The 288358-nt window shown below is 38.4% G+C and overlaps 8 protein-coding genes and 1 long non-coding RNA gene across 16 annotated transcripts; 6 read left to right on the top strand and 3 right to left on the bottom strand.

Annotated features, from left to right (window-relative positions):
• Nucleotides 1–4606: 4606 nt before the first annotated feature.
• npr3 (natriuretic peptide receptor 3) lies at nt 4607–25709 on the top strand. 2 transcript variants are annotated; one of them, XM_026931486.3, is made up of 8 exons: nt 4607–5607; nt 13895–14017; nt 14497–14672; nt 20494–20629; nt 21359–21453; nt 22708–22828; nt 22927–23011; nt 24374–25709. In XM_026931486.3, exons 1-8 carry the CDS (start codon nt 4953–4955, stop codon nt 24480–24482), a joined length of 1500 nt encoding a protein of 499 aa, XP_026787287.1. In that variant the 5' UTR covers nt 4607–4952; the 3' UTR covers nt 24483–25709. The 2 variants fall into 2 exon arrangements, with proteins under 2 accessions (XP_026787287.1, XP_026787285.1); XM_026931484.3 differs by having other exon boundaries at nt 22924–23011.
• Nucleotides 25710–76218: 50509 nt separating this feature from the next.
• On the bottom strand, nt 76219–83085 carry sub1b (SUB1 regulator of transcription b). The gene is made up of 5 exons (XM_026931607.3): nt 82932–83085; nt 79574–79643; nt 79239–79358; nt 77860–77968; nt 76219–76896 (listed from the first exon to the last, which is right to left on the bottom strand). The coding sequence occupies exons 2-5, from the start codon at nt 79640–79642 to the stop codon at nt 76817–76819; spliced, it is 378 nt and encodes a 125-aa protein (XP_026787408.1). The 5' UTR covers nt 79643; nt 82932–83085; the 3' UTR covers nt 76219–76816.
• Nucleotides 83086–83905: 820 nt separating this feature from the next.
• zfr (zinc finger RNA binding protein) lies at nt 83906–103637 on the top strand. 3 transcript variants are annotated; one of them, XM_026931218.3, is made up of 19 exons: nt 83906–84005; nt 84282–84366; nt 88771–89053; nt 89138–89507; nt 89790–90034; nt 90429–90629; nt 91684–92005; nt 92102–92295; nt 92399–92518; nt 92960–93105; nt 93194–93317; nt 94045–94247; nt 94332–94482; nt 94700–94841; nt 97403–97500; nt 98313–98408; nt 98536–98647; nt 101046–101143; nt 101660–103637. In XM_026931218.3, the coding sequence occupies exons 1-19, from the start codon at nt 83969–83971 to the stop codon at nt 101840–101842; spliced, it is 3210 nt and encodes a 1069-aa protein (XP_026787019.2). In that variant the 5' UTR covers nt 83906–83968; the 3' UTR covers nt 101843–103637. The 3 variants fall into 3 exon arrangements, 2 of the variants coding, with proteins under 2 accessions (XP_026787019.2, XP_026787018.2); XM_026931217.3 differs by having other exon boundaries at nt 93194–93359; XR_008300835.1 differs by lacking the exons at nt 97403–97500; nt 101046–101143; nt 101660–103637 and having other exon boundaries at nt 93194–93359; nt 98536–98553.
• Nucleotides 103638–105129: 1492 nt separating this feature from the next.
• Nucleotides 105130–122128, top strand: mtmr12 (myotubularin related protein 12). 2 transcript variants are annotated; one of them, XM_034299160.2, is made up of 16 exons: nt 105130–105381; nt 108295–108352; nt 108555–108694; nt 111814–111886; nt 112040–112176; nt 112267–112354; nt 113012–113135; nt 113303–113378; nt 114386–114483; nt 114831–114955; nt 115069–115147; nt 115242–115312; nt 115398–115567; nt 117180–117356; nt 117821–117979; nt 118510–122128. In XM_034299160.2, the coding sequence occupies exons 1-16, from the start codon at nt 105313–105315 to the stop codon at nt 119101–119103; spliced, it is 2238 nt and encodes a 745-aa protein (XP_034155051.1). In that variant the 5' UTR covers nt 105130–105312; the 3' UTR covers nt 119104–122128. The 2 variants fall into 2 exon arrangements, with proteins under 2 accessions (XP_034155051.1, XP_034155052.1); XM_034299161.2 differs by having other exon boundaries at nt 105132–105381; nt 118513–122128.
• A 1653-nt stretch (nt 122129–123781) lies between these two features.
• golph3a (golgi phosphoprotein 3a) lies at nt 123782–133394 on the top strand. Its single transcript, XM_026931439.3, has 4 exons — nt 123782–124704; nt 129266–129397; nt 130000–130114; nt 130683–133394. Exons 1-4 carry the CDS (start codon nt 124492–124494, stop codon nt 131105–131107), a joined length of 885 nt encoding a protein of 294 aa, XP_026787240.2. The 5' UTR covers nt 123782–124491; the 3' UTR covers nt 131108–133394.
• A 7127-nt stretch (nt 133395–140521) lies between these two features.
• Nucleotides 140522–226808, top strand: pdzd2 (PDZ domain containing 2). Of its 3 annotated transcripts, none has more exons than XM_053228890.1 (25): nt 140522–140857; nt 156217–157118; nt 186557–187028; nt 197389–197534; nt 199660–199792; nt 200064–200234; nt 204517–204613; nt 204732–204880; nt 205997–206116; nt 206464–206578; nt 207723–207796; nt 208169–208385; nt 211841–211958; nt 212683–212815; nt 214921–215002; nt 215319–215422; nt 215636–215732; nt 216042–216796; nt 217238–217382; nt 219817–222589; nt 223046–223163; nt 223448–223549; nt 223839–224112; nt 225058–225192; nt 225573–226808. In XM_053228890.1, exons 2-25 carry the CDS (start codon nt 156610–156612, stop codon nt 225737–225739), a joined length of 7206 nt encoding a protein of 2401 aa, XP_053084865.1. In that variant the 5' UTR covers nt 140522–140857; nt 156217–156609; the 3' UTR covers nt 225740–226808. The 3 variants fall into 3 exon arrangements, with proteins under 3 accessions (XP_053084865.1, XP_026787037.3, XP_053084866.1); XM_026931236.3 differs by having other exon boundaries at nt 215636–215798; XM_053228891.1 differs by lacking the exons at nt 140522–140857; nt 156217–157118 and adding an exon at nt 171558–172348 and having other exon boundaries at nt 215636–215798.
• LOC128317311 (uncharacterized) lies at nt 199656–207385 on the bottom strand. The gene is made up of 5 exons (XR_008300830.1): nt 207069–207385; nt 206400–206497; nt 205959–206095; nt 200059–200154; nt 199656–199784 (listed from the first exon to the last, which is right to left on the bottom strand). It is a non-coding gene; the product is annotated as an uncharacterized LOC128317311 (long non-coding RNA).
• Nucleotides 226809–237112: 10304 nt separating the features above from the next.
• Nucleotides 237113–283036, top strand: parp8 (poly (ADP-ribose) polymerase family, member 8). Of its 2 annotated transcripts, XM_026931246.3 has the most exons (26): nt 237114–237825; nt 238371–238425; nt 255524–255561; nt 258398–258487; nt 260286–260353; nt 260436–260504; nt 263987–264081; nt 270004–270064; nt 270664–270754; nt 270984–271050; nt 271147–271275; nt 271752–272277; nt 272633–272686; nt 272771–272866; nt 273934–274026; nt 274130–274255; nt 274349–274414; nt 274513–274580; nt 275029–275077; nt 275457–275569; nt 276375–276447; nt 276600–276669; nt 276790–276863; nt 276953–277022; nt 277122–277206; nt 281102–283036. In XM_026931246.3, the coding sequence occupies exons 1-26, from the start codon at nt 237741–237743 to the stop codon at nt 281202–281204; spliced, it is 2514 nt and encodes an 837-aa protein (XP_026787047.2). In that variant the 5' UTR covers nt 237114–237740; the 3' UTR covers nt 281205–283036. The 2 variants fall into 2 exon arrangements, with proteins under 2 accessions (XP_053084952.1, XP_026787047.2); XM_053228977.1 differs by having other exon boundaries at nt 237113–237825; nt 270984–271275.
• On the bottom strand, nt 283019–287753 carry si:dkey-3h3.3 (uncharacterized protein LOC100144568 homolog). The gene is made up of 4 exons (XM_026931417.3): nt 287554–287753; nt 285571–286560; nt 284610–284827; nt 283019–284510 (listed from the first exon to the last, which is right to left on the bottom strand). Exons 1-4 carry the CDS (start codon nt 287575–287577, stop codon nt 284441–284443), a joined length of 1302 nt encoding a protein of 433 aa, XP_026787218.3. The 5' UTR covers nt 287578–287753; the 3' UTR covers nt 283019–284440.
• Between the last annotated feature and the right edge of the window lie 605 nt (nt 287754–288358).

Raw genomic sequence — 288358 nt, 5'->3', positions numbered from 1 at the left:
AGATCATGATGTACACTGAGTTAAAATCTCTTCAGTAGCCTATACACTGACTTAAATGGGATACATTGTGCTAATCATATTATTTATTTAAATTAATTTCTGAAATATGTGCAAAAAAAACAAAACATTGAAATAAAACTACTATACTAATGTTGAAATGCACCTAACACAACGTGTTGCTAATATTTTGGAATTACTGTACATTATTGTATATCTATGTAATCCCTAGTAGAATGGTTTACATTAACATTATATAAGGGAATACATTACTTTCATAAAAACAGTACATCAGAGCTAAAAACTCTGTAGTATGTTTTAATTTACATAATAATAACTGTCATATACTTGTGAACAGATATTCAGGGCTATTCTGGGATTGCTGTTGTAGTGAAATTGTGTTTTTTTTTATTATTATTATTATGCAATAATATGATTAATATTATTATGCAATTAGAATATGATGATTTTCCCAAACTGAAGCACTGCTGTTCAAATAGTAATACAAACATTTTCTGTTCATTCATATTTAAAAGGATGGTTCAGGCTGTGATTAAGTATGAATCAGAGGGGCTGTTCCTAATTATAACTGAAATGTAAATTATGCATCAAAAGTTACTAAAATCATGAGATCCAGAAACTAAACATAGCTTTTCCTTTAAGTCCTCTTTTTTATTATGATTAACAGACCCAGACCCTGATCACTAGAAAGAAAATGAGGAAGAATCGAACCTCTGACTAATAATTAATATCTTAAATATGAGATCAAAGCATTAGGCACTATAACACACATCAGAAACAGGACATTTAATTTATTTGTATTAAAATATGTTCATTTTTGTTAAGATATATTAAATATGTTATAAAACTGAACAGTTCTTTCAAAGTAGTTATAATCAGAGTATGGTGTATTCTTTATTATACATATTTCACACCTGTTTACGTGATTAGTTTAATAAGTTATTTAAATAAGGAGTTACAGGAGGCAGTTACATTTGATTGCATATTTTAATTAGTGTGTTAAGGTATTCTTGGATGTTCACAAAGCTGCTTTATGACTTAACTCCTAACATATCTTTGGGAATATGATGTACAGTTTATGTGTGTTTCAGGGAAATGGCCAGCAGATGTCTCTTGTAGCACATTTTCACATGTGCAACCATTTTCTCTGTAGATATTGTCATGACATAACTCAAAAACAGGCCTGAACTCTCAATGAGCAAGTTGACAGTACAGAGGAAAATCTTTCTGAGAAGAGAATACTCTGTTCATGTGCATCAAAGGCTTCAAGATAAAATATATAAATAAGAAAAAAAGATTTCTTATCTCACCCCATATTAAGAGAAACTGGGGACAGATTGGGGAGAAATTATAGCAATAAAGCTATCAAAAAGATTAAAAAAATATAAAAAAAAGCAATAAAGATTTCTTCTAGGGCATTGCAGTTTTTTAATTAAAATTACACTGATATACACTCACTGGCCACTTTATTAGGAACACCATCCTAATACTGGGGACGCCCTCAATTCTTCATTTTTCTAAGAAAACATTCCCATTACCATTACACCACCAGCAGAAGTTGAACTACTGACACAAGGTAAGTTGGATCCATGGATTCATGCAGTTGATGCCAAATTCCTACCCTACCACCTGCATGTCACGGCACAAAAACTGAGATTCATCAGACCAGGTGACGTTTTTCCAATCTTCAGCTGTCCAGTTCCGGTGCCCACTGTGGCCTCAGATTCCTGTTCTTGGCTGACAGGACTGGAACCTAATGTGGTCCATGTATTGTGCATTCTGAGATACTTTTCTACTCACCACGGTTATAATGAGTGGTTCTTTGAGTTCGCGTAGTCTTCTTGCCAGTCTAGCCATTCTCCTTTGACCTCTGTACAGGTGTTCCAGGTGTACAGATACAGGTGTTCCTAATAAAGTGGCCGGTGAGTGTATATTTGCATAATATTAAACTGTCAGAAATGGTAATATAATTTATAATCATCCTATAATCAGAATGCTTATGATCACACTAAAGCAGAACAAGGTCTTTAGGTTGTCCTGATAAATTTAAATTAATATCATTTAGCAGACACCCTTATCCAGAATGAATTACAGATGTGTTTTGTATTCTCTCAAAAAAATCATTCTCTCACGATTGCACAAATAGATCCTGATCTGAGAATACAATAAAGCTAAAACCTTGTTAGAGAGGAGTTAGTGTGGGAGGTAGTACAGCAAAGAAAAAAGAATACAAGTCAAGGATTTTTAATGTCTGAACTTAGTCTTTGAGTGCATAGTGGAGACGTGAGTTTGAGGCATGTTTTCTTTGTGTCATGGGTGATGATGGGTCAAGCTGAGCCATGATTGTGGCTCGAAGGGAACGTGGGACAGAAAGGGCTTTACGTGTAGGATGTTGCTGGTCTGTTTTTGGCTTTTTAGTCAAGCATCAGTGATTCATCCTGATGCTCTACTTCAGCTTGGAGCTTCTGTGCTTGTGACTCACTTTCTGATGCTGTCTAATGGTCCCATGTGGATATCCTAAAGATCTCTACTTCCCAAAAAACAGTTCATCCCAAAGGCTCACCCTTTCTTCAGTGGATAATCTCACTTGGATACTGTAGATCTGAACCTTTAATCATAAAGATTAATCATAAAGTACTGTTTGCTTTTACTCTTCTGCATCTTTGTACTTTGATGATTTATAATCCCACTATCCGGTGTCACCCAGAAGAGGATGTGTTCTCTTGTGAGTCTGGTTCCTCTTAAGGTTTCTTCCTCATGCCATCTCAGGGAGTTTTTCCTTGCCACTGTTACCTCTGGTGTGCTCATTAGAGATCTAAATCTACATGCAGATTTCTGTAAAGGTGCTTTCTGACAATGTCTATTGTTAAACATGCTATACGAATAAAATAGAATTTAACTCCAGTGTGGGCGGCTATAAGAAGCTGTCCACACGAGATTTAGATACAGTTCAATTTTATATGGATCAGCTTCAGGGATCTGATAGAGTACCGAGGGAAACCATATGACCAACTAAGGTTAGCCATGTGAGCAGAAATTGATAGGTTGTACCGAATTTCACAAAGTGATGACATGTCCATCAGATATGCTGAGATCTGGAAGGAAAGGAGAGAATAAGCGGTTGTGGGTCATCAGAATAGCATTGGTACAAATAGCCATGTTAGGATAATACTTCACTAGAAATCACACTACTTAACCCCATGACTCATCAGTGGGTACATTCTTCCCTTTCATAGCTACATGCCTTTCCAATTAGTTTCACTGCAGTTCCTGAATAAGCACATACGATAAATAACTGAATAAGAAATCATCTCACCAGCCATGACTACTTGTTCAGTCAATCTAATACCCAAGTTTAAATGGTAAAAGTTAATCTGTGACTATACTAGCCAAATGGAGGACTACACCTACTATCAGAGAAAAAAATACACTCACAGTTTACAGAATCCTGTGTAATAAGGTGCTTAATATTCAAGGTCGTACTGGATTCCAAAACACTTTTAATGGCCCCATGGGAATAATTTGAGTTGAATGACGTTAACAGGCTAAAGATAACACTTATTAAAGGGCCTGTTCAATAAACTGTGTGTAAGCATTTTGTGTCCACATACCCATAATTACCTAATAGCTTAATGCTCAACAAGTGTCCTGGGTAATCTATATGCAGATAAATTGCTTATTTGCCACAAACTTGGTACACAGTTTAGAAGAGACGTGAATGAAATATTGTGCCTTGCCTGGAAAGTGTGGGCGAGTCATTTTCAGTCTGCCACCTTAATGAGGCCTACTAAATCTTTCCATGTTTTCTATCTACGCTGAAATGTTGCACGCTGCCACAATATGGACAACTTGTATGTAAACATATATTCAGAGCAGGCATCTGAAGTTGAAATGTGCTTTCTTTTAAATCGTTTTTAAGGTTTTTACTTCAGAGTGTTTTTAAGCTGATCTTTTTAACCAAGACTGCTGTACTGTAGTGCATCTTCCACTAGATGCCACTCTGTAAGAGCTTTTCATTTTGATGCTCTGCTTTTAGAAAGCAAGCATTTTGTCAGTGTCAAGGGAGACAGTGAAATGATAATGGTGGCCACAAAATGAGTAATAGTTGGTGTGTAGTAGTAGCCTAATAGAAGATGACAGCAGATGTGGAATTAAATTTCTTTTGATTACCCTCCAGGATTTTCACTTGTATGGACAGGTTTTTTTTAATGGCTCGGTCAGACACTTTTTTTTGTAAAGGTGGCTGGTGGTTAAATAACAAGAAAAATAAAATTAAATAATACAAATACCCTTGAGTGTTCATGCTGGTCATACAACTAAGTAGCACGTGCTTAATTACAGTGCAGCTTAGTTCTTTTGCCCACAGTTGAACAAATATTTTGGCTACCTTTATGCATGAATCAGAAAGAAAAGTGCACAAAGGCTAAGGAAATAAACAGCACTGTAATATGCACAGTCAAGGTTTTGAGGTAAATGAGACTCAGGGACCTCGTGCTGAAGGTGAGAGACTGGGTGAGACTGTAACTTTAAGAGAGAGGTGGGCTGCGCAGAAATGACGCAGGAATAATAATGAAAAGGATGCTTCAAAATTCCACACACCGACTGCAGCGTGTGTGGTTAACGAGCAGCCCAGTTAATACACACAAACAAGAGGAATCACACAGAGAGCTGGGGCACTTTAGATGCAGATGCAGAGACTTTAGCCAAGTAAAGAAGGGCTGTGTGCTGGAGAGCTCAAGTTAACCTTGCAGAGCATTTTATTCATTCAAGTAAAGAGAAAAAAAGACTGGAGTACTTTTGATAAGTCAAATTTGCTGGAGAGAAAGCTTGTTAGTGTCTAATTTTTTTTTAAACTGGAATGATCAATTCCTTTAGATCCTTAGCTGAAAAAGTGACACTTTGTTAGTCTGAGAACATTTGCAAGAACCTGCAGCATGTTGCGCTTCTCGTGTCTCTGCCTTTTCCTTTGGGCGCTCGAGTCGAGCTCGAGCCAAGTGAAAGAGGACGTGGACGTGCTCGTGCTTCTGCCTCAAAACAACTCGTACATGTTCTCGATCTCGAGGGTCGCACCCGCCATCGAGTACGCGAGAAAGCAGCTGGCGCGAGGGCCCTTGGCCGGCTTCAATTTCAGCGTCAGATACGTCAACTCCGAGTGCGGCGTCAATGCGCTGTACGCGCTCGTGGACCGCGCGCGCCGCGACCGCCCCGACCTGATCCTCGGTCCCGTGTGCGAGTACGCCGCCGCGTCCGTGATCCGCGTGGCGTCGCACTGGCAAATCCCCGTCATCTCAGCAGGTGCCCTGGCGTCCGGCTTCAGCGACAAGAACTCCGAGTACGCGCTGCTCACGCGCACCGCGCCGAGTTACCTTAAGATGGCCGAGACGTTCGCCACGATGTCGCAGCACTTCGGCTGGAAGAGCGTGCACCTGATCTATCTCGACGACAAGGAGGAACGCAACTGCTACTTCACCGTCGAGGGGGTCCACGCGCTCCTGGAAGGCCAGCACGACATCTCCGTCTCGATGATGGATTCCAAAGAGTCGCTGGCGTACTTGGACGAGATCGTCAAGTCCATACACGAGCATGAAGGTAGTAACCACTGTACATTAGAAAAATTATTATTATTATTATCATTATTATTATTATTACATCTAACTTTAGATCCGACATGCGCATTTGTCTTCAGTTTGTAGCCAAATATTTTCTTGCATTGCTTCACAACACCACAACTTCTGTTCAGATGGGTAAGAGGTCATCTGAGTCGTACATGTGGGGAAAAAATGATCAGAATTTTGACAGAGCAGAAGTTTAGGAATGTTCAGTACCAGCTGTAGGATTAAACAGTCCCCTGAGCATGCACAGACTTTTTCCCCTCAAAGTTTTCAGATTACAAGAAGCACAGACATGTAAAGTGTTGTTCACCCCTGCCAGTGCTGCTGAGAGGATTATAAGAGACTGTCCTGCTTTCAGGAAGGTTTAGTTGTCATTTGCTATGAATGAATTACGAATACTGTTTTGTATTTCCCTACTGCATGACCATTCTTCAGCTATAACTACTACCAATTCAGTAACTATAATAAAACTAATAAGAAAGTTATATCTACATGTAGCTGGGATCTTCTTTCTCATAGCATGTTTGTAATTATGAATGTGTGGAATGTAAATCTGCACCTGCAGACATGCCCTGGGAGTTTACTCGTTGATTTTAGTAAACATGTAATTCTCGAAGTACACAACTGTAGCTAGGTCTATAGCTTGGATCACTTTGCACACCATAACACACCACACCAGGGAGTACACATGCAAAATGTGTTTGTCATTCATCACCATGCGAAAAAAAAAAAAGAGTTTTCAACACATAAAACACGGATGGTTGTTGATTTGCCAGATAAGTTCTTCTTTCTTTGACCTGTTGATCTATTTTCATATATGTTTGGTTACCCAGAATGCTGCTGATAGTGCTATCAGCGGGATTTAGCCCTTGCGTTATCACTCAATAAAGAGAGAAATGCAGCAGCGCTTTAGTCCTTTAGACTGGTCAGCTCACTCACCTCCTAATCTGTACACTCTGCTCAAACAGATCAGCTTCCAAAGCTTCAACTTTCATGCTCATACTGCCGTCAACACCATCGTCCCCATCGTCTCATAGGTCTATAACTAGTGTAACTGCATCTTATAGCTGCATTGCATTCTGGATCTCAGAGTCCAGTGTTTGCAGCGATGTTTTGAGTACAATGTCTACGCTACTTCTACATTGGATTTCTCATTAACACGATTTTGAACATCGCTGAAAAATGGTGAGTGTTTTTAGGAGCTAACAGTAAAGCCTAATCGCTATCTTTTATGTTTGAGATCATTGAAATTTTTCTTCTATTAGCATCATTGTAACTGCATTAGCAATGTTCTCCTGTGACATCAGCATCGCACACAACTGCAAACTTCTCACGGAAATAACGGAAATACAACACCAACCAACAATTTAGCACCAGAATCACTAAGCACATCACAAATATTTCAATATAAAGATATTTAATGTGTGTTAGTGTGAACAGTGTGGCCAAACATCACAGTTTTAGAATTGCACATTTGATTCTTGGAGTTGTTAAGTTCTAAAATTAACTATTGATATGCCACCTCCATGACAACAAGTTGGTTGTAAGAGTTGCAGGAATGAAGCTAGTCCCAAAAAGCACCACAGAAGATGGAGCTCCTGATATCCATAAAAAAAAATCTGACATTTTGGCTGTGCACATCATCAACACGCTTATCGACACAAAGGAGGCTGGGTAAAATGAAAATGCACCTGATACTCACTGTATGCTTTAGTGCTGTTTTTTCCCGATAGTGGTCCAGGATTTATGTGAAGATTGATGGCCTTATAAGTTCAACCGGGATATTTAAGCCTAACACCAGGTTGTCTCTGCCAGGAGGTTAAGACTTGCTCATACTTGCGCATCCACATAGAAAATCAGTGTATTGTAATGACCATTTCAGTCTCCAGATTTAAGCCCTATTGAAAATGAGTGGTCTAAATTGTAGATGGCAGTCCACATGCACAAATCTATGAAAGTTAAAGAGCTTGAAATGTTCTGCATGGAGGAGTGGTCCAGCATCCGTCTGTCTCCAAACTTGTTAGACATTGCAGGAAGAGGCTCAGTGCTGTTATTCTCTCCAGGGAGGGCTTCACCAATTATAAATGATGGGGTGCCAATAATTTTGAAAAATTATCGGCAAAAAAAAAAAAAAAACACCACTAAACTGCTGGCCCCATATGTTTAAACTGACATACACAAGAGTTCTAACTATTCATTTTTGCTCATATTCACAAAAGTAATAATATAATAATACACTATAGTAATTTTACATCAGATCTATAATATTCAAATTGACAACTGTGAAAATAATTTATATTTTTTCCCTGCCATTTGTTGCTTAATTACAATTCAAAAATACAATAAAAAAAACCACTCATAAGTTATCATCGCAGGATTTACTCTGAGAGCCGCCCACACAGACCAGGAATATCATCTGCTTTACCATGATCCACCGCCCCCGCTACATGTCTTACTAGAGCAGAACAAGCCTAAAGAACAGTCAGAGAGAGAATAAACATCAGACCACTCTACAGTTCTACACATCACAGGACATTTCAACGTTAAAACCACTATCGATTTCTCACTGTATAACCAATTTCTGAGCAACTTCTCAGTTTTACTTATCACCTTCTGTTCTAGCATCTGCATTCATCATTGTCTATTAAGAAAAAGCGAAATCAATGTGTAGCAATTAAGCGATATAGCTGGAAGTAGTGAACATGTACCCTGTAAATCTGTAACCACACTTACATGTCAATTTGATATAACTGTTGTGAGGAAATATTTCATGCTTAAAAATCCTGAGGTTTTCTATTATGGTCTACCGACATGTTCAAGAAAAAGACCTGTAAGGACACAATTGTTTCCATGCAATATTTAAATATTTAATTACGTCAAAGCAAATCGGTCTGTTATGCCCCAAAATAAGTGAACAATCAAGAACTGCCAAAAAAACATTCTGGTGGTAATTTCTTAATATCCTATTAAAAGGCTTGTTTATATGTGATGGGAGTGGTCTCTTTCAGGATGACTCCGCCCCCATGCACTGGGTTAGAGGGCTCACTGAATGGATTGAAGGTGTGAAAATGATGTAAACCACATGCTATGGCCTCCACAGTCACCACATCCCAACCCAGTTGAACACCTATGGGAGATTTTGGAGCGACGTACTAGAAAGCACTCTTCATCACTATCATCAAAACACCAGTTGAGAGAATATCTTTTTAAAGAACGGTGTTCATTTTGGAAGAATGGTGTTCAAGACACATTGAAGCTGTTCTGGTGGCTCGTAGTGGCTCAACACCTGACTAAGACACTTTATGTAGTTCTTTCTTTTAATTTGTCACCTGTCTGTAAATCAGACCAAACTAATAATTTCTTATCCAGCTTTTGGCTGTAATTCTTTTGTCTAGTTTTCTATTCAGTGGCTAAATCCTTATACTTGATGGATCTGCACAGGCCTTAGAGGATGGGATCAAAATGTCATAATCACAGTTGTTATGGCCACACTTTGGCAGCACACAATCATTGGTCACTGAATCCTCTGCTTAAGAATTGTAAATAGTTTTTGATCTGCATCTTCAATTACACAAGACTTAATGCCCAATGCAAAAACTATTTTTAAAGCAGTCAGAATTCTCTATCTCCACAAGCCCTGGCTGTACTTTCCATCCATTATGGCCTAAGACTGGAATTTTCTGTCTCTAGTGATGCTGCAGGTCTCCATACTTGTGCAATACCCAGCTACAGATACCAATACTTGTGCAAGCCCAGCTCCAGATATCGCATCACTGTCTTATATCATGTGGGTTTTGCCCTGGATTGCTTTTGATGGTTTGACAAAGGCCACACCCAACAATACTACCTTGACATCATGATTGACATTGTTCTCTTAGAGGCCATTTACACAAAAGCCTTTCCATTCCAAATTCAAATGGAACATTAGGACAGTTAACACAGCATGATTGTCTTTATCATTTGGATTTTGCCCTGGATTGCTACTGGTGACTTGAGCGTGATGGCACCCAACTAACCTTTCTTGACTTGCAGAATGATGACCATGAGGAAGTAGTGGAAGGGAAAAAAAACAACAGTCTGGTGATGTCTGTCTTAATATAGTTAAAAATTATGGTCCAATTGAAATGGACAAACCCACAATATTATGATAATTTTGCTGGTCTTATCAAGTGGACCAGCCAAGAGTAGTTCATCCTAACTGACTTGAGAAATGTGTGTTTCCAGGTAAGACATGTAGTGTAGGTGGCGCTATTTTGGGACTGACAATATCAGCAGTACCATCTGTTTGCTGTGCCTGCTACAATCCCAATGGACAAAGTGGACACATTTTTAACAAAAAAAGTGACATGTTCCCACAAAGAGGGATCACTGTTCTCCCACTAATCATTTAATAAGTGGGATGGATCACATCCAAGTATGATTATGTAGTCAGCTTATTTTGGGGATAAATATTTACAACTGCTTGGCTAGTCAGCACTGTTGTGGGATGTTAGTGATCTGCTTATTCAAGCTAATGTTGCTTGCTTCGGTTTACCCAGCCTGAAAGCAACTGGTCTTTTTCTTTGTCACTCCTCCTGATACGGACCTGTAAACATTAGCAACTATCCATGTTATCAGTGTTTACCAAGACAGCTAGCAGCAGGGAAGGTACTATGCATAGTTCATAGCAGCAATATATGCAAAATAAGATCACATGAACAATATCTCATGCACTTTTTATATATTGTGGTGGTCTTACCAGAAAACACTTAGGAGAAAAGGATCAGAAAGCAGACGGGTTGCCACAGGGGGGCTTTAAGTTTAAAAAAATCCCCATCTAGATCACAGGACAGAGAGTGCTATGCATATTCACTGCATTACTTAATTAATTGTAAGGCATGTTTATTTTACAAACATTCCATTGCCTGTGAGTTTGAGATATTTTAAATATAGACAGTGACTGACCTTTTCAGTAAACAAAAGGATTTATAACAAATTAACTCATAAATATCACCCAATGGAGGTCCAAAGTTCAGCTGCAGTTCTTTTTTCCACCTGAAATCTATTCCTAATGAAGACCCTGTTAGCAATGCACAATTTATAAGCAACCCATTACAACCGTTTGTTTTACAGTTACAGGTCTATGCATGTCACCATCTAGATTTTCTTCTCTCCTGGAGTCATCTTTGTTTTAAACCTTTCAGAAGCAAGGTGGAAGGCATCATTGGGAATATTGATGCCTCATTTTATCCAGTATTATTGTCTATACTTTTTATGTTTTTACAGTCTAAAATCTGCTGCTGTGAATACAATAACATTAACGGTGTGCTCAAGCAAATCTATCCATTTAATGATATGATAGAGCACATCCAGTTAAGGAAGGGTGTGTATTTTAACTTCTATAAAATGAGTTTTATTTTGAATATATAAGGAAAAGAACACAACAGTGCATGCTGTTACAGGAAAATATTTAATGATAGGGTTGTAATGTGGCCCATGGTGTGATGTATTAAAGAGCAACGTCATACATTTTATCCATTTATAGTTATGTTTAATGCTTAACATCCACAAACCACAAAGTTGGTTCCTTTTATTACTTACATTATGGCAGCTATAAACAGTCATACCCTCACCAGCCTCCCTTTTTCTTCTTTTGTTCTTGGAAAACTTTAAATCACAGCTTTCTTCTGACTGTTACAAAGCGCTGACACGGGTGACTACTTCCATAAATGCCAAATAAACATCTCATCAAAGAAAACCTCACCATATTTAATTACACATGTTCTTGTAATTCTGGTTCTTTAATTCAGAAGTTCTTGTGTAAGTTCTTGTGCTACTATAGAAATGATAATGTATTACAAGTACATTAATATAAACCTGTGATTTGAATTACAGCCAAATTACTGTCTGAGCTGTTCGTCAGTAATTCTGACTAAACAGAATTGAGAATTCAATAAATATAAATAAAATTATAGGTCAGAGTGATTTGGGTGGTGGATCGTTCTCAGCACAGCAGTGACACTGACTTGGTACTGTGTGTTTTAGTGGTATGAGATTATCATGTACAACAGTGTTACTGTTTTTTTTTTTAAAGAATGTACACTTACTGGCCAAATCATTAGAGAGACCTACTCAGTTAATCCAACTTAAGTACAGACTAAAGCTCGGCTCTTTCCTCTAACGTTTCCATTGCTGGTAAAGTTTCTCATTACTGTTAATGAGAAGTCTTTAATTCTGATAATATGAAGGTGCTCAGTGATCAGTTAAAGTTTTCTTGATGTTATGCATCTCTTGGAGTCTGTGTTGGTGCATGAGTAGTGACATATGATAAAAATGGATTATTTAGCACCTGTAATTTCAGTGGCTAATTCAGTGTTAATAAATCAGCAGGTACTAAGTCATGAGGACCTACCTGCAGCAGTGCCATAGCCCATTCATAGCATCACTATAGGAATTTACTGTTACCACTCCAAAGTTGATTATTTTCCAATAACAGTACTTCCCAAAGTATATTTATTCCTGTGGAACTGCAGCAGTTTGCCAATGATTACAATTTTTAAATTTAGTTTATAGTTATATTTGATGTTGTGTAACAGCCACAAGACAAGTGATCTCAGTTATAGCCTGCACTACTTTCTGCACTGCTGTTATAGAAAAATATATTCCTTCTATATTTAAATTTTTACATAAATTATATATTTTACAGTTTAGGACTATTAAACTTATGTTTTTGACATAGATTAGCATATATGACAATAACCTTTGGATTCTCACACAGTATGTGCATGCTGCTGAGGATAAAATATTCTTGGAAAGATTGTTTCATATTCTACAGCCTACTGCATTGTGCTAAGCAAATATATTTTATGATTAACTCACATGCACCTCCAAGATACTGTATCTAAGATATAGGACGAATAGTTTTTGGACATTTGTGATTCTGCAAATTTTCAGTTGGCCCTTTTTTTTTTTGTCTGGTCTAATGATCCTGTGAGATTTTGGAGTACAGCCAGAATTACTCTCTGATATGCTTTCATTTAAACAATTAAATTGTTCATCTGTTATGTAAGATGGTAATTAGGCATAACCAGCAAGCTAGGCTGAGATTTTCAGTTACAGTGAATCAAGTGTACTTGATGAGGACGGAATACAGTGTTGCAATGTTTTGACAGTGAATGACGTGCACTTCATGCCATGAGCTGGCCCAGTACAGGTCTGCTGAGTGGTCCTTGGGGGTGTAGACGAGGGAATTTACTAAGCAGAGATATTATTTCTGAGCAGAGTTATTATATGCATGCCACAGGTTTGCACAGCAGCATCATATGCATACATGCGCTTACGGCACTGCGCTTTTAAAATAACCCTCTGTGAAATGTGTGGCACAGCTGACAGTAAACGTGCCATGTGCTGCCCCTCACATTCCGCAGCTCATTTGTAACTAGTGTCAGTGGGAAAATCCAGATTTCTGAAATATTGCTGGCTGGGGTTGTACCCCATGGAATCAGCGTCGAGTTAACACAGGGCCGGTAGTGTTGTACGCACTCTGTAATTAAAGGGTGCCATAGAGCACGAGTACTGAGGTGAAGTTTGTCCCACTCATCGGAGGATATTTCAGGCGGCACGCTACACTGACAGAGTTGTGGGGAGTGTTCCAGAGCTCTGAATCTTCCTATTTATGGGACACTTAAAGATTTTTTTTTAAAAAAATCTGTTTGCATACTTGTTTGTTTGTTTATTTATTTTTGACCTTTTTGCTCCATGGGAAAATATTTCATACACCAAACTTTTTTTTTTGGTCGTCTGTGGAAAATGAAGCTATTTTGCAACATTTACAAGGCATATGCTTTGCATAATTATTTGTACATGCTGAGTTACCATGTACACATCAGGCTGACATACATCTGTTCCTGGCAAATTAATTGCTTTGGTAACCTTTGAATAAAAGCCAGAGAATAGAAGTTTAACTGTTTAACAAAATCGGCACCGAGCACTGTGTCAGAAAAGGAGCCCCTTAATGTGCGGTTTTGATTCATGGCCTATAAATCGTTTACGAGAATGGTGTGCTTTATTGTCTTCCCATTTATGTCATGCACATAATCAAAAAGGCACATTTAAACAATTAATCTTAATAAGTAAGGCTGTAAAAAAACGGAAATGTACATACACAATTCTGCCAAAACTGCAGGAAAACACAGTGACATCATCATCCTCATCACCACCACATGTAAAGACTTCAGCAAGTTCACTTACAAATTGCTAATAAGCCTTTTTTCTTTACTTTGCAGTGGTAATCATGTGCACACATACAGATGTGGTAAGGGAGATCATGCTGATGGCCCACAGACAGAGACTGACCACCAGTAACAGGCTCTTCTTCAACATTGAGCTATTCAACTCCTCCTCCTATGGTAAAGCTCTTACACACATTGCCTTATACTATGTGGTGATAGAGATAGAGAGCTTATCTGCATAGTCACAAAGATCCACAGCAGAGTGCTATTTTCCCACTCTGACCCTGAAAATGAAAGGGCCAAGACCTCCAGCTCTTCTGCTGGATAGAGATTACATTCAGGAGCTACAGGCTCTAAACATATTGTGTGCATGTATTAAATGTTTTTGTAGTTCAGGACAAGGGCTGTCTGTACAGGAGCTATAATTGTTCAGTTGGTCATTCAGTTGAATTGAATTCATTCAATTGTTTATCCATTAATTAATTAATTAATTAAATTAACACAAAAATGTCCCAAATCTATGTCAAATGAAACACAGTTATCCATGTAATAACTTTCTTCCCAGTGAATCCAAAGAAAATCCTGATCAGTGTGTGTTCATAATTTGTGATTTGTTAATGCAAAAAAAAAAAAAAAACCAAACCATTATTTCATAGGCGATGGATCTTGGAGAAGAGGAGACAAATATGACAATGAGGCCAAGGCTGCCTACGCTTCCCTGAACACAGTGACACTACTGAGGTCAACCAAGCCCGAGTTTGAGAATTTCTCACTGGAAATGAAAAAGTCCTACCAGAGGGGGGACGTCGATGTTTGTGAAGGCTGCAATAATGTACGTAAGTCTTTCAAACAGAATAGTACATTAAAAATGTTGGTAGGTCACACATTGTTCATATTAGAAAATTATCCTTTACAATTTCATTTATTTACAAAATAGCATATTTGTCCAGTTGATGGATGTATTCAATACGATACATATTTGACATAAACTTGTGTGTATGAAGGACCTGTTAGAAGAGATTAGTGCTTTATTGTCCTAGAAGCCTCATTCAAGACCTTTAAGTCACAGAACAAATTTAAGTCCTCAATTTTCAAACCTGCACTCTATCCACTAAGAGGCGAATGGCATGAACAGTATATTAGAATCAACTGGAATCTGACCCTTTACAAAGTGCGCTTTTTAGTAATGTGTATTCTACTTTTCTCTTCTATTCCTCTTCTATTCTATGCAAGTCTTTTTCTTTGATTTGGTGAAAACAAGTGGCGCATTCTCATATTCTCATATTAAACCATAATCTGTTCTGGAAAACTGAATTTTGTAGTGATTTCCAGAAAGGTTGGAATGCATATTCTGTTTTTTTTCTCTATTTTCTCCTTAATTTGGTCCACTAGCCAGCTCTCCCCTATCATACGATAGTTACCAACCAGACAGAGGGGAGAGACATGTGAAGACAGCAGCTGCATCTTTTCGAACTCCTCACAGGGCAGTATAACACATTCGGAAGAAAGAGCTATCTACCCTCTTCCTCATACATGAGCTCACAAATGCCCAAATTGGCTATTGTCGCCTGTGATTGACAGGGGAGAGAGAGTATGCCATCCCTCCCACCCAGAGAACCCAGCCAATTTTTGCTCCCTTGGCTCCCAGCCACTCGGGAGCCTGTATCCTGTTATTTTTAAAGTGTTCTAAGCCCATCTTAACTTACTCAAACAGCTTTACAAATAGTACTAAAATGCCACTAAGATTATCACAGCATATCACTAGAATTGCCAAAGTAACTGTTAGTGTATTTATAACAACAGTAATAATGATGATAATAACGTATTCCACCTTTTTCTCAAGAATGTGTTCTCAGTGCTTCTCAGTTGCAATAAAAATGTTTGAGACTCATTTCAAAGGTTGTTTATCATGGCAAAAATGCACAATATGGACACAGTGAAACAAAAAAATGAAACAATGGGGGAAAAATGCTTTTTTTTGTCAGTACACTAGCACCACCTAGAGGTAGTTCAATCAATTAAAGTGACTGTCTATTGTCTCGTGATGAGGATGTTTAAATTTTCAAGCTGAAACAACATAGATAGCATCCTTTAATGTAGAATTTACCTTCTTGGATAGTGGGAAACCAATATTTAATACAAAGACAATACCAGAATCCAGTACCTGCACTATGTAAGTGTTTTGAGAGTCTGAATAGAGTTCAGATTCCATAAAGTGGTTGTATGAGGGCGCAAAGTGACACTGTTCAGCCTGGCACTTTGAAAAGCCATCAGCGATTTATCACGGTGGGCAAAAGGAGCTGCCATGTCGAAACAAAACATCTTTGATGAATTGGCTCGCTGAGGTTAATAAGCTCAGCAGGGTCCCTGCTACTTTCTACTGGCTTACTTGCCAAATCAGCAGGAGCCTCAGAAAGCCTGAGGTGGCCTTTGGTTAGGGACCACTGGCTGGTGTATTGCTGTCAAAAACCAACTGCATGTGAACAAAGAGCATTCTTATTCCCGATACAAATGTCAAGCCTTCAGCATGCCAAGCACAATTACTTTATTGTATGAGCCCTTCATTTTACACTTCCCTTGTGAAAATATGCCCTTAGAGGCCAGAAATCTAAGTTTGATTTGCCAGATCACAAATGTGTCAGGAGCTTGTAGCAGAAGCTTGTAACATCTGTCCGTTTATGCCGAGTCTGGTGTTGTGTCGATGCATACTAAATTACTCACTATGCTGGAGAATAACCGCTTTATTCATTAAGGGAGGTGATAACTTTTTTTGGATCGCCCTACAGTCGGGTTGTGTTCTTTCAGCGGGCCAAGACTGTTTTCAGCAATTCATGCATGCTGCATATGCAAAGTGCTCAGCACATACATAAAGCTGCAGGAGAAATTTTAATGAATGCTTGCCTGTCTAAATCAATACTTCATTTTTCTGTGCATGCTCTATGTATTTACTGAGGTGATCAAGGTGAGTTAATATGAACTATCATAGAAGAGAATTGGGGTTTGAATCCATAAAAAATCCTGTGACAAACTGAACTGCTTTACTAGAGTCAGAATGCATTTTTTTCTAAATATCCACAAACACCAGACACACAAAGATGAACGAGTGACAAAAGCTTAACACTGAGAAAGAACAAATCTGCAAACGTGGGGAATGTTCCCTCTCAGAGGATGTCTGGCTTATAAATGTGTCTCTGTCTGCATTATCTATAAGATACAGCACGGCTTGTACAGCAAGAGATGTAGATAAGAGACAAAGACACTCATGTTCCGGCTTCAACAAAGCTCTCTAGCTTTCTGCCCACGCATCATTATATAGGAAGCTTTTACAGCAAACTGAGCAACCCGCTGGAACACCGTACAAAATCAATCAGTACCAGACCTAACATCTTTGAAAGAATTATTTAAGTTCCCGAGTACAAATATTTGTATGCACCGATGACCAGTAGGTGGGTCTGTTGGATTACAACACAGTTATTGGACAAGTGCAATATATTTTATGATTACAGGAGTGTTTTCCAGAAAAAAATGCATAAAGGCTTAGGGAAAAGACTTAGGAATAGCATGCAATTTCACCTAGGCGACAGTTTTGATGTGTAGCAACATTTATATATGTACGTATGTAAAGTTTTTTTTAAAGGAAAGGCCAAAATGTGATATGTCTTTTTAAATTTATAACCTATGGAACATTATTGCACAAATTAGCACTGGATTGACAAGGCTTGGCAGGAGTGTGTCAAAAGGGTGGTGATTTCTTCTTAGCATTATCTCAGCCCTTGAATGTGCGTCACTTGCAGTCTGTCAAATTCAAGATTGGCAGTGATATTAATCCTGAGTAGTTACACATTTTCAATACAAATGTTTCTGACAGGCTGCTTAAATGAATTGGAGTCATATGGTGGCAACATTATGAACTATAAATCAATGTTTGACTAGACTTAACAAAATCAGACAATGTGTGAACAAATGCTGTAATTTATAAGACAGTTCTGTCTGATCATGGTTGACTGAGCTTGTCTCTGGAGACATATTCAATGCTGAATTAATCTCTGCACTTCCATTCACCTCGCCAGACTGCACATAAAGATAATACCATCCCTGATTGCCTTTTTGTTCAAAGCATGAACAGATGACTTTTTTATGGGGTGTTAAGGAAATCAGAAGCCTCATGGGACCTAAAATGACCGTGACAGATTTGCAAAAAAGGGAAGGGAAGTTACACACCCAACATGTATTATAGATAGTTAATTCTGTCTCATACATCTTGAGCTAAACAGGGTGTCACCATGTTCAGGACACTCAGTTACACTGAACCAATGTTGTCTGAACCAGTGAAAGTGATCCTTGTTTTTCTTCCTAGTCTATTAGCTACATTTAAATCAAGGCTGTGTTATATGGTAGTAACAGTAGGCCGACACTGGATAATTCTGCACCAGAGCGAGGAAGCTGACATGCGGTTGCTCATTTTGGTGCTTGTCCCAAAGGAAAGTGCTACAGGCAGGAACACTGAGGCTAATGAGCTTAAAGCATAGATTTGGTTTGGCTAATGATACATCCATTAAAGACTTAAAGGTTGAGTGTATGTTTATTGTGAATGAACAGACAGATACTTATGAAACTTCAATACTAACAGTGAATTTGTCATTTACAAAATCCGTTGCCAGAATATGACCTAAAAACAAAAAAGAAAGCCATAAGAGGCATAAAGTGTTTCTTTTTCAAAAATAATTTGTCCAGGGGGATTGCTTTATTTTAAACAGGCTGCAATCTGTGAGAGAGCAGAGCATAAATCAAGACCCACAACAGTGGTCTCTTTCCAGAGAAGATGTCACCCCTCGGTTTAACATCTCTTTCTTATGACACGTCAGGCTGAAGCTCTGGGTGGTCTCTATGGTTGGCTTTTCCTCAGCAACCTGACTATCAATTCAGTGAGGATTCCCAGGCTTTTGTGGAATTGTTTTCCCCCAAAACTTGGCCACGATATTGTCTGGTCCAAATAGAGGAGGGAGCGAATCTGACCCGGCTGACTGGTTCCATTCTTCCTACCACAAGGCAGGCCATTAAGACGGAGCATTTTTCTCCATATTTTTTGAGTAAAAGCTATAAATTGGGCCCAAATCTGAGGACTGAGACAGAGGCCGTTCACATATGGTGTGTTACTAAAGCTGTTACCAACAGCGCCTGATCTCAAGTGCCAGCAGGGTTTATGTTTCACAACGACATATTTCAGATGTGGAATGTCCATCCAAATACATTGTGTTGCTGAATTGCAAACTGCGCTTCCTGTAAAAACATTGTGGGCTTCATTATCTGAGTGCTCAGAGACGTCTATGTGGCTCACACGTCCAGAAAAGAACATGTATATAAACAGTCCTATAACCATATCAGCTTTTCCTGCTGTTCCACTCATGTTAAGCAGTTGAAGGTGAACCTAAATACATGGTGATCCCCACCAGTCACTGAATCCTGAAGCAGCAGTCCCACTAAGCCCTGGGTTTTAGTATTGTTTGCCTTGGGACGCCCACACACAACATAGCGTAACACAGGAATGGACCAATAGTCCCTATCATAACACAAGCAACTATTAATGTTATTCCTTTGGTATTTGAATCTCTTGTGTATGTTTCATTTAGGCTTTTATTAGCAGCAGTTAAAGAATTTAATGTTATCAGCAAACTATTATTCTGTCATGATTACCTGTAATTTCTGGTACATTCCTCAAATGATGGATGGATAGTGTGAAAACTACTAGTTATCTATGATAGGACTTCAAAATGTATAACCTACAAGTGTACTTGGTGCATATATCCTCAAAAAAAGGTATTAAACTGTACCTTTCCTCATTGGTGGAGTGGACCCCTTATCTTCTGTACCTTTAATATGCATCTTTCACCTGGAAATGTGGATATAATGCACCTTGAAAAATGATTAAAGTAATGTAATTGGACCATAAAGGTACACTAGATGTACCTTTTGAGGTAAATAATGCATATTAAAGGTCCAAAGGGCGGATATTTGATGGTACCACCCTTTTTATGAGAACATACTTTGCAAGTGGGAAAGATAAATATGGTAACAAATATAAAGATATATAATAGGAATAAATTGCCGTACACACGTATTTAATGCTAATATCCACATATGGGCATGACATTATCAATAACATTTACTTTCAAGCAGGTTTTTAATAATTTTATAATTAAACTTTATACATTTGCTACTTAAACTTGTACTTACTACTTACTTCTTATTACCTAATACTGATATTTTTTTTGTATATATTCAAATATGTATGTACATATTCAAGACGCAAGTATTATTATTTAAGTACTATTTTATGACAGTTAAAGTATGAGTATGTTTTGCATTGTGAAGATTTCACACGTTACTATGTAGTTTAAAATCCAATGTAAAATAATTATGCGTGCTATATTGTAAAACTACTTGTATCTACCACATAGGTACCTATTAAATACTAGGTGCTTAATGTGCTGTAAAATAATCTGATACCAAAATGTTTTTTTTTTGCTTGCAATTTCTGAAACATGGTTCTAGTTTGAAATTAATTAAGTAATTAAGAAATGAATCTGTAAGATGTGGAGATTGTAAGATTTGCCTTTAGCCCTATTTAATTTTTTTGACATTTTTTGTTGCAGATAAACATGTTTATGGAGGGTTTCCATGATGCTTTACTACTATATGCACTTGCCTTAAATGAGACAATCCACAGTGGTTATAGTAAGAAGAATGGAACGGAAATCACACGCCGAATGTGGAACAGAACGTTTGAAGGTAAAGGGAAAAAAAATTAAAATAACTTTTGTTATTTATTCATATGCTTGTTATGTATGCAGCTGGCCTAAGTGTGACCTTTTTAGTGTAAACTGACAAGCGCTTATTTATATTCCTAAGTGTTTCCTGAAATATGTGACAGTTCAGGAAAACAGATCTGTGATGGAACCAGATGGGAAAAAGTAAACAGTGGCACATTTTACAGTTCACATTTTTAAACTTAATTTTAGATCTTAATATGAATATAATTAATAACCACAATATATAAAAGAGTCTGTGATAAGAATATTTAAGGCTGCAGAATTCTCACTGCAACTTTTAATTCACTTTAGTAGTAAACAGAGTTGTCAAATATTCTTTCATTCATAAGCTTCACTTACAGCGTAGGTGCTCAGCCCTGTCTGCTGCCCAAGCTGTTTCCATCAACCGCAAAACCAAAACCAATAACATAAAATAACAATGTTTTGTTCTGAGGGAATCATCAGGAACAGGGTCATGTTTTCTTGTTAAATGAAATAATATTTTAAAAATGTCAAGAATTTGGGAACACAGACGCAGGGATGAAATTACCATTTCTGCAGACTGTGCCAACAAAACCGACGGGAGGCAGATGAGATTTCCTGTTGTATTGGCCGCCTGGAATTTTCTCGACTATTGCCGGTGTTTTCCTTGGAATGTCTGACTATTTTGGCTAATTAATTTTCACATTCCTTGCATTCTATTGCACAGGGATTGCTGGCCAGGTGTCTATAGATGCCAATGGTGACAGAAATGGAGATTTCTCTGTTATAAGCATGACAAACCGTGAAGCTGGAACGTATGAGGTAAGAGAACTGCCTGATTATGCCTGTAGGGTATGTGGACACAACGCTGTAAAAACTATTACACTATTATAATAAATTAAAAGTTATTACACAGTGTCATATGCCTATTTTAACCCCTTAAACTCCTTGAGTATCATTCAGTTATTTATCCTAAAAGCATATTATTCAGGAACTAGAGTAAATCTGCTATTAAATGTAGTGATTAAAGTGCAACAACTGGCCCTTGGAGTTAAAGAGGTCCCCAAGTCTTTAGGTTGTCTTAAATTAGTCACCTGAAGAATAAACACCTGAAAAATAAAAAGGCAGTTATATACCACTCTTTCAGTGTCGAAGCCTTTGAAAGAGAATTGTAATGACATGGAAATGAGTCTGACTGCAGCATGCTGTAAAAATGCAAGAGCTTTACCATACATAATGTAACCATCAATATATTCTACAAACCAAAGGCCGTATTCAGAGTTGAGTTACATACGAATAGTGAGGAGTTAATACCAAAATTGCTCCCATTGGTAATCAGACCTCAGACGTAACTCTGGACTTGCGTGCGACTCAGAAATTTTTATGGGGGTTGTGCATGTCTATCCTTTAAACCATAGGCGTGTTTTCTGTACAGAAGACCACATCGAATTAACAAAAACACTGGCAATATTTTATTAATTTGACAAATCATAGCAAATTAAAAGCATGATGTCGTAGGTTACAGACCATGCACACAGTACAATTTCATGTCCTCAGTTTAGTGTCTCATGGCCACATGTCAGCCAAACAATATTTAAAAAAAAATAATACTTTTATGGTCATTTGCTCAAACTCTCAAGCAGTAGATACAGAGTTTTTCACCCCTGCCTAAGCTTTGCGCATTCTGTCGCTGGACTTCTAGATCATCTTGCAAAGAGTAGGATGTGCTGGATCACGTGCTATTTTATAAGTTGCCATATAATATAGATGGAAGCCATATTGTTAAATTAAAGCGGTGGTCTATACACTATTGAAAAACCTTACCTCAGACACCTCTACTCAAGAAAAATCTGGCAACGTCAGAGGACCCCGAGGACTACCAGCAGGTTATTTTAGTAATACGTAACTGTGTAAACCAACTCTCAGCACAGAGAACTGTCCTGGCATAAAAACGTACATATCTTCTAAACTTAAGTTGCCAACGCCGAATATGGCCCAAAGTGTATGTAAGGTCTTTATCATGTGCCATGGCACTTGGACTGTTTTGTGTGAATCATTGTGTCTTTGTTTTCTTAGACTCTCATGAACTACTTTGGCACTAATGGAAGTTTTCAGCTCCTACCTGGCTTTAACAGTGAACGGTTCACTCTGCGAGGAGCACCAAGGCCTCCCCTGCCAGAACACGCTGACCAATCATGTAAATTACCTCTGATGCCTTCATGCATAATGTAGTACCATTAGTAGGCTACCTGTGTAGTAATTCTTACTAATAACTTCATTTTCTCTCCTAAGCAGGTGGACTAGGCTTATCAGCAGTGACTGGAATCATAGTTGGCGGACTTCTTGGAACAGCACTACTTATGGCATTCTACTTTTTTAGGTACAAATTAAGCCCTAATTTTGACTAACCCCAAAACCATTTCCAGCATACAAGTCATTATTAGGTAGTGTACTTATAAGTCTAGTAAGTCCATTATACTATGAGCATTTGTGGAAATATGGCATTTTTAATATGTTACACACCTATTATACTACAGTACTGAATGTATTTATATCTTTGGTTTTGAGAGCTGAGTACAGTGAACATAGTGAAGATACCAAAATTGCAACATGTTAGTATTTAGACCTGCGAATCTGAGACCTAGCTGTAAACATAGCAGCTCTCAAGCAGCTGTTTGAAAACAGGTGTAATATGATCCCTCGTTCTGGTGCACGTCAAGACTCGTGTTGCAGCATTTTGCACTTTCTGTAAACGAGTAATAGAACTCTTTGATGAACCAGATAAAACAGAATTACAGTACTCCAGTCTTGGCGCAGTTTTTTCACAAACAGAGACTCTAAATAATCCAACACATCTTTTATCTGATCTCTTTACTCGATAACAAGGATGTTTATTTTATCATTATGTAGCTGCAGAAAATTACGCTGCATCGAGAACTTGATGTCCTTTAAACAGTCCAAAAAAAAAAAAAAGACCTATGACGGTCAGGAGCTAGGGACATATAAAGCTGAGTATTTTCTGCGTACAGATAAAAATAAATGTTGTATTTAACTTTTTTCCTGTTTAACATGAAACCAGATCCAGATAGATTGAAAAAGCAGATCATATTTTTGTATGTGGCCAATATAATTAATTTAACAACATGGCTTCCACCTCATTATTCGGCAGCTTATAAAATAGCGCTTGATCCAGCACATTCTTTTTTTTACGTGATGAAACAGAGACATTTTGCTAAATAGAGACAAATTAGCAGATGTAGCAAATTACAGTTTTTATCGTAAATAGGATATTCATGACAATCACACTCATTTAATATTATTGACTATTCACGGTTTATTTGCTTTCCTACTTCTCAGTTGGAGATTAAGTACATTCTCTTTCTTTTATACTACATTGCATTACATATGTTGCATATTAAGTGCAACTACATTTGCTTTATCTATCTATGCTTTGTATCATCACATTCTTCTGGCTAGAAGAAAATTTGTTTTTTAAAAAAAACAAGGGTGATCTAGACACATTAAAAACCCGTGTTCAAAAAACTATATACAGAAACTGTCAAATCTGTAGAAAATATAAATGGGCCATACAGGAATAAAACTATAGCACAAGCCTAATAATGGCAAAAAAAATCCCCCGTTTATTGATGAATATGGACCACAAACAACAAAATGGACCATAATAGAAGATGAGTATACCACTTTTCTATTCAAAATTAAGAATAATGTATATGTTCTTCAGAAAGAATTACAGGATAACCATTGAAAGGAGGGCACGGCGGGAACAGTGTGATGGAAAGCATCGTCAGTTACGAGAGGACTCCATCAGATCCAACTTCTCAGCAGCATAGGTTCTGCCACGTAAACAGACAAATGGAAGTGCTGGGGAAGGTGTGTATCAGATATGTCCAAAGACTCAATAAACACCACCCCTGGATTCCTGAAATATTTCAAGACATACTGTAGTGTTTTTTTCTTGTAAATGTCTCTTGTTTTTGACTTTTGTAAACTCAGGAAAGTTGTATTAATTAAGGAGAGCTGCTCACAAGGCTTCATGAAAAAAAGGGTTGGTCTGTTTTTGCTCAGCTACAGACTTTGTGCCTTTTAAGCAAGCTAGCCTTGATGAGGAATCTGTCCCCTTTTTCAGCAAGTCAACTGAAATCTTGGGTTGGTGGAGACTGGCAGTGATGAATTAGGGGCATCTCAGTGGCTCAGATGAAAGGAGAGGAAGTAATTTGTTCAAGATGGACTGTTTTTTTATTCATGCCTCATTATAATTAAGGTGAGGGATGAAAATTTAGCTTTTCTCTCATGGTTTGAGGGAATATTTGACAGGGACACTGATCAACACAATAGTAATTTGAGTTAAGACAGGAAGATCATAAGCTCATGTATAGTATGGTTATAATTTGTAAACCTGAGCGTAGCACATTTTACACATTGTAAAATTTGTTAAAAATCTAATCAGTAGAAGCCAGTCTGCCAGGTGATTGGGGAGAAGTGACTCTTAAAGTAAAATAACGGAATTCCTCATCAAAATCTTTTTGGAAAAAGCTATGTTTATAAGGAGAATTTATATTGCACATGTAAATGGTTAAAAAATCATATCTGTATCTAAATTTATTATGTCAGGAAATGTTCATTAGTACACTATCAGATTCATATAAAATCTATATAATTTTTTCATTGTGTCAAATACTATGTGTTAAAGTATGAGATGCACATGAAAACCTCTCTTCAAAGTTTGTGCAAATGCATATCCTAGGACTTTATTCAAGATTAATGTAATGGCAACTGTGTACTGATGTAAGTAAATGGATCAACATAAGATTGTGATTGTGATGTTATTTATTGATTTTTTTTGTAGAGGTTTTAATTTCCTAATTGTTGATTTAATATTGTTTTTTTTTCCTTTTGTGGAACTCAAAAAATGATTTTGTAAAGAAAAAAGTTTATCTGCCTTTTCAGAGCACATTTTGCTTGATAACTGTGTACATGGCTTTGTAAACAAACCTAGTCAGAACTGTAACTTATTTATATTACCAGTACATACTGACCAATAAAGAAAATTATTTTAACCACTTGTAAGTTGAATGTAATTGAAATTTGATGTTGCAAAGTATGAAAACAACAATAATAATAATAATAATAATGATAATAATAATAATAATCAATGCTACAAAAATTATTAGCATTTGTGTCTGCTTCTAGCTCAGACGGCTACAGTACAGTGGCAAATAACACAGGTTAGAAATTCCTCATGGATCTGAAACAGGGTGTGGGCAAACAATCTTAGAGTGCAGAGATTCTCTGGCCTGGTTTCTTGGACCCAGATTAACACTTCTCTTGGATTAGAAATGTAATGTCTAGCCTGAACTATTTAAGCTACCACTAGTCGTGTCATAGGTGGTTTTACACTTTACCAACAGGGGATGCACAAAGCTGTGTAAATATTAACACATCCAATGCACCAGAAGCACATCATACCACAACCTCATCAAGATATGCTGTAATTTAGGCAAAATCAGTCTACTGTAATAAAGTTACCAAATATTTACAAGAGCAATGCAAAGCAAAGCATCTCCAAAGTGGCAGGTCTTGTGGAGTGTTCCCTGTATGCAGTGGTTAGTACCCACCCAAAGTGGTCCATGGAAGGACAACTGGTGAACTGGTGACAGGGTCATGGGAGCCCAAGGCTCATTAATTCACGGGTAGTGAAGGCTAGCCCATCTGGTCCTATCCAACAGAAGAGCTACTATAGCACAAATTGCTGAAAAAGTTAGTGCTGGTTATGATAGAAAGGTGTCAGAGAAGAAGTCAAGCTGGCGGAGGCAGTGTAATGCTCTGGGCAATGTTCTGCTGGGAAAGCTTGGGTCCTGGCATTCATGTGTTTGACACGTACTACCAACCTAAACATTGTTGTAGACCAAGTACACCCCTTTATGGCAATGGTATTCCCTAATGGCAGTGGCCTGTTTCAGCAGGATAATGCGCCCTGCCACACTGCAAAAATTGTTCAGGAATGGTTTGGTGAATATGATAAAGAGTTCAAGGTGTTGACTTGGCCTCCAAATTCCCCAGATCTCAATCCGATCAAGCATCTGTGGGATGTGCTGGACAGACAAGTCTGATCCATGGAGGCCCCAGCTCGCAACTTACAGGACTTAAAGGATCTGTTGGTAACGTCTTGGTGCCAGATGCCACAGCACACCTTCAGAGGTTAGTGGAGTCCATGACTCGAAAGGTCAGAGCTGTTTTGGTGGCACAAGGGGGACCTACACAATATTAGGCAAGTAGTTTTGATGTGGTTGATTGGTGTATAGCAACCAACAAAATTCAAGTGAAAAACAAATAGAAACATTTAGAAAAAACACCTAAAATTACAATAACCTAGTTACACAACCTAGTTACAGTAGTGTGTACTCCCCTTAACTAATAGTTTGTTAAAGCACCCTTTGCTTGTAATACAGCACTCAGTCCTTTTGGGTAAGAGACTACCAACTTCGCACATCTTGATTTGGAGATTTTATTCCAATCTTCCTTTTAAAAAATGCCCCAGATCTATCACATTGTGAGGGCGTCTCCTGTGCACAGCCCTCTTCAAGTCATTCCACAAGTTTTAGATAGGATTTAGATCTAGGCTCTGACTGTGCCATTCCAAAATGTTGATAATCTGAAGCCATTCCTTTGTTGACTTGATTTGTGCTCTGGGTCGTTGTCATGCTAGAAGGTGATTTTTTTTTTCATCTTCAGCTGTCTAACAGAGGCCTCAACATGGGAATGGAGTTCTTTGGGTGATTAGATTTTGATTCTTGTTTTTGTGCCAAACATATCTATTACAATTATGCCCATAACAAACCATAACACATTTTGCTGCATGGTTATAGCAAAATGTAGGTGCATTTTTTTCATGTGAAGGAGCTTTTATCTAGCCACCCTACCTCATAGCCCAGACATGTGAAGAATATAAGAGATTGTTGTCACACACAGGGAGTGAACAGTACTTGCCAGATATTCCTACAGCTCCTTTAATGTTGCTTCAGGTCACTCTTGTAGCTGTTTCTCATAAGTTTTCATCTTGTCATCAATTTTGGCTTCTTGGTAATCTCATTGTGGTACCCCCCATTTTTAAAAATTCCAATTAATGATGACCTTCATGGTGTTCCATCATACATCTAATGTTTTGGAAACATTTCTATTTGTTTTTCACTTGAATTGTGTTGGTTGCTATATTACATTAAGGGTGGAATAAGATCTGACATGATTTATTTGGTTTCATTTTTTTTTACATCACAAAAACTTGCAATTTTAACAGGGGTGTGTAGGCTTTTTCTATCCACTTACTCTTCTTATCTTCATTATGTTTTTGAGTTAATATATTGAGTCCTCTTGGACTGACAGAAATTCAGCCTTACGTACTAGACAGAGCACCTAGCTATTGTCAGGACAAATAATTGGACCTTTTGGACCAGAGATTCTTACTGAAAAAATTAAGTTAAAGGAACATAATATCAGGATATCAAGTTTCTGGTACATTCCTTACATCATACCATTATATTATCTTAGCAAGCTCAGTTGGCTGTGTAACTTAAGAGTGTAACTTCTTATTCTTCATTCCCCAACACACAATGCAAAGCAATATCTGACCCATATAACAAATATATATAATGCCATTATATGCCATTAGGGGAAGGAATACAAAAGGGATTAATGAGTAAAAAAAGAAAACAGTTTTATAATATAGATATACAAGAATCCTTATGTACTGGTGAGCCAGCCAGGAGTGGATTTACTCGATCAAACTAGGACAGTATGTGCCATGATGATCTGTGCCAGAGTGACACAACCTGCCAATCAAAATAATGATAGATACCAATTCACCAAGGTATGTGATAAATGCTGCTGAACCAAACATTTGCCTTAGGCTTGTAATAGCAAGCGTGGCTTTGCTGCCAGTGCAGCCATAGCAGAAGACCATGAAGAAGTCTCAAAGGCTGGTCAAAATCTACAACTTTTATTAATCAAACACTCCGCTCTGTGAATAAAAAGAAAAAAATTGAACATACAGGTTGCACCAGTCACAGCACTGTAAATGGACAAATAGGACAGATGTGGGAGGTTTGTACATGGTACTGTGCATTTAGTCAAACACTACACCAATTCCAGAAGTAGCTTTATGTCCCTGCCTTACGACTGGAGTTCCTCAGTGATCAGTTATTAGTCCACTCTTTTTATTTCTGTATACCCAATCACTGGGCTCAGTGATCAGGTCACATGGTTCCTCCTCTCCATGGTAAAACTAAAATATAAAGACAAACTGGAAGCTGACTTCACAACCATACAAAAGGGCTTTGAGAGAGGACACACCATAAACCATGCAGAAAATTCATCAGCCACATCCCCTGCTACCATTACACCTCCTTTGCACACCTTTTGCTAAACATTTTTATGCATGTTTTAATACACTCCATATCTTCTTCTCATTAACATCACATTCCCAGTGGAGAATGAGAAACTCCAATAGAGTCCCTGCCCCATCTGAACGCTGGTCTGACACCCTCCATAACCCTCACAGAGGCAGATGTCCAGCATCAACTATTACAGTTCAAACTCAACAAGGCCCTGGGTTCTCATTGGGTCAGTTCTCCGTGCCTGTGTCACTGAACTCTCCACTGTCGATCACTGCACACAGCAGGACCAGCAAGGTGGCCTCTCGCTGTGGTGATCTTTTCTCGGGAACACTCGAATAATCATGCACTATTACCTGAATTAATACTTACTTAAATATGAAATAATGATGTCATATGTAGCTGTGTACACAAACGTCATTGGATGGCACTGGATTACTTTCATAAATTACATTGATCCTCCTTATCGAACGTAAAAAGACACACTAATAATAAACACCAATAATTATGCACCTTTAATTCATATTCATTCTTATAGAGCATGTTTGATTTAGTTTACTCCTATGTGTTCATTAATACATTAACTAACAAACGTACTAACATGTACTTAAGGTGGTTGTTATTCATATATGAAGTCATAAGACTCATGTTGTAGTTAAGGATAGCTCTTCATTTGTTTGTGATTAGTACATGCCTTAACTCATCATTAGTTCATATTTAAGTAAGTATTTGATAGATTTTCCTGGGTTCAGGTATTAGAGCATGATTATTCATGTACTGTTATTGTAAAGTATTACCCTTTTCTCTCCCCCCTTCTTCTTATCTCTGGCATTCTGGAAGAATTCTGCTAAGCCTGTGCTCAACATTTGCATTCAACAAACATGAAGTCTTGCAACATGTAATTGCTGAACTCACCAACGTCAAGAGAAACCACATCTCCCAGAACTGCTGACTTTGTTAATGTTAATTCCTGAGGTGGAAAAGTGCCACTTTTGTCATATGCGTCAAGAAGCAGGCAGACGGACGCAAGTGCAGGTTTTCTGGTTTTATTAAATTCAATTTGGCAGAGGAACCCAAGGGCTAGACAATATTTAGAAATGTGAGACAGGCAATCAGTGGTCAGGTGATCAGCAAGCAGACATAAACTAGACTAGACTAAATCAGTAAACGGGAAGCAGGCTATGGTCAAAACACTAATCAAGACAGGCAGAGAACAAAGTCTTGGACTCCTCACAGACACAATGCTGGTGAGAGTGCAGGTTATTTAAAGAGAGTAGTGTAATTGTAAACAGGTGAGTTTCAGGTAATCAGATGACTTTGTGTAGGGATAGGTGCTCGACTAGAAATCATGTGATGAGGCTGCTAGCTGAAGCTCATTGGAGTTGGAGTTTGCAACTTTGGGATTTGCTGCCACATGGCATGACACAAAGTATATCAGCTAAATTTCAGATTTTTTAAGTATGCAAGATATAGCTTTTTAAAAAAGATATTAAGGGTTAATAATCATTGAATCTCAGTTTTCTCTCAAATTAGTACAACCTTTTTTTCTATCATTAATAATACTAACGATTGTAGAAGGCTATTGCACCAAGCAGCAACACTACCAATGGTTAATATATATATGAGCAAAGCATAAAAACACACCACTAGAGTTATACACCTTGTAATTGCACCAAATAATTCCTCACTAAGTATAAATGCTTGAAATAGTACGTTAATAATCCTTGAAATAGTAATATACGTTTGGTGGAGGGGACATTGTGTGTCAAGTAGAAATATTATGGGGAAAAAATATGACAGCAAAAATGGGAAAATGCTGAACCTGACGCACCACTTAAAACACATTCACACTAATATCACAGCCCAGTTCACACCAGAGTCAGAGTCACAGTCAGCTGACAGATTAGCAAATATAGATATGCATCAAATAAATTTTCCAAATGTGCCAAGTACAGCACAGGCAGTATGATGTGAACATTGCTTGACTCAATAACAAACTTCTTAGCTCAAGGTATGCTACGTTTCAGCACAGTGGAAAGCCAGCATCTGGAACAATGCTTGAAAAATTTGACAGACAGTATGAGGTCTTAGTGAGAAAATATTTCTTCAGCATGGTAATTCCCGAGCTGTACACTAGAGAAATGTTTGGAATGTCTCAAGTTAACGCTGCATAACTGCTGCTGGAATCATTTCATGTTTAAAGGCTTTCTCAGATAAAAAATGACCCCCGTTTTTCGTGGTTAATTTACCAGCACAGCCGTAGACCGTGCTACGTTCAAAATCACTGAACTCTCAGAAAATTAAAAAAATTATCACATGACTGTGTGAAATTTAACATAATTTCATAGCCAAATCAACCAATTAGGAGAAATGCCTGGATATTTATGGATATTGGACATATACTGACATATCTTGTATATTATGCTGAAATATACAGAATAGTACAAGCAATTATTTCATGCTCAAACTTCTTGCCTTACTCACATTTGACAAATGAGGAGCCATGTTGTTAAGGGTATGCAGTAACTCTGGAATACAAACAAAGAAGTATTATTAATCGATAAATGTATATGAATACATGACGAATATTTGCATAAACTCACTCTATGTGAGTCTATGTGACGATTCAGCAATAAGAAGCTTAGCAAAAGTCAAAAGATTAGTACGTTATACTCGGCGTCTTTATTTAGTTCCTCAATTTCCCAACATAACGTGAATGGAAAAGTGGACAAGCATGATGTAGTGGGAACCTTTTATAGATTACCCACATGAAGTCACAGTCAGAAGGTGACGACTTTGTAAGAGAAGGAAATAAATGGCTCTGGTGGTCTGAAATGAAAGGAAGTACTGTAGAGCAGATTATTAATTAAAGAGGCCATAAGCCAGAGATAACAGATTGAATAGTAACTTTACAAAAACCCTTGTTGTCATTGTTAAAATAAATGAATATTAAGATTAATCTAAACTCATTATTCAATCATCTCCTGTAACCACTTTATCCTGGTTAGGGTTGTGGTTGATCCGGAGCCTACCCTGGGAACAGTAGGCACAAGGCAGTGATACATCCTAAGTGGGCTGCCGGTCCATCACGGGGCATCACTCACATACACACACATTTACACCTAAAGATTTTCAACAGTGAATCTGGTGAATCAAAACAGTGTAAATTGTATACAATTCATTTCCCTTTTAATCTAAACTGCATTGTATTGGGTTGTACCAGGGACACAATAAGTACCACATGGTAGGAATGGCCCAAATATTTTTTGTTTAGTAACTGCTCTTTAGTCACACATTTGTGACAATACACACAAAATCTTTGTTTTTATCACTAAATCTAAATTTACATCATGCCAAGCGTTAAATGATTGCAATTCACCACCTGATCAGCTATGTTTTAAGGAATTAAAGCCATTGTTTCCATTCAGTTTTCCACTTCCAGATGTGAAGAAAAATGATATTGACATGGAAAGTGTCATTCCATGGTTTTACACGCTTTCAAACTGTGCATGTGGGCCTGCACACTGATTGAGACTTTCAACATTACTTTTCAACATATTCTTTTTATAAGGACTACACTGGAAGTGGGTCCTGATTGAACAATCATATACACACACAATGAGAATAGGGCCCATGGTTAATGATCCATGAAGAACAAATAACATTTACATTACATTTTGTAATGCATCTGAAAGGAATGTCAGGATTTATAACCTGAAAGACTAGAGCCCAATGCCGGTTTGTTCTAGAGCTAGGGTCGTCAACTGGTGGACCGCAGTCTGGATGCAGACCCAGCGAAGTATTTCAGCAAAATGGAACTGAGCACTCAAAAATGCTGTAGCAGAAATGAGCTAAAGTATGAAAAAATGGCAGTAGTTCAGTTTTCCCATACTTGCATTGATTTTTTTTAGTTCATTTACTCTTCTCAGTCTGACAAGTGAGAAAATGACACTAAAAAAGTCAGTGTCAAAAACAATGTTTAAAGATGATTGGACAGAAAAGTATGCTTATTCTCTGCTTCAAGTTCAAAACAGACATCTCATCTGTTCAGAGTCTCTGACTCTAGTCAAAAGTGGTAACTTACGTCATTGCAAAACAAAACATAATTGTCAAATTGCTGTCTCTTATTTATAAGAATGAAGTAATCACCAATGGTTACGCATTAAAAGGTAACTGTTGTCACCAATCAGTCATGTTATTTTCTTATCCAGATCTTTTAAGTAAGGAACTTTAGTTGGATCTTCACAAATTTTAGTTCAGTACTCCTGGCCTAGAGGGTATAGTTTGTAACAAAAACTTCTAAATGCATAAAAACCACAATGTATTACAAAAGCAACTGATGCAAAAGTAAATACAAGGTTTCAGGAAAGCCTTATCTTAGACGTTACCTGAAGAGTAATTTGTGTAGATATTTGTTTAAAAAAAATAAAGGCATGGGACTGTTCATCATAAATGTGGAAATGCATCCCACCACTAAGGAGCCAGGACACTGAAGCAGCAAAAATGAACTTTTTTCACTGGTTGGAATTTTATGACTGTTGCAGAGCACCTGATGAATATTTTTCCCATGATTGACCATGTCGCTGAACAAGACACATGCCCATTTGATTGAATTGGCATGTAGCTGGGTGGGCAGTATGGATGCTGAATAACTAGTCTTATTACCTTAAGAAGCTGTTGTCTTTTACACTAGAATAATGCTTCAGTCAAATGCAAAGGGTGGAAGGATACGTCTGGAGACAGGATCTTCACAGAAGATGAATTTTATTTGCAGAAGTTCTTCAGATGGGGAAATACGGGAGTGTAGTCAGAGTTCTGCTCCAGCCTTGTCATGCAACTTGCTTCCCTTCCTGTCTAATTAAATGTGTGAAAACCCACCCAATATACAGAAAGATTTTAGGTCATTTATGCGATAACATGTTCAGAGAAGCTTAGCTTATTGTATTATAAAAAGGTCTTCACATGACATCTATCTCCTTACGTACATTCTATCCACTTATCTTATGTGGTATCACCCTGGTACAGAATACATTCACAAATAATAAGAATCAGATTTTAAACATAAGAGAAAGTAAACGAAGATCATGTAATTCCACAAAGCCCATAAACTTGTCAATTGTTGAAACTTTCCCAACCTCTTGTGTAATACAGGGCAGAATGGTGAGCTGTCTGTTCTGCCAAGTCGAGATTAAATTAGACACTAAACATGATTGATGCTGGACATGATCAACGCCCAAATTGCTTGGGACCTGAACATCCGCAACAGGCACTTACAAAGGCCTGCCCTTTAACTACACACAAATTATAGCTATGAATATACTGCTGGGTCTGCCACAGCGAGGAGTGAAGCTAGCAACATGTACGACTTCAGAGCCTCCTGGGAAGAAAAGAGTAAACTCCTTCACCGTGTTCCAATGGCAGGTGCTGAAACAGGCAGAAGATTGATCAGTCCAGGTGAGGCTTTACTGCGTTGGACTAAGAGTAAGAGCTATTGGTGGCAATGCAACTGCATAGTGCAGTACAGAGCTCATAAAATCCTAGTACAGCTGCCTCACATACAGAGATACAGAGACCTAGATGTGCTATCAGTGGCTGGGATATGTTCTCTGAGTTCTAGTAGCCTGCCATCAGAGCAGTCTGAAGATCATAGTGTAAAGCAGGAGTACAACACAGCAACAGCACTGAATACACTGCAGTCTGGTGTTAAGGCTGCTTTAGCAAAATTAAAGCTCCATCCTATGTAATTAGAGATGTGCCTAATCCCTTTCATAGTACATCTGGCCAACCAGGCTATTCCACAATGTATGTATTTCAGTAATGAGCTTTTATCCATGTTTCAGAGTGCATTGAAGTTGTGACTCGCTAAAAGAGGAGGTATAATGGCAGCAGTGACAAATGTAGTAGAAGCAGAAGGTTTGAGATCAATGCTTCGTTAACTAACAATGTATATGCTGATAAAGCCTTGCGTGTAAAGCCACTGTCATGCTGTATTACAAAACATGTGAAACACTGGTGAGTGTAAATAGTATCTATTAGAAAACAGGCAACTGACACAGTACACAGACCAGAGATTCTGAACAGGTTTTTTCCAGATATTTTCCAGAGAGTTCAAGAGACTCCCCTATCTGCACAACTGTGACAAGCCAGACAGGGCTGCTGATCTCACATGTGGAAGCTCTAGGATTGAAAGTTAACCATGAGAAGTGTCATTCGTCATGTCTGCAGACTGTGCAGTTCATAGGTATGAAGCTTGACTTGAGGGCCTGCAAGCCTTTCTGACAGAAGACAGAGCTGTCTTGATTATGCATGCAGTCAGAAAATTGCGAGTAGCCACAAAACACCCACATGCAGACTTTCTTTGTCTGGCAGGTATGTTGACAACAGCATCCAGCAGTAAAACCATCAATGCTGCTCCTCAGTCCATTTCAGTGTTGGTGGAATGCTCAACAACTTCCGGCCATATCACAAAGGCATGCATCAGTATTAGTGACAGGAGCAATGTGAATGCACCCTGAGGCATGGGTTCAGAACACATTTTCTCCTTTTGAAGTATGCTCTTAGGTGTTCTACGTGCAGAAATGGAAATTGTAACAAATGGCAGGTTTGAGGGGGTGTTTGGAAAAACACGAAAGGAATCCGTAAACTGTCGCATGTACTAGTGCAGACCAGGAAAACACGGTGAATAATTTACAATAACCACCAAGTGGGGAACAAAATAGTAAGCGATGCTGAGTCGGGTGAACAAGTTCTGGACGTGGGCAGATGCCTCCTGTCTTTGAGAGCTGCATACCTACCGCTGCAATCAGTCTATGGATGTGCTGTACTACAGCACGCCTATGTCCAGGGATTGGCAAATCCACAAGAGGATCATTCAGTTCATTTGGAACACATACTGTCTACACAACAGACTATGCAAACAGTGTTGCTGATAGCCCCGTTCTTGCCAGACAGCCCATGTGTTCTCTGACATTTCCGATGGGCCCACTGTATTCACTTCCCATCAGAATAAACTTATTTTTCCAGATGAATGGCTTACTGTAGCACAGAGAATATTAATTTTTTTTTTTTATATTTACCTTTTATGCTAGCCTGGTCTGGCCCACAATATGTGTAATGGCTAAATTTATGTCAGAATATCCACCCTGTTATCTCACCTAACACCTAACAAAGTTGGACATAAAGTTGGTTATTACTGTGTCTGAGCAAGACCAGGTTGCCATAAAATTTAAGACAAAAAGTAAGGTGTTGTCTCACAAAAAAAAAAACTGTGTTAGGAAGTGTCATGTTCCTGAATATGAGAGCATTGCATATTTATAAAACAGATTTCTATTTCAAAAGGACAGAAGCTAGGATGGACAGTAACCTTAAGAACAGGCAACAAAGCCCTATCACTGTTCAAATCAATCAATTTAAAGTGAAATTTATGTAGTGAATCTAAGAATTTCATGCTTTTTAACGCAAATATATTGCTCGGTTTGTTTTAAATTATAGAATTGTCAATATTCTGTGTATATCTATTAAGAATGTCCATAAGCACTGAGGTTGAAATGTGCTGCAGGGTATTTAAAGATTCTGGTCTCAAAAGGAAGAGCCAATAACTCTAGAACGTGATAGAAATTGTGGGCAGAGAGGCAGACAGGAAAGAAGATAATGAACATTAAAGTTAATGAGAGATAAAAGATGGCTTTGAGGACATGAAGAAAAGTGAAAAGAACAAACATAGCCAAAGCTGGAATATTTCTTGCATACTTCCCGACAACCCCAGACAGCTTAGTACAAACAAAACCTCAAGAAGGGTGTACATTTGTCCTAGGTCTACCTCTGATTTACTTGAATTATTTTTATTTCTGTATAACAAACTCCTACAATTAACACAAACTCCTACAATTAACCTAACAACCAAATTAATTCTCAACAACCACCTCAAGTGTAAATTTAACCTTAAATCTGTAATACATTACCAGCAAATTACCAAAATACTGTATGTGTTGTCCACCCTGTCATCACTGAGTCCACACTGTTATGCATGTTTTTGCCTACAGTTTAATGTATTCAGCAAAAGTAAATAATGTATCAGTTTGTAAATTTAGAACAAATGATGGTGACGTGTATATCTATAAAATAATAGGCTAAAAACAATTACCATTTGCTTTTATCTGAAAAGAAAAAAGTGAATTTATCTTCAGACTGTAACAAAACTATGCACTAAGTAAATAATATATTAAAATGTATATTATTATAATACATTTTAATATATTTTCACCAGCATTATATGTCACTGAGGCTTTCCATTAAAATCTTTTGGCAAAGGCTACAATATATACACATGAGCTTGACTAACATGCTTTCAAGATGTTAAAATTTTTTATCAGAAAACAAGAAAATACTTAAAAGCTGTCTGCAAATTTCTGAACATTTGGAGGTACAGCAGGCAACAAATACCAGGAGTGACCCATCTGGAACACGAAGAAGTGACAGCCAGCAGGATGCAATTGCGACATAGTTTTATTGGGACTTTTCCATTAATTGTGGTCAGTATTGGAAGGTTGGAACAAAACACAGGATGACAGAGTAATCACAGGCAAATCACTAATCCTAACCAGACCACAGGCAAACCCAAAACCCAGGAGAAACACTACATCAAGGAAAACTTGTGAAACAATGTACTGGCTAGGAAATTCAAGTAAACACAAGTAGGACTTCAAAGCAGACAAAAGAAATTAGGGACTATATATAGACAGACACTGATTATCTAGTAAGACACAGGTGCAAGTGACGATGAACAGGCAGAGCCAGGGCTGCTGTGGATCATGTGGGAGTGGGAAACCCAGTGTACTGTCTCATAGGACAGACAGTATCTTAAATATTTTGGATGTGATTCCTTGTACATTAAACGTTCCTATCATGACACAACATAAAATTTTTTAAGCCTTGTATCTAACAATGTGTATTATTATTTTAAACTAAACAGGAATGGTAGGCATATGTGATGAGCAATGTTCAGTCGCATGCTTCAGAGCACTCTGCAGGCAGCCTTACTTTACCCAAACATGAATGGTTTATCAGCATCTTTTTTGCAGTGTAGACACAGTCTCTGACAAACGGTGGATATCAAGTTTACCAGGTTCATATGTTTTGTATTCCATCATAAAAGTATCGGCATATTTAATTAGCTAGCTGCCTGTTAATATTAGTTAACTAATATTAATCTCCCTTATTTCTAAAAAATAAAGCAATGTCAAACTTATTTAATGTATGATGTTATGCAGTGATTTGAATATCTCCTTAATATTTTCTTATTTTCATAACTCTTACATGCATAGATTATATGCATAGATTATACATTATTATACATTGTAAATAATCTCCTGTGACCCCATCCATATCTCAAGTGATCCCATGTGAGGGTTGAGAACTTATGTGTCAAACTGACATTGTTTTGTTGTGCAGAATTTAACATTTGTTTTAGGCAGCGCTTAACTGAATTGGCTATTAGTGTATTAGATTGTATCTTGAACCATAAGATCATTTAGCTATTCCTGATCTTCTTTTCAAGTTTTTTTGACTCCCTAATTTCCTCCTAATTGCCATGATGGTGTTTACATCAGTTTTGTCTTTTTCTTACCTTTATGTAACATTTTTCAAAGCACAAATTTTCAGCAATCAGTAACGCATTTAGGAAATGTAGAATGCCTTGCTCTGCCTTATTGCACAATTGCATGTGAACTTGAGTAAATATTATCATCCAGACGGGATGTTGTGAATGATTGGTAGATTAGCATCAGTGTGGTTACAAACATTGCAACACTCTCAACTAGCTTCTGCATGAACATTGTCATTGGTTCTCTCCCAATGCCTTTCAAAGTCTCCCCCTCCCCGGGTCCCAACCTGTGTGGCCTTAATGCATCCTTTTAGCAGACGTCAGAGATTGCTTATCAGTTGTGATTTTGTTCCCCATGTTCCCTGTTTGAAATTCACACACATTTTTTTTACAAGTCTTAGAGCAATTTGAGTCTTCCTTCCTTCTTAATGTGGGGTTTCCTTTCTCATGAGTCCTGTTCAACTCGTTCAATGTTCTCTGTGGTACTTCCCATACAATGGCAATAAAAGGCAGAAAAGGTATTTAATTTGTAATAAATTCCTTTATTTATTTCATATAATTTGCTGCAGTTGCTCTATATAGCTCCCTCAAAAACCAACACAACCTAAGAAAGATTGTACTTCTACTTATGCTTAAGATGTTACTGCATAGCAACAGTAGTCAATTACCTGAATTAAAAAAACAAACGAATTTGCCGCATTAGAAATTTGTCACATTTGCATACATTTCTCTATCCATTGAGAATGAAGATGAGAGAGCAAAGAAAGCCCAAAAGATCACAGTTTCAGAATGGCACGGATTCAGTTGATTTTTGTGGTTGTTATGCTTCAGAATTTGGTATGGATGGCACTTGAGTAACAACAAGCTGTTCACTGGGGTTGCAGGAACATCACCAGCAAAATGCGCTGGTGCATCAATGATGTTTAGGGGCTGTTTGGTGTAGGGGTTCTAATAAAGATTGATTACATCTTGACATACTGTACATAAAATACCTAGATGCCTCTGCTAAGATAATGAGACAAGATAAACAAATAAGCATATAAATAGTTGCAGGAACACAAAATCTGTTGAAACCTTGTACCCATGCTCCACTATGTCTAAAATTTCTGGACAATGGGGTTATGTATGGACTATGTAAAGCTTAGACATATATATCTCAGTCTTGACATGATTTGTGTTCAAGTAACCTGGTCAATAGTGCCATCATGCAACAGATGTGCTTGAAGGTCCATCAACTACATAAAGATAAATCCTGATGAACACTTTACCATAGTCTAGTGGCTCAAAAAATGCATTGCTTTTTCAGACTGTCCCCCAAATTCACGGTCTTCATATTAGCCAACAAACAATACATGCTGGAGTGCAGTGTTGATTTTTTTAGTGCTTAAGGACATGCACTATCGGGTTTGGGTATGTAACCCATGGTTACTGTCACAAAAGAGGGGAAATATACCAATTACTAGTTGGCACTCCACTAAATGTGCACATCTGGTATTACCACTAGAACTTTATTCCATTTGTTTTGCAGCGTTAGATAGTTTTAAAACCATCCATGTAAACAAAATAGAGATCATGACAGTTTTAGCATGTTACATAATCATTTTGTTTTCATTTTTAAACTCTAAAACTGTTTACTGGTCACTGGAAAAAATTCTTGGAAAGAACAAGGGAACCAGAGGAACATGCTCTTAATTCTTGGGACCATGCATGCCACGCCACTAGAAATCTCATGTGTACAACAACTTCAATGTCAAACTCTATTTCCTTCAAATCATTCAGTGAAACCATTTTCACCAAGGAGAACTCCTTCTTCCCTCTGAAATACTTCAGAGAGAAGCCTGGGGGAAAAGACCTTGCTCTAAAATCTAAAGCAAAAAGCTGTATTATGGGATGTAAATCCACAAAAACACTCAGTCTTTAAGAATGTGTCTGTTCCACCCTGTTTTATTGCCAGGCTGTACTTTGAAGATTGAGGTTCTGAGATCTAGCCAGTGTAGAAGTTTTACCTGACACATTCCCACCATGACCGTGGTTTGGATTTTATTAAAACTGCATGGGAGCGGCTTGGGAGTGTCCAAGAGGTTTCAATTCAATTATGGCCATACCCTTCATTGCTCTCAATTATTAATATTTATAGCATGTTAACACAACACTGTCCCACCCTTAATTAGATGCAAGCCCAGGCATTGAAATAGAGCTGCTATACACTGCTCTTATTGTCAGTCATGCGTAGTACATTCATGTTTTCTTTTTTGAAGGAATGCTTTTTATTTGTGACATTTTGGCCTACATATGTTTCAGTCATTTTTTTAATTAACAAAGTTCAAAATTAAAAGCATGATTATTTGCATCAAAAGCATACATTTTAAATGTTTTTATTTGGATATAGATATGAGTAGTTTTGTAGTTATATAGTTCAGTGGAAGTGTGTGTGTTTTTCATTTCTATTCTCTAAAAAAGAGCAAACTGTATGACTATTTTATCCATTCCAGTTTTAGTGCACAATTTAAAATGTCCAGCAGGCAATCCATCACCCTGGTGACGATTACTGCCCTCACTAATCTTGTGGGTTTTTTTTTTTTTTTTTTTGACGTTTGGAGGGAAAAATATGTATATTACGTGATATGATGCTGTGCTTCTATGAACTCTGGATAACCACCAGGGGTGGTGAGAATGAACTGGATGCACTACCTTCTTGTGAGCATTGCGCATGTATGCCAAGATGTCCCACCAAAGACATAAAGTGACATATAACACATTATTTAAAATAAATACCACTGCCATACAGCCATCTCTCCCTGGAAACTTCTCGCCAAGCTCTTGCCAGGTCAATACTGGTTCTGAATGACAGGAAACCCTGTCTTTTATATGTGGTATTTATTCATATAACCACAGTTGCATACAAACTAGCATTCTATCTTACCCATACTAACCTCCAGGGACCATCTCAGGCCCATGAGCAAGGCTCTGTGGATTAGTTGATAAATTCTGTGTGACGTGGGCAGACTCAGAAGAAAGACATGCATTAGAAGGTGAGGAAATTTGTGGGCCAGTGCATCCTGCCATAGTGGGCTGTCCGTCTCCAGGGAGAACCACAATCGGCAAAGAGTTGACTTTTGGTGTTGCTCTAAGTGAAGCTTATCTTGGAGCTGAAGAGTTTCCATGCAAAGCGGAGAGAGGAAATCGACTTTGTGACACCTTGATGATTGAAATGTCTGACTATCAAAACATTATCTGATTGGACCAACACATGGCAGCATATCACCACTGGCAAGAAAAACTGGAGAACCAGATAGACTGCCCTCAAATCCAGCTAGTTAATGTGTTCTGATCTCACACCATGGGGTGCACTCCCTCCTGTGCCCCAGGCTCATCAGCCAGTAAGGGAGGCATTTGTGGTGACTACCTATCTTCAGGTACCATCCTCACCAGGAGATGTAAAGCACTGCAAGTAGTGACCTGGCCAGATCCAACAGGCAAGTGCAATAATGTCTAACACATATTGGGTGACAGGGTGGTTAGCATTCAAAATGAATCTTTACACCAATGAATTGTGTGGCCTGTTTCAGTGTTAAGGAACTTTTCTAAAGCACCAGTCACCTAAATACAGCTTCAGGGAAGACAGCAGCACTTACATACATGTTGAAAACACCAGTGCCACTGGAGAGAGGAAACTGTTACTGGCCATACTGATTTGCAATGCCTGTCCTTGGAAGGCAAACCTTAAAAAGCATCTGTGATATGGTGCAATGGGAACATAGAAATATGTGTAAGAGCATATGGAAAAGGTAATTTGAAACCACTTCAGCACTATCAAAACACCTCCATGACCCTTCTGAACAAGAATGGATGTGGAGCGGAACCCTTTGTTCTGAACTATGGGGCTTGCCTTTTCAATAACACCTCTGTCCAAGAGGGAATGAACTTCTTGTGTCAGAATGATAACCTTGTTAGTGTCTGATATCAATGATCTCTTGAGCCCTGGGAAAGTTAGTAGCCAATAACTGTACTGAATTTTGTAACCCTGTGACATTGTTATCAGTACCCACATATCTGATGTAGTTGCTGCCAATGAGCGATGTTTTCGCATTGAAATTGCCTTGTTGCCAGCATCTGCCCATAATGGTCATGCTCCCCAAGACCCGTAAATGGATTGGGGGTGCTCAGACACCTGCTAAGGGACAAAGGGTGTGATTCTTCATACCTCAGGCTTGCATGACTGATGGAACCTTTTTGGGCATTGTAAAACTCAACCTGGTAGTGGTGACGTAAAAGTGCTGCAAAGCTGGTTTCTTGATTCTGAAATCTGTGCTTTCCTCTCTTCATGGAGTGACCCTGGCACATAAAACAGATTTCACAGAGTGGACTTACACGTTGATCAGCTTCGCAGAGAGATCAACCTGTGCAAATTGTAGTGCATACCACATGCAATGCAATATTGCAACTTCTCACTAGAATCACATCAACAACACAGAGCAATTCATAGATTAGCACAGTAAGTTATACTTAGCAATGGTAACAAGGGAAAGGGTAGCATTGCTAATGGGGGAAAACCAAATTAAAGCTAAAGGGCACTACAAAGTTCCTCGTCCATTTGACCAGAAAACAGATGAAATATGTGAAAAATACACTCACCACAGCAGAAGAGATGTCGCCAAAAGATATGGCCAAAAGTGTGCGGATACCTGATTATCACACCCATATGTGCTAGTTGATTATCCCATTCCAAAGCCATGGCCATTAATGTTATACTGGTCCTTCTTTTTTGCTATAACACCCTCCACTCTTCTGGGAAGGCTTTGCAAGAGCTTTAGTGACCTTGTGCACTGAGGTCAGATGAGAACGCCTGTTCCAATTCCTTCCAAAGGTGTTCAGTGGGTTTGAGGTCAGGGTTCTGTGCAGGAGACTCGAGTTCTTTCACACCAACCTTGGCAAACCATGTCTTTATGGATCTCACTTTGTGCACAGGGGCATTGTCATGCTGGAACAGGTTTGGGCTAAGCCCTTTAGCTCTAGTGAAGAAAATAAGACAAATCGTAATTCTAAAGCATTCAAAGACATTCTATACAATTGTGTGCTTCCAGCTTTGTGACAATAATTTGGGGAAGGCAGGTGTCCACATACTTTTGGCCATAAAGTATGAGTCTGTTGCCAGCTTTGTCTGACAGGTTACCTCTAGCAGACAGGTTACCTCCATAATATGTACATGTGGTCAGACTCATACAGATAAGAGTCTCCAGTGGAAGGGTCAAGATGTCATGATGGATATAATGGAGCGTCCTCTCTCTGGTTAAACTTAGCTGATGGTTTATTTTGGATTTGGGTGATTTATCTTAATCTCCTCTCAAATACTTGATCCACTTGATACTTGATCCACATATTGCAAGTAGCTCTCAAAATTATGAGAGTAAACAATAATATTATTCAAGTAAATCAACAGGGACTCTTTGACTCTTGATGTTGCTACATTTGGTGAGTACAGTGTTGAAGTCAGGTTCACAATCAAATCTTTAAAAGGCTCCAGTCAGCTCCAGACACTGTTTTCAGTTACAGATGAGCCTCTCATTCAAGCCTTGTAAAAATCTTCATTCCTATATCATGTGTGGTGGTAGTAAAAACTCAATAAAAATATACCAAAGTACCGAACTCTTAACTTAGCCTTAGCTTATAAAAGCATACAGTGTAATGCATAAATGACTTATGTTCAGATGCATATGTTTAGAACTTGGCTACACCAAAGGAAAGAAAAACAAATTACATAAATCTGTATCTGTCATAAATGTCTAGCGAGGTGACTACACCGCTTTTGGCTATGTAAAGTAAGTTACATTCAGGTATATCAATATACCAACACACCTGAGACAAGAAGTCAGCATTTTATTGCCCTTTATTGGCTAGCTCAGATGTAGTGAGTGCTGAAACAGAAAGGATTTGTGCACTGGCTGGTGCTTTGTATTTAGCAGAGCTTGTCTACAGGACAGAAAGTGGTGGATTGTAGAAGATCACAGGCAACTGCTTCATTAGTGTGGATTTCACTGGCAAAAATATAAAAATAAAAAAACCTGCATCATATCAATTTGGTTTATGTAAACAAGTAGTGCATGGGTTTTAAAACATGGCACAAAAATACTTTCTTTCCATTAAATTCCATTATTAAACAAATATATTTCCATTTCATGTGACATGACCCTTTTCTGAGGGTTTAGTTTAAGTTGGATTGTTTATTTTATATTGACTTGTATTAATTCCCTAGAATTACTCATTTCCTCCCTGTCATAAGCAACTCATATACAAATATCTGTTTCAGACTTTTGTCCCCTAAAGATACTATTCTTTTCCAGTGCTCCACCACAAAGCCACAAAGTCTATACACGAACATGTCCACCCTTTCTTTTAAATCAGACATTAGTCATTTCTTGCTTTATCTTTTGTACAAGTAGTTTTTTCCCCCCACAAATACATCTACATCACTGCCAAAGGGAGGTGCCATTCCGTGAGATCCTTAGACATTTCAAAATTCAAGACAACTGTATGCGCTCAGAAGTGAAGTACAACATGTCATGTTTAACATTTGGGCTGGATTTGTGAGAGCCCTGGGAAAGATGGTTTCAGATGCAATGTGGTTCTAATTCTTGCAGCCTGCTCTGGTGGTGTAAGAGTAGTCTTTATCACATGTGGTATCCAATGTCTGGCATACCAGACATGCCCTTTCAAATGTGGAACGTGAATTTCTCCATGGTTTTAGGGTAATTTTGATACCTTTAATCAACAGTATTACCATCAATTTTACTCATTCTTTTTCAAAGAATACTGTGATATGTATCTGAAGACAAAGGAATGAATGTTATCAAAAAGACTCAGCAGACACAACCTCATTATTAGCAGTTAACATAGCTGTTGATGTTTTTCAGTATTCATGCAGGAATCAGTCCACCTCAATGCAAGAGTGAAATACCATACATACCTCTTTAACATTCATTCTCTGATCTATACTGTATGATCATATTGCTGGAAATAGCTGGCAAATGGGTTAATTGGAGGAGGGCAAAAGTACAAAGAGCTAATGGTTTTACTGGTGATAAAAACATTCACATCCACATTCCACCATGTTAAAGGTGCTGCAAGTCATTTTTTGTTAAAAATGAAAGCATCGAGTAAGTAAAGAAAAATATATAAAACAAGAAGTTCTGTGGTCTCTCAGAACTTTCAGATCAGATTTGTCATGGATTTTTAGGCCTTATATGTCTTCATGGATACATAATACGTCATCATGTCATTGTCACAAAATACCATCTGGCTACTATCAAGTCCGGGGTTTTGAAGAGGAGGTGGAGTATAGCCAAAAAATTGAGTATAACTAAAAATCTCATCACCCTTTGTGGTCTCACCATTGGTCAACCTAAAAAAAAAGTGAAAGGTCAAGTTAGCTAGTAATTTGGCAAGTCAACAAAAACATTCTCAGACAGCTTACCCTTGTTGTAAAATTTGTATCTAACGATAACTAGTTGTGAAGTATTTTTTTGGCATTTAGATGCTTGGTCTCTTAGAAAAAAAGGCTTGAATAAACCAGTTGCCTCCATGCTATAAGAAACAGAAATTCCTGTCACACCAAGAGAAGATATCCAAGATTCCAACATTTTCTACACTGGAGCAACATCCACAGATCTTGATCATAAGTGTGTCTTTAAAATGTAGGAATGCAGATAATGTCCAGATTTTTGGCATAGTATAATGCCAGATCTACACAGTTCTGAGGAGAGGCAAGAGTGTGCTGAATGCAGGTTGTAAATTGATGAAGATAGCTAAAATTACATTCATACGCTGTGGTCTCAAAAGATATGTTCAAGTATGCACCTGACAGATTCCACTTGCTATTTAATCATTATTTTACTTCATAACATATAACACATTGTAGAACTAGAAGACAGAGTTTGCAATGACTACACATGAGTGTATTTGGAAACAGCTGAAGCTTACACCTTTAAACACGCTAGGTCTTATTTGGCAACTCTCTGGGCTGATTGCAATGGAAATAACATGGGAATAAACATTGTAGAATGTGCCTGAAATTCTCCAGAGTATCTTGGTATTTGTTAGGTAAGCCAATGCAGCTTATAGTGACATTGCAACCTCTGAAACTGGTAGAAAAGACCCGGATTCATAATGTTAATTAGATATAAATGAATTCTTCAACATAAAATGTAAAAAACTACAGTTAAAACCTGTTGTTTATATTAATGGGAGAATGTGTCAAGACTTTAGATCAACTTTAATTAACCTTGTTCTTTTACACTGTCACTCTTTATGTTATAATTTCCTTATTTGGATCTATTATGGATCTAAGTGCAACACATGACAGTAATTGTCTTAAGCATGAGCAGTATTGATAATGACATATGTTGGACAACATTGAAGATGTGCACCTATCAATGTATAGGTAGATGCTTTATTTAGAATGCAGCATTCCAGTCAAAGCACAACAAGTGCAACTACAAGGGCAAACCTGCCTGTCATCTAATTTCCACGGGAATGTGTGTCCCAGATGTTTCCTGCCTTTTCATCATGGTATGCACGCAAAAGTCAAATCCCTTCATATCGAGAGGGATCTCAGAGTTCAGAAATGGGAGTTCAGACACCCAGGCTGACATCTGAGAATCTGTCGATTTGCTCCCAAGATCTGTGATCCAGTAACTTGCACACAATTCCCTTCAGGCTGGATATGTCAAGTCAGCTTACATTAGTTCTGTTTGCCATCTCTTTAATCTTTTGCTTAAAGCATGCTGCTGAGTTTTTAAAGGGACTAAATGAAAGCAAACTGCTTTTTGCGTCAGTAATAAAACCATTACTTTGAACGTTTTATTTGATACACCTTATTATATGTAATATACACTCACCATCTACTTTATTAGAAACACCTGTACACCTGCAGATTCATGCAATTATCGAATCATGTGGCAGCAGAGCAGTGCATAAAATGACCTGCAGGTACAGGCCAAGAGCTTCAGTTAATGTTCACATCAAACTTCAAAATGCAGAAAAAAATGTGATCTCAATGACTTTGACCGTGGTTGTCAGTGCCAGACAGACTGGTCTGAGTATTTCAGAAACTGCTGATCTCCTGGGATTTTCACACATAACAGTCTCTACATAGAATGGTGTGGAAAACAAATATCCAATGAAAGTCAGTTCTTCGGGCGGAAATGCCTTATTGATAAGAGAGGTCAGAAGAGAATGGCCAGACTAGTTCATGCTGATAGGAATCCTACGGTAACTCAAATAACCACTATTTACAATCTTGGTGAGCAGAAAAGCATCTGAGAATGCACAATATGTCAAACCTTGATGCAAATAGGCTACAATAGCAGAAGACTACATTTGGTTCCATAATTTAAGATTGGAAAATGTTGCATGGTCTTTTTCCACCAGATTCTTGTTCTTGGCTGACAGATTTGAGCCCAGCGTGGTCTTCTGCTTTTGTAATCCCATCCACCTTAAGGTTTGGTATGGGCTTACTTTTCACCCATTTTGATATTTGACGTGAATATTAACTGAACTTCTTGACCTGTATCTGCATGATTTTATGCATTATACTGCTGGCACATGATTAGCTGACTGAGTATTGCATGGTATATAGGTGTTCCTAATAAAGTGGATGGTGATTGTATATATAAAACTCACTCAATGTAGCTTGAGTGATGAATGTATCATATGGCAAAGAGTCTTTTTATTTAAGAGCCATTTATTTAAGTGCACTAAGTTGACATGATGGCATGGGGCATAGCTAGATCCTTAATGACAGGGATGTAGCTAGGAGTATGTGAAAGGTGAAATCTGCACTCAATTAATTTAATGCCACAGAAGACATGGCCAAATACTTTACAGGACATTATCAGGACACCTAAAATTAGCCAGGAGACACCAAATAGCCACACCCAGCCAGAGCCCAAATAGCTGCCAACCAGTCAATGTAGGACAATGATAGGCTACCCAACTAGACAGCATTGTAGACAGCATTGTTTTATGCAGTTGGAAAGAATGAAAATTCTTCAGCCATGTTGACAGAGTTTGAGACAGATAAGCATGCAGGTGAAGTGCAGCAGCATAACTGTAAGCTGTCATGGCAACATGGCAACATTATATAATTAATTGCACTAGTAACATGGCACTGTCATAACAGTCATTGTCAACAGTCAATCATGACAGTCATCAACTGTCATGATAACCCAAAGCATACAACAGCTGTCATTGCATGTTTATGACATGGTTATATCAGTCTTGAGTTCAAACTCCTCTGTTATGTGTCCCAGAGGAACAATTAAAGGTTCTAGACTGGTTTTTCATTTGACCATTATCCACAGCGACATGATCTGTGGCATGCTCAGAATCAATGAGATTAGGGAGTACTACATTGACAAATATGAAGTTGTTTCAGGAAGAATGTATGAGGACCCAGAGGGTGAACAAAAATACAGGGTTGTTTTAAGACATATCTGGTGATTTTCTGCAAACAAGTCTAATAATACATGAGAATATTTCTTACTAAAGGACCCATCAGTGCATCCAGACTTTGAAATGTTTTGCAAAATGTAATAACTGAATAAATAATATTGATAATATATGTGGTTAGGCTTGTATACATGTACAGTTATATGTATATGTATAGTAGTGTACTGTTCACATACAGATTTGACTGTAGAGTTCAGATCAACAAGGAAGAATAAGTAAAACATTTGTGCAAAGACTAAAAGCTCTTAAAGCACATTCTCGTCCAAAACACTTGGCATTAGACTTCACAAGAGCTGGAAAACATATTCAGCTTTCAACAGCCAGAGTGGTAGAGCTGCTGTGTGGTAGAGAACATAAAAGCCTAGGAACTGGAAATAGCCAAATTGGCTGGGAATAAAAAAGAAAGATAAAAAAATGCTCTATTCTTACCTGAATTGATATTTTAAAAATGTTTTTTTTTTCCTGACACACTACCAAAGAAAGTTACTACATTGGATATGTGGTTTCTCATATCACATTGGCTTTGTATCAGTTAAATATACAGTGAGTTAATCAATACTCCCCACAACACATGAATTTCGGCATGGTCTGTTCAGCTGGTGCTGGTCATATTTGGCTACAACCAAAGAGGCCAGGTTATGCAAGGGAGAGTCTCTGATCTGAGAGTCAAGTCTCAATTCACTGAACTGCAGTGCACATTAAATGCTAGCCAGGGGCAGTGTGAAACATCTGTATACCTCTTTATATGCATGCCCACACATGCTGAGACCGTCCAACAAAGATATACAGTGATGTTTGATGCAGTATTTGCAATAAATGCCTCTTATAGGTGCCTGTTCCCTCCATGCCTTTTCCGACTTGCAGTCGGAAGTCCCACGCTGAGCTGTTAGGGGGTTGTATGCCACTTTCAGAAAGGCAGTAATAAACCTATGAACCCCCAGAAAGGTCTGATCTACAATGTTGTGTTATACATTGAGGGTATACATGGCCTATGTGCTAGGGCCCTTGTGTTCAGTATTGTTTCCTGGACTGCTAGTTTGCAGGCCTCACTTGGTAATTCAGTCCCAAGGGCCAGATCCTGGTAGAGGGAGCCAAATCTCTTGCTTGGGGAGGGTGCAGCTCTCTTTGGAGTGGACACTGACAGGGTGTTCTGATCACAAGCAAAAGGAACAGTGAAAACCAAGCTCTTGCTGCTCATCTCAGGGCTACAAACCAGTGGCCTAATTGCTATCAGTGGTGTAGGAGGAAAAGCATATAAGAGGCAGTGAGGTCAGCACATCCCACACTAGTCGGCTATCTGGCTCTTCCAGGGAGGAACCACAATCAACAATGTGTTGACAGGGCAATGGTGAAGAAATCCACCTTTACCTCACCAAACCCCAGATCTGGGCTACCACTTTTGAGTGCAGGCAGTAGTCACCTGGAAGTACAGTATGTGCCATTGAAATAGTGTGTCCACTGCACCAGTGTACAGCCCCAGCACAAGAGTTGCTCTCAGTGAGGCTACTCATGGATGGGCCCAAAAGAGAAGAATCCAAGGTGCTGGTAAATTAGATGTTGTGAGTCAATTTCCTATTGTGCCACACGACTCCAAAAATCTCCAAATCAAAAAATTTTAAAGGAGAAGGCAATTTCTGTTGGAGATTTCTAGTGCAGTGTTCATTATTTAACACTCATAATCTATTCAGCAACACTACAGAACCTTCTAAGGTGACCTTAAGCATTTCTATGTTAACCTTAGAGCAGGAGAGTGGACCACCACAGAGGAGGAACAGCAGGGGAGGAGGACACTGCTTTACAAATACCATCTTGTTCCAGGCTATGTTCTATCATCCTCCAGAGTGAAGGGAGTCCAGAGAGGAACCTTTCAGAATTCATCAATGGGACAAGACAGCTGTTGAGTACATTCACACATTCTGCACCCTGGTAGCCCAGAATGGATTGACTGAGCCATTATTTCTATGTTTCAAAGGGGACTTGGAAAAGAAGTCCAAAATGAGCTTGCATGTTAAGATGACTCCCTGTCCTTAAACCAGCTGAGTATCCTCTTTATCAGATTAGATGTTTTGAGAGCGCACATCCAATGTCCAACCAGTGCATAACCCAAGATAAAAAGCCCAGTAGCCTCCAAAACCAAAGAAGAGGAATGAGCTAGAAGGACTCTAATGTGGGTGCTTTGGACATTCCTTCAATAAGTCTATAAAAAAGTGGATGGGGGTTGGATTATAGACTATGTGGCTCAGCAAGAGTCCAGTTTCAAACCCTATGTCTGACTGTACAGATTCAACCATTCTGAGTCTCTTTCACTCTATGTGATTCACTCACCTGAACATTCTGTCATATTAGGTCTCTCATGGTTGAAGAAACAAGCTACAAATTTATTTGATTTGTGTTACATTAGTGACTAACTACCATGCCAAGGGCACAAGCACAAATAAAAACCTCACAAGCACTCTTACTCTTATCCTGGGTCTGTTGTACTTTCTAAGTAACATACTGCTGAGATTGCTTCACTGAGTTTTCAACAAACCTGTCTTGAGGAGCACATATGTTTCATATGTATCTGGGAGGGAAAGGCTGCCTTCTTGATGGCCATGGGGCTGTATGAATATGATGGCCATGGGGCTTGCTTATGTTCCAGTCATTCGTTAACTGTGGTACTCCATGAAATGTTCAACAGGTTTGGAGTTGTTCACATTTATGACATCTTGGTGTATTCTTGAAGCCTGGAGGTGCATATAGGTAATGCGAGGTCAGTTCAGCTGTGATTTCTGGAGCAGAGACTTTACATCAAGGCTGAGAAGTGTCAGTTTCACCTCTTGACTCTCTCCTTCCTAGGGTATGTGCTTCCTAGGGCATTCAACTCCCACAGGCATTGTTTCTCAACTGGCCTGATTCATCATTGTCTTTCATTGTTGAATTGGATGCTTCTAAGTTGGGAGAAGGGGCTGTATTCTCACAGAGGCAGAGTTCCGGCCACGCTACACCACACTGCCTTCTTGTCTAAGAAACTGTCTGCAGCCCAAAGAAATTATGATGTGGGTAATCGAGAATTCCTTAAGGTTTGCAGCCCTAACTTATTCTTTTTTTGTTTACATTTTATTCAGCAGAAAGTTCATGAGTCTTCAGTGTAGAGTCATGAGTCAGTTAACATCTCAAGGTCAGATTAAATCAGGGATGTGTTGCTATCCCTGGCTGTGGGCCAAAATTCATCCCTGGCTAAATTTTATTCCTGTCAAAATTCAATCTTGGGTCTCTCTATCTGTTTTTTTTTTTTTTTTTTTTTAAGTTGCCTGTTTTTAAGTTGGTTAGTTTTTTAAAAGTTGGTTATTTATCAAATTGTAATTAATTTTAATAAGACAAAGGTTATAAGTGTGGAGTTGTTGCTTTGTACTTATATACTTATTTCTATGTTTTTATAAATGAAATGTATAAGTATGGACACTATAAATGCAATAAGAAGATTTTATATTCAAATATCCAGCAGAGTTGTGTTATTCCAAAAAAGATATCTCTGCATCTGGGTTTATAAATACATTTTAAAATGTAAATTACAATATCCCATGTAACTACTTTGTTTTAGCAAGCAAAGTCAAATATATATTTAACCACTATCTGTTAGCATGTGATGTCAATTAGTGCTCAGATAATAGTAATATTAGTAATGAATATCTTCAGTGTGTTCACTGTAGGGGATTAAGCAAGTTATTTTCAGTGGGATGAAAAGGGAAATAAATGGCAGCAAATAGTGAGCTATAAAAAGACTAATATAATCCATCAATTTAATTTATTCCAGAGTCCTTTATTGTATTTTTTTTCCAACTGCCAACCTTCATGTATCACTTACAACCCATCATATTTGTTCTTACTTTTGTCTCACTTGTCTCACCAGTGTCTTGAGGCAATATTCAAGGCTATGTATATATACCTCATTGCTTGTTTTCCAGCTTGACAAAGTTAAAGAAGTGCTGATTGCAATTCAAAAAGTCTAACAATTGCTTGTTTCATAGATTTAAGCTATTTTCTGGTTTTGATCTCAGTCTGCTTGTTTTGGTTATGATCATGTATTATGTGTTAACTCTGTCAGCAGGTACTCCGACCCAAGAAATGGATTCTGTGCAGAATATCTGGGAAGCCCTAATTAGGTAAAAAAAAAAAAAAAAAAAAATTCTTCTGCAAATTCATCCAGGCCCTTCTGGCACCATGTGTTACAACTTAGGCATACTTTATATTTAGAACTATTAATCAACTCCATTACAGATTTAATCAGTGTTTCAAGTTAAATTTTAATGACTTTTTAACAGGCAGCTTTCTGCTTTAGCTTTGACCTCTTAGTAACAGAAAGGTCTGTCTTTTCATCGTGAAACAGAGTAGATGTTTTAGACGTCAAACTGCTCTGAAAAGCACCTGCAATGGCTAGACAAATTTCCTTACAGCTGTGTCATTTGTACAGATGTTGAGGCAAAGAAAAATAAAGGCAAAAAGAAAATATGCACACTATTCTTGTCCAGATCATGCTATAATAAATCCCAGGATCTTTTCCACCAAACCTCAGTCTCAATGAAATTGTTAGGTACAATATGTGTTAGAAAGGAAACCTAAAGAATTCCTGAAAACAATCTTATCTTAGTTGTCAGACACTTAAACACATTTTTGCATTCTGTTGCATTCAAATTAACACCTGACCTTACATCATAAGGATAGGTAACAGGATTAAACTCAATTGTAACTTTTTGGTAAAATATCTGAAATGGTGAAAATTCTGTGAATTTAGCAATTTAGTGAACAAATTTTCTGTGAATTGATCCATTACAAATAATTATTCTGTTGAAATGTATACTGTTAAACTTAAATAGAACTGTTCAACTTAAATTTAGGGTTTTAATTAATAATCTTGTTTTGATCTGTCTTTGTATTATGATAACTTTAGAGTTACTAACATTTTAAAACAAGTTGGTTTAAAATAGGTACAGTAAAGCTTGATAGAAAGAATTTTCCCACATGATCTTCTTTCGATCATAATGTCAACACATTCACAGGGCAACTCTTCTCCCAGCTTTTAGGGGTAAAGTGTGTGTATGAGGAAACGGAAAAGAGCTCCATTCAAGAACCTTATCTCGATTGCTTCCTGAAAACATGGTCTGAGGACCAATCAGTACAGAGCTGTGAGACCAGCTTGTTACCATTAATATAGGAAGCAAAACACTAGTACAAGGCAAAACACTAGGAACTAAGCCAACTTTAGACTTCATCCTCAACACCCAGGTTTCCTTTGTATTATTATGTGCACTGAGCCAACAATCCATTAGTTCCCCCACAATCTCGCTTCCTCTTAGAAGGTCAGGAGAAATCCTGTTATTGTACCACAACAAAAGCACTGTTGTACGGTATTGGTAAAAATTACGAATAAAAGGCCTAACATTATATTATACAGTTATTACACAGAGCAAAATATATGATTTATGACACCAAGGGACATTCAGTCCAAGTTAATACATTCACCAATTCTGTATAACATAATATTTCAGATTAAGTTATTAAGGAATTGACCATAAAATATCCTGACCAATATAATATAATAATATATATATATATATATATATATATATAATATAATAATGAAATATAATGACCAATTCAAAAAACTTGACTGGTGTTAAAATTTTTGTCAGTACTTCTGCCAAACTGTCTTTATATTCTAATAGCCATCACTAAACTAGATAATCTGAGAAAATAAATAAAGTAAATAGCCACTGTAAATTCAACATGGTCCAGCTGTATTAATCAGAAAATTGATCTACACTGTTCATGCATAAGAAAATGAAGAATGCAGTGGAAAAGAAAGCATCCGGAAGGGAATGGGAGCATGCAAGAGAGATTATCGGTGTTGCTTTTCAGCCCTCAAGAGGCCTGAGACATTCGAAAGGCTTGAAAAGTAATGCTGAGCTTGCTTTGCTTCTTCCTGATAAGTAAGTATTTTGCTTGTTAGGTTGTGGTGTGATTCGTCTCCCTTCCAAACTATAATATTAGAACATAAGCAACATAGTTTTTTAGATTTTAGATGTCTACCAGTGACCTCACTGCAGGTTTTAATGCCATAGATCACGATAATCTTCTAGGCAGAGTGGAATGTTTTTTGGGGGGTTAAGCAACAGCTCCTTCCTGACTCCTATCCTATCTGACTGACCGATATCCATTTGTAAATATTAATGCTAAATTCATGATGGGCTTGATGGACTTTCTGTTGGATTATGTGTAGCAGTAAAAAACTTCCAACAATCAAACACACATCTCTATTTTGGTGCCAATGCAATCAGTATTTGCTTGATAATGCTGGTGTGTTACTACCTTGGTTGTTTTTTTGTGCTTTCATGGTCAGAAATTATTGTCCTGAGCTGAAGTAGGTGAAGCTGTGCAAAGTGGGTGTGACATCCCGCCAATGCAATAAGATTTTCCAATCTATTTTGCTCCAAAAAATTAGCACACTTTTCGGCCCCTCCCAATCAAAGACAAAAAACTACTAAAGGACAATTCACACTGAAAGCTTTTACGAAGTATCTTATAGTCACACCAGCATTTAAATCGAGATCAGCTTGCACGCAAAATCCACACCCAGCCACACTTTTTAGGTTCATGTTCAAGCGAAGCGTAAACTCATTAGAAATACATTAAAATAACATCACATAAAATTAACGTTACATAAAATAACCAGTTTATTTACATAATAGTCAGCAGTATCAGTGCAGTTATCAATTTTGCATGGAATCTGGCATACTTTACCTTTCTCTCTTGCATGACTTTAAATTGATGCACTACAGTTAGGCCTGATCTCACAATCATGAAAAGTCCAGTAACTTTACATACTCCTACAGGCATAAATCTGTAAACGTTTTAAAATGTGAAATAGTATTTTTGCTGTTCGAGCTCCTGCCTCTTAATAATATGCTACTATATGTGCATTGGCTATGCTAAATTGTGTGTGTGTGTGTGGTGCCCTGCAAGACTGGTGTCCCATCCAGGGTGTATTCCTGCCTCACACCCAGGAATATGACAATGAACAGGATAAAGCAGTCATTGAAGATGAATGAACAAATGAATTTACCTTCTTCCTGCAGTGATTCTGCTCTGGATGCCCTAGAAGCAAGCACTTCTTTCCTGTTGCTCTAGATAACCTCTCTTGTATACGTCAGAGACTTACAGCTGCCAAGAACTACTGCTGTGATTATTACCAGTTTTATGCTCATCTCCAGACTTCTTCTCATATTATGTTTATACCTAACATTCTATTAAATGAATTTTGTCATTTTTGCCACTTTGCTGTACGACTCTATAATATAATTATCAAAATGGCACTATATTGCTTGACTGTAGCTTACAAAGGCAGCATTGCATGTGCAGAATTTTGATCCAACCTATTAGATGCACAACTAGCTGATTCTACAAATCCAACCAATGATGGCTATGCTTAACCTAGAATCAGGTTTGTAACTCATTGGGTGTAAGATGTCAAAAAGGTTTGCTAAGAGGTCTAGGTTTGCTAATTGTAAGTCACCACAATGTGAGAACAAAGAGACTGCAGTCTAACAATCTGGCACTGTAACCTAAGTATCATTTAACCCACTGTGTGATGTTTTTTCACCCCAGAATATTGATCTTTTAAAGGGTGAATTTTGGCAATGATGTTGCAAATAACATAAATTCGTAGAAAATACTGTCTATTGTTTCGTCACAAATTCCAGGCAAGACATTGTGCAGAGAAATTAAATTTGCAGGTCAGCCACAGAATAATAAATAGCTGAAATACTGGGGTAATTCTGCAGATATCCATACCAGCAGTGCTCATGTTTAATTTAACACCTCTGCCAGCTTTTTACACGTACAGTCAGATTGCAAACACCGAAACGTTTTGAGGATTAATGTGTCTCTGAGTGCTCTCCAGCTTCAGAAATGGTACCTAGTTCCAGGAAAAGCTGGTGATTACAGATGGTGCTGAATTCCTCTTACATCTGAAGTCCCATTCAAAATCTGTAGGAGCTCTCTAAACCTTATTGTATACATGGCAATAAAGAAATAAAAAAGTTATGAACGCAAATTAAAAATAAGTCAATCATAGCAGAAAAGAGGCAAACTTTAATTAATGTATATTTTATCTGATGATTTTTCATGGTTCTGTCTGTTAATTATCATCCTTTCATTCATTTATTTAATGATCTTTAATCAGGGATGCAGTGGATCTGGAACAGATCCCAGCAACACTAGACGTAAGGTGGGAAAACATCTTGGATGGCATGCCAGTCCATCACAGAGCTTCATGCATACACACACGCATTCACACTCTCATTCACACTAAGGGGCAATTTACAGACAACAGTCCATCTACTGGCTTGTTTTTGGGTGGTAGGAGGAAACCGGAGAACCCGGAGGAAACCCTATGTACCCATGAGTAACTCTGTACAGACTGTTAAATAATCATTATCTTTATAAATAGGTTTTAAATTATAAATAGCATTTTAAATTATAAATAGCAATTTATTGAAATAGGATATTTATTTATTTCTTACATTTATAAAGTCACTGCTTATCTTTACACCCAAGCACCCCCCCTCCCCACACACACACACACACACACACACACACACACACACACACGCACACACACTCACACACTCACACTCATGTGGCACTAAACTAACGGGACACAAACAAGTGCAAGATCTTTTTTATACAATCATATCTGGACAGACTGCATGCATGTAAAACTAGTTGGATATTCAAAAAACGAAATAATAGATGAAAAGCAATTATACCAACAATTATTGTACTTGTTTCTTCAGCAGTTTAAGTTGAGAAGTTATGCATTTTGCTGAAATATTAAGGCTTTTGGCTCAGATTTACTATCACAATGAGAAATTCTGCGTAAAATTGTACGTAGTGTCACTAAAGAGTGTGCAAAATGTGCTATCTGTTCATTTTAGCTGGGATTTGATTATTGATATTTTAAAGAGTAGTGACCTTTTGAATAAAATACTGTACAGATCACCTTACTATTCAAGAGAAATACATACAACATTATATTTATAAGTTGTATACTATGTAGAGTCTCAATTATGAAAATCAGTAATGCTTTGGTCTGTCCTCCTTTGAGCAGCAAAACATTATGCACTCAGCAACAAAGGAACTTGATTTCTTTGACTTGAACACCCTCAGGCGTCTGCAGAATGTCAAGTGGTCACACTTCATCAGTAATGAGACCATTTGGCAGCACAGTAACCAGACCCAGGCCCCAGTTCCTGCCAGACGGTGGTGTCTCAGCTCGTCTAGCCATCTAATTCAATTGCCACCTGACAGAGCTTCTACTGAGCTTCTACCATCCACCATTCCTACACTGTCGATACCATTTACAATGGACTAGCTACCATGGAAAGTCTCATAATTTACATAACCTACTATTTATGCTGGGCTGCTCCTACTTAGTCATATATATATATATATATATATATATATATATATATATATATATATATATATATATACACACATATACGTACATACATACACAAAACCTGCTGACAGAAGCACCTTGTGTAACAGTATGAAAATATGAAAAAAGGCTTTTTTTCTACAGGGACTCCATCCTCTATGTTAGCTTTTCTTGCTTGCCCCCTGATCTGTGACCTGTTTGGTTCGGAGATAAAAAGCGCTTGACGTCATTGTGCACTTCCATTTTTCTATTTGTTATCAGACAAGGACAAGGCAGCAAGTCTGTATGCTCAAATCTGCTCACACGCAGGCTTATTTATAGTAACCAGGTTTAGATCACACAATTAGAAGCATTATTTATATATATTTCTTTTATTAAGCTTAACATTTGCTTGAGATACTAAATCAAGATCAGAAAATCATAACGCATGAACACAATTTACTTTTTAATGTGCTCAATATGCTATTTTGAGTTTTCAAATTAAAAATCGTGACCACATTTTGGTTCATTTGTATTCTGGCGTAAAGAAAGTTAGACCACAGAAAAAAAAAAAAAAATTGCAGTGGCCTCTTCACTGCTCTGTACCAGCTATGTTCATTTATTAACTGATAATTGGTACTGTATATATCATTCCAGCAAACACGGGAGCATGTCATTATATCAGACAACTTAATTTGAATTAACCCATCAACTATCACTAGTAGTATTCACTGACATGACAATGTTATGAAATGTAATGCAACTGACATGTAAACACTACTGTCATTTGTGACATAAAGCAATATTCTTGAAGTGTCTGTGTAATCATTACTTATATGGCACAATATAAATCTCCCAGTAGGTGACTGTTACTTTGCTGAGTTCCTTCATTGCTCTGTCTGTTCCCAAGGATACAATACGGTATGTTAGAATTGTGAGCTTTGCCCTGTTGACTGGTTTCTTAGACAATAAAAAAGGCAATTATCTGTGAACTGACATGAAGAGCACAGCAAGGGTCTCAGTTTGCGAACCTTTGACAATTCACTTAAATTAGTTCCAGTAATATTATATGGCAAGAGTCTAATAATGGATGTTTTGGGATGTGACTTTATCATCATTATTTAATGAGCCTTTCTTAACTGAACACTTTAAACTGGTTTCTTAGAAACATGACATTTTGGCCTTAATATGTGTGACTTGCTGTCTTTATTAATCCTGCAGGTGATTATGTATCCTGTTACAAGCTATCTTGAATTTCTTCCCATCACTTTTTATGAAGAGAATGAGCCAAGGACACTGAGGTGAGGTGTGTAAGTGAGCCATTAAAAGATGCAAGCTAACCATAATAATTTATCGTCTTATTTCCAACCCCGATTTCTATGATCAGCATCAAATTTACTCATGTGTGATACAGATGCAGAGCCAAAACATACATCCTAAACATTTTTCCCATGAAACTGCAGGGTGCTATGGAACATCTACTGACTCTCGTAAAAAGGAATGCTGTTATGTCTCACTGACGAAAAGATGATGATTTAGAGAGAACACATAAGAAGTGCACAGGATTCTTGATGGCATGGTGGCTCAGTTTCAAACATTCTTCATTTAGATGGGCTGTTTACTGACTCTAAGCTACAACAGATCACAATTGAATGAGAGAAGTGTTAGAGTGGGATTATCTCAGGGTCAGATCAGCTCCAGATGTGCATGATTTGCATTTATAAATGGCCTTGAGAGAAATGCACTTTATAATACTGATTATCACCATGTGGGATAAATTTGTATCCCCAGTGATTAGTTAAAAACAATCTGTTTATGGCATCATGCATAGCAAGATAATGCTCATGCTGATCATTCACTCTATTTGAGTAAGGACTGTGCTTCGTGTGTAAAATATCCAGGCTGGGCTTCTTTGTCAGTTCTCAGTGAAATCCACAGAAATCCACATGCTTTTGTTTGATACAAGCCAGCTTGTCACACTCCAAGTCTATAAAATATCTGACACCGCTTGATACACGGATGTGTTAATACCACACTTTTTGTGCGTTCCAAAAGGTCTTATATTGCAGCACTCGGCCTTAGTGTGGCACGTTAGCTAAGCGATTGCTGGCCAACGTCTTGCCTTTACCTCATCATGTAAGTTGTGACCACATGTTTGTAATTTTTATTGCCCCTTTCCTTTGAACTTGGGGATGTAATATAAAAAAAAATCAAAGCTTAACATCACCGTCTCACACAGAGGCCAAGTACACTTTCTGGTTTGAACCCTACCAAGCTACACAAGTGCAGTGCACAGCTGGAATTACTGAAATGTCTCAAAGAATAATGAAACAGACAGAAATGTAAGAAACTAAAGGATACATTAACAATAATAAGCTTTTGAGGAAGGTAGCACCAGTTACTATGTTGGCCAAACAAACTGGAGTCTTGTCCCTATTTTTACAGCGGATTGGAAATGTAAACGATGCTGGGAAAGAGAGGGCTGTGCCTGTAATTTTCTCAAATGAAATCAGGCTACAATACAGGTGCTGAGAGGGTTTGGCTGAGCAGCGAGCATTTGTTGTTGAGTAGCCAAACTGAAAAGCACATAGGGCTCATATGAAGTTTATTAAGGAAAGAACTTATAATAGTCATACTTTTTTTTTAAAAAATGTTATGCTGTCATGCTTCACTTGCCCTGAAAGCTATACATTAGGACCATTTTATAAAGTTCTTGAAAGCTTCTTTTCTAATAGACCTTTTTACTAGAGTCTCTGTAAAATGTGCTTTTTTTCTTTAGAACAGAAATAAAATTCCTGAAAGAAAAGAGGTAAACATATAAAGGCCTAGATGGGGTGCCATTTTATAATGTCAATCAAACCATTGTGACCTGATGTGACTAGAGCTTGGCATGTAATTTCCCCACTGTGAACAAATGATTCCAAGGGAATTTTGGGGATGCAATCCAGTAACCATATCAAAGACAACTCCACAGAATTTCTTACTTTCTGCAGACATTTCAAAACGTTATCACAGAATGATTGCTAAATTAGGACTCAAGCCATCCTGAAGTGATCATAAATATGCTCTGTCTTCTTATAGGCCTTTCTGTTCCATCTTTTTTTTTGTATGTAGTCTATATTTATGTGTTTAAAATATTTATGTATCTCTATATTACTTAAACACATAAATATAGACCACATACAAAAATATGGATTGTTTGGGGTCCCTAAAGGACTAGCATTAGGAACATGGGGATGTAGACTGCAAATAGCCTTGACAAAGGTATAAAAAAATGACTGGGGCCATTTTGTATATATGGGGCCATTTGTATAGTTTGCACTTGTTCCTATGTCCCATGATTAACCTTTCTAAGTTGCAACAGCACACCTAGTTGCGTAAAGTAAAAGAAACCGTTCTGCTTCACCATCCATTTCATGAAGGTAGATGCTTGTTATCACTTGGCATGTGGGGGATGCTGGTACTCACCATGGACTCACACTTCTAGGTTTCAAAGAGAGAGAAAGTACGCTTATCAGACACATTCCCAATCGTCTTCAGCAGTAGACATCTTCCGCAGGGCAAGCTGAAACTGTTTGTTTTCATAGTGAATGTTTGTGGATATACCAGATCACGGAAGCCAGGGTAATAGCAGTTTATGTTTGTTTATTATATTTGCTTGAATCTCAGGACTTCAAGAGAAAAGTACCTCATTTATCAAGATGTGTAGATTTGAGCATGTATTTAGCAAAAATGTTATCACACTGTCATGTTTTCAAAATTTACTGAAACCATGTCAATATATGACGTGGTATTTATTATGAAAATTTTAATCATGTATTATTTGGTCTTCAGCATAGATTATGTATGATGTATTAAGTAATGCATTATCATGCAAACTGTAATGCAGTTATCTGAAATGGGAGCAATGCAAAATTAACTATGAAAATTTCCTAATTTTTTCCAAAGGTTTGGTTAATCATAGGAGAATGCTTTAGTTGCCTAGCGTCTGCTGACAACAAAACAAAAATGCAGGATTGCTTCAAAAGGACATTTATCCTCAGTTAACCACCCAGGATTTAAAACGCTTTGTTTGCCTGTCCATTTGATAATACTTTGGTTCCAACAACGATTGATGTCTTAAAATCTTTGAATGGTTGTGTGCAAAAGTGGTATTTTTTCCGATTGAAGAAAAAATATGTGTGTGTAACAGCTGGTCTTCAACAACTCTATCCAAGTGGTACTGAGCTGAAACTCCTGCCATATCAAGTTTTTTTCTTGATTTAATGACAGATACCTCGTTAAATCTGTGCAGTTATGCTCAGATGTTAGCAACTGTTCCTTCCCCCTGTCATTAATTCCACCATGTCTGAAACACAGTAAAAGCACCAGCTTGCATGCTTCCAAAGCAAATTAAACAGTTTGAGTAAAATAAAAAAAATATCACTCACAGAAAGCAAGAGTTTGATCAACCAGGCAAATGAAGACCTACACCATAAATTTCATTTCACACTGTCGAGTTTAGGGGCCTTATTAGAGAATGCCATGTTCAGCTCCAACCTTTAAAGGCCCAAAGAACTCAAGTCAGTATTGCAGGTAATGTAGACTGAGATCTTTGTCTGGTTTTAGTACCTTTGTGGAACAAGCAGTAACCAGCACATGCACAAACACTCACCACAAAGTATAAGTGTGGGAAATGTCAACAAACACTAAACTGCTCATTGGTTCCTGGAAAGGCCACCAGTACTCCAGGCATTACTCCAGGGATTTCATTGTGTCAGTGTCATTCTTTCACGCCTCTCCATTCAGAATCTTGTGACCTCAGACTACTAATCTTGTGTAATGGGCAAATACTGAAAGAAAGGGTTTGCTGAAATACAAGAAAAACAAAGAAGCATTACCATCATGATATTTGTAAAGCACTCATTTCTTTTTGAGGTAGTTTACCACTTTCGATTTGTTCAGAGGTTATGAGAGAAGGTAAGAGAGAAATAAATCATTAACTTGCCTCTATTTTACATAGAAAAGATGACCCAGGACAAAGGTCATGGCAGTAGAGCACGTATACAGCAGTTTCTGAAATGTAATTTGAAATGTATTTTCTGTTATGAAAACATAGTGTCAAATAACATTGCATGTGAACTGGATTTGATTTATTTTTGCTTGCCTGACTGCTATCAGAAACAACAGAAAAATGTTTCATCAGGAGTTGGTAGGATCATTTTTACATAGGGGTCAAACAAACAATGGGTTGCCATGATATATTGGCGTGTTTGCTCAGAGTCAAGAGCAGAAGACTGTTTTTTTCACTATTTGGACACGTCATTTCCCAGCAGTTTTTTCTCACAAATGATCTGAGTGCTGGATTAACCCCTTAAACACCTAGGAGACATCAGTTTGTACAGTACACTCCTAGAATAAAAAGGTTAAATCTAGGACTCGAAAGCATTATTCAGTTTGTGCCTCTGGGAGAATCTTAAACGTTCTTTAAGATTTCAGAAATGATTCCAAGAAGAACCCCTTCTTAGCTACTGAAAAACCCTTTCATGTAAGAGTGTAGATACTGAATAATACAAAATTAGAAAAAAGTTAAACCTAGAAGACTTAAGTGTTCTTCAGTTTGTCCCTTTTGAGGAACCCTTGAAAGTTCTATGCAGAAACCTTCCCTTTTAGAAACCTAAACTCCCTTAACTATCCCAAGAACCCTTGAAGAACCATTTATTAAGAGTGTAGCTACTAAATAATATACATTCAGGAAAAAAGATCCATTTCACTCTGTAACACCAGGATACATCTTTGTGTGCTTGTGTATGCATACCAAGATCTTATAGCAACATCATATAGTGCCATATAATGCAGTATTCACAATAAATACAGTATTCATTACCTTGTTCTTTTCACATCTTAGCAGCTTGTGACCATGGTTGGAGCCACAGGTGTCCTTTCCTCCACAGTTGGGGTTAAACTCCCCTTAGTCCTTTCTACTGCACACTGTCAATACATAAACTGGTTTGCTGCTATAATTGGAGCAGTACCTCAAATCAAATGTACTCTGATTTGTGCAAATCAGCCCTGCAGAATCTGCCTTGTGTGTTGGGGGTCAAGCATGCCCGAAAACAGGGCCAAGATAGCAGAGTGGAGGTTTTGGAATTACAAAGCCAGTACCATCAAATTGTTCAAGCTGTGCCTTTAGGACACTACAGCTTGATTCCATGTTCCTACATAGACCTACCTGTCTTGCACCACCTTTAGGAAGAAGAAGGAGCAGTTTTTGTCCAATTCTAGATCTTAGAGGCTTGAACAGGTCCCTCTCCCCCCCTTTTTGTAAGTTACTGGTGAAAGATATAATTCACTCCATGCAGCCAGAGGACTGGTTGTCATCTGTTGCCTACCACAATGCTTATTTTAATGTTCCCCTTGCCCCAGAATGCAGATGCTTATTGAGGTTTGTCTTCTAAAGATAGGCATTCCAATTTAAAGTCTGGCCCACAGGTGTTTTCAAGATGTATGCAAGTGGCCTTGTCTTTCCTGATGGCCACTGGCATCAGGATATTTGGATGGCTGGCTCCTGTGTGTCCTCACAAAGCAGCAGGCCATCTGGCACATATCTACCCTCATCACCCACATTATGGCACTCTGTCTCACTGTGAACTCAGAAAAGATCTCCTCAACACCAAAGCAGGTCACACAGTTTATGGGCATGAGGCTAGATGAGGCTATACTAAAATAGTGAAATGATCCCAAGCATTTGCTCACTGGAGATGCAGGATATTCCTAACAGGGGGAGTCTAGTTGGGAGCAAGGCTCCATTGGAGAGAGATCTTCCCATGGATGCCTCCCTTACAGGAAGGGAGTAGTGGGGGCCACAGGGGTACTAGGGGTCAACCTTGTATAAGGTCAGAACATATCAACCAACTTGTATTCTGATTTGTCTATCTGCCTCCGAAGTCCCTCTCAGTGTTGTGATGGTCAATTATATTAATCATCAGGTCAGCTTGAGATCAAGCATCTATCACTGCCATGCACAGAATTTCCTCAGGTGGAACCATCCATGGCTAGCCTCACTGAGAGTAACCACTGGGGCTGTATTTTGCGCTCACCAGTCTGAACACCTTGGTGTCTTCCTTCCCAAGAAGCTCTGGTGTCTCAAATGGGCAATGAACCATGGCACCCTCACCTGAGTCAGTTACATCTATGGCCCCTTGCCCCTTGTACTGAATTGCCAACTGAGTACTATGATTTAGCAGTCCAGGAAACCCTAAGAGCCCCTAGTACATGAGCCTTGTATGCCCTTAAGAGAAAGTTGTTCTGGAAATGGTGTTCACTTCATCAGCTGGACTTGGTGGATCGCCTATTTTCCTAAGACTGCTAAACAGTATCTACAGAATGTGGCAGCTATCACAGAAAAACAGAACCAAGTATGGCATTTTTCTAGGGGCCCACTGGCTTATTACTACCTATCTAAAGGAGCCATTGAGCTTCAACCAGCAATCGTTTCCTTGGAGCTAGGCATGGGACCTCCCCCTTGTGCTGGAGTCTCTTAAAAACCCTTGAGCTAGTGCATTATGCTGAATTGATATAGGGATCTCTGAAAATTGCTGAGCTGCATGCTCTGGTTGCCTTAGTCCAGAGAAGTTTGCATTTATTGGAATTTTCTATGAACTATGAACACTGGAAAATTTACAGTGTACCCTGTCATTCAGGTTCTGCACTGGCTTGGTGAGAAAGTTCTAGGGAATGATTATTGTATGACAGTTGTATTGCTTGTGTCCTATATTGCTACAAGATCTCGGTATGCACGTGCACACAGTCAAGTAGGTATCCAGGTGTTATACATTGCAAATGAGAAATCTCATTTGCTCACTTACTGAAGAAGGTTTGATAAATAAACATAAGTAACTTTAATTCACTACTGACTGTATTTACTATAAGTAGTTAAAACCTGGTTACAAATTTCTTTCTTCCTCTGCTACCATAAACAATGTGACAAAGCATATTAAAGCAATGTCAGCCACTTGACACTGCTTATACAGTATGCATATACAGCATACTATATTCTCTATAAGTTTTTTTTTTGTATAACCTTCATTGATATTAACTTAACTACGTTATTTCATTTCGAATTTTCAGGACAACATGCACATTTACATAACATTTGTATCTTTCATTTATGCTGTGTTATTGGATACCCCAAGAGACTCATACTTTCAAATTCACACCCTCATTATACTGCAACTCAGATGTGTTAAATGTGTCTCCCTAATTTCTCCAGTGCAGTCTGAACCATGTCGAACCCATTAGTGAGCCTTCAGTATCTCCAATGTGGCAGGTCAGCAGCTGACACTGCTTTTTACATGGCTGCTCTCCTGGGGTAATGTGATAGCAAAATATTTATACAGCATCTTGATCTGTCTAAACTAATTTGGTTTCTTATCTAATATGGGACAAGCAAGCATCTACCACAGAGTTGACTTTTTTTTTTTTTTACATGTATATGTAATGTGTATGTAATAAACACAATCATTCAAATCTTTCTACCAAAAAGAACTTTATTTAATCTTAAAACATACATTGCAAAACCAGGGATATTTAAAATAAATACAAGCAACTTGTCATTTGTAAAAAAATATATATTCTTTTTAAATGCTCTTGGTCTCCAGGAACTCTTGCTGTCATTGATCATTTCCTTTTTCCTTGGGGTATAAATATAATAAATACTGTACACATGAAAAAAATCTGTCATCCTTCAGCATGGGGAAAACCAAAAAGCTTTGAGTATTTTTCCATCGAAGTGAATGACTGCGTTATTTAACCCTGTAACAGCCAAGAGGAGCTACCAATATGGTGTCAGAATGAGAGGATTTCTCTTCCTAGAAACAATGGATTGAAAACACAGGAGAGTAGAAAGAAATGTATTAGTCTAAATGCACTAACATTCTGATGGACACGTTTTGTTGTTCACTGAAAATATAAACCTGAGAAGAAGGAAATCCATTCATTAAAACATATTTAAGTGTGCATATGCTTACAAATTTAAAATATTCTTTTTGATTTTTTGGTAGCATTTGGTAGCATTTGTGGCATTCAAATATTGTTATCCCAGATGTCCTCTCTTTTGTTCTCTCACATCATGACAGGCATTTGCCTTCGGTCTTGTTCATTTTTCAGGCTAGAAATATGACAACCTTGAAGAAAACACCTGGGCCAGTTTGAAACGCCATTCACATTTGATATTGTCAGCTAACTGCATGCATCAACCAGTGGATGTGAGACTTGTGATTATGAAACCTCTGTAATAAATACTTGTTTTCTGGTGATAAATGAACAAGGAGCAGCTAGATTTCCAAATTCCACAATTCACTTTATGAACATCATGAGACCAAACAGAATGCCCCAACGTTAATGTAGGCCAAATCTGGGTCACATAAACTGTCGGTGCACAACCATTCTGTGAAGGTTAATGCTTTATTTCTCACTGACTTCTCCTGTTGAATTACATGTTTGTGTTATAAAGCTCTGACATCCACAAATAACCAATACAGATATTCTCTGTTGAGTTACATGCTTACGAGAGAGGTACTCATGAGGTCTTGTCTTGATTGGAGCCATAGGACACCACAAAACTCATCTTACAGTACAGGTTCAAATAAAAACAGTCGACTGAATAGCCTGTATGGGGATATTTGTTCCTTTGTATTAAAACAATTGAAATCCAATCCACTGAGACACACAGCTGCTAATGGTTGTACAATGCGGGACATTTTTTATGAAAATATCCTCAAGTTTGACTATTTGGACTGAGCAGCAATTTGCTGAGATGGTTTTTTTTTTTGTCTACAACAACTGTCTTTGAAACACTAAACTGTTTTTTTATGCATCCAAACATCCTTGACATATGTGGATTCCATCTGTGATAGAATCCTGTAAAAGTAACACTGTTGCAGTTCACAGCAACTGAAATTGAAAATTTGTTTCTCCCATCAACATATTTAGGAGCCTTATCATACAACACACATTTGAAAATTTCTTCATTGTTGTAGCCAGTAAAAATAGTGTCACCCAGGGCAGCTGACATGTCCCTTTCACGGTTGTTCCCTGATATGAACGGAATGCAAACATCTAAAGGCGGGTATCAGGGAGACAGCACATGCGATGTTTGAAAAGGTTGAGTTTCGTGTTTTGAAATATTTAAGACTTAGAGAGTGCATATTTGGATCTGCCCCTGACAGAGCTTGATGTTTTGCCTTGTTGTATGGCAGACACCCCCTGTTGTTTCTTTCCTTTTCCTCCTGGAGCAATCGCCAATGTGGTGCAACTCATTTGGCAGCATTCCTCTTACCTTTTAAAAGAGGCCATGGCAGCAAACGCATAGGCATGTAAAAACAAACTCTCAGGGACAGGTTAATAGCGCCCAGAGTCCACACTGGAAGAAGGAAGGGGGGGTATGATGTCCTTGGGGCTGGGAGTCAAGGTAACCCACACTAACCAGGATCCTACCTTACAGTTATGTGCAGTTATGACCTATGCCACTGTTATGCCTGAGGACGGCATGGCACTTGATGGTGGTATATAGAGATCTGTGCTTTACCTAAGAATGTCTGAGAATAATACCGTCATTGTGTAAAACCATGTCAGAATTGGTTATAATAGTACCTATTAAAATAAGGTTTTTGAGTCAAAGCCAAGATGACATTTAGCCTTGTGCATTGTCATCTTTCAGCAATGAGTTAATACATAACTGAACGAGGGGAGAAAATGGCTCTGTACTATTCTATAAGTCCACCGTGGAGCAAATAAAAAGAAGAATGTGACACCATAAAAGTAATGATTTTCGGAACAAAATAATGATACAGACAGATGTTATTACTCCAAATTGTGCTGCAGACATTCCATTAAACTTCCCTTTACCTCCAAAGTGCAAACACAGCCTCTGCTCCCTCGAGGACACATTAAAAAATCCCTCCACGTCATTAGGTGTTTGTTTAAATCCAAAATATTCCATTTATTAAACCTCTTAAATGAGATGGAAATGTGAACTGTAGAATAACATTGTAAATGAGGCTTGTGACTTAATTAGTGAAGTGATGTTCGCCTGGGGGCAAACACTGAATGAATGATTCAACGGCGAGCATGGGAGTGTGACTGTGTGCATTTTTTCTCACTGATAATTCATTTAAACGGGCCATGTCACAGGACAGATAGCAAATAGATAGCAGTTTGGTACGTTTCATACAAAGATACTTTGAATTGAATTGTGGCAATCAGTCATTCAGTAAAACTGCACTGCAAATGATTAAGCCCTGGAGAGCCAGCACTGCACAATGCAATCAATTAAATGAAAAAATTCAATTCTCAAAGACATATTTCACATACAACACCTGGCCACTAAGAGCTGTAACATGTTTGCATAAAGACTGTTTAACCCCTTAAACCCGTCTGCAGGTCCAGACTTACATTCTTCAAGCCTATAACTACATACCTTTTCCTATTAGTTACATGCTAGCACCTGAATACCTGAGTTTAAGATGAATAACTGAACAATAAGCTATTGTGGTTAAGACTATGTGGTTAAACCAACAAAATGACTGAAATTACACCCAAATCTGAAGATTAAACCATCACAAACTCCAGAACATCAAGACAGTGTGTCCTAGCAAGGAATGTCAAGAATGGCTTGGTTCTGACAGCAAATAGCATTAAGCAGACCTACAAAGAGATGAACTGATCTCTGTTTAAACATCCTCCCAACAGCAGGCTCTGACGTCCTTCTGTCAAAAAGAAACACTACCTGTTGACATTGCGTGTGTGGTAGACATTTTTACGTCAGAGATTCCCCTGATTCTTTTTTTCCCTTTACTCTGCAAACCCCAGACCATTCAGTATATTTCTGATCTCCATTGTCTGGTTCTGTCTACATTCTGTTCCTGTGACAAATGGTGGGAAGATGGTGGGTAGACAGTGGTGTGAGGTCTAAGTTAAAGAAATAGACACAGGCCTCGGTTCAGGGATCTGAAATCTAAGTGAACAATCAGTTTTTACTAAGAAAACATCACGAGGCCAACAGCTCTAAACGTTTACATATGCTGGCAAGAAAAAGTGATAGGTTTGAATATACAGTGGAGAAAGGCATTACTGCCTCTGACTTGTTACTTGAAGTGCAAAACATACACAACAAAGGCCCTATTTGGACTGGATTCATTTTACATGGGGAGGTTATTATCTCTGGGATTTGTCTGAATTCGTCATGTCACTAATTTTTTTTTTTTTTACGGACTGCACATCCCTGCATGTGGAAAAATTATGCCATCTTTTACAGTATATAAAAGGATCTGTAGAGACAACGCCAGGTAATATGTATCCTATTCGAATTGACATGCTGGTAAATATTACATAATATCCTATGGGAAAAGGGGTTTTCTTTTCTTTCCACTGAAACCAAAACAAACCCAAGTAGTTTCAAATGCAGGACAATAAACTATAGATGTACTTTAAATGTCTTCCAGGGGTTTTAGGTAGGTTATTGAGTTCCTAGCACAGGTAGCCTACATACATGTCATGGTCATGTGACCTACTAGCTAGTTACTACAACTTGCATGGCCACAAGCCTTACAACGAGTTCTTATAATAAGGATCAAAGCAATCAGTTTGTATTAAAATAAAGTGTAGATTATGTAGCAGGCATGAAATTTTTATCGTGGCAACCATGCATTTATCATGAAGACACTCTCATCACTGTGATTTATACAGCGATCACTTATCCTGTGCAGATCAATCATAATTACTACAGACGTCCTCCAGTAACATTAATTACCACTGTAATATTGTATGCTCAGATATCTTATCTCATTCAAATAGTACCCAAGAAGCGTCATCCATGAAGAAAGCTGTCTGCGGTGGTAAATGTACCTTAGACGTGTTCACTTAGCCTATGTCATTATAAGCAATGGTGCACAACAATATTATCAGACAAATAAGTAATCACCAGTTAAGGTTATTTCCATGTATCTAAAATCTCTGGCTGCAGAGATCTGAACAAAGCACAGTGTATTCCAAGTGGAAAACCCTCCATCCCACTGTGGTTAGACAAAACCTCGAAGAGCACAAAGAAGGGGAACACGATCATGAGTACTTAATGACTGCCCAATTCCAACATGCCCTTTTTTCCATTAATCACACAATTTTCTTCCACTGTTACCTGGAATCATATGGTTGGATGTATTTTCCACCGTTTCTGCATAAGTGAGAGGTGTGTGACGTTATTGCTCAATGTCTGCACGGTTTATTTAGTAATAATGCAATCAAATTATTTCTGCTAAGAATTTTCCTTAGATAAGATATTCCACTGAGAATGCTACGAGACCGCAACAATTATTTCCGTCATGCATGTAGGCAAACACGCACTTTTCTTTTATGGTTCACACACCTTGAGTCAAATAGATAGTGAGAATAAATTTTTCACTTACAATCTTAATTGAGTCCCCAGAGAATTAAAGAAACTGGCTCGAGTTATTTGGAATGCATTGTGCAGCTCATTGCGTAATGCTTTGCCACACAGGAATTCGGCTCTATGAGGCACTGAGGATATGCTCTGACCTTCCGGGCTACACCGCCCCAGGCAGCTGGGCTGCTTCACACTGTTATACCGCATGCTCTGTTGAGCCAATGGTAAAGAAAATCCAGCTCATTAGGTGGGAGACCCCAGAGCCCTCAGGCATACTCAGTATTCTTTCCTAACTCCTAAGCTGGCTGTGACATACTAGACAAATCAAGTATTTTTCTATCAGTGTCGAACCACAGGCATATTTATGAGATATTTATGAGTGTAGACAATAGGGCAGGTCGAGGGCACCTCCAGCTGACCTCGAGAAGACTTGGCTCAGTGGGGTCCCGCAGCTGGCGCAATGAAGTGGCTCAGCCCCAGCTGAGAAGGGGGGAAGCAGTCATCAACAAGGCCTGCTGCATTCCTCAGCGCACCCCAGCCAATGTCAACAGCTGCGGGCAGCGCCGAGCCCCTGCTGCCGCGCACCTTGCCCGGCGGCTCGACAGCGTGCTGACAGTGAAACCCTCCCGGTGCGAAAGGCCATGCTGTGGCTTAGGCTTCCACCAATCAGCACATGTTCCACTCAAATTTAATACAGGATTGGAGGTGGTGGTAGTTACAGCAGGTTTAGCCGCTGGGTGGACAATGCTGAACAAATGAAAATATGTATGCTGGGCCAGTTAAATATTCAAGATTGCCATTACCTCTGAAACTGCCAGGATTTGTCCATGGCTCCAGACTTGCATTCCTCAGTCCTGTAATTACATACCTTTTATATAACTTTCACTGTAGTTACTGAATAATTCATAGACATTACTGAATAATATGATTTACAATGAATAACTGAATAATAGGCTGAGAATTTAGGGGGTTTAACCCTTAAATTCTTTGCTCGTTATTCAGTTATTCAGTGAAACTAATAAGAAAGGTATGTAGTAATGAGAATGACAATGTAAGTCTGGACCTGTTGACATGTCCTAGGAATTTAGAGGGTTACAATTTTTTGACATATAGTACTCTTTTTTTAAACCAAGTCAAGCCAACATGGTCTCACACCTGCAAATTCCTAACAATTTGCACAACGAAAGCCATATAAAAAGGTACAAAGGTTAAGCGCATGATTATGGATGGAGTTATTGTTCATGCCTGTTTTTACAATTTCAGTCATATGAAACTGAAAAAAAGAATCTAATCACATGGAGTCAAACATTACACGTTTTAATTCCCATGAATTCTCAACTCAAACAGGTGGGTTACCTATGTAGAATTGTACCCAATCACAAACAGACGTTCATTTGGATACCTTACGCTGATGTAAATGTCACTCATTTTTCTAAAATTTTGGGATTTCATTCCCAACAGAAGGTCAAATACGGCAATTCTGGCCTGTAAACCTCTCAATACGATCTATCCATTGTAAAGATAATTGAAAAGATTTGGCTGCACTTTACAGCCAAGGCAGGCTTTAGCCAATATCATCCCTGTCACGGACAGGAAACTCAAGACGCCCCATAATCAATATGAATTTCACATCTCTATGGAAGAGCACATTCCTTCCAAGAAATGGGATCCGTTATATTAGCCACCATGGAGTGAAACAACAGGGACAGAGACATTCATCAAAAAGTGAGCTGAGGACGTTTCCTCATGTTTTACTCACTCCCTGCCCTTTAAAACCACTGATTGTCTGATATTAGTCCAATGATGAGCTACATTCACTTCTATATTTCCTTTTTCCTGAGGTACATAGAATCTGAATCTGACGTGCTGTGACCTGCAACACAGCACCCCAGATACCAGTGACACAAGCGTCAGGCGAAGAAGCACAGCCGCTGATGTTCAGTCACTGGGCTTATTGCAGACACTTCAAATGGAAGCAGATGTTGGACTACACAGGCGTTGGTGACCTGAGCTAGCTGAGCACACCCACTTTCACCCCTTCTTTTCCCCCGTCTTTTCCAGGATACTCTTCCCTCAATCCATCATAAAACCATCAAAGTATAAAGTAATGCAGGGGAAGAAATGCGTTTCCTGAGCAGCCAAGTCTCAGCCTACATTGCCTTGTTTCCAGGTGCAGGTTGCACAGGCACTCCAAACCACTTACAGCAGTCGGGGAGCGTGCCTTTTAGTGGGCGGATGGGGGAGGACATGCCTCGCGTGCGTGTATGGGATGAAGGACATTTTTTCCACTAAAATGCGTGCAGACCACAGCACAACTTTTAACATCCATCATTTGAACAAGCCCTTGTTCCACTGAATGATTCTACAGCTGTGACTCTGAAGGACAATTACCCATATAATCCATTTAGATATTGTATTCATCATGAATCACTTTGAGCTGGTATTAAAAATCAAAGAAACGGCAGCATATGTGCTATGCGTTTGTGTTACAGCCAAGGGTTTTGAAACAAATTCCTTTTTTATCTATGTCTAGCAGTTATCATGCAAGGAAATCCACTATCAGGACAGAGTTATGTTTTTCATGGAACAAGATTCAGCTCCTTTTTTCACTGGAAATAAGCATATTCTAAGGTACTAGGGAATACACTGACAGCCTTCAAATGAATCAAATTTGTAGATAATAATAATAATAATAATAATAATAATAATAATATCATGAAGAAGGGAAACAGTCTTGTTCTGTTCAAAAACATCCATACCACTGACAGATAAGTGTCAGTTAAACTAAATGTAAAAAGCTCAAATTCTATAGTAAGAAATGGTAATGCTCTAAAAATTAAGAACATTCTGAATGATTCTACTGAGTCTGACGTTCTAAGTCAAAAACAGAGCACCAGCGCCATCTAGTGATTCACTGCACAAAATTGTTCATTTTGTCCATCTTCCCTTGTGAATCTCCTCTCTGTATTTTGTGTGGCACATGTGCCTGCTTTGCAACCAACGTTTGTAAGAATTTGCAAATTTCATGATCTAATAAGCCTTTGTCTGTCCTTCAGTCAGCGCATCAACTTGGCATTATGTTCAATAGTTCATCTGGTGTGATTTGCACAAGTACTGTTTTGCAGCATTTGGTGCTAATAGGAAAGTCTCCAACTGTACAGGTACAGTAATGTGAATTATAGACAATAGTCTTAATGATAATCACCTCCTCCTCTCTGGAAGTACGTTAGACCTCCATGGCGACAAAAGATCACCATAGTAACTGGCATCTGGGTTACCAGTGGTGACATGGAGAAATGTAATAATTATCCTTTTTTCAGTCCTGCCACAACTCATTATGTAACACTGTAAATATATATATATTTGTACATATATACACATATATATGTGTGTGTGTGTGAGAGAGAGAGAGAAATTTTGGGAGCATCACTCACTGTTCAATACTTCCATATTTTGCTTGAACTTGATCATGTTTTTCAAGTAATTAAGAATTTTACTTACTTTTTATTTAACATCAATTCTCTCTTAACCACTGATGTACACTATAAAGCTCAGGATCATGCATTCACACTTTAGAGTGACATACAGGATGAAAAAGGATAACATTTTCACACTGCAGATACTCCTCACATAATCCTTAGTAATATCAGCCTTTGCACGCAACATCATAAACCATGTTGTCGCAAAAACCGGTGCTGGCAATACAGTGGCTACTGTGATTTACAAGCCTGATTTAATTTTGGTCAGCAAATGCAATTGATGCAAGATGGCTCTTCTGGACAGTTCTCTGAAAGGGCTGTTGTTGCGCTGGAGTCTGGTCTATGTCTGAGTGGGTGTATGGACAATTATAATTCCTGCTCCCACGCGAAGGCAAGCAAACTCACACACACTCACACTTAGCACTGAATGCACTCAGCAATACAGAAGGCCAAATTTTCATTTTGATTCATCCTTCAGCTGTTAAATGTTGAAACAAATAGCAAAACTGTCCACAATATGTGTAGTTAAAAAGCTGATAGTCGTGCATCTGAGATTCCCTGATTCGAAGCCAGGCTAGTCGTTGCTTTTTATCTAGCACATATTTGAAGTGCCATACCATAAAGAGGGTGCAAACCAAAAATGATAAATATGTGTGATTGTGAAACCACCCAAGCATATGATGTACAAGTTATTATATATACTAAGTATAAAGTACAGTGCGACAAGTTTATTCCCAAAGCAGTGTTTATGGGTTGTGGACTTTCAACCATCTATTACAAACAACAAGCAGCAGCAATTCTGAACATATAATCGCTAAAGAAAAGAAAAAAAAACACTCTACTTCAACTAAACTGCAACCACCAGGGATAGACCAACCCTATAATGCTATCGGTCCCATACTGGCTTGAAACACTGGGATTGGATCTGACATTTTCCAGTCTGATCCACTAACACATTTTATGCCATGAAGGCTTGTAACATTGACTGACACACAGATTTCACATGTGAACATCAACGTGTCTCTAATGTCTTGCATAACCTGGAAACAGAAGCTTGCAAAAATTCGGCTTGGTAGCTGTCATTAGGTATAGTCTGATACTATAGAGCTCATACCGATATCATACCAAAAATGGAAAGGGAAAAAAAAAAAGATTGGGATTGGTGCATCCCTAGCAACAACATACAAGCTGAAGGAAAAAATATCTTTTTTTTTTTTTTTTTTCTTCCCACCCAGTGTCCAGATGCCAAAGAACAGGAACTCTAAAAACACTCTGCCCCACCCATCCCTCCCACCGAAACACAGACAAATTTTATAATCTTCTTATTGCGTCATCAATGTCCGGCATTTGTTCCTTCAGCTGGTTCCACTGCTCTGGGTTCAACGAGATACCTGAGGGTGATTCATTACCATTAATGACACAACCAAAATAGACATTACGTTATTAAACATTAATTTAAAGGAATCTTTCATCTAAAATGCTAAAATTGGAGTCACTATTTTTCTAAAATTTTCTACATTTTGACACAGAAACTAGACAAACATATAACCTTATTAATCTGTAAGCTTAAAATCTGTTTGGTTTTATTAGAAGGTTCTTTCTAGTTGTATCTCATTAAGCCATCCCTCAATCTCAATAAATAACTTATAAATGGTATAAACTCAGTAGAGAAAGACATTTTAAAGCCTAATAAGACCACATTAGCATCATCTTTCTGAATGAATGACTACCTAAACTACAAGCTACTTTATTTTCAATAATCTGAAATTGTTTCTAAATATGATATTTTGCCTTACAATGTCATTTTAAAACATTTAAGAATAGTCAGATTCAAATACATTACACATACAATATGCAACCACCCACATACTCCCCTTACAAACTCTCAAATAAAATAATCAGCTTTTTTAGCACATTGCATAACCAGTGTTGGTAATATTTAATGTTAATGTTATCAGATTTTAGCTACAATACTAGCTTACTGCTGTGCCAAAGACTTTATGTACTAGAACATTTATACATTGTAAGATCAGCGTGAACAGTTGTCCAAATTAGTTTTGAAAACTTCCTTTACAGTACTCTTGTCAGGAATACATAAAACATCTACAGCATCAAAATTCTCTCATCAGACTCCTGTCAGATTTGCCATCATTTATAACTAACTAAATACGTAAACAAGAAAGGTCACAGAAAAATTAAGTATTCATTAGTAAATGATTAAATAATTTTCAAAAAAATGTCTTCCAATTTCTGTGTATGTATAGTACATTTATATTACATTACACACACATATGTATAAAAATATACACACACACATAAATATATATATAAAATTTTCCCCATTCCATAATTACCTTTTTTGCCAGGTTTCATTTCACCTGCTTGGTCCATCCAGTATTCCCTGATGTCAATCAACACCTTTCCTTTGAAATCCCTGACGCTGACATATCGCATCTTCCCAATCTGAAACAGACATATTACACAGATTCAGGCCATCAAACATTTTATAATAGTATAGTTTTATTTTCTGCCCTAATTAAAACAGAGACTGTCCCTACTGGCCTATAATAAGTCAAGGTCTGGGGTAAGCTTTAAAACTTCAAGCCTCAACTTAAGCCAATTTTAAAATGAGTGATTTCAGAGGTCTTTTGAGATTATTACTTGTCATACTGTATGACATGATCCCAGTAATATCTTAGTCAAATTCTCTAATAAACTGCATGATAGCATGTGTTCTCCATGTCAGATGATATGATGAAGATTCTCTATCGATAGACCTATGATTAAAGAAAATTACTATGCTTTGCTTACATCAAACAGTGAGCTTGAGGTAGTAAGGATATTGATTTCTATCCATTAGTGTGTATATAGTACATATTCATGAGTTTTATGTAACCCTATGCCATTATCCTATTGGTGGGTTTTAGATAAGTCTTGAAGCAGAGGTCACATGCTGAGATTTAAATTCAAATTTTCTGAAACTGCAGTTCCCGAGTAGTGCAACAGAAAAGTGTTCGCGCCATCGTTGAGAGATTGAGAGTATGAATCTCGATGATGCCACAGCTAACTGTGGCTAAGAGCCAAGGAAGCTATGGATAGTTGGGTGGGAGAGATAGTCTACACTTTCTCCCCTGTCAATCACAGCGACCCCAGCCAGTCGTGGGCATATGTATGCTGAAGAGGGCGGATAGCGCTTTTCTCCAAGTGCAGCACGAGCAGCAGTTTGAAAAGATGCGGCTGGCTGGCTTCACATGTCTCAGAGGAAGCATGTGTTGACCTTCACCCTCCCTGATTTGTAGTTGTCGTATGATAGGGGAGAGCTGATGAATGGAAATTGGCAGATGACCACATTGAAGAGAAAATGGTTGCAACAGCACTAAATTCGCCAGCGGTGAATACAACACATCATGTGTTCTAAGACAGCCAATCTCAACTCACAACCAAAGAATTATGTTACGGAGTGTTTACTGTCTGCAAACCTGGCTTTCCACATTTCAAACGTATACAGGTTAAACAATACTATTCTTTTGAACCAGATTCTGAAGACTATCAAAGTAGTGGAATAGTGGGTGTAGAAGCTCCAATACTTTCTCAGTCATATCTACTGCCTTGAACATTTCACACATTCTACAAAGCACATTTCCTGCCACAATTATTGTCTTGACACTTCCTGCACAGTATATGCACAGAAACTATTTGAGGATGTGAATGTGTGGAGAAAGATGGTCTAAACCTGAAACATGTTGTCACCAGCGTTATTATCACTCCTAGAGGAGCCGCTTGGCTTGGAGCTCTCCCCACCCTTCTGTTTTTTAGCAGGTTTCTCCACTTTGCTTGCCTTCTTCCTCTTGGCCTGTGACAAATTGTTACTTTTAGTACAATAAAAGTGTATAAGTTTCATCAGATAATGACGCTTACATTTTAAATACAGTTACAGTTAAATAAAACAGTTAAAATGTATATTTCACATTGTCTTAAAGCTGTATGAATGCCTGCTCGATGTAAAAACAGTCGGGATGTAATAGTACAGTGGAATTTGAGATATGTAAAAATACTAAATGATCCTACCTTTGTTTCGGCTTCACTGTCAGAGTCACTGCCTGACGTGGAGGACAACACCTCTTTTGATTTGGGCATGCTGGGGAAGACAACCACAACGCTGTTACTGTAAACTGTAAGGCAACACTGCCCCCAAATGGTGATTTAAGAAAACTCATAATACTCAATATCAAACTCTCAGACTATTCAGAATGGTCATATATAGGTAGTATGCCTCAGATCAGTTTAATTCAGTTCAATTTTATTTGTACAGAGCTGTTAATAAAAGACAGTGTCACAAAGCAACTTCACAGAAATCAAGATGTAAATTTACATCCCTAATGCGCAAGCCGGAGGTGACAGGCGAGGAAAAACTCCCCGAGACAACATGAGGAGGAAACCTTCAGAGGAACCAGACTCAATAGGGAACCTGTCCTGTTCTGGGTGACACCAGGTGGAGAGATTAATAAGCATTAGTCTTCTGTATACTATAAAGTTAAACAGTGTTGAAAGGATGATGAGTATGAGCATCGTGTGACTAAGCGATGAGCACAAGACAGTCTGTATGATTAGAGCAGCAGTTCCTAGGTACAAGTCTACAGTATCCAGGAGAGTTTATCCACTGATGAAAAGGTGAGACTTGGCTATAAACTGTTTTTGGGAAATGGAAATCATTAGGGTGTCCATGTGGGATCATCCACAAGCGTTACAAGTGCAGAAACTCCAAGTAGAAGTTGAACATCAGGATGAAACAGGCAGGTCCGAGGGTGGGACAAGCCACAGAAATAGAAGTGTGTCAGGGTCAGACACCATCATTGAATAAAATACCAGATTTAGAGATTTAAAATGTATTAAAAATGCACTATTGCTGTAATACCGAGTAGGTACTGTATGTGTGTGCAAGTGCTTTGCCATTAACCTCCTATCCAAATGTCTTATGTGATGAATGTCTTGTTGACTTGCTGCATAGTTGGCCGAACTACGTGATCCATTACTGATCTAGCTTTAGTAAACATACAGATTTCTAATCCACTGGTTGTCAAACACTCATCTACCCATTTATAGTGATTTTTCTTTTCACTGGGAAAAAATTTAAGCTATGTAGCGTATAACCACATAAAAACAATGAATAATATTTTATGACTAAGTGCTAATACAGTAAATAGTGATTGATAACTAGGCTAAATGTGTAAATTTGGGTAATAATACAGTACTTGGTTTAAAATGTGCATTGGCACAAAAACTTAGATGTAAGGATATAAAGATGACTTGTCCTAAATCCATAACAGACTTTGTACTAATGCCTGCCATTTTCATTATCCTTCATTGAAATGCAATTAAGTTGTCCAGAATTTACTGCCATTTTTAAAAGATTCCCTTCAGATTCATTTTTGTGTAGGAACCAGCCTGCATTCAGTCATACAGGGTCATTTATTTACAACACAGAGGCTTCTTACTAGCAACAAGGAGACTTTTGGTAAAGTGGAAGGGTGGAGTTGACGAGTTTTCAGCCAATGGTGGAAGTGGTGTGTTCACAGAATCTTACTCGGGTCAGACAGGCACACATGACATTGACATTTAAAAGTATTTTATTATATGAAAGGCGGGTTATCGTGTGGTACAAAGTTACGCACTGAAGTGACCTCTAAACCTGGACCTAAGTAACAAGGTCTTTGTGAAAACTGAAGCACCTGCCCTATGAAAAAATCCAGCATTTCGTCCATGACACTTAAGCCAAAGCACAGGTTGCCATTTATGAGGCAATTAGAAATGTTCTGATAAACAAAAGGATCACACTTTCCATAGTTGTGGAAAGGCTGCAGGGTGTACAGCATGTTCTGCAGATTGACAGCACACACCCAAGACACTTTCTATTAAAGGCGAAGTTGACAAGCAGGAAAATCACCTGTCTCCTTCAAAAGTGTCTGACCGTGGCACTGAAAAATCAGAGAGCGAAGCCAGCTTTACCGTCATCCCTTTGCAAAATATCTTGTCTCATATCTTGAACCATGGTCCAGCATGCATGTGCTGTGTGTATGGAGGAAGCAAAACTTATCCAAACCAGCAGGCAAGCCGCATTCTGCTGAGAGACTTGATGTATGTCCTAAATTACACTACTTAAAGTATTTTTCCATCTAATAAATCAGACCTGAACACTTGATATGTGTATGCAACTGTACTCTAGGCACTATATAGTGTGCTATAATCATTCATTCATTCATTTTCACTAAATGCTTTATCCTGGTCTGGGTTGCGGATCCAGAGCCTATCCCAGGAACGCTGGGTGTGAAGTCGGGAATACACCCTGAACAGGAAATCAGTCCATCGAAGCACAGCATGAACACACATATTCATACCTGGGGCAATTTGGCATCACAAGTCTGCCTAATGGCATGTTTTTGGGAGTTGGAAGGAACCCAGAGAAAACCCATGCAGACACGAGGAGAACATGAGGAGAACATGAGGAATTCTGCACAAACAGGCACCTGAGCTCAGGAACCCCTGAATCCTGGAGCTGTGCGGCATCAAGGCTGCCTACTCCACCACTTTTTTGCGAGTCACAATCATGTGGAGAATATTCAGACCACTTATGACAACCTACAATGCATTGCTTTAGATTAGTGTACAAATTATGTACCCAAGCAGCTACTGAATACACACTGGTGTTTGAAGGGAATAGTGAGTAGCAGGCCTGTCATGCAAAGTGCCCAGGTGTGGTACGAAAACTAATCTAGGCTTTGTCTAATCCAACATGTCGAGAGATCCGGTGACCTCCCACCTTAATCTAGGCCACAATACAGGAAAACACTCTTCCTGAGACGTAGAGTAAGGCACTGGTTCTGACACCAGGATAGTGTAGAATACCAAGCACACTCGTGACGTCACACAAGTGCACTTTGGAGGTTGTAGGGAATAGGAAGTAGGGGATGATCAGGGCTCAAGGCCTGTATTGTCACTCTTGAACAGCAAGGCTGTGCAAAAAAAATGAAGACGATTCACAGGTTTATGTGAAACAGTAGATGAATTATAAGGTGTAGTATTACAGGCAATAGTAATGACGTCATTGTCATACAGATATAAAATAGATGAAGCCTGACCTGGTGCCATGGCTCTGTGGTTCATTTATTTTCTACATGGGTTCAAGTAGAGCCATTAGCGAAATCATAAGCGAATCTTATTAAAATTAAATTAATGGCACAGGTATGACTGTGCTTAGCTAGCTCACTGCTCGTAGCGCCAGCGTGGGTCACGAGGCCTGGAAATAAAATAACTCTTACTGCTACAGAAACACTGGGTCACACGACCTGGACTCACTTCCGGCTTTTCAGCTCGCTGATATCAGAATTACAGTTTATATTATCCGCTTTCAGGTGCATAGCTGACTTACGTTAGATGATGCAGTCAGCTAGCTGGATGTTCACTGAAGCCTGGGCACCAACACTGAGCCCGAGCCGTGGATTTGCTTCGTACGCACAGGGCGAGAGATCACAGCATTGCAAAATGTAACGCCCGGCGCAGATCACGTGGACTGTGAGTGACCAATCATATCAGACGTTTAACGTACGTCTAGCTAGAAAGAGGTTACGCTAAATACGTCAACTGCGTCGCCATTTTGGAGGGGAAACTTTTTGGACTTAAATTGAATTCGTAGCTACAGTTTTTCCAAAAATGTCCACACATTGTACAGCAAGTGATATAAAAATGTAAGGCATCTGGAAACAACAAAAGAATAAAACGTTCACAGACAAAAGTTTAATAATCTCTACTTTAATTTTACCTTAAACTGTTCTTATTTATGTTTATAATATTTCATTTGTTATTGTATACATTTGTAGAGTGCTGTTAACAGTTTTGTTTCTTATCTGAAAAAAAAAAAGAATTTTAACTCAAAACTTATGTGGAATTTTTTGACAACCCTAAAGAATATTTAAATGTACTTAAATAAATAAGAAGATTTCAGTGTAAACATTGAAATTGCTCTCATTCTTCAGAAACTCGTTTCTTTTCACCAGAAAGTAATTGTGTGAAGTTCTAAAAATCTAGGTTTTGCTGAAATATTGCAGAAAACATTTTATGTTTAATAAAATAATGGGTAATCAAATGAAACTGTACACCTTGGTCCAAGCCATGTAATTAAGATCAAAATGTATTTATTTTAAAATGAATATTTAATATTTTCCATTCTAATATGAAACGTAGTCATTTCATGTGTTATTTTTTTTTATATAAACTTTTTGCCCATTTTCATGAAGGATATAAAATTGTAAAATTGAAATTGACTATCGTGTGTTAGCCACAGTGTTACTGTGGGAACTACATTTCCCAGAGTCCCACTGCGTGTATAACATTCTACATCCGGTTACGACACGCTCATATAAAGACAGCAGCGTTCGCAGTGCGAGTTCGTCAGAGAAGTGGAAGCCAATGATTCCCATATGTCCAGTGGTCTCCTTCACCTATGGTAAGGGGAAAATAATGATGAAAGCCCAACAGTTCAGGGCTACACACGGGCGTGGGCGGGTTGGGAGATGTTATAACTGTGTGTTAACTGTATTATGGTTTATAAACGTACTGTTGGGTGTTTGTTGTCAGCATGTAATCCGGCGCAGCGATAACGCGGGGTTTCCGTGGTTGCTAAGCTAGCATTGGGCTGTTTGCTAGCTGAGGCTAGTTAAGCTAACGTTCCTCGGCGCTGTAGCCGTAGCGCTTTAACCCCTCGCTGTGTTTCTCATTGCAGTGCCCAGCCGGCTAGGTGAAGATGCCAAAATGGCTACCGGCGGCAATTATTTTGGATTTACCCACGGTGCTGCTGCGCAGTACAGGTAAGAGGTTGAGCTGTTTTGCTGGTGTGAGTGATAAACGGGTGTAAAATCAGCAGTCTCGTGCGCTGGATGTGCGGTTTTACGTTATTTCCATTGGCATTGTTCGGTGGTGGGGGAGGGGCGGAGGGGTATGCGCGAGCCCTCTGCGCTGTCTCAATAGCCCTATCCGCATTACACTGCATTTAAATCCTCGTGCATGTTACTGTTTAAGTAATCATAGTTATATATAATAATAAAAAACCCAGGCTGGTGTTAGTGTGGTCGTTGTGGGTTTACTGACGAGCTGACGGCCATTACTGATACCTGAATCTATTGCATAACGATACCTGCGCGTGAACTATAACATGGTCTTGTTTACTGAAACATGACCTTTTTTCCTTCGAGTTTCTGATAAATTATTCAACACGAGCATCAACACTGATGCCTGTGACCAGCCTGGATGTTGTGTGTGTGCGTGTGTGTGTATCCAGGACCAGGCCTGTTGCTGTGTTTCTTATGTAGCTGTCATCCTGCACCATTTAACTCTGAGCTCCTTGCTTGTTTTTCCTACATGTGCACACCTGATTATTTGTTTAGTACAGAGTATTACAGATCTGGTGAGGGATCTGGTCACCCTCAGAATAAACCGGTTTCTATTTTTTGCATGTGTCTTAACAGGCGGTTTTCAAGGACTCCCTGAATGTCAGTCGGTCTTGTTGCAGGACATAACAAGCAGCTGCAGCGTTGCGGTGTGTCTCTAATGTCCTGCTCTGTGTATTTATACTCCAACACACTATAGGCCTGTCCATAGACCTTGTTTTAAGGGACGAAAAGCTGATCGATTGATTGAGGGATTGATTAAAAGCACTAAGATCCCAGTGCATTTCAAACCACAGTGCTGGTGAATTCTCGGTTGGTCAGAATGTGTTTTCTATAACAGCAGCTCTGACAGGAATTCAAATCAATAAATATGCTTGTGCAAAAATGATCATTTATACGATAAAAACTCATGTACAAACAATATACGTAATCTGAGCCTGATAATGTACGCTATATGGTCAAATGTTGTGAACAAATGACCATCAAAACCATATGTGATAGTCAGGTGTCCATGAACTTTTGGCCATATAATGTAATTGTAACTGTAGTCACATGTTCGCACATATCCGTTTATTATAGTAACCCCATATGTATGTTTTCCGGGTATGCATGGTGTGGAAAACCGCTACCAACACACATAAAATAGTGGGTTAGACACATCAGTTTCTTTTACCTGTTGCGACAGTAGAAAGAATTTTAAGTCAAGGTGAAGCATGTAAACTAAAGAAACCATGAGAGAAATTAACAAGGTAGCAATATCATTTTATTATAAACTTTAATACTTCAGCTTTTTATTTATGTATACACGCAAGTATTATGTATATAGTCGAGTGTTTGTTTGTTGCAATGGTATTTGTTTCTTTATTTAATATGCAGAGGCTCCATCTTAGCCTTCCTACTCCCTGCACATGTGCCCCATGCAGCAACTGATATAATGGCTTCTCCACCCTGTGTAGTGTACTTTACATGTTGTAATTGCAAACTATTTGGGATTCACAGAAATATGCAGAACTTCTGGGACGACACACATGATTAAATAATGTGGTACTTTATAACAACTATTAATGAAAAAGACAACGTCAAATATGAGTCTGTGAATTATGTATCCCTGAATCATATTCTAATCTAATACAAAACTGTTGTATAAAATCAGATGTGGTATTGCATTAAAAAAGCTGATGACAGGCAGAAGTAAAAACACGAAGGACCGAAGTGTGAAGCATGAAGTGAGCACTTACAACCTTTTTATTTTTTTGCCATTTTTTGTTGTTGCTGTGCAGCTTGTGAATCGCTACGACACTGAGACTGTAGAATATTTTCGAAAGTTACTGAAAGTAAACAGGCTGTGTGTTTTTATTTTATCCGTGGTTTTTATATTGCACCTTTGGGTGTACTATCTTTGCTTATTATTTGTTTAGCCTTAGGTTATTGACTTTGCGATAGTAAAAAAAAAAAAAAAAAAAAAAAAATAGTTGCAGGGGTAACTCTCGCTGGTATTTTATATGCACGACTGAGTTTACGTTCATTCGCATTCTCATAGGCGTGCACTGTTAGTACTGTACATGGTTGCTGCCTACTGGATACATTTTGAACTGCCGTAACAAACATGCTTGCAATTTTGGTTAGTTATAAAACTTAAATTTGACTTTTTAAGGGTGTTTTTAGGGTAGTGGTTTTTGGTTACTCATTTGGAAACAGAATATATTTAGCTACATTTTGCATTTCTTCCTTCAACCAGGGATCACATGGTTGAGCTAAATCCCAAATGGGTTCCTGTTTAATATATGTAATAAACATGGTATAACATACTACATTGTAGGCCCAACATAGTGCAGTTACCTTTATGGCATTTGGCAGATGCCCCTATCCAGTGTCGCACAGAAGTGAAAGGATGTTATATTTTAAATTTCTCATTTATACAGCTGAGCAGTTGAGGGTTAAGAGCTCAACGTTCCAGTGGTGGTGCTGGGATTTTCTTACCAATAGTCCAAAGCTTTATCCCCTGCGATACCACTGCCCATAGTGTGTACTGTATGCCAAATAGAACTGCATTTGATTTTTAGCCAAAGAAGAAAAGGAACCTTAGGAAATGTGTTTTGACAGGCTGAAAGTATGTGGACACCTGACCATCACACCCATGTGTGTTCCTTTCCCAAACTGTTGTCACAATGTTGGAAGCATGCAATTGTATAGGATGTCTTTGTATGCTGTGCTATTAATTTCCCTTCACTGAAACTAAGGGGCCCAAACCTGTTCCAGGAAGAACTTGAGTGTCCTGCACCTGACCTCAACCCCACTGAACACCTTTGGGATGAACTGAAACGCAGACTGCACCCCAGGCCTTTCACTAATGCTGTTGTGGCTGAATGAACACAAATCCCCACAGCCACGCTCCAAAATCTAGTGGAAAGACTTCGCAGAAGAGTGGAGCTTATTATAACAGTAAAGGGGGCCTAAATCTGGAACGGGATGTTCAGTAAGCACGTGGGTGTGATGGTCAGGTGTCCAAACTTTTGGCCATATAGTGTATGTTGGGTAAATAAAGTAGAACATGGACTCAAACATTAAAATATGTTTTCTTTTTTCTAATGAATGCATAAATATAATGGAAATTTAAACTGTGGTGAAACTGTAAAATGGGGTCAGTAAAATTGTGGTTGTCAAAATAGGACATCTTAGTCAGTAAAATTGGGACAGGTTTTGTCAGGAACGTATATTCAGTGACTTTAAACCTGATACTGATGTCGAAAGCTCATAGTGCAAACTATAATCTCTGTGATTGAAGTAAAGGTCCATGACCATAGCGCACATTCAGAATCTTTAAGTCAGTTACGCACTGGTGATGTCTTTTGATGCTGGCTCCCCCTAAAGCAGCTAAAGTGAATTTTACACACACAAAGGCTGGCACATGAGGGGTAATTTCAGAACGGTGTAGAGAAACTGTCATGTGATTGTCAGAAAATCGTTCTAATCTCCCCAACACCTCGCTGTTTCGTTTAATGTTAAGCCTTGGTGTGTATGATCTAGCTTACATTTAAATAATTCAGTCTTCTGAATGAAAGGTTTTACAGACAGATTTTAATGGCTATTGTTACTATTAATAGAGTGCTTGTTCATGTTTAGAAACAGCCTCCTCATTTTAATGTAAATGTTCAGCATCGAGCAACAAATTGCCCATTGATCTTTACCATTACTCCATCCCCATTCCTGCTGCGACCATTGCTGACACTTTACATTTAAAACAACCACCATGATATTTTATTACATTTATATTTTAGCTGACCCTAACGCAACACATGGCCCATAGTTCACTTCTTTCTATAAACAGTTACTCTGGTATCTCAGACATGACTTTGTACCTAACAAAACGATTCCACTGGTTTGTGTCATTCATCTTCCAGACTTTAAATACTTCTTTGCAACTCTGTCTCACAATTTCAGTCGATTACTATTTTGAAATTGGAATTTGGGCATTCTGTGCATTCAGGTTTTTCATGAGATCTGTTTAAATGGGTTAGCTTTGATGGGCTTTTAATAGTGCAAGGTCTGTTTGTGCTGTCTTGTCTTTGTTGGTGGGATTGTAGTTTTCCTGGAATATAAACAGGCCTTCTTCCATCTCTTTACTTAAATTATAAACGTTTGCTTATGTATTACCTAATGGTGATTCGCAATGGAGGTCTTTTTTTTTTTTTTTTTTTTTTTTTTTTTAAACACAGAAAATATAGGATAAAAGAAAAACTTTACTGCCATGATCAGGCAAGAAGTACAGTTTGGTTCAGAATCTAGGGTGTTTAGTTATTAAATTTTGCCTGTCTTGCCTTGCAGTCAGCAGCCAGCCGCTGGAGTAGCCTACACCCATCCTACCACGGTGGCCAGCTACACCGTGCATCAGGCGCCAGTGGCTGCTCACACCGTAGCCGCAGCCTACGCCCCCACAGCTGCCACTGTTGCTGTGGCCAGACCTGCACCCATTGCTGTCGCAGCAGCGGCCACTGCAGCAGCTTACGGGGGGTACCAGCCTGCCCACGCCACCACCGACTACGGCTATGCCCAGCGCCAGCCTGAAGTGCCCCCACCACCTCCACCGGTCACCTCACAGAACTACCAGGTAATGGAGTTTCAGACTCTAATTCTTTTGAGAGACTGAATAACTGTCTCTCTTCTGTAATCAAGTTTCCTCTTTCTCTTGCAGGATTCCTATTCTTATGTCCGTTCCTCAGCTCCAGCTGTAGCGTATGACAGTAAACAATACTACCAACAACCCACAGCTACGGCAGCTGTAGCAGCAGCAGCCCAACCACAGCCCACAGTGGCAGAGACCTACTACCAAACAGCCCCCAAAACGGGATACAGCCAGGGTGCCACACCGTATACGCAGACCCAGCAGACCCGCCAGGTTACAGCCATAAAGCCAGCCACCCAGAGTCCAGCCACCTCCACCTTCTCCATCTACCCAGTGTCCTCCACTGTACAGCCAGTAGCAGCAGCAGCTGCTGCAGCCTCCGTGGTCCCGTCTTACTCTCAGAGCCCTACATACAGCACCAACGCTGTTACATACTCAGGTAAAAAGCTTTGAACTTGACATGTTGGCTTCTTTATTTGCTGACTGATTTTGTGAAGTGAATTTTTTTTTTTCCTTTTAAACTCTGCATCACTGCAGTTAACTGTGCTGTGGAATCATTTGAATCTCATTTTGTCACTTTTGTGTGATTATTAAGTGCAGACCAGTTAGACCAGTTTATTACAAAAGTAATCACTAAAAAGTAGCATTATTTGAAGTTATCATAATGTGTCCATCCTCAATGCAGCACCTTTGATCATTGCTCCCTTGAATCTATTTCCAGGCACGTCATATTCAGGTTATGAGGCAGCTGTATACTCTGCGGCATCCTCTTACTACCAGCAACAGCAGCAGCAGCAGCAGCAGAAGCAAGCCGTCGCTGCCGCGGCAGCCACCGCTGCCTGGACCGGAAGCACATTCACCAAGAAAACACCCTTCCAGAACAAAACACTCAAACCCAAACAACCACCGAAACCACCACAAATACACTACTGTGATGTGTGCAAGATTAGCTGTGCTGGGCCACAGGTAGGCCCTCTTCCTTTTCACTTTGCCTCATAACCCATGTCTAAATCTAATGACTAGTTTATTGCAGTAGTTCTAATAGCCTCCTCCCTTTAAGGCTACCTGAGAGAGATAGTTATGCATCATCAGTGTAGAAATGCTTGCAGAGTGCATGTCCTCTATATAAGAGAGAACAAGAGAGAAACCTAAAACTGAACGCTCTCTGGGGCATTGGCTGGTAAATTTTTTTTTTATTGTTTTCTTTTTGTGGGGGGGGTTACTGAGTTGATGTACGGATTCATTTTTATGTACCTCCACTTATACCCAATATTTCCGTCTCATTATGGGGATTGAGTCTACTGACCCGGCTTCTGCACAGTGGAATATTGTTTAACAGCCTTTCTGTTCATTATTGTAGACATACAAGGAACATCTAGAAGGTCAGAAGCACAAGAAGAAGGAGGCAGCGCTGAAGGTCTCTCAGAGCAGTAATAGCAGCAGTGGCGGCAGCAGCTCGGCCCGCAGCACACAGAACCAGCTTCGCTGCGAGCTTTGCGACGTTGCCTGCACCGGAGCAGATGCCTATGCTGCCCACATCCGTGGAGCTAAACACCAGAAGGTAAATGAATCATCTTTAGAAGCACTGATCTCACATCAACTCCCACAACCAGCAGAGGTTTATGTAACTTAAGCATTTATCTTATATATTTCTTCAAACAAAAATAGGAATAACGGCAGTGAACTTATGTAACAAGCATGAAGGCTGGAAGAGAGAGATTTGTTCTCTTCAAACATTCTGCTCAAAAAAGTTTGCATATCAAGTTGGGACGGGCATTTCTGGCAAAATTACTCTTCACACGTTTCAGGGCATTATTTGATTAATATTCCAATGTTCAAGCTAACACTCACACAGGAAAAATTACACATACGGCACAAAATATGAAGTCTTGATCTGCTACACTGTGTGTGAATTTGCAGTGCGCCTGGTGGTAAGCACACTTTAACCTCGCTGTTCAAGTACATCATCAAATTCCAAACTTTAATTTCACAACATCCTCATGAGGCAGTGATGTAACTTACTGCATGTTTAACTGTTTAAATTTAACTGTCTTCTACTGTACTAACGTATGGTTCGTTGATTCATGCATCTGAGAATTTCAGGTTCGTTGAATAGCTTTGCGAATTGTATGTAGTCCACTATAGAGGACTGAGGGAACCAACAAGGAAATAAATCTTTATTTTAAATAATGAAATAATTATTCTAATGGAAAAGTAATTAAAATGTTAAATAAAAACGTAAACAATTAAATGAAATATTTTTCAACGTTTAACGTGAACACGAAAGTGGCATCCAAAACGAGAAGCATCCAAAACGACCTTCGGAGAAGTCCTGAGAACAGCAAGACGCGATTTGTGAAAGCACATGTTTTATTGTGTATTCAAATAAAAAAATTAACTTTGAAAGCATGATCCAACATGAAATGGATTGTACTAGGCAAGCAACTCTTGTGATTACTATTAAATAATTCTGAAGCACCGGCTTTATGAATCAAGATTCTATAAAATCTTTGAAAATATGGACTCATCCCTTTTAAGAGCCCTTTGCCCATACAGCCTTTTCTATGCCTTATCCTTGTGTTTACATACTAATTTATTTCTTTTGTCATTGTTAGGTTGTAAAACTACACACCAAACTCGGGAAACCCATTCCTTCCACGGAGCCGAGTGTGGTGACGCAGACGTCCACGTCCACGTCCACCACAGCAGCTCCCAGTAAAACGGCCAGTGCTGCCATCAGCAGTTCCACCAGCAGCACAGCATCTTCCATGAACATCTCCTCCTCCACCGGCTCCAGTTCCTCCTACCTGAAACCCCTCAGCATGGTTAACAACGCTGCAGCCTCAGGTCTGCAGGGCAAGAGTCCTGCTCCCAGCAACATTTCTTCAACCGCTGCCACAATCAAGAAAGTCAACACACCCAAGATAAACTTCGTTGGTACTTGCTGTACTTGATTTTGCTCCAATATTTGTCATTTACAAATATCTTAAGCTAACCTAAATATGATCTTCTTTTTTTTTTTCTTTTCTGCAGGGGGAAACAAATTACAGACAACTGGTGTTAAGATGGATGAGTCAAAAGTTGAGGCAGCCAAACCTGTTCAGAACTCGTTAGGCGCACCGTCACAGGAAGTTAAAAACGATACACCTGATCCGCTGTCCCCTCAATCAGCTCTGGCAGCTTTGCAGAGTGATGTTCAGCCTGTTGGCCATGACTATGTTGAAGAGGTACAGTGGCTTATTGAGAAGCCCTCGTGCACATTGTCGACATATTCCCAAAACACTATCTGTTTGTTATGAATGCATAATGGAGAAATGTCTGGCTCTACAGGTTCGGAATGACGAAGGAAAAGTCATCCGGTTCCACTGCAAGCTGTGTGAATGCAGTTTTAACGATCCCAATGCGAAGGAAATGCATCTTAAAGGGAGGCGACATCGTTTGCAATATAAGGTTGGTGGATATTAATTTTGTTGTTGGCTTATAGACTATAAAGGGTGTACGGTTGGTGTGCCACTTAATCTAAGCTTAATAATAAACTGATTTAAAAATTGTTGAGTAAAACATACTTGTTGATATGGAGATGTTTTCTGTAAGGTCACATTTACGTGAAACTCGTTTAAGGCATCACTATATTTGCTTTGTAACCTTCGGAAGTAAAGCTGTTCCTTTGTTTTTCACCATTGGATAGTGGATGATGTTGTGTTTTTGTGGTTTCCTTATAACAAGCTGCTTTTTTTGGTCTTGTAAACTTAGAGACATTTTGTGGGGAATGTGTTAACAGGAACTAACTTGTTTTGTGGAGGTTCCACATCATTACACATGAGTAAACCTTTTTGCATTTCTTTTCAGTTTTGATTAAAATACTGTTAATGTTCTTTGCCTGCAATGTAGAAAAAAGTGAACCCAGACCTCCAGGTGGAAGTGAAGCCCAGCATCCGAGCCCGGAAGATCCAAGAGGAGAAGATGAGGAAACAAATGCAAAAGGAGGAATACTGGCGACGCCGTGAAGAAGAAGAGCGTTGGAGGATGGAGATGAGGTTCAGAGGAGTTTAATGCATATTTGAAGGTTTTCACAGCAAATTTCAGATAAGTGTCTCATGCTTTCTGCTGTTTGGTTTTCTGCAGGCGCTATGAGGAGGACATGTACTGGCGACGAATGGAGGAAGAGCAACACCACTGGGAGGAGAGGCGTAGGATGCCCGATGGTGGCTATCCACAAGGTCCACCTGGACCTCCTGGTCTGCTTGGGGTGAGACCTGGAATGCCCATCCCACAGCCGCAAGGCCCTGTGGTTAGTCCTTCACTAGCCAGAAGTGCTTTTCGTTTATGTGTTAATATCCTTAGTGTTAATACAGTATGTAATAATGAGACACAGCTTGGATCAACAGGAAAAAGCAGATTTTTTTTTTTTTTCAGCTTTACAGCAGTGTCGCTGATAACTGTATTTACACATAAACAATACAGGCAACTGTAATCTAAGCACTGAAGAGATTGCACTGTTGCAGATGGATTACAGATGTAAATCCTGTGTTAATAAGAATGTGTATCATCTTGGGCTGTGTATATCTTGACATTTTAAAGTCTAACTTTTTATTTGTGTAATAGTAACCCAGCAAATCGGATGGATTTACAAAAATCTATAATTTGACAGTATAAAAAGTCGCACCTTGAATAATAATGAATATGATGTTCCTGCCCAATTAGTATGTACAGTTAAGGGTTATATAGTCATAACTGTCAAAATACTTATGTATTTGCCAAAACTGGACTTCATGCCCGTGTATGCACATGTGTATTTGTGTATTTACTTCTGCAACAGTGCAGCATGCTCAGTAGTTACATTATAATCGTAATTATAGTTTATGTAACTGTACAGGTATTAGAGACACTTACCATAAAGTGGGACCGGAAAAGGCCTTTCCATTCAGAACGTTTTATGTCAACGTTATCATGACATTTCGGTTGTTTGATTTCAGCCCCCACGGCGCCCTGATTCTTCCGACGATCGTTATGTGATGACCAAACATGCTGCTATTTACCCCTCTGAAGAGGAGCTCCAGGCCATTCAGAAGATTGTGTCCATCACCGAGCGTGCCCTCAAGCTTGTATCGGACATCATTACTGACCAAGACAAGGGCAAAGAAGAGGACAAAGAAAAGAAAGAGCCTCCCAAAGACAGGTGAGCTGGCACTTGTTTATAATTTGCAAGCCTATCTTTGTCTTGTAAGTTGAGTCAGTGACGCTTTGTTTTTGCATATTGCAGAGCACTGAAGGGAGTGATGAGGGTTGGTGTTCTGGCCAAAGGACTACTCCTGCGTGGAGATAAGAACGTCAACCTTGTTCTTCTTTGCTCTGAGAAACCCAGCAAGAGTCTGCTGTCACGCATTGTGGAGCACCTCCCTAAACAACTCGCAGTATGTTAGAAAAATTGCATTGGTTTACGTTTATAAAGTGGCATTGTGTTCTAACGAAAGGTGTTAGAAATTGCAGATCACAGCTCTGTTCCATTCTGCATGTATGTTATACTGTAAACATGCTTCGTGATTCTGCTAATCACTGTAAGGAAGTCAGTTTCCTTGTTTCTCTTGCTACTCCCCATCAATATCATCCCCTAACCCATGTGTTTCTTAGCTTGTCACACCAGAGAAGTATGAGGTGAAAGGCTCGGTCCAAGAAGCTGCAATCATCTTGACTTCCTGTGCTGAGCCCAAGATGCAGGTGACCATCACTCTGACCTCACCAGTCATCAGAGAGGAGAACACCCGGGATGGAGGTTGGGAAAGATGTTATTCCCTTACCTTGGCCACCTATCAAATTAATTTAATTTGTTGATTTGACACCCCAAAGAGCCTATCTGCTGGCACAGAGGAGATGGTCTCATTTTTTTAGTAAGACGTTTGATTACCCCATGGAAATGAGCGTCTTTTGCTCTGCTTCCCCGTGAAGATTATATGAAGATTTGTATGAAGTGTAAAACCTGGTATGTGCTTGAGCTTGGTCAGGGTCATAATATGAATGGAAAGGAATTCCTATGAAATCCTATGAGTGCCTTCAAAAGCATTTAAAATTGGAGCTTTTAATCTAACTTGATTTTAAATTCTAGAAGTTCTTCTTGTTTTTTACAATACATTTTCACTCCTGATGTGTCTCACTGAGAGTTTGTTTTTAAACTTCTGATCATGCCTGAAAGCGATATTTTGAAGGCAAATATTCGTAATGTTATGGAAGAATTCCTCAGTTTCTTAAAGAGAATTTATTAATTAATTGAATGAGGTGTGAGCATTCTGAATTGATGTAGGCATTGGGCTGGGATTTGGCTTTTAACAAACTCAAGTTCACCACTACCAGGTTTTACTTGTCTTGTTTATCTACTTGCCAGCAGTGTTGCTCAGGGCTCTCTCTGTAACACCTCTTCAGTGCTCTTGAAGCTCTCTCCAAAACAAGCATGATAAGTGTTTTGCATTGTGTAAGTCTAGTTAGTCCTGAGTAAGATTCATTTTTGTTTCCTGTGTTCCAGGGGATTCTCTACTGTATCTATAAATAACCAAGGATTTAGGATGAAATGTTTTCATTTAAAAGACTAGGGATTCACCAGATAAACAGAATTATTGTAGGAACTGGTAAAGTAGCTGTAAGCCGTGGGAAAGTCTGTAATGTCCCCACAGGAAACAAATCTTTTGATTGGTGGTCACTAGATTCACCATTCTGAAGACCCTTATTCCAAAATGAAAGTGCTCCCCTGAGTGAATCAATCCACTGCATGATTAATGATTGGTTTTTAGAGCATCTTATTAATTATGCTTCACTCTAGACCCAAAAATCCCTTTACATTTACCAGAAAACTTAAGGTCTTTTAGTTCCAAGTTATATAACTACCCTTCCTTTGTCTTGTTTTTTTGACAATGGAATGTGGCTGAAATTATGTTAAATGCAGGCCCCAATTCTGTGCTCAGATGTCACCATTCCTGTTTGGGTCCTTAGGGGAGTATCAGTAAGCTTTTGGGAGGAAGGCTTTGTTAGAGGAATCTTTGGTTGGACCTGGCTTTTATAGCCTTCGGTCTGCAGTGACCTATGGGGGTTTTCCAAACCCACTCAAGGCAGGTATGCATGCAGTGATGTCCTAACCCCTCTCGCTGGGAGCTTCGTGTTTTCTTTCCAGCACGCATTGCTGCCTTCATGTATCCAAAGCTTTACAAGTCCAGCCCAAAGCCTCCTTGCGTTCTGAGTAACTTGTTTCCCATCTGAGGCTACGTCTACCAGCTCCGGAAGGATTTTTGACCAAGGTCCCTTCCCAAACCCTCTCAAACACTTTGCCACACCTACTATTGCCACTGTAGTAGGTCACACCAAGCACGTATCACATAAAAGCATTCTGCATTCTCCTCGATCTCCCCTTTTCTGTACCATGCTAATAAACTATAAATGCAAAGCCATAGTGTGGCCCCACAACATTTTGTACTTTAGGATAAATTTACAAGAATAAAAAAGGGGTTTTCCAAATTTCATTTTCCTTCCCCTAAATGATTTTGTAACGAGTGTCAGGCTTTTAATGTTAACTTGTTTATTTAGGTTGTATATATTTTATATTACATTTATCCTAATGCTACATATGTTTGTTTAATATTTATTTATTTATTTTATTTTATTTTATTTAGATTGAGCAAGCTACAGAATGGATTCCGTTCCAAGTAACCAACTGCAAGGATAAAATAAGCTAATATGTGGAAGAGGAATCTTGTCTGGTTTAACAAAACCATTTGATTGCTGGTATTTATTCCAAAAAAAAAATAAATAAATGCGTTGTATTGAGCTACACTATTGCTTTGGCGGTAGCATGAGAAAATTATGAAATTGTCATGCCCCTCGAAAAAGACCCACCTGTAGTAGAAAACAAAAAACTTACACCAATATGGACACAGTAGTACAACATGTGTGGTTTTAAATATTTAATTTGGTAACCAGTAAGATCACTTCACACATTCAAGGTGGTTCCAGCCAATGCTGTATTTTGGATTGGTCAAAAAGTGTGAAGGCATTTCTCCCCTGCCATCATCAGTCCTTCATTCTCCATTCTCCATGTTTGTCAACACTATTCCCCAGTCCAGTGTTGTACCATTCTCTTGTCTAACTGATAGTACAGCTGATTGTTTCAAAGATGTTGGTTCCCGTTTTCAGATAAGATAAAACGTCATTTGACAAGCTACCCCAAATATAGGTAGAATTGTAGTCAGGGAAACAATTTGGTATGTGTGGCAATGTGTTCTTGGCAGTCTCTCTGTGACCTGGTCAAACACCCGTTCCTCACCACCGTTTGACAATTCGATCCATTTTTAGATGTAACCTCGGGTATGGTGAAAGACCCAGCGGACGTCTTGGACAGGCAAAAATGCCTTGACGCTCTGGCTGCCCTACGCCACGCTAAGTGGTTCCAGGTTCGGAACATCATTTTTCTTTCTTCATGTAGCCTTATGAGATGTATTCTTTTTATGTACTCATTTGCTTTTAGTATTTAATTTTTGGTTATTGACATTTTAACCCTGAAAAATAAAAAGTAATACAAGGATGCTATCAGTAACTACATTAAATAACTGGGAATTACAAAATGTTATTTTATTTCAGTTTTTTGTTGTTTTTAAGCATCCTTGCATACAATGAATTTGTTAAAATGTATATAAAATGGAGCAGTACTTGAATTAGATTACGAAAAAAAATTCCATAAGGCTGCAGAATACCTTTGCATAAAAATATCACCGATAAGAGCTTTCATGTTGACCGTTTGTTCTTTGTGATTATTTATTTATTTGTTTGTTTCTTTTGGGGATTGAGAGGAAAGGAATATCTGATTAGTTTACTGTGATGTTGCTGTCACGCAAGCACACACAGGCAAAGTAAAGCAGATTTCCTTGACTGTTTCAGTTCCTATGCTACTCTTTCAAACTGATCTCTTTGTAAATGAGAGTTTTGATTGTGAAGTATTTGGAAATCTGAGGTCAGAGTTTACAAGATGACCAGGGAAACATTCCAAGTGCATCTTGCAAACATTGAACTCTCATACTAACTACGAGGTAAAATACTGCTGGGAATGGCAGCTTATTCAAAAGCATTGGCTAAAGAGTGTGTAAACCAAGTAAAAGCTTCCATTGTGAACAGTAGTGTTGCACCTCTCACTGAGACCCACCATGTCATCTGCTCTCTGCTGTAAATGCACCATTGACTCACTTAACTTGACTTTATTGCACTGAAGGCTAGAGCCAATGGACTCCAGTCCTGCGTGATTGTTATTCGTATCCTGCGTGACCTTTGTCAGAGAGTACCCACCTGGTCTGCTTTTCCAAGCTGGGTGAGTAGGAAGATGAGATCTGTTCATACTGGGCTTTAGGATATCCAAAAGGTTTTTAAGGAGTCCTCTGAAGTATTGGCTCTGGAAGACCAAAAGTTGCATAGTAACTAGGTTTTCTCTATCCAAGGCCATGGAGCTGCTTGTGGAGAAGGCAATCAGCAGTGCCTCTGGACCGATGAGCCCTGGTGATGCACTGAGACGAGTCTTTGAATGTATTGCCTCTGGCATTCTGCTCCCTGGTAAGATTGTGTTAAAACAAGTACAACTTTGTCAGTTAACTGCAATGTTCTTTACTTAAGAACAGTCATCTGTAGTAAATAATATAAAATACTTACACACATATATATAAAATATATATAAAATATATAAGGGTGTTTTCCCACTTATTCAGAATACCTGAGTATGCACCTAGGATTAGTTCTGGACATCGTTGCAGGTTTGTTTTCACGTGGAAGAATTTTTTTTGCCCCAAAAAAAAAGACTTTCCTGTCATTTTTGTTTTGCATGCTGTTTTAGCGAAATTGAATATGTATATATTACTTTGCTGTTGTTAATTGGAACCTGCTGGTAACACTCAAACCACGATAAAAGGTCCTCATGCAGGACCTTCAGTACCCCCAAACAAGGTGATGCTTGTGTTACTATTTAACATTGCTGTTTGTGCTGCAATTTTTTTTTTTTTTTTTAACTGGAGCGCCAATGGCACACCAAGCCTTCTAGCTCAACATCAGTGCCTGATTGCACTAATGCTCTTGTGGCTGAATAGGCACAAATCCCCACAGCCTCACTTCAGAATGTATTGGAAAACCTTTATAGCACCAGACAGCAGACTAACTCCATATTAATTCCTATAATTTTGGAATGGGATGTTCAACGTGCACATAAGGGTGCGATGGACAGGTGTCCACATACTTTTGGCCATGTAGTGTATGTTCTATACCTGGAGGTATAGAAATGGCCTATGCATTCTAGGGAGGCTGTTGGCAGTAGAAGTGTGGTATGTTTTCTTGTGTGCATGTGCTACTGTACTACTTCAGTATCCACCAAGGCGGCAACCTCTGCATCTTTTCGAACTGCTGCTTGTGCTGCATCACAGGGCAGCATAACACTCTTGGAGAAAAGCACTATCCGTCCTGTTTTGCATACATGAGCTTGCAGACATCCACGATTTGCTATTGTTCCTCTGATCAACAGGAGAGAGACAGTAATGTCGTCTCTCCCACCCAGAGAGCATAGCCAATTTTGCTGCCTTGACTCCCAGCCACAGATAGCTGTGGTATTGTCAGGATTCTAACTTTCAATCTCTCAACAACAGGATGAACGCTTTACTGTTGCACCACTTGAGCACCCAGATGTGGCGTTTTGGAGACGAGATTCAGCTGCTTCCATAACTGTCCTGCCCATTGGGAACCAGTGCTTACTACATGAGGATGATTTAAGGCTTCAAAAGACCAGTAAAGTTACTGTTCTGACAGTAATCAATGTTCCTACAACAGCACTGCAGTCATATAACCACCATTCTCATTGGAGTCAAGTGAGAAAGGCAGGCCATCGTCTTAAATTTCAGCAGCAGAAATGTAAATTAATGTCTGCTGTACATCCTGCCCGATTCGGTGTTGAATGACTGTGTCCTCCGAGTGTCATTGAGGGGTTGAGCTATTTCTGCATATGAATTTACCAAGGCTCTGTTATTTCAGAAGCCCTGTAAGTAATGCATTTTTGGGCAACAGTCAGCTCCCTGGCAGTCTTAATTGCTTATGTTCTTTCTTGAGTTATTTTAGTGCTCTCCTTGAGCTCCACCGTTCAAGGTAGGTAATTAAAGACTACAATTTGAGCTGTGTTTGGACCAACTTGTGCCCTTTGTCAGTGTAATCCTGCAAGGTTGTGATGTGCTTTTCTTGCTGCTCATATCAGCATATTGAAAGATGGTTGCCTTAATGCAGTGATCTACACCACATTCTCAGGCCAGAGTGTAGGGTAACGCTGACCACCCAGCTTTGAATATTAGCCAAAGCTGAGACTGTGGTGGTAGGTAAACGATCTGGGCTTCACATCAACAGGCAAAAATAAGGTTAAAAAATTTAAGGCAAACATATGATAAGCAGATAAGTTACCAGTGATATTATCTGATGATAATTTATGCAACCTTTAGTGTACTGAGTGTGGTGTGTTTTTTTTTTTTTTTTTTTAATTAAACTGTAGGTTCACTACTTTTAGAGCCACTGTTGGCTTATACCAGCATTTGTCTTTGTTTCCACCTTTCTATGTAAAGCATCTTAAATAGAACCATACTGCAAATGAATCTCTCAAGTAAGTTAAATCATAATCGTTTTAGTATATAAAATGGATTTGGCAGATTATCCAATTGTCTGATTAGATGGTTCAGATTTCATGTTACTTTTTCCTTATTACTCAAACAAATCCTTTTTCCTTTTGCTTTTGCTTTTTCAGCAATACTTTAGTATACCTTAAAATACCAACACATTTTCACAGGTTGTTTTTGATGCCCAAATGGTGTTTTCCCCTAAATGATTTCTAGCTTGACGGTGGAACCTAATTTCAATAATGGCAGAATGTAGAACTGTTCACTGAAGGATGACTATAGCCCATTTAATAAGACTAATGCTTTTGATCCAGGTGGCCCAGGGTTAATGGACCCATGTGAGAAAAATCCAACAGACACCCTGGGTACCATGGAGGAGCAGCAGAGAGAGGATATAACGTCTAGTGCACAGGTAAGCCAAGTGGAATCTTCTAGGACCATCCTTCAATAACTAACAAAACTGACAAAGATGTTTTGCTTAGGGGGGCACGGTGGCTTAGTTGTTAGCACATTTTCCTCGCACCTCCGGGGTTGGGGGTTCGACTCCTGCCTTCACCCTGTGTGCGGAGTTTGCATGTTCTCCCTGTGCTTCAGGGGTTTCCTCTGGGTAGTCCAATTTCCTCCGAGATCCAAAGACATCCCTTGTAGGCTGATTGGCATTTCCAAATTGTCCGTAGTGTGTGAATGTGTGTGACTGTGCCCTGCGATGGGTTAGCACCCTGCCAGGGTGTCCCCCGCCTTGTGCCCCGAGTTCCCTGTGTAGGATAAGCAGTAGAGAAAATGGATGGATGGATATTTTGCTCAATTACCTTGAGTAAATAGATCGGCATCTTTGTGCTAGTGAACTCACTAGTCCTACAGGTTGAACTAGAAATTGTCATCTCATCAGTCTGAGAACCATAATTCCTATTCTTCTCTTTTTTGACAGTTTGCCCTGAGGCTCTTGGCGTTCCGTCAGATCCATAAAGTTCTAGGCATGGACCCTTTGCCTCAATTGAACCCACGCTTCAACATGAGGAGCAATCGCAAGAGGAGGCGCGACAACAGCGACGGCACAGACGGCTTCGAGGGTGAGGGGAAGAAGGACAAGAAGGACTTTGATGGCTTCTAAGCAAGCTTCACAGGCTCACCCATATCTTGTTCAAAGTCTCTGTATTCCAGTGGTGCAAAAGCTGATTTCTTTAGGTCTCTGTGCATGCTCATTGCTGCTGCTCAGAAACAGTTTTATGGCTTGTAAGAAGCCCGTCGATGAGCATCTTAATGGCTTTCCGTTTGCTTCTAGTGCCTGTAAATGACCTATGATGGCAGCTTGGTCAATGTTAAGCTTAATTTCAAAAACGCATCGTTATTTACTAAAATATTTAACATGCACAGAATTGTTTTGGTGACGTAAAAGAGCCTGTAACTGGATAGTTTATTATTTGTGCTCTAATCATTTGTTACTAAATTAATATACGTTAACAGATTTTGCTTGTGCTGAGTGTAATTGTCAAGATATTTGTACACTCCAGAAACACTTCTAGCATAGGGGTGTTTAACATATTTCATGATAAATTGGACCTATGGGACACAATATTACTACTACTAAAACAGGTTCTTCAGCCTGCAGAATGTTTTGGATAATGTGTTAATTCACCCTCAGGAACCAAAAGGAACTATGTTGAGATTCATACTAAATCTGAAATCATCAATAGCTTGGTATGTCCCAAGGTAGCATGTTCAAGCCATGATTTGGTGTTGATTAAGGTTTAAAAAAAAGAAAAAAGATAAACCATACAATAGAACAGATTTTGTTTGATGCATTTTAAAATTGCAATGTAAGAATTTGACAATGGCTTAAGCTTAGAAATGTAACTTACTTTCTTTCTTTTTTTCTTTCTTTTTTTTTTTTTTTTTTTTAATTTAATTTAAATTTTTTTTTTAATATTTTATTTTTGTGTGTTTTTGAACGGAGACATTCCTCATAACCACAAAGCCTAAGCTAAACTGTAACCCATTCATTGTTATAATGAATGGTGACTGGGCATTGGAGTATAAAACCTTGTGTTCCACAGCACTAATAAAACCTGCCGGTTCCCTTTTAGCCATTTGTGATGTACATCTTTGGCTATACTGTTACGTCAAGTAGAAAAATATGTCCTAATTCTATTACGCATAATGCAAGTGGGGTGAAGCTGACCTTGTTTAAAGGCTATTCTGCTAGTGTATTCTAATGTTCGCAAGCTTCTGTTGCATTGCCGTAAGACCCTGATCTCTGAGAGCAGACTTGGGCCCTGTACAAATGCATGTGTTATCCCCATTCTCAGTGGTCCCTAATTCATTTCTGTACTAGGTGACAGCATTGATTTTAGAAATAACCACAACATTTACATGAGCATGTCCTTTTCATTAGTGGTTCTAGATTTGCAAAGGAAATCTCATGCACTGAGGGAGGCGCTAAATCCTATATTCGAAGCAGAGATCACTTGTTTGTAATAGGCCCAAGTCTGCCTAACATTTGTGTTCATAGTGCTGTAATCCCTAAATATATCTGTGTACATATGCATATAATCATATGTAGCTATGTGTAGGCTATGTTTGATCTTTAATATATGAGCATTGATGAGCATATATCTAATCTTGCAATATAGCTTCAAGAAATTGTATAATTTTATGGAAGCATGGCAGTGTTCCAAGTTTTGATTTTTGTTTTATTGTTTTATCTGTTTAGATGAGCAGCTGCTTGCTTTTCACTTTTGTTTAACTATTCATCGTTTGTTTAAAAAAAATCTATTCAAGGGTGAAAAGATGGGGAAAGTGTTCATTCTGTGTTTTTAATTGCAGATGTAGATTTATCCTTTCAATAGCCTGTCATTCGCTGTCACGGTACTACTGCATAACAATAGACAATAAAAACCTTCACAGAATCCATGGTTTTATTTTCCCACTTTGAGCATTTAAGGTGTGTAATGTGTTTCTACAACAATGTGTGTGAAGTGAGATCTAGTTGGACACCTTGCCCCATATGTACTTGTATCCAGCAGGGACTAAAGACTAAGCATGCAAGGGAAGGAAGGATATGTGGAGAAACTATCCTTCCTGTTTTGAATTGTTAGTGGACAGGAAGTGGCCGTGTTGCATTTTTCTACAATGAAAAGCAATCCATTGTAACCTTATGGGCACTGAATAAATTCTTTCAGTTTATTTTATAACATTCTAATTTTAGGCTTTCAGACCATTTTAATTATATAATATATTGTGTGTGTTTTATTTATATTTATTTATATTTATATATATATATATATATATATATATATATATATAGAAAGAAAGGGTCGTCCACAGGGCTGTTATCACAGAAGTGACCCAGCAAACATAAATTCATCCCAGTTTCATCATTGCACCATCATATTTTATCATATTTAGTGGAGGATCTTGGTCATTCCTTTAGATGATAAGATTATGGTTTGTTTTTGACACTGTACATTATTCATTTCCAATTTTTCTCATGATAAAACATCATTTTTTAAAACAATTTTCCATTAACATCATTCCCTGGAGTGTTTTATTGCTGTTGTAAGACAACAATTTGTGAACATTAACCATTTTTTTAACTTATTAAAGAATTACGTAGTTGTATCCATTTGTAGTGCCATTTAATTATGTAGGTTTTTGTTACCAGCCTCTAGGTTTTTCTCTTTCTCGAAGTTAATAAGATTTTTTTAAAAAAAAAAAGCATCTTGTCATGATGCTGAGGAACTGTAAAGCCCTCCTGAAGACCTTCCTGTGTCCAAAAACTTAATTTGACACTGGAGACTCCTTCAAAAAATGTCAGATAAAAGCCTCCTCACAAAAAACTTCACGTGAACAATTACACCCGGTTATTATTATTATTATTATTATTATTATTATTATCATTATTATTATTATTATTATTTTAAATTAAAGCAGTTTATGTGAAGCGTCTGGCATGCAAGTCGCTGTGTGAGTTATTATTATAGAATGTATTAGATAATATTAAAAGCACAGTAATATCACCCGGAACTGCTGTCCGAGCTGCTGTTATAGAAAATTAATCAACACCTTCTGACCAATCAGAATCCAGAATTCAACAGCGCTCAGTCAATCAGCGTATATGATAATATGAAAATATACAGTGTGTATTATTACACTATCATTACTGTTGCCTGACAAAGTCAAGTGTTTGTTATATGAGAGAAATATGAGGTTATATGTGATTTATCAAACCTCTGTATATATATATATAATATATAATAATATATAAACTCTCTCTCTATATGTATAAATAAATGCATATGCGCGCGCGCGCGCGTTTGTGTGTGCACGCGCGCGTTTGTGTGCGCGTTTCATTCGCTCCTTCGTTGAGGAAGTAGATGAAAGCCGAGGTTTGATTGACAGCCACGAAAGCCAATGAAATTGATGGGCTTTAGCTGACGCACGACCGACTGAGGCGGCAGCGGAGCACGGGCGTGGTTTACGGTCCAACAGGTTCGCGTTCACGCGCGGAAACTCGCGCAGCCCGAGGGAAGCGGAGCTCGCGCTCTCCCGCTCTGTCACCTGGCCGCTTCGGGAAGCGCCGAAATGTTGAACTTGGGAGGCGGAGGAGCGAAAAGCGCCAAGCCGTCGTTCGTGTCTTATGTTACGCCCGAGGTACGACTTGTGTTGTTGTTGTTGTTGTTGTTGTTTGTCGGTTATTACACACAGCAGTAAGGGAGTAGTTTGATGCTGGAGCACGACACTGGGAGCGCTTTTAGCCTGACACTTTAGCACGACATGGAAGTGGACATGTTTACATGTTATTTGTCTAGTCATTTTTTCACCTCAGAGAAGGATAATAATTTGGATTATTTCAGTTGTTGTACTCATTTAATAAAGTAATAGCGGTTCAGGCTTTTAGCTGTGATATTTGTCGAGCTGGTTTTATGTTTTTATGTTGTTTAAATGTGACAGCTGTAAAAGGCAAACAGTGTTACTGCTGCATGTGACTCCTGTACTAACATTCACTTCATTTAGTGTGTGTGTGTGTGTGTATATGAGAGAGAGAAAGAAAGAAAGAAAGAAAGAAAGAAAGCGTGACAGTGAGTAGATGTGTATATCTGGTGTGTGTGTGTGTGTGCGTGAGAGTGAGAGCATGTGTGTATATCTTGTGTGTGTGTGTATATGTGTGTGAGAGAGAGGGGGCATGTGTGTATTATCGTGTGTGTGTGTGTGTATGTATGTATGTGTGTGTGAGAGAGAGGGGGCATGTGTGTATATTGTGTGTGTGTGTATATTGTGTGTGTGTGTGAGGGAGAGAGAGAGAGTGACAGTATGTATGTATATCGTGTGTGTGTGTGAGAGAGAGAGAGAGAAAGAGTGAGAGAGCATATGTGTATATCGTGTGTGTGTGTGTGAGAGAGAGAGGGCATGTGTGTATATTGTGTGTGTGTGTGTGTGTGTGTATGTGTGTGTGTGAGAGAGAGAGAGAGAGAGAGAGAGAAAGAAAGAAAGCAAGCGTAACAGTGAGTAGATGTGCATATCTGGTGTGTGTGTGTGTGAGAGAGAGAGAGTGACAGTATGTATGTATATCGTGTATGTGTGAGAGAGAGAGAGAGAGAGAGAAAGAAAGAGTGAGAGAGTGTGTGTGTATATTGTGTGTGTGTGTGTGTGTGTGAGAGAGAGAAAGAGAGAGAGCATGTGTGTATAGTGTGTGTGTGTGTGTGTGTGTGTGTGTGTGTGTGAGAGAGAGAGAAAGAGAGAGAGAGAGAGAAAGAGAAAGAAAGAAAGCATGCGTGACAGTGAGTAGATGTGTATATCTGGTGTGTGTGTGTGCGTGTGCGAGAGTGAGAGGGCATGTGTGTATATAGTGTGTGTGTGTGTGTGAGAGAGAGAGAGAGTGTGACAGTATGTATGTATAACGTGTGTGTGTTTGTGTGTGTGAGAGAGAGAGAGAGTGTGACAGTGTGTGTGTGTGTGTGTGAGGGAGAGAGAAAGAGTGAGAGAGCATGTATATATATCTTGTGTGTGTGTGTGAGAGAGAGAGAGAGAAAGAGAAAGAAAGAAAGAAAGCATGTGTGACAGTGAGTAGATGTGTATATCTGATGTGTGTGTGTGTGTGTGTGCGCGCGAGAGTGAGAGGGCAAGTGTGTATATAGTGTGTGTGTGTGAGAGAGAGAGAGTGAGTGTGACAGTATGTGTGTATAGCGTGTGTCTGTGTGAGAGAGAGAAAAAGTGTGAGAGTATATGTGTATATTGTGTGTGTGTGTGTGTGTACATCTGGTATGTGTGAGAAAGAGAGAGAAGGTGAGTGTGTGTGTGTGTGTGTGTGTGTGTGTGTGTGTCCTGTGATCAGACGATGCTGGAGTAGCTAAACTGCTGTAATCTCTTCCCTCTTTGGAAGTAGCTGAGCGTGCAGGATGCTGAGCTATTGTTTTTCTGGCTTGCCCTTTCCTTATGTCTGTGTTTAAAAAAAAAAAAAAAAAAAAAAAAACATCACTTAGGTTAAATGTAGAAAACTTTCATTGTCCAACGGTGACATAAACATAGATGGCATCATGTCCATAAATACACAAGTGCAAAAGTTTGCATCCCCATGGATTCTGGATGAAAATGAAATGTGGGTGTATCCTGCAACAAGATGACAACTTAATCAACAACAACAAAAAAAGTTTGAAAAGATCCAACAAGAAGTCATAAATCATCTTTAAATGATAATCTGAAAGGTGTAACATGCTAAATATCTTCTTATCTTATCTTAGCTTGATAAGCTCTGTCTATATATCTTATGTTGATATGAAGATATTGATATTGGGGCAGTGGTGGCTCATTGGTTAAGGCTCTAGGTAACTAATCAGAAGGTCATGAGTTCAAATCCTAGCACATTCAAGCTGCCACTGTTGGGCCCCTGACCAAGGCCCTTAACCCTCTCTGCTCCAGGGGCGGTGTATCATGGCTGACCCTGCACTCTGACCCCAACTTCCTAACAAGCTGGGATATGTGAAGAAAAAAAGAATGTCACTGTGCTGTAATGTATATGTGAAAAATAAAGGCTGCTTCTTCTGAATTACTTTACTGTCCTTGTCATTTTCTCCAAGTGGTATGCAAACATAAGTTTTATTTTGTATTCAACTGGAAGCAACCTTAGAGAACCACATGCTTCAGAGCCATTTCCCTTGGAGAAATCTTTCTGGGTTAATTGGTTACTAAGCCAAGGAACAGGTTAGTTAAAGGATGTGACAGTGATGCAGTATAGAGATTAGGTCTCCGTTCACCTTCTTTGGTTTGGTTTCTGTCTATATGATGCTTGGATTTGATATTTGGTGCTGTTAATTATTCAGACAGTTTCTCTCTTCACTGTACTTTTCTCATTGCACTGGCTGAAGCTGATGTTGATGTGATGTGATGTGTGTTGATGGTCTTTTCTGAAGACTGCCATCATTCAGTGTTCTTGCTGTGAGGTACAGTAATAAACGGAAATGTACCCGAGGTGCCATATGATGTGTACGTATGCTGGTGCATGTGAGTGTATATCAAATGCTACTTATATTTGTTAGAACGTAATGGATTGATTGAATCTTTGCACAGGAAATAAAATCTGAGAAAGAACCACAAAAGAAAGAGAGGCATCCTGACTTGCTACCAGGTAAACACTTATTATAATTTTCTTTGTTAAGTACTTAACAGTATAGTCCTTATCAGTGCTTCTAGTGTATTCTAACTAAATGTAGACTAGCACTTCTAACCACAGGAATGTTTTTAGTGTCCCATTACAAATATTGGACTGAGCGTTAGATTGTCTCTTTACAGTTGTTTCATGTGTTCTCCTTCAATGTCTTGATCCTCAGGGGAAGTTGTGTTCTGCAGTGCAAGCCCCATTCTTAAACACACACAGGATGACGTCTCTCAGCGGGGAATCTTCGGCACGCTCCTCTGCACTAATTTTCGTGTCTCTTTTATCAGTGATGAGACACCGCTGGAGGAGATGGTAAGGATGCAGGACAGGGTTTCCATGACTTACTGCTCATTGTGTGCTGAAATACATCTTAAAGAGGCATTCCATCATATGGTTAATATGGTATTTTTCATGTTGTTGGTGGTGTTGTTGGGGGTATTGGGTGGTAGTGGTGTTGGGTGCAGGTGGTAGTGATGGTGTTGATGGTAGTGATGGTGTTGATGGGTGTTGATGGTAGTGATGGTGTTGATGGGTGTTGATGGTAGTGATGGTGTTGATGGGTGTTGATGGTAGTGATGGTGTTGATGGGTATTGATGGTAGGGATGGTGTTGATGGGTGTTGGAAGTAGTGATGGTGTTGATGGGTATTGGTGGTAGGGATGGTGTTGATGGTATTGGTAGTAGTGATGGAATTGATGGTAGTGATGATGTTGATGGGTGTTGATGGTAGTGATGGTGTTGATGGATGTTGGTAGTAGTGATGGGTGTTGATGGGTATTGATAGTAGTGATGGGTATTTATGGTAGTGATGGTGATGATGGGTATTGATGGTAGTGATGGTGTTGATGGGTGTTGATGGTAGGGATGGTGTTGATGGGTGTTGGTAGTAGTGATGGTGTTGATGGGTATTGATGGTAGGGATGGTGTTGATGGTAGGGATGATGTTGATGGGTGTTGGTAGTAGTGATGGTGTTGATGGGTATTGATGGTGTAGATGGTGTTGATGGATATTGATAGTAGTGATGGGTATTGATGGTAGTGATGGTGTTGATGGTAGGGATGGTGTTGATGGGTGTTGGTAGTAGTGATGGTGTTGATGGTAGTGATGGTGTTGATGGGCGTTGGTAGTAGTGATGGTGTTGATGGGTATTGATGGTAGGGATGGTGTTGATGGTAGTGATGGTGTTGATGGGCATTGGTAGTAGTGATGGTGTTGATGGGTGTTGATGTTGGGTGGTGGTGGTAGTGATGGTATTGATGGTAGGGATGGTGTTGATGGTAGTGATGGTGTTGATGGGTGTTGGTAGTAGTGATGGTGTTGATGGGTGTTGGTAGTAGTGATGGTGTTGATGGGTGTTGATGATGTTGAGTGTTGATGTTGGGTGGTGGTGGTAGTGGTGGTGTTGATGGGTGCAGGTGGTAGTGATGGTGTTGATGTTGGGTGGTGGTGGTGCTGTTCCTTTTTTTGGGGGTGTACTCTGGCTCAGACATGTACAACTAGATATATAAATAAATGATCACAACCGTGTACCGTTTAAAAAAAAAAAACTGTAGAATCTTCCATGATCTGCATTTGTTAGTAAGGAAGTTAGCAGAAAAAGAAATCAAGCAGCTTGCATGCATGCAGGACGGTTGTTCTTCAAAGTTTACTTCCAGCTTAAAGGTACCAGAAGCAGTTTCTTCAGTATTAAAACTGTGAAATCTTGCTGTGGAGATTACTCCATCAGTAATGTAAGAGGTGCTGTGTATACTGATGTACTGACAGTTGAATTCTTTATTTTGGCCTGAGTACTCCTATAATATTGGTATTATATGTTGCTTAGTTTTTGGAGATTTGTGTAGATTCCAGTAGATTCCACTTTCAACTTTTGGTATTAACCTTTCAGTTCATTCGAATAGACACTTGGTTACTAAACATGTTCATATTTATGTTCCACTCTACTATCAGTACGTATAGAGTCCTGAATTCCAGTCAACTGAATTTTAAGATATAACCGAATACTAAAATTGTACAGTGTAACCCTGGATTAATGATAATTGGACTATTGAGCTCATATTACACATTGAATATAACACACATTAACTGTGAACACACTCTAGATGTGTTATTATAGCAGATACGGTGACATGCAGGTGATATGTCTTGTATGTGATTTTATTAATCTAAAATTTGCAGTGCACCTTTTATGTTTATCTAACCAAGTCTGTTATAAATACAAAGTAAGTGCCAAAGAGGAACTATGTCAGGTGACTACTTTTACTTTAAGTGCCATTTCAGGAACTTGAGTGTGTGATTCATTGCCAGAGTAAGTGTGGTTGCAAATACAGTCACCATTAAAGCTGTCTTGCTAAATATGAACATGTGTACATCAAAATACCACAAAGGCTACATCCAGGACACTATTTAGAGACTGATAACTGTTTGAGCCATGTCTGAGCCCAAACCTACCAGCATTTCTACTCAACATAATCTGTCATGTTTGTATAATAGTCAATCTTAGTGCTTCAATTCAGCTCATTTAGTTCTAGCTCAGGTTTCTTGTCCCACTTGTATTCAATTTTTCTTGCATATTTAAAGTAAAATCATCCATTTGTAGTACTACCAGGGGTGTTAAAGTATGATGTGTGTGTAAGTGACTACTGAGAAGTTTCACTGGGTGAAGTTTAAGTTGATCTGATACTTTGTGCAAAAGTAGGAAGTGCAGTCTTAATAGAGTCATTTTTGGTTTGCGTTCACAAACAACCGAGTGGTGTGAAAATAAACCCGTCTACTCAGCCAAGCAGCAGGAAATGTCCACCCTGTTTGAAGACAGATAGAAAGAAAACACTGTGCTGTTGCTGCAATAACTATAGCATCTGTACAGCCCTGCTCGGAGACATTAACTCATTGTCTATCCGTGTATTTGTGTTTGTTGCATTTTTCATATACATGTTTAAAAAAAAAAAAAAAAAAAAAAAAAAAAAAAACAGCTCACATTATGTTAAAGGAAAACTCCACCCTCGAGCACATTAAATGTTTATACTGAACACTGAGTTACGTCAGAGACTCAGTTTGGCTAGTTGGTGATCTATGAGATGATGAGTGCGACGGTGTTGGTGGTGGTATTAGCGTGAAAGTTGAAGCTTTGGAAGCTGATCTGTTTGAGCAGAGTGTACAGATGGGGAGGAGAGAGAGCTGGGCAGACTAAAAGACTAAAGCGCTGCTGCATCGGTCGCTTTAGGAGAAGATGAAGCAATGGCAAAATCCCACTGATGTGGGTAATGTAGGAAACTGTTAACCGATAGACCAACATGCAGATGAAAGAAGTTTAAACTAAAAAAGTTTTTTAAAAAAATAAACCTTGGGCCTTGTTGAAGATCACTTGTTAAGTGGTTCAGTGTGGAATTTTCCTGTAAGTCTTTGAAATGCTATTGTGTCCTTTTTTTTGCAGACCCAACACTTCAGGAATAAGCTCTATGGAGATAACGACATTCCTCTAATGTGTGTGGACCTTGTCTACGGAGGTAGTTACACAAAAACAAAAAAACTTAATATTTTCCTCATTATTCTTTTTATAGTGATTATGTCAGAATATCACATGTCACATGTCTTCCATTAATATTTTCAGTAGTTTAATTCTTAAGGGTTAACAGTGTACTTTCTCACCTGTTCTACAGTTTATGATGAGAAGAAAAAGTTGATAACTGGAGGCGTTCTGGCAAATAAATATCCATCAAAAATCATCATTCACTGTAAAGACCTGCGTGTCTTCCAGTTCTGCTTAACCTATACCAAAGAAGAGGATTCCAAAAGGGTAATTAGATCTTTTCATACAGATAAAGTTTTAACATGAATTCAAACTAATGAGTGTGACACCCCCCACCCCCTTTTTTTTTTGCATTAGATCTTTCGGGGTATTGTTCACCACTGCCTGGAGCCAAAGTCTCTGAAATGTGTCTTTGCTTTTTCATATGCTCATGCAACATGTCGAGGTATCAAATTTCATCTTAAATGTACTTTCAATTCATGTAAATGGTATTAATTTCATTTTTATATGAGGTTATAAACAAATTTACCTCATTTTATATTCATACATTGCTAGTCAGGAAGTATGTCTAAAAGAATATAATCATCAATCATTTTTGAGTAATAACATTAAACATAATCAAAATAAAAATGAAATTATGCATTTAAAGAATAATGAAATTGTAGTGACTGCTCATCATTGGGAAGGTGATCAAGAGAAAAGCAGGAAAATACATTTTGCACATTTGTTTTTTATTCCCCCCCACTCTGTGTTAGCATTTTACCAAAAAAGGAGCTCCAAAACCTTGATGCTTTTATGCAGCTGTCACATCTGACATGCCTACAACTGTGATACAATCTCAAGTACTGTCATATAGTCTCCTACACAGTCTACAAACTCGCAGCCAACTGGCAGAACAGCTGTCTGATTTTCACACCTTTGCTAAAAATATTTAACATGTGGTCAAAATATTTCAAATAGACCTCCATCAAGAAATGGAGGGGGGGCGAAATACTAGAGTTCTCTCAAAATGTAACTAAATCGGTTACTAACTATAGCATCTAGTCATTACATACTAATGTAATTAAATATGGATGTGTCCTTTCTGACTCTGACTTTTCAGCAATACATACAGCACAGAAGACTGTTATGTTCGATTCACCAGATGAATGGATGCAAGAAATGAAAAGGACCAAAGGCAACTGTAGAATAGTCACTAAAAATGAGAACTTTGAACTTTCCACAAAGTAAGCGATGACTTCTCGATGAAATAGATTTAAGAATCGACACCGTTTGATCTAATTGCAGTATTACACTTAGTGGTTTTATGATCACTGTCATTCTTAGAGATTTCTATCAATAATGATTTTTGTGTTATTAGTTCAGTTCACATAATGGTCACATTTCTTTGTAGATTACCAAAGTACTTCATCATTCCAGCAGCTGTCACTGATGAGGATTTAGATAAATTCCCAGGAAACGGGTTACCAGTAAGTGTTTCTGTTTTATATTTGATATTTGTCTAAGGCAGTCTGAATGCAGACCCAGCAAATAATTATGGTAGATTAAACGGAACATTCGAAATGTGCAGTAGCAGGACCAACTGGTGCATGAAAAAATGGCCACGGTTGAGCAACTCTAGTGTTTTTAAACAGGAACCATTGCGACTCCTTTGTTGTGGGTTGCTGTGGCCAATCACATGCATTTATGTAAATTATTAAGCTGAAGAAAGCTCAGTAAAGAAGGAAAAGGTTTCACAGACTTTCATAGATTTTTTTTCCCGTTCTGGTCTGATTAGTGAAATGATGAAAAAAAAGTTGATGACAAAAACAGACTGTTTGAAGACAAACGGACAGAGAAGTATGTGTTTATTCTCTGCTTACAATCTGTGGCTTCAGTAAAAAAAAAAAAAAGTGTTAAACAAAACCAGTGTGAAACAAAATAATTACTTGAAATGGATGTGCAAATTGACTTGTAACTTTAACTATAAATTCTGAGTAAGTAAGTGACAGCTGGAAATATACACTTCCTCACTGAATCTCCATAGTACAGCATTCATGAGAAAGTCTGTTTTCTAGTATCCAGGGGGATGTATGTTTAAAACATGAAAATAGCACCAAAGATACACTATATGGCCATTACACCCATATATGGTTATTCCCCAGACTGTTTCCACAAGGTTACAAGCACACAATTGTATAGGATGTCTTTGTGTAGGATTACAATTTCCCTTCACTGGAACTAAGAGGCCCAAACTTGTTCCAGTATGACAATGCCCCTGTGCACAAAGCCAGGTCCATGAAGACATGGATTGCCAAGGTTGATGACCAGGCCTTCTCACCTGACATCAGAGCCCAACCTCACTAATACTCTTGTGGCTGAATGAGCAAATCCCCACAGTCACTCTCCAAAATCTAGTGGAAAGCCTCTCCAGAAGAGTGGAGGTTATTATAACTGTCATTCATGTATTTTTTTTTTTAATTCTTTTGTTTTGAAGATTTGGTGCTGGTCCCACCATAGTGGCTGTGCTTTATTTAAATCCTCCTCTGTGCCCACAAGTCAGGAAGATGGGGTCGTACAGGCCTACATGGAGAGGTACGCATGATTAACCATCATATACAGTGTTTCTATCATAAAGTTATGATTTAAGTCTCACCATTGCACTTGAACAGTCTGCTGTTCAAGTGCATGTTCTGAGTTAATGTATTTAAAATATTTCCATTAGATTTTAATGTAGCCCCAAAAAGTCACAGCTCATTAGTATGGGTTTAGCTACAGTTATTTCCAAAATGGTACAGAACCACTGACAAACCAAACAGCTCACTGGCTAAAGAAATGTACAAAGACAATCAATCTTTTTTTTCCCTTGCTGTTTTTATCCTGTAAAACTGCTTATTTTCATTTCCCCTGTTTAAAATGCTTTTTTGTTTACTTTGTTGCAGAATGCTTCAGGCTGTGGCTCAAAACCACCTTTATTCTGTTAAAACAGAGGATCTGTCAGAAACACTCCCCACCATTCAGGACATTCAGCAGTCTTATACCAAGTTCAAGCAATTTTTTCTCATTGGTGAGTCTTTAATTCATAAAAGCCACTTCCTGGTTCTGAAAAAAAAACAACACCTAAATATTCATAGCGGATCTGTGTATATATCTCAGGTTTCAATCCCTTTCCTTTTACAGATAATTCCACTGATTTTTGGGTGTCAGATGTCAAGTGGTTCTCCTCTCTTGAAAGCTCAGGCTGGCTAGACATTATAAGGTATCTGTAATTTTGCCTTAAAGCAAACACAACTGTACATCTAAAGCTGTTGAAATAATAATTGGAGAAATCCCCATGTTGATTTTATTTGCAGACAGTGTCTCTATAAAGCAGTGGAAGTGGTAGAGTGCCTTGAAAAAGAAAACACCAACGTCCTTATAATGGGTAGGTACCATACGCACGTTTCAGAGTCAAACCTGATATCTCTTTTGATGTTGGACAGTAGTTGAAACCTCTTTTTGTGTTCCAGACGAGGAAGGTACAGACCTGTGCTGCATTATTTCCAGCCTGGTTCAGATCATGTTGGATCCTCACTACAGGACACTGACAGGCTTTCAGGGCCTGGTGCAGAAAGAGTGGGTGGCTGGGTGCCATGCTTTCCTCGATCGATGTAATCACCTTCATCAGAAGGACAAGGAGGTAGTTCAGTCTTACTAAGTACAATTAAAGTGATTTAATAAGAGAATGGAGTAACAAGAGATGCTTGTAGTAGCAGTAGAGTCTGCTGTAAGGCCTATATTAACTGGACTGTATGTGAAACTGTGCATATGTATATATGTGCGTGCAAACGGTTGGTATAGAATCAACAATGTTCACATGCTTTAGTAATATTTGTGCAGCAGTTAGAAGAGAAATATCCCTGACCAGCATGGTGACTCATATCTGTCACCTTGGAGCAGTTTGGAGACATCATACAACAGCGTACCTGCTGCTGACATGCCTTCAGAACATTCGTGGTTTATTTCATATTCCGTTGTCATAAGCTGGTTATACACTGTATACATTTTTACCGTGTAATAATCTAGCAGATTGGTTTAGTACAAACAACATATTTTAGGTGAGTTTATAAATTTATTAAATTAAATTCAAACACTTATGGTTTTATAGGGAATGCATGTTAGAAATGCATGTGAAGTAACCCATATTTTCAAAAGATTTCTAGATTTCTAAGTTTGTAGTTTGAGACACAGCAATACCACATGCTTAGTGTGTTTTTGCGAATGTGCAGAGGCATCTTGTAAACATGTCTGATTAGTTAAAATTTGACTTCAAATTAAATAAAAGATGGAAAAGTGATTATGTAAGTATTCATCTAATTGGTGTGAAACCCCTAAATTAGTTCTGGTGCAACCAATTGCCATCAGAAGTCACTTAATGTACAATTAAAGTGAAATGTGATCTCATTATAAATACATCTGTTCATGGAAGGCCCCAGAGTTTGTTAGAGAACATAGCTGAACAAACAGTATCATGAAGGAGCTATCAAAACAAGTCTGGGACAAGTCCGGGACAAGTCCGGGACAGGAAAAGTATGCTTTTATGTTTATTTACGTAATGTTTTTATGTGTAAATAATTTTGCAGACTGTATTGATCCCCCCTAATCTAAACATTATGGCTATTTTGTGTACATTCATGATATATAATTCTAATTAAATCCATTTCATTTCCAAGTTTTAACAGTACAAAATGTGCAAAAGTTCAAGCAGGGTGAATATTTGTGCACAGCATTATGTAATCATCAATAGTGATTTTAAGGGGATTCACAGTGGTGCAGTGTTGCCATCTCTGTGTTCTACCCGTGTCCATGTGGGTTTTTCCTCCAGGTTCTCTGGTTTCCTCCCACTTTCCAAAAACATGCCAGTAGGTGAATTGGCTACTTTAATTTGACCCTAAGTGTGAATGAGTGTGTGATTTATATGCCCAGAAGTTATACACCCAGTGTTCCCGGAATAGACTGTGACCCTGACCAGAATAAAGTGGTAGCTAAAGATGAATGAATGAATGATGACTTCAATAACTGAAGATTAATGTTTAAAAGGCATGTTATTAATGCCTTTACCATGCTGTCTGTTCAAATATATCATCTTGATAGTTCCAGTGTGATCATCTTCATCTTAGGGAATTAAGAGAGTTGTTTTTATTCCTTTTCTAGCTCATTGTTACCAGTACCCCCCCCCCCAAAAAAAAATAAAATTCCACCTATATTGAATGTAAGGTATTCAAGGTTTATTGTACTTCTGTTTTCCCCAGTGTCAGTCCCCAGTCTTCCTGCTCTTCCTGGAGTGTGTGTGGCAGCTAGTTCAACAACACAGCACAGCCTTCCAGTTTTCCGAGACGTACTTGACCGTCCTGTCCGACAGTGTGCATGTGCCAGTCTTCAGCACTTTCCTCTTTAATTCTGCCCATCAGAGGGAAAGCACAATGAAGGTAGCACTAATATCTAATATTTGCCAAATTTCCCCTTGGGGATCAACAAAGTACTCTACTACTCTACTACTGTGTAATGAGAACCTTTGGTTGACTTTTATCTGACATTTTAGTTTAGCAGTTGATTGGCATTGGACTTTGAATGGCTAGGCATTTTTCAAGGTTATCCTTGCTTATACTGGTTGTTCTGCATTCCTCTGTGATGCAGCATATCAGACACTTGACTTACTTTAGACATTTTGTAAGTTGAGTGAACAAACACGCATTAAACACCTGATAATGTTGCGAGTCAAGTACGGCAGTAAGGTAACAACACACTAATGCTGCGTTCACAGTACCATATCATCAGGCCAAAAAGCAAACAGTTCTCTCCTTGTAATGTTGTTAGCCCAAGTGTGTGCTCGTCCATTACTTTCTACCAGACACACCTCCTGGTCACTACTGCTGCTTGATTTTGTTGGCAGGCAGAGTCGCAGTACTCACAAAGAGGCCCATTGACCTGCCCTGCAGTGTGGGACTGGTCGGTGCAGTTTGACTCCAAGGCCCAGCAGCTCTTCTTTAACCCTCTGTATAGCGAGAAGCTCAAGCAAGAGAAAACCTTACGCAAATGTCCTCGGGGAAAGGTGAACAGAGCACTGTGCTTTTGTTTCAAAACTGCAGTTATTTTCAATCATCTGTACATAAACTGTACTACAACTATACTATATCTGTTTACTATATCTTCCAATTTGTATTGATACAACAACCAGGCAGTCACACATTATAAAGTTACTATAATGACAAAATCTGATTTCATGAAACATTTGTATGAATTCAAATGAACAAAGGTGGTGTGGTTGGATTTGATTTTATACAAATGAAAAAAGGTATTTTTTCTGCCAATAGCTCTAACCTTAACCTTTTTTTATATTTTCTTATGAGTTTCATACAACCTGTTAAGGATTTGTCCTGATTTCTAATTTCAGTTAATATCATTTACTTTGTTTTGGCTAGCACTTTTAAGCTAAGATTTTGAAAGAATATCCATGCACAGACTTCAGTACAATTTTTCTGCACTTTGTTCACTCCTAGTTATGATTAAGTGTAAAATACCATGTGATATTATACACAAAGCTTTTTTATATATAACAGATTTTTTTACAATTTTGCTCAGCAGCACCAACGGCAGTTGTCATTGCCCAGCTCTGCATTTAAAACTCCTCCCAAGAAGGGTTTCTTCAAAGATGAGGCAGACAGCCTGAAGAAGCTGCTTCGTGTAAAGCGCCTCAGCCGCTGGATGGTGTCGCCTGAGAGCTCGGTGGCAGGGACCACTAGCGAGTTCTATGAGGCTTGGCAGCGTCGCCCACCGGATCCCCACGGCCTGCTGCTGCCGTGTCTGTCTGGACCAGCCATGCGTCTGTGGATGCAGCGCTGCCTCCGCTGGATCCCTGACAGCCAGATCGTGGGTGGAGGCTCCGTGGCTGTCACAAGCAAGCTTGCTGAGCTCCTGGCCCAAGTGCAGGAGCTCCGGAGTGAGCTAGAGCGCAGGGGATGTTGGGATACGCAGGCTGAAAGCCACCGCCTGCAGCCAGGGCCAATAGCGTTGACACGGGCCTCTGTGCGTCTGTCTTCCTCTTTCCCATTTGCTTCTGGTCGGAGCTGGTGCTCCAAGCCTGCCATACCCACAAGCCTTCTACATAGTCTGATGGTGAGCGATAAGCTTGCAAGCCAAGATGATGAATGCAGTGAAGTCATAAGCTTTGTTTAGGAACAGGAGACCTATTTAGAGTGACTTGGGTCACTGCTTTGGAGTGACTTACTTGTGTATTTAAGGTGTGTCTATGTATACAGTCCCAGTCAAAGATTTTGACACACTTTATTAAATGAATCATGAAGCTGGTTGAAAAATACCAAGCTGTCATCAAGGCAAGATTCAAGGAATTCTAAAAAGGAAAAATCAAATGCAGTACTATATTGAGACCTAAAGACAATGGGCCTCAGTTATCAACCTGAATATGAACAAATTTATTTGTAAACAAGAGCATTTAAACAATGAATATATTCATAAAAATCCAGTTTGGAAGGAGGTTTGCATCCTAAAAGCGCTTCTGTGTTCATGTAAATTTCCATATAAGGAGACTCACTTATGAACTTTGATCGGCTTCAAATTGTATAATTGGAGATAAGTTTATATAAGGCACTCCTATATATGGATTACAATGTCAAGTTTAAATTGCTTATTTATTTCATTTACACACACAAATTAAAGAAGGTTTTGTGGCAATCAGTCATTTCATATTAATGACTTGAAAGAAATCGATCCGAAAGAAATACCTAAATTATGACCAAAGATAAAAGAAAAGTCACCCTGTAAAAGGAGGAAAGATGAGTATGTTTATTACGGCTCAAGCGCTGAATTATAGGAAGACTTAATACATGCTGTGATTAGGAGGCATTCTTTTGTTACCATTTGGTCATTTTCAGCTCTGAGAGCTTTGCCATTTGTGGGTGTCTCTAAGTGCAAATCAGCTGTGCCATGAATGCGCTTTCTAATTTACAGGTGATTGCCGTTTATCACATGCGCATAAGTATAAAGAAAATCTGTGTTACGGAAGCATTTGTAAATCGCCTGGCGTGGCTTATGATGATATTTGCACACAACTTTACTAAGTTAAAAGTTAAAAGGTTCATTAATGAGGTCCATTGTTTAAATTGTAAGAGCAGGGTCTAGATTGAAGAATTTAAAATATAAGGAGCTTGGATGAACAGTTTGTGTCACTGCCAAAAATCTATATATGGTATTTAATAGGTTGGATGTCTATTATAGAAATTGGAAAATGGTTAAAATGAATAAACCCTTACTGTAAACAGGTGTGGTCAGATCTTTGACTAGTACCTGTGTTACTGTGTGATTTGAAGATGAGACCAATGAGGTCTTAAGCTTGGCTGAAGAGCAGATCTTTGTATAGTGAATTAACTCAAAGTGAGCTGAGTGATAAAGCCTTGTTCGTATTGTAGGTGGACCCTGCTGTATCAGAACCCTGACTTGAGCCATAAGAACTAAACTTTTATATAAGCATATATGCAAGCGCTAAATCAGGAATGCAGTATGTTTATTTTGTATGTGTAATATGTTGGTTAGGCATTTATTTACAAGGTTGCACAGTCCAGTATGGATTGGACCAGTTGTTTCTAACACCAGAGGCATGAGGATAGTTATGGCTTGTCAGTGATGTATGAGGGTTTTTGTTTTTTCACAAAATCCTTAATAAATGAATAGCACTTTTCTAGTATGACTGTAAATGTCCAATAGAAAAAAAAACATTTGGGCATAGTGAAAGTTTAGCTGCAAAAAAATGTTGAAAACCTGATTCATATGATTAGTATTGCAGTGGAGTTTGAGGAAATTCAGAAGAGCTTAATCCAAATTAATGTGCTCTAGACAATTAATCAATCCATATTTTCAAGCAAAAAAAAAAAAAAAAGAATATTTTATGTATTATTTTACTTATGATACTGTTAACTTTGCCTTTGTATGTTGCCTTTTTGCTATATTATGTAATGTATATAATGCATATAATTTCACTCAGCCTTATGGGGCATACCTCATTTGGTCTTGTGCCTTAACTACTGAGTGCAGTTTTAATGGTTTAAAGGTTTGAGGGTAGTTAATGCACCCAAACAGTTAAAATCCAAATCAAACAAGAAAAAATGTAAAATGAAATTCTGAAATCTTGCAAATATGCAAAAAATAAGCCTTATTTATTTTTATTAAAATACCTTAGTTAATGTGTTGAATTTTTTTTTTTTTTTTTTTTTTTTGAGATGGAACGTCCAAAAAAAAAAAAAAATAGTAAGTGTCTGATGTGGTGCCATCTGCTGGTTTACAGCCTGTCTTAAACACAGGGAACAAAAAAGACAAAAGAGCTTTAAGTGCTTCTGGTTAAGATGGCTTTACTTATTTCAATATTATGACTAGCTGGTTTGACTTTGCAAAGGACGTTAGAGAATATTAAGTGTTTGTTTATGCATTACTTTTATTATAAATACCTAAAGAAGGATTTAGTCAACTTCTTGTAAAACAGCGAAGTAATGTAATGATTACACATTGAAACCATGGACTTGAAATTATATAAAGCATGATACAAAAATTCCTAGTCAACATATTTTCTTAGGAGTTCGCCTTGTCCTGTAAACATTTATGCATTAAATATATATTTTTTAAAAAAAACATATTTGTTTGAATATTCAGTATAGCAAAAGAGTATGCCTTTGGTTATTACTGTATGGATAATGTGTTTATCCATACAATCATATACAAGGTGCCTAATGTATAATTTTTGTCCTACTGCCTTTTTAAATTAATTATTAATTAGAAACAATTGCTTCTTTTATAAAGAACTGTCTTTTTTTTTTTTTTTTTCAAACTTAAAGCTGTTTTTCAAACTTAATTGCACTACTGCCTGTTTGTGCTCAGACACTGTTACATAAAGCTAATCCTTTTCACTGGGGTGAGTTTGTTTACTTTGTTTTTGAGCTTGTGAAGTTTGTTCTGTAAGTTCAGATTACTGTATATGTGTTCTGTCCTCACACAAATAACCAATACACTTTATTATGCTTTACCACAAGTGGAGGTTATTCCTTGTCGAAGTTGTGTAAAGGCATCCGTAATCAATCAAGTTAAAAAGCCATGTCATTTACAGCAGAGTGCAGAATTTAATTGGACAGTGGCACGGGTTTTGTTTTTACTCTGCAGCACTTTGATTTAAAATAAAGTAATGATATTGAGGTTAGTTTAGTGTGCAGCTTTCATATGAGGGCTGTTTTTGTCTGGTATTTTGGTGAACTATATAGCAATTTTGTTTTATACACAGTATACTAATTTCAGGACAAAGTTCATGCACAAAAGAGATGAGGTCTAAATGTGGACTCGACAACCAAAGCAGCCAGTAAATTAAAACTTTACAAATGTGAATCAATCAAAAACAAAGCAAAACCTTTGTTTTAACATAGTTTTGTACATTGTTAAGAAGAATGCACTGGGGAGTTTGGCAATAGCAAATTAAATTCCATAATCTTATTGACAGTGATAAGACAGTTAAAGCAGTGAGGGCCTAAGCTTGGTATAAGTTTTGAAATGGCAGCTGCCATAAACAGAGCAATACAAGAATAGTCTCGCTAGCTTCATTAAAGACTGTGGTATGTTTCGTCAATAGACTTGGCCAAGAACTACCTGCTTTCAAAATAAAATATAATTTTATGACATGAGAGAAGACCAATCACAGACAGTTTCATGGAGCCTGTAAGCAAATATGTGAGATTATTTCATTTACTCACTACTACATGCCACACAAACTCTTGGAAAAAAACCTTTAAAATTGAGAATCCATTGTCTACATCTTACTACAAGCTAATTGTTACGGTGGGATTCCTCCAAAGAAAATGGTGTGCTTCTTCAAATTCACAAGACTTAATGAAGAATTAATTATGTTAAAGGGGAGTTTTCATCAAAATAAAGGTTGATAGCAAATATAGAGACATTTTATTATTAAATAATAATCAAATATGATTATATGATATGAAAGAATAAGGACAAGTATTATTATCATCCATCCATCCATTTTCTGTACTGCTTATTCTTTCCTGCTTATTCTGTGGAGCCTATCCCAGAGGACTTGGGGCACAAGGTGGGGGACACTCTGGATGGGGTGCCAACCCATTGCAGGGCACAATCGCACACACACACACTCACAACACCCATTCAATCACTACGGACAAGTTACAGATGCCAATCAGCCTACGACGCATGTCTTCGGATTGGGGGAGGAAACCGGAGTACCTGAGTAATACTAATACTAATAATAATAATAATAATTATTATTATTATTATTATTATTGAGTAGAAGCAGATTTTAGGTTCTTGCAATTAAATGTTACAAGAACTATAATGTTCAGAAAATGTTCTGTGAACCTAATTTTTTTTTTGTTTGTTTTTTGATGAGACAGAGATTGATGTGGATGATGCTGATAATCAAAATGAGAACTCAGTGTAAAGTTACAATTATTTAAAATCTGGCAGTAATGTTTTTCCACAAGTAGATTAGGTTATAGGTGATACCGTGATGTGGTGGGTATGTGGTGTGGTGTGATGCGCCTCACAGCTCCAGGGTCCCCGGTTTAATCCTGAGCTTGGGTTACTGTCTGTATGTAGTTTTGCATGTTCTCCCCATGTACATGTAGGTTTCCTCTGGGTTCTCCAGTTTCCTCCCACCTCCTAAAACCATGCCGGTAGATCGATTGGTGACTCTAAATTGCTCGTGTGTGTGAATGAGGGTGTGAATGTGTGTGTGGATGGCGTCCCATCCAGCCTGGCTGTATTCCTGGCTCACACTCGGCGTTCCTGGGATCGGCTCCAGCTGTACTGTGAACCTGACCAGGATGAAGCAGTTACTGAAAGTGAGTGAGTCAGTGAGATTAGGTTATACTTTGGAATGAAGGTTGAAATTGGACTTTAAATGCCAGATATTTTATCTTTTCACTTATGGGGAAAACAGACTTTATAATGCTAGAACTTTATTTGTGACTGAGAAACATATGTGAGTATATAAAATGTCAAACTGTGACCATGTGAAGTGTTTCCCAGGTTGCCACAAATAATCTGTTAGAACTGCCATTATTATTCAGTTCATGTGTGCTGAGGTCTGAGACAGAGTTTTGACCTCTCTGTTGGCTTTGCTGTGTGTTTATGGATTATTGCCTTGTAAAAAGAAGGAGAATAGAGGTGTGTTTACTGTGGGAATGTAAGCCTGTGCTCTCAGCTGGCTGAGGGAGCCTCCTGCTCCGGCTCCAGTGTTACCTGAGGCTGCCTGCCACATCCACTGCTGACGTCATCGGCGGCCGCCATGTTAGCTCTGAGCGAGCCGAGAGGAAAGTGCGACCTGAAGCTAACTGTGAAGAATTAAACCGCGCTCTCTAGCCAAACACCCAGCGAATATTTAGCCTATTGGATTTAAGAAGGATTCGGTCAAGCTTTATGTATCAGACTTAAACTAAAAGACTCCAACCTCAGACTGGACTTTGTCTGGGAGGTTGTGTGAGTGTGTGTGTGAGTGTGTGTGTGTGTGTTTTTCTTCTTTCCTGTGTGCGGCTAAACACTATGAGTTCGTTGACTCAGCGGAGTTCGGGCCTCGTGCAGAGGCGCACCGAGGCCTCGCGTAGCGCCGCCGCCGCCGACAGAGACAAGAGCGCGGGCAGCGAGGACGACGAGCACCGTCGAGACGAACAGGAGGACGACGACAGCGGCGACTCCAAAGAAACCCGACTGACCCTCATGGAGGAAGTGCTGCTTCTGGGCTTGAAAGACCGCGAGGTTAGTTGGGTTAGCCCGACGGTATTAGTTTTACTCAACAAGGCTAACTTTCGCATACTGACCTGACAACACGCAAACCAGCCAAGAATCATTAGTAGCTATTAGCTCAAATGGGATAGATGCTAGTTTTGTTTGGCTTGATATTGATAAAGACAGCTAACTCGCTAGCTGTCGCTGCTTAGCTAGCTAATGTTTGGGAGAAACAGACGTCATTTATACTCATGAATGCAACAATTGTTAGCTGTAATGTTACTAACGACATTAATGTCAAGTTCACTAGTCAGTCATGTTAAAACAGGTATAGTGGTGTGCTTGGAAAACTTTTCTTGTGCTTGTGTGCTGAAAGACTAGCCACCTAGCTGACATTAGCTTAATTAACTTAAGGTATTAGCACAGCAGTTTGTTTAGCAGTCAGCTGTTCTCACACTTTAAAAAAAAAAAAAAAAGGTTGCATTTACATTGCTGATACTGCTAACATAAGTGTCGTGTGGACTGAATTCTCCTGATATCGAGGTCAATTTCCAAAACAATTCTGACTCACTGGATGTTTTTCCAGTTGTTTACCTGCAAATATACTTGTCTAGACCAGGGGTTGTTAAACTTTGTGCACTTTTTACTCCTATCCCCTGAGTACACATTTATTTTATGAACATAATCCAGCTATTCAAATATCAGGCTCATTATTTACATGCGTCCAAATGTTTTTCTGGATATTTATTGCAGTTGTGTTTTGGCAAATTGCATCCACAGAACACATTAGGTCCGAAATTGGCAGTATTTATAGGTTTGCTTATTAAGTAATAGACTAATACAAATAAGAACTCAATAATAACTATGATAACTTTGAAAAGTTGTGATTTCTACCACTGTAGCCAAAATAATAATCACAGACCCCTGAGAAGCACTGATCTATACATAAATTCTAAGTAATTAAAAACAGAGAGAGAGAGATAGATGTACAATGAATGAGCAAGAGACCATACTTCAGGCTTTGCGAAAAGCACAACGGTAAAATAGACAAACTAAGACGAACTCTTCTGTTCGCCTGCAGAGTAAATATTGATTTTACTTTAAGGCTGTGTGCTTTTAAGAAGTTGTTTAGTGACTAATCAGTTGGGTAAGCCTGTTAAATATATTTGACATCTACCAACATCTCTCTGTATTTGTAATGTATCTCTGTATAATTACAGAATTTTGTTTTGTAGAGATGTAAACACATTTGCTTCTGAAGCATCAGTGTGAACAGGTATCCCTCTTTCATGGTTGTTTTGTTGGGGGAACAAAAAAAAAAAAAAAAACCCTGAAGAATAAATCAAGTACTTTGTCCAGCCTTGAGGGATTAAAACAATCATCTGATCACTTTACAGGTGCGATTGCACAATTAAGTCAACAGTGTCCAGTCACCTCCTGAAAAATTTTATAAGTTTTCAGAGTATGTAGCAATCAGGGGCGTAAATAAGTTGAATGACCATGCCTTTTTTTTTTTTTTTTTTTGAACATTGATGCTACAACTTTTCCTGTTTGTATGCATTCACTTTTATTAATATCTGAGCACAGAAGCATATCAGGCCTCTTGAACAAGCTCTTGTTCTCACACATAAAGCAGGCTAAAATTTGCACGTGGCATTTGAGGTAGTGATGGTTGTTAGCTGTCTGGTCTTGTATAAGCGTTAGTGTTCGTGTCCTGTTGAACACCGAACCTGCTGTGCTAGAAGACTGATAGAATGAACCGATCTCACTATACTTTCATTTCAAATGAATCCCCATCAGCAGCTGTTGCAACTGGCAGAAATTTCAGTACTTCATCAGTGTATCCTCTTAAAGGTACGTTCACACCAAAGAGCGATAAGATGACAGGGACTGTTCATTTTCTACAACACAAAGCCACAATTTCAGCTTCAGAGCGACAGTGCAACATGCAAGCTGAGATGTTCTCAACTTTATGCAAATTGTTTGGTATTGATGTGATCCAAATGATTGGCTTGAATGATTCCTCGTATAGCATGTGTGGTAAAACATTTTCTCCCTCCCCCTTCACGACTTTAGTTCCTACCTGCTTTTAGTTCCTAAGTCCTGCTTGAGACAAAAAAACAGGAATAAAAATATAAAATGTTTTCGTCCTGTCCTGTCATATACAGCCTCGCACTGAATTCGTTTAGAGACATTACGAAGAAAAATAAAGTTTTGAAGAAAATAGCAAAGACCACTGGTGTCTCTGGAGAGTGTTTCTAGCTAGTACAGTTAGCTCGTGCTGCTAGTACGAGTACACCTGGCATGTAGCGTACACACATTTTTCACTTTATTATAATATTGCAATTCATTTTAAAGATTGAGATATCGTATTCTGTAGTAAATCGTGTGCTGTAGGCTACATTTTGGCTTGACACTTTATCAGAGATGGACGAATGGTACATGCTCACACATGCAGTACATGCAGTAGCACTCGCTCGATGCCCACAAGAGACAAACTACAAGCCGCTTCACTCACTAGTATGAAAGTAGGGTAAGGTGTACGTACAGAGTAGTGTAACTTGCTGTATGTGCTCCTTCTGAGCTCTGTCTTGATGCAGCCCTAAAATAAAGACAAAGAGTAAATATAATTATTTTAAATGAGAATGTGTATATATAAAAAAAAAAGAACAAGCATGATCTATACAGCTGATCATGGCTTAAGGTCGCTTCGGTTTATACCACATCAGGTATATCAATCTGTTGTATTCTTTCACTTTGAAATCATGAAGCGATGCATGTTTTAGTGATCCAGATGTCAGATGCTTTAAATCTGCCTACCGACAAGGCTGCCTTCATGCTTTGTGTTTTTATTTACCAAAAAAAAAAAACAAACAAAAAAAACGCTGTCTGGGCGCTGCCAGTTCTGTTACAAGAAAAGCAGCTCATGCAATGAGCGCACTGTAACAAGTCCTAGTTATGAATGTCTAACTAACTAAACTACATTTATAATAAAGTCTCTGCTGCTTACTACACACAGTCAGCTCTCCGTGAGGTTAAACATACTGAAAATAAAGGCGCTGGTCCGTCTCATATTCTTTTACAACTACAACTAAAGCTCAAAATCAGAATGTTAGCCAACAACTTTTTGACTTTTTGTGAAAGTCACAAAGACAATTTGCTGGATGATCTTTTAGAAGAGGTTAAGGACTATGGCCTTATCCATGTGATTTGTTACCTTGCATACAAGTCATATTTGTTAATATTTGACATAGAAATATGGTAGATACACAGATTAGCTTTAGAAGATGAGCTGAACACTTAGAAATCTCATACAGCGTGATGTAAAAATGTTTGGAGTACTGACATGCACAGGAATAGGAGGGCAGTAGATTGATGCAAGACACAAAAGGCACAAAGAGAGAGACTTAAGCCAGCCTTGCTCAATGAAGTGGAACAAGTCTTTCCAGTTGGTCCAAGGATTGGTAACTTTAAAACTCCAGGATCTGGCCCCTGTTGGTTATCTCAAATCAGCAGCACATTAGTATACTCTAATCATATAGGGATTATATAGGATTTCGTTCTGTGTCATAGCATTTATTTGACCAGGCTAGTAATTGTGCAGTAATACTACTCAGCCCTGGTCCATGTGTTAGTGAGTGTCATAAAACTTACCATGCATGCTCATCCGTTGTTTCTGAGGTTGCTGAGGTACCAAAGGCAGATAAGAAATGAAACGTTCAGTGTTTTTTAGCGATCATAAATGTAAACTATTTAACAAGGAAAAGGAGATTTTAAGCACATGATCAGAAACATGTATCATGATATAATTTATCAAAGTCTCCCAGCCTATGCTACAGTATACGGCCAAAAGTTTGTGGACAACTGACCATCACACCCATACGTGGTTCTTCCCCAACTGTTGTCACAATGCTGTAAGCACACTATAGGATATCTTTGTATGTTGTAACTTTACAATTTCTCTTCACTGGAACTAAGAAGCCCAAACCTGTTCCAGCATGGAACATGGAATTTGTGCCCCTGTGCACAAATTGAGCTCTATAAAAACATGTTTTGCCAAGGTTGGTGCGGAAGAACTTGAGTGTCCTGCACAGAGCCCTGACCTCAACCCCACTGAACACCTTTGGAATGAAGTGGAACATCGACCACACAGGAGGTCTCCTCGCCCAACATCAGTGCCTGGTTTCATTAATGCTCTTATGGTTGAATGAACAAAAATCCCTAAAGCCATGCTCCAAAATCTAGTGGAAAGCCTTCCCAGAAGAGTGGAGGTTATTATAACAGCATATCTAAATGTGGAATGGGACAACAAGCACATATGGGTGTGATGGTCAGATGTCCACAAGCTTTTGGCCATATAGTGTATGTTAAGTACATAATTTATATTTAATCTGTGTTTTAAGTATTCTTATTTTGAATGTTCCTTAAAAATAAGAATGTTGATCTAATACGTTTCGCAACTAGGAGTCACAATTAATGACACTGTCAAGGAGTCCAGTCTTTTACTAAATGTTTTCACTAGAAAAATTGTTTATAAACTATAATTGTTTATTTGCCACCGCCACTGATTTAACCCGGTCTGTCCTCACAGGGCTACACTTCTTTCTGGAATGACTGCATATCTTCAGGGCTGCGCGGCTGCATGCTTATTGAGCTCGCCTTACGAGGGAGGCTGCAGCTGGAGGCCTGTGGCATGAGGAGGAAAAGCCTACTCGCCAGAAAGGTGGGCTTACTTTTATCATTAGCAGAGAACCAAGTCTGCATCCTTGGACTAAATCCAGATCTCTGAAGATGCCTTTGTTCTCTTGGCTTCTCTTGCTCAGTTGTACTGTCCTTCTGATGGTAAGGCTACAGCTTAGTCCTTCCACACTCAATCCCAAGTAGTTTTATTAATAGGCATGATGCATGAGTCAGTTTTTCAGGTGCCCATTATTCATGTAATATGATACAAAATAATGACATTTCAATAATTTCGTATCCAATTTGTAAAATAAATGTCTTGCTATAAAAAAAACATTGAGTTGCAATATATAGTGCTGCGTCACAAGAGGGTGCTCTTTAATATTTATTCTTTCAGGTTCGCTAAGGGAAATAGTATGAGTAAGGCACTACAGCCTTCTAAGTTGAAGTTAGATCTTCTTTTCAAAACCTAACCTGTGTCATGTATTCTTTTTTTTTTTTTTTTTTTTAATTATTACTATTCACTATGGCTTCTGCAAAATGTTGCCTCCGCTTTTGTTAATGGAGTTCAATGTACCGAAACACGAACATCTTTGCTGTGTTGATGAAATGAGTAGTATAAAATCTGGCACCCTTCATTAACAGGTCATTTGTAAATCTGACGCTCCAACTGGTGATGTGCTCCTGGATGAAGCTCTGAAACATATTAAAGAGACCCAGCCACCAGAGACTGTACAGAGCTGGATCGAGCTCCTTAGTGGTAAGGATTGAAGCGTACCAAGCTTTACTTGCACTGGTGTTTTGCACAGCCTTCTATTTTGCACTGCAGATTCCACATTTAAAATATGTGTTGTGTCTTAGTATGGGTTGAGAAGATGAGCAGCTTTGAAAAATCTGGACTTAATTTTCAGTTAATATAATTATTTTTATTATTTAGAACCCTGTATATAATACAGTTTAATGTTCAGCTTGTCAAAGGTCATTTCTGTTTGCTTCTGTGGGGTGCTGAAGCTTCAGTCATGACAACTAATCATTCAATTACGTTGAAAAAATATGCACAAAATGACACAGCAATATAAATCTGGACTTGTTCTTTGAAGAAAAATGAATAAACGTGGCAATATCTACATACCAGTTCATGCAGCTTTACTCATTAACCAAAAAGCTTTAACATCCAGTCATTCACTGATTATTGTAATGTTGTGATCAGAGTTCTAAACAAACAGACGATATTGTAGCAGTATGCTGTGCAGCTCAGCAGCAGATTTTGGGTTTCTCCTATATGTGTTAATCACATACATAACTAATGAGACTGCTGTCTCCCGAAGGCGAGACATGGAACCCGCTGAAGCTCCACTACCAGCTGCGGAACGTGCGTGAACGCCTCGCCAAGAACCTGGTGGAGAAGGGCGTTCTCACCACAGAGAAGCAAAACTTCTTGCTGTTCGACATGACGACACACCCGCTCACCAACAGCAACATCAAGCAGCGCCTCATCAAGAAGGTACAGGAAGCCGTGCTGGACAAGTGGGTGAACGACCCGCAGCGCATGGACAAGCGTCTACTGGCGCTCATCTTCCTGGCTCATTCGTCCGACGTGCTGGAAAACGCATTCGCGCCGCTGCTGGACGAGCAGTACGACCTGGCCATGAAGAGGGTGCGGCAGCTGCTCGACCTCGAGCCTGAGGGTGAGAGCATGAAGAGTAACGCCAACGAGCTGCTCTGGGCCGTTGTGGCTGCCTTCACCAAATGAGGATACACCTGTAAAGCACTAAAAACAAACATTTGACTGGTTGCTGAAAAAAAAAAAAAAAAACAGGCAGAAAGGGTTGTATCTGAAATGAACGAAAACTCTCTACAGAGCTGTCTCAGTAACACACACCCCACCCCATACTCCCCTTTCCTTGCCAATAACTTGCTTCCCTTCTACATTCTCTACACAGCCTTGATCTGGCCAGAGGAAAGCATGCCTGCCTTTTCCCCTCCTCCTTTCATTCTTATTTTGTCCAGTTAAATGCATGAGGGGTATTCTCTTCCTGGACTGTCTGAACATACCACAGGAGCAATCTATACCCTTTGCATAACTGGACAAGTGGGCTTTTTTTTCTTTTTCTTAGTACTCTGCCCTTAAGGTAATATGGGTTTAATTTCCTATTAATGCAAGTACAAAAATTGCAGAGCAGAAAGTGAGTATCCTCCCCCATTTTAGAGCTATATTACTGTTTGATTTTTTTTTTTTTCCTCCCCCTGAGATTTTGATGCATACACTCAATAAGAATGATGATAAAAGAACTGGAGGGTTTGAGTCTGTGATGTATGGAAAAAGTCTCTGTGTTGAACAGTTTCAGATTACTGTTCTCTACCAGACTTGGCGGTCTTGGTTCGAAGATTGTGGAGCTCCAGTGAAACCACAGGATTATTAAGCACCAAATACTCCCACTGGGGCACAGATTAGCTCCAGACCTGTAGTGTTACATCAGTGCAATGGCGGTAATGGCTCTTGGAAGTTTTTTTTCTTTTTTTTTTGTTTTTTTTTTTTTTTTGAGCAAACGAAACCAAGTTTGATAATGGAATCAGCTCATGGTGCAGGTAGGCGGACTGCATTATTCAGTCAGTGCATCCAGCGTCAGTCAAACATGGTGGATCTCAAAGGCAGCCTCCTCAGCTGATGTCTAGAGAGTGTGTGGATGTTCCCAGGGTAAAATTGAAGAAAATATTTGATTATGTAAAGCCCTCACTATTCTTCACAAGTCGTTCCCTGGGATTGACTATTTCCAAATTTTTATTGATCAGTAGCATAAAGGGTTTATATTTTCCACTGTCGTGACCTTCACTAATACTTTGAGCGCTACCTCTCAGACCTCTCACACTTCACCCTTTATTGTTTTAACTGCCTCTCACTGGCTTCGTCACTTTAGCATCATTAATCTACGGTTTTCTTATACATACGTGAAACCACCACTTTTATGTGCCTAATCTCGGTTACATCACTCGTAACCTCCACGTTTCAATATGTACTGTAGCTGTTCCTCAACATGACATGACATTCATGAACGACTGAGCGAATTGCTTTTAGAATCCTAGATTTGTCCCTAATCTTAAATTTTATGTGTAAGGGGAATGTCAGTGATTTAGGCTTCAGTTTTTTTTCTTTCCTATTCTTTGCATATGCTGTGTGAAGAAACGATAATTTGTTTCATTTCTATCTACCTGCCTCTGTAGAGTACTTTTAAAATATCACTGTCTTCCTTCAGACAGGAGCCCCAGCTATCCACTAAATCTAAACAACTGCTTTATATTAACATTAGTTTTTATTGTACGGTCAGAAAGAGGGGTTTAAATAGAGTGTGCAATGCGAAGTTTCATGCCAGTATCAATGTTGCAAGATGGTCTATAAAACAGTTTGCTACTTTTCCCCAGTTTTCATGTTTATGTATTCCTCTCTTACAAACTGATTCATGAATAATAAAATAAAAACTCAAATGACCATTTTGATTGAGACTCACATTTATGCTTTACTTGATTTTTTTGTAACTGTCATACCTGTTTAACTCTACTGTATTTATCTTTTGTTTTAGAGATGAGAATGGGGCAGATTGCACAGAAGCTTAACAGCACATTCCAGCTAAATCTGTAGTTTTATTTGTCAGCTAATCCAATAAGCATCTATATTCTGAAATGCTCTTTTTGTTCCCTAAATTGAACATTTTACTTTGCTTTTAATGTTAACTGAAGATGCCTTTGATCAGACATTTTCTGTTGAATTTCATGTTTCATTACGTTTTCATTTTCTGCTGCCAAATTATTGTTTTTTACTCATTTTGGAAGCAATAATTTACATGCTTGCTTCTGCTTTGTTTATCAATCATGATTAATGCTTACCTTGCAGTACTTAGCTACTTCTATACCTATATGTAGCGAATACTTTTTGGGCAAAGAAAATTGAAATCATGTGTAACTGTAGAGCCCATCATGAAGGGATCCATATGTGTACACTTTCCTATTACCAAATAAATGAAGGTATTGGGAGTGCCTCAAAACTCATCTGTCACTCATTTTTGTGTGAGAATGTGTATGTGCATGGGGTATGATTTTTTTTCTTTTTCTTTTTGAATGCACACTTCTTTCATCTTCATGAGCTCACCATGAACGCCCATCTTTCCTTTTAGTCCCCATTTTTTTCTAAAGGTGAGTGTGTCAATGTGTGTTTGATCTGTTGTTTAGTTGTTATGCGAAAAACATACAAGAACATGAATAATTCTCCATAAGGAGGCTTTTCCACCGTAATCACAGTCCTGCACTGTGTGTATATTAGTTATGGGAATAAAACATGACCGGGCATGCTGTTATAGAAAATTAATCAATGATGAGGTTATATTCTTGTTATTACTACACTGTTACATCAAGCTGCCAAAGATTACCAATTTTTATTTATTACAGAACGACATGTCATACATTTTATCCCTTTATAGTTACATTTCAGTTTGTGGAATGTCTGTGTTTGAAGTTAGTTCCTGTTATCAATTCCCATATAGCAGCTTTAAGCATTCTTCCTTTACCAGCTTATCATGTTACTGAGAAACTTCAAACCACAAAGCCCTTGGTCCTGAAATCCTGAATCCAAAAATCAACAAATACACACTTCTTAAATCTGTTTATATACTGTGTCCACCAAACAAGTCCCTGTATAAATTGTTACAATAGAAACAATAATGTTTTATTATGCACACATTAATATAAACCTGCTAGTCTGTTGTGCAAGTTGCTCTAATGGAAAATTAACACCTTCGCACCAATCAGAACTGAGAATTCAGAAGAGCTGAGGTATAAATTCTACATGTATGTGCAAATTCCAATCAAAGCAAAAGGCTAAACAGGTCAGGGTGAAAGGCCTTGGCCCAGCTCTGGTCCACTTCTGGATTTGAACTCTTCCTTCCACTTTCACCACTGAGCCTCATTGCAGTCTTCTCTTCAGCACCACTGTGGAGCCATTTCTCACCTGGAAAGTGTTAATGGTTATGAACAAGCACATGATCCTGACTGAAACACTCGCTCTGATGTGACTGCAGTTTTTAGCTTGGGGCTGTACTCCTAATCAGTCACATATGCTGAGTGTTGTAGGGATCGTTTTAGGCCAGCAGCTGATCTCAGATCAGCACTAACTCTGAGCTGTTGCATGAATTATGGTTGGATTTCAGTTTGTAGTCAATTAGTGAGGGAAGCAGCAGATGTGTTAGAAATAATGAATGCAGTTCAAGTAGCGGTTAATGAGGTGGATTTGAATTTAGTTTCTTAGGAAGATGAGAACGTAACAGAGGATCTAAAACATAACATGGTGTCACATGGATACCATAAAGACCTGCACTTCCCAAAACAGTTCCCAAATCTCACTTTTGTTTCCGTGGATAATCCCACCTCGAGTCTGTAGATTTGTAATCATAAAGACTGTCCTGTGCTTATTGCAGGACTCTTGTTCACAGTCTTCTCATACTGAACATCCTTTCAGGACACTTTCTCTCCTACACCTGTATATTTTAATGATTTATATTCACACTTTTGAGTTTGCTATCTCTTAAGGTTCTTTGTCATGCTGTCTCAGGGAGTTTTTTCCTTGCCACTGTCACCTTTGGCTTGTTCATTAGGGATCTAAACCTATATCCGCATTTTTGTAACATTGCTTTGTGACAATGGTTGTTGTTAAACAATGCTATACACATAAAATTGAATTGAATCGAATTCAACATAAATGCTTAAGATCAATTTAATCTTGACATATTTCCTTTTGGAAATATGTTGCTGATTTATTGCATATAATTAGCCAACATTTGCTTTTTTGTCTCACTCAATATTAGCGCAAGTGTGTTCTAATCTGCTTCTTAGACCATCTTGAAGTGAATCACTTCCTGAAAAATGCAGAAGCACGACAGTCTGTGATGGTACAATGGTAATTTCATGCGATGCAGACCTGCAACAGATTCAACTATTACCAAATATTATTATCAGGCTGGCATAAAGCTGCAGCAGCACAAATAAGGTTTCTAAGCCCACCTTGTTGGTCCACAATGAGACTATAGCTCAGTTGATCCATGCACAGTGTGTGTTGATCAATGTCAGTGTTTGACTTTTGACCACAGGACCTCTTTTGTCTGGATTGTTTAGGTCTTGGTTGGACTGTTTCTCAACCCAAAGTGACAATGAGCAACACTTGTACCAGTGCCACACAATCTACCAAGTCAGTGTTACTGCTGTGCTGACAGTCAGTGTTACTGCTGTGCTGACAATAATATCTAGCAAACCTGCATGTTTTTACATATTTAGAAGGCAGTAAATCACCTGCAGGGTTTTTAAGACCACAGTAGTATCACACTGCTGATATTGATTTTTAAATGGCAGATCAATATTTCAGGGTGGAAAGGTGGTGCAGCGGGTAGCATTTCCGTCTCATACCATAGCTCTAGGGTCCACTGTTCGATATTGAGCTCGGGTTACTGTCTGTGTGGAGCTCTGTGCCTGTTCTCCCCATGTCCGTGTGGGTTTCCTCTGGTTTCCTTCCACCTCCCAAAAACACACCAGTAGGTGGATAGGTTAAGAAAAATGCCCCTAGTTGAATGAGTGAATGAGTATGTGAATGTGTGTGCACGTTGCCCTGCGAAGGCCTGGCGTCCCATCCCATTCCCAAGCTCCGGATTCATCAAGACCCTAACAAGGCTAAAGCTGTTACTGATAGTGAGTAAGTGCATTAAACTGCATGCTCTGTCTAATACTGGTATCAAATACTGTTAACTAGTAACTACTAACTAGTAATAACTTAAATGCAGGCGTACTCTTCAAAGACGATCACGTCAATCTACATTCTTATTATGCCGAAAATAATGCATTGCTCAGTCCTAATAGTTTCACTGTCAAGCTGAGATATTATAATCTATAAATATTATAATCTATAGATATTAGATTTTAGCCTCCCAGCTAACATCACCCCCAGCCACCACTGTGTTCATTTTGTACATCATCCCTTTGAGCTATTCATCTGACCGCTGCTAGTATTCATGAGGTAAATATCAGACAGAGAACAATCCAAACATATAAATGTGCTTAAGGCCAGCCGTGGTTCTCTGACAATTCTAGGATTTAAATTCATAACCTTCTGGTCACTAACACAGAACCTTAACCTGTTGTTAGATTTTAACCACTGTGTGCTGGGGTACACAGTCTCTGAGGGCTGTTGTTTCGGGCTTGTCACCAGTTTTCTGTGGTAAAAGTGTGTAACGTCTGCACCACATCAGAAACTTCAAGCCAGTTGTCGTAAAGAGGACAAATGTTTGGACTGTACATTTCCGTCTAATGAAACTAATTAGAAATGTGGATTTAAGCATTCCTAAGATGGAGGAACACACTGTTTACATAGATGAGCTCTGTGTGGTCAGTTAACAAGCGAGTATAATGAGCATGGGTGTGTGTGGGGGCTCTCTGAGTCTCTGAGTCAGTACACTATTACTACATTACAAAGAACAACTTCATTTGTTGATTTTGCTCTTCCATTTTTTTTGCCAGTTATCAATCTGTCTGTTTGTCATATATACAGTATATGTAATGGGAGTGGTTTCTTCCAGGATGACTCCGCCCCCCCCAGTCCACAGGGCACGAGGGCTAATCCTCATTGTTTGATGAGGAGGAAAATGAGATAAATCATACACTATGGTCTCTACGGTCACCAGATCTCAACCCAACTGAACACCACCATCCATCCTCCGTCCCCCACCATCATCAAAACACTGACTGAGGGAAGACCTTCTGCAAGAATGGTGTTCATTGCTCCAATACAATTCGGGAGACTTGTAGAATTTGTACACTTTATGTTGGTTATGTTTTCCTTTAATTTGTCACCCGTCTGTATATACAGTATTGTTTTTGTAGTATTTTAACCATAATAATACATGTACAATGATAATTTATCCACTAACATCTAGACTCTACTGTCCTGTGCATAATGGTTTTAGAGTCTATTCTATAGTGTCGTGTGTAGTCCATTGTCTGACTGTATGCATTGTTGTCTGCTGCTGTTTCATGTTATATGTAGCACCATGTTCTGGAGAAACTATATTTTGTTCCTCACTCAACATGTCTGTGATGAAAAACAATAACAATAAAGTTGACTTTGACTTTGAACCATGTTTTATTAACTCTATTCGTCTAAACCTAGACCATAGTGCAGTTTATAGCTACTACTAGAAATTATTAAAGTTTTTAATGTCAATGGTGTATAAAATGATGGTTTATTCTATATTACACCACAGCGCTGCTGACCTCTTGAATGTGATTGGTCAGAAGTTTCATTTCTTAAAACAGCATGACTCATTGTTCAACTCTTTGACAGGGATTGTGCGGATGCTCTGCATAATCTAAAACTAATAATAATCAGATTGGGGTTATTTAACAAAGAAAAATGTGCTTTGCAATTTGCAGTTTCTCAGTAACAAGCTGAGAGAGGCCAGTGAGGGAATGACTGCTTATACCTGCTTATAACATAAGTAATAACAGGAACTAACTTATCTCTCAGATGTTCCACAACATTAAGTGTAACTGTAAATGGATAGAAAGTATGTGTTATCATTAATAATTTTAAAATTTGTAATTGTTGGCAAATTGCTGTGGTATAAGCGGAATGAAACATTTCAGGATGTGCTGTTATTGGGGAAAAAAAACAACTTGAGTGTGGTAACAGCATCAGACCACTCCATCATTAATTATTTTCATATAACAGCATGCCCTATTGTATTTTATTCATGCCATGCTGTATATATTGCAAGAAATCACTTTGGCCACCAAAATTTCAAGGACAAAAATAAGTATAAAAAAACCAGTAAAGTTTGCCCTTCCTGTAAAAGCCTGTCCTATTCTGAAAGGCCTAACATGATCTACCTAACATCTGCTCCACAGATGGCTCTGAGCACAGGCTGTCTGAGCAGAATGAAAAGGAAGAAGAGGTGTAATGTTTACCTCAACACTAAGTTAAAGGATGAGTGCACTATTCACAGATGACTCATAGTTCTATTTATTGCATATATTAAAAATAGGGCTTAAAACTGAAAAGAAGAATGCTATGTGACACGTTATGGCATGTTTGCTTTAAAAATGAGCCTTAAGGGAAAGAGAATATGGAGCGGACAGAAACAGCAGAAGAATTACAAGCAAAATGTTTCAACAGGTGTGATGGGGAAAGTAACCAGCTCCTGTATATGGTGTTTTAAAGCGTAAGTGTGGATTGTTTGTTGAGTGAGACGATCTTTATATACTATTATGACTCTGATCAGATGATCAGATGGCAATTCAAGTAGCATTAAAAAAGAAATCTAGATCATTCCAAAGCATTTATACACTTTGTAAGTGCACTGTCATAAATCATTTGTCAAAGTCTGAATGGAGACGTCTCTGTCCTGGCATGTTAAACTCTTCACTCCACTTAGTTTGGCAGTATTAGGCATACAAAAATGATGAGGTTTAAATATTTTCTTTTGATCCTCCCCATCCCCATTTTGACACTGTTGTGGCAGTTTTCCAAAGTGAAGCAAAATGATTTTAACAAGACTCTCACCCAGACCCACCAAACAGCTGACTTTTCCATCTTATTACAGTGTGATACATGAATTTACTCTCTAAATGTATGAGCAAGACTATAGCATGCTTTAAAATCCAGTACTGCTCAATAGCCTGGAGCAGCAACATCGTCTGTCAAGCTGATTTTACTTCCTCTAATCTAAAAGCACATACGTAAGTAGCTTCCTAATTGAAGCCATCTGGGTTCATGGCTGTGCATCTCATTCATCGTATGACTTGTTCAGACGTGTGCAGGGCATTTTCCTTCAAGATTAGCTATTTTCCATAACTGGAAGCAATTGTAAATTGTCAGATTAGGAGAACTGCATAAATATTTCTAACACAGCTTTCCAACTAAATGTTTGGTTTTGGTAATCTGAATTAATCATGAACTGGTGACTTCCTCAACAAAAAGTGCTTCAAAAAAGGTAATATTTTCAGTCTGTACAACTAGTATATCTGATACAAGTAATTTCACATTTGTAAATGCCAGTAGGTTTTATCATGTCTGGGCAGATCTGAATAGAAGGAATTTCCAAAAGTAGTTCTCATTAAAAGTGTAGCCTGCAGGAAGGTAAAGCATGTCAACAACTGTGCCATATACCATTTTAACAAAACAGTCAAACTGTGTCATATGTAAAGCGATATGATGTACATCCACTTTTACTGCACATGTGTCCGGTGACACAGTGGGTAGTGTTGCCGCCTCACACCTCCAGGGTTCCCGGTTCGACCCTAAGCTTGGGTTACTGTCTGTGCAGAGTTCTGCATGTCCTCTCCGTGTCTGTGTGGGTTTCCTCTGGGTTCTTCAGTTTCCACCCACCTCCCAAAAACATATGTAGGTGGATCATCTATGCTAAATTGCACATAGTTGTGAATGAGCGTCCACATGTTGCCCTGTGATGGACATCACATTCAGGGTGTATTCTCACCTCACTCAGTGTTCCGGATCAACATGGCCCTGACCAGGATAAAGCGGTTACTGAAGATGAATGAATGATACAGTATATTTTATGGTTACATGCTGCAGCAAAAGGTAAAACAAACAGTTTTGCCATGACCTCATTTGAACTGATACATTTTTTTCCACTACTAGTATCTTGGCATAAAATATTCAACTATTTTTGTTAGTCATAACACTCTAGATGTTGCTATACATTAAAAAAAATTAATTTTGTCCTAAGGATGTATATATATATATATATATATATATATATATATATATATATATATATATATGTTTATGTATACACACACAAACAGTGTTATAAGTAACAAAAATGGTATATACATGTATATATCATAAAATATTCGACCATTTTTGTTACTCAAAACACTCTAGATGTTGATATAGATTTAAAAATTTTTATTCTGTCCTATGGGTGTCCAAACTTTTGCAATCTACTCTATCTGCATGCATACGTTCCTTATTCAGTAACAAGCAATATTTCACATACTGAACTGGCAGAGGGTTATGAAGAGGCGGGGTTTAAACTTGAGTCGCGTCTGATTGGCTAGATGAAGCCGACTCCTCCCCCCAGCACTTCTGCCCCCAGATGGCAAAAATCCCGCTTCATCTTTCCTCCCAGACTGTGAGGAGTAGGTACATCACCGCCGCTGTGTTTACTGCCTTAAAAAGACGAAAAGAACAGCAGGATAGAACAGTGGAGAAGATTTCCATCGTCTAGTGAGGTCCTGTTAATGTAAAAGTGCTTTTTTATGTTTTTTTCCAGGACTCTCACATGAAACGGGCTTGGAGGATAATGAGCGTTTTGTTCTGAGAGGCTTTTGAAGTGAGCTGGATAAAAAACAACAACAACAAAAATACTAAACAGTGGATTTGAAACAAAGTCGCTACGTGGATTTCTGCTGGATTCAGGAAAAGTAGCATGAAGGAACTGCATGCACAGTAAGTCTCACACTCTCATACTGATACACTGAGTTTTCTACATATTTTAAATCTGAAGTGTTAGTGTAAAGGGTTATTGTAGTGTGTTAGTGTAGTGTGTTGGTGTAAAGTGTTAATGTTAGTGTAATATTAGTGTAATGTGATTTTGTAGTGTAAAGGGTTAGTGTAAAGGGTTAGTGTAGTGTGTTATTGTAGTGTGTTAGTGTAGTGTGTTGGTGTAAAGTGTTAATGTTAGTGTAATATTAGTGTAATGTGATTTTGTAGTGTAAAGGGTTAGTGTAAAGTGTTAATGTAAAGTGTTAATGTAAAGTGATAGTGTAATGTGTTAGTGTAATGTGTTAAAGTATTAGTGTAATGTGTTTGTGTAATTTGCTGGTGTAAAGTGTTAGTGTAATGTGTTAAAGTGTTAGTGTAGAGTGTTAGTGTAATTTGCTGGTGTAAAGTGTTAGTGTAAAGTGTTAGTGTAATGTGTTAAAGTGTTAGTGTAGAGTGTTAGTGTAATTTGCTGGTGTAAAGTGTTAGTGTAAAGTGTTAGTGTAATGTGTTAAAGTATTAGTGTAGAGTGTTAGTGTAATGTGCTGGTGTAAAGTGTTAGTGTAAAGTGTTAGTGTAAAGTGTTAGTGTAATGTGTTAAAGTATTAGTGTAGAGTGTTAGTGTAATGTGCTGGTGTAAAGTGTTAGTGTAAAGTGTTAGTGTAAAGTGTTAGTGTAATGTGTTAAAGTATTAGTGTAGAGTGTTAGTGTAATGTGCTGGTGTAAAGTGTTAGTGTAAAGTATTAGTGTAGAGTGTTAATGTAATGTGCTGGTGTAAAGTGTTAGTGTAAAGTGTTAGTGTAAAGTGTTAGTGTAGAGTGTTAATGTAATGTGCTGGTGTAAAGTGTTAGTGTAAAGTGTTAGTGTAATGTGTTGATGCTCGAGGTGGCAGCAGGAGACTACCTTTGTAAGATGAAAAAAGTGCTTGTTCATCATATTTAAATAACCGTCTCCTCTTCTCAAGCATAAACTACACAGACTGTATATTTTTGTGAAGGTGATGGCACAGCTGTAGTGAGCAGGCTCTCAGAGAACCTGAAGCATGGTGGTGGAGGAGGTCGAGGTTTTTCCTCTGCCACTCGGCCATGGATCAGTGCTGAACAGAGTGATTTGTGAAGACGGCTGCCACTTTTGTTTACTCTCTCAGTGCGAGTTAGTCTCAAACACTCACAATAGAACAAAGGAACGTAAACATTTCCACATTCAGTTTAGGTCGAAAATAGAAAAAATAGGCGGCTTTTGATGCTTTTCGGCAACTAATTGTGTTTAGCATTGCCGCCGTCTGAACGCGTCTGTGTGTGCGAGTGTGCCGGAGTCCAGCGTTTGTACGCAGCAGCTGTAATGTCGAGTCCGACTGCAGCTGAGCTGACCAAGTCCCATGCTGGGCAGAAGCCCCTGATTGGCCAAAGCTCCATGTAAGAGAGAAGACTCTGATTGCGCAAAGCCGCTTGGTAGGCAAAGTCCAATATCGAAAGAAGCCCATGCTTGGCCAAAGCCCATATGTAGACAAAGTCCCATGTTGAGCAGAAGCCTGTGAGTAGGCAAGGCCTCATATTTGACAGAAGCCCCTGGTTAGACAAAGTCCCATGTTGAACAGAAGCCTGTGAGTAGGCAAGGCCTCATATTTGACAGAAGCCCCTGGTTAGACAAAGTCCCATGTTGAGCAGAAGCCTGTGAGTAGGCAAGGCCTCATATTTGACAGAAGCCCCTGGTTAGACAAAGTCCCATGTTGAACAGAAGCCTGTGAGTAGGCAAGGCCTCATATTTGACAGAAGCCCCTGGTTAGACAAAGTCCCATGTTGAGCAGAAGCCTGTGAGTAGGCAAGGCCTCATATTTGACAGAAGCCCCTGGTTAGACAAAGTCCCATGTTGAGCAGAAGCCTGTGGGTAGGCAAGGCCACATATTTGACCGAAGCCCCTGTTAGACAAAGTCCCATGTTGAGCAGAGGCTCCTGATTAATCAAAGCTCCATATTTGACAGAAGCCCCTAGTTGGTCAGATCCCCTGGTTAGACAAAGTGCCATGTTGGGCAGAAGCCCCTGATTAGCCAAAGCTTGACAGAAGCCTCTGGTTTTGCGAAAGCCCTGGGTAGGCAAAATCCCTTGTTGGGCAAAAGCCCCTGATTGGCCAAAGCTCCACGTAGGCCGAAGCCCCTGACTGTTGAAAGCCCCTTAGTAGGCAAAGTCCAATATTCGACAGAAGCCCATTGTTGGCCAAAGCCCATATGTAGTCAAAGTCCTATGTAGGGAAGAAGTTTCTGGTTGCCCAAAGTTTTTTGGTAGGAAAAAGTCCCATATTGGACAGAAGTCTTATGTCAGGCAGAAACCCCTGGCTGGGCAAAACTCTTAGTTGGGCAATATCCCACGTGCAGAACACCCTAGTTAGGCCTCATGTTGGATAGGAGATCCTGGCGGGCCAATGCCCCATGTTGAGCAAAATGTTAGGCCTCATGTTGGATAGGGTAAAGGCTTGTGTTGCACAGAAGCCCCACGATGGGCAAAAGCCAATGATTTGTAACTTGTTACCCAGGATTTTACCATCTTAAACACCCGTCTTATGATTCAATAAATCGCCTTAAAGCACATTATTCAGTAACTACTACAAACTATTCAGTAATAAAGTGAAACTCACAGGAAATGTATGCAGTAATGAGAGTGAGGAATGTAAGTCTTAAACCTACAGCCAGGTTCTGGGAGCTGATGGGGTTAAACCTGTACCACACACCAAGATGTGAGCTTGTCTATTCTAAGCGTGCTAACAAAATCTCTTACAGCTTCAGCTTAAAATCTGTTCCAGTAAACAGACTTGTGTAAACTTTATTTTATCTTCACTGCATCATTTTTGAGCACTTTATTTGAAAAGGCTGCAGCTTCCATTGGCACAGAGAGGGAAAGTTGATGGTGGACATGCTCGAAAAAGTGAGGAGTGATTTGCGAGTTCTGTAGAAAAGAACAATAAGAGAGAAGAAAAACGGCAGTGGGCTGGAGAGGTAGTAGTGGTATCTGAGATGCTGCCCGAGAAACGTGGCACTGCTCATCTGATTTAAAGGATCCTTTCTGGTAATTTGACTGACAGCGGGAGAGCGGGTAATCTCCGGCTCTTATGATGGATGAGTCATGAGCAGAGGAGGTGAGTAAATGAGGAGTCTGGAGGTCTCATGTCTTCAAGTCTCATGATTGCAAATCTGATGAATGTCATGAGTGTTTCATGTAGGATGAGATTAGCGCAATGGATGAAGGATGAAGTCTAAGAGCAGATAAGAAAGGAATAGTTTTTACATGCATAGTGTTTACAATATTCAGGTCTTTACTAACATAAGCAACATACAGCAGATGATGTTACGTACCCACCCTTGGGCTATTTTATAAATTCCTCTAAATTAAAATTGTCTAGTAATGATGAAACCATAGTGCTCATAGTGTCTTTGCAAGTCTCCCTGTGGTTTGAAATGATTAGAGTGAAACAAATCTTTTTCTTCCATAGAGGTGCATTGTTTTGAAATTTCCCGTGTGCTTCTCTGTGTGTGTGTTATTAATAGTAGCACAATAACATGACATCCTGTGTATAAAAAGCATTCGTGATGTAATGTTTTGATGACATAAGCACCCCAGGAAACCAATGCAATTTCTCACTAGTTAAGATCACTCAAGAATAATTTTGTAGTGAATATTTGAGCATGGCGAGGCTATATTTTATATATTTTAGTTGAGACTCTTCTTGATTGGAAATTTCATTACGTGAGCACATGGACTCATACGTGGTGGGCGATATGACAAAAAAATCCGTATCACAAGACTTTAAGACAATTCTATGATACACTGTATGTATCATGCTGTATGGTTTGCTAACAAGCTCCCAGCAAAAGAGTCGTGTTAAAATAATATTAAAAACTGAGCAATGTTTTTATATGACATCCACAAAAATAAATTATTTAACACTGAAAAGGAGGAAAAGATTCACTGCACTTTAACATTTACTCAGCTGCTTCCAAACAGCATTTGTAACTGTTATTAAAAAAATACTTGATGATATCTGCAATATTCCAGAAAAGTGTATCGTGACATAATTTATCACACTATCAATATTTTATCATCGTATTGCCCAGCCACAAACTTATAAATTACAGCCTGTAGTCAGTAAGTTTCTCTTTTAATGTGAGGTCTGATCTTTGCTGACACTTTGTACTGAAAAGTGCTGGAGACAAAAATGATGAAGGGAAAAGAACAAACTTGTGTAATCACAGAGAAACGAGGCCAGTTTGCTTTGAAAGTGTTTCTGAATCTTTTTTTACTTGTCGGTATCAAGGGCGTATCATGAAAACCATTTTAACCAGCTTTTTAAACATTTTCAGCAATCATGGAAAATTGGGGAAAAAAAGGAAGTAAAGCAAAGAGCACGATCCTGCAGGCTGATTAAATCGTCTGTTGTAAAGAAAGCCAGTGTAAAGCTTCACTTTATATTCACATATGCCACAATATTGTGATTGTATTCATTCATTCATCTTCAGTAACTGCTTTATCCCAGGAACACTGGACACAAGGCAGAGAAACACACATACACACTCAGTGTTTCCTGCATCTGAAATGTACTTAGGTGGGGGTCAGTGGAGGAAAGATCGGGGGGGAGGTCTGCTTCTTCTCTCTGATGAGTTTATGTTGCTGCTGGTCAGAACCTCTACACCACCGGTTTACCCACTGTTACCAAACAGTGAAAAGGAAACTGCTAGAAACATGCTCCTTCAGATATTTATTAATTAACAGCTGTCCAGATGTGAGAGTGTTATCATCCAGGAGACACAGATATTTTATAACAGACAACCAGACTAATACTAAGAAAAAGTTTTACACTTTTCAAACTAGTGAGGACTTTTCCCCACATAAGTTACAAGTTACCTTCAGCATCGTGTTGAAATGTTTGTGGGAAACTCTAAACAGGAATGGTCATTTTTTCCTGAACTGGCTAAAATATTATAGTGACCTACTGTTAGACCAAACCATCACACCCACATCGACACGAACTCAGCGCCAGTTGTTTTCCAGCTGTCTGGAGAAAAGAAGTGGACACTTGGGTTACTGTAGAAAGACTACAGTGGATTATGTAAACTACCACTGAAAAAAGTACAGGCTTTGTGTTCTTGCCCTGCTGTCTCTGTCTCTGTCTCTTTTTGCTTTTGCGTCTATGTCATTTCTGACATTTCATGTCATTTCAGCATCGCTTTATTCATTTTTCCTCCACATCTGAAGGTTTTGATTAATCTTCTATAACAGCACGACTCTGCAGAAATTCCAGATGTAATTCAAATCACAGGTTTATATTAATGCCCTTGGTGTTAAAATACAACGATTAAAAATGTGTTTTTTCATAAAGAAAAAATATAATTGTTGATATGGTGACACTTTTATGGAAGGAGTCTCCAGTGTTAGCGCTTTATAATGAAGTTTTCCACCTCAGAAGAGTCATCAAGGAGTGAGAGGAGTTTACGCTTAATATGACTGTTTTAATAACAGGAACAAACTTCACAACATTAAACGTAACTATAAATGGATAAAAAACACTGTGTCATTCATTCATAAATCTTTAAAAAATTTAATCGTCAAAAAAGTTTCAAATTTCTGCAGTGTAAGAGGAAGAAATCACTTCAGGGTGTGCTGTTATTGAAAAATAGTCAACTTCTGATGTGTCTCTGGTGTATTACACCACCCTGTCGTTGATTGTTTTCCAATAACAATAACAGCACGACTTATCATGTTCTACTCCTTATATGATATAGACACTTTGCATCTCATGCAGCTTATTCTCATACATTGCAGGTAACTGTAAAAGATCAGGCACACAATTCAGAAGAATTATCTGTATTAGTAAGGTTCTTTTTTTTTTTTTACTAGGAATGCCTAATGGCTAAGCCTGAAAACACTCTGGTTTAGAATATATTACCCAAAATGCACTTGCTGGCAGCAAGTGAGGCTGAGTCAGCTTAGCATGCACCCAGACGTCATGCTTTAATCTCATTTTGTTAAAACAAAGAGCAGAGCTCCAGAGGTGACAAAAATGAAATCCAGCCACGGTGCAGCTCGCGCTCATTTTAAATTGTTATGCATACTTTCCAGGTTTATCTACCAATTACCTGTCCTGACTTGTAGCACAGAGTTTCCCATTATAGTCTTTAGTAACCTTGCAATCATGATCAAGAACAAAACAAAGTGTGAGAAAAGACAGATGTAACAGCTGCAGGCCACTGTTTGGATATTATACATAAGATGCTCTATTCATCGGGCTTTTACAAGCTGTAACAAGCACTTCCTCCCTTGCTGCTCCGGGGATTAAATTTGGCCAGATGTGAGACTTCATCATATTGACATTGCGATCAGTTTGCTTTGCCTCTGCATTATATTACAATCTATTCAGTTCTCACACACACACACACACTTCCAGTACAGGCTTGAAGATTCTCGGAAAGCGTGATGCTTTTTCAACAGCAAATCTAATTGGAACATAGTCTTTTATCCTTCATAGGGGGCCCTGCTGTATATATATAAAAAAGGAAGAATTTGGCGAGTTGGCACATCCCTTTAGCAAGTTTGCCGTATTTAGCTCTTTGCCCTAAACAGTCATGCCTGCTTTTCACCAAACCGATCATTCATTGTAAAACCCAACTGATATTATAAATAGATATATAGCTTTTAAATGATGCCTTGTGCTGCTTTTGGTGAAGTCTTTCCCAGAAAGAATGCCACATGGGACCTTGACTGATGCTCTGTAATGATACGGTACTATACCAGTGTTCCCACATATACCCCTTTTTTTGCATTGACATGTCGAAGTATATATTTTAAAGGGGAATTCCAACAAGTTAAGTATTGTTTGTGTTCTTTTCTTTTCTGGATGCATTGTACAAATTGCTCTTAGTCTGTGCATCTGACGTGGAAGCGCAGAGCATCTTTTTGAAACAATGGAGGCCACTGTTTTCCTTTTATTCAACTAGGAAATGAGACTGAGATCAATTTTTAGACCAAAAAAGGGCCAATTTAATTAACGAGAATGGGTATCCTGTTGGAAGGCAATTTTCCAAAAGCTGTTGTGGTCTCTAATAAAATAGAAAGATACTTAGATGAAATAAACAGAGAGAAATGAGCTGCTGAAAGAGTTACACGTCTGCTTCAGAACTAACTCCGTACAGATACTCGCAGTGAGCACTGAACATGAAATAATATCAGAGTTTACAGATGGAAAGGGGCTGGTGGACCTGATTTCATGAAGAACAAATTTGAGTGAGTGGTTTTATTTAGCTTATAAAGCTAACTAAACACAAATTAGCTAGGCCTCATACTAGCTGCTTTGGCATATTAATAGTGCAAGCGAACTGTACTAGCTACAAACACTCACCAGAGACACCAACAATCTCTACTTCTCCTGCCTCTTTTTTTTTTGTTTTTTTTTTTAAATGTCTCTCTACACAGGTATATATACCAGGTATAGGATGAAACCACTTCCACTTAGGGCTAGGCAATATAACGATAAGATACTCAGTGATCATGATAAATTATGTAGCAGTATGTTCTTCTGAGATATCATTATATCTTTTAATAAAATTACTTTTTTCGGGTATTTACAATCCAGCTGATGTTAAAGTGTTGTACTTTCGTCTTTCAAATAGATAATTAAAAAGTATTTTTTTTCAGTGTTAATTCTGTTTTAGAAATTAAATTGTTATTTTTAAAGAAATATAAAAATGACAATTTATTACAAATTTCTTTATTCATAATTATTATATATATATATATATATATATATATATATATATATATATATATATATATATATATATAATATTTTTAAATATTTTTTTAATGCAGCACTACACTACACATTTTGTGAGCAAAACTAAATATCATGATACATAACGTGTATTGTAGAAATGCCTTAGAGAATCGTGATATGATATTTTTGTCATATCGCTCACCTGTATTTCCACTTCCAAGTTTTTCATCCATTTTTGTGTGTCTAACAGTAAATTTGATTAAACTAAAGTAACGAATGGGGAAGTTAAAAACTTCACCGTGTCATAATTCATTTGAAAATCTCAGCTAAAATGTCGCTTAATGCTGTCTCTGAAATCGTGGCTCTGTGTCATACAAATACATAGAAAATTGCTTGCTAGTGTGAATGTAGAGTAACCCATACCTTTGTAACTCTTCATACAAATTGAGTTGAGTGAATTGTTACGAATTGAATGCAGTGCCACTGTGTTGGTCTGATAAAAACCTTTGTAGCATTGTTTTTTATGAATAAGCCTTTATAACAGCAACACATGCTGCTTCACATGGCATAGTTCATCTTAAGATCATTCAGAAGTATTTTCCCACAATTCTTTGAGAAACATAAATAAAATGTAAGATAGCTGTTGATTAGTCAAGGGCTTTTTTCAGACCCTGCATGGCAGCTTCTGTGCATAGCACCCTGCATAGGGCATCATTTACATATGAGAAGGCAGCGTAAGTGGCCTGCATTGTCTCCACTGAGGACTAAGAGCCATGAATGAGGGTTTCTTTTCTCCAACAGTGGCTCACCTCTGACATCTGTGTGTGTCCCTTGCTCTTATCCCAGCCACCCCCCACAGTTCTCCCAAATTCAACTGGAAATGGCCCTCTCTACTTTTTTTTGATCATGGTAGCTTCATTCCCTGCCCTTCCTTTGCTTTTCTTTATGCCCATGAGATCCCCTTAGGCTATAAGGGGATGTAAGCACCCTCATGTAAGCACCCTTTTTTATTTGTTGGAATTGAAGGCCTGGTGCATATTAGCATTAAATCAACCCCCACAAGCCAACTCAGTGAGTCTGGAGTTTGCTCAGTGAGTCATTTGTTGGTGTTAGTGTTAGTCAGATGCTCCACCAGTGGGCAGTTCTTGACCACGTTTACTGACAAAAAGTACTGGACTCTTTAGCAACACCTCACAAGACTAGCCATTTCCTAGAATGAGTACAGGGACACATATACATTAACATAACCATTTCTTACTTAAGTTGAGTTAGAATTAAGTTCTAACTGGCCACAATAGAGGCATATACTTTCCTAGGGTGAAATGTATTGCAGGGATGTAGCCAAATGGAAAGCTTTCAGGAAACCTCCCTTTGTTTTGGTTTTTTTTTTAATTTATTTCAATAAATCAATTTTTTATCAGTGTGTTGGGAAGCTGAGAGACGTCAAGGCCAGGGCGCCGTACACCTGGTTCTTTAGTTGTGTAAATTACACAGATGTTTGCTATAGTAGGCACAAAGGGATGCTTTCTGACCAAACCATCAGTGATTCATGAGCACTGGAACACAAAACACATACAATATCTGCAACTGAACAATGACTGAGATTTTTTCCTGCCCTACAAATCCATCATCGTGAGTGAATGGGCATTCAGGTGTGCAGTAGGTGCCAGACTGCACGGCTCCAGGTAACAGTGTGCGTAATGTGTGTTTTTCTCCTCTCGCTAACCATCGAGGCCAGATGCAAACCAATGTGGTGAACAGTGAATAAAAGCTTGTGTGTGCCATATAAAGGCTCATTTGCATCATGGTGCCTGGCCCCTGCTTGGTTTCATCATTAGTAAGAAGTCAATGCTTAATTTGATGATCGTAACATATCTATTAGTCTAAAAGAAGGCTTATTGTGCAAAAATATGAAGACATTACCTTCTTACATATTAAAAGGCAATAAAAGGTTATTTTACACAATATGTTGCATTGAATAAGATTCACTTACTGTAAATGAGAACATAATTATTTCAAGTATAGTTTCTCATATGTAACGTTATAAGTCATGGCTGTGCAAAAATCATGTTATTATATTAAATCCCAATCATGATTAACTTCTCAATGCAATCTGATTCAAGAACAGTGTCTATTCTGCAGAATTAGCACTCATGCAACCATCGCATTAAACAGAGCACCACTACTCATATTCACTGTTTCCACTGACCACAGACATTGGATCTAATGTTCGCTTATGAAGCAGAGCAAGTCTACAGAAAAACAAGGGAAAAGACAACATCTGAAATCTGAGTGAGTTTTAAAATGACCCAAACACCCAATCGTCGTGAAAAGGACCAAATTGGTCCTAAACAAATGTTTCATATTATGTGCTGAATATTAAACTTCCAGTTACTAATCAAACGCTGGCGAAATGAAAGACGAGTTATGCATCGAGCACGTTTATCAAGACCGATTTTCACCCGTGAGTTGCTCTCGGCAGAAGAACTGAAACATTACTGCAACTAATTATTTAACCAGCCATTAATATTCTGGTTTGCTTTTATGTTTGGGAGGACAGACTGAGCTCTTGGCACCCTGATATGATTATACATCCACTAGTAAAATGTGCTTCATATAAGAATTTAAAAAATATATGTTATTGTTCCTTTAAAAAAAATTGGTAAAAGAATTGAGATCTCAATTCACAGCTGTATCTTAAGTCTAGGTAGACCTTTCCAGTCAAAATAAATTTAAAATCCCCACCTTTTTTCTCTATGTATAAAGTGTATAGCTTTCTTTCTGTATAGACAAGCTGTAAAGGCTTCTTCATGAATCTGCCAGTGTTAAGTGTGTAGTAAGTATCTCATTTGACTTGTATGAACAGCTCTTGTGTGGCAGTCCATTAAAGTCAATTCCATCCGAAGTGTGTACCGTGGTCCTGAGAATGAAGACTGTGTGCGACATGTGGCATTTAGGAACGGCTGAAAACGGCTGTAACATGGCCATATGTTGCTGTGCAGAAGGGAGGGGGTGGATATCGCTCCCGAGCAGGAAACAAAGGGTGTCTCACTTTACACTGACCATGCAGTCACATTGCTCACATTCGGACATCCTGAGTGCCGCACAGATCTGTCATCTGCTGATCAATCAGTCTCACCCTCACAGTCCTGTGGAGTGCAGGCTATAAGAGGAAATGCACTTAAGTTATACTTACTTTCAATAAACCTCACTGAACCATTCAACTAACGTACTATCCAGAGAGCAGAAAGTTGAATTTTCATTCATTCATTCATTCATTCATCTTCAGTAAGCACTTTATCCTGGTCAGGGTCTCAGCAGATCCAGAGCCTATCCCACTGGGTATGAGTCAGAAATACATCCTGGATGGGAATATAAATAGAATATATATGAATATAAATAGAATATAAATCTTTGTTTTAACTTCCTTCATGTTCAACAGAGAAACAAACATGAAGATTTATGATCCAAATAATTTTTAGGTATTGTCTGTTGCCTAACTGTTGTAGGTAGTAGACACCAGTGATTAACGCATGTTGCCTAACCCGAGGCGTTTGGCCCAAGTTCCACCGGTTGTCCACCTGCCCCCAGTACTTGTGTGTGGGAGCAACGCTGGGGGTTTTGCTTTATCTCCATGCACTGGATTAACATGCCATGCTCTGAGCAGACTGGCCTCAGTTTGTGCCAGTGCCATCTGTACCCTTAGCATTAGCAGCTAGTGCTAGGGCTTTCCTCTGACCTACCATCCCATCTGGCAAACTGCCACGTCTCTGTAAGCCTAATAATATGTATGCATATGGAATAGTGTGGCACAAAGCACTAAACCTTCTTAGACAGTGGTGTGGGTGAATGCAGAGTGATTTCCCTTTACAGATTATTTTAAATAAATAGACAAGACTGCTGTGTTAAATGGGATACAGTGCTGCTGGGTGCTGAAATTAATTACAGTTAATACACTTGATGCTTTATCAACCAATATTGTCCATACAAGTGTGGACAAATCATAAATCCATTAGCTAGCTCACTGAGCAACTGGAAGCTCCAGTTTGCTCCCAGTCTCGTGTTTTAGTTGTCTGTAAACCTAATAGACTAGGCTAAAAATGGTAGCTAGTGTACGTTTGTTGCACTAAGTGTATTCATGCAGACACAATAACGGGTGTAAGAATTCCAGCATAGGGGATGACTCGGACATAGTCATTATGCTTTTCTACTAAAGTGTCTGAGCACATTATGTTTGCATCTTTGACAAAAAGTCAGCACATTACTGAGCAAACTTTAGCTTCAAGCTGGCATGTTTTCTCTTCACATTGCACACATTATATTATTTGAATCTGGCTTGCATCTTTATTTTCCCTCAGTATGTTTTCCTGTGAGGAGACTGCGTGTTGTGCTAGCATGAGAGTCATACGCCAGCTTTGTGCTGCACTTTAAGGTCTCAGCATAATGCATGATGACGTCTGCAAAGGTTTGCATGAAATTGAAACACCTTCACAAACTCACAAGTTCATAGTCCCTGTGCTTTTGTATTGACCATCGCATACGAGTGCTCCAGAACTGCTGGGGGTGCTATTAAACTATCACAGTTTCCATGCCTACAAGAAGATGATAGGCATAAACGGGTTTGTAACAACCAATCACAGGCTTGGTTGTGTAGCGTAATTTTCTGCGGACTTCACCCAGCTGCCATGGGCACGAAATGGCGAGCGAAGCCTTTGCCTGATGTCCATTTGCTCCACATTGACGTCCTCTTTTTCGTGGAAGCCAGCCAAATGTCGTCTTCGCATGAAGTATGCTGAGGCCTTTGTTTTGCTTAGTTTTGTCAGAGTTTCAATATACTGTGTGTTCCTGATTCTGAAATACACATACCAAATAAAAATTTTGTTTTGCTAAAGTCAATTGTGAGTAAAGATTTTTCTTTCTCTGGTTTTTGAACAAGTGAAGAAAAAACATTGGTGACTGCTAGCCTCTTGAGTCTACTTGTCCGCAAGGCGACTATGAATAAAAAAACTATTACCCCGGACATTCTTGTCCCAGGTGCCCACTGATTTGTCCACTGCACATATCTGGAGCACTTTCATGCTGCTTCATCTTCTTTTTTGTCTCTCAGGAACAGCACAGGTGTCGCATTATAATGGCAAGACTAATGACATCCTAGGGATTTAGGTACTCAGCTGCCCTAACAATGAAACCTGTTACCTGTATAATTACAAGACGACATTTATCAGATCAAAACGGAGATGAAATCAAAGTTGGAGCCAACCCATAATGACCCGTCATTTGCCTCTGCACTAGGGCAGAACCCCGTAGGGCTGTGGTGGGGGCCTCTTCAAAGCTTCTCTGCTTATGCTCTCTGTGATTAGTGGGGATTTGGAGAGGCCTACTTTAGAAAAGTCTAAGTAAACTGTTTCTCCCGCATTTGGCCTCCAAGTTTGTTATTTGTCAGTCTGCATTTCTAACCGCTGCACTGAGATTGATTTTTTGAAGACAGTACTTTTAGAAAAACAAAAAGAAGTACCGAGTTCAGAATCATGGAAGACAGTACAGCACAAATAATATAATATTGTAGCAAGTGGCAAGAACATCCACAGTTTTAATCTTAATGGAAAAAGCAGAGTGACTCAGAAAGACCACCCTTGCAGTGTGACAAATGATCTTGGACTGACCATCGCTGGATTTGTGCACCATGGGTTTGTCTTCCTCTTTGAAACTCAGGCTTCTTACTTTCTGGAATTTGCTGAGATTATGGCATCAGTTTTATTTTTAGCTTCCATTACATCAGTGCTCTGGACTACATGAAAAATGGTAACAGGAAAGGTATTTATTCTGAAATTTAATCCTTGTGTACAAGGGAAAGCTGTATCACTGTTTTTCACCAGTCTAGGGGACAAAAGTTAATGGCCCTAGCAGAGGTCCCTGATGCATGTTTCATAAATTTGGTCTGTGTACATGTTGCTCTAGTTTATTTAAAGACACAGAGCATTACATTAAGTGAACAATGTACGTAGAAAATAAAACGCCGTGCTTAAGTTCCACGGTCACTTGTCACATCGGATTTTTGACGTATATTAATGTGTAATGCTCTGGGAAATAGCCTTCTTTGTTGTCATATTTCAGCTAAAAAAAGCTGGCCAGCTACTTGGAGGGGGTCAAGAGGTTGCAAGTTATTGGTTATTGGAATGGAGTTTCTTTGCAGCCATTGGCTGTTTGTAAATAGATTTAATGTCAGAGACCGGAGGAAATAGTAAAACAGCCTCCAAGTTCACTCGGATACAGCCAGCCAGCCAGCCTTGTATATCGTTCTTTCTTAGTTTGTAAAACATTATGTCAGTAATAATGAATGGCATGTTTAAAATCGTTTAAACATGGCTCAGGGTCACTGGAACAGGATGCTATAGCACAAGACTCTTAAACAGAAATGGGGGAAAAGTGGGGTAAAGCCTGTTTTAACATGTAGTTTTACTAATTCATTTGGAAAACCTATTGTGTGTGTGTGTGTGTGTGTGTTTATATATCTTATACAGTATGTGACTATTTGCCAGGTCCCCACAAGGAAGACTGCTTAAAAAATGCCACATAGCTTTTATTAAAAAAAATAATAATTATGATAATAATTAAAAAAAAGAGCCAAATGATTTCCTTTTGGTTACTAAGGTTAGGGTTAGGGTTAAATATAGATCTAGAATAACGTTATTTATCTGCATTAATAACTGTGTAAATGGAAGGTCCTCACAAGGATAGAAAAATGTGTGTGTGTTGGAAAGAATCTGAATGGATTTTAGTCTAATGGTTTGCATTAATAAATCTCCCAACAGTATCTAATGATATACATACTTAATGGAAATCATTAATTCCTGTTAGGACGTTTTTAGCTGAGGAAGCATTAGTGTGGAACGTTGCTTGCTACATTTTTACTATTACTAGCTTTTTTAAAAAAATACATTTGAGTCTTTAATGTCACTATACATCTTAGTAAAATGGATACTGACTGCTGAACTTTTAAGTAATTGGTTATTAGGCACATGAGATGACATGAATTTAGGTCAAACACACAGGAAACTGCAGAATAAACACTTTATAGTGATGCACTTGTAAGTGTTTTCAGTAAAAATCTTTTACTTTAAGCAATGGACAATAATGATCTGCTATATCCTATATTAAAACTCTTTTAAAGAGCTAACCTTATGTTATTTCGACTAATATTCTGTTTACAGGCATGTAAAAGTGTTTGATCATAAGCAAAGTGCATCTGTGAGTTGTGTGGATATGGTTTTCTAGGGCAAAAATGCATCTTATTTTGAGAACATGCCCAAAGTAGCAATTTGATTGTGGTCAAGAGCCGAGAGCGTCTAGTTAAAAAATGTCAGAAATGTGGTTTGCAGATCTGTCTGAATAAAAAAAAAAAGAGCTTCATTTGCACAATTGTACCATCTGTCCAGTTGTTTGGCAAGTGAGTCAGGTTAGTATCTATACAGCTGAGTACAGTGTTAAGGATGGTAAATGCATGTCTGAGATAAATGCACATGTCTTTTTATCCGTACTAATACCAGTCCTGCTTTTCTCCTCTGTAGGTGAATGTCTGTGGTGCCTGGAAGTCAGGATCTAAGCTCCATATTCGCAGTGCTGCAGGAATTCCTGCTTTTACTGGGCTGGAAATTGGATTTGGAATGACCCAAGCAGGCCAGTTAATGGCACACATTCTCTGGTTACCCCTCGTTGTCTAAAAAGCCTTTTCCCTCTCTGTCTTTATTTTTCTGAATGACATCATGGTCCATAGTAGGCCAAATGTAACATTAAGGGATGTCGGTGCTGTAGTTCTGAAGTCTGAGGGGCGCCTGTATCAGATGGAGGCAAGCACCATTTTGCTTATTTGACCCCACCCATCTATTAATAATCCCAGAATTGAAAAACATTAGACCCACCATGCAGCGGAGGCCCAGGCAGGCCCAGCAGCAGCAGCTAGGATGCCCATCACCCAGGAAAACGCACTGAGTCACCTATCTCTGCTGGAGAGCTGGCTAAAGGTGAACCAGGGGGAGCAGGACCAGGAGGATGAGCTTGGAAAGAAAGCAGGCAGCGCTACGCCATGTCAGGCTGCAGTCCGCAAGCTGGTAGAGTACATCCAGCTGAACTTTACAGATTGCGAGAGCCGCCCATGCAATGGCAGCACGGTTAAGGACGAAGTGGACGTGGAGGTGCGGGCGGTCTGCTTAAGCAAAACTGAAGGAGATGGGCCTGAGTTTGGGCTCAGCTTTGGGAACATCCCCATCTTTGGGGATCCTGAAGGGAAGAAGAAGGTGCGGCGCAGGCGCCGCAAGAGCGATAAGGGCCCTGTGTTGGACGTAGGGTGCATCTGGGTGACAGAGGTGAAGAAGAAGAGCCCCGCAGCACAATGTGGTGACATTAAGTTGCGGGACGAGCTGCTGTCCCTCAACGGCCAGCTGATGGTCGGAGTGGACGTCACCGGAGCCAGGTAGGATATCTGAATTATACTTTTGTATGCTCTAGAAACCCTGCTTTCACACATTTAATAAAGCAATGAGCCACAAGAGGGCGTGAGTTACACTGATGTTATCATGAGCAAGGATGTTATTAGGCACAACTCTAACCAGATTCATAACCCAAAACCTCCTCATAATAATGTAAATAATAATATACACAATAAACTATTCTCCCCCTACACAATGTAGACTCTTTGTAGTAAGCTTTGGTTGCTAAGCAACATAATGGACAAAGATTGGGATATACTATGGGCAGAATTGTTTTATTGGTTTAAAACATGGTGCATTAACACAGAATTCAGTTGTTGTGATGCAGTCACAGGTGTGTGTGTGTGTGTGTGTGTGTGCGTGTGTGTATTGAGGATTTTACAACAGCTTTAATCACGGCTCAGCATATTAGAACCGAAGTTATCTGTTTTATAATTGGAATTTCAGTATGAAAGCAGTATCACGTGGAATTCATTTTTCCTACAAAAATAAATTCTCTGTAATTTGTAAATGCATAATATTTTGTCTACTTTATCCAGTTTATCCAATAAGCAGCCTTGATGTTTTTTAAACAGAAAGTAATATTGTGCAGCGTAGATGTATTTTTGTTGCATCATTAGCAAATGCGTAGCAATAGCAAATGCATGTTTCATAAAAATAAAGAGAGATCTACAAACAAGAAACAAGATGCATAAATATTATTGCATTTCACAGACTGGTTGGAACCACAAACCTGCTCACTGTAGCATTTATTTGCGGATTTTACTCATCCTGTAATCACATGACCTGCGCTCCTTTACTCTTTACATCTCCTTCCTTCCCTCATGCAAGACTTTTTACGTGTTCACTCTGACTTTTCTTTTTTTCTGGTGTACGTAGGTGACCCTGTTGCCCTTATGCCCTTATTCGTGAGGCCAAGTGATCTAAATAAAAGTTGGCCGTAGCAAAATCCAGTAGAGTGATCTTCACACATATTAATCCCGGTCCATTCAGTAGGAATGGGGTTAGTATCATGCTTTTTTTTTTTTTTTCGTCTAGCCAATGGCACTTTTGGAAAGGTTTTTACATTGAAGCATGCCAGTGTCTAGGAAAAGAAAACATTTTGATGAACTGCCACATTAAATGTGGTTTCTGTTGGTCGTCCAGACAAAAATATGTAGTTGTAAGAAAAGGTTTGTGAGCCGTTTAGAATGAGCTGGATTTCAGTTTTAACAGCTTTTAAAATGTGATCTGATCCTGAAAGCCATAATAATAAATACAGAAAGTCTTGGAGAACAACATACACCCATAACGTTATTGAAGGCAGTTGGTTTGAACTCTTTTATAATCAAATAGAAATTTATTCATTATTTATCTACAGTGGAATTTATATCTTTGCATATCCTGATGCCCTTTCTCACATACAGATGAAATGAAGGTGTGCAGGGTTTACCGGAGCAGTTGGTGGCTAAGGGGCTTATAAAGGGGTTTATTAAGGGGCTTAACAGTGCATTTGTTTTTCTATGAAACACTGGTTTCAAGATTTTTGATACACTTACAACATGTTGGTGTGGAGACTGTAAACTACTGAGTGTTCCTGTAATGTCTAAGACACTTGCAGAAGATCTCCTCCATGTAGAACATTTTAAACGCCTTTATAGTTTGTGCATATGGATTTCCCCCATTCAATTCAGTACGCAGTTTTTCCAAATCCAGAGACTGTCATTGCACAATGTTAATTCAGTGTTGATGATTTGGCTCATCATATTGTTGAAAGCTATATTTATGTCCAAATCTGAACCTTCTTGCAGAGGTTTGCAGTTGAAATATTCTGATTTTTAGCAGAATTCATGATGCCATCGATTTTCACATGAGCCCTTGAACCAACAAGGTGCTTTCTTGCAATGCTCCCAAACATATTACTATAAACCTAACAACCAGATAAATCAACTAAACTTTGTAATTTTTTGTTCACTGAATTATGGATTTGTCAGTTAGCTTGAGGTTTCTGTGGCTTGCCTTTGCATTGATTTTTGCTTGTCTTTGCATTGATTTTTGCCAACTGTTAAACTGTGAGTTTCTTTTATTTGTAAACTAGCTATATCCACTTAGGAATATGGGTAGGAATTAGGGCTCTTTGGCTAGTTTGGTTCTTAGCTTCCTAGAAAGTACTGGAACCATTTCTGATGGGAAACACCTTGTTGCTGGGTTTATGGAGTGAATGCCTATAGGTTCTACATTTATTATTTTTTTCGAAGAGTATATGCCTGTCCTGAGAAATTCATTTGTAACCCCTTCTAATCTTAGTCTTCGGGGTTCAACAATAACCTTCTGAGCTGAACAATAGTCCCCTGAAATCCCTTTTGATTGATTCAGAATGTACTTCTCCAGTTATCCTCTTTTCCATCAACATACCTTGGTGGTTTCAATTATTTGTTTTTTAAAAAGTGAGGTAATATATTTTCTTAATAAGTCTACTTTTAATTTACATGACTTAAAAATCAGATGATGTTTTATGAGCCATTCATGCAGTCGCTTATATAATTCCAAAGTTTTCACAAACTTTTTTCCCACAACTGTATGGCTTTAGAATAGAACTACTGATTTGTCCCATCCTTCATTCCTCCTCAGGCTCAGATACCCACTGTGGATGAATTTAAGTACTATGGGAACTGGCACAGATTTCTAACTGGCAACCACAGAGCTGTGTCCATTTATTGCAGGCCTAATTGGCTCCTTTGGCAAACTCAACACCCACATCAATCATAAAATGGTTAGTAGTAGACAGTGGTGGGCCGTGCATTTTAGTTCTGTGTAGTCCACTCAGAAAACAGTTTTAAATTGACTATATCACAGTGTGGACATCATATATTACATGACCTATACGCACAAATGCTTTGGTGGCTTTAAGACAACCACACACGAATAACCACTAATGAAAAAATTCAACATGAGTATTAAGAAATCCCAATCATTCGGAAGACCAAAAACATCACACAGCCACCAAGATGGCTGATTCTCAGTGATGATGGTGGTGCAGGGTGCAGTCAAGCACGTCATGTCAAAATCTCCCATAACTGTTCAACCTGGTTGAGATCTGGTGACTGTGAAGGCCACAGCATATGTTTACTTCATTTTCATCCTCAGTAAAAAATTCACTGAACCCTCATGATCTGTGAATGGGGGTGGAGTCATCCTCAACCATCAGGATAAAAATGTTCCTTCATAGGATATTGATTTGATATGACCGTCCCTCTAAAGGTGACAAGTGAACACTGACCATGCCAGCAAAATAAATGCCCCCTACAGAATAAGAGAACCAATGATTCTACCTTTAATTTGTCAGCTGTCTTCATGTTGGCAGATCCAGATGCAGCATAGATACGGTGGAGTCCAAAGTCTCAGACAACACTGAAAATCTTTTTCAGGGATTTTTTTTTCCATTTAAAATTGGAAATAAACAGAAGATTAAAACAAAGAAAGTAAATGTTCAACATGTTCAATATTCAAGATTGTGCACTATTTCTACATCCCTGTTTAAATGTAAGCCAGTATATGATATTGAGCATGTTAACTGCTTTGTACAAAAGGTCAGATTTTCCTCATGCCTAATCTCTTCAATTGAAGCATGTGTTCAGACGACACTCTAATGAATTTTGGATCTAAAATGGATCATAAGGTTGTGCACAAACTTGTGGAGTCCATGCCAGCTCGAGTGCACACTGTCATTAAAGCAAAAAAGGGGGACATACCAAATACTAAGAAACTCTGAAATTCATGTAAATATTTCAAAGATTCTACTTTTGACTCCAGCTGTTGTCAATAATATAGTTTGTAATGAAAATTGTTGTATAAAATAGAAAACAATGCAAAACAGAAGCCTTTTCAACAGTGTTCTCAGGGTTTTTGGACCTCACTGTGTATTGTATAATGTCTTCTTTTAGTGAGCAGTGTGCCTTCTCTGAAGCTGTAGTTTGTATCCTGGTGATTAACAGTAGGAAGATTACCTGACACATGTTGCCCTTACTTAAGCCCAACCTGGACAGGGTAAACACACTGTGTAAAGAGAGGAGGTTCCTGAGAGGGCTTCAGACCAAGATGTTTTCCTCAACAGTGTTTCATTTTCTCCAGAGAAGAAAAAAAGCCTGCAGCCGGCAAAGATATCTCTGACAGAGACACAACACAGCAGCTGTGTTTGGAAACAGACCAAAGGAGCAAGGAAAACAGCATGACTGTGTCTTGCCCAGGACCAAAGCGTGTCTGTTTCTTATATATGATCCGAGAATGTGATTTGTTTCCTGTGGGATGTCAGAAGCAGCCTGTCAGTTTCTAAGAGATTTTCTGCAGTGCTATGGATGATAGTGATGTTTAGAAGAGATCACATTAAAGGCATTGATGAAGGAGAAGAAAACAGCTTTGTGGCTGTGGAAAGGATGATATTGCTCATGTCTGGGCTCTTTGAGGCTAAACTATAAGCCTGGGAACAGAGGTGGCTGACTTTCAGTTAAGATTATGCTCAGGTCATGTCCACACTAGTACAGATACATTTCTGTCCACACTGACATGCCGGTTTTGACCACCAAAAACTTTTTGAAAATGCTTTCAGGCACTGGATACGTTTGACAATGCTGTTTTTTGTATTGTAGTGTGGATGGCAAACTGTTATAGACCTCTAATTGTTACTTAATCACCCGAATGACAGGCGGTGAGTTGACCATGCAGTTTGGGTCACTTTTTTGAGCTCTGAACAATACACTCGCTTCTCTACTTTGTATTCACTTCTGTAAAACTGACCTCTGTGCTCACATCTAACCAGGGAAGCAGTGTAAACAGTAAAACGTTGTTAGTATGCTTAGTGTAAATGTGTTTATTCCTATTACCTGTTATTTATTCCTGTTTTTCTGCTTTGGTGTGGTAACTGTATTATTGTGGACGTGGACATGGACATGTATTATTGTGGACACATGCTCCCCACGTTCATATTTATATATAATAAAATATAATTGCTAATAGCAGTTTATTACACTTGCAATACACAGCGTTGTTCAGCTTTACAGATGGTAATGTTCACACAGAACCTGTTGTGTTTACTACACCGTGTTCTCATGGTTACAATCAGATTAGGCGATTGTAGGGAACTATATTTGAGACAAAAATTGCTCCTGTTCTAAGAGAAATTCCTAAAGTTTAAATTATATTCTTCTTAACCCGTTGCCTGCTCTGTCTTTCGGGGTCATGTAAGGTCACTGGACTAAGAAGTAAGAGTAATGAGTTGAATAAGATGAAAGAAGTTAAGTAATATGAGAAGTTGTGTTTTTTTTTATATGACTTGTGAGTCACTTTGGCAGAGGAATAATTATAAACTGTTAGAAACAAGACTGAGATTTTTTTTTCATCAAGTGCCTCTCACGTTAATGGTTTCAGCACAGAAACTCAGCCCTGCAAAGAGCACTCCTAGTTAATGTGTCTTCTTGCAATTTTCTGAGTTCTGGCCTCTCATTTTTACAGCCTGGCTCAGCAGCTGTCTGTAGAGAGCACGGAAAATAGCTCAGCTTGTGCAAAGTGTTCTCCACATGCTCTACGAGAAAGCAAGCTTTATGAGGACACCAGTGATACACCAAAGAGAAATCTTTCTAGAAACCATGATGTATTTTTTTCCATAAATTGGAGGACTGACTTCAGAGAAATCATCAAGGAAATTTGAATAGTTTTAATCCTCATAAATGCCAAACCACAATCGATAGCAGCCAAGCAGGTTTCAAGTGGCCTTGTACTCATTTAAGAGCGGTTGAAAAGATTTTCCAGAGACCTTGGATATAGCTTAAAATGAACCACAGTAACCTGGCAGGGAGCGTTTCATTACGAAGGTGAAAATGAAAGACTTCAGCTCAATTAATCCTCATTTGTCAGCCATTTTCTGTCAGATGTTCAGAAAGATGTACTCATATACTCTGCAGGCCTAAAGTATGCAATACAGATTTTTTTAAAGTTGTTTGCGAAATATTTTACAAATATTTTACAATTAACAGGCATGGACAAATTATACATTTATAAGCTATCCCACCAGGCTAGTAAAAGCTTCAATGTGCTGCCCAGTCCCATGTTTTGGTTGCCTGGAAGCCTAGCTAGTTTGCTACTTAAGTGCATTAATACAGACAAAGGGAAACAAACAAGTACATGGAAATGATCCTCTTCTAAAGTTTCTAATGTAGTATATTGTGCTTGCGACTATAACAAAAAGTCAGCAAGTTGTTGGCCAACGTTTCAGATGCTGAGATGTAGTTACATTGCATGTAAAAGATATTTAAGCCCCTTTATTTCTCTTCATCTGTTTAACCACACGGAATACAAGCAGTGATAGCTGAAGACTTACATGACAGCTTCATGCTGATTTTTTTCTGTCTGTTTGTTTCCACATACTTGCCTGTTCCTCAATCTGAAATGATCAGCACTTAATCATGCACGCTAAAGAATCTGACGAGTAAAAATCACTTTTTCATCAGCCAGATCAATTCTCAGATGATGTGTAGTACAGCAGGCTGAGAGATAGTTACAATGTCAAGGTGTGCATTAAGTTTAAATCCACACCAAATGAAAATGTTTGTTTTACAAAAGTCAGATTTTATTTTCTTTATTCTTCTGGTTATACCTAACTGTCTTTTGGCAACTACAAATAAAAAAAATCTAATGTCCATGACATGAAATCTGCTTTTTCCTGGTGCCCAGGCTATTGATTTGTCCACCGCTGAATTACCACAATTTACAAAAAGACACAAGGGTTTTGACATCTAGTTGAACCAAAGATGAATTTGCAAATTGATTTCACTGGTATTCAGTGATGTTTTCTCTGTCAGTTTTTAATCATTTATGCACTTAATTGCCATTATTCTGTTAATGAAGCCTTCAGGAACATCTGAATGTGTATCTTGGGCTGATGCTAAAGGAGGAGGTTTCTATGCATGTAGAAACAAATTAGGAAACAGTTGAACACCATTGCTATAGACATTAAGTCAAATGCTTTTGTACTGTGTTAATAAGCATACATCATAGCAAGAAAGATTTCATGATGAAGGATTTTTGGCCTGTAGTGTACTTTTCCACATATCCTGTGCCATCACAGTGATTTAATTGCAGGAGATCATCCATTAATTCTTCCATTAAGTCTTCTCTTCTCAAAACCACAATATGAGCGTATTAGAAAGTGTATTATCCTCTTGGCCAAGCATCTCCTCAACTAACATACTGTGGCTGACAAAATTTCTTTTTCCCTCCCACACTGTTTAACATCAAAGCCCCTGTGTGAGTGAGGACTGGTGTTCTGTATTTGTTTTGAAGGCTCATACTGTTCTCCTTTGCGTCATTCTTTCATGAGCCAGATTGCAGTGGTTAATGCCTATCGCCACTTGATGAATGAGAGTGAAAGCTGACATAATTTCCCTGGCATTGGTGGTGTTTGACGATTTCCACTTTTCTCACGGCTTATGGAGTAAATTTTCAAATGTTAGGAGATAGAGGTGTTTCTTCATGGCACACTTGAATACTTACACAGGTCTGGGGAAAAAGTGTGCAGTTTAAAGGCACTCACTTTCAGAGGTGGTAAAGTACATACATTCTGAAAATATTCAAGAAAAAACGTGGATATTCTGCTTTCAAAGAAAAACCTAAAACACTATGGTTTGAAATTTTTTTAGATGCTTCCTTATTGTCTGCATCAACACACCCTAAGCCATATCTCATTTCATGCTCTTCCTTTTCATGAGCACAGGACTTTTAAAATGAGCACATTAACTGAAAATAGTCATCTGCATATAGATGAGAAGTGATAAAATCGCTTTGATGGTTACCTTTAAACCCTTAACCACCAAGACAAACCGCAGGATGAGATGTGAGAAGAACATTTCGGTTTATACAGGTATGAGGGAAAATTATCTTTGTTTTGTAGCACTGAATCATTTACACATTCAATTCAATTCAGTTTTATTTGTCTACTGCTTTTAGCAGTGGACATTTACAGAAATATCTAAATTCCGGGTATGAATTTTAAAATTTTAAATTAAACCCTTATTTATGTTCACAGTGATACAGGGCTAAAAATACTGCATGGCAACGCAGCTACGTCATGATGACAAGGGTGGTCCTACACCTTATGTTTTCACAAAATGTAATCAAAAAAATATAAACAGGGAGCACGTCTTAATTTGAATTTTTATAGCCTCCTTCCTAGGAGAGCTCTGAAATTTCTCAGATGCAATGAGCAATATCCTGTAATCTTCTACACATGAGGATGGCATTGCACGATCTGGATTTTCAGGAATGAAAAGATCAAAGTGTGTGATGGTGTGTGACAGTAATACATGGTTCATCATTGCCTCTGTATTTCGAAAAATTATATACTATTTTGGTAATAGTAAGACAATATGCATACCTGCCAGTAACACAGCAGTACACTTCGGTAATAGAGTTGAACTGTATAAATATAATCTCACTGGGTGGCACTGGCATTTACTTTGTTATTTTCATGAGCAAACCTCATTCCTTACTTTTAGTCTTATACTTTATAGTCCTCTGCAAGGCAGAACGCAGGAAAGACACCTCATTTATCTTAGACCATTAAGATAAATTAATCCCAATAGCTCTGTTTTACTGTCAGCGTCCCAAAAGTTCCCTAAATTACATTCCATCAAGTTTGGCTAAATAATAGTGCATGTGCTGCTTATCAGCATGCACAATATTATTACTGTGGATACTTTCATAATAAACATCACTGCATTGTGGAAGTGTGTATGGTTCAGTGTTCGAACAAATGTATTCCTGCTGTAGTTCATTTCTTGTTAAAATGCTGACTGATGAAGAGGTAAACATGGTTATTTTAATACAGCACTGATAATATCATAAACTATAATAATACGTTAAGCAGTTTTGCTAATGGCAGCATATTTTAGCGCCACATACCTATTATGAATAGGCAGCAAGTTTGTTATTTTTGCCTGAGAAAAAACTGTTTTAATGGCTGCTGGTACTTTGTTATGGAATGTTGTATGTCTGTTTTTAAAGACTTAACACAAAAATAGTTGTAAGTGAGTAAATTAGGAAAGGTTACACTTTTACAAGTGAAGTTGTAGTTGTTGGTGTCTTTAAATCTGTTGTCTGGCCTCCTGTCACAAGAGTCAGTCGATTGTTTAATCTGTAAAACCACTAGCGAGAAATAAGGGTAAATTATTTCCATGTGGTCAAAAGAGAGTGAACTGTAAAACCTTAGTGTCTAAACCTAATGTTGATCATTACTATATATTTTATGTTTTTTCACATATATATTTTGCAGTAATGTTTGTTTCAGGCAATACAATCTGAATGGCTCAATAGCAGTCACTAACAGATTGTTTGATTTGTCCACTAGATGGCAGCACAGCAGTGTTTTCAAACCCGAGTTGCACTACTCAGATTTTTTTTGTTTACTTATTTAGTAAATATTCAACTGTACTTATTAACTAGTTTTACTTGTACACTTAAAAACTACAGCAGTATTAATATGTATTTTCGCTAATACATTTTGATTTATAATCAATCGGCTGGGATGCACAGTGGCTGAGTGGTTAGCACGTTTGCCTTGCACCCCTAGGGTTGGGGGATTGATTTGAGTTGAGTTGTCACTTCCTGTGTGCATGGAGTTCGCATGTTCTCCCTGTGCTTCAGGGGTTTCCTCCCCCAGTCCAAAGACATGTGTTGTAGGCTGATTAGATTCTCTAAATTGTCTGGAGTGTGTGCGTGATTGTGCCCTGCCATGGGTCAGCACCTGTCCAGGGTGTCCCCCACCTTGTGCCCTAAGTGCCCTGGGATAGGCTCCAGGCTCCCCGTGACCCTGTGTAGGTTAAGTGGTACAGAGAATGGATGAAGGGATTCAATCAGTACTTCAATATACAATCTTGTTTAAAAGGAAAGCCTAGAAAATCTATAGTGTTAAATCAGTTTGAACTGCAGTTTGTTGTACAGGCTGTCCCAAAAGTCTCTATACATAGGGGACTATGAATGCCAGCACCATATTGGTTGTGCCTTTGACAGTGGATGTTCGTGGATGTCCACTTCTCGGTTGGTCCGCAGCACTTCCAGTCTTATTTGTTAATAAGTTTGGCAACAGTGTTGTGTGTGATGTGCTGGCCATGTTTCCTGTTAAGGTCCATAGCAACCTTGCGACAGCTTCCCGATCCAGCTATGCGAATGATTTCAATATGTTCTTCTTTTGTCAAAGGCATTCTTAAAAGCTATCTGAAAAAATATATATAATATAAACTAAGTATGAAAAATTTTGGAAGACAATTTGCAAAAAAAAGTTAATTTCCCCTATGTATGGAGACTTTTGGGACACCCTGTAGTTTGACGTTAAAGTGGAGAATGTATACTTGGTGAACAGTGCAGGACTCTCTTTTTATATACATTCCTCACATTTCAGGGCTTCATAGACAGCATACTGTAAATAACTCAGTCATGTTTAGTACCTGATGGCATACTTTTTAGAGTTATTGATTGCTGATTGATTGTGATCTTATCAGATATCAGATAATATCAGACACTGGGTATGCACTGATGCTTGGCCACTGTAATGCAGGAAGCCGTTTTCAGTTTCTGGTTGTTTAGAGAGGGTGAGTCTTGGGTCAGCGTCACCTTTTAGAAGTGATTTGCAGATCAGAGTTGTATGTTTTAGGTCTTTGTGGCTTTGTTCTGTTCTGAAATCTTCCCGTTGTCATTGTCAGCGGTCACATTATCAATAAGGACAAAGTGATCCAGTTCCACTGACAGCCGCACAAGAGCATGCCATGTTTCAGTTGATGATGTGGTCTTTTGGATCAAGAGCCGTTATGGATTTGCGCACACTTTCCTCATAACATTACATGACTTCATAACATAACCTTTATATCATGCCCATAAGTCATGACAAAATATCAATTTTATGCACCGTTTATCAAGACCTTTCATTTGTAAAGCATCTGGTGTATAATTATCTTATTATAATCTTTGAGAACTACATGAACAGAACACATATATTATGGTGAAGGTTTGTCTGTTCACTTTTGTGTTACTTGCATTATTATTATTGTTACTGTAGTTTGAATGTAGCTGCATTGCTAATTTTTGTTCTGACTCCAAGCACTCAGAGCTAGCTTAGGTGCATAAACGTGATTAACTAAATTATAATAAGCAAGGAAAATAGAAAATGGTGGAGCTTTCAGTTAAATAAGCAGCATGAGTCTGGGCAATCTGAAACTGAAACTGACCAGTTTTGAACTTTCTGCTGTTGTTTAATTTGTCTGCTTTTTTATTTATGTCTAGTCTAATGTGCAAGCACTACCCCGAGAAAAGGGAAATTCCTCTGATGTAAAAACTTGGGTTAAAAAGAAAGTAATCCTATAATCATCCTGTAATCAGTCGTCTGATGGCCTGCTTTACTGCCATTCACAATTCTTTGGTTTATATCTTGAAAGACAACAGCAACATCAGCTCTAGAATCAACAAATCAGTCACTAATCTTTATTTACGACGTGAGAAACATAAGACATAAGTGTAAATAAGCTTGAATTAAAGTATAGATAGTATACTTATGGTGATATAAAGCTTGAATTATAGTATAGATAGTATATTTATGGTGATATTAAGCTTGAATTAAAGTATAGATAGTATACTTATGGTGATATTAAGCTTGAATTAAAGTATAGATAGTATATTTATGGTGATATTAAGCTTGAATTAAAGTACAGATAGTATACTTATGTTGATGTAAAGCTTATATTAAAGTACAGATAGTATACTTATGGTGATATTAAGCTTGAATTATAGTATAGATAGTATATTTATGGTGATATTAAGCTTGAATTAAATAATAGATAGTATACTTATGGTGATATTAAGCTTGAATTATAGTATAGATAGTATACTTATGGTGATATAAAGCTTGTATTAAAGTATAGATAGTATACTTATGGTGATATAAAGCTTAAATTATAGTATAGATAGTATATTTATGGTGATATTAAGCTTGAATTATAGTGTAGATAGTATACTTATGGTGATATTAAGCTTGAATTAAAGTATAGATAGTATATTTATGGTGATATTAAGCTTGAATTAAAGTATAGATAGTATATTTATGGTGATATTAAACTTGAATTAAAGTATAGATAGTATATTTATGGTGATATTAAACTTGAATTAAAGTATAGATAGTATACTTATGGTGATATTAAGTACATTATTAAACACTGGTACTGTCTGTTTACTACGACTGTACTAATACCATTTTTCACACACATATTTTGTTCTTTACACACTGGATCTCAAATTATGTACAGTGGGCATTGGTTGTGAATGATGTTAGTGTCTTTAGGACATTTCCTCACTAAAATTCCACAGAGTTATGTGAGGAATGTGTGCCCAGACAGCCGCTGGAGACCGGATGTCCTCTGTAATGAAAAGAGACTTTGGCAGGAGACCACCAGCCAGTGGAAACTCAGGTGCTGCATATGGAAGCTATACTGCCACATTTGTGAGATTTGTATGAGTTATTCGTCCTGTATGGTTACTTCTGTATGCTGAGAACTAGAAAAGTTTGAGGGAATTTGTCCTCTGTTCAGTTGGAGATAAGTTTTTGTTGCATGCTAGCAAACTCTAGATTGGATCAAAGATTTGGTGATTGGTCTGATGATAATATCCTCAGCCATGTCTGCTTTTGAACTACCTCTATCATAAACACATCAGGCGTTCTTTGGAAACTTCATCTTCTTCACATCACCAGCTTAAAATGCAGGTCACAGCTTAAGGAAACATCTTTCAACAAATCTGGAACTGCTTTGCGGTTGTTTTCCTTCCAGGACCTGTTTGTGGATAAATCTGGGTTCTGAGTGTTTATGCTCACTCCTGTTCACTCTATCCCTCACACACGGCTTGATTCTCAGGAGGAAAAATACTGAATTATGATTTGTGTATATTTACAGCAATGTTTGGAATGCAAAATGGCTTCCAAAGCTCTGAGAATATTATATAGCATACATACACATTAGAAAACTTTGAGTTCAGTAAACTATAGCTACTCTGCCCTGCCCGTTTAAAATGTTACTCTTTTAAATATGAGACTCATAAACTGAGATAAATTTCTGAGTGATGTCTGATACCTGATGCTGATCTAATACTGACATTTTCTCAGTAACCAAGCAACTCTGTGCAAGCTTCTTTTGCCATTGTTATGAGAAAAATCAGATAGCTGCAGGCTTGAACACTGAGGCCTGTGTTCACATACATGATCAGTGATATAACTTCAAACTAACACATGTTCAATGTATACAATACATCAGTGCATCAAGCATTCAGTAATAAGATAGGCATGGTGCAGTGAGTTCCAGAGTTCCTGGATTGATACTAAGCTCAGGGTGCTGTCTGTGTGGATTTTTCCATGTTATTCCTGTCTCTGTGTGGAGTTTTCCATGTTCTCTCTATCTCTGTGTGGAGTTTTCCATGTTCTTCCTGTCTCTGTATGCATTTTCTTTGGATTCAAAAGATGCCAGTAGGTGGATTTACAGTAAATTTTCCTTAAGTGTGTGTGCAAGTTGCCCTGAGTTGGACCGGCGTCCCATCCAGGGTGAATTCCATCAGACTCCTCAATACTCAGAGACTGGACTGACAACACAGACACACACACACACTCATACTCAACTGAGCACCATCCCACTCCCTTTGCAATTTTTGCACATTTCTGTATTTACTACCTGCATTTTTGCTGCTACTATATTTCTAAAAATATTGTGCATAGTTTCTTGTCATTACTATACTCTACCTGGCTGCTACCCCCAATAACTGCCATGTCCATATATGGTATAAGCTTATCTGCTGAATACTGTCATAGTATGTTATGTTTACATTCACAGCATTTTACTGTATTGTTATTCTTTTGCACTACTGTTATATCTGACACGTTCACACTAAAACTGTGTACTGGTCGGTTCTGTCGGTCTCTTACTGTATATATTGTCCTGTTTTAGTAGTTATTGTACTTTCTTGTGCTGTTTGCACATGTTTGCACATTATGTAGTAATGTGTAGTCTCATGTAGTTCTGTGTTGTTTTATGTAGCACCATGGTTCTGGAGGAACGTTGTTTCATTTCACTGTGTTCTGTACTAGCTGTGTATGGTTGAAATGACAATAAAGCCACTTGACTTGGCACCCTGATTTTAGTGAATGAAGTACACTCCTCCTGGGTTAAAAAAAAAAATGGGCCATGCCCAAAATGGCAAAAATGTTAAGCTTTTAATGGTCTTAACAACAAATCACTGGTCAGGAAATTAGCAAGAATTAAACAAATAGATGAAGGAACTTAGTATGGGATAGCTTTTCTTTAAAGCTGATTTCTTTAAATGTTTAAGCCTCGTGGCCCTTTTTGGGCTGCATCAGGTGTGGCAGAGAACCAAATAAAGACTAATCTTTTAAGAAAAAAACATCCCAGAAAAATTTTTTGGAAAATTTTGTACACCCAGACATGTGTTAGTTTGAATTTTACATCAAACATTTTAATTATTATCATGATTTTACCTTTGCGTACAAGAAGACTATAGAAGTGAATTTCCCTGTTTCTAGCTTTTCCCAAAACAGCAAAAGTAAACCAGCAAATGGGTGTAGTCATGAAGGTGGGAAAAAAATTGTTTTCCTCTGGAGCAGTGGAAGTTGGTTTAGTTCATGCAGGAGATGTTTCTGTCATGCTGTAGTGCTCTGTGCAGTCCTCACTGGACTGGTGTCTATTATGCCTAAATCATCATCGCCAGAGGGAAAGGGGAGGGACAAGAGAGAAAAATAATCCGACTTTGCCAGTTCACATAAAGCACTGTGAGTGTGTGCGCGTGTGTGTGGAGCTTTGCAGCCTAAATGACGAGGGATTTCAGCGCTAATACCGACAATTCAGATCAGTGTGGATGTCTGGCAGGACACGGAGCCCCCGCGTGAGGAAAAGCGCCGCTCGTCTGCATTGCACTGAGAAGCTGCTCGTCTGCATTGCACGGTGAAGTGAAGACACCAGGAATGGAGCTGAAGTGGACATGCAACACAAATTTCGGCTTTCTCAGGCGAGCGCGTGATTAAGGCAAGCCGATTAGAGAGCTCGCGCGAGCTGAAGTGTTCGGCGAATAAAAGCGCGCGCTGTCTGCGCGTGAAGTCTGTCAGCGAGGAGCTCTGAAGATGAGGCTGAAGTAAACTCTTCAGGTACAACATGCTGTAACTTTTATAATCAGTTATCCTGAGGGAGTAAAATATTCGGTTAGGTAAAGTGCTTATTTACTTACTTATTTATTTATTCTTTCAAATTTCTTATGGATAAAATAATGTCAACTTATCCAAACAGTGAGAATACAGCACCCTGTAAGTACTGTAGCTTATATAGCTTCGTAACCTGTATTATATTATTCACACTGTAATTTCTTTTTATTTTATTATTATTATTTTTTTATTGTAACCAAATTATCTGACCAACTTCCCGTGTGCTAGTACTGAAGAGGTCTTAACCATGTTTTTCACAGTATATACACTTATCCTACACATTTGCATGTTTTCAAATAGCCTCAAACAGGTTGCGAGCTGTAATTGTTCTGGAAAGATCCATGCAGATCACACAGAGGTAGGACAATCCTCACTAATAGTCTCGGATAAGGCTGGATCCTCGTAAGGCTAAAGTAAGCCTAATTTCATAACTTTGTAACTTGTTTATATTAAAGTATAATATTGAGTAACTAGATGTATAATTTTTAATTTTTTTAAACTATAGTGAATCTAATAGAAAATGTACACTATATGGCCAAAAGTATGAGGACAACTGACCGTCACACCCATATGTGGGTCTTCTCCAAACTGCTGACACGAACCTGGAAGCACACAACTGTATAAGATGACTTTGTTTGCTGTAGCATTACAATTTCCCTTCACTGGAAGTAAGAGGCCCAAACATGTTCCAGCATGACAGTGCCACTATGCACAAAGCGAGGACCATGAAGATATGTTTTGCCAAGATTGGAGTGGAAGAACCTGAGTGTCCTGCACAGATCCCTGACCTCAACCCCACTGAACACTTTTGGGATGAACTGGAGCACTGACTGCACCCCAGATCTCCTCACGTGACATCAGTGCCTGATCGAACAAAAACCCCTACAGCCACGCTCCAAAATCTAGTGGAAAGCCTTCCCAGAAGAGTGGAGTTGACAGCAAAGGAGGGACTAAATCTGTAATGGGATGTTTAAAAAGGACATATGAGTGCAATGATCAGGTGTCCGCAAACCTTTGGCCATATAGTGTATGTAGTGATGAGACTGAGGAATGTAAGCCTGGTCCTGCCAACATATCCTAAGTCTCCTAAAAATCCTAAAAATCTCACATTAATAAGCCTCAAGTTGACTCCTTAAGGTAACAGCTTATTATACAGTTATTTACCTTATTACAGTGAAACTAGTAAGAATATAGTAAATATATAGAGTCTTCAGCATTAAGAGGTTAATGTTTATCTAAGCACTCCACTATCACAGGACTGCCATCTTTATGAAACATATATTCTTAATCAGGCACGCTACAGTAAACACCACATTCATGTTCCGTGCACGTTGAGCGTTACTGTGCAATCGGTGGTGCTGTATTTCTGACAGAGATGGAGTGGTGAGTAAGTGGAGATGATAAATCTGCTTATCTCTAAGTCACATTAGGGCCACCGAAGCACTGGACGAAGAGGGATATTCCACGACCTCCCTGTAAACAAGTCATTATAAATGAGAGCTTTCTTTAGAATAGCTCACATTTGCTGTTTGGGTGTCAACTGATGCATCTATAACTTATACATGCTTTTCCATTTTATCTCTGTCATTTTATCTTTTTCTGTGGCTTAAAAGAGAACTGCATTTTTGAAGGCTCATAATGCACCGTCTCATCACTTTGGATTTTTTTTAGTTGTTTTTTAGTTTAGTAAAGCGATAAAGCTTCTTGGTGAGCTGTTAATGTCTCAGACAGAGGATATTTTTCCTTTAGAAGCTTTTAATGCCTTGTATGAGCTAGTCAGAAAGCTATAATAGCAACTGAGAGATTTCGTCTCCTCAGATTTGAGTGCAGATCTTTCAGACCCTGCTATAAACAAGCCCAACTTTACAGCTAACTTTGCTTCCTGACCCCTACCGAGACATGTACAAAAACAAAAAAACACCAGGTACACTATATGGCCAAAATTATGTGGACACCTGACCATGACACCCATATGTTCTTGTTGAACATCTCTTTCCAAAGCCATGGGCATTAATATGGAGTTGTTCCCCCTCTGGCTGTGGGGATTCAGTCAATAGAGCATTAGTGAGTTTGGGCACTGATGTCCAGTGAGAAGGCCTGGTGTGCAATCTGCATTCCAATTCATTCCAGATGTGTTCTCTGGGGTTGAGATCAGGGCTCTCTGTAGGCCACTTAAGTCTGTCCACTCCAACCTTGGCAAATGACCTTGTGCACTAGCACTCTAAACAATTGTGTGCTTCCAACTTTGTGGCAACAGTTTGGGGAGAAACCTTATTGGGTAGGATGGTCAGGTGTCCACATATTTTTGGCCACTTAGTGCATATTTCCCCCCTAAATATCCTGCCATTTTGCCAGACATAAATGAATTGTATGAATTGTAGCATGCTTGCATCAACAGATTCAACATCAACATCATACACCATCATGTCTAAGAACATAAACTAATATACCACACAGTATTTCAAAATAGTTATCTGACCTACTGTTTCAGCAAAATGTTTCAAAAGTCAGTATAGATTTTTCGATATAGCCACAGGAAGAAGCTGCTAAATGCTAAGCTACCCAGCTGAGTTGGTTTGCTGAAATGGGTGTACCACATCCTGTTTAATACAGTAATATGGTTCATGGAGAAGCTGGAATGTGTACTAGTTACACACTGCTAATTTTATAATTATCTCGTTCTATCATGTTCTCATATCAATATCACAACATTTCTTCCTTATCCCAGCAGTAACGTTTTTATAATATTAAATACATATAAAACTGGTGGATAGGAATGCCGCAAATCATTCTTTTCAAGCTATGGTGTAAAAATATATCTTTCCACCAGAGATTTTTGCAGTGATTCACTGCATCACGCTTCATACTCATCATTTATTTATAAAATATTCATTTAGGAGAGTCTGACATGAAGACACTTTTAGTGCTCTTTTAGACCTCATACTGAATGAAATGGGTTATATTTTTCTAGCAGAATGTATAGAAGAGCACATCATCAAATGGAGTGATAGCATTGACAAGCCAATGGCAACACATTTCAGTTTTGTTTAAGTCACGCTACAGTGTACAGCAACAAGCTGTGTGTGTGTTGTCCTCAGTATTTTTTCTACAACCCTCAGTTGTTTTCCATAGCACTAACTGGTTTAGCCGTGGAAACCCATCTGTATTTGTGGTGAGAGTAATTTTGGAGAGGATGATCTGTCATTTTGTCATTTATTTTTGTAATTTGGCTGTGGTTAGGGCTGGATTTAAACCTGACTTGTGACTGACCTTGTTGTTTTTACTGTTTTATCTTTGGATGTGCTGTATTTTGTGTTACTGTACAGAGTATAATGTACTATTCAATGAACAAAATCTATATCCTAAACCAATACTCCTGGCTAGGTGGCCTATAGATATAAATTTTGATCTATAGACCATCTAATAATCCTAAAACCTCTGTAATAGGTTTATGCATAATTGAGTTTTCTCTGGTCCTGAATTACCAAATTAAAGATTAGTGATAAAGGATTACTCATCCAGAATTTTTTTTCATTATTTTTTCATAATCTTTTCCTCATTATTCATCATCAGATATTTACTCATTCTCAGCTGTGAAGTCAGGCACTGCTTGCTGGCAGTGGCAATCATGTTTTAGGTGTTTTTACTGTTACTACTGTTTCAATGTACTTCTTTCACAAATAGGTCCTTTAATATCTAGATGACTGACATTTTTCACTGCTGATTTTTTGCTGCTCAAAGTGTTTGAATACGTCTGCGTGCTGACCATCACAGGAGGATAAAAAAAACAGTACATTTAATCAATTTCTAGCTTTTATTATATTAACATCATTTATAAAGTGTTACAATAATAATAATAATAATAATAATAATAATAATGCTTGTTGCTGTGGTTGTTATTATTATTGTTATTATTATTATCCAAAATAGAGAAAAAAACCTTGGTCCTGCATATGAGCGTTTAGCATGAATGCCGAGTTTTAGTATAAAAAAGCATCAGATCATCATCCCTCTATCTGCTCTGTTCTTTGGAAACACACTGTCTGACTTGTGCCAGGCCTAATTGCATTCAGATCATGATATGATAATAGGAACCTTATGCTGGCTGGCATTTCAGAGCTGCCAGATTGGTCAGCTGTTTAGACTCCGCATCTAGCACGGATACACACAGACTTGTTTATATAAACCTCTTTTTCATAATCGAGGAGGGTGGTTGTCTGCTCTCAGGAACGCTTGTGTTATGAAATCTTGTTCCCCTGCACTCCAGCCAGAGTGCACAGAACACCATTTCCATTCTGTCTGCTTCTGGAGGAGAGATATTATCCTTTCAGTTTCTCTAGCACATTTCAAAGGAATGTCTTTAGCAGACACAATATGCCATTAGCTCAGGTTATCCTCCAACATCAATAAGATTTTTGCTTTGTTGAATTGGAAAAAATTAGAGATGCAGAGAGCTGCTGAACATTTTCCTTGGAATTAAAATGGAGTGGTTCTTTTGTGTTATGTTTCAGTTAGTGCAAAAATAAAGGCTCTGCTAGCGATACAACAAGGTTTGTTCCAGTTTTGCTTCATTGACCTGCCTCCCTAGCGAGCTCTCTGTTCTTTATGATCCAATCTGTCAGTCTTGATTGGGGTTAAGGCAACAATTCAAGGGGATGATACAATGGTTTGACCTGCAAATTGCAGCCAGTGGAACTGTAACCCTAAGGTGAGATTTGGGTGTACATGAACGTCTTCCAGTGCAACAGCATGTATATCAGCTTTGCTCTGTGACACTGACAGCTATTTTTCGGAAGATAGCAAATTAGGAGTGCAGATAGTAAATAATGCATAGTGCATATCAGGATGTGGAAGTTATGATGTCTTTCTCTCTCTGACGCCCTGAACCTAGGATCCAGATAGGAAACTCTCATGTCAAGCCCAGATAAAGCTTTGGAACTTCCCAAACCTTCCCAATATAATACCATTGTTTCCAAAGCTTTATCAGGGCTTGAGATGGATGGGTATATCAGCGTGCATATTAGAAGGACATATTCCGGTTTATATTCTAAAAGCTAAAATTTATTTTTATTTCTTTTTGCATACTCTTTCTAAGTGTTTAGCTCATCAGTTCATATAGAGCATGGCTTCTTTCATTTTAATGCCAGCAGTGATTTTCAAATTACTAGTCAAGCACAGTATGTGAAAAGAGGAGTTTACTGGCATGTTTTTGTGACTTATTGTGATAAACTGGGCTTTAGCAATGATGTTTTAGCTGTACTTACTGTGCTTACTTAACTGTTTACTACTTTGACATTGTTGGTTCACAATGAAAGCCTTGCATGAACTAAATATAATGCTTGCAGTACTTGGAATAATGTTAAAAACACCCAGATTGGAGCACAAGTACAATTCAGAACTATTTTAAATGTCCAGCTCAATCATTTGGCGGCCTTTTATACATAAATATATATCTTTGGCATATGTATTGCTATTGGTTCTTTATTAGATGGATCTGTTATGCTTAGATGCTGAATTTTTTATGCTACTTGAATATAGTTTAGACAGCTTAGCTGTTCTTTCTGTTACTTTATTTTCCTTTCCTAAATTTATTTCTCTGACCTGTTCTCCATTATGAGAAGAATGCAGATCTGCAGGTTTAGTTATCGTGCACTTATTCAACTAAAGCACGGATCCTCAATAATACCATATGGGCTTTCTGGGATGCAGGTTCAGATTAACCTCTGTATTGAGCCCAGGCTTATTTCTGTAGTAGGCCACCCTTGGCATATCCACAGAAATTTGCATTCCACAGAAATTATTTTTCCATGACTCCACTGCAAATCCTGGTAATAAAATATAGAAATATTCTAAATGCATGTGGTCGAAGATAGACAGGGTAGGTGTTGTGCTACCGAAGATAAATGGATGAATCCTGTGGCACAGGGTCACGCTGCAGGAGGATAGCATCATTGTCTGATGAAAAAAAACAAAAATCCAATATTAATATATCCAAATGTAGGGAATTTTGACAGGTTAGTAATAAAAATAATCTTTATGAAGTTGTCAGTGTACAATTTATATATTTACAATTTATAATTTAAATTTACAATTTATATATTTAAAATGGACTGGGTGGATTGTACACAGCAAACATGGGCCTAACATGTCATGGGTTACAAGTCTCTCTTTCAATTCCTTCAAAAGCACCGTGTTGTTATTGTGTACGCATGTGGCTACTGTCTCAGCATTCTTCAGTTTTTCAATAATAGTTGTTATGGATACACTTGATTATTTTAATAACTTCCACTCTTTCGGGTAGCCTTTAAACTAGATTTTGGAGTGTGGCTGTGGGGATTTGTGCCCATTTAGCCCCAAGAGATTTAGTGTGTGTTCAGTGGGGTTGAGGTCATGGCTCTGTGCAGGCCACCCGAGTTCTTCCACTCCAACCTCAGCAAACCACGTCTTCCTGGACCTTGCTTTGTGCACAGGATCATTATCATGCTGGAACAGGTTTGGCATACTACAGCATATAAAGTCATCCTATACAATTGTGTTCTTCCAAATTTGTGGCAACAATTTGGGGAAGACTCAGATATGAGTGTGATGGTCAGGTGTCCACATACCTTTGGCTGTAAGAATCATGTTACATATTAAATAATATCTTTACATTAGGAATCATGTTATCAGTTAGTCCACAAATAAAGTGCATAATTCATTTAAATACTCAGTTAATGTAAACATCACCTAGAAATCCACTCAGTTGGCAATTGATGGACACTTATAAGAGCCAATGAGCATCATATATGTTTGCCCGTATTCCATATATGAAATTAAATAAAAACCCCACAAAATCATTAACATATCTTCTATAATCAGCAATGAGTATATCGTTAACCATGCCATATATTTATTTTATATATATACAGAGAGCCACTCAGGTGCAGTAGCTTTGAGATAAAGCCAGCTTCTTCCTGCATTGGGAGGCTCTCTGGTGGAAAACAGTTAAGCTCTAGTGCAGTCTGACATGTTAATGAATGCCATATGCTTTTAAAATATTTATATATTAATATTAGATGTCAGTTATAACAGCAATAGATTTAAGATCATTTGGAGTTTCTAAATGTGCAATATTCATTTTTATTTGTTTGTTATGATCTTGTGTTCTGTGCCACATATCAGCCATCAAAAACTACTTTGTGGTATTTGATTTATTCTGCAGAAAATGGGGCTGTTGCACTTTGACACACTTTTCATAATTTGTGGAAAGGTTCTCCATGCACAGTGCTCGTATTTGTTTCTCTGCTGTATTCGCTAATCTGCTCATTTTTTTCAAGATTATGTTTGTCTGAAACATTTAATCATTATAATATAAGATGCTTAGGCTTATCCCGAACCTCTCTGACCTGCTATGAATGAGAATGTTCACATGTTGTTGTTTTTTTTTTTTGTTTATCACACAGTGAGCTGATAAAATCAAGTTTCTTTTCTGTTCACTTGTTCCTGTTATTCCAGAGAGGAAGAGGTGTAGTTCTGCAGGTTTCGTATGTAATTATGGTAAATGTCTGTTGAGTCTGTTTGCAGAGACATGTGGGACAGATTCTTTTCATTTCAGCACTGCATATTTTCTCTTACAGTCTGTCCTTGCATCTTATTTCTAAAATTTAATGTTTTAATCAAATGATTTCACATGCTAATTTAAATGTAAAACATCTGCATTCAAGTTAGCTCTTGTTTGGCACTGGAAAAAGAATGATTAATTATTCAGTTTTTAAGCATTTCTAAAGTCACAGGCTTTTCTTAAACTATTATTCAACAGTCTGTGTACAAAATACATAAAAATCTCGTTCATGCAAGAGTACCGACATGTTTTTATCATTTTCTTAGAGTGTTAAAACTCATCTGTTTGAGTACTCCGTTGATAGTCAAAAGTCAGCTATAATCATATAACACATCAAATAAACATGAAATGCAGGAATGATCCAGAGATGATTCAGTAGTCAGGTTTCTCCCATGCCATCTGGGACACCATAACAGCAACGTGGATCTCTCACTGCAGCAGCCCAACAGATGTTGCTTTTTTAGCTATTTGGCACAGACTCTGGAGAGAGTCTACTTTGAGTCTGCAAAATCTGGCAGGCAGCAAGCCAGTGGTTTGAGAGAGTGCTTTTTCCCTCCTTTCAAATGTCTTGCAGATATTCTGTCAACGATATTCTTGTTTTAGATGAATTAAGGCGATGCAGGAAAAATGTGATGCAGTAATGCAAGCTAACGTATTATTGTAGCTCTGGCTGCATGGTGGGCGGCTTATGGTGAATACTGATCGCGCAATCCAAATCCTGACCCAGAAATACGATTGCCATAGCATGCTTGTTGTCACTTATGTTTTTATTTACAAAGATGGAGCAGCATATGATAGCCAGGTGCGCACATGGGTGCTTTGCAGTATTTTTTTTGTTTCTTTTAACACAGTGATGAGAAAAGACACGTTGATAGGAATGAGTGTCCACTAAAGATGGATTGAGTATTTGATAAGTTGCCCAGTGGCTGATTCATGAGATGTACTTACAACTGGAGGTAGAGAGCAAACCCAAACAGAAGATGTTTTAATGTGAAGACTATGTCTGTAATAATATTGATTATTTGATAAAAATGAGGCCTGGTGTTGTCGTGTTGTCTCACAGCTCGAGGTTCCCTGGTTCGATCCTGAGCTTAGGTTACTGTCTGCGGAGTTTCACATGTTCTCCTCATGTCTGTGCCGGTTTCCCCTAGGTTTTAAGTGTGTGTGCATGATACCATAAGTAGGACTGGCTCATAAAGAGGCTACTTAAGATAATCAATGAATGAAAAATAATATTGATAAAGAATATTCTTTATTATACCACAGGGCTCTAATCTGATTGGTCAGAAGATGTTCATTAATTTTCTGCAACAGCAGTTTTGACAGTAGTTCCGGATGCCAGGTTTATATTAATGCGCACATTCTAATATGTGAATGTATCTATAGTAACAACTCACACAGGCGGACAGTCTACATAAACGGATTTAAAAAGATGTTTTTTGAAGTTTCCTGTGAGATGTCTGTGTGAGATTTATGGAAGGAGTCTCCAGTGTTAGGGCTTTTAAATAGTCAGCGATAAAGCTGTAAGGTTTTTCGACACAGGAAAGTCTTCAAGACATAAGGCTTTTTTGTCTTATTAATATTAAGAGAGAGAGAGAAAAAAGAGTCTAATAAAGGAGCAACTGTTTATAGCGTCTATAACTTAAGTGATAATAGGAACTTAATTGCTTCATGGACGTTCAACAACATCAAACATAACTTATAAGACATAAAAGAATAAAGAGTATGACATTTTGTTCTTTAACAAATCAAAAATTTTAATCAGCAAATTGCTGTAGAATAAGAGGAATAAAACACTTCTGGACCTGCTATTATTGGAAAATAAGCAGTTTCAGAGTGGTACCAGTAACTCTGCTTTGTCATTTATTATTTTCCCATAATATCACTCCCTGTTGCTTTTATTCCTGACTTATCCGCCCTTGTAACAGCACAACATTTCGAGGAAATTCCTGTAGGACTTTCTGTTATTGTGCATAATCCATGACATTCTCTGCCTTTGTGATGATAATCTTTCTGGTTCAATTCCAGGTAAGAGTTATTTATTAACTTCATAAATGGCACTATATTAGTTATAAATGGACTGTGTGCTGCATCCACACATCTCTGAGAAACGAGTCAGACTGGTGTTAGATGGAAAAGGCCCTAAGCCAGGGTTAATGTAAATGCTATAAGGGATTTATTGTGAATGATGAGTTGATTAGCTGTTCAGAAAACTTACCAACTAGTGGAGGAAAATATTTACATTTATGCTTCACTATTACCCATCCAGTCTGAAGCTGAGGTTTCTAAACTCCTGGAACCAAATGCAGATCCACACGGGAGCTGCTCAAAAGCTCAAACTAAAGAGTATAAGAGAAAGTCTGTTTTTCCCCTCAGTGACATTACACTGAACAATGAAATCTGGTTGTCATCACATTTTTTTTGTTCCTCTAAGCTTCCAATCCCACCTACCACCTTGAAAATCGGACTGAGGCCAGGGTGTGCGTAGCAGAGAGAGGCCTATGATGATGGAGGCTCAGCATGGGCAACTTGTCTTTCACTGGTCCTCATTCCACTGGAAACATGTTGAGGCTTGTTAAGCCTTCATGAATTTCCCCCAGTGCTGTTACTGTAGGTGCTGTAACTGGCACTCAGCTTCAGAGAAAAGGTGGCCTGAAACTGACAGTCTGTCAGAGCCGAGGTCACGGCTTGCTTTTCTTGTTTGATCTTCATCAGATTGCATGGAGAAGTTATGTAGTGGAGCGAGTCTGGACATAACTTATGCTTATAACACTGTCTTAAGCATAATCTTAAGTGTAGATCTGTAGACACTGATATTATAATGCATTTTGCCTTTCCTTTCAATGTACCCTTGCTTCTGTAATCCTCTTTTGTATGTATTAATCAGCGATATTATGAGGTACATTACTTTTATTTGGAGGATCCTATAGCACTTCTAAAAATCAATTATTTTTTAACTTCTTTTAACCTTTTCTCTAAGAAGGTGAATGCTGTTCAGCCATGCATCCAAAATCATTCCACAGTAATTGTTAGGAATGTTATCACCAATCTTATGAGTGCCACCCTGTGTGGGCAAACGGCACATCGGTATTCAGACCTCAGACGTAACTTTAGACTTACGTGCTATTCGGACAGTTGAACTTAGTTTATGCGCCATTCTGACCTTGAACTTAAGCCGATATTCAGTGCCACTATCTGACAATTTAATACAACCATAATATATCACTCTGAAACACATTTTAGACAGCATGACTACAGTCAAAATCAAGGATTTTTGAGATCTGGACCAATTCCAGATTTAGTCCCCCTTTGCTGCTTTAATAACCTCTAGTCTTCTGGGAAGGCTTTCCTTAAGATTCTGGAGTGTGGCTGTAGGGATTTGTGTTCATTCAGCCACAAGAGCATTAGTGAGGTCAGGTACTGATGTCGGGTGAGGAGGTCTGGTGTGCATTCGGCGTTCCAGTTCAGTTGATGGTCAGGTGTCCACAAACCTTTGGCCATATAGTGTATTATGAATTCATTAATTGTCATAGTTTTTTAAATGTGGTGCACACAGAGGAGATTGGAGGAGATGGCGTCTTAATCGGAGACATAGCTTATCTGGAGGACCAAAATTCACATAGAACTAAAGTGAGCTGTGCTTGGTTTGCTTATCCGTTAAACCGTCCTGCTTTTTTATTTAGAGAAGAGCACAAGTTAATCAAAATATGGACAAAATTCATTAATTCTACAAAAACAAACAACAAAAAATTGCATGATGATAGCATCGCATGTTTTCACTGTTTTGATTTGGTCATGGATTTTATCATCTTGTCACTTAATTTCATCATGGTGTGTATTATGTCATCTTGATTCATGCTGCTGAAAATCTCTCGAGTCTGGACTTGTGTTTATTACCATATACACAAAAGCGTCACATTTGGCCTCATTTTTTAAAGCAAACAAACATTTTGTCAACTTGCAAAAAATACTTCTCAAGTATTCCTGAATATTGGCTTGATATAGATTTTGAGATCTTTTGTCTGGAGCTGCTGTGAAAATGTCTGCACGTTACTCCTGTTTTACTGATCTGGTATTATTTTATTATTTGCAAGGAAGGAAACTTCACTGGGACAAGCAGTTGAGGCAAGACAAAACATGGCAGAATTAGGTCAGAGAATTGTTATTTTCAACACCAGCAAGAGCGAGATGGAGACAGGAAGTGCATTTTCTCACCCAGACTGAAAGGAACTTTAATGTAGCGAGGAGATCTGTGACAAAAGAATAGATTCAAAGTGTTTGGCTGACTGAATGTCTGGATGTTATTTGCAGGAACACCAGTCCCTGTTTTTTCCAGCGGTTTTGGGAATCAGTGTCTCAGCAGATTCACAATTTCCTGCACATGACTTTGTTGTTTTATATAACTTGTCAGAATGTTTAGACATGTTGCAGGAGATCAAATTTCATATGTCAAAGTGTAGTTTCAGAGGGTATCTGTGTATGTTTGATGTATATGTCCAGTAATTAAACAGACAGCCAATAGTTTTAGCTGAAGAAGGTTGTACTGATATGATATATGACAAATTCTCAAACCCACATAAACAAAAGAACTGTAATGTAAATATTACAAAAAAAACAAGTATTTAAAAATATAAGATCTTATAATGTAACCTAAGAACTAGTCAGTAACATGAACTATTACATTGATGAAATCTCAAGAGCAAATTTAAAGTTTACTGTTGAGGCACAAGTGGTTAAGGTTATGGTTTATTGTCAAAGGATTGCAAGAATCCTCACGATGCTACATAAATTCACATTCATGAATGCACAATATTTAAAAAGATAGTTTTGGTGTGATTTCAACCTCTGCCAAAAAAGGCTATGGAACCTTAATATCAGTTGATTTTAACGACTAGCAGTGATGCTCAGGCCCAGATGATTTGTTTTCGTAATGCTCTGGCACATGGGCATGGTCTCTCCCTCTCTCTCTCTCTCTCTCTCTCTCTCACACACACACACACACACACACACACACACACACACAGAGTTCTTTCAGTAGCTCATCACCATACCCAAAATCAGGCTTACTGTTTGGGGATGTAAGCAAAAGCTTTGTTGGTGTGTTGCCTCATCATTCTTAGTCAGGAGTCCATCAGCCCAGTGCTTTTGTTCTCCTGTAAGCATGACAAACTCTCTACATGAGGCCTTCTGCATGCAGTTCAGATTTAGATGAGAGAAAGTGCACTTCTGACACCTTTGTACCACTTCATCCTTACGAGAATTAAAGGTGTGTGGCTCTCTGCTTTCATAATTGTTTCTTTGTTTGTTGTTTTGTTTGCAGCTCTGTTGTTCATTTTTTTGCTTATAAAGTGTTTATGAGATTTGTAGAACTTTGTAGAATTGTCCCAAGGTCACCTTTTATGTGACATCATGTGACATTATAAGCCCAAACCTTGCAAAACGAGTAACAAATGATTGACTACAGTCTTTTCATAAGCAGATAAGTTAGATTAGTTAAAGTTAATATGTAGCAACAGTAAGCTTTGGCACTGGTGGCCACTGGGATAATCACGCATGCAGCGCTATATGGTCACATGCAGATCACTTCAATTCATGATTTTATTCATCATGAAGCTTGAAAGACTTAATATGCCAAGCTGCACTTAGGAGTTGGTTCATATGTAATGACAAAAGGTTAGCTTCCCAGATATAGCATCTGACATGTGGCATAAAACCATAAGGCTTCCTTCCTTACAACTGGCCTTCCTGTGATCAAAGACTGATGGATTACTAATCACATTTGTCTCAGTTATGACTTATAACTGCCAGAACTTCCTGTATAAATCAGATTTAAAGTTCCACATATTTGAATGTTTATCATGTGGTATTAAGGATGCACTGACCCCTTTTTTATTTTATAATATGAGAGCTGAGTGTTTGCTGATAGATGATATGAACCTTGACTGACAGACTCTGAAAGTGAGTCTGCTTTCTGCAAGCTTCTGTTGGCAAAGTGCAATATGTGTGAGGGTGATGTGCGTTAAGATGTGCTTTTTAGCACTTAAATGAGCACTAAATTTGATTTAAAAATTCCCTTGACCGGGTGTTCATGCTGTTCATACCTCTCTCTAACAGGGTTTTAGCTTGATAGTACTCTTAAACCCTGAGCTACTTGTACATTAGGATATTTTTTGATGGAAAAAAGTGCTATAAAGCACTTCTCTGAGTCACTCAGGATAAGGACATCTGACAAATGCTGTACATGTAAAAGTAAAGACAATTTTAGTTTATGTACATGATCTGTGTCAGATTTCTTGTAAAGCCACTTATAGATGATCAGTGACAAAAGTCTAAACCAACAAAAATCTTTGATTCTGGAATCCAGTCCAATATGAGTCTACAGTTTGTAGCTAGTATGAAAGCTGAAACTGTACGTCCTTATGTGATATTCCCTATGTGAATTTGGTGAAGGTAAATTATGTGTAATGGCAAATTTTCCAGCTAGCATGTTCTTCCTTTCTTGCATTCTATTCACTGTGTTTTCTCTTTTTATGTTGTTGCTTCTTTCTGTCCAGCTACCTGGCGGACCAGTGCTGGAATGGCGGCTACATCTACCTGATCATGTTGCGGAGGATCAAGCGCAAGGCCCCTCTCCCTCCGTGCAATGGCAGCAGTGGCTGCGCAGAAATTCCCATCGAGCACGGTGGCAGCGTGCGTTCAGAGCCTGCAGTCAGCAGTCCCACGCAGAATGGCAAGCGAACCCGCAAGTTCGGTGTCATCTCTCGCTCCTCGTTTACCCGAGACAGCAAGGACAGCAATGACATTCGAGATCACAAGCATGAGAATGGCTACTCTTCGATGGAGACAGAGGCCACACCCCCAGATGCCAGCACCCCACTGGGCACGCCAACCGAGGAGTGTCCAGTCACTGGTCACTCTGTGGCGATAACCAATAATATCAGCACTGCCACTCTGCCCAGTCGCACTAACTCACGCCAGTCAGAGAGCTTAAAGTCTCAGACAGGAAGGAATGAACCATCCAGCCAGGTAACACATTCACAGATATGTTTAACACAGAGCAAATATATGTATAATATATTAATATATTAACCATATTCAAACTAACTGATCCAGGCAGACAAACGTTCTGTTCACTATTTATGAAAGGATGTTTTAATAACTTGATTTTATAGCATTGCTGTTGCAGAATATGTCTTAAAATACACTGTCTTTCATCGTCATCTGAATAATTAGCATAAACTCCTCTACATTCTTGGTGTTTCTTCTGGTGGTGGACTTGTACGTACAAGTCTGTGTATAAAATAGATATAAATGCAATTGTGCAGTAATCCGTGAAGTGTCCTCAGACTTCTCCCTTTTTTGTGTGATTGCATGGTTTGAACCAAACCCAAGCATCTAGCGCAAATCTTTACTTACTCAGAGTCCACCCGCTGCATGCTACATCTCTGCCTAGATGTTTCAGCGACATTTACATGGATTGGGTAGCAGCACTCATTTGTGTTCGTTTGAACTTGAACTAAACTTAAGAACTTGTCTAAACTTAAGGAGAGAGGTGTTAGGTGGATATGGTTGCATCTGACCCAACAACAACAACAACAATAATAATAATAATGATAATAATTGCTGTTAGTCATGCATCTTAGCTCATGTTTTCATTACTTGCTCAACTATTTGCGTTAACTTTAGATAGGAGTGTAATGAATGGTAGCATGGCAGGTGTGTTTTTGGCCAGGTGAGAAAATGAAAGACAAGAGCGTTCTGATAAAGTATTTAAATACAGCACCTGTGTTGTCCAGACTGATTAGAGTATCGTCCTGTCACTTACCTCCCGAACATTAGTTTTATTAGTTTAATTTATTAATTTAACTTGTAATGAGCTTAACTTTTTGGAGTATAAAGATCTGTATGCAGTTGTGTGTACACTGAAAAATCTGACATGTACTGCATATTGCATTACAGAGAGAAGGCAGGACAGTGACACATATGAAGTCAGAGAGGGGAAAAAACCTTCCAGTAGTAATAAATAATGTCACAGCAGAAGAGAGAGGAGATGAAATGAGAAACAGCCAGAAGGGGAGGTCACAAATATAGAGAGGGAAAGTTAAAAAAAAAAAAAGAACCCAACCGAGCACCAGGTGAGATGTAGTCAAGACAGCAGAGCCGAAATAGATTAGATTAGGAGATTGAGTGCATAATGCTGAACAATTGTTTTTGAAAACTACAAATGTTTTAGATTCCCTGATTTTAAAAAAACCATAATGTTAAGTGATTTGCAGTGTTCAGTTTGGTTTTGTCTCAATGAAACGTAGTCATTTAGATATGTTTCTGAAGATTTGTTACTTTGTAAAAGTAGAACAGATAAAATGAGTTAAATCATGGATTAGAATAAGCTATTGACCCACCTTACATGTTTATCAAACACACTCAAAATGATACTACTGATATCAGTTTAGAGAATAATAGTGCTTATAACAATTCTTTTTATAATATTTTAAATCACTGAGAGTGTCACTCATCCAGACTCTGATGACTTGTTTTGTTTGCTCAAATGGACAACCTTTTACCCTATGCATGCTTACTACCAAAGCTCAGCCACATAAATTTAACAGTTCAGCTCTTACTCCTGGAGAAAAGTCTGAGTAAGGTGAACTTTGAGGTGAACTTTTTCATTATTACCCTGAAAAGGTTCTAGAAAGCAATTTCAGTCATCTGAAAGCTAACTTTAACTGTCCCAAATACAAAATCTCACCTTTTTGGTCTAACATTAAATGTACAAATCACACCACAGCACAGAAACTTTAAAGAATCCAATTAAAGCAATGGTTATAGTGCAGTTCTTAGTTATCTTCTAAACTTATTTCCCCTGTTTTCTCCTTAATTTGGTCTTGGTCGAATCCCACCCAGCAGCTCTCCCCTATCACACAACAGCTACCAACAGGGGAGGTTGAAGACTAATACACACTTTGAATTTGCGATCTCCCAACAATAGGGTGAGAGCTGTTTTGTTGCACCACTCGCTAGCCCTAGTTTCAGCTTTATCATCAAAAAGTGTGAGTGGGTAGGTATTTTTTTATATCTTGGTGAAGACCAAGGGTAGGAATATCTGACAGATTTTACCTTGTGGGGACATTTGGGGACATTGGTCCCCATGAGGTCCCTTTTTTTCTTGTTTGTAAAATGCAGTTTTTAATTAAAAAAAACTAAAAGGACCAGACGGTTTCTTTTTAGTTACTGAAGTTAAGTGTAGTCATTAATTAACTGCAATAGTTATGTGAGTGGAGGTCCTGAGAAGACAAATGGTTGTGTGTGTGTGTGTGTGTGTGTGAAGGAACATAGGTGTTTTGCAGAATTGCTTCAGAGCAAGAAAACGGCTTCACAATAAAAAAGTAATCTGAATCAATCTACCTTTTTTTAAAAAATCTGTCTTTCTTGACTACATAAACTTCATTAGTAAGAGCAAGAGTAAAGGAAAGGGCTGTGTGATTTGTTTGTGTGAAGGACAATGGTTTAACAGTATTGCTTGCCAGGTTGAGGAAATTCCTGGCTCTGTGAGCTCACACTATTACACTGTTAGTCAAGTTTTCACTCATTTTACCAAAGAATGGGCATCAAATTTATGTCGGGCCTGTTTCTGTGGGAACAGGTTTAAACATCTCGTCTATTGAGTACATCTCAATAGCGCATTCAGATTTCTTATAATTACATGTGTGTTTATATTTGCAGGCTTTTTACAGGCTGCACATCTCACTTCAATGCAGCAGTCACTCACTCTCCAAATATTAATAGCATTTCAAATTGGTGCAGGAATTTACACTTCCCTGTTTAGTTGCACCTAGGTGAAACTTTGCTCGAGGAAAACAGGCGTAATGTCCTCAAACCCAGTCTTAGCTACAGCCTATCGAGCAGAGCAGTTGCTGGTACAACCAAACCCAGAACGTCATTAAAAATACACTGTGTGTGTGTGTGTGTGTGTGTGTGCGCCTGTTAAATCCTTTAATGTCTTTCTTTTTACCTTTGAAATAAGAGCAAAAGTATCTTGTAATTACTCATACTAACTGATCACTGTTATTAGTGTGCATCATTAGTTGTCATTTGTAGCTCAACTGATTACTTTGTGATCAGTGTTTGCAGTGTTCTAGCTTGTGTGCTAGCACTTGTTGTAGCACTCCTACAACTACCTTGCACTTACTTCTGGTCAGTTAGTGTATAATTTGTTCTGCAGTGATCCCAGCATTATTTTCAATTAGATTAGTTTATTCAGTTATGCCGTTTTCCTTCTGAACAGTAAGGAGAACTATTGATGCCCATCATGTCATTATTTTAGAAACCACAGCCTGGTGAAGGGCATATGTTTCTGATCTAATCGAGCCTGAGAGAAGCTCTGTGGCATTCCCCGGAGTACAGAGACCTTATGATGTCAGTTGGAAGCTTGCATGCTCAAAATAACCATTCTGGCTTCTCAGGCAGATAAATTCATCTGCTAGTGGTTGCTCCCAGCAGCTCCAAGGGTTTGCACCAGAAGTTCTAGCAGTTTGATCTCAACCCATCATACAGCTTTTCAAAGACGGGAAAGTTTTCGTTCCAGTGAACAAACGGAGTCAAGGCATTTTTTCAGCAAACCACTTTAGAGAACCAGGATCTGCTTAATGCTATATCTGTCTCCTTTTTGGGGTAGACAAAATGAAACACAGGTCTTAGCAGAAGCATCACCACAGGCAAAGGCTGCTTGCAAGCTATTAAGCAGGCGTATATTTTTATAGGCTTTCCGTGCTGTTTTTGTGGAATGGTCTTGTTTATCTCAGGTATGACGGCTTGTTAAAGAAAGCTGTGTTAGTCAACTGGTGTGTGATTTATGTTGGATGATTTGTGATATGAGAAGTTTAACTGAAGGGTGTTACATGTGCTTTTGTAAGAGCTCTGAAATGTATCACACACTTGTGAAGATCTTTCAGTTTAGAAAAGTATATACATCACGTAAATCATTTTTTAAACCTCCAAGTATATGAAGTGTGGCATACTGGCAAGATTCATCAGCTGTCTTCTTACATATGTTAGATTTTCTGTCAGTGATATACTTTGGCACCTCAATTTTAAGAAAATTTACATATATTTCAACAAAACGACATGGAAATACTTTTACTTAAGCTATAAAAATATTATTCCTGACCTTGCCTTGGCTTTCTGCCTTCAAAAATCATGTTGTGTAAGGAACTGGTTTAACAAACATGGTAATCCTTGCTAGCCAAATGTGATTTTCTCATGCAGTGTTGCGATTTGGTATATTTTTCTGGATAGGTAGGCGTAATAGCAAAATTGCCATAAGCCTAATCAATTTCGTTTAAAATCAGATACTGGCTATTAAAATGTCTGCGATGCTCCTGCGTCATAACATCATCATCAGAACAGAGAAGAGCACTTCCACTCTGTCCAGATGACAGCAGACAAAGTTTTACAACGTTTAAATGGCCTAATAAAATTAGAAATGTAGTCAACAGAACTGACTGAATTGATTAGTGATTATTTCCTCAGTGATGTGAGCATGAACAGAGATCAGTGGAGTGAGGTGACAAAGATGAGGCTCGTGTTTAAATGCCGTGAGTGATTTTACTTCAGATAATGAGACAGAGACTGATGGATGGTGGATGATTCTGATAATCCAAATGAGAACTCATTTCCCACTGTAGACTTTCCATTCTTTAAAATCTGACAGTAATGTTTTGTTTTTCTATAACATTTTAACATAAAAAGGGAGAACATTACATTCAAAGATTTTTATTCTAATCCCACTGAAAGAAGCCCATCTTACCTTTACATTTATAAGCTGGGCTTTAAAAATCTTTAAATGCAGTGTTCTCCCTTTTTACGTTAAAATGCTAGAATGTTACTGTGAATGAGACACATGCAAAAGAGAAACAAATTTCAGTTCAGGAAAAATATCACAATCTGACTATGTGAAGGGTTTTTCCATCCAGTGGGAGGAAAATGTTAGATGTGTGCCAATAGTGGATATGCCTATCTACGCACACAGGATTTTGGTGTTGTTGATTCACCCTCTTCAGCAGCCTTTCATTAAGGTGTTGTCACTCTCCCTATTAGGTTCCACAGAAAAGGCTAATACCAACATGTTCCTACATGCTGAATGAGTCAGATTGTCCATTAGCATGTCAGAATGTGGTGCACTGTCACTTCAAACTTTCTCAGGCTCTGCATTCAAAACATCTTTTGACCCCTGTGTGTTGGTTTAAGGCAGTGTAAAAGCTAACTCAACAGTTAAATCACATTTGTAGGCTTGCTTTGAATATAGACAAGCAAGAGAATCAATATCATTTCACTCCCACAGAGGCCTCAGATTTTAACAGCTTAACTGTTAAATCCGTGGGCGTTTCTCAACCGTTAACACATACCTCGGCTCATTAATCAGCATGAACCAGCACTTTATTTGATCTACAGACTTCAGTAATAGGATAAAACTGCTATAAAAACATAAGGCACCTTTTTGCTTACCTTCTGATGTTTTCCTAGTGACCAAGAGCACAATTTACATTGTACAGTTGAAGCCTCTTATTCTGTGCTATAATTGAATACTTTTGATGTGACAGTATTAGCATAAAAAGAAGGAGCATAGCATGCTCAGTCTCTTTCATGTATCCGATTCAGGTCAGTATAATGGAGAGGGACTGTGTTTATTTACACCTGATGGAACACTTAGATTCTTGGCATCATGGTAAGACTGAATGCCAATGATAGCTGGAATGTAACATTTGTGGATATATTTAAGTAAGACTCACAAGTTTGGACAAAGCCTTTCATTCATCCATCATGTTATTCATATACAGTAGGTGAAACTTTGTGCCATCAGAGACATGAAGCAACAAAAAGACAAAACAGGTTCATAAAAAACAAACAGTAAATATCATTGACTACACAGAATAACATGATCAGCAACATGATGCAAAATAATGAGTCTGTGCAGATTATTATATATTATTGTAAATCTTAAGTAGCGGAAACGGCCAAATTGTTCAAGTTTCAAGTGGAGTTTATTGTCATTTCAGCCATATACAAGTACATAGAGAAACGAAACAACGTTTCTCCAGGACCAAGGTGCTACGTAAGACGACACAGAACAACACAGAACTACAAGGGACTACATAATTTATACATAAAGTGCACAAGTGCAAACATGTGCAGACAGCACAAGACAGAACAATGACTACTGGGACAGACAATGGGCATAGTAAGTCCCAGTGCAGCGCCGACCAGTACACAGTTCTGTTTAAAAGTGAACCTAGTGACAATAGTGCAAATCGTACAAGAGTACAATACAAGTAGCTGAAATAGTGTAAACATAAGCGTAAACATAGCAGCCTATATGTACAGTAGCAGCCTATGTACAGTATAATATAATGAGTATTAGTAGCAGCATAAACATGTGCAAAAACTTGCAAAAAAAATTGCAGAGAGGATGGAGGATGCTCAATTGTGTGTGTGTATATATGTATGTGTGTGTGTTCCTTCAGTCCAGTTTCTGAGTATTGAGAAGTCTGATGGCATGGGGGAAGAAACTATTGCACAGTCTGGTCATAAGGGCCTGAATGCTTCGGTACCGTTTACCAGACGGCAGGAGGGTAAAGAGTGTGTGAGAGGGGTGTGTGGGGTCATCCACAATGCTGGTGGCTTTGCGGATGCAGCGTGAGGTGTAAATGTCCGTGATAGAGTGAAGAGAGATCCTGATGATCTTCTCAGCTGTCCTCTCTATCCGCTGCAGGGTCTTGCGATCCAAGACGGTGCAATTTCCAAACCAGGCAGTGATGCAGCTGCTCAGGATGCTCTCGATAGTCCCTCTGTAGAACATGGTGAGGATGGAGGGTGGGAGATGTGCTTTCCTCAGCCTTCGCAGAAAGCGCAGGCGCTGCTGGGCTCTCTTTGTTATGGAACTGGTGTTGAGCGAGCAGGTGAGGTTCTCCGCCAGGTGAACACCAAGAAACTTGGTGCTCTTGATGATCTCCACGGAGGAGCCGCCGATGTTCAGCGGAGAGTGGTCATTCTGTGCTCTTCTGAAGTCAACAACCATCTCTTTAGTTTTGTCCACATTCAGAGACAGGTTGTTGGCTCTGCACCAGTCCGTTAGCCGCTGCACCTCCTCTCTGTATGCTGACTCGTCGTTCTTGCTGATGAGACGGTCGTGTCATCAGCGAACTTGATGATGTGGTTTGAGCTTTGCATTGCTACACAGTCGTGAGTCAGCAGAGTGAACAGCAATGGACTGAGCACACAGCCCTGTGGGGCCCCAGTGCTCAGTGTGGTGGTGTTGGAAATGCTGTTCTGAGGTCTCCCAGTCAGGAAGTCCAGGATCCAGTTACAGAGGGAGGTGTTCAGGCCCAGCAGGTTCAGCTTTCCAATCAGGTGCTGATTGATTGTGTTGAATGCTGAACTGAAGTCTATGAACAGCATTTGAACATATGTGTCTTTATTGTCCACGTGGGTGAGGGCCAGATGGAGGGTGGTGGTGATGGCTTCATCTGTAGAGCGGTTGGCGGTAAGCGAATTGCAGGGGCTCCAGTGAGGGGGGCAGCATGGTCTTGATGTGCCTCATGACGAGCCTCTCGAAGCACTTCATGATGATGGGTGTAAGTGCAATGGGACGGTAGTCGTTGAGGCAGAACACTGGAGACTTCTTTGGCACGGGGACGATGGTGGTGGTGTTGAAGCACGTCGGAACAACGGTGCTGCTCAGGGAGGTGTGAAAACATCTGCCAGCTGGTCTGCACATCCTCTGAGCACCCTGCCAGGAATGTCGTCTGGCAGCAGCCTTCCGCGGGTTGACTCTGTGTAGAGTCTTCCTCACATCAGCCGTGGTTAGACACAGCACCTGGTCATTGGGAGGAGGGGTGGTCTTCCTCGCCGTCAGGCCTCAAACCGAGCGTAGAAGTTGTTCAGCACATCTGGGAGGGAGGCATCACTGTCACAGGCAGGTGATGTTGTCCTGTAGATGGTGATGGCCTGGATGCCCTGCCACATGCGCCGCGTGTCTCTGCTGGCCTTGAAGTGGCTGTGGATTCTCTGAGCGTGTGTGCGCTTTGGCCCGGGACAGTTTGGCCCTTGCTGTTCTTAGGGCTGCCTTGTCGCCTGCTCTGAAGGCGGAGTCTCGGGTCCTCAGGAGCGCATGCACCTCTGCAGTCATCCACAGCTTCTGGTTGGAGCATGTGGTGGTGGTCTTGGAGACGGTGACGTCATCAATCTAAACTCTAAACATTAGTATAAGTTAAAGCTGTATCTTAGATGCTAATCTGTCTGTATTGGGCAGTAGGAAGGCAGAATCTGTCATATTATTTAGACCATAATAATTTAGGTTCTCAAAGTGGGGACAAGGGATCCCCAGGGGTCTGTGAAGCATAGCCAGGGGGTACGTGATTTGTTTTTTTGTTACAGTGATGGAAATCACAATCCACCATTATCAAAAATATTATATTTATTTTTAAATTCTTATATTTATTAGCCTTTTTGAATGGTCACTTGGGTTGAATAGGGTTAAATCCATCACAAACAATAAATCAACTCAAAATCTAGTGTAAATCAACTAATGTGTTCTGCTGATTGTTCAGGAATAAACAAGTCTTCAGTTGGATTATAGAAAAAAGCAGGACACCGCTGTTCCGTTTCAGTGAGTCTGTGCCCACTGTAGCCTCAAATTTCTGTTCCTGGCTGGCAGGAGTGGAACCCGATGTGTTCCTCTGCTGTCTCAGGGTTCGACATTGTGAATTCTGAGATGAGTTTCTGTTCACCATGGTTGCAAAGAGTAATTATTTGAGTTACCGTAGCCTTCTTGTGAGCTTGAACCAGTCTAGCCATTCTCCTCTGCTCTCATCAGCTGCTCTCATCAGCAAGGTGTTTCTGCCCGCAGAACTGATGCTCACTGGATGTTTTTTGTTTTACGCACCATTCAGTGTAAACACCAGAGACTGATGTGTGTGAAAATCCCAGAAGTTCAGCAGTTTCTGAAATACGCAAACTAGCCCATCTGGTAACAGCAAACATGCCGATAGAGTGTGGGCAATGTTAAAAGTACTAATGATACCTGTGATATATCAGGAAAGTGTATTGTGCTGTAAATTAAAAAAAAATTGTAATGCTTGTCACACATTTTTTCATCTCTGTGCATTTTATTTGTCATCCAAAACACTGGTTTTAACTTTTTTTAACACTATTCTGCATATTTACTTCCCCTGAACTCCTTTTCTCCCCTGCTGAAAGCACTAGAACATTTCTCTACTAAAATGTGTCTCTACTCCCAGGGACGTTAACAGCTTTAACACACTGGGACTAATGAAATGTTTCTCAACACTGTGAGACATGGCTGGAGCAGGCTGGGGCTTTAGTAGCTGTCAGAAGCAGGTGCTTCTAAACATATCTCACTCTTTATTTATGGAGCTCTCTAAAGAGGAAGAATTCAGCTGAGTGCAATGGAAAAGCCATCAATTTGCTTTCTTCTTCAGCTTCAGTGTAATGCAGAACAGAAACAGTCATGCTTTCATGCTTTTGGTTGAAAAAACTAATTGGGGAATTAACAGTTTGCTTGATCAGAAAGGTTGGTAACACTTTACACATGACATCTTCCAGTACGCAGAAGAAGAGGCAGTGCAGTGATGCAGAGTACTTTGACAAGCATAATCTAATTTTAACCCACAGAACAGCTGGAGCTCACGGGATGTGGAGTTTAGTTTGTGTATGGTATAATTGCATCAAGGCCTGATTGTTCCTTCATGAGATAAAGTCTTTGCCTGGCTGCGCTGAGCACCATTTCATGCGTGATGCAGGAAATATGTCGCATGTGACTGAACAGCAGAGACTCTGAGAGTTATGTTTTTCAAATAGAATTCATCATTAAATAGGAACTTTAATGTAAAACTAGGTGTGTGAATTTGTGGGCTGTGAATCGATTCAATTCACAATTCACTGGTTTTTAATTTGATTCGAATGCATTTTTTAAATGAATAAAGATTCAAATTAATCTACTAAACAGAGATTCTGTTCAGTGATTTATGCTTCTTTAAAGAATATTATAATGACACATGATAAAGTGCTTTTCCAAAAACAAATCTCAGGCACATTCTGCATTGCTGGTGTCTTTGTATCCGTGAATGCTGCATTTTTAGCTTTTAAAATCAATTTTGACCACAGTGACTGATCCAGTATTATTTTATTACTTTTAAGTTTAATGCAATCCAATTGATTCATTAAGAAAATGAATAAATCATTATACCCCAAACATCAAGCTGTTCTTGTTGGAGCCTTTTGTTGCTATGACTACTTTAATTTTATGAAAAGTACTCTTTTGTGAGAATGTCTTTTTCTTTTTTTTCCTCTTTAATCTTTTTTCTTTCAGCCCAAGGAGGGCAGTCGTATCTGGAAGATGCACATGATGAAGGGGCAGGATGGCTTGGGCGTCCAGATTACAGGCGGTCGTGGCTCCAAACGTTCACCACACGGCATCATCGTGGCTCATGTGGAGAACGGTGGAGCCGTACAGAGGTAACCCCCACCTTTCAGGCTTTAAGTGGCAATCATGCGCTGTCGTGACAACTACAGCAACACTCTTCATCAGTGCTTCATCCATATGCAAAGCGTCATGGCTTCTCGAGTACACTCCCATCAAACTTCAAAGCCACTGTAGGGTCCATATTTAAGCTAATTTGAAATTTATACAGATGTGTTACAATCGTAGTCAGCGACTCAGTTAGTGCCTGTGGTCGGTGAGTCTTTTAAAAAAGATATAATGCCTGTAGAATTATTAACATAGTGATATTTTAACTCTGATTGTTCAGTTGAATATCCAATACTACTGGTTCAGGATTTCTAAGCAGGCTTTAACTACTTTGTTAAATTGTGGGGCGCTCTCATATTCTTTTAAAACCCAAACACTGCCTTGTCTCCTTTTACTCCATAAATAGAATCTCATAAATAATAGTACAGAATGTAGCTGGGTCAACTTTACCTAAACACAGACTGTGTTTGAAGCTGTAACATGTTAGGGAAATTGCTGACTTGCTTCTCTCTGCAAATCAGAAAAGCACACATTGGCAGAGGATTGTGAAAGCACAATAACCAGATGTTGATGAGCCAAGAACTGATGTTAGATTAAGATCACTTGTTTCAAAACATTTGACTAGACCTCCTTAGGTGGTATTATAAGTTACGAGGGAACTGTGTTTTGTGCCTTGGACTTTTTTTTTTACAGATGCCAAAAAAGTTTGTGATACATGAGGCTTTCTGGAGAAAATATACATGTAGCTCCTTCAGAATCTTAGCAGTGAGGGTGGGCTGTTTAGACAGGACTTTCATGTCTTGGCCTCATTGTTTAAGTGGATAAAGATATAAGGAAAATTTGGGCACTGTCAACAGTAAAACACTTGCATTCAATCACTGCTGTTTAGAGCCCTCTTGAAGCAAAATGTCATCATTATAATAGTTTATGAATGAAGTAACATCAGGAGTTTTAATGATTTGTATTTTTAAATTTTTTTGTATTTTATGTAAAGACTTGTCACAAAGTCTCACAAAATCCTGTCATGCATCTTTTGCTATAAAGCATGGAAATTGATTTCTTTAAGGTTTGAGTATCCGTGGGTTCATTAGAGAAAAAGAGACCTCTCCAAATTTTAATTACCCTGTTTGAATTCATGAATGCTTAAATAGCTTTTGCTATTCATTTGAACAACAATCTTATAAAAGTCATGGGCCCATATGTATCAAGACACATTTCTTGCTCCCCTCTGCCTAAATAATTGCTAAAATGAGGACAAACCTCATCCTAAATCTGTGATTTTCTGAAAGTGATAAGCATGTGTTAATATGTACATTTGTATGTATTAAGTAAGGAATAAAACAAAGCAAGGCATGCTGTTAGTTGAAAATAAGCCACAAGCGGAGTTACTGTTGTCACACCAAAGTTGATTATTTTCCTATAACAGCAAAGTGTTTTTTTCCCTCTTATACCACAGAAATTTGCCAATGATTGCAATTTTTAGTTGATTAAAATTGACACAAAATACTTTTTATGCATATATAGTCACATTGAATGTTGTGCATAGAGTAACTGCAAGACAAGTTAGTTCTTTTTATCACGTACATTATAGAAGCTATAAACCGTCTTCTTTCACCAGCCTCTCTTTTTTCTGTCTCTTAAATAAGTTTATAAGACAGAACAAAACACAGCTTGTCATATTACTGAGGTACCAGAAAGCAAAATGTGTGGTGTAAAACCTTCTGTTACACTGTGACATTGGATACTCCTTTCATAAGTGTTAAATAATTTTACTGAATCTTTACTGAAAGCTTCACCACATAAACTATTACACATTTTCAATGTTAAATTACAGCACAGTTTTAATCTGTTTATTTTTAGTCTTAGATTATTTGCAATGCCCTCCATACAACTGTGATTGAGCTGTTACTATGGAAACAATAACATATTAGAATGAATGCAGTACTATAAATCTGTGAGTTGACTTTCAGTGGCAGTACAGGTAGTACTGAGTTGCCTTTATTGAAAATCAGTTAACAATTTCTGACCAATCAAACCAATCATATCAGAGTAATTCAACAGCTCTGTGGTATAATAGTGGATTATTATATGTGATATTTGTGTTTGTTAAAGGGACGGACGACTGAAGGCTGGTGATGAGCTTCTGATGATCAACGGTCAGTCTTTGGTTGGCCTCTCACATCAGGAGGCCGTGGCTGTCCTTCGTTCCACTGCAGGCCTTGTGCAGCTGGTGGTGGCTTCCAGGGTACATTTGATAAACAAACCACACTGATACTCAGTTTAGGCAAAATAAGACTACCCAGGCTACACATGTTTTTTAAAAATTGTAACTTTGAAATGTATTTTTTATACATACAGCTATTATTGGACCTTTTTAAGTCCCAGCCTTAAGCCTCTGAAAAAAAGTAAACCTCACTGTGCTTGGCTATAGAGGTTAAATATAAACCTAGAGTGTTCAAAAATTCACCTCTCACTCTGTGTCGTTTTTTTCTTTCTAATGGATCTATTTACCTCAGGATGAGTCTGAAGTGGACTTCCACAAATACCCATCGAGCAGCCTCCCTGACCTTGTGAGCACGTGTTCAGCTCAGGATGTGCCGCCTTCCCCTGGGGACGGGAAAGAGAACATGGAGCCAGATGTGGAGGACGTGAGGGCCAGCAGCCTCTCACTGCCCACACAGGACTCAGTACGTACGCCAGAACCCTTATCAGCATTACTATCTATGTCTTTCATCTCATGCAGCCTCCTTATACTCCCTGTTTGACTGCCCAGCCATGCTTTGTTGTGTTTATGCCCTGTTGTTGAAAGCTCTTACCATTTTTTTCCACTGTACCTGTGAATTCTCCAAAATTCATCACTTATAACTCACATCTCACAGATTCATTAACTCTCACAGATTCATATTCTATAGCATGTGGCATTTCGGAATAGGCCAGTGTTGTATAAGGAAATAATTCATTTCCTTTGAGCAAGCAGTAGCACGTAACCTGAGTGCTGACATTGTTAATGTTTAATCGCGCCTCAGCTAAGCATAATTTTAGTCCCACAATAACACAGCTCATACTGGACAATCATTGCATTGACACAATGCAAAGGTCAGCATGGTGGAGTTAAATAATCACTCTCACATTATCACCACCACTGACTTCCTGCAGCTTCTCTCTGTTTGTTCCCAATAGCTACATGAGAAAATTAAAATGTCTGCAGCCATTAAATTAAATTACATTAGCATTCATGAGCCTGATGTTTTCAGCCTTCAGAAATAGTTCTTTGCTTACACCATAGTTTATATCTGGAGAACTTCTGATATCTGAGATTGCAATGAGTGTTGTGTCAGGACTCATGATCTTATGATAAGATTTCACATTAATGTACGTAAGAGCCGCTGTTCGTAGCTCTGATCTTAGATTGCCTAGTTTCAGAATTGCAGCAGTAAGGTTTTGCAACACTGCACAGAACATTCTTCAAAGTGAAGAACATTTATTTTTTAAAGACTGTTTTCCACTGGTCTTAATGAAGCTGGAGTCAAGATGGTCATGTTTTTTGGAAGATGGATTGTCTGTTCTCTCTCATATCATGTGACTTCTAACTATGTGATGAGTCCCAATGAAGTACACTTATAGCCAGTAGATTCCACTATTTAATATGCATGTGTATTTCCATTGCTCTTGTGGACTGAAACATTTGAAGTGCACTACACTAGCACTTTGTTTCACTGTCTGTTTAACTTTTGTACCAATGTGAAAGCTTTCCAAACTTCTGGATGGAATAATTTTCTCTGCTTATGCACCCAGACACTGTCCCTTTATGTGGACTATATTTTAAGGTGTGATTCATTGTGTACCTTTATACTTACATTTAAATTTTCAGCACTTGACAGACGCCCTTATCCAAAGACTTAAAGAAGTGCTCTGTGGTCTCCAATGAGGAAAAAAAGCATATTCATAGTAGGACAAATTGGCCAGGAATAAAACAGTCAAGGACAGAGTGTCTGAGCGATGTGGTCTCCATTGCGTTTGACTGCAGCGTGAAAGTGATTTGATCCTGGATTGACTCAACTGCAGAAACTGAAACGAACGTGTATTTTGGGTAACAGGCAGCATTTTTTGTAGATGCGAGCTGCAAAGCTGACCCAAAGGACAGAGTTGTAGCACTGCAGGAATGTACAATTTTCAGCCCTACACACTCCTCAGCCAATGTTTTTTACATTTTGGTTCATTTAATTATGTGAAATGTGAAATCAAACCAAACCAAATAACAAACAAACCAAAAGTATCAGTTTCACTCTTACCTGGACATGGCAAGAGGTGCAAATGGTAATAGGTGTGAAAGTGTCCTAAGATTACCATTAAACTAAAACCCTCTTAGAGAAGAGAGTGTTAAAGTTAATACAGTTATGAAAACAAAATACAAATTGATGTTTTTTCCCTCAAGAGTAGATATACTTACTGAAGTATATAAGTACTTAGTGAAGATATTTGAAGATAGCCAGTGACTCATCTGTTTGGTTAAGTTCATTTCTGGGTGCCAGCACAGAGCAGAGTCTTGATGCATGCTTTCCTTGTGTCTTGAGGGGTCAAGTCTACTCATGCTTGTGGCTTAAAGGGGACATAGTACAGAGCAGGGTTTGATAAATGTCTACAGGTAGATGTGGGTTGGTCTGTATTATTTTTTACCAGACCTTTTTAGAATATATACTCCCATAACTGTAGCATTGGTTCATAGAGCTGACAATACTGTGGCACGTTCAGTTCATGACTGCATTAGGAAGTCCCCTCCTTTGCATTCTTTTATTACTTTACATGTAACCACTGTTAGCAAAAGAATGATGACGTGAAAAGCCATTGTAACTTAGATAACGTCAATCACCATTTTTAACAATGGCTTTCCATTTACAACTCTGCAAATCCCTAGGATATTGTCAAAGACAAGGTCTACACTTATAGCATTGCATGATAATCCTATACATTCATTCAGAGAAAGTTAAACACGAGCCATACGTCCCAACCTTTTCACACAGTATTGTCCTACATAGCCTTTGTAAGGAAAGTCTGAATGCTTGCCATCGTGTGAGCTGACAGTTGTCGGGTGTGTGTTTTTCAGCAAACAGTCACTTGTCAGATTCTTTTGTAACTGTCAGGTATAGCATTGTTTGAAGGGAAAGAGGGAGGGGAGGAAAGCAGAGTAGAGCAACAAAAAAGAGAGAACTGGGAGAGGCACACAGCTGTGACCATCAAATTAAGTCTTGTGAGGCGTGGAAGTGCATCGTTTTGTGGAAGCCCATGGGTTCATATGTGATGGAATTAGCAGCACAGTGTGGATCATGCAGGAGACAGACCTGTATTTTCAACAAATACAAATTCCCTGATTGCCCTAATCAGATCATGAGGACCTAAGACATTTGAGGCAATCAGCAATTTTAGAGACAGAATCTTCCACTCACATGAAAACAAGAACTCACCACATTGATTTTTGTTTGCATTTTTAATGCTTTTAATGCTTTTGCAGTCTTGTTTACTCATGCACTGGCTTACATCTGGAAGAGTTTGCTGCCAGGAAACTGGCTTGCGTCTGGAAGAGTTTGTGCCAGTGTCACAGTGTAGCATGTCACTTAAAATGATCTAAAGTCAATTGGGAATCAAAGATGATAAGAGTGTACAATAAGGAATAAATGGTGGTTGGCTTGCTTAGAGGGTGATGACCACTAGGTGCTTGTTTCAGCACTGTTTGGTCAAAGGAATTGCAAAGAAAAAGGCTGCTAAATCCATGCATCTCTCCTATGAGGCCTGGATAACATTTCTGATCATGTTTAACTTCCCAAACATTCCAGACTTCCGCTAAAGGATATTTAATTTTGCATTGAAGCCAAAATTTGCACACTGGGGAGGTGGTAGCTCAGTGGTTAAGATGGTGGACTACTCATTGGAAGGTTGTGAGTTCAAATCCCAGCACCATCAAGCTGATGGGCCCTTGAGCAAGGCCCTTAACCCTCAACTGCTCAGTTGTGTAAATGAGATAAATGTAAGTTTCTCTAGACAAGGGTGTCTGCCAAATGCTGTAAATGTAACCTCTTACTTTGGAAGGGCTAATTTTCTTTCAGACTGCACTGTACCTATAAAAAAATCCTTAACTTGGATTTATGAAGTTCTGTTTCTATTAATCCAGTTACTACAAACTTTAAACCTTGGATAAAATAATTGCTTCTCTGGGTTTAATTTTACAGTAGAGCTAGATTAACTTTATTCCTGCTGCCTTAGTACTGTTAACTTCAAATCTGAGGTGGTTTAAATTTACACAATGGCAGTATATACAAGATGGCCCCTAGTCAATCTCAGATTTCTCTCTCAGAAGTGTTGATAGTTAATAATCTCAAGAATGTTGCTGTTTACATTTTTAGGCTGATAATTCCATCATGGTCTGAATTAATTTCAGGTCAAGCTTTTAACTAGAGTTTTGGACTTTACCCAGGTCAAGGTTTTGTTAAACCATGTGTAATATTAGGTGATGAAACACAAGTCAAGTTGAAATCCAAACATAGATCAGCACATCCTTGATTAAATCTCCCCTTAGAGGTGCTCTGATGTTTTGCAGTTTGTCAACATTGGCTGAGATTCCCCATTTCTTTGGTGTTAGCATACTGGTTCATTGGAGCAAGGGACATTTCTGTAGTGTGAAGGTCACAATTGTTGTTTATACTAGTGTACCAGTGTATATGTGAACCTTCAGATGAAACAAGGTTCGGCATCAGGAGTGTGCTACATTCCTAAGACACTCCACAAACATTTACAGAGCCAACAAAAGGCTAGAAAATCCTTTTCTTTGTTTTCTGAGGAAGTTGCTCAAGAAAAGAAGTGTTCTCTCTTTTGTCACCACAAGGAATCCATTTAGCACTGATGTAAAGGCTTTGGTTTTCCTGCTTGGGGTCCGAGTTCACTGCTGTGTCAATAATTCTCTCTGTGCTCAATCAGTTCACAGAGCTGGATAAGCTGGAGGAGCATGGCCGAGTCGAGGGACCCAAGGGATGTCGCAGTCCAACACCTATGAAATTCCGCAGCAGATCCCAAGGTCAGAGACAAGTAGCGTCTCTGATCCTGACTAGTCTATCTCCCTATAGAAAGTTTTTAGTATATACATATTTATCATTGATTATCACTGTACGTAACACCGATTTTGTTATAATCAGGTGGTGGCAGTCGTCTAGAGTCTGTCGGAGAGGATGACGAGTTGATAGTTGAAAATGGTGAAGCAGGAAATGACGTGGCGGAGAAACCAGCACGCGGTAGGCGGAAGCACTCCCTCCCACAGCAGCTGGACACTGTGGGAATCCGACAGGTCAGTTCATCCTCAGGTTCTCATTTGAACTCTGGTTACTTACACTTTACACTTAGTTACTTAAAGTGTTTGCGGCTTTGTAGGTGATAAACACACACCTACAGTCCCCGGAAGAGTTTAGCGAGGTCTAAGTCTCCTTGTATGTCTTGTAGCCAGGTACCCAATTAACAGTAAAATCATTTTCATAAACCCCCCCTCAGTACAGATTTATTTTATGAACATAATCCAATTCAAATGTTAGGTTCGTCATTTAAATATTTACAATAATACTGCATGTTTATTGGAATCATAGCACTTTTTATTCCTGAACTTTTCACCAACAGAAAACATTCAAGTTGACATTATTTATAGGCCTATATGTTTTTTGAGTTATTGAGGTTTGGATTAAACCCGATTCAGTAATAACTATAGGAACTCAATAATACATATAATAGCTTCAGTAATGGTGGGTTGTTTTCCACTGCTGTAACAAAATAAAAATCTGGGCCTCTCTGGCTATGCTTCATGGATTAAGTCCCCTTGGATGGATCTGTTAATTGCTACAATTGTCAAGAGCTAACCGAGTGAAAAAATAGGGGAAACAATTTTAGATTTACTTATTATTATTATTATTATTATTTACTTGATGCCAGCAACCATTTCATCCGCTTGTATTGGCAGCAGGTTTGATTATTATATTACAGTATTACAATTACACACTTGAAAAAAGGGAACTGGAACATTTCTAAAGGCATTCTACTTGGAGCCTTTTTAAAAGTGAAACCCCTTTTGCTGGTTTTAACATTAACCTGAGTGATAATGAGCACTTTTAGGATTACTATGTAAATAATTGTAACAAATTAACTACATTATGGTGTAAAATTGATTACTTTCTGTCACAAAACAGCCACTGTATATTTTATGTTTCACCTTCAAGGCATTACATGCCATCCAGTATTTCTCAGGATAGGCTCATATTACAGGTCTATGGCCTAAAAGGCTACAAACTGGTGTATCGCCGAAACAAATCAACAGGTTAATATTGTTGCTTGCTTGCTTTGTGTATCATGCTGAAAGATGAAGCATGTCTGGTAATTACCATGCTTTATTCATGGTTTTCTTTGTCATCTCATCCAGGAATATCAAATCGTGAAGAAATCGGCACGTTCTCTAAGTACTGTTCAAGTGGAGTCTCCATGGCGACTGGCCCAGCCATCTATTATCTCCAACATTGTCCTGATGAAAGGACAGGGCAAGGTGAGTGGCCACTCTGGACACTCTAACACAGAAGGCACATTAGACACATCTCTGTCCTACAAGAACCAGTAATAAATAAAAGGTTCTCATTTATTAAATATAGATGATGAATAAAGATTATGCTTTAGATGTTAGGATCCTTTTGACATTTATTTATTTAGTAATTTTTATTTAGTTCCTCAGTTGTGAAGTGTTGTATGTACCCAATTACCAATTTTAGCAGAAAATATTAATTCAAAATAAATTAGTTATTTTTGTAAATGATTATTGCAATAATGCCTACCCAGTTGTAGCTCAACTCAAGTACTAATGCACAGCAACCCCTTTGTCTTTTCCTTTACGTCTAGGGTCTGGGTTTCAGCATTGTTGGAGGCCAAGATTCTGCACGAGGTAGAATGGGGATATTTGTCAAGACCATTTTCCCCAGTGGAGCAGCAGCAGCAGATGGTAGACTCAAGGAGGGTAAGAGCTACTAGGGATACTACAGTGAGCCCCTATAATGAGAATGATCTAGTGCAGGTTTGTCAACCGATGGTGCATGGCCTGGATGCGACTCAACAAAGTATTTCAGCAGACCGAACTGAATACATAAAGAAATTCTGTAGCAAATCAATATATATACAAAACCTGGCCACTGTTCAGTGACTTTACAGTTTGTCCAAAAAGTCAGGAATCAATGAGAGTAAAAGTGCATATACTTAATTTCGTATTTATTATTTACAACATATGCTCTACGTGTTTACCCTTATGCTGTATGCATTTTCTTAGCTGCTATATCATATTTTTTGCAGATTTTGCTTAACATATTCGGATCAACATATTTGCTCAACATATTCCCATTGGTTTCTGACATATCGTACTCCCTGTAGTTTTCAAAACACAAACTAGCGCAGCTTCTGTAGCATATCCTCTGTTGCTTATCCAATCACATAGAATTAAATAAATTATTTACCTGAAAGTAGCAGATTATGCCACAGATTTTTTTTAACCTCTATGGCAGGAGTCTTCTGTCTTATCCACAAAGGCTGGAGTAGCTACACATTTTCATTCCAGCCAAATAGGAGGTACACTTTATACTTGATTGGAGACCAAGATGAACTGATTACTCAAGTGGAATCAGGTGTGGCTCCTGCTTGATAGGAAAGAAAACCTGCAGCCACACCAGTCCAGTGTGGATATAATTGAAGACCTTTGCTCTGTGGTCTGTGAACTGACTGACAACATGGCTTGTTTGAACATTAAAAAGTAACTGCTCTTGCCATTCAGTCATGTTAGTTGCCTATCCAGACATTTGTAAGCAAAGAATTTTGTGGAATTTACCCCTTTACAAATTTTAGTTGAATACCCCTGAAATGAACTACTATGGTACTACCTTTGAATTTACTAAAATAAAATCTTGAACACATTAACGATACCCTGTCTGAAAATAGTATTCAATATATAAATATATAGCTAAAGATATATCGATATATAAACAATATAAAACAATTTCACAGCTGAATGTTTTTTGTGATGAGTCATTTAATCAGTGTAAAACTATTTTAATTTAGCTTAGACACTTTGTATTACTGTAGTCATTTCTTTCTTTGATTCCCTCTTTATTCAGGGGACGAGATCTTAGAAGTGAATGGGGACTCTCTTCAAGGCCTCACGCATCAGCAGGCCATTCAGACCTTCAAGGTAAAATCTTTAGTCATTCTTTCTGACAGCTGCAGCCATGTGGAAAGCTGACAAGGGAGTTAGTCCGTGGACACATCTAGATCCTGAAAAGTTAATCCTACTTCTTAAGCTCAGTTTTGGTTGAGCTTACTTGCTGGGTTGAAATCTTTAGGATTGTGCTAAGATCTTTAATAGATATAACAGTGGGTGTGTTAATATTCATTTGTGAAAGATTCTCACTAACAACACTTTACAGCACAACAGGCTTTGTTACTGAAAATGTAAAAATTATATTTAATAGTACAAATGTATTTCTAACATGCAGAAATATAAATATTGCAGTGCATTTTATGTCAGAGATATTTCCTGTTACCATTTTTCCCCAAAAAACAGCAACTAAAGAAAGGCGTCGTTACACTAACTGTGCGAACTCGTCTGAGGAGTCCGAGCTTGACCCCATGCCCAACGCCCACCCTGCTCAGCCGATCCAGCTCACCCAATTCCAACGCCAGCAGCAGCACCCCTATACCACCAGGCTTCGATGAAGGAGAGTACCGCAAGGGACCAGGCCCTAAAGACCGCATCATCATGGAGGTTACGCTAAATAAAGGTAGCTAAAAAGTACTTTTTTTAATGCACGCATGATGGAAATTTTGCTAAGATGTTGCTAAGAGTTTAGTATTTGTAGAGACATAATATATTGGTGAGGTTTTGCTATACCAAGTTTCAGTGATCATCTTTAGTGCTGTGTGCTTTATTGGGACAAATCCAGGAATTTATGTCCATAGTGGGGGACCAGACATGAGCAGGCAGAGTTAAACCAGAACCATCCGTAATCAAAATGAGTAAAACAGACAAAGGTCTAAATCAGGAAAATACAAAATTAGAAAATACTGTGATACATGGAAAACAAAGCTTGCACTTGTTGGACTTAACGAAACAAAGGCATGGTGTGACTTCGCAATGAACAATGACACACAGAGGATATAAACACACAGAGGGTTAACCCTAGCCCTAATTCAACTAATTGAGAATTAACACAGAACAGGTGAACACAATCAGCCAACAAAATCAATGATAGGACAGGGGTGCAGACAGGACTAGAGAAGAAAACAAAACAAACAGTGTATTAAACTTGATTATTATTTTATGAAACTTTTTTTTAGCTGTCTTCATCTATACCAGGATATATCATGGTCACACATTGATTTCCCTGCAAAGCACAGAGATAAAAAAGTCCATGATTAAGCTTTAAAATTGTTCAAAATGTGAGACAGAATGTAAAATGTTCATTTTGTGAACTGCACATATTTTATTTATTTTTTTTTGCATACAGAAAATTTCTCACTTGCCTCCCAACACCATGAGCAAAACAGCAACTCAACCAACACAGGAAATCTCACTAACATTAATGTTATTCTTATTAGGATTTTTTTATTTGTGAGAGAATTCTTGGTCAAGACATTTACTGTCACAGACTTACTCATATCTCCTCTTGTCATGAGTCTATTACAGTAAAATGGCACCTCATTTTGTTATCATTAAAAGCAATAACAGTGACATCAAATATAATTTCCATCTTAGACAACTTCCTGTCTTGCATGATTCTGCTCACGGAGATTCTTAGACAGATGGGAAGTCATACACATTAAGTAGTGAGAAGAGTTCACAAATTATATAACTGACATGTACCATGCGCCCTAGGATTACTACTTGCTGGTGGGACTATGAAAGTTTTTATATTATAACAGGATTACTTTCTCCTAGAATATGTCACAATATCGCTGCAATATCTCCATAATCATACAGGCAAATAGCTTGAAACCTGGGTCCAATTTCCCCTGCAAAACAACTTTGGAAAGCAAGTCAGTTAAGTGAACAATGATAACATGTAGCATCATGGTGCCAAAAGTCATATCTCAATCCAAAGAGTAGTTTTCATTCTTCTTTTCTTTTCTGAGAATTAAATTTTTTAGAGCAATCCATTTGACATTTCCCAAAAAGCAAAACACTGCAACAACTGCTACACTCAAATGAAACCTCTCTGTAGTAATTGGATAATTTTTTTGTTAATCATACACTTCACCAACATGAGACACATTTAGCAACACAACATTAGCAACATTAATGTACAAGAGTCAAGGTACACCAGGAGGCCGATTCTGACTTGGGGTGTATTTCCTCGAATGTTTTGTAAGTTCTTTATTAAGAATAATCTTTGAATAATGAGTGTTTCCTGAAAGACTTAACTATGTATATAAACTCATTCATAAATTAATGAGTAATCTGACCCATTCATTATTCATTGAGTACTTCTTTTTTTTTGGATATTGTGTGCAGATCTGTGCAGTTCTAGCTCAGAAAGGCAGAGGAGGCTGTTCACTGATCCATTTGCCCAAACAGATGTTTATTATTATTATTATTATTATTATTTGTTTGTTTGTTTTTGTCATTTTTTTGTTATGCTTTTTAATTCACTCTTGCCTAATAAAAATTGGGGGCACAGTGGTGTCCAGGGTCCCTGAGCTTAGTTTTGCATGTTCTCTTCATGTCCACGTGGATTTCCTCTGGGTTCTCCAGTTTCCTCTCACTCCACTCATTAGGGGACCTAGATGTGGTTGCCTACTAAGTCATAGTGGGTTTCTTCTCCATGTACTTGATACTACTAGTTCCTCACAGCATGATGGAAAGAACATTAAGTGTATAGGGAAAATGAGATTTATTCCCCTCGACAAGTCAGAAGGCCCTAGGAGAACACCAGAGTGGGGAAGACTAACTACAGAATATTGCATTTCCTAACCAGGCTAGAGTGGGAGCACAAGAGAGAGTTATAAGAGAAGCTCTTATGTAATGGTTGGTAACACTATCATTACACGACAATTTAAAGAATAAAGTAAAGCAAGAAAAATACATCCAACAGTATCCCACAAACAAAATGTGTTTTAAAAAGTCTGTTCACCCTAAAAGAAAGTTCATTAGTTTTTGGTCAAAATAGTCAAGGAAATTTAAGGTAACATTATATACTAGGATTGTTTACTGGGCAAAATAATGGTAACTGTTTAACTATCAGCTTGTGCTGCTTTTCGCCACACTCCATTGGAGTTTTACTTATGCATTCATTAAATTACTGTTAATTAATGCTTCTTGAAAACATCGCAAAACATGCTCGTGTGTAATGTTCTTTGTTAAGCTGTTCTTTATTCACTAAGATCCATTCACCCCGTCTTAGTTATTCTGAATGTTCCTAGTCACAATGAAACTTAAGGCTTCACGTATTCATTGAGAATTAGAAACGATTAAGATCCAGAGAAATAGTTTTCTATTGAGGACATTTATTTTACATCTGCTTTTAGTGGAGCAGACTCATTACTGTGTCTGAATGACTGGGTGGTTAAATCAAGGCTCATCTGTGCTCGTGAACAATCTCTCATGCCAAAGCCTGAACTTTTATTCATAGGCACAAAACTGAATAAAAAAGAGCCTTTTGTGTTTAAATCAAGACTGGCTCAGCAGAGAATGTGTGAAAATGACTATGGACCCCATGAATATGAGGTTAAAGTGCAGATTATTAGCTTTAATTAGAGAGTATATAAATCTTTAAATGTTATAATGTTAAAGTGTGGATTTGACGTGAACTTTTAGCTTCTTTTGAGAGTTCCTATACAGACAAGTCCAATGTCATTTAAAATCATGTTTGTATGTTATGGTTTTTTTGTTTGTTTGTTTTTTACTTATTTAAGGATAAATTTGAGCTTATATGATCTGGATTTTTGCATATTCGAGACAAGGAGTTATACTGTTGTTAAAATATTTCCTGACATAATTTGGGTGCATTCAGAGTTTGTGCTTATATAATAGTCAAAATTTACATATCAAGCCAGTCTGTTCAAGAGAAAGTTCCACCATAATTACTAATTATTCCCAGATTACATTTTTATGAAATGGTTATTGCTAAAATCCTTACAATTAAGTGTCTTGTTCATTTACAGGCTAATGAGTTTGTTTACACAGGTGGTTGCAACACACTATAATGTGTGTGTGGGTGTCTGTGTGTGTGTGTTTCAGAGGCCGGTGTGGGGCTGGGGATAGGTGCCTGCTGTTTAACGCTGGAGAACAGCGCTCCTGGGATCTACATTCACAGCCTAGCTCCAGGATCTGTGGCCAAGATGGATGGCAGACTCAGGTGTTGCAAAACAAATCTACTAATGTGACTAGTTGCTTTTCATTTACCGGCAGTTATAGTAACTCACTAAGCTATTATTATACTGGTACATACCTAGTGCTATACACAGACTTAAATCACCGAAATTAAATATTGCCATCAAGATAATAGACTGATGTGTGAATTAGAGTTTCCAATTAGACTCATCCGTTTGAGTGTGTTAAAAAGATGGATGGTGCTGGTGTTTACCATGCTGCAGATAAGGCATGCATTTGATCTATCAGCTAAACTCGGTTTTACTTAATTAAGGAAGGGAGAGGCAGGAACTAGAGCCACAAGGGAAAAGAAGCCAGTCGTGTAAATCTTTATTTTTTATTTACAGTATATAGTGTGCCTGTATGTATGAGTATGGAAGTATACTCCTTATGTTTTAGTGTGTGTGTGTGTGTTGTCATGCATATCATGGCATCTCATAGACTCATAGACTTAAATACAATGTGCACTAATCGCCAAAACAGCATGAATGGGCTCTTTATGGCTGAAGTTTCTGAATGTTGTATCACAGTGTGAAAGTGAGGCTCTCCAAAGACACACACAGTCACTTTTGTTTTTTTGCTGAGATTCTCAAACCTTATTTATCAGTGTCAAAACTTTTCCACATCTTTGAAGTTTTAAGTGTTTTATCAATGGCAGAAAACTCTGTTTTTAAAGGGTGATCTCTATAACAGTGTATTTTTATGTTTAGCCGAGGAGACCAGGTGCTGGAGGTAGACTCTGTAAGCCTACGGCATGCTGCACTAAGTGAAGCCTATGCTATCCTGAGCGAGTGTGGACCTGGCCCAGTAAGCCTCATCATCAGCCGACATCCAAACCCTAAGGTATATTTGCAGAAAAGGTGTATACACATACACACAGCAGACACATTAAAAAATACCTCAGGAGTTGAAATCTCTTTAAGAGCTAAATCAACAAGACAGTTTTTTTACGCAACTAAAAAGCATTTCAAATACCTGCTCCACCCAGTCAGTCTCCGTCAGCATCTTTTCCCCCCTCTGCCACATGAGCAGTAGTGAAAAGGCTGCGTCCACCTGCTAACGTTTTAATCATCCTGTTGCATGAAAAACTGAAGTCTGCCAGAAAAGTAAACAACATTCCTTTGGCCAGTGTGCAGGCGGCTCAGGTTTTCCTCCCACTAATGAATGAAGATGTTGAGGAACAGCCCATGGTGGAGTACACCACAAGGGGTTTGTGGTTGGAATATGCTGACTCTTTGGTCTCCCTAAATATGATTGCTGAAACTAATGGAGCATGAGGTTAGCGGCGTGAAGCCGGCCTTAACACTTACCATGTGACAAGAGAAGGAAATGGGTTCAAGTACATTGACCTTTAATGTCTTCAATCCGTAAGTGCATATGTGTAGGGGCATTAGCATTTTAAAAACTATAGGTTTTGAGCACTAAGTTTCTTATGATGTAGTAAACAAAGTTATATAACGTTAATGTAATAGCGCTATGTACCATGTTACATAGGTTTTAGCTCCAGTTTTGAGGAGCCCCATCCCTGCATAGTTTCATGTTTTTATGCTCCGACACACCCAATTCAACAAAATTCATGGGGTTTGTAATTAACTAGCTAAGATGCGTAATAACTGGTGTGTCAGCTATGTCGCTTGTAGTGGCTGTAACAAGAGATAAACTAGAATTTTCATTGAATTGTTTTAGACAGTCTGGCATTTTATTCATTCACATAAACCACACAAAATGGCTTACTTTGAGCCCAGGGTAAAATCTGTCTATGAACTCTTTCTTTCACATTTCCTAATGAAGACAGACAGAAATAAAAACCTGTATAGTCTCTTGATTATATGTAACAATGTATAGCTTTTGTGAGGGGTTTAAGGGAGTCATTGTTGTTATGAGTGTGAGGATTATAATATAATAAAATAAATGTTCAAATAAAACAGTTCAGGTCCAGCGGCTCAAACAAATGTAACATTTAAACATCAAACAATTATATAGTAATGATAATAAGCATATAAATGTTGCTTTTGAATATATTAGTCAAAAAGAGAATTTTTAAAAAATCCTAATTATTTCCTTCATGGAGATCTAGAAAGGTTAAAATAACATGGGCCTTGCCAGCTAGCATTGCCACCTCAGAGCTCCAGGCTTGCTGTTTTTGGATTACTGTCTGTGCAGAGTTTTGCATGTTCTCACTGTGGGTTTCCTGTGGGTTCTCCGGTTTCCTCCCACCACCCAAAAACATGCCGGTAGTTGGATTGGCTATTCTAAATTCCATGTAGGTTTGATTGATTGTGTGAATGTTTGTGTGTATGTGTGGTGCCTTGTGATAGACATGCTTCATGCACTGTTCCTGGAATTGGCTCCAGATCCACTGTAACCCTGACCAAGACATAGTGGTTAATGAAGATGAATGATTCTTGTAAACTTATTTTATGTCTTCTACTTTGGTGTTTCAGATTTCCAAGCATTAATTTTTAAAAGAAAAAAGTTTGATTAACTGTATTTCATATTATTTACTGCTCTTTATTGTATTTTATATATTTTTTATAAACTTTTCAATATTTTTAGATGTACCTAAAACATTTTCAAAGTACTGTATATTTTAGGATCTTTCAATTTTATTTCTTTACTCATCAGTAAGGGCTTCCAGGCATCTATATTAGATAAAGACCCCATCATTCAGCACGTCATTTATTCACTAATTGTTGTATTGCATGTAGTATGTATAGTGCCACCTGGTGGCAACAGCATCTCAAATAGTTTTTCTTTAGCTGGAAAGGCCTTAGATTACTTAACAACTTCGATATGACTAAAAACAGATATTTAGGAGTGGTGTCACTCACCAGTAAAGCTCATCTTGAAGGTTTAACAACTATAATGTACATGCACATGCAGATGCAATGGGTTTTCATAATGTAAAAGTTACTTTTAAAATAACCTCAGCTGTGTGTGCATCTCAGATGTCGGAGCAGGAGATGGACGAGGTGATCACTCGCTCGACTCACAGAGATAGCATGGGCAGCCATTCTTCCTACAGTCTGGGTAAGCTTCTCCACCATAAATTTAAAATGGTCTCATTCTCAACAATTTTCTCTTCCAAGACAAGCTGACAATTTGATTGTTCCAATGATCCACTTAAAAACTATTGCTGCTTTGCTGGGGTTTCTGAAATCAAACATCAAAATTTTGCCTTTGAATTCTTATTGGAAGAGTCATCATTATGCCTGGATTTGTCCAAAAGTTTTTTTTGTTGTTTTTTTTTAGCTTTTTGGTTCAGATACACATGTAGGTCATGCTGTTTTAATTTGGACTTACATTTCACATTTGATTAACATCAATTTGTGCTTTATCTGTGCAGGACAATCATCCAAAAGCCCTTCTCCCATGATGAAGGCCAGGCAAGGTGATGGCAGCCAGGCCCTCAGCTGGACTATGAAGAGGTTTTTAGAGCCGGCCAGTCGAGTAAATAAGCAGCTCTTACAAAAAAAATTTACTTTTTAAGATGATCATCATATTGTCTGACATTTATTCAAATGCAGCTGTGAAAATTGACTCAGTGACTCCCTTTTTTGATGAAGTATTTTTTTAAAAATGTGGTATCTTTTCTCAGGTTGTTTCAGAGCTTTATCATAAAGTTTTAATTTTTTATTCTGTTTATAACACTTTTCCCTACAGCAAGCTTCTCTAAGCTCTGAGGCCGAGCTCTCTCAGTACTTCTCCCATGACGTCCCTAGCCAATCTTCCCTTTCAGCGATGGGCTCTAGTGATGATGGTATGCTTCACAACAGCAGGAGCTGCAATACCTCACTGGATGAGTCAGCAGCACCTCATTTACACAGTAAACACAGAAATATTTTCTTTCATTGTCTAGTAAGTCCAGCCAGCTGGAATTATATCATTAACTTGAAGCTGATTAAATGGGGAAATGGGGAAACGTCTTCACCACAAGCCTTTCTTTTTGACAGGACACTAGATTCTAAAATGACTTGGATGACAGAAAATCTTCATGATTTTTTTCTAAATTACATAACGCTCAATAGTAATTTCACTGAAGTGTTTTCCTGTCTTCTTTTGTCTACAGCTTATAAAGAGGGTAGCACTTGTGCTAGATCTTCTGGCCCTGCTAATCGAACCACAGAGCGGCAGGCTAGCATGCCCAGCAGCCCCGGTTCAGTTCGTAGCCCCCTCCTACGTCAGCGCTGTGTTATTTGCTACGAAGATGAGGCCAGTGATGAAGATGAAGATGTAGGACCCTTCCGTCACTTAAAACATGGCAACTCTGATGCTGCTCGTCACCAGGAGGATGACTCGGGCATTGTTGTGGCAACGTCATCATTGGAAGTGGACGATGAAAGCCAAGATGGCAGTGAGGGCAACAGGCTCGAAGCGGTCACTCCATTTTACAGCAGCTCGCTGGAGTCAGTGGAAGGGGGAGGTAACGTTGCTGAACTGCCTTTTATGCCCATTTACTGTTCTGAGCACAGCGCCAGCCTGGGCACAAGGAAAGAGGCTAAGCGTTCACCCAAGCTGGAGCACAAAGCTGTAACGCGTGTTAAGAGCATGATGAGCATCGAATGCCCCAATCTGGCACAGAAACCCAAGACTGAGGACATCACTGGAGCCCCCCTGGGTGCCCACACCCAAGCCACCCAGAGAGGGAGAACCCAGCACCACTGCAGGAGAGGTGAACCCAGTGAGCTGGCAGGCATCTGCACTATTGAGACTGTGGTTCTAAAGCGCAGTGAGTCTGAGTCCTTTGGACTTGACCTGGAGATCAAGTCATCTCCTCTGAAGGTGCTGATTACTGGACTGAGGCCTGGGGGTGCTGCTGAGAGGGTAAAGTGCTGTTGAAGGAAAAGTGCTATATGTGATAGCCAACCTGTTCTTTGGCATTTATTATAAAGTTGTGGATATGCACTATTTTAAAGGTGTTTTTGGCTACAGTGTAGCTCTCTAAATTAAATTCATTGAAGGCGCATGGTACATTTAGGAATAAGCTTTATTTTTTAACCAATGAATTATTTATGTAATATTTGTTTCTTAGTAATCATTTGTTGACAATAGAGATAACTTCTCTGTGGATATCTTCATCAAAACTAAAAAGCAGAATAGCTATAAAACTGCATTTAAAAAGTAAACCACTCTTACCACATATGAATACATAGACCTACAATAATCATATGCTTCTGTAAACTGTTATTTGCAGTATTCTCATACAAAAATTACAATCTGCTCCTTTAACAGCCACTGCTCTCTTCTTTTGTTTCTGTCTATTAGGAAGCCAGGGGGAGAATGAATGTGGGAGATGAAATAGTTGCCATTGGTGACACTCCAGTGTGCACTTCCTCCTATCAGGAAATTTGTGATCTCATGCATGACCTGCCAGTCACACTGACCTTAGAGATTCAGAAGCCTGTCTCAGGTGAGTTGGCACAATGCTTTTATTATTTGAAGTGTTCTTTAAAAAATGTTCAAATGTGGAAATGTGTCATTACTTATTATAACTTGCTAACAATAAAACCAGTGACCAATTTAGTGTTTTAGTCAGCAGCACTGATTTAGTCAGCAGCAGTGCTTTAAAGTACACCATAGAGGAATAAGAAGAGTTCTGTTATTAGTCACATGGTATTAACTAGAATGGGTGCCAGCTTTTGTTATTTATCGTCTTAACTTGCTATAGATGGTTTTTTATCTGCCCTTTTAGTAGACTGTAGTGCTCCAAGTGACTTAATCTTTCCAAACTGGAAAGACATTTTCATTATGTTTCTGCAAATTCAATAATTGAGCTTATAACCACTGAGTCCAAGTCATGAGAGACACTTAATACTTAATAATCTGACTCACAATTGTGAACTGTAATAAAGAGAACAGTCTGTCTTTCCCCTTGCTGCCTTAAAGACGTTGGAGCACAACAGATTTTCCCTTGCTGGCAGTGCCCTTCTCCTCCACCACCAATGGAACTGCAATCAGCTGGCTTTGTAACCGTGGTGACTATGAATTAATTCACTGTCATAGTGACCATAGAGTTTAGTCCCAGTGCTTACGTAGAATGCCTTAACCCTGGTGTAGTATGTAGATTGTCTGATATTGTCTTGATTGTTTTTATAGCAGAGGTTCCCAATTTATAAATCAGGGCCCACATGACCAACCACAAATGCTCCTGTGGCCCATAAACATAAAAGTGGAAATTCATTTTGCACAGTAATCAGTGAAAACAGGCCTACACTTTCTACACAGCACACAAACTACAAAAAGAATTTATGTTAGTGAAAATAAATTAGATATTAGATACAGATATAAATTAGATATAAATTAAATAAATTAAATATAGATGCAATAATTCATTTAAATTTGGATAATAATATTGTTTTAACTACTGTTTTACAGTTTCTACAGTACTTTCTGCAGTACCAAATACATACACTGGAGGACCCATAGATTAAAAATACTGTATTGGAGTATTTTGGAGTATATAAATAAATACTGACAATATGCTTTAAAATCATTTTACAAAAATAATCATTTTCATTCAGCGAATGTCTAAATGCTTTTGTTCTGACAAAAGCACAATAAAGTCATGCATAAACATCTGGTTTATTGTCTGCATATTTCTATATACATTGTCTCATTCTGAAAAACACACAGTCAGTCAGATATGACTAATTAACTGGTACCGTGTATAAGTTGGGAAAATTAGCTGCTTTTTCATTAGTCAAAGCAAACTAACAAAATAACATAGTGTTTAATTAATCTAATTCTGTATAGTTACCCACATGCATTATGTACTTTAACAGGTCATACATATTCATTAATACATATGGCCTAATGCTTGTGGAATGTTAACCCATTGGTATTACAGTACGTATAATTAGTATAATTGATGTCATTAAATTTTTTTATATGCCATAATTGTTTTAAACGATTCTTATTCTCTAAAAGATCATTCATGAAGTTTTAATACCATGCATATGTAGCCCTAACTTATATATGTAACTTTAGAAAGTCCCACTTCACCACTGAAAGCAGTCAGTCTCTCAGACATAAGTAACTTCCTAGCCATTTTGCAGTCATAACAAATTCTAAAACACACAAGTCATATTTGCTTTGCATTGGATATGGCTTACACTAAGATTTTGTTACAGCTAGTTATACACTGGGAAGCCATTTACCAAATGTACATGAATTCCTAGCTCATTTTCAGTTACACTCTGTATGGATGTGGTTTGGAAAAAAAAAAAAAAAAACTAGCCAGCTTCCTCCGGGGCCTGAGTCCACAGCAGTGGTTCTGTGTGTAAATATCATCTGCAATTCAAAGCTGTGAAACAGAGGAAATTTTATGGTAATGTGAACTGTCTGAAATAAGCTATTTTTGATATCATTTAAAGCACAACAAAAACTACATTCAGTACAGTCTTGTCATGTTTCAGTGTGTATTTGCTTGGATATTTTCAGACTTATGTTTACTAGTAAAGTTATATATATGATAATAGTTAGATGCTTGTGTGGTGGTTTTCATCAGGTTATGAACAGAATTATGCACAGGACTAACTTTAAGACAGGTGATTCATCCTAAAGCATATTATTCAGTAACTACAGCAAAACTAATAATAGAGGTATAGAGAGAGTAGTTATGAGATTAAGGAATATCTGGACATGCTGATTGCTCCTGATAATATTTTTTGTAAAACAAATCACAAAGATTTTTCTCAATTATGAGAGATGAATTTATAGTGTCCATATCATTGCCATTTCTTCAACTGAACATTAATGGCTTTTGTAAAATAATTATACCTAATCTTTTAGGTATAATTATAATAATAATTAACCTAATCTTTTAATACTGTACATTTCTGCAGCTGTAGATCGACTCTCTACTTTGATGATGTCTTCTGGCACTGAGCAGTCTACTAAGATGGAGATGTCAGGAGCTCCCCTAGAGGAGAAAACAAGCATGGACAAAACTGTTGTTGGAAATGAAGAAATTTCCCCTACAGAACCGAATTCTACAGAGATGAAAGCAATCCACACTGAAGAGGTGCCTGTCACTTATATTGATGACGTCATAAATGAGTTAAACGTATTTGAAAACAATGCAAAGTCAGGATCACAGACTGTATCTGATGCCGCTGACATGCCTCCATGTGCAGAAAAGAGCAGCATCAACCCGGAGAGCAAGGAGAGTGTGACAACCCTATCACAGCAGCCAAATCTTTTGGATTTTTCTGTCTTGGATTCAGGAAACAAAGGTTGCCTTTTGCCAGTAGGGAAGACATTTCTGAACAGTTACTCCAGGAATTATAGTCAGCTCTCGGATGAAAACACAGACCTTTCTGTGAAAGGATGTGAAGAGAAACCAAGCATGTACAATATGTTAGATGATAGCGATTCTGAGAGTGACTCTGCTACAGATGGTGCTGTGAAAAATGAAAAGCCTCAAGGTGACTGTAAAGATACTCAGGACACTGACTCTGATGAGGAGGTTGAGCTGTGTTACAGCGTAGTCAGTCAGCTTCAGCCAAATCAAGAGAAGGACAGTTCTCCTTCTCTTAAACAAGATATCTCAGGAAACCAGACAGATAAAGAGCTGATTGCTGATGAAGTACCTCAAAAAGCATCTTCGCACTTACAGGACTCAAAGACAACAGACTTTTCTACTTCTATCACAGCACCAGAGAGTACAATCATTCCCCAGTCTACAAGTTCAGAGTCTGGTTTGAATGGGGTCTCTAATCATGTTTCTGAAAAAAAGCAGATAATGAGTGTGACTCAGGGAGATTTGTCAAACCCAGAGCCATCAGACTGCAAAGCTGATGAGAAAATTGAAAAGGCTTTGGCACCTGTCACAAACAGCCTGACACTTTCAAGTGTCACTAGTACCCCTGGAGCTCAGAATAACAGACATGTTACCCCACGGAGTCAAGAAAGGACATCTAAAATGCACTCAAATGAATTGTTTACCTCAGATAAACCCAATACTGTGCAAGTGCCATTCATGTCAACTGTGACAGAGCCAAAGGCTTCACATTTTTCCAGTGGGAAAACATCCAGTACACAAACTAAAATGGACACAGAGAAAGAAAAAACACATGACCCTAAATCTCTTTTTTCTGAGACTCAGACCAAGTCCAGCACTCTTAGAACTTTGGAACATAAGACTCTGAATAATAACCCCATCTCACCTAGCTTAAATAGCAGACTCAAACTCGAAGAGAAGTCAAGCTGTTCTAACAAACTTAAAGGTTTAACTATTAAGAGTAAATGCAAAGGAATAGCGCAAACAGGCAGCAGAACTGCCAGAGCTGAGAGCCCTTTGTTAAAAAAGACCCATTGCCCCCCTACTCAGTCCCCTAAATTACCAGCCAAAAGAATCACCCCTACGAATAGTCCAAAAATTAGTAGATCCTTAGAGAAGAGTAGTTCTGCTCTTATTAAAACAGGTGACCAAAGCCATGAGTGGAATGATTCAGATCTGTCCAACACCTTGAAAGCAAATGACACTGTCAAGTCTGAACATAGGTCTGAAACAGAATGCAAAAGTTCTCACTCAAAGCAAAGTGAGGCAGTTTCTAAATGTGAGAACACACCTACACAAAGAACATTTATTGAAGTGCGACTCTCATCTTCTTTATCCCCATCTTCTTCTTCTGCACCAGTTCTAGCATGCAGGGAAACTGCGAATACCAATTCATCACAAGTTCAAGGAAGCCATCTAATTCTCAAAGATAACTCATTACATGAAGAGTCAGCTCCCAAACCCTCTTTGGGAACTTACAGATCATTTGACTTTTCTAAGTCTAGACCAGAGCATAATGATGCTATTAAAAGCTCATCTAAACCTGATGACAAAGCATGTAGCAACATGTCCATCTTGGAGACTACTAGTCTTAAACCAGGCAAATCCAAACTTTACCTTAAAGCACTGGATCGAAGGAGCTACTCCACAGACAGTGAAGCTCTCAAACGCCACTCATTTTCTGTTCAGCAAAGAATCAAGTCCTTTGAGAACTTAGCCAGTTTTGATCGTCCAGTTGTAAAAGGCATTGACATCCAGTCTTACGGTGTTAGCTCAAAAGCTGCTGTCAACAACAGGTTGTCTGGTTCAGCCCAGTCCAATGATAATCGCACCCTAAAAAGGAGTCTTAGCTCTTGTGTAGAAATTTTAAACCTAGGTCACTCTTCTTCACTGCAGCCACAGAACACTTCTTCTAGTACAGTTATGAACAATTCTGAATCATCACATTCAACTGGAACCACTGGGGCACTTGTAGAGGAAAGGGCCACACCTGAAGTTACTGTACCTCAGTCCAGTGCAGTACCACATACTCCACCAGTGCTGCGCTCCCGTAACGCCCGTTCTAATAGTGGGATATCAAGGTCAAAACTGAGGGAACTAAGGGCACTTAGCATGCCTGAGCTTGACAAGTTATGCACTCAGGACTTCTCACAGGACCCTGGCAATGTCACGTTTAAGACAGAGCTGGAAATTCAACCTACAAGGCCCACAAAATCCCCATCAGACAACCTTCAGTGCACCATGGTGACCAGGGTGAGCATGGTGGAGCCTGGCTCAGTTGGCAATGGGGAGAATGCTCAAGAGCAAACTGTGAGACAGTCAAGTTGGTCTGTTAGGTGAGTAGCAATGTGCTGGTTCACTCCGATTATTATTGAACTATTGCATTTTCCAGCTTATTCAAAATTTTTCAAAAGCGTGTGTAACGTTTGACATCAAGAATTGTGTGTCCTATTTAGGGATTTAACCAAATATGAATACATTATTCAGATTGAACAGATAATATGTTCTAAACAGTTACAAATACAGATACGAATAGGAGGCACTTTTTTAGCTTAGGAAATCAAACTAAATTTATTAGAAAATACTGCAGACAACCAAAAATAATAACTGTGTAAATGAGAAAAAAAAAACAGTCTGCACATTTCTAGCTGAGGCCAATCATGAACATCCCTAAATACCTATTGGTTTATTTATCATGACTACCAACATTTGGCACATCTCACAGATTTTCATTTCGTGAAGATGGTAGTAAGATTCATTTTGACTCCCATGCTGTGTTTCTTCTATCACAGTCTGAAAGATTTATCATCATCGCCAGTGGAGCAGAAGAAGGTGCAGAATGTCCTAAATTCCCTTCCGGCTGTGTTGGATGTGATGACCCTGATAAAGGAGGTTAAAAATGTTTCAGAGGTAATGTCGTTTTTCTAAGACACAATACGTTTTGCATAGTTCTTCTACAGGGCTATCATGGACACAAATCGTTTGATATTTCACAAGAGCTTTTCATCTGAATTAGCAGTTTTATTGTCGGCATCATCAAAAGTTCCCTTAAAGAAAACCAGTACTTTGATCACAATAGTGGTGTGATCACACACAGCCTGACATCCACTGATTCCTTTGTTTGAATTTAGTACAGAGGTATTGTTCCTGCTCATGCTGAAGAAATCTAACCAACGTCTAAATGCTTTGTCCAGGTTAAAGAGGATGTTTACTTTGTGATCTTGACAAAGGACGAGGGTTCTGGACTGGGCTTCAGTATCGCTGGAGGGGTGGACCTGGAGCAGAAATCTATCACTGTAAACTTGCATATTTACATTCCTAGCATTTATATCTCATGTGTATCTTACAAAAACAGACTTTTTGTGTTGTATTATTATATTTCCCTATCATACAATCAGTGTTAATAACTTTTTTATTGCTTATTGATTAAGGTGGGTTAGAAAAATATTTGATGCATGGTTTTCATGTATCTACTGTACATAACTATTTTGATCCAGCATTTTCCCAGTGTATTCTTTATGTTTTTTGCCTTAAGAGTGAAATATATTTTCAAATCAACACATCTAATGTGCTTTCTTTGGACAGGTCCATCGGGTATTCACCCAAGGGGCCGCTGGCTTGGAGGGTACCATTCGTCGGGGGGACATTGTGCTGTCCATAAATGGGAGCAGTCTAAGTGGGAGAACCCACGGCGAGGCTCTCTCCTGTCTCCATCAGACCAAGCTAGCCAAACAGGCACTTGTGGTTATCCAGAGAGGCAAAGACAGTGAACCTGTCACAGTTAGACAGGAATTTCTTTTAAAACCCAGAACATGTTCTTCTTCTGCCTTTCCAGACATCAACAGGGAAAATGGAGCAGGTAAATAAACCCTAAATACAATAAATTTCTCACTGTAGAAAACACAATGCACATCATTATGCAGGCCAGGTAATTACAAGTTTAAAATTCTTCCAGAGATCGCAAGTTTGAATCTCAACGATGCCACAGCTGTCCGGGGAGACAAGGGGGAAAAATTGGCCATGTTCTCTGGGTGTGAGGGATGGCATACTTTCTCTGCCCTGTCAATCACAGTGACACTAGTCAATCATAGGTGTCTGTGAGCTCATGAATGCAGAAGAGGGCAGACAGAGCTTTCCTCTGGGTGTGTTACACTGCCCTGCGATGCAGCATGAGCAGCATTTTGAAAAGATGCAGTTAGCTAGCTTCTCTGTCTTGGAGGAAGCACGTATTAGCCTTAAAGTTCTCATATTTGTTTTTTTAATTTTTAAAAAGTTTTATTTCTCTCGTAATATCTGTAATTAGTTGTTTTCTGTAGGGATGTATTGGATATTTTAGGAATTTTCTGATCTGATGCACTTATGTATTTTATGCTGTGAACACGTAATATTGGCTGACGTAACACAAATAACAAATAAAACACAGGCTATAAATGATCTTAAAGCATGCTACCATCATGCTTTTTTTTTAATAACTTGGCATCAGAAGCTTAGTTACCGTGACTATGTCAGTATCAGATCATTATTGGATATCAGGCTATATTCGGAGCCCTGATATCAGTATTATATTGAAAATAGAAAAATGCAATTAGTACATCCTTATTTTTCATCTTTTTTAAAAGCCAGCTTAAGTATGGGAGAAGCATTATAGAAGAAATGATTCTTCTTATTATTCTTCTTCATTATTATTATTATATTATTATTTGTTATTAGCTTTTAGTTATTACAATTTAAGGTTTAAGGCTACTCTTCAGTGGTTGTGTTTTTTTGCTGCTTGCCCTCATTAACGTGGCTTGGCGTGTTCTAGCTGTGGAGGTTGGGCCGGATGGAGCATTAAGCGTGGAGCTGCTGAAGACGTCAGCAGGTCTGGGTTTCAGCTTGGAGGGGGGCAAATCTTCAGTCCATGGCGATCGTCCCCTCTACATCAAACGCATTTTCAGAGGTAAACATCTCTTTCCAGCTAAACTGCTCAACTCCACTAGGGGGGGATGTTGTTGTTAGTGTATCACACATCATCACGTTGGCAAAGCAAATGTTACTTTAATAAGAAATATGCAGTTAGTGTAATTAAATTATGGGTTGCATTCATTTTCAGGAACATTCATTCTCCCCCACATTACTGTCATTATGTTATCATTATCAATTTATCCATTATTATTAAAAAAATATTGTGTTAAAAAAGCTTAGCATAGCAATACTACTAACAATATGCCTATATTTTATTTTGTGTAACTGCTGATTTATTGTTTTATCTTGTTTGCTGTTTTGTGCTCTTCACACTGTAACAGTGCAACTGCCGGTCTGTTCTGTGTATTTATTTAGGAGGTGCTGCTGAACTCTCCCAGGTTATTGATGTTGGGGATGAGCTCCTGGCTATCAATGGCAGGTCTTTGCAGGGCTTAATGCATTACGATGCCTGGAATGTTATAAAGACTGTGTCTGAAGGCCCTATCCAGTTAGTCATTAGAAAACCACGCACTTCCGTATGACCTTCGAGGACTTGTGCTGTATGTAAACACAGTGCCAAACTGATCTTCTTGTACATATGAAGACTTTTTACCTTTTTATACTTGTTTTCTACCATGTCTCTATGACTATACATTTTCACTGATGGATTCTCTATCGAGGACTCGGCTGTTTCGAGAGTATTTCAAAGGATGAAGTCTTCTCTATGAGTATTTGTGCAATCAGTGTAGGTACTTATTTGTACAGTGTAATTACATGAACATGAAATTATCATTTTGCTCTAGATGGATTTATTTTATAAAAAGCATCCTACCCAAGGATGCTAAAGTTCTGTTTGACTGCTTGACTGACTTGAAGCTTTCACTTTGTCATTTGTGAAATCTTGTCCCTTTCATTTCCTTTGATTTTCTCCCTTTTGAAGCCTAATCACAGCCGCATAAAGATTTTACAGTTCCTGTAAAAAAAATACTTGTTTTGTTCCATCTGTTGTGCTAAAAACAGCTATTATATTTGAAATATTACACACTTCTGATGAAACTGGTAGCTGTCATGCTTAAAATATCATGCATTTCACCAACAGTATTTATCTGAATTGCTTTTTCTGACTAACTGCAGAACATTTTGCAGAACTTAATTGCATTTTTTTAGCTGTGAATATTTTTCAGTAGATAAACTCATCACAGACCTTGAGTTGTAACTCTGATATGTTGAATTAACACTGCATTGATGTTGAAATCACATTGTGCATGAATTATTAGTGTAAATATTGCAATCAACAACAACAGTTTATTTTGGTGCAGCTGGGATTTGAAGCACAAATATGTTTATACTAATGCAGGTCAAGTAAGCATTTTAGGAATATGGATATGTGTATGTATTACACTCACACATGCATTTCTTAGTAATGCCCTTTTTTTAAAGAGGCATGAAATATATTTTCAGTGCAGTGCTGTTATTTATTTCGTAATGTTCCTTTCAGTTATGTTTTAACATTAACATTTCTTCCCTCTTATCATTTTAATCTTTTTTTCTTTAAAAAAAACAACCCACAATGGTACTGGTAGCACCTTTATGCATATGCTGTTGCTACATTTTAGAGTTTATGCTGACCTTTTATTTATATAAGTTCACCTGAAAGAGGCCTGGCATTTTGTGCAAACCATATTTGTTACATATATTTGAATTCTGCTATAATAAAAAAGTCAGTTTATCAGTTGAATTATTACTACTGTTTTGATTGATAATGTACTGTGTTGTCAACCCACCATGCATGTACAAAATTCCTGGCTATATTTGCATGTTTGTATCTTCTAGTTGGTCCAGGTATCTTTCAACCATGTATATTACTCTTAATCTTGAAACTTTCTGTTGCTTAACAGGAGTCACATTCACTTGTTTGCCATGATTTTCTCATGAACTTACAACAGCCTCTTGAGTTTACACAGAATGGTACAAAAAACAAAAAACATCCAGTTTTGTGGGTGGAAACATTGTGTTGGTGAGAGAGATCAGAGGAGCATGTCCAGACTAATTCGAGCTCACAGGAAGGCTACAGTAACTCAGATAACCACTCTTTATAACCGGGGTGAGCAGAAAAGCATCTCAGAGCACATCCCTATGTTGTTCATGATATGAACATTAACTGAAGCTCTTGACCCTTTATCTGCATTATTTTATGCATTGTGTTTCTGCCATGTGATTGGTTGATTGGATAATTGTATGAATGAGCAGGGGAGAGGTGTTCCTTTTAAAGTGGTAGGAGAGTGTATATATTTAAGCAGTGACAATTTAACAGCCATCTGCTAAATATTTTGCAGTTTGTTTGACCTCTGAATAACACCATGGTCCAAATCTACAGATAGAACACATAATTGGCCTGCAAGGATCTTTTTACCTTAATCCATGCCACAACATATGTTAAAGCGAACCGTGCATGAGTGTCACAGCACTTGGCATGAGTCTACATACGCTACAACATGGCCGGCATTGTTTGAGTGTTGTACCTGCGCAGATGGCAGCGAGAGACTCCTGAGACTTCTGCCATCACTTTCCTACTGCCAAAAATTCATTAAATCCTGGCACAAATTATTCACTAAATATGGCTCTGTGTTTGGACACTGTGCAATGACTTGGGCAGGAGAAAACTGCAGATGTTTTCCAATGTCCTGAATTTCCTAATGTTTATTCAAACAGTAATTAATGGATGTTTATTTATTGCCAGAAGACTTAAAAATAGCTTGTATCAGTGTGCAGAGGTGGGAGCAGACAGTGTTGATGCAGGCGTTGCGAAACAGACTATTTTTACACCAAAGGAAAGTGTGGAGAGGCAGCAGTGTGTCAGTGACAGCCTTCGCGTCTGCAAACTTTTATAACAGACTTGAAAACGGAATTACTCGGAGTCCCAAGCTTGGATTTGGAATTCATGGAGTATTTTGAATACAAAATTGCTTGTAAATGCAATTTTTAGGGAAATAATATTGTTATTGGAATGTAGATGACAAACAAAATGGGAAAATTTTTTTATTAATTTTTTTTTATTCAATTTGCATATTTGTATATTAATTTGCAGTTCCATAGGATATGTTGTACTGAAAGCTGTGCTTATTTCAGATGATTAATACCTAGCTATATTCTCATTATATATCTGCCACCTTACATGTATGATTGGATTATCATACTGCAGTGTACCAGTATAAAGGGACTGCCAAGATTGTTCTGTGGTTAGGAGTTTAGCAATGACACTCTGTAGTAAAAAGAAAACGCAATCATCTAGAAAATGTCACAGGTTTCGGTTATCACGCATTTCCTGTTTCTGCGCCTGAGAAGTCACACATGTCAAGTACATGCACATGACTAGTAACAGAACAGAGGGAAATCCTGCAGCCTTCTGATGGCATAACATTTTAATTTACTTGATGATCTCATCTCATTTTTGTTTAATTGGTATTGCTTCAGAGAATAGTAAGGAATGTTGAATAGGCTCTGTATCTGACTCTGTATCTGTGCAGAAATGTGGGTGGATGCAAAAAAGAAAGTCTGTGGCCATCTTGTCTAACCTTCTAAAAGCAAATTCTCAGAATGGATAGTTTACTTGGGTTTATAGACATTTCTAGAGCAACATGCAGTTCCATGTAGTTCAGTTCCATAAGACATGTGCTGTATAGAAAAGTGTAGATTGACATACAGCACAGTTGAGTGCAAACGTCTGTATCTCCCATGGCTCTTGAATGGTAAAAAGGAAGAAATTTACAATTAATTTACAAAGGTTTTTGCTGACTTTCTTTTGTCACATGTACATGCACACTAATGCACAAACCTGTACATGTCTGGGTACATTCAGCTACATGCTATATATTTAATAGCAACTTTGATCTTTGTGGCTATGCAGTGGGTATCAGTGAGTGGGTTACAATGTCAAGCCTTTTCCATTTAATTTTCACTGTGTAGTGTGTGTGTGTGCGCGTGTGTGTGTGTGTATACAGATGGTCGACAAATTAAAGGAAAAAAACAGTGGCTATGTTATGCTCTAAGGACATTCTGATGGCATGATTTAGGTCCACTTGTCGCAATTAAAGGGAAGAGTCACTGACTGATCATCTTTATCCTCTGAGGAAACGTTTTTATCCTGATATGAGTGGTCTCTTCCAGGATGTATTGATGGTTCCATTTTTAATTTCAGCCAGTGTCTCTGCAATTTAGTCCTAATTCACTTCCATCTCACACATGCAATTATCACTCACCCCACACTCTCAGGTTCTGACCCTAGAGCTAAGAAATGAAAAGCATGTGGCTTTATCTGTATCTCTCTCCTCAGAGCTCAGAGCAGCGACATCTAATTTCTCACTTTGCTGCCCTTCTTTGAATAGCACAGCCAGCTCTGAATGATTGTGTTCTGAGAGAACGGGACTAGGTCTGGAATTTTAAAGATTCTTGTTCAAAAGGGAGATGTGCCAGGCTGTTTAAAATGGACGGCTCGTTGGTGTAACCACTGCTCATCGAGTAGATGGCATGCATTCTTAAATAACTGCTACTGTCCAAGTGGGACCATGTTCCCTCTCAAATCTCAAAAACTGCTAATGCTTAGTGAGCTCATGTTTTATTCAGACTAGAATGAGCCTATGTTAGCCTATATAGCCTATACACAGTGCACAATAAGGTCCATAAGCGAGCCTGCAACAGAGCTAATTTTATTGTGTCAGTCATGAAAAAATAATGATTTCAACAGGATTTAATTATTTAACATTTATATATGTCAAATGAGGAACTAGCATCAGTGATGAAGCATGAAGCACCTCTCTTACAGAGCATTCTGGTGTGTTTTTTTTTTTTTTTTTTTTTTATGAACTGCACAACCTGGACTCGGTATTTTAATTGGAATGTGAAAGAGTTTTTAGCAGCAATGCTGCAAAAAAGTGAGAGCTAAAGCTAAACGGCTGTTAAATATTCATATCTCTGTGTCTATAACATAAGAAACTAGTTGCATATGTTTGGTTAATAATTAAAATCATTGGTGTCACTTGGATGACAAAATGGTAGATGGTGGGTGTTTTAAATACTGACATTGTCTCATGGCCAGGTTCCAGTGAGAGAGTGACAGTAAGGTAGGAGCAATCCATGATGTAAGTCTCATGAATTAATCCCACAGATGACAAGCGAGAATGAGCTCACACTTTTTTTAACCCAACAATAGCCCTGTGCCAGCTAAATAAATCTACTCTCCAAGCTGATTTCTGATGAGCAGCATATTGGTTTTACAGAAAAAATGAGTCAGGATATGGGACTGAAATGCACAAGAACACAGTGAGACATTTGCAGGCTGACATTTTTTCTGTGTTCCAGTCTTCACTACTTATGTGGAGATTCACAAATATAAGGTTCTAACTAACTTTCTATCTCTTTTCATATCCTCAAATAGACATTACATTTTTACCTTTATTCATCTGACAGACGGTTATTGACAATTCAATAAGTGTTAAATAAATGTCTCCTTACAGAAAGCTTCTCCATATCAAATATTATCCATTTTTCTTTGTTATATAGCGTTTGTGATCTGTTAATTATTAGCCGTGGATTGTGTTGAGTGTCTGCCCTACAAATCCTTGTGCACGATTTGTTATTATAGAAATGATAACGTATGAGAATGAGCGTATTACTATACGCCTATCACTTGCTTATATTCAGCACTGCTGTCCGAGCTTCTGTCCTAAATGAACCCACACCCTCTGAACAATCAGATTTGTTAATTCAATAGTGCAGTAGTATAAATGTTACTTAATCACACAATTGTTCTTTATGGTGATACAACCTAGTATCCCAAGTATGAAATCACCATATCTGAAATGTTTCACACCCTTCTTTACTGTCTTAGATAAACGAAAAGGAACATAAGCCAAGTGTGAGCATGGATTTTAGAGTGTGATAGTGACATTGTGCTGACTGGATGATGGATGGGCCAAAAGCGTTTGGAACATTTTCCTAAATATTTTTCATCACACTTAAGCAATGAATTGTTAATGTAATCACCGGCTACCTCCTGAAAATCCCGGCATCGATTTCTGCTTGGCTGAATGCATAATTAAAATGACTGCTGAGCATGTTGACCTTAACAGTCAAGGTGCAAAAACGAGTTCCTTTTTCCTCGCAAACACCACACCCTTACTAAACGCAGAGATTTACATAAACACACAGTGCTGTACTCCTACGTATGTGTACGTTTGTTTAAGAAAAAAATACAACCCTTAATGGTTCTTTGGTTGTCCATCTAAGGGAACATTTAAAGGTTCTGTGTAAAACCCTAAACAAAGTGTTCATTTTGAAGAGTTCCAAATTAGAAACATTTTAGGGAAGTAGCTCTTAACTATAAACCCTTTAAAGAATCCTAAAAGACTCTTTTTTCTAAGAATGTCTAAGAGTACAGATAGCCTTAAAGTGTACCACTCTCAAAGGGCCTCCAAGGCCAAATTAGCAACAGTGAAAACAACAGCCAAAACAAACCTACGAAACATCTGACACCAAACTGAGTTATGAAGAACCTTTCAGGGCAAGAGTCAGTGGTATGAAATGAGAAACCATTAAAGCCTGACTAATCCTCTCCAAATTATGGTCACGTCTTAAAAACATTCCTTAGAATAAAAATTTTGAGACACTTTCTGTTGCTGAAAAGAGTTTCCTCAAGGATCCTTTGTATACTTAATTTTAAAGCCTCCTGAAGGGGTTCTACCTCTCTGATAGGAAAACACTCTGTTGTAGGGTTTAACATAGTACATTAAAGGTGCAATAGTCAATATTTTTTAATGTCTTACTAGTACAAATAATGTAAAAAATTATGCAGAAATGATAAAAAGTTTAAGCCATTGTCTCAGAACAAGTGTATTACATAGCTAAAAAAAACCAAACAAACAACAACAACAACAACAACAAAAAACTGTCTTCCAGTCCAGAATATTGTTTTTATTTGCATTGGCCTCTTATCAGTCATTTTATAGACATGCCGCCAACGCCCCCTCACATTCTCATAAATCATTATAAGGCTTAGTTGCATGTTTATAGAGTTGTAACTTCGCTTTCAAGCTGTTGAAGGTCCAAGTGCACTTGAAAGCAATGTCATGATCCTTGCCAATGGTATCTCTAGTTAGCCTACTAACTCTAGTTGAACCACCTTAAGTCTTGGGGTGGAGCTTTGTGTACATGGGTGTATCATGGGATTGGGCTCAATGATTAAATAAAAATATTCAACTCCACCCATTTAACCATTAGAGACCTATTTCTCACAAATCCTACCTAACGCACCTTTAAATGGTTCCCTCAGACAGACAAGCCGAAGAGCCTTTTACAGACATCCAGATATATGCATGAACCAAATTTGAGGATCTAGCATATTCCGTTGCTAGAACACTGCCCCAAGGTCTGCAACAAAGGTTCTGAGTATAGGTAAGGGTACTTTCAAAGTGCTTAGGTTTCTACACAGAACATTAAACCCAGAGAGATAAATTCTTTAATAGTATAGTCTGAAGATTTTTCTAAAAATGTAGAGTTAGGTTAGTTTCGCAAACGAGACTTCCAGCCTTCACTAGAGAGTCTGGTACATTTTATCAATAAATATGGCCATGAACTGTCTACTTTTATAGAACAGGCAATTTAACAGACATGGCAAATAACCATTCACAGACCTTTTCTCGTAGCCCAACAGCAAACTTGTGAGATTATTTAGTCGAATCATTGCTGCTTCACACAAAACAAGAACTTTCAAACACGGGTTCAATCCATTGACTATATCTTGCTTTGAACAGATCATTGGTTCACAACGTTCAATAGTTTTCCATTGGAAACCAGTGCACCAAAGTGCAAATAGCCAATCAGCTTGCAATCTTCAATATTATGCTCTGTGATCTATAGGTAGAACGTCTGAAGCTGAAACTAGGGTTATGTTTAGATTTACAGAAACTGCACTTCATGTGGTTTGTCTCTCTGGAAGAACCTACAGCAGACGGTTTCTCTTTTTAGAGAAGGTACCACATATGACTTCCACGTAAACCGTTCCAAGAACTCTTGAGGAATCATTTTTTTAATCAGTAATTAATCACCGTTTGCCTCCTGACCTGCCAGCTCACTGAGAGAGGAATAAAAATGCTGAGGATGAGAGAAGAGTGGAGACTAATGCACTGTGAGCCACATAAAATTTCATCTCTCTGTTCTTGTTATACAGATCCCCCCGAGGAACCCAGGCCTCCAGCACTGTGAGAAATTCATGCACCTGCACTTCTTCCCCTCGCCTTTTCCCTGGGCATTATAAATAAAGCATGTGACATCTCCCAGGATTCACAAGCAACTTCAGTCTGAGTGTCTTGTGTTCTAACTGCTACACTCAAAGAGAAAAATGGTTCCTTAAGGGCTCTTTGGATAGTTAATAGTTCAAGCTTTCTAAAGGGACCTTTTTATAAAAGGAAAACCATCTGTCGTAGGGTTCCAGGAGAGAAAGAAACTGAAGAACCGTTGGATGAAATGGATTCTTTTATTTTTATCAGTTTTAAAAATAACAGAGATAACCTCTAAATGAAGAACCAGTTAGGGTGCTAGATTTGACCTTTTATTTTTTTTTCTTAAAACTGTACTCTAGAACTCAAGAACAGCTTACTATAACAATTACATTTAAAGGGAAAAAGGCAATGTACCAGGCCTATGTTAATAAACTCGTGTACATTAATTATATTATAGCTATAAATTGGTGCCTCTTGGAGGGAAAAAGATTGCAGCAGAAAGATTTTGAGTAGAATAGCATGATTATGGAGATGAAAATATCTCCGGTCTCCAGACATTTAAGCCGACCTTACGTAGCATGGAGAGCAGATGATAAAGTGTATCAGAGTGCGTGTGGGTGCCTCGATGGCACGCTTACCAACTATCTGCTTCTCTGTGAAATTGGAATTAATGAGCCGACCTCAGCAAGCAGTCAACTCAATGGTGCGGGAATTTCTCTCTCTCAGTCAGCTACACTTACAGTGCCCCTCACCACATGCCCATACTTACCTCAGCATGTTTTTACAACCAGCATTTCCTAGAGAACTGTGTCGACAGATTCCACCCTATGTGCGTCTTTCAGAACAGGGCACCGCTGGCTCTCAGCTGTGAGCTCGGAAGTGAAACAGTGCCTCATGCCACAGTGCATTAAAATAATCGCTGAATTCTGAATAGTGTCTCGATGGAGATGATGAGAGCACCATTTGCTAAACAATTCATATGATTCATCATCAGCAACTCATAGAGAAAGAGGGCTGAGATTAAAGGAAAGGAAATCAACGGGTTTTTAATTAGGGCTTGCTTTCATTCATGAAATGTCTGCGGTCAGGATTAACTCTTGCACAGCTTAAAAGGACGGGTCATATCCAACTGCTGACTGAAGCTGCATTGGAGCACAGCTGCTGTGCTGGTGTCTTCTTGGACAAACTCCAAAATACAGCCTGTTCATAAGCCAGGAATAAAGCATCATACTTTGACTCATTGCTCTGTGCTTTAAACTGTAGGATACTGTAGAACTTTGGGCCTGCTGAATTACACTGGAGGAGACAAGCACTTGCAACATCTTCACTGTGCAGCAAATACTGTACTAAATACATAAGGAACAAAACACTACGGTACGTGCAGTTATAGGAACATAATCAACAATGTGGTGGTGTGATGTGGCCTGTGACTTCAGTATAGTACTTCCTGCTATGTTTTATTCCTTTTGCACAATATCAAGTTACCAACGCTAATAGTTTTTTATTTATTAAAGAATGAATCTCTTAAAGTTAATCAAAAAAAAAAAAAAAAAAAAAAAAAAAAAAACCTCAGCAACCACAAACTCCTCTGTCTTGAAGACTTTCACTAGAAAAAGTTAGAGTTTAGAGTTTAGTTTAGTTAGAGACTCCTTACAAAAATGCTAAATAAACATCTCCTCATAGAAAACTTTACTATATCGGCAACTCACCCGTTTAAGTTATTATAGAAAGGATAACATATTAGGACACGTGCATTAATAAAAACCCGTGATTTGCTTTGCATGTGGCATTACTTATGGAAACTAGATACATTATCCACTCCACATTTCCTGTTTCATCTCAGAGTATTGCATTATATCTTACAATAGGGGACAGTGCACTATAGACACACTGTCTGCACTTACACTTTGCCTTTGTTTGCAGAAAAACTGCAACCCTGTCATTAACTGTTCTGTCCGCTGCTACTCCTCCACTGAAAATATTCATAGCGCGAGCATGGGGCAGCATGATTCCCACCCCAATGGGCCTCCATTAGCGCTTGTTGCAGTTTCCATTTTTGACCTCTAGGTGCAACAATACCTCTATGAAACTAAATTAGACAGTGAGCATGCGGCCCTACGATTGCATAACATCTAGAAAGGAGAGCTAATTAATAAAACATCAGTATATGTCAAATAGCAACATTTTAAAATCATTGTTCACTCAAAAGCAGTAATTAGTATTTTGATGGAATTTCAGTTGTATGGAGTTGTGAATGAGGACTTTAACATTTGTTGAATGACTGATATACAGTATATGGTGGGGCTCTGGACGAGCTGCCACTGCTTTCCCAGAGTTTCTGAGAGATGTAGTTATTATTCAAACTAGCCTATCACAGCAAGATTTACAAAGTCTTTTAGTTTCTCATCATTTGACAGTACCGGACTACTACTACTACTACTACAACAAATGATAACAACATTAATAATAATCCTAACAATAAATGTATGGGTGTATGCTCTATTTGCCCGCATACAGAACTGTATAATTCCTAATACTGGTGAACAGTGAAAACTGTTATATAGAAGGTAGGCATTCCATAACACTTACAAATCTAATATATGTAGAATATTTTGGCCAAAATGACAAAAAAATACAACAGTTACAGCATAATCAATCAAAATCAACCAACAACGTTTCAGATGGCTAAGGACACGTGATGAGAATGACACAAGACCACATCCTTGAAACAGCACTATACTGGACACCACCAGGGGAAAGGAGCACCACCTGGAGACAAACAGGGATATCAGAATGACAAGACCTTGGGCACACTAGGGGACAAGCACGACTCATGGCTAAGGACAGAGGCAGGTGGCGGAAACTGGTTGTGGCCCTATGTCTTGATGTCTATGACGAAGAGAGTGAGTAAGTAAGTAACAAAAAATACAAACCAAATCTCTTTATATTTAACATTTCCAGTTCCAAAAAATTTAAGTGTGTATTTCTACACAGCTCACACACTGACATCATATGCTTTAATGAAAATAGTCATGTGGCTACTGTTAGCATCTGACATACTTTACCTTGTTGTGCTTCAATTCAGGATCAGGATCAGCTCGAATATCCATCCATTCTCTGTAAAATCAAAATCACTTCTTATCCTACACAGGGTCACAGGGAGCCTGGATCCTATCCCAGGTGACTTGGGGCACAAGGCAGGGGACACCCTGGTTGGGGTGCGAACCCATAGCAGGGGGCACACTACAGACAATTTGAACCCCTATCCCTGGACGTGTGAGGCAAACGTGCTAACCTCTAAGCCACCATACCCCTGGATCGAAAATCCAATCTACCAGAGTACCCAGGGGAAACCCCTGAAGCACAGGGAGAACATACAAACTCCACGCACACAGGGCAGAGGCAGGATTCAAACCCCTATCCCTGGAAGTATGAGGCAAACGTGCTAACCTCTAAGCCACCCTGACCCCAGATCAGAGGTCCGATCTACCCGGGGTGGCCATGCTTCACACTAGGGTGGCACTGGTCACCCCTGTGACCCCAGTGGCCACCTCTTAGCTATGCTCATGGGTAGCTGATCAGACTAAACTGGATTTTTCAGTAGCCCCTCCCCTTTTAAGGACGCTACAGATCTTAATTCAGTACTGTGTTATCTCAACACTAGAGTGAGGGAATCTACCATGCGCAAGAAAAAAGACGAGCATGACATCATCACCAGGCTGGATTTGACTCCGACTCGGGTGGATGCATGACTCTGGATGGATGCTTTATACCGTTTATTCTCGTGTTTATTGTCGTGTGGCGCTGCTTTCTTTTTTTTTGCGGTAGTTTCACTTTAACGGCTCGCGCTCGCTGAGAATCGCCATTGTTGAGGCTCGCGCGGTGATGAGTAGCAGCGTTAGCAGCGATGCTTCCGCCGTCAAACTGACACCTACATGCTATCAGTCGCGAGAAGGAGCCTCCAGCTGCCGAGTGGGCTGCGGTTTGGGTTTGGCTTTGTTTCTTTCTTTTCTTTTCTTTTCTTTTTTTTTTTGACGTGTGATTCTGTCATTTGGGTGTTCGCTGAGACGCCATGAGAGCTTGCGAGTCGGCGGCCGGAGTGAGAGCGGAGCGCTGAGTGTGACACCCGGGTCAGCTGTGTAGCCCTGCGCGCGTTTCCGTCGTGACTGAGGAGACGGCAAACACACGGCACGGCAACACGAGCGCTCACACCTGCACACACTGTCAGAAAGGCCGTTCCGCTTGAGGGTTTTGGAGTTTGAGGGGGATGTGTTCAAGGCAAGAGAGAATTCAAAAAGACGTCGACGTTGTAATCCAGAGGTGCCAGGCGGAGAAGGACTGCCTTTTCTCGGGTGAGTTTCCACAGCAGCTCGACTGTTTTCCTCTGTTCCTCACTACACATTCACAGCTTTGCCTCTGTTTGTCCTCCTCACACCCAAACAAAGGCTCCTACAAACACTGAAACAACATGTCTGCTTTCATCAGCATGCTTCACATCCTGAAGAGCTCTGCTCCTTTATCCAGGCTATTAGTGCAGATATTTATTAGGCAGAGTCAAATTATCATAACAAGACCTTACTGTCCTCATGTTAAAGCGTTAATATTCCCATAATGCACTTCAGTGCGTAAAAATGAAAGCTGTTTCTTTGGAATAAAAATGCCTTTGCGTCTCTAGCCCATGGAAAGAGTGTAAACAAGCATGAGTATGCTGTGTAAATATTAATTAGGCGATTTTGTGTTTGCTTCCTCAATATCCGATGACAGCGGAAACCCCTCGTCATGTTGCCATGGAGACTACACTTGTTGAGAGGGACCTTCCAGTCTGTGTGCATTTAAACATACATATAGGCTGTTTCAGAGATATTTCATTGCATGCCATGTTTTCTCCCTGTTGCAGATTTTCGATTCACAGACGCCACCTTCACGTTTACCTGCTCCAAAGGATCGAAAAGGTAAATTATTCACACTGATTGTAATTATGTGTTAGCATCATTACACTGAATTATTATACTGCATGTCTGGCTCCTCCTTCACCTTCTGCAGCTTCTGCACACATCGAAAAAACCCTCAGTGATGACTTGCAGGCAGGTTGATGTGCACATATCCTTCATATCTACAGTCTACAGTCCAGTGCAGAAGTTTGCACCCCTCCGGTTTCTTGGTGAAAAACAGGAAATTCATTCATCTTCAGTTAAAACGCTTTATCTTGGGAGCCTATCCCAGGAACACTGAGCCGGAGGCAGGAATACACACTAGTTAGGATGCCAGTCTACCGCACAGCACCGTGCACACCCACGCACACACTCATTCACACGCTCATTCACATCAAGGGGCAATTTAGCAAAGCCAATTCACCTACCTGCATGTTTTTGGAAGCTAGAGGAAACTAGAAGAAACCCATGTGGACACGTGGAGAATATATGAAACTCCATACATACAGTAACCCAAGCTCAGGATTGACCCAGGAACCCTGGAGCTGTAATTGTGGCAGCACTACCCTTTGTGAAAAATGTACAGTTTTACAATTTATCTTAAAAAAAAAAATCCAAGATCTTAAAAATAAAATGTAGACAATCCCAAAAATAAGACAAAACCGGCAGAAATAGTTAGTTGGAAAAGATGTTTTTTTCCATGACTTTCTCAGTCTCTACATCGTATTTGAAGAAGGCAGTGTATAACAGAAGTGTGAAGAATAATGGACAAATATTTCCCAAGCAATGTGGCTAAATCATTCTGAATATTACAGCTGAGAGGATATAAATGCCATTCAGAGGATACAAAAGACACTGGAGGCAGTTACTAGAGAATATCTATATCACATATATAATTATATACTTGTACATACCTAACAAACTCAATAATAAGGGAATGTAAACCTTCAACTGTACCTACGTTGTAATAAAGCTCTATATAACATGGACCCCCTATAACATCTCATTCAACTTCTATGCCTGACCTTTATTTTATTAGGCGTGTGCAAACTTCTGCACTCACTTCTATCTATCATAGATACCCTTTAACATCTCATTCACTCTATGGTAGCTTCACTGAACACTGGGTTTATTATTTGCTTTTGATCTTTTTAAACTAAGCTGGACTAGAAAACCTTTGACACCCCCTGATTATCTGTGGTTTTTGATTTCACAGTCAGCTGTTGTATCAACATTGTGTGTGAAATTGTCAGACCAAAACTAAGCAAAAGTTAAATGTTTGATTTTGAGATGAGGGCCAGGGTTAGCAGCAGTGTTTCCAACTTGGATTTGTTGTTAGATTTGGTGACCTTTCAGACCTCTTAATGACTTTATTTCAAAAAAGTGTGCAGTGTCAAATTTAGCAACTTTTTGTCCGGGCTATAGCGATCATCCTGCACTTGATACAGCTCTCCAGCTCATATCAGAGCTGCTGGGTATATGAGTTGAGAAAGCAGGTTTGTTTACCACCAGTGTGTAAACCCTCACTGACCAATCACTGATCGCCATTGCTCTCAACGACCAATCACTGATCACCATTGCTCACAACGACCAATCACTGATCGCCATTGCTCACAATGACCAATCACTGATCATCAGTGGTTGTCCCACTTGCACAGTTCATTGTTATTTATATTAAACTCTATTCTTGCTATATTTGCAAGTAATAAAACCAATTTATTCAATCCATAACTGTTTCCTTAATGTCTATTTCCCAATTCATTACTAAAACCGCTTCTTTTTGTCACCTTTCTAGATAGAAATTATAAGATTTTGTTTGTGGTTTGTGATGCTGTGACCAAAGATGACTTCTTTCTATAAGAAAGCCCTGTCCTCCTGTGTCGTATTCACATGTTTAAATATTGTAAAAGGTATTCTAGTGATAACAGGTTGTTAACTGTCTTTGTTTCACTTTGCAGTTTTCATACACACTGGTGGTGCTTATTTTGCCGTATATTGTAACATCATATCTGTAGTGTGACTAATATGAGCTGTTATGTTGACTGTGTTCTCTAGCTATAGGTCCTGTCTATGTCGGGTTACAGTATGTAGTTTAATGTATAGTTTTGTAACATATTTTTATGCCGTGCTGTATACTGCTACAGTACAGGCTTGATTGCTGTATTGATACAAGTCTGTAGCTTTATGATGCTATTAAACTGGTGTAGTATTTTGCCTGGACACTTGTCTGTGATAAGAAGACTGACAATAAAGCCGACTTGACTTGACTTGAGTATGAATAAGCAATGCCTTACTTTTTCCTTCTCACAATTAAAGAGACATACCTCTAAAATGTTATCAAGCAAAACAACCAGCAAAAAAAAAACAACAAAAAAACAAAACAGCATCTATTCATGGATTTTTGTGAAGTTCTGATAAATAGCCTTCTTATAAGAAAGTTAGGTATGGACCTTTTCAGCTTTGTAAGTATTGCTGGGTAACACATACACTCTGGCTGTCAGGTAAAACCTGATCCAGAGTCTTTCCCTCCGTCTAACGATGCATATCACTTTGGAAAATACCCTGCAGTCTGTCGATTCAGTCTGTCCATGTGGTTTCATAGCAACTGCTTTGTGTTAGGTTGGCAGCCCATGTGGCTGCTCTTGTTATAGATTTAGAATCAGCCTCACCGTAGATAAACTTTCATAAGTATTCGACTCAGGTGCCGCCCATGGTATATATGCACATTGTGTGTTGTTGTGGTTTATTTATCTATTTATGTGTGCTGCTCCGGTTTGGGGGGAGAAGGGCCTGTAATATAGAGTAATCTTTATTTTCAAGGATGAGATTCTAAGATTCTGAAAAACAAAAAAGAGAACAACGCATGACTCTTCCTTACATTCCTTTGTCTTTTAGACATACACAGTTGGCATTGAGCAATCATGAACCATTCTTCTGTTGGGAAAGCACCTTTCTGTTTGTCTTTGTGCAGTTGTGTGCAAAAGCCTGTGGCTTATATTTTGAGGAAATTCCTTTCTGTAGAACCCATATACTATAATTTTTCATGTAACAGAGCTGTGTTATCTGATGAAGCATATATATTTCCTTTCATCGTGCTGTTTAGACAAAGGCAGACAATTCTGGTAAGTGTCGAATGTGGGTTATAGACCACAAACAACAGTGCAGTCTCTGAGCTTGTGAGTATCCCTGGTTTCGTTTCTGTCTGTCCTGCACGCTGCCCAGTTAGTGTTCTGTAATGCAGGGCTTCTTAACCTTTCTGTAGCCAGGGAACCATGTAAAATAAATTCCACAGACCCCCTCAGTATTAGAGATTTATTTCATGAATGAATTTTTTTTAGTGTGTATGATAATAGTTTGTCTATTAGTGCTGTAGAGCTTTCTATTACTGAACTTTCTTGATTTATAGGCTACATGTTTTTGTATATTGAGATTTGGATTAAACACATTCAATTCAAGTGACCAGTCAAACAGACTAATTACTCTAAGAAGACTATAATAATTATAAGTTTTCTAATGATAGATTGTGATTTCTACCTCTATAAGTAAATAAAAAAATCACAGACCCCCTGGCTATGCTTCACAGACCCCACTGCTCTGAACTGCTGCTATAAACAGCGCCCTAGTCATATCTGAATGAAAGCTGACATACCTCAGTGGGAGATGATTCAAACAGCTAAAGTAGCCTATGAGACAAGTACTGTTATATGTATGTAGTATTAAAAGTACCAAAGGATTAAAAAAAGAAGAAGCAGAAGGAACCTTTCAGGTTGATTTACATGAAAAAATGTTTCATGTCTATCAGTGTGAAACCAGTTTCAAAAATTCACCTGATCACATACTCCACATCCTTTCACCTTCAGATTCTAGAAATGTTCTCCTCATGGACAGAGTGTATAATAATCATATTATATATGACTTCTGCTCTCTGAGCAAAGATGTGAGCAGGTTTTTTTTGCAGCTGGGTTTTTGCCCCTGGCTCCTCCACTCTCCAAGATCTGTTTCAGTGAGGAATAGTTAGCTCATCCTCTGCCGGGGAAGAAAGACATTGTTAGATGGGTTTGGGTTCGAAGAGATTAAATACCGTCTGTCTGTGGAATATTGTGCGTCAGTCGACTCTCACCTATCTTGGATGGACGCAATTACTCATTAAACACTTACGCTCATTACTGTCATTCCAAAACGGTGGGGAAAGTCCTGTCACTATGAATTTCAAATCGAATTTTTCTGACATGTTTAATTACAGCTTTAAAATCAACTTTATAACAATATAATTTGCAATGAGGTAATTACCAGTGTTATCTGTTTTAAAAATCGGGTCGGATTTGTATTCACAGCTACTTGCACGCTAACTAGCTAATTATCGTTAACAGACTTGGTTACTTGCTTTGCACAGAATTTACAAATAAAGGCCAATGTCTGAAACATGTAGCAAAGTTTGGGCAACGTGATGTATTGTCAGCCATGTACTGTATGTGTGTATGAAGACATCAGTTAAGTCTGGAACTGTCTGTATATGTGCATGTGTGGATATATAATATACCATGCATAACTCGTGATTCTTCAAGGAATAATGTGTTTCATTAAAGTTTGAACAGATTGCGTGATTATGAATGGGGGTGTGGGAACACGAGGACAGGAGTAGTGGGAATTGTCATGTGTGTGTGGGTGGATGTGAAGGATTTTTCTTGACTCTCCGTCCTCCCTAAATGTCTGTTCATGTTTCAGACACTTTTTATACTACAGTGGCTTCAGACTTAACGGTAACTTGAGCATGAACAAAATAAATACAACCTTGCCATATATACAGTAAAGGGTTAAAGTAATGTTGTGATCATAGCATCCAGGCAGCACGAGCTGATGCGATCCATGTTAAATGTTAGCTGGTTCAGTGCGAAAAGTGGGAATAGTTAGCTAGTTCATTTTTGTAGTTGATGTCTGCTTATTTTGGCATACCAAATTTGAAGCACAGTCACTCAAGTGACTAGATCCCATCAACATCCAACCGGGCATAATTAGCCCTGCTCTCTGGGTGGAAAAGCTGGCCTTCTTCTCTTGGCTGTTAAACAGAGCAGTGTCTGATAGCTAATTTATACAGAAAAGGGCAATTTGTGCTCTACTCCAAGTGCATTCAGCTGCCCTATAACGCTGCATGAACAGCAATCCAAAAGCATGTGCCAGCTGGCTTCTCGTGTTATGGAGGAGGCATGTGCTAGCGTTCACCTTCCCAGTCTGATAGCTGGGAACCAGCCACAACTAAATTGGGTAAAAATCACAAATGGTTATGCATGTACTAACAAGGTTCCTGAGATTCTTTGAGTTTATATGTACACAACTGCAAATCCTTAGTTAAATTTCTGTTAGCACTTGTTATCCCAGTTGCTAATGTATTTTGTGTATGTAGGCTTTACCAGTGCTAGGAACTCAGCAACTTACCTGAAACACCCTGAAGCATTGCTTCTCTGACACATACCTTTAAGTGTCATCTGTATTTTAGTGTTGTGGATTTTAAACTTGGACAATACTTTACGACTGGTTTTGCAGTCGGTGTCTTTATACTGTCGAAAACCGTCAGATCATACACTGTGAATAACTGTGAAACCATGACATTGTAACAACCCTAACAGCCAAATAATTACTTGATCTATATATAAATAATTAACGTTACAACTATTGCATAAAAGCGAGAGGCGATTAAGCAGGAAAAACATCACCTGCTCTTTTTCCAATTTTCAACTGTCCAGTTTTGGTGATCCTGTGCCCACTGTAGGCTCAGATTCCTGTTCTTGTCTGTCAGGAGGGGAACCCGATGTGCTGTTGTAGTCCATCCGCCTCAAGGTTTGACAGTTTGTGCTTTCTGAGATACTTTCCTGCTCACTGTGACTGTAAAGAGTGGTTATTTGACTTACTGTAGCCTTCCCGTGAGCTTGAACCAGTCTGGCTATTCTCCTCTGACCTCTCTCAGCATTGGATGTTTTTGCTTTTCGCACCATTCTGAGTAAACTCTAGAGACTGTTACGAGTTAAAATCCCAGAAGACTGGAAATTTCTGAAAAACTCAGACTAGTTCATCTGCTTGATGTGAACATTAACTGAAGCTCTGGGCCTATATCTGCATGATTTTATATCTGCATGCTTTGTATGCTTATAGAATTATATTTAACAATATTTTGATTTTTTTTGTTCAGTCTGTTTCCCAAAAATCATGCAATTGAGATCAGATGGTGGTCATTTACTGCTTATTATAAGCTGTATAGGCACATTTGTAATGCGTTGGTGATGTGGCCAGCAGCCTGTTTATGTCCTGTACTCTGTTTAAATGATATGGAGTTGCTTAAAGTCAGTTAGATGAAGTTGAAGTTGAAGGCCTCCTGAGCCATCACGGATTAAATGAGCTGTCTTATATTGCTTCCTTCCCTGTGGCCATGCAAATTTTCTGATAAATCCCTTGATAAATGCTAATTAAAATGGAGGTGTCCAGGAATGCACTATATGCTCGCTCCAGCAGCACTGGTGCAGATAAGGCGGACTTGTGAAAAGATTTATGAATACGGAGTAGTGGCATTCGATATTTTAATTAATTCTGCCTTAATTAGGGCTGCCCCTGGACCTAGACTGCATGCTCTGCAGGTCTTCTGAAAGATGGGCTAATTCACTATTTACACTCCACTTATTGATGGTGGATGTGGTGGGAATAAATGAATTGTACGGTTGACTGTAAATAGACCTCAGTAAATATGCGGTCAGTAGCGTTTTCTACATCACATGCTACAGTTCATGTATCTGCCTGCCTTTTTAATGACACGTCAGCCAAGTTTGTTTCCCTTGAACAGAAAGTGAGTGTCAGTAACTGTCTATAATAATGTGAAATCTAAGCCCTGTATTATTACTGCTTTACATTGCAAGGATTTACACTCAGCTCCATTTGGCATCCTTCATGAAAACAAGTTAAAAAAAATGTTTAATACATGTAAAGAGTGATATTTCAAGCTGAAACAATGTAGAGTTTTATTTTACCAGAATGTTTTTCACTGTATAGTGCATTTTTTTCTACAAAACTACTTTTGAAATTAGTCACCTCCTACAATTAATATCTCTTGATATGACAGCAGGAAATTAAGTGACTGAGGCACTGAGGCGTTTTCCTCTAATCTTTTACAAAAATCATCTAACTGTGAACAAATACTTATCAGTCATTTACTGCATTTTCTACATATAGCACATTTGAGACCCCAGGGTCAAATAATTTAGATTATGGGTTCATTATTCTGTTGAAAGATCCATGTACAGGCATGTTGTTACCCCCTGGCAGAGGCAACCAGGTTTTGGTTAAGATATCCTAGTATATGGCAGAATTCATGATGCCATCTACCCTAACAAAAGCTCCTTGTCAATTAGATGGAAAAACAGCCCTAAAGCTAATCAGTTGCCTGTCATCGTATTTTACAGGTTTTTTTTTTTTTTTTCAGATTTTTTTTTTCATGTTTTTCAGATTTTTTTTCTCATCTGACACACAACACATTCAAATTGTAGTTCCGATGATGCTTGGTGAACTTCAGGAAGTACATTTTGTGGGCTGCAAAAACCTTGTTGTGATGAAAGTGGCATCGAACTTGACAACCCCAAGAATCAGATACTTCGCTGTGATATTTGGGCTCAATTTTTTTTATTTTTGAAACAGACAAATCTGTTGCAATTTAATGCTGTTAGATTGCCTAGAATATTAATTATTAATATATTAAGCAGAAAACAGTGAAATAACCAACAACATTAACCATAATTTCCTTTTGTGATTAGAACTGCATAAATTCTACATGGTCAGTACACTGTCATGCAGGAAATTGGGCTTGTTGGAGAATTTATTACAGTTCTTCTCTCTCTCTTTCTGTAGGAAAAATCCCAGACAGCCTCAATTTAAAAAAAACTAACAAAAACAAAACAAAACAAACAAAAAACATGGTTTATTACTTAATATTGTCCATTACTTAACAAAATACAAATTTCTCTGAAACAGAAATTTTTTTAAAGAATGTAAGACAAAATGTATATAAAAAGTTCTCATTAGTAAGCAACACCAGTGGTATCTTTTGTTATCTTTTTCGAAGACTTTTGCTACTTTCAGGCCTGTCCATTGCTTGAATGCATTACCCGTATTAACTCTAGTATTGCATCTTGCTGCATTGTACCATGTTTTAGATAAATAATGAAGTGAATTTGGTCCTGTGTCCTCTGTGGCATGACCTCTTCAGTCAGCCAAATTTCAAATGACGAATGAACACATAATTAGCACGGGCAGCTACTGGGCTGGGTTGCCAAGGCTGTGTGACTAAAGCAACTCAACAAGCAACCAAAACCAGCCCAATACCCAAACTCAAAACACGCTCCATACAGACCCTATACACTGCATTTAAAGTCCAGCATCATAACAACCGATTACAAAGTTACAGCGCTGTTCAGTGAAATGTGAGTCATATTATTTTTTTCAGTATCATCACACATTCAAATGCAGTTTAGCTTAAAAAACATTTTTTTATACTTTAATATGCATTTTTATTAGAATAGTAATGTAACCTGTTTGAATTTCAAAACACTGAAACAGAGGGCAGTGATGCCTACATCACGTTTATAGTCAGAAACGAAATTCGTTTCGTTAAGCTCTTAATGCATATTCAAAATACTTGTCTTCAGGATTACATATGTGCATAAATTAATGTAGTCAGCTTTAGAAGATGGAAAGTTTAATGTGAATTACAAGTCAGACCTCTGGATTGATTCACTGGCATGTGTCAATGAGTGAACTAGGTTTTTAAATGTCACAGTTGTTCAGAGAGGTGGTGCTTTGCATTACAATCAGGAAGCTGATGGAGGGCTGTCTATGAAAACACTATCACTGCTGTGTGTGTAAGAGGAAGTGATATACTTCCTGCTGGTTTTTTTTTGTAGTTGTGTTACTTCACTTTTTTTTTTTGGGAGGGGGTTGGGCGGGATTGCACTTGGTTCCTGTTTGTATGATAAAAATGCATGCTAAAAAATATTCCAGTGATTCTGTTCTCCAAACCTCCATTTCACACAGATGATGTGTGGGGTATTTGTGTTTCTGACAATGTCCAATCAATCCTACCTGCTACAGCGGTTTGTACACACCAAAGCTTTGCTTTTGCTGGGAAATGACCTTGTAAAAATAACACCATTATGGTGAGATTTTTTTAAATGGCTACCGAAACAAGACAAGACATATAGCTAAGTATTTTGTTTCTTTTTTATATTAAGACTTAAATGAGTTTTCCTGAACATTACTGGAAATGCGCTATCACAGTTTGTCCTCCGAGCTTCATATCAAACGACCTGCTCCCATCTGCATGAGTGTCCAGTTGCCTTCCTCTGGTCAGAATCGCACACAGAAGTGCTAACATCTCTGGTGATTTTTGGCTCTTTGCTACAGTGATACTGGAGACACTGGAAAATTACTCTGTTCTGTTTTTCAAGGTAAAAGTCTGGTCAGAAAATACAGGTCACTGAAAGGGAAATTACATGGGATGTGACACATGCACATGTATTTTATTTCTGGTAGTGTTTACTTTCACTTTGCGCTGGCTTTATCTAGGGCAACTTTGACCTGTGAATTCTAAACCCTTGACATCAAGAGCCGATAGAAAACAAGTGGGCAGGACTGTCATCTCTTTGGACATGAGAAAAATGCAGCTGCATATTATTAAGTATGTCAGACTTTCACATCGTTGTGTTCTTACTGTGCTTGGTGCACATCTGGAAAAAAAACCCTGTGCACTGACATATGCTAGGGTTTTGGTTTTTTTTGTCTCTGTCTACTAGTATTTTCTTGTTCGCCGTGTTGTCAGATCTGCACATGTATTATTACTGTAAGGTTTTCAGACTTGGCCTGGACGTGTGAAGCCACACCCAGAATGGATCGCTTTGTGTGGAGAGTGTTAACTGGAGGAAGAATTCCACCTAAATCATGGATCAGATGCACAGTTATACATGTTGCTATATAGGTGCTCTCAGTGTAAGCATTCACACCCCGGAGAGCTGTTTGTGATCACCCTGTGACATGTTACTTGACAGACAGGACCAGATAGCTTTCAAACACCAGCGTTCACTTGAGGCAAACCTTAGACTTAGTTTTCATGTGGACCAGAGATTGCTTTTCTCAAGTGTGTAATCAGCTTAACCAGATGTGCTGAACTCTTGAACCTGACAAAACTCAAATATATAAATGATTCTGCAGTAGGCATAGGTGCAGACACAGTTCCTAATGACAACCCAATGATAACAGCTAAACACCACAGCAAAGCTCTACTTTGTGCTTATCGTTCCTGAGTTGCTTGCAGGGCTCAGAAGACGCGTCAATGACTACGACACATATTTCATCAATGCTTTTTATGGGTTCTTACCGAGCGCTAATTTCATCAAGTCCAATTTCGGTCACGGTTATGAGCTTTGGACGCCGCAGGGCTGTGCTTTATGGCTTGCACAGAAAACGGCAGCTGAGAACAACTCTATAAAGGGGCAGTAGGAATAGGATCTTAACACACCTCATGATCATGATGTGATATGATGGGTGTGTACAACACTTTCACAACTCTCAAAACTCCCTAATGAAACACCATTGGTGAAACACAGCCTCTTCAGCATGGATTTGTGAGGCTGAGCAGGTGAGAAGACTTAATCAAGCCAGTGAGAGCTAGAGCACAGTTCATATTTCATTTCTGCTTTAGTCTTATTTCTCTGTTGTTTCAGTGTATTGTAACAAATGAGGGATAGTACTGCAAAATAAAATATTCCACAGATGCTCACACTGACCACTATTTTTAAGTATTGTCCTACTTCTTAAGGTGTATAAATAACGTAGGTATATACAGATATGAAGGTACAGTATATACCTACACCTGAAGAATGATCTCTCTCTCTTGAGGATTAGAAAGTACACTTTGTGGATGGAGGTGGAGCAACCAACGATCATCTCCAAACAGTGCTGTTTTTACATGTTTACTCTGTGAATTTCACACCTCCAGACCCCAGTGTCATGTGACTTCAGGTGTCAATTACAGACCCTACATGTTCAAACTGTCTCTAAGACTGACCTAGAGTTCACGGTGACACATCTGCATGGCCTAAGCAACCATCTATCCAATCCACATGTACTTCAATTCCCAGAGGGTTTTTTTTTTCGGCATGAGCTTTAAATATTTTCTCATTCAAGCCTAATAATTGATTTATGCCTAAATCCTATACCAAACTGACAACACAAAAAATGCCAGATACCCGTAAACTTGGTTTACTCATTCTCATAGCTAGCCTATCCTTTATTAGTTGAATTCTCTTATCTGATTGGTCAGAAGAGGTGCATAATTTTTGTATAACAGAAAGGCTCAGACAGTAGTTCTAGCCGTAACATACTGTTGCTAGGTTGATATTAATACGCTTATCCTAATACATTATTTTTCCTATAGTAACAGCTCATAAACAGGAACTTGTATGATGGGATGCGCCGCATGCCCAAAATGGCAAAATATTAAGCTTTTAATGGTCTTAATAAATCCTTGGTCAGGAAATTAGCGTGAATTAAACAAATACTGTAGATTTTTCCCTGCTCTATCATTCCTGGTTCCATTTATGAGCTTGTTATCACAGGCCCTTGATAGGCTGCATCTGGTGTGGCAGATAACCAAATAATGACTAATCTTTTAAGAAAAGAACACATCCCAGAAGATACTTTTGGAAAATTTTGTACACCCAGATTGTGTTAGTTTGAATTTTACATCAAACATTTTAATCATTATTATGATTTTACCATTGTGTACAAGAAGACTACAGAAGTGAACTTCCCTGTTTGTAGCTTTTCGCAGAGCAGTTCACTCCAGCCAATGGTGGCACACGAGGTCTCAGGAGTGCATTTGTTTCATTCTTGCTCATTTTCTGACCAGTGATTTGTTGTTAGGACTAGTAAAATCTTAAGATTTTGCCATTTTAGGCTTTGCTCATTTTTTTTGCCCAGGGGTGTATAATCTTTGACGAAGTTTTGTTAGAAGACGTTTATTTAACATTTATGGAAGGCGTCTCAAGTGTCAGTGTTTTGAAAGCGTCACAGTGCTTTGCAGAGTTTCTCAGCACAGGAAAGTCTTGAAGACTGATGACTTTCTAGTTTCTGCATTGTTTGAGAGAGAGAGGAAAGGTGACGTTTGTGAGAGAACTGTTTATCGTTGCCATAACGTAAGTGATAGCAGGAACTAAAGTCTCGATGATGTTCCACAACATTAAATCTAACTATAAACCATTAAAATGCATGACTTGTTGTTCCTTAATAAATTTAACATTATAATTGTTGGCAAATTGCTGTGGTATAAGTGGAATAACACACTCTAGACCACGCTGTTATACAAAAATAATGCACTGCAGGCCATATTTTCGTGTAACTGCACGGTCCGTCGTGTATTATTCCTTACTCATAATAATATGAGACCATTTTAGAACCTCAGTGAAAGAACCGAACATGTACAGGAAGTGATTTCTTTAAATATTACAATAGTAATAATAGTTACTGACGTTGGAATGTTGGAAAAGCAGTGTATAAGATATTTTAATTTTTGGTTTTGCAAGCAAAAATTGTTTAATGACTACGAAATCCGTCAGGTGATTGTTAGCTGTGTAGTTAATACAGAAGATCATTAAACACTCCGGTATTTTCACGGTTTTAGTTCCCTTTTTAACTTCATGACATCCGGTGTCTTCTTCACTGTTGCCACATACAGCACTCTATTCAGAACTGTCTGTACAATGATTTCACCCAGGGCTTTTTGTTTACCAGACGCACACACACACACACACACACACACAGCGCTTGTGTTAAAAGCGAGCTAAACCGTTTCGGAAATCATGTCTCGTCTTTGAATTAAACCTACATGTTCAAACTTTGGAATTTATTTTATTTATCATTTCAACTTGAGAAAAAAATCTCTGAGAATTTTTTTTTCCTTTGCTGGATGTAGTAGTAAAAGGACAGCTTGTCTGTAGGTGTGTGTGTGTTCCCTAATGGCATTCTTTAGCCATGTGCTGTGTAATTAATAAGTGGTGTGTCACGCCGCAAGGACAAGATGTGGACACGACTTTTTTTTTTAAGTAGTAGTCTGAATATTGTAAAAGTGTTTCAGTCAAAAATCAGCTTAATTTAGCTTTCTTGGAAATGTCATCATGATGAGCACATGTGTGTGTATTGATCACGGTAGTAACAAAATGGTTCAAGTTGAATTCTTCACATCTTATATTATTGTGGTGTATCTGTTTATTTTGCTCTTGGCTATGAGTTGATAGTAATGTAGAAAGTTCCTGCAGTCAGATCAGATGCTTGTTCGGATGCTGATTTTTTTCTTCAGGTTTTGGCATTCTTTAAGAGTTTGAAATCTTCTAAATGTCCTAAAGACACACCCAATTTTCTACTGCTTAAAAAACCAAGCCAGTGTTTCCATTATATATACAGTACTGTGCAAAAGTCTTAGGCACATGCAAAGAAATGCTGTAGAGCAAAGATGCCTTCAAAAATAATGAAACTAAATGTCTCTACATTTAAAAAATACTATAAAGAGCAGTAACCAGTAATAAATGAAACAAATTCAATATTAGTTGTGATGATCCTTTGCTAAATAGTAGTCTCATGTATAACTGGTGCAGTTTTATAAGGAAATGAGCTGTAAGTGTTACTGAGCATCTTGCAGAAGCAGCCACAGCTCTTCTGGAGACTTTGACTGTCACACTTGCTTCTTATTTTTGCAGCAAAACCCAGCAGCCTTCATTATGTTTTCTGTCTGAAAAGTGGTCTGTTACATAATACGCTGCTTTCTTTACTGACATACAAACATTTTTATGTAACATTTAATTTTGTGCTGGAAAACTACTGTTTGGAAATGTAAAATGTTTTTTGTACTGACTTGATAATGTAGAAATCATAAAATAAAAATATATAACAAAGTTTGTACTAAAAAAAGTAGGGTGCCTAAGACTTTTGCACAGTACTGTATATATATATATATATATATATATATATATATATATATATATATATATATATATATATATATATATATATATATATTTTTTTTTTTCTCTCTCTCTCTCTCTTTCTATATATATATATATATATATATATATATATATGGATGTATGTATGTAATTAAGTATTTTTATAAGAACATTTTAAGGAACTCCTGCTTCATATGCTATATATAAACAGATATTTTCCACTACTTGCTGCTGTCAACTGCTTTGGAGAATAACATATGCCGACATATATATATATACACACAAACAGTGGGTGTTGTGGGTGGGTTGTTTCCCTGCATTGTTTTGCAAGAGGCTAGAGTGGACCGTAACTGTTGAATAATAAGGAAAACTGTAGCACAGATACTAGCTATGAAACTCACTTGTGTTCTTCTACGTTCTAATCAATACACAGATGTCCATTTCAGGTTTGGGAAAAAGTTTTTCATCACACACAGCAGGTGCATCACTGCTTTCCTCAGTTTCATCCTGTGCTTTCACTATGAGTGAGTAGAGTGAGATGTTAGTTACAATTAACAGCTTTTTCTACGGCTGAAATTGCAGCAGAAAGTTAATTAGAAAAATAGGCTTGTCAGAAGGCAGCTTGATTATTTTTTTTTCCCCAACCACAATTTGTGTGTAAATGTGCACCTAGGCCATGGCAGCACATAGAAATTTGCTCCTGTTGCTTTTTGCCGAGGCTTTGGTTGCCAGATCTTATGCTGGGAAAATGATTCACGTTGAGCTCTGAGTGGGAATTTCCACATTGGAATTTTGAGTTTCTTTCTGACAGCACAGGTTTTTTTTTTTACGACCAAAACCCAGAAATGGTGCAATTGGCAAACATGTCTGTATCAAGAGAAATAAAGTTATACAATAATATTGGTTTATATATTTGTTTATGATCAATTATATCTGATAAATTCCACCACCTGCTTCAGCCCTCGTAAAGATTAGAAAGCTATATGGTAATGCTAGCTAATGTTAGATGAACACTACAACCTCCGTTTTTATTTAGAACTGTAAATGAAAGTGTGTGAGGTTGGAGAGTTTTCCCATCCTCCCAAATTTCCCCACATGATGTTAAAGTGGCTTGCTGACATAAGTCTCAGCTGATGTTGCCACAGCTCATCAATTATTCCGTCATCTTTAAAGGATTACCTGGAATTCAGGCTCATAAACCTTTCATTTCTGAATTCTAAAAGATTTTAAGACTCTGCTTCTTTTGTCAATCACAGTGGCAGTTCAGCAGACAAGATTAATTTTTAATGCTTGTCAAACCAAAAGGCTACTATTTGGTAGAAGTCTGTGCGTAAATGTGCAGTGTTACTTCTTGAATTGTAGATTAATGGCACAGCGTAGAATCAAAAATGTAGTAGAAAATGAAATACTGCAGGACAGAACTTGATCAGCTCTTCCCCAGATGCTTTAAATAACCACATCTTCATTTTCTAGAAATCCTGAAGGACTCATAGGAGTACTGAGTTTAAGCAAATTACTCATGATAATCTATTTCCTCCATTTAATACCTCAGTGTGTGTCTCTCACTTCCCATTTCACATGAAGTTATCAGTTACTCTGAGAAAATGTGAGCTCTTGGGTGTCTGCCAACATTTTCTAGCACTGTCAGAAATATATTGTGGCCATGCTGCTAACAATCACTTGCTCTTGGCTTTTTACAATAAAAACCTAGAGGGCTCATACATCTTTAATATGCTTTTTGGAAACTTTTGCCGTTCTTTTTTCCTGGCTCATTATTAGCCTGAATATGAGCCCATTAGTTAGTTTCACAAGCAGACACGCTATTCTGATGTAGTGCATTCTAACAAAACGGAGCTTAGGCCTTTTTAAGTTTATGAGACTTTATCCTTGTGAAATTGCTGTCCTAAATATTTTTTAGAACGTTCACCGAAGGTGATAATTAGGCTTAGACATTCTCTCACAAAACGTTAGGCTTGAGTCATTAACAACATGACAAAGTGAAAATGTTGAAGAAATCTTCATTAGTGAAAATGAACACAATTGGCTGTTGCCATCACAGCCTTTCACCAGCACATTAACTTGAGCAAACATGTACAGTAACAGAGGCACTTTTATTTAGTTGTTACAGCTGTAAGGGCATGTGCAGGCTGCTCTTGTGACCTTAGGGCCTCCACTCTGTCAGTCATGCAGAAAACCCTGGTTACATCTGGTTACATTTACATCTCATTTTGGTTAAGCAAACCTCTGCACTGAGAAAGTACAACATTTAAAAGCAAATCATGCTTTTTGGTTTGTTTTCTGTCTTAACAAACCAATGTCTTCTGTGGTTCATAAGTCATATCATTACAACAAAAGGTAAGGATATAAAATGCTGACTGAAAACCTTCGTCCAGTTTGTCTTTATTGACCCAGTGATCTAACACACAGTTTAACTGGACAATGTATGCATAAGGATCATAGATAAAAAAAAAAAGAGTTTTGTTCTGTTGTGCTTGGTTTGACATAAATCCAGAATAATCCAAAGACATTTGTTAGGCTTGTTTTTGCCAAAAATGTAACTTCACACTGTCTTTTGATCTTTGAGACAGTGCAGCTTAGATCTGTTAGCCTATTTACACCAGCCACACCTGGATCCACCATATACATCTACTGTATATTTCTGTACTACTTATTACCAGTTATAGCACAACGTTGGAAATATGTAAAGCACTGTTTCTGAGCATAAAGAAGAGCTGGTGGTTGAAGGATGTCTGTTGGCATGCTCGGTTGATTTCACTGCTGATCCTTGAAATCGCATGAGAAATTAAAAAGTGCTGAGTAAAGCTGAGTACATTTCATTATAGCAGAGACTTAAGTGGATCAGTTGTAAAAACAAATCATCCATTCTTTTCTTCCATAATTATGATTACGTATTTATTGATTGAGCTAGAGTGAATTATAATTAGTTTAGATTTGATTGACTAAAACAGTGTAGTTGCCATGAAGCAGTATGTGGCCTACAGTTCCTAATTTTAGAAAAAAAAAAAATCTTTATACTGTATATTTACTTTGTCATATGTGTGATTTGTATTTTGTTACTATTTCCGCAGTGTGTCCTACTCTGTACATGTCTCTGATGATTATCCAGGTAAAGTATTTTGTCATTTTTTTTCTATATATATATTTTTCTACATCAGTGGTTCTCAAAGTGGAGTTCAGGGACCCCTAGGTGCCTGTGAAGCATAGCCTGGGGTGTGTACATATATAAATATAACCTTGATGTATAATAACCTTGATAATAGGGGTTGTTATTTCCATCACTCTAACTATATATATGGTTAGAGTGGTGGAAATCACAGCCCATATTATGAAGGTTATTATATTTAGGGGCTCTTGCACCGAAGTAACTCAGCACGTGTTCTATCGGTGGAAAGTTCAGGAATTAAAGGCTCTAAAATATTATTTGACAAATTTTTAATAGTGGTCGTGAAATAAATCCGTACTGAGGGGGTCCATGGAATTTGTTTTATAGTTAAAGGGGTCCCTGGCTAAAAAAGCTTGAGAACCACTGTATTACATCAACAGTGAAACTCCAAGATCAGTGGACATTGTGTTTATTTAAGCTCCGCCTGTATACTATTTCTATATGCAAGGAATATGACTTTATTTTGATTATTTGCACCTGAACTATTATATCAAACTCTGAAAGTATACAATAAAGGCAATAAAATTTGTAATTACATATTCATTAACCGTAATGGCTTTTAGCTGCCTTTTTTCGCCTTCTGATTGTCAAGGCTTAATGAACAGCATATTTAGAGATCATGTCAAGTTTCGCTGCACCACTATGACAAGCAGCCGGAGTCTTTTAGGCAGGGTTTAATTCGGTCAATGAACTATAATTGGCCTGCCAAGAAAGCTCCTGCAGGACATGTCATGCGAAAGCACAGTTAATGTAGCCGTTGCTGGATTGCCCACCGTTTCAGCATAAGGGCACATTTTAGCCTTTTTTCACACCAAGGGGTCACTTCAAAATGGTACTTCATTATGCTTTTACTGAGTCATTACACTGGTACATAAATTTTAAGTGCATAAATGCGTATATTTGTTATTGCATTCCCCTTGAAGCCTGTAACTTAATGTTTGCTGGAATTATTTATAATTCCATAACTTTTTATTACTGCAGAATGCTTTAGTGTAAACATCATTAACCACAGGTTGGATGGTAGCAGTGTGTTTTATGATCTGTACGTTTGGTCATGCTAGTTTGGAGAAAAGCTCAAGGGAGTTTAATTCTATCTGTTGTTATTGTTAGTGTGTCTCTGTAGTTGCCAGAGTAAGGAATAAAACAAGGACGTGGTGGCCTGACATGAAGCGCAGTTACTGGTACCACCCAGAAGTTAATCATTTTCCTACAACAGCACATCCCGAAGTGTGTCTTCCCTCTTATACCACTGCAATTTGCCAGTGCCATTAAGACCAGCGCATCCTACATTTTATCCATTTATAGTTATATTTAGTGTTGTGGAACATCCGAAACCAGTTCATGGTATCACTTATGTTATAGCAGCTATAAATAGTCGTTCCTTCACCAGCCTCTTTTCTCTCTCAAGTTAACAGGACAAAAAAAACACAGCTTGTCATGTTACCAAGGAACTTTTCTCATGGCCTTACTTCTTACTGTTATAAAGCGCTGACACTGGAGACTCCTTCCAAAAATTCTAAATATCTCCTTACAGTAAACAAAAAATGCTGCTGTTGTAGAAAACTAATTAACACATTCTAACTAAGAATTCAACAGCATTGTGGTGTAATACACTATATGGCCAAAAGTTTATGGACACCTGATCATCACACCCATATGTGGGTCTTCCTCAAACTGTTGTCACAATGTTGGAGGCACACAATTGTATAGGATGTATTTGTATGTTGTAGCATTACAATTTCCCTTCACTGGAACTAAGAGGCCCAAACATGTTCCAGCATGACAGTGCCTCTGTGCACTCCATGAAGACATGGTTTGCCAAGGTTGGAGTGGAAGAACTCGAGTGTCCTACACAGAGGCCTGACCTCAACCCCACTGAACACTTTTGGGATGAACTGGAACACCGACTGCACCCCAGATCTCCTCCCCTGACATCAGTGCCTGGGTTTCATTAAGGCTCTTGTGGCTGAATGAACACAAATCCCCACAGCCACGTTCCAAAATCTAGTGGAAAGCCTTAACAGAAGAGTGGAGCTTATTATAACAGCAAAGAGGGGACTAAATCTGGAATGGGATGTTCAGAATGAACACATAGATGCGATTGTCAAGTGTTCACAAACTTTTGGCCATACAGTGTACAAGAAGAACCACTAGTTTGAAATCTCATTATTGTGACTATGGATTTCTTGTTTTAGTGGTTTAGAGGATCAAATTGCTTTTTAATCTCAGAATGACACCGATACACTAATCCAGACCACATTTCCAAATCAGGGTCTTGATCCAGTATTCCGAATCTTAATCCTACCTTTGTCATAGTGCAGAGTCAGCTTTGCATAAGAATGTGCTGTTTCCTGGCTCACATTTGGTCATTGACAAAACCTGTCAGTTTGCATGAATAAGCCATGAAAAATAATGTAAAAAAAATAAGCATTTAGTACTGTGACACTTGGTTCAACAGGAAAAAAAAGGATAAAAAAAAAACCACATTATTTATTCAGACTCCTTCTTCATGTCATTGTGCAGTGCCTAAAGAAACATGACTGGAAACTTGACTTTCATTGCTAATTTGGTTATGCATCACAAGGAGATAAATTGTGTATTATAAATAGATACGTATTACAAAATTCAATGAGACCATTATCGTAGTCTGTTCATCTGTTTATTGTGTGCATGTAAACATGATTAATCAGAATTGTTTAATTAGGGCTTTATTATAGCCATAGATTGGTTGATTATTGTCCATGTTATTACTAATAGATGTGTGCTGTTTCCCTTTCAGACAACACATACGTCTCAAACTCTGAGAACAACGATGACGTATTAGTCACAAGAGATCCCATACCAGTTATTTTTCATAGAATTGCAACAGGTAAAGCCTTTCTGATATTATAATATTTAATACCATGTATTCTGTTTGTCTAGTTATAAATCCATTTGTAATGAAACAAATGCATGCAAGAATTGAATGATGCAGTGCAGTCTGTAGATTTGAGTGAAATTAGACTTTTAATTTTAATTGTCACAAACTCCTGGGCATCTGGAGATGGTGTTTATTTACTGTGAAATAATCTCTTCATTTTGCAGCAGGAAGGCTGATTTCAGTTTTGTTATTCAATATGTCCATTTGATTGAGCATGAAGCTCAGAACCAGATGGTAATTTCAAATTCAGCAGCTCATCCTGAGTTCAGTGATTGTTCGTTTAGGAAGTAATTCATGTACATATTGTTTCTCAGTGGTCACATTTTTTTTTGTAACTTGAATAGACTACAGATGGCCATTATCTTCTGTTAGTCAGTAAATTGGTACATTGTCATACATTCTGGGACTAATTATACAGTTTAAGCCTAGAGTTGAATAGTTTTCTCTTATTGCTTTTGCTGTTTAAATGTGAAATACTTGCTGCAAGTGTTCAGTTTTGTTTTTTCCACAAACGTAAATAGAAATTGTCTTGCAAAGCAACTCATAGATAATAAGCACTTATACACAAGAGCACATACAGATGAAAGGAAAACACATATAAGGTCTTAATAAGGTGTTGGCTTCAACAGCTTCAGTGAGCCTTGGCAGATTTTCCATGAGTCTCTGGAAATGTACTGGAGCGATGAACACCGTTCCTCTGAATAATATTCTCTCAGTTGGTGTTTCGATGGTGATAGAGAGCACTGTCTTACGATATCACTCCAAAATCTCCCATAGGTGTTCAGCTGGGTCGAGATCAGGTGATTGTAAAGGTCATAGCATATAATGTACATCAGTTTCATCCTCATCAAACCATTCAGTGAGCCACTTACCTCAGTATAGAAATGTTTAACACAGGAAAAAAAGTGATCAGTCAGAATAACTTTGTATTGCTTTGCAGTCACTCTTCCCTCTAAATGGGAAAAGTGGATCCAAACCATACCAGGAAAATGTCCCTACAGCATAACAGAGAAACCAGTTTCTCCTTTAATGTGTCACCCGTCTGTAAATGGCAGATGGTATAGAGTCATAAGCCTGTGAATCATAAGCCTGATGCTTCCACTGTTGCGCCTAATAAAGCAAGAGCTCTATTTTATATCTCAGCTTCAGAGATGTTTATCAGCACAACTTTGTCTAGACATAATACATTTTATATTTCAACTTCAGCAGTGTTTATCAGTACAACTTTTATGTCTAGACCAAATACGTTTCCTCAGTGGCCCCATTTGGCCTGTCGTGACATAAAGTATATAGACAGATGCTAGATTGTTAAAATCATTATCAGCATAGCTAATCATCTGTAGCATAGCAGATAGAGCCTCGGGCTCCAGGTCTAACTCCCAGGAGTGATGACAAGGAAGAAACGAGAGATATAGACCACATGACAACTATCGAGATTTAGTATTTTGTGGTTAGTGGAATAAATGTTGATGAGTTATCCAAGGCTTACTTGCTGTATATGCAGCACAGTGCGGGAGTGTAACTGTGGAGTTGCCTTGAAGTGTGTGTCTACTGATTTAGTAGTGAAGTATGCCTACTTAATCAATTTTAGTGCAAAGTCAATGCAAAAGAGAATGCAATAGAAACTTGCATTTTCTTAATGTAATGCTATAATTGCCAAAAGATTGATATTATAATATAGCAGCATAACTTAGATAATCAGCTCAGTGGGTGTAGATTATCATCAATGATTTCATGTTTTCTACAGAGATAAGGACAGCTAATGATGACAGCTGTCTTTCCATCAAGTCAAAGCTTCAGATTGACAAAAACCCGGTAAGAGAGATAACCCAGATATTCATTCATTAATATGAATTTTACATGGTGTAATAAATAATAACTTGCTTCTATTTTGCAGTGCCATTACACTGTAGAAGAGGATTCAGAGGGAGATAATGACTCTGAAGAGTTCTACTATGGTGGTCAGGCAAGTGTAAAGAAGTGTTTATTTACATCTAATTGGAAATATATCAAGAAATTTGTTTTCCTGGCACACTTTAGCTAGCCCGCTGGGCAAGTAAAAGTGTGCTGCACAGTCCCATGTTTTTTCACCCAGAAACCTAATTGACTAGGTCAAAAGTGCATTAATACAGATTAATGGAAACCAATTATTATATGATCATGTAGCACATCGCGTTTGTGCCCTTGACAAAAGTCGGCAAGTCATTAGCCAGCGTTTCAGCTGTGAGATTTGGTGTTCTATCCTCACATCAAATATAAAATATAAAATTCATTATGTCGGTCTGCTAGCGTTTTAATTTTCTTTTAATATGTTTAACCACAAGGTGACCACAGGTTTTTATCAGTGTTTCCGTGTACTTACATGTTCTTCATTCTGAAAAGATGGTTTGTTATCCATGCACGCTAATTAAAGTAACTAAAAAACATTTTACCAACCACTTCTGCTGATGTGTGTAGTGCAGCAGGTGGTGGAATTTGGACATAGACAATACAGTTACAGCACTGAGGTGTGTCACACCAGTTTAAACATACAGTAGCTACTTATCAAATGAAAACTTTTGTATTGCGAGTTGTTTTTTTTTTCTGGTTGTTAACTTGTCCACCAGGTAGCTATGACTTAAAATTAATAGCCTGAACACGAAATCTGCTTGTCCTGTGCACATGAATGTGAGTCATATTCAGAATAACGAGTGACACTTATCATTGGTGGTATTGTGAATTTTAACTACAGTCCATAGTTTTCCACTTATTTATTAATGGTATTGTGAATTTTAACTACAGTCCATACCTTTCTACTTATTTATTAATAATGTGAAGACAAAACACTAAAAAAAGGAATTTTGTAACCAGCCAAAGCCAAAAGCCCTTCAGATTTCTTTGCTCTATAAAGTACTCTATTAGTACATTCATCAAAGGAGGTAAGAGAAGGTTTCCATCATACAAATATGAATGTCCACACCAGCGAGTCCTTAAATGACTCATATACCGGCTCACTGGAGAAAATCCATTATAGTAAAGCCAGGGCATGTGAACTCGATTTACCCTCGGTGAACCAGACTCACAGCAGACTTTCGTGACTGATTAGTGAGCCGTCGTTTGGATGAATATGGATCCTCTAATGCCCTCGATGGCTGTGAATGCACACTGGCACTCGCTCACAGTAATGTGGCCCCATTACAGCTCTGACATCCATTGTGGTTCTGGAAGCATTCAATCACTGCAGGCTACATCATCATCATCATCATCATCATCACTTCAGATTCTCTGGGGAAAAATATTTCAGCATTGAGGTGATCAGGTGATGGTGCATAAGGAGCTCAGCATGCTAGTTTGGTCATGATAGGAAAAAAAAACTAGTGAGTGTTTATTTCACCAAATTTATTACAGTGTGCTGCCTGTAGCTCAAACTCACGTTACCGTAGCAACTTACACTTAGCTTGATTTACTTTAGAAGTTTCTAGATTTGCTTCGCTGTTGCCATGCATGAATTAAAAATATGCGTAATTTGACAGAGTGAGTGAAGCAGAGCACAAGCAAAGAGATAAATGTTGCTGATGAGAACTGATTTGTAGATCCTGACAACAAAATGTATAAAACAGATTTCCTCCAGCTTTATCTTTTAGCTGTCTGGAACATTCGGACAGTTGACTGCACAAAGATTAAATTCAGAAAGTTCTCAAAATAGGTTTGCTAAAGAAAGGAAGATTTATGAATGGCACTCTGATATATTACTCTCTTTGAACTTGCCTTGTTATGAATATAAGAAGTGGGAATTATGTAGCAGTTTGGTGATGTTAGAGCAAATAAAAAGTTGCTTAAATCATCATATGATTGTAGGCAAACAATATGGGATTCTGTGTTATTACCCATAATACTGTGCACATGAAAATCGATAAACTGACTTATCATACATTTTCCATCAGTATAAACAAATGAATTATTTTATTGCCGCAAGTCAGTTATAAGATTAGTCAGGACACTGTTAGGTTTCTGTGTGTAGAGCATCGTGACTCTGTGTTTAGATGCTGGTGAGCAGGGTGATGGGAAAATGGAGTTAAAATTGATTCTGAAGCTTTTTTTTAAAAAAAAAGCATGCAAAATGACAATGGAAGAAATTACTGGAATTAATGATAGTGATTAACTTAAAGGAAAACTCCACCATGAAAAATAAAAATTAAGTTATATTTCTGTTAGAAGTTAGTGCTTGTCTGTCATGTTGACTTCACAGGCGACATTGCTAGGACAGTTACAATGATGTTTAACAGGAGAAAAAATGAAAAAGATCTCAAACATAAGTAGGTTAAATAAAGGTCAGTTTTTGCTGCTAGCTCCAAAACTTAAAAGAGTGAGAGCTACTTTTCTCTCTCACCATATTCCATAATGTTCAGTGTTATATTAAGGAGAAATCCAGTGTTTGTGTAGTGTAGGCTGCAAACACTGGAATTGCAGCTATATACCACACTATATGCACTGAATAGTGACAGAGGATCGCCTCGGCTAGTTAACAGTCCAGATAATGACAAGAACAATGGTGATGTTGTTATTAGCATGAAAGTTGAAGTTTAGGAAGCTGATGTGTTTGAGCGGAGTGTACAGATGAGAGAGTTGGACAGACTAAAGGACTAAAGTGCCGCTGCATCACTGTTTAGAGAGGAAGCGAGGGCTAAATCCCACAGGCCCCAATATCAGCGGGTAGCAAATGGCATTGTGGGTGAGGTAGAAAACCATTAACCAAAGTGAAAACAAATCAACATGTTGATGAAATTATTTGAAAATAAAAAGTCACCATAGATTTTATTACAAAATAAATCTTGGGTACCAAAGATCACACATTAATTATAAAAATTAACGGTCATTCCAGGTTGATATTTTCTTTAAGTATTTTAAATTGAAAATAATTTTAAGCATTATTGTGGCAGCATTACATTTTGTCACATTCTCAGGAAAAAAATATAGTGTGCATTCTTAAAAAACTACCTGCTCTGCTGTTGAATTATAATGGATAGTTATAATGTCCTGTTATTCATGGACTGTTTGATAAGTGGCATCTGCGAGCTGAAATGCATCTTGCAGTTCTTCGCTTTCACTAACTAGCTTTGAGCAAACATAAAGATTATTCATGGATCTCATGGGAGATTTCGAATGCCTTCTCTGTTCCTGAAGTTCTGCTTCCTTCATCATCGTAGTGCCAAGTTGAATAAAAACCTCCTCGAGATAGCATATAAAACTGATTATCTTTGCTGTTATCTCAGGACATATTTTAACTTTGTGTCTCAAAGTTGAAAAAGTTCTGACCTCAGTCTCCCACAGTTTCTTGGCTAAAGTTAAATAACTGCACTGCTGCTTTTATTGCCTATGGCTCAGCATTTGCCCCTGACGTATGTGTGTGTGTGTGCGTGTGTGTGTGTGTGTGTGTGTGTGTGTGTGTGTGTGGTTTGCCCCTGGCAGGTGAATTATGATGGGGAACTTCACAAACACCCGCAGCTGGAGGCTGACCTGGTAGCCGTGAGGGAGTTATATGGCCATCATGCAGTATCTCTCAGGTACCTGCTTGTTCTTTTGCTTCTTCTGGTTCCTTAGTCAGCAAATCAGATTCTACCCAGCTAAGGAATTTTCCTTCTGTTTAAAGCATTGTATTTGTCCTTCAAAGCTTGAGAACACATGCTCCCAGTGGGTTTGTATATGAAAGAGGAAAGCACTAAAACCTTTTCAATTCATTACAAAAAAATGAATGAAAACTATCATTGTGCAATCAGAGGATCACAATAATGCAGTACTTGGATCAAACGTAAAGAACTGCTAAAAATGGTATAGTAAAGGGCATATGTTTTTTCTTAATAATAACTGTCAGTCATTATTATTAATCTTAATATATTTTGGTGAATGAATTTTGCAAGCTTGCTCATGACTGCTCTCTTACTTGGCATTTGTTCTCAAGTGCCAGCACAAGTTTTTGTGTAGTGGGAAGTGGCCACAAGGTTGGCAGGCCTTAAAAAGCTCTGCAGTTGTTTTTTTTTGGTTGTTGTTTTTGCATTTTTTTATTTCCAAAGTTGTCAGCTTTAGGGAACATACAGAGTGATGTTAAGTGCAAAATTTGGGGGACAACTAAGAAAAACAAACATGGCGGACAAACGTGGTGGTAAAAACTTTGTCTTGGTAGTGAGTGAATATAAGGATATTTTTTACGACATGTTGAATATTTAATTGACAAAATTCCCACATTGCATTGTAACTAAATATAACAACTTGGCTATTTTTGGGACATTCACAGATACGCAATGTGATATCCCACTTTATGACTGCATACAGTCAAGCCAGACAAGCAGCTTTCGAGGATTTTCTGTCTCAAAAGTCACAGCAAAGGCAAACAACCTCCTAATCGCTAATGTTAAACTAATTTTTATACCAATCTCTATCTTTATACCAGTCCTTTATTACCGATAATAATACGTCTAAGCACTAGTGTGAAAGCAGTCTACGTAATAATGCAATTTGGTTCTTACTAAGAGTAAGAAATCTGTGTGAGTATAAAAGAAGCGAAAATGTGAAATGAGAGAAGAAAAAACGGAAGTAATAACCTCCCAGTAGCTTTTAATGAAAAAGCTGCTGGGAGGTTATTACTTTACACACAAAAATTACACTTTTTGTTTGGGTTTCTTGAAAGAAATAAATCTAAGCTATATATTGCTATGCAAGTGAGCACCTCTGTTTTGTTTGGAGATTGTTTTTTGTTTGGAGATTGTTTTTTGTTTGGAGATTGTTTTGACCTACTTTCATTTGTGAGCAATTCCCAAGTAATCACTGATACGAAGCACCTCACCTTTTGGTTTTTTTTTTCTTTTAGCATGACTCCAAAACAACAGCATTTTATAGTCAGATCTGAAGCTACTTCTTTTGCCAAGTTGAGTGTAGGTCTGAAGAAGCAGCTCACACCAGATGAAAGCACTAAAATGTTCTACTTACCCCTAGAACCCTGCTCACCCAGAGGCCCATGTGTTTATGTACTTGTTTTAACCCATCCAGAATTTCATTATGGCCGTAGTCATGCATGTGTGAAAAAGTGTGAAATGGGGAAACTGTAATCTGTTGTACACACCATCATCTCATCCAGTAACTACCCCTCACCCTGGCTATGTGCAGTGGATTGACATGGCGTGTGTTTATCTCTACATCAGTCTTCGAACAAGTTTAGCCTGCTTAACGTCATGACATGATCAACTTCCTCAAACCACTATAATCACAAGTCTTTCCAGACAGTTTGTCTTTTCCAAATGAAGACCAGTTGTTTAAGAGTGTGGGACCCGCAGCTTGACAATGGTTCTGATGATTTGCATATTGGCTGATTTGCTGCATATGCTAGAGTAGTTTCATAGTGAACTGTTTACTTGCAGTGCCTTGCAGAATTATTGGCAACTTTATAAATATGAACAAAAATTACTGTATAAAATAAACATTATACACAATAATTCAAATTCAAAGGAGAAACAACAACAAAAAATAATTCTGATTAGAATCTGATCACATTAAAAAAAAAAAGTGTTTTATCTCAAAAATATATGTGCCAAAATTATTGACACCCTGAAGGAGTATTTTAAATAAATGCGAACAAATTGTCATTCTTGAAAAACTTATATTATTTGTCATTTGCCCTCAGTCACACAGACTTACACACAGGTTACACACATGTAAAATTCTTTTGTCCTCTATTACAATGGGAAAAACCAAAGAACACAAAAGAGACAGCTGGTTGTTGCCCTCGGTGACTTAGTGGTTAGTACCTGTTGCCTCTCACCTCCAGGGTTGGGGGTTTGAATCCTGCATCTGCCCTGTGTGCATGGAGTTGGCATGTTCTCCCCGTGCTTCAGGGGTTTCCTCCGGGTACTCCAGTTTTCTCCCCCAGTCCAAAGACATGCGTTGCAGGCTGATTGGCATTTCCAAATTGTCTGTATTGTGTGTAATTGTGCCCAGCGATGGGTTGTCACCCCGTCCTGGGTGTCCCCTGTCTTGTGCCCCGAGTTCCCTGGGATAGGCTTCAGGCTCCCCTGCAACCCTGTATAGGATAGGATTGCACTGCACAAACCAGATAATGAATATAAAAAAATGCATTAATAATCGAAAATACCATTAAGTACAATTAGGTCCATAACAACAATTTTCTAAGTGTCTGAAACATTTGAAAAAATTTTCAGGAATTGGATCAGTGATCACCCAGTCACTCCACACAGTGAGGAGGAGGATGGTGAAAGATGGAAAAAAGAGCCCAAAGATCACAGGTTTAGTGCAGTTGAGTTGATTTCAAAATCATCTGTTAAATGCCACTTTCAGAGTAGGCTATTTGCAACAAAGAAGTTCTTCCTGAGAGCATTTCACAGAATGTCATGGTCAGATGAGACCAAAAACATTTTAATGGTCATGCACACTATCAGCATGTTTGGCGATACACAGTATTAATTGTAAGGGTGCTGATAAAAAAAATGCATTACGTAAAAACTTTGTGTTGAAAAAAACAATTTGCTCATTTTCATCAAAGGTGCCATTAATTATGGAAGGCGTTGTTCCTGTTCACATATTCATTAGCTATGTGGAAAATATCTCATTTCAAGGCTTCATTCTTACTGCTGATGATACAGGGTTTGATTACAAGCCTTTTTACAGTCATTATTACCACAGCATATCGTGACAGCATCTGTGTTCTTAACATCCTGAGAAAATGTGCACACTTGACACACAGAGTAGGTGGGAATCATTACAAACGCTGCCAAGCTGTCGCTAGAAGAATGATTCATCTCCAAAATCTGGTACTTCATGCTAACGCAGCTATTAAAAGCATATTTGATGAATTCTAGGCCATGTTTGTGTGATTTGAAGAAGGAGGACCTTTTGAAACAAATGCAGAGCTTATCCTTTGTGGTGACAGACATCTGTTTTGTCTGGTTTTGTCGTTATGTCTTTTTTGACAAGGCTGTCTGTTTTGTGTTTTTGTCTAACTTCAGAGGAACGATGAAATTGGAGCATTGTGTCTAAAGTTTGGCTGGATTTTTTAAAAAAATTGACTCTTGAGCCTTAAGCAGCAGTGTGGAACTTTTGGAGAGCTGGGAAAGAAAATAGCTAGCGTTTAGCAAGCAGTGCAAGAAAACTGTCTTGCTATCGGTATTCATGTTATGCACGTACTGTCACATGGCCTACATTACATTAGAATAGGTATATGTAGGTATATATAAAAAATTCTTGTGTAGTATGGGGATAAACACTATTTGCAACTGACCACTAAAGAACTTTTCAAAGATCATCTTTTCTTTTTTTTTCACCTTGGAGGCATGTCTAAAAGACAGATGGACGCTGAGAACTGGTTTTTATTGAAAAAGCTCTGGAAGTCAGCTGGGAGCAGTGGTTAGGGTAGGTCAGATGACAGTACTGTAGCAGAGCTGTCAGGGTCAGCAAGATGATTCATCCTCAGGTCTGCACATATAACACTCATAATCACATGGATAAAATAAATAACTAAGTAAAATAGATACATTCTTGATATTTCATTGCAAGCAAGAATAATGTAGGCTAATATTTATTGATCTGTACAGTGAGTCATGGGATGCTCTTTCGAAAAAAATGTGCATTTTATATATATTTTATAGACATACCTCTAAAGTGGATTTGTAAGTTTCATGACCACCCTGTTGTTGCTTTTGTTACCCCTTTGTCCACCCTATGGGAAATATTCTAAAACCACCCCTGATTTCAACAAAAGCAGTAGTCTTGAGCCAAAATGACCAGACACAAGGCAAACACAGGTAGTGAACAAGCCAGCTAAAGTTAGCTAGCTGACTAAAACAACTAGATAATATTAGCTACAAATTCTACAAGTGTAAGCTGGTTGGCTGTGATTATGGTATCAGTGGACAGGACAGTTAATGACAGGGTTTCCAGTGTAAGTGCAGACAGTGTGTCTACGATGTACAGAACCATTTCCATTGTAAGATATCTTGTAAAGATTGGGAGAGGGAAAGGGGGATTATGGAGTGGATAATGTCCATACGTCAGAAATGCGTGTGCACCACGGTGTCCTTGCTTTCCACACAAAGACTGAGAAGAGGAAGGAAAATATGTCTCCCTTTTCCCATTTCCAGTTTTAGGTCTTTTGTTTTTAAGATGCAGTTGGACTGGAAAGTTTGCTGAAATCTGAACTTTGTTGCCAAATATTTTGTAAGAATCTGCTCCATATTTTTTAAATTTCATGGATATTTGTTTTCTGAAATTTTCAGTTCTATCCACATTCTCCAATTCAGGGAAATCGGGTGGCCATATTGTTCCAGAGAGGTTCAGAAAAGGTTGAGTTTTATGATGACTGAGCTATAATAGTTATGACCTTTCATAATCTGTAATGAAGACTGTAGAAGTCCCATTTTCACTTATGTTTACAGTGGTCTGCTGCCAAAACTAATCAACCTGAGTCTGAAAAGTGGGGATATATTCCTGCTGGTCTGTCTCTAGTGAATGTAATATGTTGCTAATAGCTCCTGTAATAGAACAGAAGTTCAAGTAATTGTCTTGAGTTAATAGAGGAGGGAGGTTTGTCCCAAATGACTGCTCTTTCTGAGTATCTGTTGGCCTTAAAGTCAGATAGTCTATTAAATCTTGGTCAGTAGCTCAGAGCTGTAGGTCATGGACATATTCTTTCCTTTTTTTTTTTGCAAAACATTCTGCTGCGATAGTTCTTTACAAGTTACTCAGATTAAGCATTTAAACATTACATTGCTAATCTGTGGTTAAGGATAGATGGTGGCTTAACAGTTGCCAAAGAAGCAGGCTGGTTTTGCGTTTGGTGTGCTCTCACATTTTTGTGTACTGCTCCAAGATTTACAATCCTAAACAATGCTGAAAATGTGAAAGATCTCAGACGTAATGACAGATTCCACAGATTTTTTTGTCCTGCATTGACCTTCAGTCATCAACACTATAAGATTTGCCCAGAATAAAACACCACACACTGCTGAGCTGTAAATATTGAACATGTTTATTGGGGAGGCTATGACTGAACTGTGAGCAGATCAGAGGGGTTAAGATTGGATTTTACACACCTGACACCACAGGATAATCTGGGAAGACAATCATTTAGACCAGCCTGAAATTAGGGCGCCTTTTACGATTGCCTTGAAAATCAGCTTGATTATCCTCTAATGTGACTCAGGCATAAATTGTCAAAAGGCAGCTGCTGCTACTTCTGCATAAATGCAACTGAGAAATGTGTGGCGTTGCAAACTTGTGAGATTTGCGTGGTTGTGTCTGTCGTTTCTAGTTGGTAGTCAGTGTTGCTGTAAGAAAATATAAGCAAAATAGCACTTTAAAGGATGGCTTTAATAATGGTCTTATGTAATGTTTATTGAATAACAATGAATGAATCTCCAGAAGATCTGAATACATTATAAGAAAAACTCATAATCGTGATTTGTCTTTTGTTGTCTTTTTAGGGAATATGGTGCAATTGATGATGTAGACATTGATCTACACATCGATGTCAGTTTCCTCGATGTAAGTATGAAATGTTTACACTGACGTTTGCTAGAGAAATGTTTATATCTACAGTGAGGTCCAAAAGTCTGAGAGCACTAGTTAAAATGCTTCTATTTTGCAATCTTTTCTAATTTAATACAACCATTTTAAGTACAAATGATATTATTGACAACAACTTGACTGAAGAGTAGAATCTTTGAAATATTTACATGAATTTCAGAGTTTCTTAGTATTTGGTACGTCCCCCTTTTTTGCTTTAATGACAGTGTGTACTCGAGCTGGCATGGACTCCACAAGTTTATGCACAGCCTTATGATCCATTTTAGATCCAATTCATTAGAGTGTCGTCTGAACACATGCTTCAATAGAAGAGATTAGGCATGAGGAAAATCTGACCTTTTGTACAAAGCAGTTAACATGCTCAATATCACAAATTGGCTTACATTTAAAATAGGGACCTAGAAATAGTGCAGAATCTTGAATATAAAAAAATTCTTAAAGCTTCTGTTTATTTCCCATTTTAAATGAAAATAAAAAAAATCCCAAATTTTCTATGTGGTCTCAGACGTTTGGACCCCACTGTATATAAGAATACATACTACTAGATTGTTCCGCAGGAGGAAATTGCCCTTGCCTGGGATGTGATCAGGACCGAACCTGTTATTATACGTCTTCACTGCTCACTCACGCAGTATCTGAATGGACCAGGTCAGAGCAAAACACACACATTTACATGTTTACTAAGCATGTGTTCATACATGCTTGAATCACTTTTAAAACTACGTAAACTGTGGTTCCTAAGTCTGTACTGGTTTATGAGCGCTAATAGATACTAATCCTACATCAGATAGCAGGTCTGTCACGTTCATGTCCAGAAATACTTGTATTTACTAAATACTTACTAAAATGTCCACCTCTGTCTTTTGTTTTATTCTAGTTCCCACCGTTGACGTATTTCAAGTGTCCACAAAAGACAGGTTTGGCCTGGGACATCAACTGAAAAAGTATGATTTAAAAAAAAAAAAATCTTATATCAAATCTTATCAAACCTTCAAAATGATTTGTTTCCACTTCATGCTACTGTTTGAATCTGTTATCAGGATAATGCAGACCTTTGTCACACAGCAGTGGAAGCATCAAACAAAAGACAAGCTTAACTGCCCACATAGCAAAAAGCAGACAGATAAGAAGGTGAAGTCACCTCTGCACATCTTCTCAACTCTCCGCAGGTAAGAGCAACACTACTGCGTAAGCTCTCAATTGTTATTGATTTTTCTGATTGTATAAAACTTGACAATCCACAGCTGGTGGGCTTCTAAGAATAAAATAATATAGCTAAACCAAACATGTTGTAACTGTGGTATATTCTTAGACTTTTTAAAACAATTTTTTATCTCGTTCTTCCAAAATCATTGAGTTTGCAAATTAGCATTCACATTTGTCAGAGTTCTCATTATCTTACAGTCTTGATTTGTATGACGTCTACTGTCTTGTATTAAAATATTATATGTCTAATTATCTCAAGCTGTTAAAATATCCCTTTATCTCTAATTTTTATCCCAGTGAGAATGGTTTAAATCTGATATAAATGAAACATCATTACAGAAAGCAAGTAACATTAGGAGGGATTGTACACACACTGTAATGTTTTTCACCCTTGATTTCCATTTTCTAATTATACTTCTGCTGTTCTGTGTTAATGGAGGTCCCCTAGCTATCCCCCTCCCGGCTGCACAAAGAGCAAAAAGAAGCTCAAGCACGAGCAGGATGGTGTGTCCAAATCGCATCGCCTCTTACGCCGTACATGTTCGAGCGCAGTGAAGCCTGAGGTGGACGGCTGTGCCGGAAAGCCACGCAAACTCCTGGGCCCTTCGCTGTCAGAGCAGACGCCTGGCCTCAAACCACCTCAACGGCTCTTACCGAGGCCTGAAGAGAGCGTGATCTCACGGCCTCACCGACTCCTGCCACGCTCCGGCTCAGGTGAGCCTCGATGTGAACGTAGCACAGGTGGTGATGGTAGTAGCCTTCTGAAGCCTCACCGGCTCCTTCACCGCACTGATGAGCTGGACGGTCTCAAGCACCACCAGCGGCTCCTCGGCAGGTCCTGCTCCAGCAGTGCCAAGATGACCAAAGGCGAGCCGCTCAAAGAGCCGTCTGGAGAGAGCCGTCGCCTCTCGCTCACCTCAGGGCTCATAGGCATCCTGGCCCCGGCACTCTCTCCTGCACCACCGGTAAGCTCAGTGAAGAGCTTCCTGAAGCTCTGCTCATGCTTTATTTCTGGTGTTAAACAGTGCTGCATGCATGCATCGTTTAGTTTCTCAGCTCTAATACACATGATTCGACTTAACTGATTATCAAGCTCTTTATGAGCTGAATTATCTGAATTATAGCATGGAAATGATAATGCAGTGTTGGGCTATTACAGAGCTGGAATGTACCAAGTTTAATTTAATGTAATGGAGATCATTTATACTGAATGCGGGGTTTGGTTTTTTGCTCTCTGCTCTGTAAAATAGATAATGTTTTCTCTTTTCCCTTTTTAATTTTGAAGAAAATGGGTATATGGTTTGTCTTTTTGTTGACTAGCCAAACAATGGAGCCAAGTCTATACCAGTCAGAGACCGTGGCTTTCTCGTCCAGGTGAATATTAACCCACCACACACATTTCAGCAGATCACAGGTAAGTAACGTATGTCTAAATAATGAACCTAATCTTTATTGCAGACGATGGAGTATGCAGAGCAGAGGATCCCAGTCCTGAATGAATTCTGTGTGGTCTGTGATGAACCTCATGTGTTTCAAAATGGACCAATGCTCAGGGTGAGTGTCCAGAACATGTGACTGTGGTACAAATTGAGGAATTCACAGATAACAGACATCATGACATCTTACTAATACTTCAAAGTTGCCAGTTGTTGAATGATCAGAGCTATAGTTTGGCATTTATAAAGGCAAAGGTTGAGCATGCACATTATTAGAACATATTTATAATTTTCCTTCACTGAAACTAAATGGCCCAAGCCTCTTTTATCATGACATTGTCCCTGTGCACAAAGCGAGGTCCATAAAGATATGGTTTACCAAGGTCGATGTGGAAGAAATTGAGTGGGCCAAGCCCTGAGCTCAGCCCCCCTGAGCAACGTTGGGATGAACCGGAACTGCCAACTGCGCACCAGGCTTTCTTACGGGACATCAGTACCTGACCTCACTAAAGCTCTTGTGGCTAAATGAGCACAAATCCACATAGCCACACTCCAAAATCTAGTGGAAAGCCTTCCCAATGGAAAGCTTATAACAGCAAAGAGGGGACCAACTCCGTGTTAATGTCCATGGTTTTGGAATGGGCACATATGGGTGTGATAGTCAGGTGTCCACATACTTTTGGCCATGTAGTGTATAACAATAAAGGCTTCTATGTAGCACCCTAAAGTGATCTTCAGGTTGCCTAGGTTGTCTTCTTGGGGGAACCCTGCAAGATTCTGTGTATAATCCTACAGCTGGAGGTATAATTCAAATGAAAAAGATATTTGAAAGATCTCCTCTTGTGTGGGATTGGTCCAAATGTCACGTCAGTGCAAAAGAATGGCAGTTTGAGTCCCAGTTTCCTTTTCTCAAAATCTGTCCTAGAATGATGTATATCAAGTTCTTTCTGTAAACTTTCTTTGAGAAGTGCATGTTTGGTGGGGGTTTGCTTTGGCTTTGTTCCTTCATCATTTTAAACATACCTCCAGCTTTTAACACAAGGCTTTAGGTTGCTCTAAATTACATTTCATTACCTTCTTTATTTTGTCCGGAGTGTATGTACACTATGTGTTGTACACTAAGTGTTGCTTAAGACTAATTTAATTCAATTTGCTAATGACATACTTTTGTATATGTGTCTGCAGCCCACAGTGTGTGAGAGAGAGTTGTGTGTCTTTGCCTTCCAAACGCTAGGAGTCATGAACGAGGCTGCTGATGAGATCGCCACAGGTGCCCAGGTATGCATACACACTTATATTATACGCATTTTATCAATGCTACACACCTTGCCTTGCTCTCAGGGTTATTCTGATCTTCTGAATGATTTCAAACTACCCGCAGGTTGTTGACTTGCTGGTCTCCATGTGTCGCTCTGCACTGGAATCACCGAGAAAAGTAGTCATTTTTGAGCCATATCCCTCTGTGGTAGATCCCAGTGACCCGCAGTCCTTGGCCTTCAACCCAAGGGTATGATAAACATTTCAATACATTGGAAGTTACATTGTGTTAATGCTCATATTGTGACGGTTATTTCAAAAATAATGCTATGCTTTCTCTTAGAAAAAGGACTATGACCGGGTAATGAGAGCTCTTGATAGCCTCACGTCTATCAGAGAAATGACCCAGGTATTGCAAGTAATATGTATGAAATGCACACAGTTGTGTATATTGCTATCTCTATGCCTTGGGAGTTGTGTCTAAAGGACAGAATTTGTGTTAAACAGGCGCCATATTTGGAGATAAAGAAGCAGATGGACAGAGTTGACCCCCTGGCTCACCCACTATTGCAATGGTAGGAAACGCCTCTCCATGCCCATGCCATTTACTCAGGTTACGTCATCGGTAATGTTAGCATCAGAGTCTTGGAGGATTTTGGTCATTTGTAGTCACAACGCTTATTTTAGATCACAGATAGCAAATAAGTGATGACTCAGTGCCCTTCCTACACTTACCACCTTCACCTGGCCCACATACTGCCATGGAATGAGGGGGCTGGGCTTATCTGAATCTGACACCCAGAACACAGGGCAAAGCTGAAATTCTGCACAAGCAGTAAATATGGTGTATTGTACATTTGTTGATCCAGATTCCAAATGCAAACATGGATTACACATTTATGTACTTGCCATTGCCTTTGTGTGCTTAATCTCAACCATGTGTGACCTGGAATTGCTTGCTTTCTGGGATATATGATGTTATAGCTAACGGTATTAAAAAACTAAGAAATGTGTTGTTTACAGGGTCATATCCAGTAACAGGTCTCACATAGTGAAGCTACCAGTGACCAGAGTAAGTCATTTTTAATTTCTCTACCGACTGAACACTTGAAACGTAAGCAGATTGTGTTTGATTTAAGGCTCTGTGGGAGTCCCAGAGGCATAAATACTTGAATTTCATTTTATAGAAGTGCTTAAGGTTATGAAATATGCTTGTAATTAATATTTTATTTTGCAACACCAGTGCTTTGCCTTTAGTTTAGGAAACTTGGAGTTAGCAACATTGTATAAGAGTTATTAGAACCTCTGTATAATGAAACATCTCATACACACTCTATACTGCTTGCATAGAAATGTCGCTTGTGCCAAGGTCGTGACTAGTGCTGCCTGGATTCTATGTGGGGAAATGGATCAAAGCTTGTCTTATGTGAATGCTCTTTCTCTCCCAACAGCAACTAAAGTTTATGCACACCCCACACCAGTTCCTCTTACTCAGCAGCCCACCGGCCAAAGAATCCAACTTTAGAGCTGCCAAAGGCCACTTTGGGAGTACCTTTGCTTTCCAGTAAGTTCCAGCACTGATAGCATGGTCATTTCTATTCAAATATTACAGATACTGTGCTAGAAGTGAAGAAATGTCATAGTTCAATTTTTAATAATTACATATACAGTATTTGCTGTCATAAAACTTTAAAATATGTACATTATGTAAAGAATAAAAAGCTGACCATGCTGTTATAGGAAAATAATCTCTGAAGTGGTGTGATACCTTAACACTCTGAAGCTGAGGATTTTCCTATAATAGCACATCCAAAAATGTTTTATTCCTCTTATACCACAGCAAATTACCAACGATTACAATGTTTATTTATTAAAGAACAGCACGCCATTATGTGTTTATCACTTTATAATTGCATTTAATGTTGTGGAACATCTGCAAAACAAGTTAGTTCCTGTTATCACTGAAGCCTGAAGATTCTCCCATGGCAGAAAATTTACTGAATGTTGCACTGAGACTCCTTCTATAAATGTTAAATAAACATCCTTTACAGAAAACTTCACACTATCATCAATTATATGTTTTTCTTTGTTAAATAACAACACATTTTCTAATCTGTGTATTGTTAGTTATAGGTCACATGGTGTGACCATCATCATACAAGTGTCTATGAATTAGCCGTTACTATAGAAACAATTTAGTGCATTAAACTTGCTCAATATCTGGAACCACAAGTTTGCTTACTTCCAATAAACTTAAATGTTTACCAAATGTGGTTATCAACTTACATAAAAAACATATACATAATGTAAAAGAATACTAAGTTGTAACAGAATCGAGTAGTAATTCAGATTGTAATGATCTGTTCCAGTGGATCACACATAGAGAACTGGCACTCCATTTTGAGGAATGGTTTGGTTGTGGCCTCCAAGACGAAACTCCAGGTATAAAACCACAGCTCAAGCTCAAATGCATATCAAGCTCTTCTATATCTCTGTGTTTAATATGTTTTTGAAGGCAGGATGTATAGATACATATTTATAGTACTTTTACTTGATATGAAATGTCATGTTGGCTCATTTTGTTTTGACCACAGCTCCATGGCGCCATCTATGGGAGTGGAATTTATCTCAGCCCACTGTCAAGCATATCCTTTGGTTACTCAGGTCTGACTGTGCTGAGAAACTATTTTAAGTTTTTTACCCTGAAGGGTTATTTGTAATTTTAGGATGTGTTAGCGATAGTAACCTTTACACAAGTTCACGAAACACATTTGCTTCTTAAAGGGATGAACAAAAAGCAGCAGAAAATTGCGTCAAAAGACGAAACTGCTACAAACAAGACCAATATTCATCTGCAGGTAAAAACTGATCCTGGGTTTTAACATGCTTTCATAGAGTTTATTATAAACTTACACAGACATGGAAAACATACTTTTATTCATTGCAGTCACAGAAAAAAGGTCAGCAGCCACAGTTTCTGCAGAGTCGCAATCTGAAATGCATAGCCTTATGTGAAGGTACAGTATACAGCATGTGCACAACATGCCAGTTCATAACAATTGCCTTTCCTAAATGCCTTTCAGTCATTTCTTTTCATAACTCTTTCACTCTTTCAGTTATTACTTCGCCAGACCTTCACAAGCATGGCGACATCTGGGTAGTTCCAAACACTGATCATGTCTGCACACGATTTTTCTTTGTGTAAGTTTATTTTCTATGAAAGAAAATGTTTATAATCTCAGCCGTACTCGTGCAACTTAATTTCATTCAATAAATTAGCAGGGTTGTAATAAATTCAGAAGAACAGTGACTTTGAGCCACACATTGCCTGGCTTTTGATTATTGAATTGCATAAAACAGAACAAATAAGGCAGAACCTTCATTGCACTGTTTTTCTCATTGCTTAATCTGTATAATGAAAAATAACATGCAATAATCTTTATTTATGTAGTGCTTTTTCTTTTCAGTTCAAAATCTCAAAGTAAAAAAAAAATGTATTTACCATAAGTAAAGAAAAAAAACATTTCAGGATGTGCTGTTATAGTAAAATAATTAATAAATGGTGTGATGTGTAATCACCACAAAGCTGATTCTTTTCCTATAATAACATCTTCTGAAGTGTTTTATTCCTCTTATATCACAGCAATATACCAACAACTACAATTCATATTAATTAAAGAATGACATGCTATACTTTCAAATCAACATTTAATGTTGTGGAACATCCCTAAAACCAGTTCCTGTTATCACTTACATTAACGGCTATAAACAGTTCTTCTTCTACTTTCTCTTGAAGTTAATAACATGGAAAAAAATGCAGCTTGTTGTTACCAAGAACCCAGAAAGGGCAAGGTCCTCTGTCCTAAAAGACTTTAGCATGGCAGGAAGCTGTTGTACACTTAAAGTTACAACAGCTATAAACAGTTGTTCTCTCACCAGTTGTACTCTCATTTTTTTCTCTCTTTTGAAGTTAATAAGATAAAAAAAAAATATATATATATATATATATATCTGTCCTGATGAGTTTCCCGTGGCGTAAAACCTACTGATGGTTACAAAATGCTGACACTGGAGACTCCTTCCAAAAATGCGAAATAAGCATCTCCTCATAGAAAACTTCACCATTTTCTTTTTTAATCATTCTTAGATTATGTAGAACGTCCACCATTCACCATACACCATGGTCCCTGTGAATTAGGTGATACTGTAGACACAGTAATATATTAGAACATGCTCATTAATACAAACCTGGGAATTAAACTACAGCCGGCACTATTGTGAGAGCTGTAGTTATGGTAATTTAATCAACATCTGACCAATCGCATCCAAGAATTTAACAGTGCTGTGGTGTAAAGTACATTAAGGAACTAGTATACAATCACTAGTGAAACTAAAGATTGATGAGAAGTACTGCTAATCAAGAAAAGTATATTTAACACGCTAAAAGACCCAAGAACTCGGAATAGGTCTATAAGTAATAGGTTACACCAGTATTGTTTTTAATCTGGATTTAAAAACACCCACTGAGCTATAAAGTGTTCCTAATGGTCTCTGGAACACTATTACAGATACATAAAGAAAATGTAGAATTTGTGTCAGGAATGCAATTTACCTTGAAATCTAATTTACTCAGCTGTATTGCATTTAACTGCATGCCGCCTCAGATAAGCCTGAACTAAATGTCAAATATCTCATTACATTTCTACAAATACTCAGTCATACTCCTTTACAGATTTGAGGGTCATGGCTGAGGTTACATAGTTTCACAGAATGATAGTTCAGATCTCCTTTTTTGTTAATACAACACATAGTTTCTGTTAATATGCTGTTCCAGAATGGACTGCAGCACATTTTTAACTTTCAGGATACCCTTCCCCAGTGGCTATGAGAAACAATCCCATGCTCTTTATCAGACAGTTTTAAAAAGAGCCTCCTCGTGCCCTACTTGATGCAGCCGGCTAGAAAACTTCACTTCCTTATTGCCAGACGTCTTGAAGTTTCTTCCTTAGATGATTGTTCCTTAGATAATTGTGACTGCACAATGGTTTCCTTCAGATTCTGCTTAGTCACTTTACAGCACACAGTGGAATGTAACATTTGAATGGGATGGTAAATTCTGACACAAATCCAGCATTTCATCTGCACATTGTTTTTCAGTAACGGTTTTATTTCTAATTTTGGTATATCACTATAGTGACTTAATGTCACATTGGAACTGCATTCCAGATTTTTCCACTATAATGATTTAATTAATTAGATTTCTAAAAGAAGAACTAACAAAATAAATGAATTATTAACTAATGCAACTTTATGAACTAAAGAATCACACTGTTTATATTTAGGGGGCCAAGCACCGAAGGTGCATAGACACTTTTTGTTATTCTGTTTCTTATTATTATTATTCTGCTTCTTCATCTTCTGGCTAGGGTGTCTATGGCAGCCCATAGAACCGTCCGATAAAAAGTTGTGTAATTTGGCACACTGATTGGGGAGGGTTTAAAGAACATTCTGACCAAATTTAGGCCAAGTGCTGCCAACGCACTAGTGCCACCATTGGGTCAAATTTGGGCCTAATTTGGAAATAGGAACCATGTGTCCAAAATTTAAAAGCCATCCAGGCATCCCTGGATTCCCTGTCATTTTTGCCACTCCTCCAAGTTTTGTCCAATCTTTATCACATTTGGCGTACATCATTTTGAGACATGTCTGAACAAGTTATCAAAAGGAATTTTGAGATTCAAACCCGTTCTACTGTATAGCGCTGGAAAATGCAAAAAACAGGATGTCAGGGTGTATCTCAGCAATGCATCTACGTATCATCATGAAACTTGATAAGTATCTTCAGGACCATGCCCTGAATGTAGCCAGGAAGTTTTGTGACTGTGCCATCTTGTGACTGTAAGAACTGTAACAACGTTCATATTTTTCCTTATATCATTTGAAGAGTTTGTGATAAATTCACAGTTCATTTTACCTATAATTCCCTGGAGTATGCAGAAGTAAATACACACCAACATCTGAAATTCAATTGTACTTTGTTTTGTTTTTTTGCTACTCCTCCTACAAATTTTCTCCAATCATCACCAGATTTGGCACACGTCATCTTCAGAGTAAGTCTCACGAAAATTATCAAAAGAATTTTGGATATTCCAAACGGTTTGTCTGTAATGGGCCAATGAATCTGACAGCAAAGACACCAAACAGGAAGTAATGCTGCATCTCAGCAACAACTTTGCACACTGACACAAAACTTGGTAGGCATCCTCAGGACCATGACCTGAGGCTACGCAACAAATTTCGTGCCAGTGCCACCTACTGGTCAAAAGTAACAATAACATGCCAAAAATGCTTACATCTAACTGCCATTTTTGCTACTCCTCCTCCAAATTTTGTCCAGTTTTCACAAAATTTGGCTCACATCATCTTGACACCTGTCTAAACAATGCTGCAGCAATGCCACCCTGCTGCCCATTTGTTCATCTGGACCTTTCCTCCTATGGTCAGAGAATTCCAGCACCTTGGTCAAGATATACACAGCATGAGTGAAACTACAAATCACTCTTGAATCCCTTTGCCTAAAGTTATGGCTTTGCTTTCCTGTGATTGCTTAGGCAACAATTGTAGCGTGTCTGTGAATGTGCGGCTCAGTGAGTCTGGGTGCTTGGCCCCAAAAAATGCTGCTTGCAGCTTTAATTACATTTAATGTTGTGGAACATTCACAAGATACTTATCACTTATATTTTAGCAGCTGTAAACAGTAGTTCTCTGACCAACTTTTCATTTTCTTTCTCTTGAAGGTCATAAGATTTTTTTTAAAAAATGGCAGTTTGTCATGTTACAGAAAAACCATAAAGGTCAAAATCCTTTGTCCTGACAACATTCCCATAGCAGTCCCATAGCAAACTTATTGAATGTTACAAAGAGCTGACACTCGAGACTCTTTACATAAATGTTAAATAAATGTCTCCTTATGTGTACAAATTTAATCAACAGAAGAATTGAACAATGGTGTGGCATAATCTTATTTAATTTAGTTTACATATTCTAATTACTGAAATCTGTTCTTTTTTGTTTATCCATTTTCTTCTTCAACTAGCTATGAGGATGGACAGGTGGGTGACACAAGCATCAACACGCAGGACCCCAGCATCCATCGAGAGATCTTACGAGTTATCGGCAACCAAACAGCCACAGGATGAACGACTCCAAAAGCAATACCGCTGCCTAAACCTGCCCTCCTGACTCAGAGCTGGATATTTGAGCATAGGAGGTTTTATCATAGGTATTTTACTAACCACAGAACACAAGATAGAGAGAAAATATCTATAAAATCAAAGACAGTTACCCATGTGTATTTACACTGGCTAATCACACTCTGAACATTTTGCCAGGTTTATTAATACAATATACATTTTTAAAGGTTGTGGTATGTCTCTCGGGTCAGCCGACAGACTGCCTGTTTTTTTAAGTTAAGAAAGAAATGATCGTTCTTTCTGTAACATTTTGAGACTTCTTCCGGATGTTATTTGGCCTTTGTGGTAATACACCATTCTGCATTGTTTACTAAGAATTGGACTTTTAAAAGTACAACTTTGTGCTTACCGAAGGTGTTGATATGCACTTTATTTTTTCTTAATGTAAGGTTTTAGTTCCAACTTTATTATATTAAAATGCCTTTAAAGACGATGGATTGCATATTGACTTTGGTGAAGGTGAGCAAAGCAGAGATGTTAAGAGTGGAAAGGTTGTTGTGTTTACAAATCCCATGTTCCTGAGCTACATGAGTTATTACATGCTACCTGGCAGTAGCTGTTGGTTTACAGTTTCCAAAAAGAAGTCACAGTTTATTCCCTCTGATTCCACTGCAACTCTGTTTGCTGTTTTTTCAACCCGATGACTGTGACATTAGGTTGCCATTTTAGTATGATCGTCATAAAAAGATTAATTGTTTAATATATATTTGAATGACACTGATGGGAAAACAAAATGCATGTGGCTTTCCTTACATTTTCAGTCAGTTTGTGTTCTTAGATATGTTAATAGCATTTTTATACAAGACAAACTGGCAGCCAGTTGCGAAATGTATTTAAATATTTCAGTATATATCTTTTTTTGTAAAGGTAATTTAAGATGGAATAAAAGCTTGCTTCGTATTTATGTTTTTTTGGTCCAACCCAAATAAGATTGAAATTACTTCTCTGAAATTGTTTAAGACAATGAGTTCAAATGTTGCTAATTTTTTCAGAAGACTGATATTTTCCCTTTGAAAAAATAAAATATCATTATTCACTGATTCTTGATTAAATTATACCTTAACCCCAAGTAGAGTGGCACAAAGGCTATCATTTTATATTTGTAGTAAATATATAAATATATAAACTGATAGACTTTGTGAGCTTTGGATCTGGACTGATGTTCACCATGTTCAGATGGACAATAAACTCAATTAACATGACATTTGTAAGAGACTTAAAATGGATATTCATTCATACAGATATTTTCATCTTTCATAAGACTTACATCATTTTTGAACTTCAGAGAAAAACTATTTTGTAATTATATATATATGTATATATATATATATATATATATATATATATATATATATATATATAAACACCAAACAAGTACAGTATCCTAGTCTTAAACAAAATGTTAATGCTCAACCTTTGGACAGCAATTATTCTCACACAAGTAAAATTCAAAACATTACTTTTGACCCTTGAACATGGTTTCTAAATGAAGTGTGCTCAGTGTTTTGTTTGTATGATTTGTATATTTCACTGAACTCTCATGCCACTTAGCATTTGGTGCCTTACAGTGAAGGATTATTGGGAAATATATAACAAAACTGTACATATTGTAAATACTGCCAGAACAACATGGAGTCCAACTATTTTCTGTATTCAGTTTTTACTTTTTTTCTTTATTTTGCGACCAGATCGAGCTTTGGGGCTTTTTACAATATCTGGAAACAGTAGCTTATGTACCTGTTTATGTTCAATAAAGTTGAATTTACCTATAAAGCCCATATGTTTGTCACATCCTTTTTTTCCCCCACATCAGTGCATTTTCCAGTAATTTGTCCTATCTTTATAAGCTTAGCTGAAAAGAACACAGAATTTGTTTAAAAGTAAATGAGTAGGATTTTCAATGGCTTAATTTTTTACTCTGAAGAACATGTTTTCCTCCTAATCATTATTCCACTCTACAAGGACTAAAATGTTTTCATTAAAAGTGTAAGACAATTTAGGTGTCAAGATTTTGACCCTGTTCACTTTCCATATATGGTGTTGTCCATTTTGTCCCATTCAGCTTGCCACTTAACCTTATATGGCCTGTTTCCATGTTCTTGGTACTCTGCTGACATGGCAGTTAATTAATCTCACCTGCTGCTACTTATCTGTTGTTCCAGCAGTGTATTTATACTCACTAGCTTTCTGAGTCTAACTTTTCTTGTTCTGTTTCATGTCAGGTGTTTATTTGTCAGTGTTTAAGTTCAGTCCTGGACTTTTGGTTTTCCTTAAATCAATAATGCTTATTTATGCAAGTTTATTTACAGAAGATACCTACTTTTTTTTTTTTTTTTTTTAATTCCGTACAAAGTTAAAGTATTGATTATTACATCCAGTCTAGAAATCCAGTCTGTGTAAAGCACCACTCTTAGGAAAATGACTTTATAAGCCTTGTCTCTGGTTGGGTTCCATCCTACAAATCTTTTGGTTTTATTTCACTGCTTGCCAAACTTTATCCAGGTGCAATTTCACTACTGTCAAATCTGAATTTTAAGGTGATTAAAAGGCAGGTTGGATTTTCCCAGGTTGTAAGATATTACATTAGTTTAATTCTTTGCTAATGGTTTGTTCATTAGCTTCGACATCATCACAACATATGAGATCATTGGCTACATTTACATGCACATCAATATTCTGATATTAACTGGAATTTGGCAATATTCTAATTATTATTGAGTCATTTAAACGCCACAATCGGATTGCCCGATTAAGACAATATTCTGATTCCTCAAATTCTGATTTCCACCCCTGGAATATGCCTGTTTTAATTGGGAAATTTGTTGCATGTAAACACCCTATTCAGAAAATCCACTGAAAAGAAATGTATGTGAATGCTTGGTTCTCAAGGAATTGTGGGTGCTAACAGATGCTTAGCTGTAGGCAACTCGGGCATACTTACAACAACCGTGTACTGTATACAGGAATATTCCAATGCCTGTACGCATATAAACAACATATTCGGAATATGGCTGCAACCAGACTATAGACCTTAAACAGAATTTGATGTTCCCTTATAATATTTACAATATTTGTGAATATTTACCAGTAGTAGACAAATATGTAGACAAATATGTTTCTCTTGTAGTATTTGCCTGGTGCTAGTATTTACATGGGTGCAAAAGCTCATTCCCTATTAAATATCAGTAAATTCCTTTCGCTTTCAGCTCCTCTTGGATCCGTTTCAGATAGTCGGGATCTGGGTATCCGTAACTAGACGAAGAATAGCCACAAAGCATGTTTAGTACATGTACAAATACAATTTTGTAGTATATCTGATTAAATATCTGTAGTGCTTCTGTGAGAACTTACGCAGTAGGCCCACCAGTGCGGGATGTTTTGTGATGAATGTCATTCCAGGTGACGACATTGCTCCTGCCAGTGGTTGACGAGCGTCCAACTGTGAAGGTTAACCTTTGTTCAAATGCTTGTTTAAGGAGCTTAAGAACTTTCTTTCCCTCCGGGCAGTCTGGCAAGTAGGCGAGGCGTTCAGTACCTCTGTAGGGCTGGCCTGGATTTGGGTGTTCATCCTACACAATTGCATGTAAATGAGATCACAAAGGGTTAGTCACACTTAGTTCACTATCAAAGAGGTGGAAATTTTGTAGAATCCTAAATAGGGTTCAAAAGCCTATGTAGAACTTTGTGTTTTCTGACTTGGAACATCCTACTTCCCAACTCAAAACTGTTTGAGGTCAATAAATAAAATTAATTAATGAAATACAAACAGTTTCATTTGGTGGCTTTTAGATTTAACTCTATAATAGCCACCAAATAAAATGATTTATTTACTAAAGGACAATGTTTTATCTGTTTTGTGGAACGTACAAGTTAGTTGCTTTATTCGCTTACGTTATAGCAACCTCTTTTTTTCTCTCTCTCAAAGTTAATGAGAAAAATGCAGCATTTCATATTGAGAAACCACAAAGTTCTCCATCATGAAAATTTTGCAGTTTTCTGCTCGCTGTTACAAAGCTCTGACACTGGACACTGGTAAATAAATGTTTCCTCAGAGAAAACTTTACCCTATCAATGATTACATATTTTTTATTCTGTTTATGTGGAGCATCTATAGAAGTCCCTGTGAATTTGTTGGTACTATAGAGACAATAACATATGAGAATAAGCGCATTCATATAAACCTTGCAGCCAGAATTACTGTCAAAGCTGCTTACCTAATCAATGCCTCCTGACCAATCAGAATTGAGAATTAAACGGTATTGTTGTATAAGGTCAAATTAATCAATATAAAATAATTATTTGCATTACTCACCCCCTGTAACCCATCTGGAATGATGTAGTGAATGATGATTGTTCCATAGTTTTCATACCCGGGTAGAGGAACCTTATTATACATGACGTTCATTTTGCCTCCTTTAGGCTGGGTTCCCTTTAGCGCGCCGTATATAACTCCACATGTAGGACAGACAGGTTTAATTTGGAAAGCCATCTTTAAACAGTTTTCACAGAAAGAGTGCTTACATTTCTCCAGAGTCTTCATTTGTGACTTCACCATTTGTTCCAAACAAATGGAACAAGTTTCCTCTTTGCCGGAGGTTTCATCCTGTATCACATGGCTGGAGGCTGTAGCACTCATGTCCACTGTGTGGTTGATTTGTCTTGGAGAAGACATTTTAGAAGGACTGTTGATGAACTGCTCAAACCTTTCAAGGCTAATGAATCTCCCGGTCAGTGTTATTTCATCTGTCCTCCTTTGTCCAGTGCTGATTAGAAGCTCTGGAAACTTTGCAAGCAACAGCTGAAGCTGGGTGGCGTCTAAATAATACAATCTACTCTGCAGTTCCGTAGCAATCTTCTGATAGAAAATTACAAAGCGCTCTCTTGCCAGCTGAGCGAAGACTGTTCCATGTCCTGTGTCCCGTGGGTGAAAGGTCACTTGTTTCTTATTAACTTGCATGCTTACCTCAGGTCGTCTTATTTTATTGAGCTCTGCAGAGCATTTTTCTTCAATGTAACGCATAATGACACTGTCGACCTCAACTGGTTCAACTCGTTCACTGGAAGCTGACTTCATGCTGGCAGAGGTGTGCTCATATCCTTTGCGTCTCTCTTCAGTTGCTCCATATTTACTGCTTTTTTTCTCCTTGCTTGACAGTTCCAAAAAGAAATCGTCAGTATCTTTAAAGGTTCCACTGAACTCAAAAAGTGAACCTCTTTCCTGTTTTTTTATGCCAGTCTTTTTAACTGTCCATGGCTCCACAAATCTTTCTGGATCGACAAGAAGTTTCACGTTAGGAAATATCTGAAATAAAATGGCAGTGCAGTTGGAAAAGAGAAAGTTGGGCAGAAACTAATTCAGATGATTTGTTAACTCCCCTGAATTCATCTAACAAGTAATCCAGAAACTGCAATGGCTCAAATCTCATGCTTTGGCACATTGCTTTTCTTTAATTCATAATGTAATTAATTCACCTTTAAATGCTGGACATACAATTGAGTGCAAAAGTTTGATTTCTCCATTGTTTTGGAATGAAAAAAAAAAAGGAAAATAATGTTGGTATATCCTGAAACAAATATCAATCCAAAACAAGACAAAACCAATGAAAGGTTGTTTGGGAAAAAAATTAAAAGAAAGAAGATTTGACATGATTTTCAATCTCCTGATCTGAATATATAACAGTATTGATGGGCAAGCTAGAACTGATATGATATTAAGGAAGTAAATGTGTAAAATGCTGTAAAAAAAAAAAAAAAAAACCCAAAACAAACCAGGATGACAGTGCGGCACAGCAGGTAGCATTGCGGCCTCACAGCTCCAGCGTCTCCGCTTCTGTCTTGATCTCCAGTTACTGTCTGTGTGACATTTTGCATGTTTGCGTGGGTTTTCTCTGGGTTCTCCAGTTTCCTCCAACCTCCCAAAAACACGCCGGTAGGTGGACTGTAGGTGGACTGTGTGGACTCTAAATGGCCCCTATGTCTGAATGAGTGTGTGAATAGTGCCCTGTGATGGACTGGGTGTATTCCTGCCTCATGCCCACTATTCCCAGGATAGACTCCTGACCAGGATGAAGTGTTACTGAAGATGAATGAAGTAGTCTTCTTTAATTTGTTCTGCACTCAACCTGTATTTGTCGCATGGCTCAGCAGAAACAGCAAACACTATGAAGTGTACATTACAAGGCACATGATAAAGGGATAAACACACGGTACCTAATCATGATTAGTAAACCTTATTCTAAAGCTTCTGAAAGCGTAATGCGGTAAAATGTGGCTATGAAACATAATTCATACTCACTTCTGGTAAGTATGATTCCGCCATCACGCAGTACAACACACGTCCCTGTGTAACAGCAGCACTCCTGAACAATGAATAAAATGCATCTGCAGAACTTAAGCCTGTAAAACACCAACTGTAAAACTCTGAAGTACAAACAATCGTCTCAGCCCACTCCTGCACACTTCACCCGCGCATTTCACTTTCGATTTGCACAAAGCGCCAGCAAAAGAACCGTAAAGTGCCAAATATGAGCATCTTACAAAAAAAGGGGGACGACTTTACCACTTGGCGTTTTGTCTTGTGGGCTGTTGGGAAGCCTGTTAAATATTCTGAAGGCTAAAACGTTAAACTGGCAAACTGTATACTGTTCACTTGCTGCCTAATACTTATTATTGCTACATATTTAAAGACTACTTTTTACATGCGCTTCTTCCTGTTTCCAAGCAACGGTAGCGTCGCCACTGTCTATCACCTGTGTTTGTTGTCTTATGCTAAGCTATAGGATTTCAGCCTTCTGTTGGACGGTTCATGTCATGACTGTTTACATGAGTAAACTGGTACAATTTAATGTACATGTTCAGCATGTCTTCAGTTAGGTTAGGTCCGTTTCTGAAGACCCGCCTTCTTTCATCTGACACACACACACACGCACACACACACACACACAGGTTTTCTTTTTTCCATCTATCTCAATCACAAGTAAAGTTATAGCATTTTAAAATCTGTTTATCCCTACTACTAATAAGCCTAATACCTCTACATACAACCTCAAGTCAAGTCAAGAGGCTTTTACTGTCATTTCAACTATATATAGCTGACGCAG

The sequence above is a fragment of the Pangasianodon hypophthalmus genome, chromosome 24 (assembly GCF_027358585.1).
Source record: "Pangasianodon hypophthalmus isolate fPanHyp1 chromosome 24, fPanHyp1.pri, whole genome shotgun sequence".
NCBI classification, from domain to species: domain Eukaryota; kingdom Metazoa; phylum Chordata; class Actinopteri; order Siluriformes; family Pangasiidae; genus Pangasianodon; species Pangasianodon hypophthalmus.
Note: the sequence above shows the minus strand (reverse complement) of the source record. Positions and strands in the feature narration are given on the sequence as shown.

Bases quoted from the DNA above. Each gene is read 5' to 3' on its own strand.
- npr3 (XM_026931484.3), top strand. From the start codon at position 4,953: ATGTTGCGCTTCTCGTGTCTCTGCCTTTTCCTTTGGGCGCTCGAGTCG. The intron at 22,829-22,923 runs GTAAATTACCTC...TTCTCTCCTAAG, and splicing joins AGAACACGCTGACCAATCAT to CAGGTGGACTAGGCTTATCA. The intron at 23,012-24,373 runs GTACAAATTAAG...TATGTTCTTCAG, and splicing joins ATGGCATTCTACTTTTTTAG to AAAGAATTACAGGATAACCA.
- sub1b (XM_026931607.3), bottom strand. From the start codon at position 79,642: ATGCCCAAATCAAAAGAGGTGTTGTCCTCCACGTCAGGCAGTGACTCT. The intron at 79,359-79,573 runs GTAGGATCATTT...AATTTGTCACAG, and splicing joins ACAGTGAAGCCGAAACAAAG to GCCAAGAGGAAGAAGGCAAG. The intron at 77,969-79,238 runs GTTTAGACCATC...TGTCTGTTTCAG, and splicing joins CTGGTGACAACATGTTTCAG to ATTGGGAAGATGCGATATGT.
- zfr (XM_026931217.3), top strand. From the start codon at position 83,969: ATGATTCCCATATGTCCAGTGGTCTCCTTCACCTATG. The intron at 84,367-88,770 runs GTAAGAGGTTGA...CTTGCCTTGCAG, and splicing joins GGTGCTGCTGCGCAGTACAG to TCAGCAGCCAGCCGCTGGAG. The intron at 94,248-94,331 runs GTGAGCTGGCAC...TGCATATTGCAG, and splicing joins AAAGAGCCTCCCAAAGACAG to AGCACTGAAGGGAGTGATGA.
- mtmr12 (XM_034299160.2), top strand. From the start codon at position 105,313: ATGTTGAACTTGGGAGGCGGAGGAGCGAAAAGCGCCAAGCCGTCGTTC. The intron at 108,353-108,554 runs GTAAACACTTAT...CTTGATCCTCAG, and splicing joins GCATCCTGACTTGCTACCAG to GGGAAGTTGTGTTCTGCAGT. The intron at 114,484-114,830 runs GTACGCATGATT...ACTTTGTTGCAG, and splicing joins GTACAGGCCTACATGGAGAG to AATGCTTCAGGCTGTGGCTC.
- golph3a (XM_026931439.3), top strand. From the start codon at position 124,492: ATGAGTTCGTTGACTCAGCGGAGTTCGGGCCTCGTGCAGAGGCGCACC. The intron at 129,398-129,999 runs GTGGGCTTACTT...CTTCATTAACAG, and splicing joins AAAGCCTACTCGCCAGAAAG to GTCATTTGTAAATCTGACGC. The intron at 130,115-130,682 runs GTAAGGATTGAA...TGTCTCCCGAAG, and splicing joins CTGGATCGAGCTCCTTAGTG to GCGAGACATGGAACCCGCTG.
- pdzd2 (XM_026931236.3), top strand. From the start codon at position 156,610: ATGCCCATCACCCAGGAAAACGCACTGAGTCACCTATCTCTGCTGGAG. The intron at 216,797-217,237 runs GTAAAGTGCTGT...TCTGTCTATTAG, and splicing joins CTGGGGGTGCTGCTGAGAGG to GAAGCCAGGGGGAGAATGAA. The intron at 223,164-223,447 runs GTAATGTCGTTT...TGCTTTGTCCAG, and splicing joins AGGTTAAAAATGTTTCAGAG to GTTAAAGAGGATGTTTACTT.
- parp8 (XM_053228977.1), top strand. From the start codon at position 237,741: ATGTGTTCAAGGCAAGAGAGAATTCAAAAAGACGTCGACGTTGTAATC. The intron at 258,488-260,285 runs GTAAAGCCTTTC...TGTTTTCTACAG, and splicing joins TTTTCATAGAATTGCAACAG to AGATAAGGACAGCTAATGAT. The intron at 270,065-270,663 runs GTAAGTATGAAA...ATTGTTCCGCAG, and splicing joins TCGATGTCAGTTTCCTCGAT to GAGGAAATTGCCCTTGCCTG.
- si:dkey-3h3.3 (XM_026931417.3), bottom strand. From the start codon at position 287,577: ATGGCGGAATCATACTTACCAGAA. The intron at 286,561-287,553 runs GTGAGTATGAAT...ATTTTATTTCAG, and splicing joins CGGAATCATACTTACCAGAA to ATATTTCCTAACGTGAAACT. The intron at 284,511-284,609 runs GTAAGTTCTCAC...TTCTTCGTCTAG, and splicing joins CGCACTGGTGGGCCTACTGC to TTACGGATACCCAGATCCCG.